General features: G+C 47.7%; 1 protein-coding gene and 1 long non-coding RNA gene across 2 annotated transcripts; one reads left to right on the top strand and one right to left on the bottom strand.

Moving 5' to 3' along the window:
- Positions 1-16,127: 16,127 nt before the first annotated feature.
- Positions 16,128-51,588, bottom strand: LOC142576621 (uncharacterized). The gene is made up of 3 exons (XR_012826888.1): positions 51,554-51,588; positions 30,357-30,501; positions 16,128-16,263 (listed from the first exon to the last, which is right to left on the bottom strand). It is a non-coding gene; the product is annotated as an uncharacterized LOC142576621 (long non-coding RNA).
- LOC142576620 (uncharacterized) lies at positions 16,193-197,522 on the top strand. The gene is made up of 12 exons (XM_075686823.1): positions 16,193-16,278; positions 27,931-27,991; positions 30,300-30,433; positions 52,470-52,588; positions 53,955-54,115; positions 55,135-55,236; positions 55,980-56,094; positions 78,188-78,260; positions 124,808-124,867; positions 128,969-129,044; positions 155,279-155,397; positions 197,267-197,522. The coding sequence occupies exons 1-12, from the start codon at positions 16,193-16,195 to the stop codon at positions 197,379-197,381; spliced, it is 1,221 nt and encodes a 406-aa protein (XP_075542938.1). The 3' UTR covers positions 197,382-197,522.
- Positions 197,523-238,740: the final 41,218 nt, after the last annotated feature.

Below are 238,740 nucleotides of genomic sequence, written 5' to 3'. Positions count from 1 at the left end.
AAAAAGATATGGGAAGCATCCAAGCCCTTTCGGGATAAGGGCTCCATTCTTCACTTAAGCTTTGACCACGCATTTATTGATAAAGTTAGTTACAATTGCGACGGTGATAACTAACACCCTCACTAAGGGTCTTTCCCGCCCAACAAAAGCTATTTCCAACGTCTCCGCTATTACCCCCTGACGCCTCGATAACAGACCAAAAAAAAAAAAACACCTATGCGTCTTAAATGTTAATTCCAGGAGCTTAAGTAACAAGTTTCCAAACTTTCTTTCACTGATATCCGCCCATTCGCCACATATTGCTGGTGTAACAGAAACATGGTTACATGATGACATTTACGGCTGCGAAATAACACCTCCAAGTTTTACAGTTGTTAAAACTGATCGACGTCACGAAAGAGGAGGTGGCGTTGCATAATTTTTATGGTCTGACTTTCAATTTTCAATTGTCCCGCGCCGACCCGATACCAAATGAGCTTCGTGTAAGGTCTTTTTCGGAACCATTGCGATAGTACTGGGTATTATCTACCGCCCGCCGTTATCGAACATAGCTCAGCTGCTCGCTTTAACGACATTCATGCACGAGCCTATCTTGTTTTCTTCAAGATTGATCTGTATTGGTTATCTTAACGCCCCCGGTATTTTATGGCCATCTTTATCGCTCACCGGCTGTGATGTGGAAATAAACAAAGCTCTGTTATATTTTTCATTCTATTTTGTTTAAAGCAAATTGTTCATTCAAACACAAGAGGCGCTGCAGTTTTAGACTTAGTTCTTGTTAGTCCTCACATTTTACATGATGGTTTCGGATGTGAAGTTAGAGATGGTATTTGAGACCACAAGGCCGTTCTCGCATCTTTTTTCCCTTCCAGTTTGTAGCAACCCTTTAGTTTATTCTACTTTCCCTGATTTTTCACACGCCCACGATGCATCTATTATAGGTATTTTATGTGATTCTTTTGATGATCTCGAATGTCTCAGCGAATCCAATCATGTCAACTTCTTCGGGGATTTTTCTTAAAAAGGTTGTGACAAGCAGCATCCAAGGCTTAGTCCCTATGAAAAAAAAAAAAGAAAAATCGTAATCTTCCCTGGATACTTTACCTATCACGCCGCGTTACTTGGTTAAGGCGTTTAAAACGAAACGGTGATCCCCTTAAAAATAGCCGAATTTAACGTAGCCAAGGCCTCAAAATTATTTCATCAAAATACTTCTATATCACAGTTACATTACAAGGTCTAATAAAAAGTAACCATACAAAAAATTTGTGCTTCAGTCTTACCCAGCTCAGCCTCCACTGATACAGTTGTTATATATAATATTACGTACGATGATCCATTAACTATCGCTAACGCATTCAACGAATACTTTCAGCCGGTATTCACAACTGATAACTTTGTCTTACGTACCTTTTATCATGCCTCACATTATTCAATTAGCGATATTACCGTGTCTCTCAAAGGTGTGTTAAATCCAATTTTGCGCTTAGAAATTAAAAAATCGTGTGGCCCAGATGGCATTACCAACGATTTTCTGGTTAGATATTGTGTTTGGAGTAGACGATATTTGGCTGTAATTTTTCAAAAGTCTTTATCTACTTCGACAGTTCCTTTAGTTTGGAAATTGGCAAAAATTCTTCCCTTGCATAAATCCGGCCACAAACAGTCAGTCACCTCTAAAACATCGCGCGATTTCATTAACGTCTCAATCATTTAAACTTCTTGAACATATAATATTATGCATATTACGGAGTTTCTTGAAAATAAAATTTTGAGTGATGCCTAGCATGGCTGTCGTCGCGAGTTCAGTACATTAACTCAGCTCGTAAAATTCTCGCATGATATTGCACACGCTCTCGACACTAGAAATCAAACAGATGCCATCTTCATAGATTTTGCCAAGGCATTCGAAACTTTTACACACTCAAAACTTCTCAATAAACTTCGAGCTATACCTAATAACTCTTCCTTAGTTGACTGGATCGCTAGCTTTTTACACAGCCGTTCCCAGTATGTTTCGTTTTATTGCTCAAACTCTTCTGTAGTAAATGTGACGTCCGGAGTCCCCCGGGGTTCAGTGCTGGGGCCACTTTTGTTCTTACTGTACATCAATGATTTGCCGAAATATGTGTGCTCAAAAATCCGCAGACGACTGTGTGCTGTATAACGTAATTAACACGAACGAGTGCTGACAACCTTTTACTTACCGATTCTTTTACACAATTTTGCAGGTGGTTCGAAAAATGGCAAATGAATATAAACTTTACAGGAACAGTCACTTTATCTTTTAGTAAGCGCACTTCATTTTCGCTATTTAACTATTCGTTTAATAGCTCTTCCCTTGAACGGATGTCAGAATACAAGTACCTTGGCCACATCTTCACACCTAACATGGGATGGTCAAGGCATGTTGAATACACATGCAATAAAGCACTAAAGAAAATAGGCTATCTAAATCTTACACTGCGAAACGCTCCGCGTGAAACAAAATTACCTCCATATATATCGCGCATCCGACCCATAATTGAATATGGGGCCGTATAAGGTAAAACTATTCGAATATGTTTTTATTCCAATCTCCTGACGTCAAATTTTCGTGAGCGCCGGCGCAAGCATCAGGCGGAGACCCGCAGCGTTCTCTGAACAAACCAATCAAATGCGCCCCTTGTTCACAGGAGGTCACTTTTGTTTGCTTGAAAAACGAACAACATTGCCTGCACTGAGCGGCTTGTCTTATCTAATTGGCTCACAAGAGGGAAGGAGCATGCTCAGGCGGAGAGGGATTCGATCGGGCCGAGCCACTGCACTGAATATAGATAACCGAATGAAGAGGGTAGTGCCGGCGTCTGCTATTGGTCCGCTTTCTCTTATTTAGCTTGCGGTGGCTCGTCGACAATCGCGGCGGCATGCAATGGAAGCTTAAGAATGACGCTAAAACGGATCCTCAGCAGAGTTGGCAGAAGGAGGTCGTAAACGTGCCATAAGTTCTCGAAAACTTTACACGGCCACGCAACAAGTTCTATTATACGCAAAAAACCGATGCTCTCCGGCAGGGGCGAGTAGTCAGCGCCGGAGTGATCGGCGGCAGCCATCTTTTATTCCTTTGGGAAGGGGGCAGCGTGCGGCTATTCAGAAGAAAATTCACTTTCGTTCGGCATATTAATGCATCTTTAACGCCTACATGTCAATTTGACGCAGTAAGTTTTTGAGGTTTTGTGATGTCGCGTGAGAGGCAGGAGAAGTGGGTGCAGCTGAAAAACTTTTCACCACTAGCCGATGCCTAATGGCCAAAATTCGTCGAATCAGAAATAACAATTTTTGTTTGATTTGGTCAAATTATGCATAATCAGCGTGTACACATCATATCAGATGGGGAGCTATCGCGGTTTTTGTGACGTCGCGTGACAGACAGGTGAAGTGCGGGTGGTCCAAGAAAGATTTTGATCAATTGTGGGGGCTGATTGCAGAATTGGAAAAGAAAAGTTTGGAATAGCTTTACATTATAGCGTCCATAGTTGCCCCATCTGGAACGCTTATAAAGTATCTGACGTTAACACCCTTGAATCAGTTAAAAAAAGCAATCCGTTTCATATGGCGCCGTCATGACCGGGACTTCTCACCCTCATCTCAGCTTGTGGCACTAGGTTTACAAACTCTGTCTGAGTGGCGTCATCTTCAATGCCTTAGATTGTTGTATAATCCACTTAACACTCGACGCTACTCATTAAAGAACAACTACCTGTCTCCTGATAAATTGAAACCTACTAGGAATAACCACAAACTTAACCTTGCACCATTTCAACCACGTACTAACCTATTTAAATATAGCTTCGTTCCTCGTACATTTAAAAAATGAAACTTACTCCCAGGTGAAACTAGGCCGCTGCCTTTAGAGGAGTTTTTGTATAAATTAACTTGATTCATGTTGTGTTTGTTATGCTGATTGTATCTTTTATTTTGAAGTTACGTTTCTTAAGGCGTTGAAGTTGATTTGTGCAGAAGAATGTACAAACCCCTTCCTGCCATAGTCCAATTGGGCTTCAGTATGTGAAAATAATTAAATAAATAAAAATCTGAATTTGCCTGTGAACCTGTGATTGATTGTACTTATGCGGTCTTTTCAACTGAGTTCTACACCGACCGTCGGACCAACATGGTTCTCGGGGTATGTGACTGTGGGCATGTGCCACTCGTAAATTAGCTCGTTCACGCCAATTTAGCAAATTAGATCTGCGAAAGCTCGCCAAGGGAAGGAAGGATCATGAAATAAAATATTGTAATCCACATGTATATTGCATGAAGCTACAAAGGATACACATAAGTATTTCTGAAGAAGAAATTCTTGTAGTTCAAAAAAAAATTGTATTAGTCCAAGGATTCAACCTGGGACCAGCGCCTTTCCAGGCTGGTCACTCTACTATCCGAGCTAACCGGGACATCTGATCGCAGCGCTAATCAGCGACTAAAAGTACAGAAACACTGAATATGGCAAACACCTGTGCGGAAGCCGAAAAGTTAAAGGTTCATGAAATCAGTCAGTCAAGAACTTTATTGGGGTCCTGAGGAGTTTCAAGCCGTTGGATATCCCACGCAGAGAACTCCTCCGGCCGAAACCGTAGGCGACGCCCAAGTCGGGACGGGAACGTGGTGACGCTCCGCCAGTTCTTGAGCCCTCTGGACGGCCTTGAGTGGGAGTTTGAGGTCCGGGCTTTTGAGGGCTTCTTCCCATTCGGGCTCACTGGAGAGAGGGCCCTTTGGTTACGCGGCACACGTTGGAGAGTGAGCAGTAAAGTTCTGGGCAGCCTGGGCAACTTGCCGGAATGTCTGAGTTGTAGTGACTTAGTAGGCCTCGTGACGTATACGAGTCCGTTTGTAGCATTCGAAACGCGGCCGCCTGCGCGCATTCGAGTTTGGCGTGCGGGAGCGGGAATTTGGTTCTGCCTTTTCGACAGTGTGAGGTGATTTCATTGTAAGTGAGTAGCGGGTCACTAAACGGAATGTCCAGCACCTCGGAGGCCGTTCTCGCGCACGGTCGTGGGCCGTTTCATTGAGGTTAGCTTTTTGCGGGTCAATGTGTTTCCCCGTGTGAGCGGGGAACCAGGAAAGGCACCGTTTGCTCTCTTTTGAGCTCACCAGTAGTATACGCACTACTTCTTCAGATACGTTGCTGCATTCGTAGGCCCGAATTGCGGCACGCTAGTGCGTGAAGACATGAGTAAATGTGGGGTCTGCCATGGCGATGGCTACGGCTATTTGTTCTGCTTTAGCGCTGGTGCTCGTTTTAACCGATGCGGATGATAGTAATGTTCCGTTGCCGTCCACGACTGCTATCGCGAAAGTGGATGTGTTGCCGTACTGGGCCGCGTCCACAAATGCAGTGGCTTCACGATCGGCGTCGATGCGGTCGAGAATCGCGCGGGCGCGGGCCCGGCGCCTACCCACGTTGTGTTGTGGGTGGATACTTCTGAGAAACGGTGAGACTCTGTAGTTGTCTCTAACTTCGCTCGGTAGGGTAACCGCGTGCTCGAGATAGGGAGAAGGAGAGACATTGGCTTCGTTTAGGATTAGTCTACCGGCTTTGGACGAGGATAGGCAGAGTATTTGTACCATAGTCTGAGCCTCGATCACTTCGTCGATGTTGTTGTGGATGCCTAGCTGATCAACCTTTGCTGTACTTGTTCTTTGTGGAATGCCCAAGACCTGTTTGATGCTCTTGCGCATGAGTGTGCTTAGTTTCGTCTTTTCTATTTTCGTCCAGTTTTGGGCAGAGGTGAAGTAATTAATGTGGCTCTTAAGGAACGCGTGGTATACGCGCAGAAGGTTATCTTCGCAGAGACCCTTCCTGCGCCCCGAGACTCTGTGGATGAGTCTTATCAGGTTTTCGGTTTTGGCGGTTAAGTGTTTGATCGTGTGTCCGTGGCATCCGGTGGCTTCGATTAGGAACCCAAGAATGAGTATGTGGTTGACTCGCAGAATCTGTTGTCCGTCTCTTGTGTGTAGTGCGATCGGAAGTTCGCCAAGAGGAGTTAGATAGCGGACTCCATGGCAAGACTTGCGAAATAGTAGGAGTTCCGAGTTCTTGGAGGATAGTCTCATTCCTGTGTCTAGTAGATACTTTTCCGTGGCATCTAGGGCAGACGGTATTGCCTGTGCTAAGAGATTTATTAGCAACGGGCGCGAACGGGTAGCTGTCACAAGCGTCCGGCGAAAGACAGCAACCACGAGCTCATGCCGGTGGCGATGGTGCTGTGGCGCAGGCGGCTACTCTTCTTCGTTACAATCGCCCTCCGCAGAAAAAGGCGCCATCCTGGCGGCTTAAGGCGAAGAGACTACTATTGGGTCGTAGTACGGCTTAATGCGAGAGACGTGGACAAGTTCGCGGCCACGATAGCGTAGGTCCGTCGATGGCCTGAGGGGCTCTACGATGTAATTGACGGAGGACGTTTGCTCGAGAACGCGGTAGGGTCCTAGGTACTTTGCGACAAGTTTTGAGGAGAGGCCGGGTGTAGTAGCGGGTACCCGAAGCCATACGAGAGAGCCAGGCAAAAAAGTTGGTGCAGAACGGCCAGCAGGTTGACGGGATTGCTGCTGCCACTGGTCCTCGGTGGAAAAAGAGCGGGCAAGCTGGCGGCATTCCTCGGCATGGCGAGCAGCTTCAGATAGCGGAGTACTTTCGGAGGCGTCAGGTGTATATGACAGAATGGTACCGAGAGTAGTAGAAGGTTCTCGTCAGTATAGGAGAAAGTAAGGGGAAAAACCAGTAGTTGCTTGGGTCGCAGTATTGTACGCATACGTCACGAAAGGGAGAACTTGGTCCCAATTTGAATGATCAGAGGCGACGTACATGGAGAGCATATCGCCAAGAGTACGGTTGAAGCGCTCGGTCATGCCGTTAGTTTGCGGATGGTACGCTGTACTGGTGCGGTGAACGATTCGGCATTCGTCGAGTAGTGCCTTCAAAGCCTCGGAAAGAAAGGCGCGGCCTCTATCGCTCAGAAGTTCGCGAGGGGCACCGTGGCGAAGAACGAAATGTCGTAACAGAAACGATGCAACGTCGCGGGCGGTGGCAGTCAGCAGAGCAGCTGTTTCAGCATAGCGGGTCAAGTGATCCACTGCAACAATAATCCAGCGGTTGCCTGCTGGAGTGGAGGGTAGCAGTCCGTAGATGTCTATACCAACACGATCAAAGGGCCGACGAGGGCAGGGAAGGGGTTGTGATGGGTAGACTTGTCCGGGAGGCAATTTTCGGCGTTGGCACTGAGCACAGGAGCGAATGAACTTTCTGACGTAGTTATACATGCCGCGCCAATAAAATCGGATGCGTAGCCGAGCATAGGTCTTGAAGAAGCCGGCATGTGCGCAATGAGGGTCTGCGTGGAAAGCGTCGCAGATAAGGTCACGGAGATGGCGGGGTCTCACGAGAAGCCACATGCGACCGTCAGAGAGGTAATTACGACGATAAAGAAGGCCGTCGCGAATGAAGAAGTGGGTAGCCTGGCGGCGAAGAGCGCTAGATGGTGAAGGGGTGGATGGATCAGAAAGCATGCTGATAAGAGCACTGATCCAGGAATCCTTGCGCTGCTCCGACGGCATGTTGCGCAGTGCATGAAATGTAAGTGTGGGCTCAAGGGTGGATAGGCAAGCGCAGTCAGCGGAGACCGGTGAGCGAGAAAGGGCGTCAGCGTCCGTGTGTTTGCGGCCGGAACGGTAGAGAACGCGGATGCCGTACTCCTGTAGCTTAAGGGCCCAGCGAGCAAGTCGGCCAGATGGGTCTTTAAGGGTAGACAGCCAACAAAGGGCGTGATGGTCAGTGACGACATCGAAAGCATGGCCATACAAATAAGGACGGAATTTTCCAAGGGCCCAAATAATGGCTAAACACTCTTTCTCTGTAACAGAGTAATTAGCCTCGGCCTTTGTCAGAGTTCGGCTCGCGTAGGCAACGACATATTCATGAAAGCCCGCTTTTCGTTGTGCGAGTACGGCGCCAAGTCCGACGCCGCTGGCATCGGTGTGGACCTCTGTGGGCGCTGCAGGATCGAAGTGGCGGAGGATAGGTGGCGAGGTTAGCAGGTGGCGTAATTTCGTGAAGGCGTCATCACAGGCGGGCGACCAAGCGGAAAGTTCTTTGTCGCCACTTAGAAGGGCTGTCAGGGGTGCACTTATGGAAGCGAAATTTCGAATGAACCGTCGGAAGTATGAGCATAAACCAAGGAAACTTTGAAGCTCTTTTAACTTCTTTGGTTGCGGAAAGTCGGTGACAGCGCGGAGCTTGGCTGGATCCGGAAGGACGCCGTCTCGTGATACAACATGGCCAAGAATAGTGAGCTTTCGGGCGCCGAAACGACATTTTTTTAAGTTAAGTTGAAGTCCCGCGTCAGTGAGGCATTTGAGAACTTGCTCGAGACGGCTGAGATGGGTTCGGAAATCAGCAGAAAAGACAACTACGTCATCCAGGTAGCATAAACATGTGTTCCATTTAAGGCCGCGTAAAATATTATCCATCATTCTCTCAAAAGTGGCTGGGGCGTTGCACAGGCCGAAAGGCATTACGATGAATTCGTACAATCCATCAGGTGTTACAAATGCTGTTTTAGGTCGATCAGATGGTGCCAAGGGGACTTGCCAGTATCCGGAACGTAAATCCAGCGAAGAAAAGAACTCAGCTCCCTGCAAACAGTCGAGGGCGTTGTCGATGCGCGGTAACGGGTAAACGTCCTTGCGCGTTATCTTGTTCAGACGTCGGTAGTCGACGCAGAATCGAATAGAGCCATCCTTTTTCTTAACGAGGACGACCGGTGATGCCCAGGGACTGTTGGAAGGCTGCACAACGCCACGCTTGAGCATGTCAGCAACCTGGTGGTCAATGACACGGCGCTCAGAGGCGGAAACTCGGTAAGGGCGCGGCCGCAAAGGTGCATGACTGCCGGTATCTATCTGGTGAAAATGGTCGATGTGCGGCCCAAACCGGAAGCATGGCTGTCGAAAGAAGCGCTGAACCTCTGCAGGAGAGCAATAAGCTGGCTTCGTTCTGAAGATGACGTGCCATCGTCGATGGAGCAGTGGAAAGCGTCGAGGAGTGACTGATCAATCGCAGAGTCACAAGTAAGTGCGCCAAGTCCCACAGAAGTAGAAACGGCAGGAGTGTCAAAGATGCAAAAGGTGTCGACCGGTTGAACAAGGCCTAGGCATTCACCATGGGATAAAGCTAAAGGGCAGGCTGTGGGATTGTCGACGACTATTTTCGTGACGCCATCGCGAAGAGTAAGGAGAGCAAAGGGCAGCGGAGAACATCGGCGGCGAATGAACAGCTCAGAGGGCGTAAAGAGAACAGTGGCATCAGAAATAGCGGCGCACGACATAGGCACAAGCAGGGAAGAGCGTGGAGGGACGGAATTGTCTTCGGACACAAACAGTTTAACACTGGAAGGGTCGTTTTCGATAGGCTCGACGTCGGGAAGTGCAGAAAGTTCGAGTTCGGCGTGGCAACAGTCAATAACGGCGTTATTATTTGCAAGGAAGTCCCAGCCTAATATGATGTCATGGGAACACGTGGGCAGCACGACGAATTCGACGGTATACAGTAGACCTTGAATGAAGACGCGAGCAGTACAGGCAGCGAGAGGCGTTATATTTTGAGCGTTCACGGTTCGAAGGGAGAAGTCGGAGAGAGGCGTCAAAACCTTTCGTAGTGTGCGGCAGAGTTCGGCGGAAATTACGGATACGGCGGCTCCTGTATCTACAAGTGCCAGGACGGCGATTCCGTCGACAGAGACTTCAATGACGTTGGCTGGAGAGGGACGACGACTTGGGCATTGCGACGCGGACGCAGTTCGTGCCTCGGGAACTGCGGCCATCAGTTTTCCTGCTCGGTGGACACGGGACGACGCCTCATCGGAGAAAGCGAGCGACGACGGGGAGATGGTGAGCGGCGAGTAGAGGCGGTTGGGCGGTCAGGGGAAAAGGAAGAGGTAGGAAGGCTGGAAGGCGAAGAGGAAAACGGAGCGGGGAAAGGTGGCGCTCGCCGGATGTTCTGAAGAGGAAGCATGCCACGACGACAATGGCGCGCCACGTGACCAGCACCACCGCAAGCAAAACATATTGGGCGGTCATCGAAGGTGCGCCACTGGTGGGGGTAAGGTCCGAGTCGCGGTTGAGGATTCGGAAAATGCTGTCGGTCGGGAAGCGGCATAGGAGGAAAATGCCGGCGGTCGTGAAGCGGCATAGATGGCGGCAAAAATGTCGGTGGTCGATGCATAGAGGGCGGCAGGGGCGTTTGTGGACGAGATCGGGAAACTGCTTCAGCGTAAGTGAGAGGAGCCGTGACTGGTGTCTGCTCAACGGCTGGAGGAACGGCTTGAGAGAGACTTGTTCTTGAATGAAATCCCGGATCGTAGGATGCAAAGCAGGGGGCGGTTCCTGGACAGAAGATATCAAAGATAGCTGGCGGGCGACCTCTGCGCGAACGAATTCCTGGATTTTTACGAAGAGAGCAGCATGGTTGTCGTCGACTCCAAGGCTTGATAGAGAGTCGGCGGGTGGGGTGGGACGTCGGGTGTGAAGCCGTTGCCTGCGCAACTCGTCATAACTCTGGCACAATTCTATCACTTCAGCGACAGTGGGAGGACTCTTCGATAATAACATTTGAAATGCGTCGTCCTGAATACCCTTCATTATATGTTTTATCTTCTCCTCCTCTGACATCGACGCATTCACCCGTTTGCAAAGGTCGACAATGTCCTCAATGTAGCTTGTGAAGTTTTCGCCGGCCTCTTGGGCTCGTGTGCGCAAACGTTGTTCTGCACGAAGCTTTCTTACTGCAGGCCGACCGAAAACTTGGGTAAAGTTGGTCTTGAAGACCAACCACGAAGTGAGGTCGGCTTCATGGTTTAGAAACCATAGTTTCGCAACGTCCGTAAGATAAAATGCGACGTTTCTCAACTTGGTAACGTCGTCCCACTGGTTATGGGCACTCACTCGCTCATAAGACGAGATCCAATCTTCAACGTCTTTGTCATCTGTGCCGGAGAAGATAGGGGGATCGCGCTGACGCAAGGCACCGGCACAAACCAAGGTGGCCGGCGCCGTTGGAGGAGCAGGAGGAGTGCGTGCGTCGTCGGGCATGATGGGGGGTAGAGTGCGACTCCGAAGTTCCAGGGTGGTCGAAACCCAGCACGTCCACCACTTGCTAAGAGATTTATTAGCAACGGGCGCGAACGGGTAGCTGTCACAAGCGTCCGGCGAAAGACAGCAACCACGAGCTCATGCCGATGGCGATGGTGCTGTGGCGCAGGCGGCTACTCTTCTTCGTTACACCTGCTCCATGTCTGCCAGGTAGCCTCCCGGGCTCCAAATGGTAATGTCATCTGCGTATAGAGCGCAGTTTACGTTTGGGATGTTTCGTAGTTTGTCTGCGAGGGGTCTGACTTAAGTTGTGAGACTCGCAGTCGGGCTTCTCTGTCCTTTAGGAAGGAGCGTACGTACTCCTGAAATCTCTGGCCGAGGCCGAGGTCTGCCACAGACTCCAGCACGAAGTGGTGCGAGACGGTGTCGAATGCTTTCTTGAGATTGAGGGCCAGGATGCCTCGAACGTTTCTTGTTTTAACGTTGAAGATCTGTCTATTTAGGAGTAACATGACACCTTGGGTGGATAGGTGGGGTGGGATGCTGTGTGGGAGGAGTTCGTGTTCCTCAATGTAGCCTGACACTCGGTATTGAATGACGTGCTCGGCTACTTTATCCACGCATGAAGTAAGGAAGGTGCGGCGTAAATTGTGGAGGTTAAGTGCTTTACCGGGTTTTGAGATGAGGACCACCGTGGCAGTGCGCCATTGCGTTGGTACCTCTCCTCTTTCCCACACGTGGTTTATGTCTTTCGTGAGCAATGTAATGACTTGGTCGTCTAAGTTACGTAAGAGTCGGTTGGTTACCCCGTCGGGTCCTGAAGCCGACCTGCTGTTTAGGTTGTGTAGCACCTCTCGGACTTCTGCTTCCGTGAAGGAACGCGTGGTTCATGAAAAGAAAATTATCATTAACCGATATGTAAAATAGGAACGCGTGGTTCATGAGAAGAAAATTAACATTAACCGATATGTAGCATAGAGCTACAAGTTCGCGCTGTGATCTGTTAGCCTCCTTTTTCGCACAAATGGTAGGGCGACAGACCTGGAAAATCATTTGTTCCGGGACATCAGCACCAACTTTTCTTTAGCTGCGAAATCCGCACGGGTCTGCTTTGTAGTTCATCAGATGGCAATTTCTTGAGCCAACTTGGGTTGAAATCAGAATTAGAAAAAAATCATAAAAACTTATGCGTTGCTGCGTGGAATCATGCCCATGCCACATATAATCAGGAAATATTTTCTCTATATACACCGTTTCTTCGTAGGCGCCACCATGCATGGATGGATGGATGTTATGAGCGTCCCCTTTGGAACGGAGCGGTGGGTTGTGCCACCAAGCTCTTGCTGTTATACTGCCTAATGTCCTACCTAGGTTAAACAATAAAAAAGAGGAAAAAACACTACGAACTGGCACAACCAAATTTTCTGATCCCCTATTGCGAACTGTGCTTTTGTACGTCTCCGTTTTTTGTCGTTTCCCTACCATATTGCCACGCACTGCCGCCATCTATGAGCAGTCGGCACGCTCGCTTGGGCGAGCGCTCCGTTTTTCACGACAAGTGCACACTCGGTGGTAGTTCCTGGCGTTTGGTTTCGCGCTCGGGCGGGCTGTTCGAGCGGGCGCGCTCGGTCGGGCGGGCATCTTCTACATGGAAAACGGTTCTTTGAGACGTACTGAAGTAGTTTAGGTCGGTATGATCTGACTTTCTGCTGGCGTTAAGGCTGGCGGAGCACGCAGCGCGATGTGTGCGCGCATGTTTGAGCCTACAATCATCCTCGGAGGTCAATTGTGAATTTCTTATAGTTACATTCACTAATGTGACCTTATTGCAGTATTATCCTCTAGATCTAAGCAGTGGTTTAGGAGCAATGAAACATACGCGATGATCGTAACAGCGTGGAAAACGTTCTGCTACGGTAGTCCTGAGCTGTGCTGTTATACTTTGACAAGCGTTCAAACTCTGAGCTGCAGATTATATTGTCGCATATACGCTGCTGCAGTATACACGCTGAATGAAGATCCGAGTGTTTGCACTTTTCGAAACGTAAGTGGCGACGCGCGATGCCGCGACGAACCTCGTTCTCCTCTATTTAAGTCCCCTTGCTGTGTCACACCATGTGGCATTACCCCCTCTTCAAAAAAAGAAGAAGGAAAACATGCATAGGCTTGACATGAGAGCGCCGAAATGGCCTAGGACGAACACATAGGCTATAGTCACACTCACTGTGGTGTGCGATATAGTCACAAGGCACTGAGGGACGAGCAACAACAAAAATTAACCTAGGCGGCTGAAAACGTCGAATATTAGGGGCTATAGTACTGTTTCAACCACACAAGTTGCACAATCTCAGATTGCGGTTGTCGACGTCGGGGAGTCTGGCTTCCGTCAGGAAGGACTTCGTAATTCGTCACTAATTCGCTGCAACATTCTGTAAGGTCCGAAGTAGCGACTCAAAAGTTTCTCGGATAGTGCTTTTCGGCGCACAGGAGTCCTGGCCTAAGCTTGATCACCAGGCTGGAACTCGACTTGTCCATGGAGGAGATTGTAACGATGCGCATAGATGCTCTATTGTTTCTTTATGTGCACTCGGGCAAGCTGATGGGCTTCTTCCGCGCGTTGAACGAAGAGTTCGGCATCTTGGGTGAGGTGGAGATGATCGATGTTGTCGTACGGCAGCATTGCTTCTAACATAGTCTGCACTTCACGGTCGTAAACGATGTAAAACGGAGTGAAGCGTGTTGTTTCTTGCGTAGCAGTGTTATAGGCAAACATTGCGTAAGGGAGTATCTCGTCCCACGTCTTGTGCTGTAGGTCTACGTACATAGACAGCATGTCAGTCATCATTTTGTTCAGTCGTTCGCTCAAGCCGTTTGTCTGCGTATGATAGGCAGTTGTCCTTCGATGGGTCGTGCAGCTCAGTTTAAAAATATCTTCAATGAGCTGTGCCGTAAAGGCTTTGCCTCGGTCTGTGATGACGTGCGATGGGGCGCCATGCCGTAGGATGATGCTCTGTATGAAAAACTAGGAAACCTCGGAAGCTGTGCCTCGAGGCAGCGCCTTTGTCTCAGCATACCGCGTTAAATAGTCTGTGGCGTGGATTATCCACCAGTTGCCAGAAGATGACAGTGGAAACGGGCCCAGAACGTCCATGCCGACCTGGTCGAAAGGTTTGCCAAGTGGGTCAATCGGATTCGGCAATCCCGCAGGCTTCACAGCTGGCGACTTTCGGCGCTGGCATTCACGGCAGGCTTGGACGCATGGCTTAACACGCTCAGCAAGTTTAGGCAAGTAGTAAGATTTGCGCACACTATCAAGCGTTCGCATAAAACTCAAATGGCCAGACGGAGACTCGTCATGACACGCGAAAAAAAACTTTGACACGGAGGTCTGCTACCAAAGGGTAGGTCTTGTTGGTGGCAGCGGAGTTCTTATACAAGACGCCATGTCGTAAACAAAAAGAAGGCAATCCTCGAGCGATATGCCGGGGTACTGATGGGTTTTGTCCTTCCAGATGTTCGAATATAGGCGGTAGTGCGTCGTCTGCGCGGTGCCGTGTCGACGACAAACCAGTGACGCTTACGGCCCCAAGGAAAGCGCCGTCGTCCTCAATGTCGTGGTCGGTAGTGTCAATAGGGGCGCGTGAGAGTGCGTCAGCGTCTTCGTGTATGCGGCCCGACTTGTACAGCATGGTCACGTCGTACTCCTGCAAACGTAGACTCCACCGTGCCAGTCGTCCAGAAGGGCCTGGCAGATTTACAAGCCAGCATAATAGGTTATGATCGGTTACAACTTTGAATGGGCGGCCGTAGAGGTAAGGTGGAAATTTGGCCAGCGCCCATACGATAGCAAGACACTCTTTCTCCGTGGTGGTGTAGTTGGTCTCTGCACGCGATAATGTGCGACTTGCGTAGGCGATCACTCTTTCAATATCTTCCTGCCGTTGTACAAGCACCGCATCAAGACCAACGTTACTGGCGTCTGTATGAACTTCCGTGTCCGCATCCTCGTCAAAGGGGGCCAAAACTGGTGCTGACACCAGATGCTGTCAAAGCTCGGTGAAAGCAGCGTGTTGCTCTGAGGCCCAGACGAACGATACATGACAACGATGCAGACAAGGAAAGCATCCATACTATGGATGCTTTCTATCTTGCACCCTCTCCTGCTGGGGCTATTGTCCGCAGTATTTTACCGAATAGAAATAAATAAATAAATTAATGAAAAATTAAAGCACAGTTAACTAAGATATACTTAATAGGCGCTCGAACCCACAATCTTTAGTGAGAGTCGAACCCATGACCTTTGGAGTTATAAGGAGAAGTTAATTAGGGCACATTTAATTAATCTGGAATTACCAAAGGCACTCGAACCCTCGACTTTTGCTGGGTGTCGAACCGTCGACCTATCGTGGGAGTGGAACATACGACTTTGCGTTGTGCGCACCTTGTGGTGAGCACCGTTGCTCACGTGAAGTCGCAGCGCTGCTGTTGACGTGCCTCTCGAGTCACTTGACTCCGCCAGTGGCGCCACGCCGTGCTTCTGGTGACGTGGCCACTCGAGTCACGAGGTTGCAATGCTTTCGCATTCATCCACGGTAACTAAGTGCCCCTTGAATTTTTAAAGTAAAGCGGCATATAATTTTGTCGTGTCCTTTCTCGGTAAATACGTTTGTTCTGCGAACTACCCCTTTAGAAAAGCAATTCTCTTTAATCTACAACCCAACCAGCGTCCTTGCAGCGGGGAAGAGTAGACCCCAACGAAATTTGCAAAAACTATGGCGGCCGCTCTGGTACCATGCAGCAAAGACGTGCTGGGCCAGAGGCCTATCAGGAGGCGCGGACTTCGTTCCCTTAGGACTATTAAATGTTATTTCTCTCCCTGCATACGGGTACGTGGTAATCGCCGTGTCGCACTATTCCGCAGGGCTGCCTGGCGTCGTCAGCAGGTGGCCGACTTGGGCCCTTGGCTCGAGCGCGCGTGCGCTTCGCCTCGTGGCTCGTGCTCGTGGTGGTGGCCGGCGCGTGCGCCTTGGTGTGCTTGGCCAGCTCAGTGTGGGACGTGCGCAGCTTCATGCGGTACCGCACGACTGTGTTGTTCGAACAGCAGTCGCTCTCGGGAATCGCATTCCCCGCCATGACCATCTGCAATGAGAACGGGTACGCAACATCAGCCGTGTTGTCAGTTACCTGCAAATATCCGAGAGTGCTACTTACCAGGGCCCTTCGATACTTTTCATCTGGTCATTAAACTTCCCCGAAAGCTTCATATAGAGACAGAAGGTGGTACCAGATGCGCTGGCGTAAGTAGGTGAACAATTTGTCGCGCCAGATGGCCGGGCTGCGTGATCACGCAAATCTTTCACGAGGAAAGGTGTCTCTCCCACATTTATTTCAGCGTGCTTGTAGAGTGAACATGCAACGCGAACTTTTGGCAAAGTAATTTATTGTGCGATGCGTTCGTGTTTAAATTATGTGCGGCGCCATATTATGATTGACGTCGACCCCTTTACCCTTAGTAGCCTTCCTTGCACAAACTGGTTAGTTCGGCTGTGTCTATTTGCACATGATCTAGTTAATTCGCTGGATAAGTCAGTTCTATTTCGTTAGCTAGTGCAGTCGGTTAGTTATTAGTTGATTACTTAGTAAGTTGCTTATACTTGCTTAGCTATAGCTAGGTAGATTATGAGTGAATGTTATTTCAGTTAGATCATTAGTTAATCAGTTGTTTAGCTTTGACAGCATGATTAGTTAATTAGTCTTGTTAGTTAACTTATTTATTTATTTATTTAGTTTCGTTGGTGCAGTACTTAGTTATTATGTAATTAGTTTATAGGTTCAGTTGGTATGGTTACTGTAGTTTGTTACGTTAATTATTGCGTTTAGTTAGCTTGTGCACTAGTTCGATTAGTAAGTAAGTTGGTTAGTTATTAGTCTAATAATTAATTTAGTAATCATGTACTTCTTTGATTGCTTATTCAGCTGGCTAGCTTCTAGTTTATTAATTAGATGTTAAGTAGGCGTTCCTCATTAGTCGGTAAATAGTTTAGTATTAAGTAGTAATAATTTAGTAACGATTTATTTAGTAAATATTGTAAGCACAATTAACGTACTTCGTCGTTTTTATTTGTACATAATCATCATAATCATCATCATCATCAGCCTGGTTACGCCCACTGCAGGGCAAAGGCCTCTCCCATACTTCTCCAACAACCGCGGTCATGTACTAATTGTGGCCATGTCGTCCCTACAAACTTCTTAATCTTATCCGCCCACCTAACTTTCTGCCGCCCCCTGCTACGCTTCCCTTCCCTTGGAATCCAGTCCGTAACCCTTAATGACCATCGGTTATCTTCCCTCCTCATTACATGTCCTGCCCATGCCCATTTCTTTTTTTTGATTTCAACTAAGATGTCATTAACTCGCGTTTGTTCCCTCACCCAATCTGCTCTTTTGCTTGATGACATAGCCGTCATCATCTTCCCTGTTCTTCGACTTCTTCGCGCATGAGCTACATCAGCCCATACACCATTGTGCAGCAAACAACTGCAGTGAAATATCTCGTCCGCTCAGCACACTCCGTCATTGACCGGCGCCGCCGGAATGCCGAAATTGTTCATGTCTCGCGGATGAAGCCCTTCACTCCCCATTTAGATAACCTCTAATCTACGGCCAGCCTGGCCGCTTCCATGAGGGGGAGAAGTTAGTGTAAACAGTATTAACGTACTTCGTCGTTTTCATTTCTACATAGCCATCATCAACTTCCCTGTTCCTCGACTTCTTCGCGCATGAGCTGGGGCGTTGACTTTTTGGGAATAAACAACGCTGGACAACTTGATCGGTCTCGGTATTATAATATTAATAAAAATTCAGTAATTTGGTATTCGTTTAGTAACCAATTGGTTAGCTTTGTTACCTTGAAATGCTGGTTTTATGCACAAATACATAAAATTTCGACGTAAATTTGCTGTGTAGTCGGTTTATAACGATGGAGTATATTTAATTATGAGTGAAGCGAATGTTGCGAAAGCAGTTGAACCTGGAAATTAAACAAGGCGTTGTAGTTGTTTCGAAACTGTTCGCGTTTACGTTTCTGAACAGTGTACAGAAAGAGGGCGTCGATTAACACGTTGTGTAGACAATATTCACACTGCTATACATGTAGTTGGCCCTAGCGCAATAGTGAGCGTACGCAAAGAACGCCTGCGGCCTCCGTTCCGCGTCTGCTCTAGTCCGCCTTCTACTTGCTCGAGCGCCGCGGTGCGTCCATTGCGAGCACTAAACGAAGCTCTGCTATAGCGTTACGCCTACGTTTGATGGCCAGATAAAGGTATTGAAGGACCATGGTACTACTCAGGCAAGATCATAGGTCGTTAGTTTGTGAGTCAATATATTATTTTTAGGAGCCGCGTCCAGTACTGTTTCTTCCAAAAGTTCTATTTCGAGGAAATGAGGGCAATCTTGAAAGGAAGCTCCCATAGCGAGCTAATAAAACCACAGATATATTACATAGGGACACAAGACACAGATACACAATGTGGGAACATCGCGATTCCGCATTTCGCGCCTGTAGGCCCCAGTCCTGTCCTGCCGCGCCCAAAAGCGCTTAGCCTTAGGAGTCGCTACTGGTCTTGAAACGGGCGCTACCCGCCTTCCCCGCGAACGTGGTCCGTCCTGCAACGAAGCTGGGGCCACACGTTACGGGCTCAAATGGGGACGCAAGGCCGGCAGGCCAATGTGGACCAACTGCCGCGGTTGCTATACCCGGGCAAGCCTGGCCGTGTGCCGCGGGTGCATTCTGGAGCAGCCACGATGAGGTGATAGCCACAATTGACGGCAGCGCCCGACAGCACACATGAGTGTACTTCTTGTGTTTGGCTTGTTACATGCGCTGCTATATCACCCTGCAGTGCCGTACAAACAAGTCATCACTGAACATGCAGTCCACTTCTAATATCACCTTCTATATTTTGCTTTCTTTACAAATTCCTAAAAACCTTTATCATCTGAGTATCTTTTAACTAATGACTTACTTTTCTGAATATTTAGTACTGTAGTGAGGTGGTTTGCATCATTTCAGTATTTTGTACACTGCTAGACAAGAACTCCTGGATGTATAGAGGAAGCAGAAGGAAACCGCCAACTCTGTATCCGCAAACCATCTGCCCCTATAGGCAGAGTAGTACGCCAAAAAACTTCGGCACAACTTCGATCCCAATTACAGGGAACTCTAAGCAATCGAAAGACGCGAGCTATCACCCTTCCGGCCAGACGGAGCCGAAGGCCGTCACCAGGCAGCCTGTATTAAAGCGTTACATCTCTATTTATTCAAGCATTAAACCTGCATTTCTACACACAAACGTGTAGATATTCTCAATTTCTGCAGTGACTACAGGCGATTGTAGTTCCTTGTCACACAATTCAGCCTTACTCAGTCCAGTTCTTTGGGTTTCTCCGCCTGACTTTATTTCAATTATTCTGCATTAACTGTCATTCTTAACCGAATTAAGGTTATACTTTGCACTTACTGTATGCATTAATGCTATGCATATTTTTTAACTGCATTGCTGTATTCTGCAATGCATTGAACCCTGTCCTGCTTGGACCCTCAAGGTTCGCACTTTTGAACAAATAACTAAAATAAATACGTAAACACAATGACTTGATCATGCACACTAAGGGCACCGAGGAATAAGTACTCGAAGGCCTCACCGAGACGTACCTGGGAGACGAGCCACAACGGAATGCGCAGCGCACTATCTACACAGCGTACGAAGGGGAAACGAGACCGGATCTAGACTACCCTTTCAACAAGGCGGAAATCATTACAGCCTTAAGAAAGCTCACGAGCAACATGACGCCCAGACCGGAAAAAATTAACAACTGGACAATTTGTAACTTGAAAGACGAGGCAAAGGCCATCTCACAAAGATACCTCATCGAAAGCTCGGAGACCGGCACTATACAGGCCGCCTGGAAATACGCTGACCTGACAATAATCCGAAACCTGGCAAACCCATCCAGCTGCAGAATCTGCGCCCGACCTCCCTAAAGTCGTGCGCGGAGAAAATATTAGAGCACATGGCACACAATCGACTATCTCTCAGCCTGGAAGAAGGGCGGCCTAATGCTATGTTCGATTTCCGGCTTCGCCTGTTAACTCAGGACATTCACATCTATTGAAATCAGTGATGGATAGCCTCCGCAGCCGCTTAGCGTGCCATCCTAGTACTCTACGTGAAAAAGGCATTCGACAACTTCTGGCACGAAACGGTGCTTAACAGCCTTAACGTACCATCTGCGAACGAAGGATGAACAACCGCATCTGTGACTCCCTGGTCACCATCTGACCCACACGGTGACCGTAAGCCTGGGGAACCTCAAGACCAAGTGATCCAAATATTGCATTAAGGAATGCCCAGAGATAGGTGATCTCCCCGTCACTGTTAATACAGAAATGAAGTGACTACGGGACCTCCTGGAAACAATCAGTGGTATCCGCTGCGCAATAAGCGAGGACGACCTTACCGTGTGTACATGCATTGGATCGACGGGTGAACGATACGATACCCAACAAGAAGCCGTCGCCAGATGAAGCGTTACCTACATCTCTGCGGTCTCACGTACTCCCCAGAAAAGTGTATTTTTTATTTATTATTCATTCATACCTCAAGGGTCCAAATCGAACATTACATGCGGGATGGGCACGTAAAAGGCGGAAATGATGATGATGACATTAGAAAGATAAGTCGGAACACTCGGTCGCAGATCTAAAGCGCGCTGTATCGTGGGTGAGTGCAGTTTGTATCGGAAGGCCATTCCAGTCTCGGACAGTTCGGACGAAGAATGGCTGCAAGAAGGCAGTGGTGTAGCCTTGTGGGCAGGATTACCGAGTTCAGATGGCCTGTTCGACAAACAGGATGAGCCAGCTGGATCAGCTGGCCATCACGAGGTATGGAATAAAAAAAAACGGTGACAGAAGCATAAGCGAGAGATGCGGCAACGAGAGGCAAGAGGCGATAGGTCTAGTTTAGTCTTTTTTGTGTATTTGTTCCTCAAATACCCCTGGAGAGAGGTTTTACATGAGCGGTGGGCAGCTTCAAAGAAGAAGGTCTTCGATGGCACTCTTGAATTGAGTCGCACGGGAGCGGTGCACCGTTTCTTCAGGCAGATCATTCCAGTCTCTCGCAGTACGAGGGAAAAACGAATGCCGGTAGGATGATGTGCGCACATGCGGGGGGGGGGGGGGTGTACTGAGTGTGAATGTTTACTCCGGGATGAATGCGGTGAGTGCGCGATATGACGCCGTTATTAATCGGGGCATGATAAAACTTGTGATATAGAATGAGCCTGGATACTTGACCTCTTGTTTCTAGACTGGAAAGATTCGCATTAGATTTTAGCCCGGTGACACTAGTATATGAAGAATAGTCATGGAAGATAAATCGGGCCGTGTGGTTTTGGGCAGATTGAACCATGTTACAATCATGGTTCAATCATTGATCGTTGATTATATGATCATTGATATTGGCATTGATCAGCATGATGGTCCCAAATTGACCATGCGCATTCAGGGTTGGGCCTTACGGCAGATTTAAAGGCAAGAGTTTTTACCGAAGGAGGGGCAAATTTCTGATTTCGCCGAAGAAAGCCTAACTTGCGGTGAGCCTCGTTAATTTTAGCGATGTGAGACGACCATGAAAGATCCTGCGTTAATATAAGTCCCAGGTATTTATAACACCTCAAAGATGATATTACTTAGTTACGTAAGAAATATGGGGGTGCTACGTAAGAATTCTTATGGTGGAAAGAGAATAATGAGGTTTTATTTATATTTATGGACATTACCATGTCTTACACCATTCTTCAACTGTTTGTAAGTCATGCTGTAGGACATGGATATCTGAGCTATTGTTAATGGGTCGGTAAATAACACAGTCGTCGGCAAATAAGCCTATGTTAGAATATATATCATTAGGAAGATCATTAATGTAGATTAAGAAGAGAAGGGGGCCAAGAAGAGAACCTTGAGGAACCCCAGAAACCACAGGAGACAGAGGAGATGAAAATTTATTTGCAAGAACGAACTGTTACCGGCTGGTCAGAGAACTGCGCTACCAATAATAAATTAGGGGATTGATATTCAGGACAGAAACTTTCAAGACGGCTTTGGGGAACCTTATCAAAAGCTTTCGCGAAGTCTGAAGACAATGAGTCTACGGGTACATTAAGGTCTAATTGAGAACTGATGTCACTTATAAAGAGCGCAAGTTGAGTATCGTAAGATAAATTCTTAAAGGGACACTAAAGAGAAAAATGATTTCTTCTGGATCAGTAAATTGCCTCTCTACTGCACCAAAAACACCGCTCTTACCACGATAAGACGCTTGGTAAGCCAGAAAAAGCGCAAGAACGAAAGACGGTTGGCGACGCCCCTTGAAGTTCCCGCGCGTTGTCGCTGTGACGTCAGGGATTTTGATGGCATCGTCTAGGGACTACTTAATTATATAGCCGTACAGACTTACTACATTGTGTTCTAAAGAAACCAAATATTCAACATGGCAAGTTTCGAGAACCTTTACACAGCCGACGGGGCCCAAATGCGAAAACATACTTTGGAATCCCTGACGTCACACTGACGTACCGGCGGAGGGGTAATGGCGCGAAATTCAAATACTGATACTTCGACCTTCATTTTCTTGTCTAATAATCAAACTATAATTTTGAAATGACTGCGTACAGTGTTCTCAAACAATGCTTTATTAGTGTAAACTGATTTGTTGTTTTGCTTTAGTGTCCCTTTAAGAAATCCGCGCTGTCTATGATGAAAAAGTTAGAAATTAGAAATCTCACGATGTGGGATAATATTACATGCTCCATCAGTTTGAAAAAAACACTAGTAATGGAAAATGGCTGGTAGTCAAGACATGACGTTGAAGAAGCTTTTTTGGGGACTCGAATGATCTCAGCTGTCTTCCAGTCCTGCGGCACCACTCCAGACGAGAGTGGCTGTTGAAAAATGTGTGATAAAATGACACTATTCACATCGTTTATATCTTTAAGCACTTTCGCGTTAATGTCGTCAATACCAGACGATGAAGTTAGCTTAAAATATTCTATTATTAGCTTTGAAACGCTTGTGTGATATGAGTAATCTGAAAGAACAAATCCAGCGGCACAGTTCTGAACAGATTCAAGGGCTTTAGTGAGATTAGTTTCGTAAGGGTGAAAGATAACACATGCCTGTCAAATTTTTGTCGCACGACTGTGTTATAGGCAACTGATTTCACGGCTGGTTGTGCCTTGAAGAGGCTACGGCGAAGATAACCAATAATTTTGTTAGCTGAAATAATTATTGGGCTTACATGATTTGTCCAAGATAAATTTTTGGAGAGGTGAATTCCTTAGTGCATAAAGGAGTCGGTGGTAACTATAGGACAGTTATTAATCTTGTAGGTAGGGGGAAGCAGTTAGGTAAACGATGGAGGGAAATATGTACAGTCTTACCAATGTTCAAGGATATGAGTCTCGTAGCACATCAGTCTTGAATATGAAAAAGATCCTCCTAAAGGGGAGAGACTTCAGCGACGTTGTTGCCAGGGCGCTACAGGACACAATCACCTACGAAAAGACGTATTACAGCAATTACAGTAAATGGCAGGTAAATAATGTAGATTAAAAATAGGAGTGGACCAAGAACAGTGCACTGAGGTGCACCAGACAGAACGGAGGAAACGGAAGATGTAAGCTTTTTAGCATATACTAACTTCTTTCGGTTAGTTAAAAAACACTGAATCCAGTTAAGTACAAGTGGGTGGGTGTTTAGGCGTGATAATTTTAGCAAAACACGAGAATGTGGAACCTTATCGAAAGCCGTTTCGAAATCTAAAAACCGGGAAACACTTGGAATGTTATGGTCGAGGTATAAAGTAATAATGAAAAAATAAAGCTAACTGCGTTTCACGTGAGGGATCTTTCCGGAAGTCATGGCTGTTGATTAAGGTTAAAGAACTGCACTGAAGTCAGGAAGTTAGCAACATGAGAGTAGATGACGTGTTCCACAATTTTGGAGCATACGCTGGTGAGTGAAATGCGATGGTAGTCACCTGGGGAAGACCTATCACCTTTCTTGAAGACTGCAATGACCTTCCCTGTTTTCCAGTCTCTCGAAACAGTGCCTGTGTCAAGTGATTGCTGAAAAATTATACAGAGGATCGAACTGCACACATACTTCGTATTCTTTAACAGTTTGGCATTAATACCGTCTATCCCACAGAATGACGAGCACTTCAGGCCATCTATAACCATAACGTTGCCTTCTGGCCTAGAATCAATGCCTTTCATTGGTGGAAAATCGAAATATGATAAATGTAGAAGCTCATTGACAGTTATTTTGTAAGCTTTTAACAAAATGCAAGGTTGAGCACCAGCAACGTATGAGTCAGAAATTGGTGAGTAAAAATTATCACATAGAGAAATATAGTTATTATTTTCAGGTTTTATCGTTTTCCAAAAAAACGTCGCGGGTTATAGCGCAACATGTTTGGGACGGTAGTAGAAAAGAAATCACGTTTTGCATGTGCTTTTAATGAGTTTTATTGTTTAGTGGCTTAGTTATCTGTTTCCCAGGCATAAAGAAACCTGTTGGTTTGGCTACGTAAGATAATCGTTTTTTGTTATTGTTTAAGCGCTTCAAAGTAGTGTTGTACAAGGGGAAACGCTCTCATTCATTTTTCGTGGTAGTTCGAATGTAAAGACTTTTTAAGCGCACCATTTTTTTTTTGGAAAAGCGCCCAGTTACTCTTGGTCGACCCTGCTGATACGTAAGGGCAAATCCTTGTGAAAGACAGAAAGTTCACGATTAAGAATTGAATAATTGGCTTTATCATGTAGCGTTAGTACTTTCGTTTATATTTTATAATATTTTACTTTTGAGTATATTGCACGAAGACGTGGAAAAGTTGGCGTACCTAATGCTAAAAAAGAGGACTGGAGGGTGGCCTCCCCAGCAGACACTGGACCCAACATCGACTTCGTGCACAGTCACCAAATACAAGGTGAGCGTTTGATGTTGAATTTTATTTGAAGCAGCGCTCGTCCTTTCTGATTTTCCTTGCTTGTTTCCTTGTATTTTCTTGCGCTTTAAGTCAAATATGAATTTTACAAACTCGCCCAAATTTCAGCTCTTGAAGGTGGACGCCCTACGCATCGTGGCGCGTGCCGGTCTAGGCAACGTTCAAAAGCTTCAAGAGACGGTTACCAAAGTTGAGCACCTTGCGCGAAGAGTAACCAACAAAAAACACGGCCTGAAAGAACAGGACACGCTCTGAATAATACAAGTCCTGGGGCGCTATAACTTAAAGCTATTCCAAACTTTTCTATTCCAATTCTGCAATTATTCATCCGTGATTGGCCAAAACATGTTTTGGACTTCCCCCACTTCGCCTGTTTGTCACGTGACGTCACGAAACCGCTATAGCTCTGCATCTGATATGACGTGTACACACCGATTATGCATAAGTAGATCGAGTAAAAAAACAATAATTATTTCTCATTCGCCACCTCTTCGTCATTAGCCCTCGGATATTTGTCAAACGTTAGCGGGCTGCATTCACTTCACCTGCCTGTCATGCGACGTCACGAAACCGCGAAAGCTCACCTCGTCAAAGTGACGTGTACGCCTTAAAGATACATTAATATGCCGAACAAAACTGAATTTTCTTCTGAATAGCCGCAGGCTTCCCCGTTCCAAAAGGAATAAAAGATGGCTGCTACCGATCGCTCAGGCAGTGGCTACTCGCACCTGCCGGAGAACATGGGTTTATTTGCGTGTAATAAAACTTTCTGCATGTCTTTGTAACGTTTTCGAGCACTTTGGGCACGTTTACGACGTCGCTCTGCCAATTCTCCCTTGCTGAGGATCCATTTCAGCGCATTCTTAACCTTCCGTTGCACGCTGCCGCGATTTTCGACCAGCCACCGCAAGCTAAGTAAGGGAAAGCGGACCAGTCACAGACGCCAGCATCACCCTCTTCATTCGCTTATCTATATTCAGTGCGCCGATTGCGTTCTAACGAAACCCTCTCCACTTGAGCGTGCTCTTTGCCGCGCGGCAGCCGATTACAAACGAAAAACTGCTCAATGTAAGCAATGTCATACGTTTTCAAAGCAAAGTGACCTCATATAAAGTAAGAGAGCGTTTGATTGGGCTGTTGAGGCAACGCTGCGTGACACCGCCCGATGCTTGGGTCAGCGGTTACGCAAATTTGACGTCAGGAGATTGGAATAAAACATATTGTAGTGGTTTTACGGTATAGGGTCCCTGATCCTCGGCGCAGTAACGTGCGGAACCCGTCACCTTGGTCTTAAGAACGGCGAAAATGACAAGCTGAACACTAATACGCAAAACCTTGGGTTTTCCTCGAACGGAGAAGCTACACAGTGTGAACATCCACAGTTCTTGGGAAGAATATAAGAGGTTTGCAACACAAGTCACATTATGCAACTGAAGCCCACCACTACGGGAAGGAACACGTTAAGAAGACTTGGCTACGCACTCAAAGACAAATCCAGCAGCAAGTATGTGATCTCTTTCTACGCCATAAGGAGATCACGGTGGCCAGTGTACCGAGAAACATGCACACAGAATACGGCAAGGAAAGGAGGTAAACTGGATTACAAGCTGCGAGCAAGGCCTACGAAGGATTGAGAAGATGAAAAGTCTGATACGCCGAGGCAGCAAAATATATGAACAGGGTGGCACACATGTCAGCGTTATCAATGGCCAGCGAGAAAAAAGTAGCAGTGGCGTCAGCGGAAAAAAATGGCGATAGTCATTGCTGTCACATCGGGGAAGCAAGAGGAAGAACACATCTCCGTCATCACGGACTCGAACACAGCATGCAGAGCCTTTAAAGCAGCCACATTTCCACGCAAGCCCTCGACACCCTGAGGAAACACGAAAGTCATCAAGAAATATACGCCGTTTGGCCTTGTGACATGAGTACCTCGCGGATAGTCTAGCGTTTCACGCCACTAGCCCGAGACCACATTCTCTGATCTATCCTTTCGAGTTCGCGACCCCGTTAGACCCACAGGAATGCGTGCGGAAAAGTTACACATACATCCTGAACCACTAGAGACTCGGAAGCAGAACTTACCCACTTCTGCACTGCAAGCTAAAGAGGCGGTGCTGTTGCGGAAACTGCAGATTGGTACATTGACGCACGACATCAGAACGACCATTGTGCAGTAGGTGACCCAGCTCGCAAGCTCAAGCTATGAAGACCAGCCTTGTCTGTTGCACCGGGCCAAGCTATCGGCCGAGTGCCGCGGCATCCAGAGGTACTAGGAATGCCGTCCAGCTCGGAGAATTCCACTTTCGGCTTGCATTTATGAACAAGGTTTTTTCTTCCTCCTCACACTCTTCCCAGGTATTTCTTTGGCGTGGTACTGCATAACTTATTACATGTTTGAGTACCTCATACTAGTGCACTAGAGTAGTGCTTGTTGCCACGAAAGTTCTGTTTGCCGTTGACCATTGTTGCACGGTCTGCTTTCTGCATGCCTGTAGTTTTGGTTTTTCAAAATATTTCATAACTACGTTTCTACGGATGATATATTTTTTTGCTGCATTGTGTTGCCACAAATCTTTGTAAGTGTTTGCCTTATTATCTTTAGTCGTGCGTAAAATGTATGTCTTTCCCGCGAGCAAGGACCTCCTCAAGCTATCCTTTCTATACTTCAGAATATAAGCTGCACTGTTAAATAACTCGAGAAATTATAATAAAGATTATTACTTTTGACACGCAGGGTGAACATCACCAAACTCTGCATTGATGCTGACCGCGGAGAATGCTCGAACGCTTCTTTCGTAAGTCAAATGTTCTGATGTACCTTGTTCTCTTTGTAGGGGGGATACATTTGCAGTATGTTGTTAACTCTGCTACCGGGAATCGTATCCCGTTAAGGTGCTAAGAATTTGGCCCAGTGAAAGCACAGTTTCACCACGCTTTCTGCATCTTCAGAATAAAAAAAGAACATTAGGAATTTCCCACCATCCACAAAGTCTCGTCAAACTTACAGAATGTGAACTGTATGCGAAAACTATCCACAGGAGGGTCAAAGATTGCATCAACTATTACACATCTAGCATACTTGGAAGTACCCATGCAGTCAATTGAAATAGGTGTTAGATAAGAAACTGCATATAACATGGGAAACATTGTGTGAAACATTTTCAAACCAAATAAAGGGCGTCAGGCAGGTATATACGATCTCTCCAATGCTATTCACAGCGCGTTTACATGAGGTATTCGAAGACCTGGATCGGGAACAATTGGGAATGAGGGTTAATGGAAAATATCTTAGTAACCTGCGATTCGCTGATGATATTGCCTTGCTTAGTAGCTCAGGGGACCAATTGCAATGTTTGCTCACTGACATGGAGAGGCAAAGCAGATGGGTGGGTTTAAAAATTAATCTGCAGAAAACTAAAGTAATGTTTAACAGTCTCGGAAGAGAACAGCAGTTTACAATAGGTAGCGAGGCACTGGAAGTGGTAAGGGAATACATCTACTTAGGGCTGGTAGTGACCGCGGATCCGGATCATGAGACTGAAATAATCAGAAGAATAAGAATGGGCTGAGGTGCGTTTGGCAGGCATTCTCAGATCATGAGCAGCAGGTTGCCATTATCCCTCAAGAGAAAACTGTATAACAGCTGTGTCTTACCAGTACTCACGTACGAGGCAGAAACCTGGAGGCTTACGAAAAGAGTTCTACTTAAATTGAGGACGACGCAACGAGCTAGGGAAAGAAGAATGATAGGTGTAACGTTAAGAGATCAGAAAAGAGCGGATTGGGTGAGGGAAAAAACGCGAGTCAATAACATCTTAGTTGAAATCAAGAAAAAGAAATGGGCAGGGGCAGGACATTTAATGAGGAGGGAAGATAACCGATGGTCATTAACAGTTATAGACTGGATTCCAAGGGAAAGGAAGCGTTGCAGGGGGCGGCGGGAAGTTAGGCGGGCGGATGAGATTAAGAAGTGTCCAGGGACAACATGGCCACAATTAGTACATGACCGGGGTAGTTGGAGAAGTATGGGAGAAGCTTTTGCCCAGCAGTGGACGATGACTATGATGATGATGATGATGATGATGATGATGATGATGATGAAGAAAGGGTAACCCACTACACGATGACATACTGATATGGAGAGCAAACACACAGGCGCGTGCAGTCCAACTAGTTTTTTTTAATGCCTTACACGTAATATTTAAATAAGAGCAGTAGTCCAATAAGAAGTATTTCGAGTTGTCTGTAGTACACTTTAAGTACAATTATTTTCATCGGTGCTTTGATGCACTCCAATAGCATGCTCAATCGCACACGCAGCGCTTGAAGTGGAGATTCAATGAAATCAAATTTATTTTAACATACAACTGATGTGCACTTGTAACCCTAGGTTTTTGAGGTTACAAGAGCTGCTTGTAAACAGGGTCGCTTCTGCTACGTGAAAGCACAAAATAATGTTAGCGCAATGCTTCCGACTATCCTGAGTCGCGCAGGAACGTTATAACACTGAACCATAATAGATCTTATCGCTGGCCTACCGGCTTCGAAATTTTAATGAACTCTTTACAAAAAGAATGCCGCGGACGAGAGACCTGGTCATAAACTATGTGTCCGGAAAACCACATAATGCTTGTGTTTCCGTAGACTACAAAAGTATTTTTCTGCCTCTGGCTTGTGTGGGACATGTTGCATCGCCGCATATAGCCTTTCTTTTGCTTTTTGAGAAGTCATACTAAGAGTCAGGGAGGGGTGGCCCTCAGTTTTATCAAACAAATGAATGAAGTATAGACTAATTATCAATTCAGTTAGTCATTTAATTAACACTCTTTTCCTCCAAGAGAGACCATTGCTGCTGTTCGGCCTTGTTGGCATGAGATGGTAACGATGCGAAACGCCGGAGCACACGAGGACAAAAGAGCCAGGGCTTCACATCGCTGTCATGCCAAAAAGATTCAACGGGGGAGACCTGCACGATGAGAAAGGATACGGCACTTAAGCAATTGAGTGGTGAATGCGAACAAACCGCGCTCTTTTCAGGCTGTGTTCAGTCAAAGTGCGATATCAGTGGCTGCCGCATTCCCCGTCTTCCTTGGTTCTTTCCAGGCGTACGCCATAGGTACGAATATGGAATTGATGAAGCACCTGCTGCACTACTCTTACCCCATAGCGTACATGGTGGATGATTGCAACATGAAGTTCACCGGAGAGACCTGTCAGAGCTTCAGCTGCACGCACTTGTAGGTATCTTCACATTACTGAACTCTGTTCCAAAGCAGTCATTTGGTGGGCCCAAAATGACGAGAGGCTGCGAATAAGACAAAGAAAAATGATACATTGAGAAGAACTCATTGACATGTTTCATGATAATGGCCACTCTGAAAATTGCCAGAATAAGGGTCGTTATTTGGGGACAGGAGGGGGATACTTTAGGCGTATGAAAGTGTTTCGTCGCAGTATGCAGAAAAAGAAATATATTCAATCCTTCATAGTTGGAAAATTATGCTACGAATTCTGGCTGGTTTCCTCAACTCCTCGTTGACGAGAATCTAGACAGCGAACAGCTACATTCTAAAGGTTCTGTAAGCAAGCCACATACGCACACTTGCATTGTGCTTGGGTATCGTTTCGCCGATTAAATTGTGCCTTCCTTTGCCTACCCTCCAAGGTTTGGCATTGCTGGCGCTGGGTTGCTTAGTATCGCGGCATATATATATAGGAACGCCTGTATATTGCCCGGATGCCGGGTTCCCGAGATTCAGTGAAATTTAAGCAGGGTAATGTGATCCGCAATGTCGACGATAATATAAAAGCAACAGAATGTTATATTGAACTGTACAGCCCTAAGTGAAATCACGCAACATTCATTGAAAGCTGTAATGCACAGGATAAAGAGGCTCCCGCTATAGATAGCAGTTAAGTTAAATGGGCCTTGGAAGACATGTCCTCGGGAAAGCGGCTGGAGGAGATGGAAAAACAACTAATTTATTCAAAGGTGGAGGACATATTATGCTTGAATAGCTTGCGACTCCTTATATACGCAATGGCTAGGTCACTTATTCATAAGAAGAGAGAGGTTAAACGATTTAATAGCTATAGGTCAATTAGCTCGCTTTCAGTATTCTATCAAATATTCACCTAGATAATATCCAATGGAGTCCGGGAAACATTTCCCTTTAATCAACCATGAGAGCAGGGTGGTTTCAGGAAAGGATATTCTAGAAAAGATCACGTCCATCTCATCATCACATAATTAGGAAGTCTGGTGAGTACAATTAACCTCTCTCTATGACGTTCATAGATTATGACAAAGCTTTGATTCAAAAGATATACCAGCAGTCATGGAGGCATTGCGTAATCGAGCAGTACAAGGGCATATGTGAATATATTAGACACTATCTACAAAGATGAATAAAGGGAAAATCAGACATCCACCCGTTCGTAGCAATTGCAACAAAGGAAACCCATACGGGTTCCTCGAAAGAAAAGCCTCAAAGTTGAAGAAAAATTCGTCCTGGTCCGGGACACGAACCCGGGACCACCGCCTTTCCGGGGCAGCCGCTCTACCATCTGAGCTAACCAGGCGGCTAGCAGATGGCAGGGCGAAGTCGGATTTGTCGACAACACGAAGCAAAGGCAAGAGTTTGACATAGTAGTTCTGCGGAAACCCGCAAGGTGGAGAGAAGTAATGAATAAAGGGAAAATCAGACATCCACCCGTTCGTAGCAATTGCAACAAAGGAAACCCATACGGGTTCCTCGAAAGAAAAGCCTCAAAGTTGAAGAAAAATTCGTCCTGGTCCGGGACATCCTGGTCCTTTGTTGCAATTGCTACGAACGGGTGGATGTCTGATTTTCCCTTTATTCATTACTTCTCTCCACCTTGCGGGTTTCCGCAGAACTACTATGTCATATCTACAAAGGTGCATAACTACCTTGCTTGTGCACTAGTAGACATTTACTTATCAAGAAAATTTTTGCAGAACTCATCTCACGATGGGGGGGGGCCGTCGATGGTAATGCGAAAGCAATGGAGCAATGTAGTGACAGACCATATTCCATAATTACGGTTATTTAGCACGTAGAGTGGTAATTTTTAGTTTCGCTGCTTTAGCTGTATACCACATACTGCGACGTCGGCCAGCTTGCTGTGCTACTCGCTTGCCAATGTGTCGCCAATCCGCGTGGAGTTATGACGACTGTTCTATGATGCCGACGCAGTGATGAATAAATAACGGATAAGCAATTATCCGTTATTTGTAACGGTGTAACGTTAAGGGATAAGAAAAGAGCAGATTGGGTGAGGGAACAAACGCGAGTTAATGACATCTTAGTTCAAATCAAGAAAAAGAAATGGGCATGGGCAGCACATGTAATGAGGAGGGAAGATAACCGATGGTCATTAAGGGTTACGGACTGGATTCCAAGAGAAGGGAAGCGTAGCAGGGGGCGGCAGAAAGTTAGGTGGGCGGATGAGATTAAGAAGTTTGCAGGGACGACATGGCCACAATTAGTACATGCCCGTGGTTGTTGGAGAAGTATGGGAGAGGCCTTTGCCCTGCAGTGGGCGTAACCAGGCTGATGATGATGAAGATGATGATGATGATGAAGCAATTATACATATCCAATATAAAAAAAGTGTAACGACTATAGCATGGCAACAAAGAGATGTCGATTCACAAATTATAACCATTAAATAACGACGACAAGGTGACGATGGCAACATAAGGACATTGAGTGGACACCGACTGTATAATGAAAATGGCGTGACGACGGCTTTACGACGAAAACCCGATGAAATGGCGACAATGACCGCGATAGCAAGACCGAGACGGTGTGACCACGACGGTATGACAAGGGATACATGGTTTCGTCTGTGACAACTACGCAATGACGATGATGGCATGACAACCGCGGCGTCTTATTCACGACTTATTGACGACAAAATAATTACGATAGAGTGACGAACAAGGAAAAACGTCGACGAATGTACAAAAGTGGTATGACGAGGACGGCATGACGAGAGCCGGATGTCGAAGTTGGAATGATGGCGATGGAACCACCACGACGGGATCCGTACGAGAGTATGACCACGAATGCATGACAACGATGCTTTGAAGACGGTGACATGGTAACCAATATGGCTGAATATTGCTGAATATGGCTGAAGTAGGCAAATAATGCTATTCGCGCTAAAAGGAGTCAGGCAGTGCGGTACAATCGCTCCATTGCTATTCATTTAATAGTTAGAAGCATTGAAGCTATTAGACTGGGAATGCCTAGGTGCCACAATCAACGGCGAATATCTCGACAACCTTCGGTTTGCAGATGACATTGTTCTGTTCAGAAACACCACGGATCAATAGGAACAAATGATTGAGGACTTTAACCAAAAATATGCAAAAGCTGGGTAGAAGATTAATATGCACAAGAGAAAAATAACATTCGCAATAGCCTGGCCAACGAACAAGAATTCATGAACGCCAGTCTGCCTCTATAGTTTGTGCAGGAGGAAGTTTGTCGAGGTCAAAAATCACTACCCTTCTAAGTCACAGGGTACCCTGGTCACAAGGAGGAAATTCGTTGAGAAATAAAAATGGGTTGCAGTGCATACGGCAGGCATTAGGAAATCCCGACTTCGAGCTTGTGGCTGTCACTGAAAAAAAAAAAATGTACGGGTATCTCACTCTACAGACGCTAACATTCAGTTTCAGTTTCAGTTTCAGTTTATTATTCGTGCATAACAATTTGTTACAAAATATGGTATACAGACAAGGGTCCCAAAGTAAGAGACTGCACCGGGACCCTTGGATTAGAAGTTATACAAAAAAATAAAGTGGAATACAGAGCAGAGAAACAAATCATGAAATAAGCAAAATATGACCAAGAAACTGAGTGACGACACACATAAAAAACAAAAGGAAGAGGAAAGATGCACAATCAATGGTAATTCCACAGCTTGTAAATAGCAAAATAACATTGTATGAAATTAATCAGACAGCAAATAATTCTTGAGTTCATATTTGAAAGAATACAAGGTAGTTGACAACTTAATGGAATATGGAAGACTGTTCCAAAGTTTAAGCGCGCAAAAAGAGGAAGCCATCTTTCCGTAATTAGTATGACATAAAGGCAACAAGAAATTTCCTTGTGCTGCAAACCTTGTGCTATTGGGATTAAAAAGGAGATCAGAACTAACAAAGTTGTAAGAAACTTGGTGAGTTAGCAATTTGAAAAATAATATCGCTAAACGATAGTTAAACAAATCAGTAACTTGAAGAATGCGGTTTGTACGCAGTTGTGAAGAGGCGTTAGAGAAAAAATGGGTTCGCGTTATAATGCGGATAGCCTGATTTTGAATGTGCTGAATAGAGGAAAGATGACAATGATAAGTATTACCGCAAGAAGCGATACCGTAAATGATATGACTATGAATGAAAGCGAAGTATAACGACAATAATGCTTCTTTGGAAAAAAATGCACGTGATTTGAGTAGTGCTCTAATGCCAAATACTGTTTTTTGTTTGATGTGTGCAGCGTGGTTAGTAAACTTTAGGTGGGGATCTAATTTGATGCTGAGGAAAGAAACACAACTGGAGGCAGGGATGTCATGCCCATTCAGAGTTATGGTCAGAGAGCAAGGTAAATGTCTCTGTGATGACTTAAATAACATGAATTGCGTTTTCGTAGGGTTTATAACTAGAAAATTGGTGTTACACCATTCAGTAATTTTTGACAGATCACTGTTTTGTTTCAATGTTAGCGAAAGTAATGATTTATCCGAGAGGGCAACAGTCGTATCGTCGGCGTATAATACAGGTAGGGTATAATTAAGGCAGTCAGGTAAATAATTTATATAAATAGAAAATAATAGTGGACCTAAACTCGAGCCCTGAGGCACTCCTTGGTTAATAATTTTGCTTTCAGCGAAAGCCCCGCCTGCGTACACTGTTAATTCACGATTAAACAGATAACTTCTTAATAAATTAAGAGCTGGACCAGAAATGCCAACAAAATCCAGTTTCGTAAACAAAACTTTGTGGTTTATTGTATCAAAGGCTTTAGTAATGTCTGGGTAGAAAATAGAGAAAAAGCTTAGCGGTTAATGAAGAAGCTCGAGAGCAAATTAAGGACTGCGCAATGAGCGATGGAACAAAACATGTTGTGCGTTACGTTAAGAGGCATGCCTTTTAGGCAAAGTTACAGCCTTTGGGGTGCATCTCTGCCACACAACGATAATCGTCATCTGCCTTGCTTGCGTTTCCTTTCTTGAAAACGCCGCACTTGTTACTTTCCTGTCGGGCATAGAGTTTCTCACTATGACACCTAGAGGGTAATCTGGCACCACCGTCTATGGGAGTTTCTTAAGGGGGCACCGTGCCGTCATGGGAATGACGGTATATGTGTCTGCGAGGCTCGTGTTGGCTGGTGTCGTAAGAGGCTTCGCCTAAACCTTGGATATGGCTACGCAAATAACGCGTTCTCAAACTAAAATCTTCATAAAATGTTTCCATTCACGCATATTACATCTTCACTCACCCACGATGCATGACCAAGCGAAGAAAAGCAAGAACAGACGACCAACTGTTTCAAAGCGAGCGCGAACCTTGTCGCCTGTCCTCCAACTTTAGCGACCCGCTGATACTTTTTACGTAACATGTAGTCGTACACACAATAAGAGGTTCTTATAGTTAAACAAAATATGTTTTCAAGTAATAATAAAGCTAAAACAGCTTTTCACGTGCTGTTCTAGTAGAAAATGAATCATTGTAACAGACAGAACGGTACTTGCCAAGAGCGTCTTCAAGGTGTCCTGCCTCTACGAGAACGATGCCAATCCGAAGTCACAATATACCGGCATTGCCATGCATACCACGGCGCAGCAGCGCCAGATTTCACTCTAGGTAATATAGTGAGAAACTCTATGCTGTCGGGAATGCTATGTCATGCTGATAACGCGCATGTCGTTCGTTACCGGAAAGTACCGGGCTCGCCGCGTTAAATAAAGGAAATGCGGACAAGACAGATGACGATTATCGTTGTGTGGCAAAATGGTGTAATGTTGCTTAAGAGTGCACTAAGAGAGCAGGGGCCGTATTCTGTAACGGTTCGCTTTGGAACCGGTTTGGTCTGGCGGTTAGGTCAAGCTGATGTCACTCGGATAAAGAGTGGAATGTCGCGGCTCGAGGGTGACCAATGAGCATGCGGGGTTCTGTGGCAAGGTCACGTCATCATTTTTGTTTGTACTTGGGGACGATATAATAACTGAAGGATGTTGATAGTTGGGTAAAAACCTATAGGTTTTTACCCAACTATAGGTTTTACCCAACACTTGCACATTTAATTACCGATAATGTGCAAGTGTTCCGATACTGCCCTTCCGACGCCGACTGCCAGCGGTTAAATTTTATCTGCGTTGCTCTATATTTTTTGTCACTAGGTGATGCGCCATACGTTAAGCAATCAAAGCGGTTCTCTTCGTGTAGGCCGCGCCTGAAATAGGATTTCGTTTAGGCTTGGCTGAGCTTCTTTGAGTGGATGATTGCGATGCGAGTTCTGTTCACGCATCCCTCAACTTCGATAATCTTGTCGCGGTAGAGGAAACGCTCTTGACATCGGCTTTCTCCAGCAGCGTCTAGAGAAATCTCACACCCTTTTTCTTTTCCCTCAACTGTAATGATCCCACCGACGGCGGTAACGATGCGAGTGACCGACGTTGCGACAACCCAATAGCTTCTACACTCCAGACGCACTGTTGAAAACAACCCGTAGCAAAGAAAAAGGAGGAAAGAAGAAACGTAGCGTGTACAACACTTGCGTCGGAGTGTCAACGCTACCAAACCTTGTAGTTAGCGATATTCTAGCTCATCACAAATCCATTGCATTCTGTTTTTGGTGCGCCTAAACTGCCTTCGCAACTCGCCTTCGCTCCTGTCGTACGCGTCGCACTGTTGCCTCTGGTCACGTCGCTGTCTTAGGCCAACGCTCGCCAGCAACACAACCAAAGAAGCCACTATCGGCATCCCTCTCGTCGGGCAGGCCAGCTGCAGACTAGCCGACGGCCACGGTTGCCCTATAAACCATAAAGATCATGCTCGCCACCACGCACGACCCTCAAGCGAACCACTTCTCCACGGTTCCTATCGTAGCATACGACGGGTTCCTTTCCAGATGATTGACAACCTGTGTGACGATAACAAAAGTTGTTGTCACGACAACCAGGGATGACGACAACCAAGCGCCGACCAATGGCGTTCGTGAGAGCGAACGGGTTCCAAAGCGAACAGTTACAGAATACGGCCCCAGTGCAGATCGGACAGCAAACGGATATAGCCGATATTCCAGTTGACATTAAGGGGAAAAAACGGAGGTAGAGAGGCCATGAATGCGTAGGGCAGATAACCAGTGGGCCAATAGAGTTGCAGAATGGGCACCGAAGGAAAGGAAGCGTGGTCGACTGTGACAGAAGGTTATTTGTGGTGCTGAAACGAGAAAATTTTCAGGCGCAAATTAGGATCAGCTAGCTCAAGACAGGGGTAATTGGAGAGTGTCTTCTTTCTGCATTGGACATAAAAAAATAGGCTGATGATGATGTGAACTCGAACGCTTGGTTGTGCTGCCCGACATAGTGCAAAACGGCGCCGCATATAGCGCGAACCGAGCCAGCGGCAGGCCACATGCGTAAGCGTGGACGTGCATTCGAAGACAAGCACGCTATAGTCGTCACGCCGTCATGATCATTCCGTCGTTGTCATTTCATCACTTTCATTTCGTCATAATCATTCGTTCCTTGTCATGCCATAGTCATTGTTCCGCCATCTTCATTCTGTGGTCGTCAATGCGTTGTCGTGTTGTCGTCCCGCCGCTGTCTTTCCGTCGTCTTCATTCCTCCGTAATCATGTGGTCTTCATTCCGTGGCCATCACGCCACCGTCGCTACTCCATCGTCATGCCGCCATCCTAAGTCCATTGTCATTGTGTCGTCGCCATGTAGTTGCTGTCATACTGCCGTGGCGATGCTGTCGTGGCCAGTCTATTGTCGTCAGCGTAGCTTCGTCATCTAGCTACTGTCACGGCGTCGTCATCACAAAGTGATCGTCATACCATTGCCATCATTTAGAATTGTTATGCCGTTGTCCTCATGAATGCGTTCATCGCCATACCGCCGTCGTCGTTTCACAGTCGTTATTCCTTCGTTGTTGCACCGCCGTAATGCAGTCTCATCATACCGTTCCCTTTGTTCAATTGTTATCACTCTGTTGTATATATAGGTACCGCAGTGTCCTAATGCCGCCACCTTCATGTCATCGTCATTATTACGTCGTCGTCACACAGTCTTCGTGATGCATTCGTGCTGATGCCGTCATGGTGCCTTCGGGTTTATTGTGACTGCAGCCTGACCATTTCATACTTGTCATGCCATCGTCGTTATCCCTTGTCAGCATGCCGTCGTCATCATATATCGTCTTCATCGGAAAATTGTCATATTATTGTAGTCATGCCGTAGTCATCGTTAAAACGTTGTCATTTTAACTTGGTCATACAGTAATCGTGATACTATAAAATCTATTCTGGGATTTTGTATGTCAAGATCACCCTCTGATTATGAGGCATGTCGTAACGGAGGCCTCCTGGTGAATTCTGACCACTTGTGAATCTTTAACGTGCACCCAATGCACGGCACACTGGGATTCTTGCATTTCACTTCCATTGAAATTAGGCCACCGCGACCGGGATTCGATCTCGCGAGTTGGTGCCTGGCCGCGCATTGCTATCACCCCTAAGCCCCCACGGCGGCTGTCGTCATGCTGTCACGGCTGGCAAATCATCGTCATTCTGCCGTACTCGTGCTGTCATGATCGTTCAATTGTCATCATTCTCTAGCAGTCATTTCACTGTCTTCATACCATCGTCGTCACACAGCCGTCATGGTGCTAAGGTCGTTATTGCATCTTCGCCATGCCACCGCCGTTCGACATTACGCAGTCATCCCATTGTGCTGCCGTCGCCATACCACCGTCCTTATTTCAACATAATTATCTCATTGTCGTCATACTATCGCGGTCGTTCAATTCTCGCCATTGGTTCTTCGTTATTTCATCGCCGTTCTAAAGTCGTCTTCATGCTGCCAGTATAGCTCGATCGTTCTCATACAGTCGTCTTCATGGAGTCGTGGTCGTCCCATTGTTGCCATCACACTGTGGCGATCAGCGTGAAAGAACAACGGATGCTTCGACCGAAGCGCGGCGCGTCTCGCTAATGTTGGGCTGCCGCTAGGGGCTGCGGGGGCTAGACATTCCTTGTGCTGAGAGAACGTTTTGGCAGCCGGTGCTTTTTAGAGTGCGGCTTTAGCGACTTTAGCGACAATCCTTAGGCCACTTTCGCCATGTTACAAAATCTTCAAATGTGCTTTTAATTACCAAGGCGCTTGGCTGCCTTTTCTAAACAAAAGTGTATAGTATTTATCTCAGTGCTCCACTCTGTAGGGCTGCGCGACTCTCGCGCGTCCCCTGATATGTTTTTCCCGCATGGCGCGTCTCCTGTAATCCGGCTTCGCCGCGTGGCCTGCGTGATGCCCACGGCGGTCGATGTGGTTGGGGCGCAGTGCGAGAGATGGCGCGAGTGTTGCGCTGCTAACGCCGCCGACAGGCGAGGTTACTTGGGCGCCGAAAGGAAGGCGCTTGCTCTCTTGGGTTCGAGACAGCAAGCAGCACGGACGTGCCGTGCCGCGCGTGGAGCGACCCTCTTCCCCGGCGGGTCGGCGCGCGGTGACCCATGCTTCTGCGAGACCGCCTCGCGTGGCCGCCTGCGAACGCGCCACCGTTGGCGTGACCGAACACGCGAACGACCAGGCGTTGGGATCCAGCATGGGGCGAACATATTCGCTCGCTTCCGGTCGCGGTGAGTCGGACTTCTGGATTTGTCGCGCGCCCATCGGCATGTTTTGTGGGTAGCAACTCGGCTAGCAGGCATTGATCTATGAAAGGTGCAATAAATGCCCTTGTGAGATTGTTCGCACAACTGTGTTGTCGTTTCTTTGTCCCAAGAGTACGGGAGGAGAGACCCCACAACTCACAGTCCGCGTATCCTGCTGAATCCCCTAGCAAATTAATTTGTTTTTGCTACTTTTGTTTGAACAAAAAATCGCTACTGTTTGTACCAACACGCAGCAGTCCCGCTTTCATACGAAGCAGGGTTTGGGAAAGTGCTGTATATGATTTATTTCTAAATAAATATAAGTGCATTCGCCTAATAAAGATGGTTAACGTTGATATATTTCACTTTTTATACGCATACAAAAGTATGTATCACGCGTTTCGCATATAGATTCTATGGCAGAAGTTTAAAATTCTGGAAGCGACGCATTGAGAGACAGGTAATTCATTATAAGCCATGCTGCCGCTTCTTATGCGTATAATCTTCTGTGGAATAAATGTATGTATTCTTTAATATATAATCACACCGCCAGAGCAACAAAATAAATTCTGGGTTTTAACTTGTCAAAGCCAGGTTCCGCTTAAAATGTACACCGCAGCGGGTGACCCCTGTATCAGTTTCGCCTACCTGGGCTTCTCTAAAGTGCATCAAGAGCCCTAGCGTTGTCGCATCTCGATCGCCCCTATCGAAATGTGGCGGCTACATCCAGGCTCGAATCCTATGTTGACATTACCCACTTCTACAAGAAGACGAGACGCCTGTGCCCGCCTCCCCCCCCCCCCCCCCCCCACCCCGACCTCGACCGAGCGCAAGCCGCCATGCTTCGCAGGCTGCAGACCGATTCCATTCTCCGTCATTCAAGGCTGTATTTAATCACTGGCGGGGATTTATTACGACCCCGTCTGTACTAAGTGCGACCATGGAGTGTTCGCCACTCAGGCACAAATTCTCTGGGCATGCGAGCGTAACCCTCCCCCGGAATCATTACTGCCAGCTTCCTCCGAGGAAGATTGGAACCAGCTGCTGAGAAGAGCAGACAAGAAAACGCAACTCGCACACATCTCGTGGGCCCAAGACGTCGCCCCCACCGGGGAGCCACACTAGGCCTACCAGCCCTAACTTCCTACCCTGCAGTGGCAAATAAAGTTGTTTCTCTCTCTCTCTCTCTCTGTAGCGTTGCATAACAGATGGTACGGTAAATTTTACGTTCTTTTGTCACGACGGGTAAGATACTAGAGACAAATGCAACTTGTTACCCCCTCCTCTCCCCCCCCTAAACAAATATGTAAATCGATCTGCAGAAGGCTCGTACGTACCCATGTGACCTATCTCATACCTGAGTTTTAAACAATATCAGCCAGATTTCCGAAATTTGCTCTTCTGGGCATGCTGACGAGAACAAATTTATTGTGCACTGCTGTACATGAACTTATGATGTAGGCCGTGCCCAGATGCTTCTCGCCCCCATATTCTCTTTGTCAGAGAACTTAGCCTCCAAGCTCGAGAGCATCTTAGAAACCATGCAGTGGACTCCTTTTGCAAAACATGGAAACTCTGTCTTTGCACATGCAAGACCCGCGATTGCAGTTTGGTGCGAATCACTTCTTGCCTACCATCCGTCTCCACCAGGCAACGTCCCAGCTCGAGATGCAGATCTCCCTTCCGTCTCTTGCTATTGAGACTGTTGGTCTGAATTTTTAAGCGTTTACCAAGAACGACGATGACTGATTGCTCAATTTTGAAGGGAAAATTCCTTAACTGAGAGCTCACCGTCTGCCAGCGCCGTTTGTCAGCGACCGCTTCCAGGGAGTGACACACGCGGTCTGCTAGAGCACGCGGGACGACCGCACTGTCGGAATCATTATCGTCTGTTATGGAGTTTGAATCATTATAGTGGTAGGCAGGAACAGTAAAAAAATAGTTTTAGATTTTTGAATGAGATTTACGTGCAGCTACAATTATTTACGCGTTCAAAGCACCGGCTTTGTCGGCCTCCTAACGTGTGCTGCTGCGCAGCGGTGCAGACGTGACCAATACTGAGACGCGTTTCGCCCAAACCGTGGTTGTAATGCCAAGCTCGTCACACTGTCGTCGTCGTACCATCGTCTGCATTGCATCGCCGTCATTTCTTCGTCGAAAGTGTGACATCCGCATGCTCGAGCTTTGTTTTGAAATACGCGTTTCTCGGTGACAATATATTGGACTGGTTCATGTGTTCTATACTTGAAAAGGATCGTTACACAGAACAGCCTTCTTCGCAAACAGGAATAAAAGCTCAGCTTATACAAATTCTCAGAAACGTGGATTCTGTACCGTGTTTCTTTTTTCGAAGCTTATTCCCCTCTTCTTGCTCGTTCAGCGTTGGTATATCACCGAGGGGACGCAGCTAAGGGTGTGTGGCACAGCTGTCGAGGAGGGCGGTTTGTTGGGGGCGTTGGTAATGCACTTTAACGTGCATACTACGCTGTCTCTGTTTCGTTTATTTTCAGACACTTTGACGCCTGCGAGTGGGCATCAGAGTGACTATGCGTATGACAATTAGTGCACAGGGTACGGACAGCGGCGTGAAGCGAATACTTGCGTCCCGACGCCGAAAGTTGCGTGGAGAGACCAACAGTCTTTATTGTAGCATGCTTGCGCGGAGAACAGCTGTGACGTTACCGCGCAGGCGTTTGTAGAGGAAGAGTTTTCGTGGTTTCTCCGGTTTGCACACGGCTCGCGTAGTTCGTGAACGCTAGTCGAACACGGAATGTCGCTAGCGACGCTTCGACAAGGGACTTGTGTTCGTCAGGAAAAGCATGTTTTATTGCGACAGCAATTGCGTGCTCACTCCTATAGAATTTTCGCTGTTTTCGGCGTCACCATGGCACTCTCATATATTTAGGGAAAACACAGGGAAGGCGGGAGGTGGAAATTGAAGACGGCAAAACGAATTCAATTCAAGCAAAACGAGAACAAGGTGAAAGCAGGAGCCAAAGTTTCGACAAATGGACTTGTCGAATACACTTGTGAACTTGAAGTGGCCTTGAAGAAGTCAAGTCCACTTGTCGAAACGTTGGCTCCTGCTTTCACCTTGTTCTCATTTTGCATGTATATAGGTATATGTATGCTATTTACTTATCCATGCCATATATGCGTTATATTGCTACACTGAAAAACGACGACGAAGTGTCTTTTGATACAGCGCTGTTCTTTCTAGTTCCAGTTTATTATTGTGAAAATCTAAGTTCATCCGCTGGTCCTCGCTCCCTGCTCGGTCGTGATGGAAGTGGACTACCCCACACGTCTGCCGCCGACGGCGGCGTCAGCGGCGGCCGCCTCCAGGAAGCGGATCGGTCAGCAGAGCGACAGCGACAGCGAGGACACCCATGTCTCTCTCTCAGCAGTGAGGACACTTCCGATGACGACTTCCAGCTGGTTCAGAGCCGCAGAGCGAAGAGAAGAAACACCAGGACGTCCTCATCGTCAAGCACGCAAACAGTAAGACACACGCAGAGGCCGGAGGCCAATACCATCATATTTGTGTCCCTTCTTCCCACCGTCAACATGAAGCTACTCAGCAGGCAATCTGTGTTGATGTCACTGGAAGCCCTGATGCCAAACGAAATATCAGACATTCGAGTCAACACCCGAAAAAATCTACTGGCGGTTGATGTCCAGCATGCAGCTACTCTGACCACTCAACGCAGCGTGACGGACGTCGATGGCATTCAAGTGCGCTCTTACATCCCTCTGGGATCTGACGTACTCACCGGCGTTATCTACGACGTAGACGTCGCCATCCTTAATAACGACTTGCCGATTCTTATCAAGCGAGCCAATTATGAGGTCATTGTTGATGTTAAGCGGCTAGACAGTTCACGCTGCGCGAAGATTGCATTCAAGGGTAAATATATACCCTCGCATGTTAAGGTGGGACACTTCAGACATGCACTGCGGCCTTTCATTGCGATACCTCTTCAGTGCCGCAAATGCACGAAACTGGGGCAGGTGAGCAGCGTCTTCGAAAATCAGGCAGCATGCCCTCGCTGCGGAGAGCCCCATGCTGCAGATAAATGTGGCGCGACTGTACTGAAGTGTTTAAACTGCGGAGGGTCACACGAAGCTTCATCGAAGAAATGCCCGCATATTAAGAAGGAAATGGCTATCTTCAAAGAGATGGCGAGAGGTCATTCATCTCATCGCGAAGCCGCCGATAAAGTCAGGAAGCGACGTTCCCGTCGCCGGCGCTCCTCATGGAAGGGTGTTGTCGCTGCGACGCGCATGCCACTTTCTACAACAGCACCTGCTTCTCGGCCGCCCAGACCAGACTCTGTGGAAAGGACCGCGAAGAACAAGGCCACTGAGAACACCACATCTGCAGAATCTTGGCCGGCTCTACGGAAACGACAGCATCCACCGACAGAATCACATAAAAATTTTGCTGGACAACTCCCGACGTCTACTGTCAGTGATTTATGCGACCAAGACAGGCAGGTGGCTGATATGCTGCACTCGCTAATTAATACAATGCGCATCATACTGAACAAGCTGCAAACCCCAGCAGCACGAAGTGTTCTACAAATACTGGATGCACTAAATACAGTGCTTGCTAACATCGTTTAAGCATTATGGCTCGACCAATGGTCCCCTTCCGCACTGAAGTTAAAAGTGCGTCGATCTTTCAGTGGAAGCAGACTTTCGACAATTCATTTTCACAAATCGCTTCCCCATACTGGTCATTTGCGAACCAAATACATCAACTCCGCTCAGATTGTCCGGTTATGAATCTTTCGTCTCGTCCACATGCGGTGCCAGCACGAAAGGGATCATATAAATCCGCACGGACTTAACATATGTCGCTAACGCGATAGAGGCTCATGACGACAACCAATATGTCTGCCTAAATGTCCAAAAGAAGAATGTGTCATTTACACTAATTGGAACCTACATGTCCCCAGCGGGTCACTTTGACGACGAACGACTTAACAAAATATTAATAATGAACAGTGGCCCCTGGGTTATCCCAGGTGACTTCAACGCTCGTCACCAGCTATGGGGAAGCATTAAAATTGATTCCAAAGGCAGGAGACTCGCATCCTTTGCTGCCGACCATGATTTGTGCTGTGTGAATGACGGCAGTCCTATGTTTTTGCAAGGCACGAACCATAGCAGCTGCTTGGACTTAACTTGTGTGTGTAAGTGTATAATAGCTGTGTCTTACCAGTACTCACCTACGGGGCAGAAACATGGAGGCTTACGAAAACGGTTCTACTCAAATTGAGGACGACGCAACGAGCTATGGAAAGAAGAATGATAGGTGTAACGTTAAGGGATAAGAAAAGAGCAGATTGGGTGAGGGAACAAACGCGAGTTAATGACATCTTAGTTGAAATCAAGAAAAAGAAATGGGCATGGGCAGGACATGTAATGAGGAGGGAAGATAACCGATGGTCATTAAGGGTTACGGACTGGATTCCAAGGGAAGGGAAGCGTAGCAGGGGGCGGCAGAAAGTGAGGTGGGCGGATGAGATTAAGAAGTTTGCAGGGACGGCATGGCCACAATTAGTACATGACCGGGGCTGTTGGAGAAATATGGGAGGCCTTTGCCCTGCAGTGGGCGTAACCAGGCTGATGATGATGATGATGATGATGACTTAACTTTGGTGTCACGGCGTTTTGCCTCGAGCGTCCACTGGTTTACGGACATTGAAACACATGGAAGCGACCATATTCGAACATACATGAAAATTAGAGGAGTTGCGCAACGCTCCTCTACTGTCTTGCGTACAGTTGATTGGACAAAGTTTAAGAAGGGTATGGATGACGCATGTCGGGAACGTCTTCCACACACTATCGAAGATGCAATCGCAGAGGCATTGAAAACATGCATCCGCTCGCTCACAAGGTAAGCAAGGTGAACTGACTTGGATATGCAACTGGAGAGGCTGCGTGCGGCACGCCTACAGGCGGAGAGGAGGTATAGGCGTACGAAATGCGTCTTGGATTTGAGGGCTTCACGACGCATACAGAAGAAAGTCCAGCGTCGCATGGATAAATTGGAAGACAAGCGATGGAAAACTTTCTGTCAGTCGCTTGATCCCCGAAAATCACTCTCGCACATATGGAGAACGGTTAGGGGTCTTCGCTCATCTGCGCATCAAAGGAAGCCCTTCGCTGCTCTGGCCCTCTACCAACTCCGCTCGGAACTCCAAGTGGCTGAAGACTTCTGTGCACGGGTTGCTGGGTCCGTGGCCATCATTACTGACGCAGCATTGAATGAGATCCCTGAGGCACGTGTACCCGTGCTACGTGTAGGCACGTGCTATTTTAACTCGAAGAGCTCGGTGCGGCGTTGGCGACCTGCAGGCGTTCTTCGTCACCAGGACCTGATGGCATCACGTATGCTGCCCTATGCCACCTTGGACATGACGCACGTGATGAGTTGCTCAGCTACTACAATGAGTCTTGGCAGAACGGCGCCGTTCCTAGACATTAGAAAACGAGCCGCTTGATCCCCATTCTGAAACCTGGAAAGTCTCCGCTTGAGATCTCATCATATCGTCCGATTGCGCTTTCGAGCTGCGTCGGCAAAGTGGTGGAAAGAATGATTCTTGCTCGCTTGGAATGGTACCTAGAACAATTCAACATCTATCCGGACGCCATGGCGGGCTTTCGTCGAGGTCGCTCGTCCATTGACAAAGTCATTGACATCGTTACCTGGATCCAAAATCAAAAAAAGCCTCAAGCGCCTATCATTGGCACTTTTTCTAGATATAAAACGAGCATACGACAACGTCGCCCATGAGGGCATCCTTAACTCAATTGAGGCTGTTGGAGTTGGTGGCCGGATGTATCAAGGGATTCGGAACTATTTGGCTGAGGGGTGTTTTTCTTACAGACTGAAGACGTCCCAACTTGGGAACATTACATTTGCCGTGGTGTGCCGCAGGGTGGAGTGTTAAGCCCCATTCTGTTCAACCTCGTCTTGGTAGGACTAGCGGAGTACCTACCGCGGTCTCATTACACGCTGACGACATTTGCATCTGGGCTTCTGCGGTGACTCCCCCTCAGGTACAAGCCAGGCTTCAGCGGGCGGCAACAATGACGACGTCTTATCTCCGAGAACAAGGCCTCAGCGTGTCTACTGAAAAGTGCGTATTGGTTGGCTTTACGCGCAAACAAATATCATCGTATCCAGTTTCAACCAATGGTCAAGCTGTATCCTATGCTAAGACACATCGCTTTCTGGGTGTAATCATTGACCGCAACCTCTCGTGGAGCCCTCACTGCGTCTATCTAAAGAAAAAATTAGTTGCATTTGCTCAGGTCTTTAAATTTCTCTGCGGGAAAAACTGGGGTACACCAGTCCGTTCTATGATGCAACTCTACAGGGTACTGTTTCTCGGACTCCTACGTTACAGTCTACCAGTGTTGTCAAAGGCATGCAAGACGAAATTTCGCGCTTTGGAGAGCATACAAGGTCAAGCCCCACGCACGTGTTTAGGGCTGCCTCGGTGCACGTCAACAGCAGCAACAATTGCCATCGCTGGGGACTATATGATCCAGACACACGTAGCTGCAGACTCTCTCAGAGCGCATATTTGCCAACTGTCAAGGATCCCCGACCATCATTTGGCCTCCCTACCAGCCGAAAGTCCTCAAGCGTCCTTTTCAAGAGTGATTAACGTTCATAAAGAGTGCATACCGTCATATTTTACATCGGTTACGAAGCCTTCATCTCCACTATGGTGCCTACGCCAGCCTCAAGTGAATTTTGCTCTTCCTGGAATTACAAAAAGTCCGATCATCCATCGCCGGCTCTGAAGCAACTTAGGCTCTTACTACTGCACTAGACGTATCATGACCACATACATATATATATCGATGGTTCAACCTCCCGTACAAGCTCAACTGCCACATTCGTCGTTCCAGCCAAGAAGGTTGCAGTTAAATCCAAATTGTTACATACGACTACATCTACATCGGCAGAGCTTGCAGCTCTCCATGCCGCTATGATGTACGTCAGCGAAGAGCCAACAGACAAATGGGTCGTATTTTGTGACTCTAAGACAGCCCTTCACAGCATCAAGTCTGCATTACGTCACAGAACTTACGAGCAGATGACATCTGACATGAGGCAAGTGCACCACCATGCTCTGGAAAGAGGGCACACCATCATATTTCAATGGACTCCTGCTCACTGTGGCATCGTCGGCAACAACCTAGCTGACAAGGTTGCCCGGTCTACCCACGAAGATACCCAGACGCGTTCAATACCTTTGGCGACGTCGGACGCTGCCAGGGAACTTCGCCTACATGCACGCAAAAAGTCACAAGATCTCTGGAGTACAAGTGCCTTCAATTGCCGATTATATAAACTGGACCCAACGCTACGGCTGCAACTGCCATCTAGCCTTTCCTGCGGCGAAGCAACCTTGCTGTACCGCGTGTGGCTGGGAGTAGCGTTCACGAACTCGTACTCCTATCGTTTCGGAATGGCCGAGAGCCCGATGTGCCATTCCTGTGGGTGCGAGGAGACCATCGAACACCTATTGTGTACCTGCCCCTGCTACGATGTACAACGCCTCTCTCTGCGGGAAACTTTACACCGACTGGACTTAAGACCGTTCACAGATTCAGAGATACTCGGATCGAGGCCACACCCGTCACTGGCACGAAATTCGAATCGTGCATTAGTGCAATACTTGAAGTGCACCAGCTTAAGATACCGTTTATAGTGCCCCTGTATATAGTGCCCCGCCCACACGCACTCAGTACTAACTTTCTCCCCTTTTCCTTTTTATATTCCCCTTTCCCCCACCCCCAGTGTAGTGTAGCAAACCGGATGCTCTTCTGGTTGACCTCCCTGCCTTTGCTATCCTTGCTTTCTCTCTCTCTCTCTCTTGCTACACTATTCAATAACTAAAGCTGCTCATAAGAGGTCTTACGTTCTCGACTAAATTATTCTTCAGAATATTCATAATGGCAGCCCACAAACAAGTATGAAACAGAACATTCACAGCGAATGTATTTTATCTTACATCTTCTAGACTAAATTATTAAAACTGCAAACAATATCAGTTCTCAAACCTGAAAATGATGTCATTATACTGGTGAGGCTCAGTGCGGGCGGTGTGACAACGCCTGTGCAATATCATTACATAGAGCGTTAAAGCTTTCAAGCGTGCCAGAAATTTGGCCCATCTGCGTATGTAGCGTTTGCCTTAGTCGGCCTCGCGCACACCCTCCGAGAAGTTCAAGCCAAACGCTAAACGTTGCTGTCGCAGTCAGTGCTTCGGCCAAGATGGCCGTTTTCTTTTTTTATGTACGCGTAGCTCACTTCCTCCCCCTCTTCCATTCCTTCTGTTCGACTACTATTTATCACAGAAAGCCTCAATTCTGTGAGCTTCCGTCTTGTACGTGGTTCGTACTGTTCAATGCGAAGGCAATGGCCCTTTGCTATCACATCCATTGAGAAGTGCAATTTATTCTATTTTTGCAAGTAGTGTACATGGCGTGCAACGTCAAAGATTACGGCCTATATTTCTCAGCATGCATTCAATCCCTTTTTAAATGCTACCTGCGCCGTGAGACTGACAGTATTTCGGCATCGAAAGCGTTCTAGAAGCTGTCCGGGTTGCGACAAGCTTCAATGTGCAGCAGTGAAAATAATTCACTTTGTTCAAAAAATAAATAAGGTACTCCAACTCATACTCCTGCATTAATTAAATAGAAACAATCCCATAAGGTTCATGGCGTCGACAGAACATCTAAACAACGTAAGCATGGTGTGGCATAGTAACAACCTTATTTAAACATCACATAACGTCAACATATTCAGTATTAACGCATCCAGTTTAATATCTGCACCGAAGAAGCTTCGCTTCCATCAATTATCGCGGTCCTTGGGATCCGCATATTTTTGCAAGTTACCACGGCATGAAACCAACAGAGAAGGACGCCAAAGAAAGGCTCACTGACTTTGAGGCTAGCTCGTTTGCTGGAAGGTGCTCACAATAAAAGAAAAAATGCGCATAAACCCTCGACGATGATTGTCAATCTACGCGAATAGCCCGCCCGCCCAAACGAACGAACGAACGAACGATAGCATGAACAAGAGAGACCGAGAGTGATCGCGAAAACGAAGAGGCGCTGCTTTTAGCAACCCCTTAGTGAGCACGGCTCAGAACGAAAAAAACGAGAGTACGAACCAGAGAGAGAGAGAGAGAGCGAACGAACTAACGAACAAACTTTGTTGCCGAGTCTGTCCACCAACCAGCGCCCGATTTGCGACGAAAACTGTCGAAAGAACGAAAGAAATCTGCTCTTCTCTAAAGACATTGGTTCGATGGCCACCCCTTTGCCAGTCGCCCGAAACAGTTCGCGTTGCTCTGATGGTGGAGCGGTGGCACGGGACGGGCGTCGACAGCTGCTCGCGCCTCGTGGAAACAAAGGCGTTCAGTTATGTTTGACGCCATAACGTCTCTTGGCAGCTCTCACTAAGCCTGTTTCTGGCGGCTCATGTTTCTGGCGGGTGTGAGTGACGCGGCATTGTTCAGATCTCCCGGGCCTCCTGGTTCAGCGCTTTTGTTTTAATTAAGCAGGCGCTTCGATTAAGCGCTTCGATGGCGTTACCCACTCGGTTTCGCTGTCGCTACCCGCATTTTCATTCATGTGGCCAAGTTCAACGAGTGATTCAGCCACTGCAAGACGAAACTCCAAGAGTTTTCCTGTTTGTTTCTGCCGCTTCTGCTGTGGGCGTAAGTATTCAATGTATTATTTCTAGGTGACTGCATGTTACCTACAACAATAAGCACGCAAATATTGCCGAGCTGGAAGCATTCCATATTTATGTTTCTGATCCTTGTTCACAACTCTTTAACTCACACCCTGATAGCCTGGGCAGTAATGCACGATTTAGCATAAATAACATAAAAAAACTAACTGAATATAATCAGCAGAAAGTACTGTCTGCTGCCGAACTGGACTGTGTACAGTATGTACTTGATTTTTTTCACTTATATTAATGTTTTTTGCATAGTGTATTATAGCTGAAACACCCTGTGTGCTGTTCACCTCAAACAGTTCTGACTACACAGATATTAGTTATTACTGCGATAGCAATTACATCCACCTGACTTACGGATTAGCTTTAGGTTCACAGATTTTCCTGAAACTTTCAAGACATCATGCGCAGACAACAAAGATGAAAAAAAAAGAGATGAAAGGTGCTTGTTATTTCAGTAATGTTCTTGGCCCACGGCATGACACGAAAGCCTTTCATATCAAGCATTCGACCTTGTTTTTTTGGGACCCTATCCACTTCATTTCGGCGTACATGCAACTAAACTTTTCCATTCAGCCTACTCCTTGTATCATTATTTTTACAGTTAATCCTACATATCACGTTAAAACGGTCAAAAACACTATAAACACCACTAACTTCTCCAGCGGTCGCCGAAAACACCGCTCCGCTTAACGCCGACATATCGTATCCTTTAATTCATGATTCAATGGCACAACTTCGGCAAAACCTCATAGATGGCGCTAGCAGCTGTCCAAAATATTGGGCTGGTTTTTACGGGGCGAAATATGCCGCAGACGCAAGGTAGAGCAGTATTTGATGTCCAATATGTTGGACAAATCTCCTTAGCTGTAACTCACGAGGATATGGACACTCTAAGCGCATTTATGCCGTCGCCGTGATGTTCCGTATCAAGTCCAAAGGCGATAACATCGCCGCTGCGCGCTCTATACTGCATCTGTGACAGAAAGCGTGGGAGAATGAGCCGACGATGGCGTCTCAATCTCGCGTGGGCAAGGGAGGAAAGCGGGAAGGAAGCGCGCCGTCTTCCATCGTGCGCAAGGCATCAGGAGGAGAGAGGGGGACGTTTTATTACGGTGGCTGCTGCATATGGCGCGTGCCCTATATTGAAAGCGATCTGCGAAGGGACAGAATGCGCGCCGAGTGCTGATAGCTTCGTGCGGGCTGTGTTTTCGCCGGTTACTTCGCGTTCAAGCAAAAGGCAGCACGAAATTCCCTCGCTGCTGCTGCCGCGCTTCCTGATTGCAGCGTTTTGACAGTGAGTTCCCGGGGTCACCGAGTGAGATGTGTTCATGTTTGCTTACTCGCGTGTGACACCATGCTTGTTAATATAGTTAACAAGTCAACGTTTGCAAGTTTATACGACAGATAAAACAACTATATTTGCTTCGTATAGCTGACCACTAATATCCTATCGCAATCGATGCTTCGCCTGTCGGGCAAAGGTGCCAGTTTTTCAGTAATGCATACGCTGAATTTTTTGTGGGAAGTGCCGCCTACACAGAGCGATTTTCTTGGTTTTCTCGGCTTTCAGGTGGCGGCTCACATACACGTCAAATTGGAAGGCGATGTGTTTCACTTTCCACCTCTCATCGGAACGTGACGATAACCATTCCCATTCCTACTGGTCTTGCAGCGAGCCATGGAAATATCGTAAGTGCCACACGCCCACTCCCACCGACTCCCACTAGGAGCTCGAAGGCCTATAGGTAGATATCAGCAAAACGAGAAAAATGTTTACCTTGTTCTCGTTTTCCCCATCGTCTTGAATTTCCATCTCCGGCCTTCCGTGTGTTTTCCTGAAGGTACATATGTTGCACAAACACGTTTCACGGATGTGTGCTTCAACTGAAATTATGATATATCATAGGGAATGATATCGCCTAAACGCTGATGTGAGAAATCTCACAAGCTGTCCTATACCAGAATTGCAGTTTATACTAGGCATCTATTGAGTTTTAATGAAGTTTTAAAAAAACACTAAATTGAGCTTCACTGCTTATTGAATTTAGTCATTAGGATGTCGAAACACCTCGGCACAATGAATTTATAGCTGACTTCATTAAATATAGTTTCAACGGAGGTCCTATTGAGAACATTAGTCTAAAGTATACCTTTAAAGAAAGCGTCAATTTGTATTTCTTCTAGAGACAATTCCTTTGGACAGAGACTATAGCAATCTTTAAATGAGGAAAAACTGTTTTCTTCTTAGTTTACCCTGAATCACAGTTTTTCGTAATTTCAACAGAATTGGTTTCTGCAGGCTAAAGGAAGAATTTTCTCAAGATAAACTATGTTCGTTTCTTTAGTACCCTCAATAAACATTTGTGTGCATCCACTAAGCGTAGGCACACAGATCTCACGTGCTTGAGGCAATTATATTTAATTTGTGTTGAAAACATGCAGGAGCTTCGGCTAAGTCATGCCGTGGCCGTAGCTGTGTATCTGATGTGTTACAAGCTGTGCATGACTGTTTCGTAGTCTTTGAAAAATGCTGTCCGGAGGGAGTAAAAGTAACTTCGATAAGAAAGCGAACTGTGTAATGTGTCGGCAAAAGCCACATTTTAGTCTAGCAATGGAAATAAAACAAAGTTATTACTGAAGTTGTTATACTTAAGGATAGTAAATTCGTGTTACGCTTGTGCTAAGAGGAAGGCTTTGCGAAAGAAGGAAGGACGCTTGCTTGCAAATGTTCAACACGCTTTGGCGCGCCCACGCCCGGAGCGGTTTAACGAAAGGAGACAAAGCAGAGCACTAGCTCAAGCTCTTGGGCCCCAGTTGGTGCATGATGAACTAGAAAAAGGGGGTGCCGGCGAAACAAAAGAACGCGTACACAAGGAAAAGGTGTGTTCCGATACAAAACTTACCCCGATGCACGAGACACGGGCGTTTTGGCGTTTCGCTCCCATAGAAATGCAGCCGGCTGTGTCCCGGATTTGGTTCCGTGACGTGCCTAGCAGCACAACACCATGGCCGCTGAGCCACGCCACTTCAAACAACAAAGCCTTCGGTGTCGCAGGCTTGGAGCTGTCGCTAGCGGTACAGCGTGAGCGCAGCGACGAGGAGGAGGAGGTGGCGCCGCTCTCGGCGCTGCTGCACGAACAGGGACTCTTCACGGCCGGCATGTTGAACCCGTTTATATTCACCTACGGCGAGAGATACCTCATCTCCGCATTCCAGGTGCGTGTTCCGTAGCGACTCTTATATGGCTTAACGATCACCAGCACGTTCGCGTCAAAGTCACGAATACCACCCGAATTTGAGCAGTGTTGCTTGTCTCCGAGGGCTGGCAGTCGGCACTAGACTGTGTCGACGGTGTAGTCTACAGCATACCGATATCGTTTGTCGCGGGGCAGAGAGGCCGCTGCATAAATTGTAAGACTGCGCGAGCACGAATATATGGCGAGCAATGAATGGGGTGCTTGGCTGGCCGCACTCTAACCGCAGCAACGTGTGTGAACGCACTACACGGATTTTGCATGTGAGCCCATGTTGCTTGACTGCACAAAAAATGAAGAGCCGGAAACCTGTTAACGTGAGGAAGGAATGTATCCGCACAGTACCGATTTCCTTATCTGCTAAAGAAATTAAATTCAATAGCGATACACGTGTGTAAAAACCTGGGCTAGAATGTGCTGCAAACTCTTTGCCTGATATGAAGACGTCGACGAGATTTAAACTAGACTGTTGTGTGTATTAGTGCTGACTGTGTCCTGTCACATCTTTTTCCTCGTCCGCAGCGAACTGTACGTCTACTGATATTGGATCATCGGCAAGTCCGCATTACCACCTCAGCTGTAAACCCTAATTTAATGTTCGTGGTCATCATTCCTTTTCTTGCATCATGCCTCTTCCCGGCAAGACGGCATGCCGTCAAACCCTTGATTTCAAATTTAATTTTGTTGCTACTAGACGTTGTCACCGAAGGAATTGAACTCAGTGTGTCCGCTATCAGTGTGACCTGTGCCGTCTGAGATATCACAATCACACGGCAGTTGCGTCAGCGAGCGGGTTGACCAGACGGTGCACAACGCGGATGGAGCGAACGAGACTTATGTGGCTTTGAAATAGCGAATCACTTATCAAAAACTGTGTGGAGAACATGGTGCATACGCAAACGCTGCCAATACAGGTTACGAGCTAGAAAGGAGCTCAATGTGTTCCTCCGCTTTATCGCACGTGTGTGACGCTGTGCGCAGGAGGAGGTGCTGTCCCTGCCACCCCCATACGAGACAATGTGCAGCCAGTACGACAGCAAGAGCGGCGAGTACAGCTACGCAGACGGCGTCGTCCAGTCCGAGGTGCGTGCCCGCTGTGCAAATCAGTCACTCTACTCTATAGGTACACTCGGCTTGGTGTTTACGGGCGTTCCAGAGCGCTCTTGCGGCGCGCCTTTCATTGGACAGGTTCTTTAAGAGCACTGAGCCACCACTGAGAGCTGCTCTCAGCTTCGACCTGGAAAGGCAACCGAGACCAGGTGGTCACGTGGTTTAGGCAGCTTATTTAGCTGGCGCGGCTTCTGCCGCACACGTGGTGCCGTGCCTCGCTAGTTAAGCATAGAGTTAACTGTAACGGCTCCCGCAGGGAGCCAGAGCTGCGCTTCTGTTTTCCACATGCCGCTCCGTAGCCATTTGCCAAGCGCAGTCTCGTGGAACTTCTGGGGAGAAAGAGAAAAGCAGAAGGCAGGGAGGTTAACCAGAATAACGTCTGGTTGGCTACCCTACGAATCGCTGCACAGAAACAGACCTATAGCGACACCGTTCCGCCTTTTGGCCTCGTCAAGCCCAGCGCCACTGCCATCAGCGCCGCGTTGTGTCTGGCACACATAGCAATTCCGCAGATGCGGAACCTAAAGCTCAAGTCGTACCTTGCAATCGCGGTCACTGCTTCACTCTTCGGTAGAAGTGACATTCTTGTCTCTCCTGAGATGCGAAAAAAATTCTTTTACATGCATACAATACTGTTGCGCGCATTTCTGCTATTTAGCTGCAGGTAAAACAAAACATAATAAACAAGTGATCCATTTTTCTGCTCGATTTCTCAGGAGTGCAGCAGCAAGTGCATTGCGGACAACTGGCAACAACACTGTAGCTGCTTCTCCAAGCTGTACTCGGTGAAACACAGGCGCCACGGCCCTATTTGCGAGTACATCGATCACCGTGAGTACAATTATTGACTGAGTTGGTTAATCTGCGGACAAAAAAAGAAAGGGGGTGTGGTTGCGTGCGTGAGCACACAAGAGCCAGATAGGTGAGAGCCTGTGACACCATGGACGTCTGACGTGGCCTGCCACTAAGCAGCCTGTGACCAACTTGCAACTCTGTGGAGTCAACCCGCGTTTTCTGTTCGCTAAACATCATTGTAATCTTTTCTAAGCATGGATGAGTGCATTACGGTATCCATAGGTGGAGAGTTCTCATTTTTCCAGGAGGGTAGGGAGAAAGGCCCGACCAGCTTCCGCAACCATATATATATATATATATATATATATATGTACACGAGGTATGTTAGAAAAGTATCCGACCTTATTTTTTTGCGAACAACTGGTGGATATGAAACAAGCGCGCTTGCATCAGCTGACCTTGAACCTTCGTGCGCATGCGCGAATTTTTTCACGCCTGCCCATAGCGTCAGTCGCTGGGACGCAGCGTTTGAGTCACATAGTGCGCAGTGCTCTCGTCGATTTTTTTATTGCGAGGAAAATGGCGGGGCGACTGGAGCAGCAGTACTGCATCAAATTTTTGCAAGAAACTGCGCGACAGCCAAGCGGAAACCATTCGGAAGATTCAGATGCCTTTTGGTGACGATGCTATGAGCAGCCCATAGATTAAGAAGTGGTTCAGCCAGGTTAAAGACGGCTGCACATTGGTGGAGAGCGAGCCACGCTCCGGTCGGCCTTCAACATGCAGAAACATATCCAGCTTTTCTGGACACGTACGAACTAGCGCCCCAAGCGGCCCCGGCACGAAGCTAGCGCGTTTTCAATGGAACAAGCGGGTTTTTCGCGAATAACAAAAGCTGCAGGTCGATTATCAAAAAACGCAGGTGACAGACGTGTTCTGGAAGACAATCCACACGAGCCAAATGCAGTGATCACTCTATGGCACGTAAAAATTTTGTTCCCACAGCACTTAAAGTTTTAGCAATGGAAGCCTATGGAAACGACGAAAATTTGTGCTCGATTTTTGAGGCAAGAACGATGACTGTAATAAAACTATCCCGTCTATCGTAATACGCAGTGCAGCGTATGTAGTCCGGAGACTCAGCTTTCGATTGATGCCTCTCTCGACTCTCCACATATGGCGTAAGACTGTTCCCGAAAGCGATTTTTGTAACACTGTCGTGAAAATTGCCGTGGTATCTATAAAAACATAAGCGTACCCCTTGGCGAAGCCTCGGTAGCCGTGGCCGAGTGGTAGAATAGCGAGCACCTTTCGTCCCGCATCACGGGCGGCCGTGGTTCGATTCCCCCTTCGCAGCGTTTTTTTTTTTTTTTAAGCAGCATAGGACCTAGTTTTGTAGTCTCTCACTAGATGGCAGAATCACAAAACCCAAGATTTGCTTTCGGTTTTGGTTTTTCAGCAGCGCATTTTTTGAAAGCCGCATAGGGCTTATAGTCTCCTATCAAATGGCATAAACACAAAACTCAAGAATTGCTTTCGGTTCTGGTTTTCCAGTGGTGCTCTTGAAATATTATGCTTTCTGTTTTTCCTTCAGAAAACGTAGCAGTATCGTGTTCATTTGTTAAGTCATCGCTTTTATGAAGGTTTTATTCATTGGACAACATAACTAGAAGCTTGCGCATGGCTTTGTGTTATGAAAAAAAAAAGAACTTTCGTGCTTGTAGCGTGGGACCTGCAAGAACAAGATGGCTATTCTTATTGCATTCTTCTGGAAGGTCCGTTTTCTTCGACTTTCGGCTGTCCTTAATGGCACACACTCCGAGCGAATGACGTCCAACTGTGCCACAATGTTACCCGGTGGCCAGTGCCATTCCTATGCAACATTCGTGTGGAACAAAGGGTCTGCTAGGCTGAGTCGCTGCCCGAACGTTAATTATTTCTAAATATTCATCCAAATAAGAAATGTACCAACTAGGAGATGTGCACCGTCTGGATTAGTAGCTACTGTTAATGTGTTCCCTACAGCCAAGTGGTATCAATCCGTAGGTGTGGCCGTAAAAAACCATTTGAATAAATGTCCTTCGTTCGGTGCATTTGCTTTTAATGCGCAGCATTCTTTGTCGAGTACCCCAGCAATTTGGTAGCAAGATCGTGCAATATCGTACCTGTAACGCCAAAAGCTTGACGCATTTCCCATATAAATATATAGGTCTTCATAAAAAGGGTTAGGGTGACCAACTTGAAATTGGAAGTGGCATCAGCATAAATTTGGGCCAAGGTGAATTTAGCAGTGATATGGGAGTGGCCCTACCTAAATTTGGGGTGAAATGGTAGTGAGCCAAGCTGAATTTGAGGCTGATATGGGGGTGGCCCAACCTAAATTTGAGGTGATATAGGGGTGGGTAAGCCTAAGTTTGGAGGAATATGGGGGTGGGCCAGCCTGGATTTGGGGATAATATGGGGGTGGGAGAACCTAAATTTGGGGGTGATATGGGGGGTGGGCCACCCTAACCATGGGCGTGATATGGGGCTGGGCCAAGCTGAATCGAGGGGGGGGGGGTTAGGGGGGCTAAGCCAAATTTGGGAGTGATTTGCGGTGGGCCATCCTAAATTTGAGGTGATAGACGGGTGGGCCAGGCTACGTTTGGGGCTGATATGGGGGTGGGCCAACCTGGATTTGAGGATGATATCGAGGTGGGCCAACCTAAATTTGAAGGTAACATGGGGACGCGCTAACCTAACCATGGGGGTGATGTTTGGCTGGGCCAAGCTGAATTTGGGGGGGGGGGGGAAAGGTGATGGGTGGACTAACCTATATTGGGGTATGATTTGCGGTGGGCCATCCTAAATTTGAGGTGATCGAGGGATGGGCTAGCATTAGTTTGGGGCTGATATGGGGGTGGGTCAACCTCGATTTGCAGGTGGTGTTGGAGTGGGCCAATGTAAATTTGGCGGTGTTGTGGAGGCGGGCCAATCTGTATTTGGGGGTGATATGGGGTTGGTCCTACCTAAATGTGGGGGCAATCTCGGGGTCGGTCAATCTGAACTTGGGGGCGATATGGGGGTGGGCCAACCTAAATTTTGGGGTGCTTCGACTGGAATTTTGGGGGACGATTTATGGAAATTCGTGGGTGGACCAACTTGAAAATTAGGGGTGGCCCAATTGAAATTGGGGATGGGCCAACTCCAAGTTTAAGGCTGGGCGAAAAAAAATCGGGCGTGGCCGACTTAAAATTGGGGGCTGGGCCAATTTTAATTTGAGGGTGTGCCAACTTGAAATTTGGGGGTGGGCCTATCTAATGTTTGGGGGTGGGCCAATCGATATTTGGGGGGCCTGTTTACGAATAGTTAGACAACACCAGTGGTGTTTCTGCATCTTTTTGATCATCGTAAAAGTATGTATATTAATAATTGTTACCTGATACTCCTCAAGGTGAGCTACCACTCGAGCCTTCCCAGCCCACTGGGCTGATAATGTCACAGAAGTACTCTCATCGTGACAACTGCGACGTTCAATGCGGAGATCACATGAGCAAATCGCAGACTGAGCTGACCATTTTCACACCAATGTCATTGCTAACACTACTCGCTCGTGCTAGAGGCAACACAAGCTGACAACTATCATAATTCAACTTTCACTCGCACGCTAGTCGACACGCTCTCAGCGCACTATTTCGCCAATCATTGGATAGAGCCTTGCTGGATGTTTTACTGTCATGTTGCGTCGTTTTTCACGTAGGCCGTCTCCCGAAAAGAGAATAGATTTTTGAGATTGACGAGGCAAGCTAGTGTATAACTCATACGAAGCAAATGTATAAACGGTTATAGTAATTTTTCAAAAATGAATATAAGTAAATAAGATTTCAGAAGGTATTGTTTCGACCGGGCATGACAACGAGTTTTTCCCGCCTGTCACAGAGCTTTGACCGAAAACCTAATCATTTTGTTCAAACGTGTTGCCCAATACTACATGTGCTAAATGTAGAAAAGTGCGGTGCGTGGTCACAGCTTCAAAGCCAGTCTATTTTGTGTACGGTTGTTGATATTGTAGTAATGTGGAGTTTTCTTCTTTATAAGAGCACAAAAAGAAAAATATAACAGATGGTAGCTAAGCGCAAAGTAAATTGGAAGATCTGAAACCAGCAATTATTTTTAATTTGTGGATTGGTCTTCTCCGCCGGTAGATCGCTGTCGCATTACTTCAAAGAATTTTGTTTGTGTGCAACTGCAGCAAAAACGAAAATACTACCATTTCATTGCCAGGACCTTTATGCCCTCCACACACACAAGAAGGACACCAGATAATTGGCAATATCAGTTTATAAACTGACATTGTTTTGCTAATTTCTGTGTAGCGTGGTGCCTGCGGACGGAGTATTTTCTTAGTATCAGTCCAGTGTTAGCAGTGAGAAGCAGTTCGGTCTACCATTCCCATGAGGGCATACTAGCCATTGTAGCGCTTTACTGTAGGACAAATTAAGTGCTAAAAACTTGGTGTGCCTTGTCGTTTCCGCAGGTCGTCCATCCATTCTGTTATGGTGACGATCAACATTGTGTCCGTCAGGCCTCCTCCTCATTTTTAGCTTCACCATCGCGAGAGCGGACAGAGAAAGGAAGCTTTCTTCACAATCAGCCCCAGCGGGATTTCATCACTCGTAACTGCTGCAATTTGCATTGAGTGACTGGGCATGCTAAGCACATCCTTAGTTTCACAATGACTAGAGTACGCAGAAAAAGTAGAGCTTTGGTCGCTATCACTACCACGAACCCATGTCAATGCAGATATAAGTACGTGCAGGGGCTGAGTATGCTAACCTCTCCGCTACCACCTGCTTCCACCACCTTAGATTTTCCAGGCATACCTGCTTCTTGTTTTCATCGTAGACGCATGCAGGACAAACGCGGATAACTAAAAAATCTCAGTGCCCTTCCACTATGTGAAGAAACATGACCTGCAAAGCTGTGTATGTGGGTCCCTTAATGGTGAACTGCACCTCCACCGTATGTCGGCCCCGCATTGCACTGTTTTCGGGATCGGCCCACGTATGGGGAGTGCTTAACGCCTGCTTCACCTCCGCCGCGGGTCTCCCCGGCATGGCGTTACATTCGGGATCAGCCCACATATGGGGAGCGCTGAACGCGTGCTTCACCACCACTGCGGGCCGGGCCGGTATTACGCTACCTTCAGGATGTGGCTCTACACGCGTACGCGATAGTGGAGAAAGTAGCCCTTAAGAGGAAGCTTTAGCTCTGGTGGTCCTATCTAAGTAAATGTAAAAGGAGAATTCGTTTTTCTCGACAGCCACTGCATCTAATTTGACAAGGTTTGTTGCATTTAAAACAAGAACTTAAAATCTAGTGTCTGTTGGTTTCGAATTCTTGAATTAGGTCATCATTTGTTTATTCAAAATTGTCCAAAATTGCAAATTTTAAGAAAACGAAACCATCAAGTTTACAACTCTCTTCCGGCAAAGAAAACTGATATCAAAATTATGTACATTGCATCTAACAGCACATCTAAGGCAGACAAAATTGATATATTTCGCATGAATCTTAAAAAATTTAGTAATATGGAAATACAGCTTTTCCACAACCCTTGTTCACAACGTAACGACTTCACGTAAGATATAAATCGGCATATTGGAATTGTCTAATGAGTGCTGTTTACAGAACCGCGATATCAGTTCTTGATCTGGAGTTAATAATTTGTAAACTTCGGGCTCGTGTACTTTTCGCACTTTCGAATTGTTGAATATCTTTTACCAAAATTCAGGCCCTAAATAGAAATTCCGCTTCCGATAGTCACTAGAATTTACCTTTCTCTCCAGAATCCAACAAATTTCATTAAAATCGGTCCAGGGGTTATCTAAGAAAAGCGTTTCGGCGTTTCACATCTATTTGAATAGGCCGAGTCGGAGTAGGGCCCGTGTTAAAGCTTCCTCTTAACGACTGCGCTGTAAAAAAAAAAAAGAATAAAAGAATAAAAGAAAACAAAAACGCTGCATCCATCAATATCGCCGGCTCAGATTTCGTCATGATGGCACCGTCCCCATCGGCGCGGCTCCGTGAGCAGCTACCAAGCTGTTCACTTTCGTTATCTTCCTTCCCTCGGCGGCCGCGCATTGTCTTGATGCCAGCGGCGCGCTAAATCTGCACCATCATTCCGTCATGAATCGCTTCTGCGACCAAGCAAGCTTTCGGCGGCACACGTACACTGCCGCATTGACACCAAAACTTTAAACTGCTTGCTTTCGAGAAAACAGCATGAATAAAAATGGAAGGCGACTATAAGGCCACGTGGAATATGTTCGCGGGGCCATACTATTGGTGACAGCATCCCGAAAGGCTAGATGTGGTCAGGTTGGCTTTACAGGTTTGGAAGGAATGACTGACGGTCTAGCTGCTTCATTATCACATAAACAGCGCTTGAAGTTGTTAGCGCAGTTTGTGTGTGGTTCCTCCTTTGTGTCCCGTCGTGAACTGCTGTTCTTTCTGTGGCTTTACAGATGTTCCTTTTCTGCGTCAGTTACGCCTTCCAAGAATGTTTACTTGGAAAATTTTTGTTTGCATGGCTCTTACAGAAGCATGTTTGGTCGAAAGTTTTTCGATTGGCTGCATAATCTCGAGGACGGGCTCCAAACTTCTCATTTTCTTTAGCCACGTAAGAACCATTACTGAAAATTTAATTGACGCAGCTTTTTTAATTACGCAAACAACTTCTCAACTTACTCCGCATCTAGACATTACCAATCTGAACACTCGAATGATAAAATGATGTTAACATTGTTTGTATCATGTCAATAGTTTTGTTTCGTGCAGTTAAAAGCAGCCGGCATATTGATGGTGTTGTAGACTTCTTATAAAGTAAGTGTGAAAGCTTGGACAGGTTATCTTGGCACTAATCAACTTCATGAGCTTAAGCACATGTGCCCAACCTTGCACGACTGCCTTTACAACCGATTCTTATATATTATACAAGAAGCACCTCAGCGCTACGGTACATCCCACAAGGCGTGCGAGAACATTGTGTGCGCTCCCGATTAAGTGCCTGAGCGTTGGTGGCATCAGGCTCGCTTTCCTGGCATCATAAGGAATAAAAACTGCTGCCTGGAGGAAAGCATTGGGTACATTTTCAGTACTTTGTAACATATGGATCGCACGGATGTGCACGTTACAACAAAAAGTAGTGAAATATTAAGATGAGGCTTTCGCTGGATGTATTTTAGCTGTCTAATGATAAGATCTAAAGAAAAAATACTGTGATTTTGTGACAAATAATGCTGACATGAAATATGAGCTCCGACACAGTAGCCGTGGTGGAACTGGCCCCTGGACTATTGGGATACATTGAACCACGATACGCTGGTTTGATAGTTCGCGCTTGAATTTCCTGTATGTCGGCGCCGCTGTGCAGTGTTGGAGGCCCTTTTTAAACGACAAGCACTATTTTTCAGCTAATATTGAAAGCAACTGTATTCCTTTTTTAGGGGGGGGGGGAGCTTTTTTTTTAGCGTCTAACCACAGTTCCAAAGTTATCAGTTAGCTCAAGATGCGCCTGCATGTGTTTCTAATATCCAGTATGTTGTCACGGATTCAATAGCGAAAGAGCGTTATCTTATCAGATTGCGCGCGTGAAGCGAATACTGGCCTACATTCGCCGTCACATTTGAGGACCCGAGATTGCGCTGCAATGTACGAGTATTTCAGTCTGACGAACTGACGCCTTGATCCGTAGATCGGAATCAGAGGAAGCACTTTGCGCGCAGCCATCGTTGCGCTTTGAGCGTTTTCTTTTCCAGCGCAAGCTCACCTTATAATGAGATATATTCGTGACTCACTCTTTGGAAGTGTTTTGTCCTTGACATCCCTACAATGTGAGAGTACAGAGGCGCTCCATCTTCATTGAGTGAATACTTGGAAACGGACTAGGCCTTTTCTTGCGTCTGCGTTTACACACTTACCGCATCAATTTATTTTTTATAACCTAATTTAGGAGGCTGTAAAACACAGCAACCTTTTATTAACAGGACGTTTTAATAACACAGAAAATATAAATGGTTATTAGTCGGCTTTCACCTCATGGTAAGGAATTTCAGTAAAGATATCTTTATGATAATTAAAAGCCTATCCTCTTGACAACGTTTAATCTGAGTTCCTCTTTGCAAGCTGATACAGACTTGCAGGTGGTTCGTATCGGGGGCCCTCAACATATGTCTACCCGTCAAACAAAGAGTTATTCCGAATGTTTCATTTCAGGAAGGCGTGTTACCCTCCTGTCTTTTATTCCCGTTCGCAAACACGCATAAGACGAAAGTGCTGCGTGAAGAGCGTCGTTAGTCAAAACCAACGAACTAGCGTAACTCACCTCACTTATATCGCTGTCATTTAGGCTTATATAAGAAATATATATACCTTATATGGACGCATCACGAATCGAAAAAGAGCTGTCCGTGACCAGCCCAGCTAGGTTTCTTTCATTTCGTACTTCGTAGTAGCGGCTAATAGCAGCTCACGAAGCAGAGCTCTGAGTGTGGATATTGCAGAGAAGATGTTCTATATACTGTCTCGTCACCCACCGAAAATTGCCCACTGTGCTACCGGGCATTCCTAGAAAATTGTATATGTGACGCCCAGCCATTTGCAACACCGCAACTTTGTTTTGCGATTGGAGAGTCCAGGTGAGAGAGAGGGTGGTTATGTAGATAAAGACACGCTATTTTCTGCACTCACACAGGAATGCATGAATGAATGCCTTCATTTATTGAGAAAAAAGAAGAGCAAGCATCAGTGGAAGCACGTCTCAGCAGATTGGGAAAGAAGCGGGGGACAAAGAGGAAAAGCTGGAGGTCGGGTGGCAGGCAAAGTCGCAGTTTAGGGGCGAGAGAATATAAGCAAGAGTTGGTGAAACCAGTTGAATTCTAGTGTAGATCTGTGATGTGGCGAGTAAATGATTGGAGTCGCCGCCAAGCGTCCGTCATTTACGGTAGTATAAGCACCCGCCGTTCTTGGTAACAAACGTTTACTGAAAACCAATCTTCGCAATTACTTATTCATCAGCCATACCTCGCCACGTATTTCTTAGTGGCAGGGTCAGTGGATTTCAACTACGCTGTCGCGACAAGTTACGACTATAACGTGACGCTTGCGGTTACGGTTGCCATACTCGTGACTCTTACTATTGCGCGAATACTATAAACATGGGTTTACTGCACAAGTTAGTGAACAGATATTTTAAAACCGCGTTTCTCACCTCACATACGCTCAACGCAAGCACCATTGCAGCATGTTACGGTGCGCGTCCCTTCAAGACAGAGACGAAAACAAAAGAACGCGTTAGAAGACAGGGTACCGACTTGGGCCTCGTGCCAAACATATCCAAGCCAACAATACTTATTTTATTTCAATAACCTAAAGGCCCAATGCGGGCGTTACGTAGGGGGGGATTCATCAAAGAAAACTTAACAATATACAACACAGAATATGAACGGCTGAAGACAGGAATAAACAAGTTAATAAGCCAGGTACAAGTTGACAGGGGAAAGAATGGCTAGGAACAGGTACTCAAATAATGCACATGTAGCAAATCTCACAAAACAAAACAAAAATCGCGCCTTCAGAAGTTACAAAACATGTCATCTAACATTCCACGGAACGTTACGGCCCACACGCACACAATAAAAAAAAAACGAAAAAGAAACGCATATCATTCTACAGTGGAATTTTCTAAGCATGACCAAAGAGCTGTTTGAAATGATGATGTTCTAGCGATAGCCGCAATGCTAGAGGGAAGCGAATTCCACTCTTCAATAGCCAGGACCAAAAGTGAGTATTTGTATCGTTCTGTCCGAGCGAAAATGGGTTAGTCTTCTTCATGTGATCTACACAAGCCGGTGTGTGCGGCACCGGGAGATGTGAACTTGCGGATGGTGTGTTGATGTGGTAGAGAGTATGGAAAAAAGATAAACGGCTGTGTTTTCTGCGCATGACCAGAGGCGGGAGACGGAGCGATATTTTCAGTATTGTTACACTTTCATACCGAGAGTAACGGAAACGGATGAATCGAGCAGCCTTGTTTTGTATAGATTTCAACATGTTAACAAGATAGGTATAATGACGGTTTCAGATCACGGATGCGTATTCTATCACAGGCCTGATTAGCATGTTGAATGCGTGTAGTTTTGTGTCCTGGTTGGCTTGGTGTAGTCGGCGTCTAAGAAGACCAAGTTTTTTTAAGTGTTTGGTAGTAATCAGTTCAATATGAGTGCTCCAGGATAAATACGAGCTAAAATTTACACCGCGGTATTTTACCGACGCTGAAGTTTCAATGATAGCATTATTAAATGTGTGGGCATTAGGAATCGCCTTAGCAGCGGAGGTAAACTTGAGATGTATAGTTGTGTCTGCGTTAATTACCATCTGCCCTACCGCACCAATGAGTTAGCTCATCAAGATCAGTCTGGAGAGCAATGATGTTAACAATCATGCCGTCGTTTCTATGCAAAGAGGTTATGTATTTAAACTTCTGGAGTGACAGTCCAATCCGCCACCTACGGGAGCGCTTGAAGCCGCCGGCGGCCATATTGTTAGAGGAAAAGGAGCACGGTTATAGTACGTGGCTGCAAGCACGCGCGACGCAACTGGGCTTGCGGTTCTGCGATGAAAAATGAAATGAGACCCCTTTAGGAAGTATATCAGTCCGGCATTGTGTGTCGCTGTTGTCAAAAAAAAAAGAATGTCATGGTGGTGGGTGCCTTGTGTTCTGAGTACAATATGTTGCCAGAACTGAAAAACAGTCGTTTCCTGTTTTCTTCATTCAGTAACCTGCCGCGTGCATCGGCATTGTGATGCCCTTTCGTCGATACGTGGTGCCGGGCCGTATTGGCAAAACATGACCTTGAAATATAGTATCCTTATGCCATTTCTTTAAAAAATCACTATTTGTGTTAATGAGCGTTTTTGATTTAAACCTAGAAAACAAGAGAAATATTCAACGGTAGGTCTCATTTTTGTCCGGCGTTTCAGTTCTAGCTGAAAAGAGTTGGTGAAAGCAAATTTACAATAAAGCTAAGGCGACCCACCATCTGCACGAAGCCGCAAGCCTACATGCGCTCCAGTGAGGGTAACCTGCCAAAGTTAAAGTCATGCGTCACTGGCGGCTCAAGCAATCTTTACTTCTTTTTTCGTTTCTGCATCCATTCTTCCTGCGTCTGCGGCAAAAACGAGAAGTGGGAAGGCAGATAAACGGAAATTGGTGGAGGCAGGTGGTAGCGCAATGGTTAGAGTGCCCATCTCCCAAGTGCAAGATGCTGCATTTGGGAGATGGGCTCGAATCCCGGTGGTTTGTTTGGGAAGACAGCTTTCTGTGCACTCTGGTGACTGCGACGCTCAGAATTAGGTGGCAGCCTGACGACAACGGTCGCCGTCAACGTAACAGAATAAGCGGGCGTGCAAGGTCCCACTTAAAGCCGAAAGTACATTCAGAGGAGATACGCTATACTCTTGTCGGCAAAAAAAAAGTGATGAGTAACGAGCGGTGTTGTTGAGCGACGCTGTAGACCGATAATGTCACCATAGACAGGACCATGCTCCAATCCCGGTGCTCAGCGGAAATATACGTCGACAGCATTTCAACTAGCGTGTTATTGATACTTCATTAAGGTCGTTGCGTGTTTGTGTTGTGTCTTGCAGGAGCGAGTAGTATAGGAGATGACATTGGAGAGAAGGCGGTGAGCGAAGTCCGCGAAAAGTAATTGAGGATAGCCATATTGAACGTCGACGCCGTGTTGAAGAAAGCCTGCGACTTCAGTTGCTCAGCCGACAGAAAGGCTTGAGTGTTAGCATACCGCTGGGCGTATTTGGTAACCACAGCGATAGACACACACTTTGCGGAAGTAAACAGAGGAAAGGCACGTAGTGAGTTGGCCGCCCTTTTCAAGCTCTGGTATAGCTTGAAAAATGAATGTGGAGAAGTATGACGCAGCAAACAGTATACGCCAATCCAAATGATTCAGCGTGGTCATACTTGCGCGACATGCCATGGTGGCCTGCCACCAGGACACCATGAAGTTGCAGCGATGACAGTTTTCATTGGGTACTTGAGAATAAAAACGAGCACATCAGAGACGTCCGAGGGATGTTTCTACGCTATAAGAACACATCGCCTTCGCCCCCCCCCCACCAAATAACTAAATCACGAATATAAGCTTACAAATAGGGGCATCGCAAGATCGAGCACTAGGGCGCTTGTTGATCTTGTTCAGGATGACGTCGGCGTTTCATTCAGCGTTTATTTCTGAGAAAATGAGTCGGAGTTACGTTTATTTGCCTCACAATGGCGGGCGTAATCAGGAAAACATTGACAGCATTTCATTAGAGGGTGCCTGACTACACTGTGGAAATTACGTTTAACAATGACAACAAACACAGAAAACTTTGCTTACATCGATTCGCACATACGTGGGATACGCATAATTTTGTGACTATCAATTTAGATGCTTCAGAATGGCGCTCATTAGCCCAACATTTCCATCCACAGTGAGCAAAAGCGGCTGTCGTATCCACAGTAAAATTGATTTAAATGGCTTTAATCCCATGGACACATCATCGCCAACTTCCGTGGGAATGGAGTCGTCAAAATTGAATACAGGTGACAGGGAAATCAGGAGCTTGATGAACGGCAAGAAGGCGGAAGCTTGCACAAGACCTCAGGGATATAAAATGACTTTTTGAGCAGCTTGGTCAGGGGGCCATGCAATGGTTTCCACGTCTATTAAAAATCCCCCAAAATATTAACAGAGGCCGACAAAAATGCGCGAATTTTGGGAAAGGTGAAACCGCTGGAAATTTCACGACAGCCTTAGCCTAAATATAAAAGATGACTTAAAAATAAGAAACCATAACGTTGACAGGGTGGCCAAATTCTGGCACAAATAAATCGGCTGTTGAAGCAGTTCAGCTGAAACGCAATGGTGCGAAATAAGGCGAGAATGTCGGCAAGTGTTGAAGAAAGGTCAAGTAGGTCCTGTGGCCGACGCCAGCGCTCGGCAGCTGTCAAACGACTGCACGTATTAGCGAGATGTCTGGTCGTCAGTAATTACAGTATGATTCGGGTCTGAAATATTGGACGCGGACTCCATCACATTGAATAGAGTGCATTCTTGGACAGATGGTACCCATTCTCTCGCAATGAGGATGGGAACAAATTGTCTCACGTGCCGGCTGTCACCTTCCTCCTACTGCCAACATGCCTTTCCCTCCGTAGTTGCTTAGCTTTTATTGGGTTCGGCTGCTAATCACGAGGTCTCAGGATCGAATCCCAACCACGGCAGCCGTATTTCAATGGGTTTGAAATGCGAAAATCCGCATACTTAGGGTTAGGCGCACGTTAAAAATCCCAAGTGGTCTAAATTATTCCCGAATCGTCCACTACGGCGTGCCTCATAATGAAATCGTGGTTTTGGCAAGTAAATCCTCATAATGCGCTATGTAACATTCGTTAAGGATGTCCTGGGCAGTCGCACAACTCTTGAATACAATTAAGTGTCAGGAGTTGCGCGCGAGGTCTTTGGATATGTCATCATCATCATCATCAGCAGCAGCAGCAGCATCAGCATCATCAGCCTGGTTACGCCCACTGCAGGGCAAAGACCTCTCCCATACTTCTCCAACAACCCGGTCATCTACTAATTGTGGCCCTGTCGTCCCTGCAAACTTCTTAATCTCATCCGCCCACCTAACTTTCTGCCGCCCCCTGCTACGCTTCCCTTCCCTTGGAATCCAGTCCGTGTATAATAGCTGTGTGTTACCAGTACTCACCTACAGGGCAGAAACTTGGAGGCTTACGAAAAGGATTCTACTTAAATTATGGACGAGGCAACGAGCTATTGAAAGAAGAATGATGGGTGTAACGTTAAGGGATAAGAAAAGAGCAGATTGGATGAGGGAACAAACGCGAGTTAATGACATCTTAGTTGAAATCAAGAAAAAGAAATTGGCATGGGCAGGACATGTAATGAGGAGGGAAGATAACCAATGGTCATTAAGGGTTGAATATGTGGATAGCCTTTATGGCGTTCGATAGCTGTTAGTCTACATTGCGGCTATATAATAAAGGCGGAACGGCAATATGGTAGCGAATGTGGAGAACATACAAATCCCGCATATATTACTGCACAATAATTTTAAATAGCGTTCTTGCTTCACGCACGTGGATAACCGCCATAGGAGACTACTTTGGAAGCTAACTGCAAGTACTGTATATGTCGTACCCAAGGGTGTACCTGGCCTGGTGGCCAGTAAATGTGACGTAATATTGCCAGCAGCTTCGGCCATTCCATGCTAACGGATGACGACATGAAGTGACTAGCGCAAGAGTGGACAGGGGACATTAAACACGCTACAAGGACAAGCGCCCAGTTGGAAGTTTGCGCTTATCCTTGTCGCCTCTTTAGTGTCCCGTGTCCACTCTTGCGCTAGTCACTTTAGCATGAAATACCAACTAGCCCCCTCTCACACCCTGCGAAGTCACAGGGACAGTTTGCTCAACTCTTGTTTCGTGACTTTTGTGTCATGGTGAAAAACCAACATATCCATGTATATGTCTTAATACCTAAGCACATCTAGATTTGCAGCTTCGGCGATAGCCCATGAGTGCGCATTGCAAAGTCACTAGTGAAATAATTGTGTGCACCTTAACGAATTCGATAAGGGAAAATCAAAATCCATCCACGACGGCGTCTCTAGTAGGCGCTGTGCGATGTTCCGACGTTAACAATGTATGCCGATTGAAGAAAGGCTGCCCCGAAGTGCTTCTGACGGTTAGGCCAGCTTCTTTACTCCGTAGAATGAAAAAAAAAAGAAAAAGAAAAGGAAAAGAGAAAAAAAAGAAAGAACCGGATCAAAGGCCCAGAATCAACAATTGCTCGTCGCGAGTAAACGCTGGATGACGAGTAATTTCCAGGCGACGAGCTAATACGCTTGATCAAGAACACTGATAACGCCAGCGGGACAAGCATTGTGGCGAAGTTCAATGCGCAGGGATAGCTTTTACTTTTTTATTTTTGTTTGGTTGACGTCATCACGCGTCACCGCGGGAAGTTTGAAAAGTTCAAGGTGAGTACGCCACGTGGTGGCATTCACACGAACTAAACCCTTGTGTCCAGAAAAGCTGGATACGATGACCAGGCCATTGCCGAAGTGAACGCTGTGGTGATGCGGCACTATCGTGTGACTATCCGAGAAATTGCGGAAGAGGTGGGAATCAGCACTTTTTCTGCACATTCCATTAGAAACGAAGATTTGGCCATGGAGAGAGTTGCGGCGAAATTCGTGAGGAAGCTTCTCACGGTGGAGCAAAAGAAACTTCGTGTTCAAGTCTCATAGGACATGCTGGATTCCACAAACAGTGACCCTGACTTCATGAACACCATAATCACTGGTGACGCGTCTTGGGTGTACGGGTACGCCCCGGAAACCAAATCCCAGTAGTCACAATGGAAGCATTCCACGTCACCAAGACCAAGGAAGGCCCGCCAAGTGCGCAGCAATGTCAAAGTAATGCTGACTGCTTTATTTGAATCCCGCGGTGTGATAAACCGCGAGTACGCACCACAGGGTTAAACAATCACGAAATAGTAATACAATGATGTCCTTCGTCGCCTACGTGATGCTGTGCGGCGCAAGAGACCGTAGTTGTGGTCAATAGAAAATTGGCGCATCCATCACGACAATGCTCCTGCAGATTCCTCGCACTTGATTCAGACTTTCTTGGCAAAACACCAGACTCCCGTAGTTCAACAGGCTCCTTACTCTCCTGATACTGCGACTTCTGGCTGTTTCCCAACATCGAGAGGCCATTGAAAGAGCGCAATTTGAGACAAGAGAGGACATTAGGGCTGTAACGACAGCTGAGCAAAACTCCATTCCGAAAGATGCCGTCTCGGAATGCTTCCAACAATGGCAGTGCCGCTGTGAGAAGTGTGTGGAGTCCCAAGGAGACTACCTTGACGGTGATAAAGTTGCCAACGTTCCAGTTATGTCTTCATTTTCTTCGGCAAAAAGTTGGATACTTTTCTAACAGACCTCGTATATATATATATATATATATATGTGATACGAGGTCTGTTAGAAAAGTATTTAACTTTTTGCCGACGAAAATGAACACATAACTGGAACGTTGGAAACTTTATCACCGTCAAGGTAGTCTCCTTGGGACTCCACACACTTCTATATATATATATATATACATACACGGTGATCGTGAAGAGGGCAGCAAAACTGTGATTGACGAAACTATCGTTTCATTCGGCGAACCTGTGCCCTCAAAAGCAAGCTACTACTAAAATAACAACGCCGGCGGCAAACACAGTCGGCGATCGTCGCATATCTGATCTGCCGGTCAAGAGCGCCTGCTTTTATGCACGAGTCATAAAGGTTCTAGTGTAATCGGTGGTGCCCGCGTATCTTCCGGAAAGCTCTGCACAATTCTCGTCCCCCATGCAATCAAATTACAAGAGCTTCGGCGACAACAGAACTATCGACAACATTCGAGAAACTTCCGATACATGCGCGCGCGTCCCGCAAATGCGTTAACATCTGGCAGACGGTAAAAAACGCTCACACGAAAAAAAGATAAACAAGTCCACGGGTCAATATATATATATATATATATATATATATATATATATATATATATATTTCTTGATGGAGTTATATAAGTATACGAGTATACCCGACCTCATAGCAGGGGACAGTTCCAATTGTCAGCATGAGTCATCTCAGTGGTGTAATATTACACCACTGAGATGTAGTTGTCGTACACTTGACTATCATTAAAATTGCTCCGACTTTCCGACAAAACTGCAGCCTATCTCTCTCTCTTCCTTTTTCTGTCAGTAGGAGTACAGACGTTGCTCCGCATGATTGGTGTTGATTCTGATTTTGAGGGAATCCGGCTAGGCATCCTTTCGCTTACTGAGTGACTTATACAGTGTTCCCCAGATAACATGTCCGAAGAGAAAAATGCGGTTGCGTTACTCGAAGAAAACCTAGTGCATATTGTTTCTAGTACAGTCGGAGTAGCCGCCAGTAATTCTTTCGTTACTATGATTTAATTCGGCAATTGCACCTAATTATCTAACTCGAGAACTACTGTCCTAAATTTCAAAGTGTCAACAAGGCATTTGCAGGCACTCCAAAATAACATCTAACTACGGTGTTTTCAGACACGTACTAATTTAGTACATTTTTTTCCGGTTGGCAAAGAAACCTCGAGAAATATACAAAAAATACCACGTAAGTGCTCTCGCACCCCCATCATAAAGGAGCGCCCTAAACTAAGCAGACTGAAAGCAACTGCATTGCCAGCGTTGCCATTCGCAAGAACGAAGAGAGACGGCATCGCCTGGATAATGGTACGGAATGAGCACTGACAGCAGGTTTCGGGGCTTCGCAGCTATTTTTTCGTCGTATTTTTACGTCACACTTGTCATCCGTCTCTGAAGGCCGACTGATCACATTGATAACAAAAGCCCCTTGATAACGCGGCCAAACCGCCGCTCTAAACACGCACGAAATGCGAAAAGCAATATAATAGGCAAAAAAGGTTTCCGAATCCCAGCTTTGCTCGCACAGCGTCGAAGAGTTTCGCGCCAGAAACTTGCTTGAACCAAAGCCGAATTAAAGCGACAATTTTATTTTTCTTGAAAGTGTATACGTGCGGCAAAGGGGGGAACAAGTTCCTGTCAAAAAACAAACGCGAAATAAACAGACCGGCAAGCGACCAACATGTAGCGAAAATGAAACACCGATGCGTTCAAGAAAGTCAAATGAAGAATGGTGCCTTGCAGCGGTTCTTTATAGTTTGACCGGGAGCAGACCATGCAAACGCACTCGGTCGTCACGAGACCCACAATAAGTGGTACTGCGCAATTGATTCGGGCGCACGTGATGATAGGGACAGAAGCACGTAGATATCAGGCTGGGAACAGATTGCAGGAGAATTAGACGTTGTTCAGCCCGCCGCAACTGCTAGTGTCTAATGAAGACTGGTGCCTTGCAGCGGTTCTTTATAGTTTCTGCCAGGAGCAGACCATGCAGACGGAGCCGGTCGTGCCGAGCTCTACACTAGGTGGCGCTGCGCTGTGTATTTAGGTGCACGTGTAGATAGGCACAGAAGCACGCAGAAATCAGCCTGGGAAAATATTACAGGAGAATTAGACGCTGTTCAGACGACCGCTACTTCCGCTGCCAAATGAAGACTGGTGCCTTGCAGCGGTTCTTCATAGTTTGTCCCGGGGGCGGACCACGCAGATGCAGTCGGTCGTGAGGAGCCCCACACTAGGTTGCGCTGCGCAGTGTATTTGGGTGCACGTGATGATAGCCACAGAATCACGCAGAAATCATCCTGGGAACAGATTGCAGGAGAATTAGACGCTGTTCAGCCCGCCGCAACTGCTAGTGTCTAATGAAGACATCATACAAGATGTGGACGTGCTCGGCAAGGTGCGCCGCAGTGACCACAGGATGGTAAGAACTCGAATTAGCCTAGACCTGAGGAGGGAACGGAAGAAACTGGTACATAAGAAGCCGAATGATGAGTTAGCGGTAAGAGAGAAAATAGAGGAATTCCAGATCAAGCTACAGAACAGGTATTCGGCTTTAACTCTGGAAGAGGACCTTAGTGTTGAAGCAATGAACGACAATCTTGTGAGCATCATTAAGGAGTGTGCAATGGAAGTCGGTGGTAACTCCGTTCGGCAGGATACCAGCAAACTATCGCAGGAGACGAAAGATCTGATCAAGAAACGCCAATGTATGAAAGCATCTAACCCTACAGCTAGAATAGAACTGCAGAACTTTCGAAGTTAATCAACAAGCGTAAGACAGCTGACATAAGGAAGTATAATATGGATAGAATTGAACGTACTCTCAGGAACGGAGGAAGCCTAAAAACAGTGAAGAAGAAACTAGGAATTGGCAAGAATCAGATGTATGCGTTAAGAGACAAAGCCGGCAATATCATTACTAATATGGATGACATAGTTCAAGTGGCTGAGGATTTCTATAGAGATTTATACAGAACCAGTGGCACCCTCGACGATAATGGAAAAGAAATTAGTCCAGAGGAATTCGATATCCCAAAGGTAACGCCGGAAGAAGTAAAGAAAGCCTTGGGAGATATGCAAAGGGGGAAGGCAGCTGGGGAGGATCAGGTAACAACAGATTTGTTGAAGGATGGTGGACAGATTGTTCTAGAGAAACTGGCCACCCTATATACGCAATGCCTCATGACCTCGAGCGTACCGGAATCTTGGAAGAACGCTAACATAATCCTAATCCATAAGAAAGGGGACGCCAAAGACTTGAAATATTATAGACCGATCAGCTTACTGTCCGTTGCCTACAAACTATTTACTAAGGTAATCGCAAATAGAATCAGGAACACCTTAGACTTCTGCCAAGCAAAGGACCAGGCAGGATTCCGTAAAGGCTACTCAACAATAGATCATATTCACACTATCAATCAGGTGATAGAGAAATGTGCGGAATATAACCAACCCTTATATATAGCTTTCATTGATTACGAGAAAGTGTTTGATTCTGTCGAAACCTCAGCAGTCATAGAGGCATTCCGGAATCAGGGTGTAGACGAGCCGTATGTAAAAATACTGAAAGATATCTATAGCGGCTCCACAGCCACCGTAGTCCTCCATAAAGCAAGCAACAATATCCCAATAAAGAAAGGCGTCAGGCAGGGAGATACGATATCTCCAATGCTATTCACAGCGTGTTTACAGGAGGTATTCAGAGACCTGGATTGGGAAGAATTGGGGATAAAAGTTAATGGAGAATACCTTAGTAACTTGCGATTCGCTGATGACATTGCCTTGCTTAGTAACTCAGGGGACCAATTGCAATGCATGCTCACTGACCTGGAGAGGCAAAGCAGAAGAGTGGGTCTAAAAATTAATCTGCAGAAAAATAAAGTAATGCTTAATAGTCTCGGAAGAGAACAGCAATTTACAATAGGCAGCGAGGCACTGGAAGTCGTAAGGGAAGACATCTACTTAGGGCAGGTAGTGACGGCGGATCCGGATCATGAGACGGAAATAATCAGAAAAATAAGAACGGGCTGGGGTGCGTTTGGCAGGCATTCTCAGATCATGAACAGCAGGTTGCCATTATCCCTCAAGAGAAAAGTATATAATAGCTGTGTCTTACCAGTACTCACCTACGGGGCAGAAACCTGGAGGCTTACGAATAGGGTTCTACTCAAATTGAGGACGACGCAATGAGCTATGGAAAGAAGAATGTTAGGTGTAACGTTAAGGGATAAGAAAAGAGCAGATAGGGTGAGGGAACAAATGCGAGTTAATGACATCTTAGTTGAAATTAAGAAAAAGAAATGGGCATGGGCAGGACATGTAATGAGGAGGGAAGATAACCGATGGTCATTAAGGGTTACGGACTGGATCCCAAGGGAAGGGAAGCGTAGCAGGGGCCGGCAGAAAGTTAGGTGGGCGGATGAGATTAAGAAGTTTGCAGGCATGGCATGGCCACAATTAGTACATGACCAGGGTTGTTGGAGAAGTATGGGAGAGGCCTTTGCCCTGCAGTGGGCGTAACTATGCTGATGATGATGATGAATGAAGACTGGTGGCTTGCAGTGGTTCTTTATAGTTTCTCCCAGGAGCAGACCATGCAGACGGAGCCGGTCGGCCTGAGCCCCACATTAGGTGGCGCTGCGCTGTGTATTTGGGCATAGAGTTTCCTACAAAAATTACTAGAGGGAACTCTGGCGCTGCAGTCGTTGTCCTACCATGGGAATCATGGGAAGTACATGGATTTGTGTGATCTTCGTGCTTGTGGATTCAGACGTTCTTGTGGCTTTGTATATTACGCTATATAAATCTTATTGTAGTACATTTCAGCGCAATATATACATATTCTTCGAAGTGCAGAAGACGCCGGGAACGCGTAAGTTTGCTATTAATTGCAACAATTGAGCTTGTCCAGGTGGCCAAATCGAAACGCGCCAAGCGTCTCAAGGCACTGGCATGCCCGCTATAAATTCACAAGGGCGTTTCATTCGCTTGTCGATACATGCGTCGTGGCTTAATGGTTTCAATACCAGGCTTCTGTGCTAGAGGCCCTGTGTTCGAATCCTGCCGTCGGGCAATTTTAATGTTGTTTATTTAATTGTTTACTACGCAACACACTGTTGAAAATGACGAGTTTACAAAGTGATAAAGCCGTTTGAAGCCAAAAGGACGAAGTTTGGGCAAATCCATGTACTTCCCATAATTCCCTTGCTCGAACAACGGCTCCCATTACAGCTTCCGTAGACACTAGCGCCAGAGTTCCCTCTAGTGATTTCCTCGCCACTGGACTGCGAAAGCGAGGATGACGATGATGCCGTCGACATCGCGATAGTAATGTTATTTTTAAGAAGAGAGTAAACAATGCTCAGTTTGCATTTTCGCAGCTTACGCCTGGGACGAGGAAAGGGTGTAGTATTCACAATGTGTGCACCATGTGGACATCTCCATTTTGCCTATTGCTAAACTGTTGATTGGCTAGGGGCGCCTGTCTCCTGCTGACGCGTACATCAGCCCACTCAGTCAGAGCTTCGGCGGCAGAGAAAATGGACATTCCCAGTAGGTGGACACTTACCGAATGCAACCCGTGGCCTATGGAAATGGTGGCCACGAAGCAGCTGAAACGCCCTGAATAGTAAAGACGGGACCTGTGAGTGAAATGACAAGATTTATTGGTGCATAAATTATGCGCTACTACTGATTAAAGGCAAATCCAGGGTTGTTACTCTTTTATAGCTCGCTACGAGGGTGACGTCAAGTAGACGCCACTGTGGCTCGCCTGGGGCACGTCAAAGTGAGCCGGCACTTGCCGAGGACCGAAGTAGGATGTGGCAAAACACCAGTAGCAAGAAGCTAGTCATGCCTTGTGTTCTGCAAGATATATTTGATTCACCAATGCAGACTCTCCCGGAGTGCTGAGTGATATTCTTAAATTTCATCCCGCAGATTTTTGGCGCCGAACATAATAAGGTCTTGACCAAAGCTGTTCTCTGCTTACACATATGTACGTCCTGTACGTTCTACTCTCGCAGTTCGGTGCACCGACAAAATGAAGCGGCAGCTTTGGCTGCACAGCTGCCAGTCAGCCTGCACCAGGCCCTGCCGGTAAGAACGCCCACAAGGTAATCCGCGCAGCACATGTCCTTCACACTCAGCACCCGTCGCACGCTCCTTGGTTAAAAACATCTTCCCATTTTACGGCTGCTCGCTGTTGTAACCTGAGTGACGAAGCGACGGGAGACTTGGAGTAGCCGAAAATAAGACCATGAAATAGATAGATATTACATCCTTCTTATGCCACTATAAATCACAGTAGCAATGTGGGTTTGTTGGTATAGCAGCTTCATCCGAGTTCTCTAACGCGAACCAGACTGGAAACAAGAGGAGTGGGTCCTGTATGTTTCCTCGTGCAGTATTATTCGCTCTAAAAGCACTCCCATCAAGGTACTGGAAACTAGGCAAGCCATTTAATATAGCAGCATAAAAAAATTGACCGCATGTTACACTTCTGAAACAAGCGAGAGCGAAAGCCTACTCCAGACTTGGTAATGCGCTGTCGCGAATCCTCGCATTGTTGCTTTTGCAGTTCGGCTTCTGCGGCTCATTTTCGATGCTTAGCTGCGGCCAGTGGCGTAGTAACGGTGGGGGAGGGGGGGAGGTGCCAGTTGCCTGGTGGCGGGGGCGGGGGCGGGGTGTCATATACGTCTGAAGACCCCTTTTTCCGCCGGCTTGATTGGGCGTAAATAGTAAAGAATGCTCCCGTAACCAGCAGCCCGAGCTCTTGTACCCGATGTACCAGATATTTAGCGCCGCAGAATTTTCGGCTGCAGCTCCTGCAACATACTACGTAATAATTGTACGAATGTGCGGGCTAAAAAATTTAATTCGCTAACTGGTGGCAAAACTACTCGCCTTAGAGCAATGTTTCTTGTGTGGTGTGCTAGTGCGCTGCCCTCGTGTCCCACCATCGTTTGTGGGTCGTCAGTATGCATATAGTGTTCCATTTATCAGTTTTGTATCGTTTGTATTAGTTTTGTATCAGTTTCGCGGTGTTGAATAAAAATACGGTCTCCTAGACATGACTAACAGTCTCTTTGTCATTTTGCTGTTGTCGTGGTGGCATCCCATAGTGCAGGGTGTTGAGCCTTATTCTCTTTAAATTAACTATGGTTGGCCTTGCTGAAATATTACCCAAGACAATTCACCTATCAATGTACGCTGATAATTTTAGTTCTTTGTCTTCTGCGGTGACTAGTCTTCAAGTGCGCGCGAGAATTCAACGGGCAACCACGCGAACATGCTTGTATGAGCGCAAACAAGGCCTTAGTGTGTCCAACGAAAAATTCGCGTTAATCGCGTTTACGCGCAAACCCACGGCACCATGCCATGTTTCTCTCAATGGCCATGGTACCAAATACAAGAAGTACCACCACTTCTTAGATGTGTTTATTTACATGGATCTTTCAAGGAGCGTCCACTGCATCTACCCGAAGCGGAGAGTAATTTATATTGTATATATACGCAGGTTTCTGTGCGGGAAAACCTAGGGCACCTCGGTACGGGGACGGGGTACAGTCCATGATGCAGCTGTACAGCACTCGGTTTCTGGGCGTCTTACGGTAGAGCTTGCCGGTTTTGGCGAACACATGTAAATATTCGTATCATCGAAAGTTTACAAGGCCAGGCTCTACGAACATGTCTTGGATTTCCTCTATGCACCTCGACTCACGTAGCAATCATGATTGCTAGAGAATACTTGGTTCCAAGACATAACGATTGACAACCTTAGAGCACACATTGGACATCTGTGTCGCATACCCAGTCACTATATTGCTGCTTTGCCCGCACAAAGACCTCCAGCCACATCATTTTCCCTACTTGTTGCGACGCTCCAAGGCTACCTTCCGTCTAGCATTACGCCAGCAGCAAGGCCACTGCGAACCACTCTGCTGCCTGCGATCGCCACAAGTACGCCTCACGATTCCGGGAATTGCGAAGAAGAACTGTCACTCAAGAGTAACTCTACATCAGTTAGCGCTGTCATTAGTGAACGACGCATATTACCAAAGAACACACATTTACACCGATGGATCTGTCTCAGCGACCAGCTCCACAGGCACTGTTATCATCCCGGCCTCACAAGCCACAATTACGTTCAGAGGGTCCCATATAACGACCTCTACGCCAACAGAACTTGCCGCTCTACGCGCCACTCTTAATCACATCGCACAAGCCAAAGCTCTAAAGTAGGTTGTTTTTCGTGACTCCAAAGCAGCCCTACAGAGTTCGCATTGTCCTTACGAGTGCTTGGAGTTCTTCAGAGTCCTTACGACGCAAGACCCATGCACAATTGGTGTTTGAGACCAGAAAGCTTCTCCATCAAGCCCTCATAAACGGACATGCCATGATCTTCTCGTGCCTTCCGGGGCACTGTGGCATCGTTGAAAATGACATTGCTGATGATGCCGAGCGGTCAGTCCATAAAGAAACCTTGACACTTCCTGTACCCTTATGAAGGACAGATACTGCGAGGGATGGTTTACTTGCTCAAACCAAGGCTGGAACTTTGTGGAACACGCCGATTTTCTCCAACTGCCGTCTGCACCGGCTGGATCGTACATTGAAGCTGCAGATTCCATCGAACTTATGCCGCCCTGATGCAACTTTACTGTGCCGCCTCTGGATAGGGGGCTTTTACGAAACCCACTCATTCCTTATTGGATGGACCGACATACCGATTTCTGACACGTACAAATATGAAGAGGCGATCAAGCACTTGTTGCGTTTTTGTAATCTCTATGACATCGAGCGTGACGTTCTTCGGAGGATGTAAAACCTGTTAGATAGCAGACCATTTTCACCTACTAAGATTCTCGGACCATGGCCCACAGGTCGCAGGCTTACAAAGCGATGCAGGCACTGCTACTTTTTATGAAATCGACTGGCCTCAGTGACGTTATAGGCGTGAAGTTATGGACAACCGCACGTATTCACACCGATAGTAGTGGCGCTCTTTGGCCATACCTTGCGCCAATAAACACCACACATCAATTCTCGCCGATCGTACCTAAAGCCCTTCCATTTTGCAAACGTAGTGTCATTCTTAGATCTTTCCGCCTCCCCGCTCTGCCCAGCATTTCCTCCTCCACGCCTCCTGATGCCCCAGCCTCCTGCACTCCTCCATTGGCCAATTTGTGTCACATGTAAGCACGCAACGAGCTTTTGTACATTTTATTTCTTTCTAGCGCGCCCCGACTTTTATTGCCGGCCCATTGCGACAGAAGTTCGCGCAGACGGATTGATCGCGAGAAGTCGCGGGATCAAAACGTCGCCGAGTCCGCCGCATTCCCATCGGGGCGATATGCAAAGACGGCGGTGTCCCGTGCATTGGGGCACGTTAAAGAACACCACCTGGTCAGAATTAATCCGAAGTTCTACATTACGGGGCACGCCTTATAATCGGATCGTGGTTTTTGAACGTAAAACCCAAGAATCAACTTTTTCTCTGTCTTGTGTGCCTTGATTGTTGCAATTAAAGCAAGGCTGCTTCCCTGCGAAAGTTTACAACGCCGAAGAATACAGACGCACGTAGTATACAGATATAAAATTAACGCTTCAACAAAAGTGTTACTGGTGCTAATGAGGGTGAGGCGGATAATTATCTTTGGTACCTCTGTCCAGTTGTCCCATCAAGTTCGTTCTTGCTATCAAATTCCAAGCACTTGCACGGTAATGAATTATTAAATAACTAGTTCATGTGTTCCTACCTTGTTAAAATTATCAATACTCTGTACGCGTGAAAACGTTGCTCATGGCTGCCACAACTCGTGCATAAGCTACACAAATCTGTAAAGGGTGCGGAGCAGAAGCGACGCTGTTGCAAAGCGTTGCGGGCTCCAGACAGTTGGAGCCTTTCACGCGCCGGTACAATAAAAGTATCATGTAGGTACGTAAATGAACCCACAAAACCACGTACACATACTTTCGCACAGTCAAAACCTGAAACTGAGGTATTTACGAGCGTGTTTGAGCACACCGTGTGCATGCATCGTGTTTCAGCAACTCGAAGTCTCTACGTGCGGGCGCTTTATGCCCTAAATAATGGTCCTTTTTTATTTTTTGCACAATTCGAACACCACATTAATAAGATCAGTTACCTACTGAAGAGGCAACATCTCGCCTCAAGAACTGCTCCGCAGTACTCGAACGAACTTTTCCGCGGATTTCCTCTTGTAGGGCCTTAGCTGTCGTCTGCTACGGCAGGGCCGGCATGGGCGCGGGAGTGGAACGGAGGAAGAGGGAAGTGGTTGCCGCTACTTTTGGAGACTGAGGGTATTTACTGGTACCCTCTTCCCTCCCTCTCCTTTCTTTTCTTCCCTTCAACCCCTTCCCCTTTGTACAGTAGCAAACCGTATGGGCGTCTGGTTGACCCTCCTATCTTTCCTTCCTTTTCCTCCTCCTCCTGTTCATGCTGCGTGACTTGATGTCACAAATACAGTGTCCTGTTTCAGCTGCACGAAATTTTACAAAAATGTGAATATTGTGACGATATCTCCCAATATTCTATCAGGTTATGTCTCTTTGTCGCCACTAGCAACTCGGTATCGTGCAAAGTATGGCAAATAATTATTAATGATATCTGAAATAACTACTTAATCGGGAATTCTAGAGAAAACATTGCAATTCGGGAATTGAGGACCTAAAGTCATATTATTAACTCAACAAAAACTTCTATAGACAAAATCGTCTTGGGTGATAGAGCCTGCAGTACTTTGGTACTGAGGGCGACCCAGTATGGCAGTACCAAAAGAAATATGAAATAGTGCACGAGTGCCGTCGATCTCTTTATTCTCTCCATTGCGAGTGCTGACCAACAGCAGCGCACGCTTTCTCTGGCACGGGCTTCATCGCGGCCTTCTTGTTTTTTACATGCTTACGCCAGGAAGCAATGCCCCCCCTCCCCCTCCCCCCCTCCCCGGCCGGAGCGTGCTCTATTCCGTTTCCAATCTTGTGGCGGTACCGCAGCTCAGACGGTCACGTTTGCCAATAGCAGCAAATAAAGAAAGGCTTTCTGGATCAGAATGAAGAAAACTTGTAATTATCATAGCATTGGCGCCGGCCCAGCAGGGAAGCCGGTGGCGTTTTACGATAGGGTGGCGAGATCAGCGTCAGTGACAGGCTATTTAATTTTCGTTGGTGTTCAGGACTGGCCACAGACAAAACATTGCACGCCGTAGTATCTAGGACAATTTTTCTGAAGTTGTTGTTGGGCAACATATGATTGTCGGGCTTCAATTTCGCAAATGCAATATAGCCTCTAAAATCGCTGATTAAAACTTTACCTGTACTGGCTGGAAATGCCAAGCCTTACAGTCTGATAACAGATGTGCAAATGCGTTTATCACGCGTTATCAGTACAGCGCCCTGTGTTATTTTGCGCAGAGAATAAAACAGCCTGTATACCTGATACACTAGCGATTTATAGGAAGGAAAAGGGTGGGTGGGGGACCAAGGCGGCTGTGTTTGTGCTAACCGCCCTTCGCCCACTACCCAGGAATTTTTGATATTCTCGCCTTCCTGACTACACCGGGGTTGGGGGGGGGGAGACATGTGACCTATGGGCCCCGGGAGTCAGATTACCAGCTACGGCACTGGCTGTGGCTTCGCGCGCTTGTATAGAGAAGTCATAATCGCGCCAACGACGTTTCTCTTGGATATTACGTTGCATTTTCTCAGCAGGGGATTGAGACGTACACTGTTCTCTCTGTTCTATGAGTGATTTCTATGAATGTGTTCACTGTTCGCTTCACTTTGCTTAGCGCTTGTAGCCTCAGCCTTACGGGCTTATGCGCCACTGCATTTTTTGCTTGCTTACGGCAGTACAATCCGCTGAGAAGGTCACGTGATTTTTTGTGCCACTTCAGTAGACGCCGCACTTCTGCACGTTGTATGCGGGATTGCAATGAATGTGTGCACTGTACACTTCACTTTGATGAGTGCTTGTAGTCTCTGCATTACAAGAGGGATCAGCCGTTGCATTTCCTGCTTGCTTAGGGGGGGGGGGAGGGGCGCCATTGCTGACGATGATAGTTTTTGTACCACTGGATCGGACGCGGCACTTTTTTTTTTCAGGGCCATCTGGGGGGCATGAGCCACTCAAGGCTTTCCCCTTAATAGCATCCATAGCAGAAACTTCAGAAAATGACTCTATAACGCACCTGTCCCGGGGTCCGTGTCACAGCGACGGTAACGTCACAACGTGACATTACCGACGCACGTGCAGTGGCGCTGGTAGGCAAAACACCACAACCGCTGCCTCTCGGCGCGGTGCAGCCGCGCAGTGCTTGGTGCGAGTGCGCGCATGTAAGACGAGTTTTCTATATATATATATAGCGAAGCTTGCTCTGCTTCTTACTCCAACTTTTGCACTGCTTTCACTCTGCTGCTGTCGCTATCTTGCACACCGCGGGACTACGGAAGATGACACAGGTGACGTAAAAAAGCATGCCACATTTGATGAGATCACGATAATAATTTATTAATTTATTGGCACCCCTTTCAAACGGGGCGGTGAAGATACTCACCTAGCCAGCTTGAGTTAATCAGGTATGCTACACATGCCTTTCATTCTAGCATTTTAAGGCGCAACTCTTAGGCGCCCGTTCCTGCGGTGAGCGTCGGTGTAGCCGAGCGAACGAGCTCAGTGAAAGATGAAAGAGCGAGAGGAGAGCGCAGTAGACCCATGAGGCGGAAAGCGGAGAAGGAGGGTATGGCGAAAGCGTGAGAAAAAAGGCGCAGTCCGGCGATGATGTCGACGAGATGGCGCCGGAATAGCGCGCGTCGCCTGGGAGATCTGTCTGCGGAGGCTGCTGTGAAAACGGTCCACGCGTCACCCACGCGCTCATTCTCGCGACCTCCCGATTAGCGAGGCAGTCGCGCCACGCTTCTCTCCATTTGCAACGGCCGCACGAGAGAGATTGCCCGCGCTGGCCAATATATCGCCAAATGATAACACGTATAGAGCTGCGCTAAAATTTCGCATTAGAGAATTCTAATCGTCATTGACTTTCTTTCCGCCAATATCATAAACATCCGTTTCTTATCTCAACAGCAGGTTATTTCTGTGCATTCTAAATCCAAGCGCTTTTTAAGGTGCACGCTGTGCGGGTTTTACTTGGAGAATACCTTCGCATTTCATTAGGATGTACTGAGCGGTCTCTCAATTTTTGCTTCCGCATACACATGCATTCGCTTTTCGCGAGTATTTGTTTCGGTATGTTCTTGTCCTTAAACTACAATCTCGAGCCTCAAACAGTACGTCACTGCTGTTTGTGTTGTACAGATTTTTCCTTCTAATTTCTTTCTTACCATTCTAGTAAACGTCCTCGGTTGTTGTTTTCATTCCTTGCAACCATTTCACTGTCTCTTTTTTCCCTCACTATCTTACCAGTCACTCCTAGTTGTCTAAGTACACTTTCAAGTACCCTGTACTTGATTACCAAATTTCTTGGTCTCTTCCTCCATTCAGTGCCCTTGTTGTCCAAGCAAAAATACATGTCACTTTGTGGGTTTGCGTTCGTCCGCTTCGTTGCTGCGCCATAGTGTAGCATGTTTTGGGCATAGGGACCGCATCGCGGCGAAGACGCTTTCGAACTACGCGCACGCGGGCCGCCACTTTCCCTCCGTCTTTCCTCCGAGGGCACCGTACAGCAGCAGGAAAGTATAGCACTCGCTGATCTCCGCACGCAAACGGACCAGAGGATCACTCGATTGGCCTCTTTTGCGCGGCTCGAGCTGACCGCGGAAGTGGGGGCATGAGGAGAAGCTATCTGGCGGCGAAACCGTGCGTGCTTAATTCCGATTCTCCCGGCCAGCTCTTTTCTTGACCGGCCCCGCCGAGGGTCCTCGAGCTGAGGCGGGTTCGGACCCATTCGCTGCTCCTGTTCTGGAGGATACACCGAAGAGACGCCGCCCACTTCACGTACGCGGTCGTACTGCGCCGGTTGCCTACGGAGGCTATGGCGAGCTAAAGGAACCTTGCCCTGGTTAGCGTGGTTGTTGGGAGCCACCCTCCCGTATAGCGGCGCGTTACAGCTTTCTCTGACGCTGTTCTGTCGCCCTTGATTTGCGGGAGCTCCTGCTCAAACGCCCCAGAGTGTAGCAGTTAGACAAAGCCACCGCAATCGTGCGATAAAAGCCTTTCTTGTTCTCTATACCTTCTCCTTACGGCGGTCTGTCTCGCTCCCAGTGGAGACGGAACGACTGTCCGCTTCGGGTGTAAGAAACATGCGGCTGAGCTGATGCTCCCGGGCTCGAATCCTTGGACCGCCGCGGTGGCCTACGTGACACCCGGTAGAGCACCGTGAGACGGAGATCACAACTTTAGCTGCCCATTTATTTTGATCCATGCACCTGAGCCTTTCTTCAAACTCTAATTTAGTTGTGAAATTCTCTAACTTCAAAAAGACCAAACCTATGGGCCCTATAACGTAAAACTATTCCAATATGTTTTTATTCCAATCTCCTGACGCAAAATTTGCGTAACCGCCGACCCAAGCATCGGGCGGTCACCCACAGGGTTGTCTGAACAAACCAATCAAATGCTCCCTCGTTCACAGGAGGTCACTTTTCTTTGCTTAAAAAACGAATAGTATTGCCTGCACTGAGTGGCTTGTTTTATCTAATGGGCTCACAAGAGGCGAGAAGCATGCTCAAGTGGAGAGGGATTCGATGGGACCGAGCCGCTGCAATGAATATCGATAACCGGATAAAGAGGGCGGTGCCGGCGTCTGCGACTGGTCCGGTTTCTCTTACATAGTTTGCGGTGGCTCGTCGACAATCGCGGCGGCATGCAACGGAAGCTTAAGAATGACGCTAAAACGAATCCTCAGCAAGAAGAGTTGGCAGAACAAGATCGTAAACGTGCCGCAAGTTATCGAAAACGTTACACGGCCATGAAAAAGTTTTATTACACGCGAATAAGCCCATGCTCTCCGGAAGGGGCGAGTAGCCAGTGCCGGAGCAATCGGCAGCGACAATCTTTAATTCCTTTCGGAACGGGGCAGCCTGCGGCTATTCAGAAGAAAATTCAGTTTTGTTCGGCATATTAATGCATCTTTAATGCGTACACGTCACTTTGACGCGGTAAGTTTTTGCGCTTTTGTGACGTCGCGTGAAAGGCAGGTGAAGTGGGTACAGCCCGAAAAATTTTGACCAATAGCCGAGGGCTAATGGCGAAAAGGCGTCGAATCAGAAATAACTATTTTTGTTTTGTTCGGTCAAATTATGCATGATCAGTGTGTACATGTCATGTCAGATGGGGAGCTATCGCGATATTCGTGACGTCGCGTGGCAGAGAGGTCAAGTGGGGGTGGTCCCATAAAGTTTTTGACCAATCGCGGTGGGCTTATTGCAGAATTGGAGTAGGAAAGTTTAGAATAGTTTTACATGGTCACCCTGCACGGCCTCACTTGTTTTGCCGTGGGCCCCTAAAGCCAACCGGCCTACCGATCTTTAGTTAACTTCCGATCCCGACAAGATATCCGATTTTAAGCACAGACTAGCGTTTTCGAACATTATCGTTGGCACCAATACTCGTTTCCAGACTCCATGCACGACTTTATATTTATGGTGGTGCAAAAGTGATCTATTTTTCATAATCACTGCACTCCATTTCCACTTCGTTTTCAAATTATCTTGGTGGGCCCTTCAGTAAGTCGTTCCTTTGTTCATTCATTCATTCATTCATTCACAAACTTTATTAGAGTCCTGAAGCCCGGTCTTATCAGACCGAGGCGGGCCACGTCCACGTCGGCATCGTCAGGCCGAGCCTTATGGTGCAACTGTGGACCCTCTGGCCAGCCTGTAGTTGATCTTGATATGAAGAGCTTGATATCATCTTGTGCCAGTAAAGCCATTTTTCTTCGGGGTCGGCGAGAGTGACGGGACAGTTACATTCTTTCCTCATTTCTCTTTCGGGGTTAATATTATTTACGAAATACGGAGTGTTGTACGTCCCTCTTTGCAGTAAACGTAGCGTGGCTGCCTGAGCCCTGTTCAACTTTACGTGTGGCAGTGGGAACCGCCTACGCCCCAAGTAGTAGTATAAAGTGATGTCGTTGTAAGTTAGTAAGTGATCTTTATGCTCCCCGGAATGGTAGTGGACGTCAGTTCGGTTCTGACCGGCGCGGTAAGCAAGTGCTCGTGCCAGGTCACCTCGTTGAGGTTGAGCCGAGTCTCGTCCACTTGTCCCATATGTGCAGAAAACCATCAGATTTCAGTTTTAATAGTTTCGACCTTGTCGGTAATTTTAGCCGCAGTCCCAGCGACATAGCCTTTGTCAAAGCTCTTAATTGCTGCTTTGGAATCGGTATAAATGACCATTTACGGTGTCTGGTGGCTAGAGCAATTGCGGCTTGCTCCGCCACCATGGAATCCTTAGTGAAGATGGTGACGGCGTCCGGTACCTCGCCCAGGCCGTAGACCACCACGGTCGTGTAGGCCTCGTTGCCTTTGACCCAGGCAGCGTCTACGAGAGCCGCCTGTTCTCCTAGCTGTTCAATTTTTTTCAAGAAAGTTTTCTCTCTCGCTTTTCTCCTGCTAACATTGTGCTCCTGGTGCATGTTTCTCGGGAGGGGTGGTTCTGATCACGTCTCTAAGGCCCTCGCTCAACTATACATCGGCTTCCTTCGGATTCCTCGATCTATTGGGGTCTGTCACTATCGCTTTGAGTATAAGCCTGCCCGCTCGCGCTTTCGTCAGTCTTTACTGCTTCGCCTTCTGTTGCGCTTCCGCCATCTCTTCTATCATATTGTGTAAGCCTCAGTTCATGAGCTTCACGTTCGAGGTGCTGTTGGGTATACTCAGGGTAGCCTTGACTAACTTTCTGATCATAGTGTTGAGCTTGTTCAGCTCCTCCTGCGACCATTTAAATAGACCTGCCACGTAGGTGAAGTGACAGAGAGCGAAGATGTGCACTAGCCTGAGAGCGCTGTCCTCACCCAGGCCCCTGCGTCTGTTATTGATCCTCCTTAGTAACCTGATGACTTGGTCCGTTTCGTTTCAAATGTGTTGAATGACATTGAGGTTGGTACCTCCCGCTGCTATGTGGAAGCCTAAAACTCTAATCTTTTCGACCTGCTTGATCGTGAGTACATCGTGACAGCGTAAGATTATCTTGGGTTCCTCCCCGGGGACCTAGCCCTTGGGTTTTAGACCCCTGCCTCGATGTTTTAGGACAAAAAGCTCCGATTTTGTCGCCGAACAGTTTAGTCCCATCTCGCCTAGTGTGCTTTGCACGGTGTGTATGCTCTCCTGCAGTCTGGTCTCCGTTTGGCCTGCGTTACCGTTGGCGCTCCATATGGTTATGTCATCGGCGTATATTGCAAAGTGTGTACCTTCTATAGTCCCCAGTTTCCTCACGATTCTGGTCATTGCTAGATTAAATAACATGGGCGAGAGCACGGCCCCTTGCGGGGTGCCCCTGTTTCCCAGGTTCATCACCTTCGATTTTAGTTCTCCAAGCGTGAGGCTCGCTTGCCCACCGCCCAGAAACACCTTGACTACGCTGAATATCCTCTCGCCCAACCCCAGCTCGGACAGAACCTCGAGGATGGCCTTGTGCTATATGCGATCAAATGCTTTTTCGACGTCTAGTCCCAGAATCGCTCTCGCATGCACTGGGCTAAGTCGTATGAGCTGGTGTTTGACAGGAGCACGGCGCCCTGAGTCGATAGCCCGGGGCAGAAACCGATCATGTTATACGGGAGGATGTCTTTCTGCTCGACGTATCTAGTGAGTCTGTTAATAACGTATTCCATAGCTTTACATATGCACGATGTAAGCGAGATTGGACGTAGGTTATCCAGGTGGAGCGGTTTGGCCGGTTTGGGTATGAGGATGGTGTTGGCCATCTTCCATTCCTCCGGATAGTCTCCCTTTCTCCGCAACTCGGTGAAATGATCCGTCAAGAAAGTGATCGAGTCATAGTCTAGATTCATTAAGAGTTTAGTAGTAACACCGTTGGGTCCGGCTGTCGATCTACTAAAGAGACCATGGAGGGCGTCCCGTACTTCACCCTCGATGAAATCACGGTCCATTTCCTCGCATCGTCCTCCCATGTATTCTACGCGTTCGTCGTGATCGCCCGGCTGTTTGAGCGGGACATGTTTGTCCGCGAGTTGTCGCATGACTACCTACTGAGTCCTGTATTGGCTGACCTGATGCACTAGTTTTGTGATTGCCGCTCTATTGTTTGACTTAGTTTCGCTCCCGTTCAATGGGTGTTTCAGGATGTTCCAACAGCCCCCGTGTTTGATTCTGCCGGCTGCCAAGTGACAGATTTCGTCCCACTGCTGTTTCGCGAGTGCTCTCGAATGCTGTTCGATCTGTCAGTTTAGCAACGCTTTTTCCTGAGCTTTCGGTTCAGTCTTTGCGTTTTGCATCGTTGCAGGGTGAATAGTTTGGCCTTGATCAGATGCGCGAGCCTACTGTCTATGCTCTCTATATTTTCTTCGGTCTTAATTTCTTTAGTGGCCTCCCTCAGGTCCACTTCGAGCTGCTTGACCCAGATCTAGAAGGACTGTCTGCCCGCTTCTATCGGTTCCGATTCTAGTATCTTCGCTCTAACTTACCTAAAAAGGTCCCAGTCTGTGCACGGAAAGGTTCTAGTCTCGTTTTTCAGCATGCCTATACCTATGTGTATGATATAGTGGTCGTTGCCTAGATCTGTGCCCGAGTTTTTCCAACTAGCTTGTTTCGAGTTGTTGCATAAGTGAGGTTTGTTGGAAAGTCCCTGCACGTGAATGTGCCACTGCGGGTGGGGAAAGCCAAATCGGTGATCAGGAACAGTCCCAGGCCCGTGGCAAGTGCCCATAACCCCTCACCTTTCTTTGTATTCCAAGCGTATCCTCATGCGTATTAGGGGGCATTAAAGTCGCCTCCTATGATGAGCGGGGAGCTCTTTGCGACTGCGAGTGCCTTGTTGAAAAGTGCCCTAAAGCTTTGTTTCTTGTCGGTGGGACTGTTATAAATGTTTAGGCAGAAGATACTCTACGCCCTGCCCTTGTGCTTTTGAGTACGACTTCTACGAGGGTATACTCGATTTTACTCAATCCGAGATGGATATCGTGTTCGATAAAGGGTAGCTTTTTGTCAACGATGGTTGCCAATCCCCTCCCGCAATCTTTCTCTCTGCATATCGATTTGCACCCGGTTAGCTTGACTTCGTTCGCGAAAGTTTCCTGCAGCATAATTACTTTGGTTTGACCCGCATCGATCTAATTAATTGGCGCAGTGATGCCTTTTTGTTGAGGAATCCGCCACAATTCCACTGCCACACACTAAAACTGTGGGCGCTATCCATCATTATTGGATGGGATAATTTTGCTATTACCCATGATCTTCTCTTTGGAACGCCCCTGACGTTCCGGAGAGCGATTTTACGCTTTTTTATCCTGACAGCAAGAATTCGTCGTCATCGCATCTCGTTTCGAGTTTCTTTAATCGCTGTTCGACCGGTAACCTCCATTTCCATAGTTTATCAACTTTAAAGTTAGTCCTTTCCATCGTCTCTCTGATTTCTTTAATCACCTCTTTCAGCACGCTGAGGACTGAGAAAACCGAGTCAGTTTCGGAGCTTACTGCTCTTATTTTCGGGGCGGGGGAGTTGTCTCCCTCTCTTGGTTCGTTGCTTTGACTAACTGGTCTGGCTAAGGCTACGCTGGCAGGGTTCGGCTGTACCTTCTTTTTGAGTTCTACTACCTGTTTGGCCAGCTCTTCATTAGCTTTCCGCAAAGAATTTACCTCGCTAATCAACTGTTCTATTCTGGCATCATTGCTTTCAGTCACCGCCGGCGTGCTGTAGCCACCGACGATTCTCACCGTACCTTTGACGTTATCCTCCCAGGTGGTCCCAACTGTCGGCTTGGCACCGCGTGTTCCGTCTTCTAAGCGCACCCCCGCTCCTCCCGACTTGGAGCGGCTCCTCTCCCTCGTGGCCGATCGCGACCGGGCGCGTTCCTTTCGGCGAGCCCGTACCATATTGCGTGTTTGAAATCTCTGCTTGCACTTCTTGTCTCCGTTGGGGTGGTCTCCTTCACAGAACTTGCACTTAGGCGTGCAAATGTGGTCAGCTGGTGGGTTGAGGGCTCCACACCCTCTGCACTGAGCAGAGTCCGGCGAGGAGCACACGTCCTAGCGGTGTCCTACCATACCACACGGGAAGCACACATCAAATTGTTTCCTTCAGCGATAACATCTCATAAAGGTCAGCCTGTAACGCACAAAGTTTGGCACTCCCAGTCGATCGAAGAGGACGATGACTGAGCCCGACATCTTTATGCGCTTGGCGGCCAACGTGAGTGCGTTGCGCTCATGCACGATATTCCTTGTAATAATGAACTGGGAGTCCCTGATGTCGACTCGTCCAATCACCCATTTGCTCGTGGCGTGCGGGGCCGTCTCGTACGCATTGACTTTGTACTCCATTTCCACGATTTTGAAGGACTTGATTCTCACGTGCCTTGCCGCATGGTCTGGTTCAGGCGTGCTGACCACCACTATATATTGCGTGAAGTTAGTGCCCACCACGTCTTCACTTGCTTGCTCTGCCGTTAGGCCTGAAGCCGCGATCACTGCAGTTCCAATATCGGTGGTACTTACTTTGCTCAAATTTAGTCCTCCACGTGGCTTTATTATAATCTTCAGATGCTCCTCGGGTGGTTGGCGTGTCCTAGAGGCCTTGATTATACGATTCTTAATTGCGCCGGCATTGGTGGCGGGTCCCTTGCTGCCGCCGGTAGCGGCGTCTCCGCCGCACGCTTGCGAGACACTTGGCGTCGCGTTGGCCGCGTCGCTGCTCTTCTTTTCAGCACGGCATCGTAGCACGGTAGCAGCGTCTCCGCCGGTCGCTTGCGAGTTGCTTGGCGTCATGTTGGCCGCGTCGCTTCTCTGCTTTCCAGCACGGATCGTCGTCCGGTAGCCACTTTCGAAACGAAATCTTCCTCGTTCTCCTTTTCCTCTTCCATACGGGAGTCCGCCATGTGCGCCTGGCACGTAGCCGGCAAGGCTTGATGGGCGCTACTCCTCGCTAGGTTTAGCTCCGCACGTAGTGGGATGAAGAGAGAAAGTCCAATAATATTGCCAAAATTTGGTTCCAACCTCGAAGCTTGGTATCAATCGAGTCTGGGCAACTTTACGAATCTGATGATGTGCTTGAAATCGTCGTACCTCGTATAATTCGCCAGCGGAACATTCAAAAAGACGGAGCCGATGTGAGAGACGCGTCTGCTCCGTGCTCTTCTTCTTGTTCTCTGTTTATGTATACGCCGAGAAATTTAACTTACTTGTCTATGGGTATGGCTTGCTGTTAAATTGACATCACGTAATTACTCGTCTTTTCTATAAAGATCATAGTTACCAATTTCTCTGTTCTTAACTTAAGGCCCCGATTTGTCGCTGCGTTGCAACACATACTCGCAAGTTCCAGTAAACCTCTCACATTGTCGGCTGGTAGCATCATGTCGTCTACATGGATCAGTACGGGGACCTTCTGTTGCACCATTTGACCACTGCACGTGTATGATAAAACAAATCCTAATTTACTGTTTTCCATGCGACTTTATATGTCCTTAAAGGGCCCCTCACCAGGTCTGGCCATATTGAGCTAACAAGCCCAGAGCATACAATGCGCGCCAACGATCGTGTTTGCAAAAAATTACAGCACTACGCGCCGCGGAAAGGCCTGAAGTTTCAATCCGAACGCCGTTTCCCTCTTCACTCGCGGCAATCGGCCCGAGAGGAGTGGTGACGTAGTCGGGCTCCTGCGCCTACGTAATCGTGTTCGCAGTGTGACGTTGCTCGTGGTGACACGTGTCTTCGAGAATTATTCAAGACAATGTCTGTTATCTGTGCGACCTCTTGATTGAATTGCCGGATTGAAGTTTAGAGAAATAATCAAACTCACAAACGGAATGTCGGCGTGTTTTTTGTTTTACTTCGCACCGAATCAACAGAGATGCACTTCCGCTTCGTCTGCTTGTTCGCATGGTCGTGCGGTCACGTGCGCAGGTACCGAAACTATGCCATTTTCTACCGTGCTCCAGCGCGTGATCACGTTCTGCGATCGGCTTGTTCCGCCTCAGTATTCGCGTAGCACTGAATTATACCGCTAGTCATGTGTCCTTGTGCACAGCGCGGTAAATCGTGCACTGCGCGAACGAGGCAACAGCTCACGCGCGCGCGGTCAGCGGAAATGCGCAGCGCAGAAAAAAGAAAAGGCGAGGAGAAAGAAAATGAAGGCGGGGCCTGTAACGTGGGCGTCACGCGATCCTCGAGGTCTGGTATCGGAAAACGCAGGGAAGGAATTTCACTTGCGAAGGCTAGACGGGGCGAGTGCACGGAGCCTCTTGCTTTGCAGTGGAGCCCGCCTGCTGAAATCATGGGTTCGCGGCACTTAAATATTTCTATCTCGACTACTGATGAGCCGACTTGAAAAATGTTTCGGCAGAACGCTCTCTAGAGGACACGTAACAACTTCCAGCGTATAACCAAAATTTGCTATGGGGCCTGGTGCGGGGCCCTTTAACATAAAGCATGAACAACAATGAAGACAGAGGACTTCCTTGCTTAAGTCCTTGGCGAATTTTCCTGACTTCATTACAAGCGAAGACCCTTTCTCGATAACGAATTTTTCGGACATTGCAAACTTTTTCGTTGAACTGCCACCTGCGTCATACAATTGGTTTTCAGTAGATATTGTTACGGGGTTAAAAACAGTCAGACGTGTATTTACAGAATATTTACAATAATTATAGCAGCTAACAAGATGGTAGACAGCGCGCGAAGACCAGAACATCATCTTCTTCCGACGATGATTAAAACATCTTTTTCGTCAGCGTGTCACATGACCCCCGGCGTCTGAAGCACAGGCTCAGTGCTGGTTAGGAGGTGGGCGAGTGGTACAACTTTAGACGCGCGACGTGGACCACGTCGGAGCGATGCTGAGCTCAAGTTGGCTCAAGAGGGGCGATTTCGTATGTGACGTCTGTTACTTGACGCAAGACACGGTAAGGGCCGGAGTAGCGTGAAATTAACTTCTCCGAGAGGCCGACGCGTCGCCACGGCGACCAAAGGAGAACCAGGGCGCCCGGCGCGGAATGGACGTCACGATGGCGGGCGTTATATAAGCGCAGCTGATTGTCCTGCGACTCCACAAGTGGACGTCGCGAAATATGGCGTGCTTCTTGTGCTTTGAGGATAGCTTCACGGGCGTACTCGGATGTGGAATTCAGACTAGCAGGCAGAACGGTGTCGAAAGGTGACGTAGGGTCGCGGCCAAACACGAGGAAGAATGGAGAGAAGCCTGCGGTATCATGGCGAGACGAATTATAGGCGAAAGTAACGAACGGCAGCGCGACGTCCCAGTCGCGATGGTCATCGGAGACATACATGTACAGCATGTCAGTAAGGGTGCGGTTAATGCGCTTGGTTAGACCGTTTGTTTGTGGATGGTAAGCAGTAGCAACTTTGTGCTTAGTCGCGCACGAGTGTAGAATGTCAATAACAACATTAGAAAGAAAGTAGCGGCCTCGGTCGGTGAGGAGCTGTCGAGAGGCGCCACGGTGAAGGATGATGTTTTCTAGGAGGAAGTCGAAGACATCGGTTGCACAGCTTGTGGAAAGAGCCCGTGTGATTGCATATCGGGTGACGTAGTCTGTTGCTACAGCAATCCACTTGTTTCCCGAAGCAGACGTAGGAAAAGGGCCTAAAAGATCAACACCTACACGGAAGAATGGTTCTGATGGTACGCCAAGTGGTTGAAGGCGACAAGCAGGGAGTGTGGTCGGCTCTTTGCGTCGTTGACAAAGATCACAAGAAGTGACATAATGGCAGACGTCACGGTATAGACCAGGCCAAAAGAAGCCCCGACGAACGCGGTCATAAGTCTGTGACACGCCAAGGTCCCCTGCAGTCGGTACATCATGAAGCTGGGCGATAACAGTCTGACGCACATGCTCAGGCACAACGAAGAGTCGGGCAGGGCCGTCCGGGCGCATGTTAGAGCGGTACAATACACCATCTTGAAGTTCAAACATTCGAAGGGAAGGATCGGGCGTCGTTGAAGTGAGCCGTTCAATAAGGTGTTGCAAGGAGGCGTCCCGACGTTGTTCGGCTCCAATGTCGCGAAAAGCAGCCAGAGAGACAACGGTGACAGGTATGCCGGCCGCAGAAACGTGAGGAGGGTCGACAGGATGGCGCGACAAGCAGTCTGCATCTTGATGTAACCGGCCGGTCTTGTATACAACTGAATAGTTGTATTCTTGGAGGCGCATAGCCCAGCGGCCAAGGCGCCCTGAAGGATCTTTGAAGGACGAAAGCCAACACAGAGCGTGGTGATCAGTGATGACTGTGAATTGGCGGCCGTACAAATAGGGGCAGAATTTACCCACTGCCCAAATGAGAGCCAGACGCTCGCGTTCGGTGATAGAATAATTGCTCTCTGCAGAGGAAAGAAGGCGGCTGGCGTAGGCAATAACACGTTCTCGCCTTTGTTGTTTCTATGCCAAGATAGCTCCAATACCGTGGACACTGGCATCGGTACGGACTTCTGTTGGAGCTGACGCATCAAAGTTAGCGTGAATAGGCGGGACGTAAGCAGCCCAATCAGCTCGGTGAAAGCACCAGCTTGCTCAGGGCCACAAATGAATGCAGCGTCTTTCTTGAGGAGCTGATTGAGAGGGCGCGCTACGTTCGCAAAATTTCGGACAAACCGACGGAAGTAGGAGCAAAGGCCCAAGAAGCTGCGAACATCATTGGCACATGTTGGCACGATAAAGTCTTTGACAGCCCGTATTTTATCGTGATCAGGACGTACACCAGAAGAATCGACGAGATGCCCGAGCACAGAAATTTCACGACGACCGAAGGGCCACTTGGACGAATTTAGTCGTATCCCCGCCTGACGGAAAACAGATAGGATCGTCGACAGGCGTTCGAGGTGTGTCGCAAAAGTCGGAGAAAAAACGATCACGTCGTCCAGGTAACAGAGGCAGATGGACCACTTGAAACAGTGTGGGAGGGCATCCATCATTCGTTCAAATGTCGCCGGGGCATTACATAAACCGAAAGGCATCACTTTGAACTGATATAGGCCATCGGGAGTAATAAAAGCTGTCTTCTCGCGGTCCATGTCATCAACGGCAATTTGCCAGTAGCCGGAGCGAAGGTCGATGGACGAAAAATATTGTGCTCCTTGCAGGCAATCCTGGGCATCGTCAATGCGTGGTAGCGGATAGACGTCTTTCTTTGTTACCTTGTTGAGGGGTCGATAATCGACACAAAATCGCCAACTGTTGTCCTTCTTTTTAACTAGTACAACAGGGGATGCCCATGGGCTGCAAGAAGGTTCGATGATGTCTCGCGAGAGAGAGAGAGAGAGAGAGTAAACGTTTATTGTAGTATAGGTTGTTTGGTTATGGTGGGTGGAGCCCCTCCTCCAGGGCCCCATTGGTTACAGCGGCTAGCCGGGCCTGGTCAAGGGTCGCCAGTTGGCTTCCCAATTCCACTTCCGCGAGTCGCGCCTCCCACGACCAGTTATGGAGAGTGTTGTCTCGCAGCGGCGAGGTGGCTGCCGCCGGACGTAACGCGTACTGGAATGTTATGTGTTCCAATGTCGGTGTTCCTTCGCACCACGGGCATTTGTTGCTGTATTTGTCTGAGTACAGTTTGTGTAGCCCGTATAAATGTGGGAAAGTGTTTGTTTGCAGGCGGCGTCAGTCCCGTGCTTGCCTCCTGTCTAGGTCTGGGTGAGGAAGGGCTTTGGTTCGCCTACTTAGCCGTTGTAATTCGAGGATTTCTCTTGGCGCACCGGGTGTCGAGGTGTTCTCTCGGGCGGTGTGGCCCGCGGCTCGGCCTGTCATGCCTCGAGCCAAGCGGTCCGCCCGTTCGTTCGCCGATAACCCTGTGTGCGCCGGGCACCAGGTCACGCAATGATCCAGGTTGAGTTCCGTTCCTAGGATGCGGAAGACGCAGCCCGGTAAAGCCCTCCCCTCCCCCCCCCCCCCAAGGAAGAGGCGGCAGGCGTCCTGCGAGTCTCAGCACGTAGGCCGATTGGCCCTTAGCTTCCGCGGCGCGTATAGCCAGGGCTATAGCCACAGCTTCTGCCATTGCAACCGATTTCGTGTGTATGGTTGCTCCTGCGGTTGTTCGTCCTTGGCTAGTTACGACTGCTGCAAATGTACTGCGGGTGCCTGTATTCCTGTGATGCGAACGCGCGTCTGTAAAGTAAGTATCCGGATCGCTTCGCCGCCTTAGTAAGGTGGCTGCCCGCGCGCGTCTCCCAGCCGCATGATGGACTGGGTGCATGTAACAGGGGATTGGCAACACGTGGATCCGCTCTCGGATTTCAGGTGGAAGTAGTATTGCTTCGTCGCCGCAATATTGTGGTGTCAGTGGATAGCGAAGTCTTTGTAAAACCGAGCGTCCCTGAGGTGTCGTGTTTAGCCGTTCACGCTGCGTCATTAGTGCGGCTGCTGCATATTCCTCGAAAGAGTTCATCATTCCTAATTCGTTCAGTCGTATCATGCCTGTGCTTTCAGGCAGGCCGAGTGCAGCTTTACAGGCCATTCTTATGAGCTTATGCGCATGTTCGATGTCGTTACGCCGCGTGGTTTGGAAAGGCAGGGCGCACATTAGACGACTAATGATGAAGGCGTTTACTAGTTGCATGGTGTCTGCTTCGGTCATGCCTTCTCGGCTGCGTGCAACTCTGCTAATAAGCCCGGTTACGCTCCGAACATGATGTCTCGAGAAAGCATCTTGTCAACTTCGTGTTGGATGATACGTCGCTCAGTTGGCGAGACGCGGTAGGGTCGCCGGTGGATCGGGCTCACATCACCGGTGTTTGTTCGATGTTTTACGACAGATGTTTGTCCTAGAGGGCGTTCTCCAGGGTCGAATATGTCCCAGTGTGAGGCAAGGAGGCAACGTAGTTCTTGAGCACGCTGGGGAGGAAGGTCGGGAGCAATCATTTTTGTTAGGGCATTCAAGTCTGAAGGGGCAGGGAGCGAAGCAAGAGTTGAACACGAGGAACTGTCACAAGTTAAAGCCGAAATGTGGTAGTCTCTCGCTGGCGTTACTTGCGCCAGGGATATTCCGCGCGAGAGTATTTGTGTACAGAGTCCAAAGTTCGCAAGCGGAAGGCAGGACGTGTTGTCCGAAATGGTAACGACGGTGTGAGGAAAAGCGACGCTATGCGAGAGCAAGGACATCCAGATTAGGAGATGCGATGTAGTCGCCGTCTGGTAAAGGTGGAACGGGGAGACACCTATGTAGGTAACGGCACAGTGAGAGAGGCGAATATGCTCTGTGGAACGTAGCCGTAGCGGAGCACTTTCGGGAGGGTCAATAGCAGCAGGTAGAGCGAGTTGTACAACACCAGCAGAACAGTCTATCAAAGCGGAATGTGTAGACAGAAAGTCAAGGCCCAGGATGAGGCCGTGATGGCAGTGTTCTAGTACATAAAATAAAACAGAAGTATGATGTCCCGCGACACTCACGCGAGCCGGACACATGCCAATAACGGCTGGTGTTCCACCGTCGGCGACTTGTACCACAGGCGACAAAGCAGGAGTAAGGACTTTCTTGAGACGATTCCGAAGCTGAGCATTCATCACAGATACGTGCGCGCCAGTGTCAATCACAGCCGTAACAGGCACACCATCCACGTTCACGTTAATGATGTTCCGATGTGTGGGCAAGGTCAAAAGATGATTTTTGCATCGGGTCGGTATGGCAGTATCACCTCCAGGTGCTGCACCCGTTAGTTTTCCGGAAGGGTGCGCCGGAAGGAGCTAGGAAACGGTGATCGGCGAGATTGGGGCGATCGGGAGAAGCGGTGACGTGGCGAAGGAGAGCGGCTAGAGCGGGTAGGAAGAGAAGTGTCGCCAGAATTCGCTGGCTGCGTTTGCGGGGCGAACCGGGGAGCAGCATGAGGGCCGTGGGATGGGTGGTAGGACCAGGGGGTTGAATGCCACGAAGACCGGCAGTGACGTGAAATATGGCCGATACGCCCACATGTGAAGCATATAGGCCTGTCGTCTGGAGTACGCCATTCGCCCGGGTTGCGATACCGCGCTGGGGCATTCAGGTTGCGGGTGCGTATGACACTGCCGAGGGAGTGTAGTCAGGCCGGTTAAATGAGCATACGTTGGTCAAACCAACGTTGGCCAATTCTTGGCGCACGACGGTCTGTATCAATGATACGGTCGCCTGGCAATTGTCGGGGCCATGGGTTGGAGTCGTGACAGGAGATGCGGCTTCCCTTTCACGTCGGATGACAATGTAAAAGAACTGGTCTATTGTCTTCCGCATCAACGGCTGCTAAGTGCATTAGAAGAAAAGATAGCGGCATACGGAGAAACAGAATTTCGTAATGCTTCAGGAATTTGAAATGATACTTTCCTAAGTTTGTTAGAATTTTATTCGAACTACACCGCTGTGAAGACTGAAAGAAACTATTTCCTTCAAAAACGAGGAATTCGTATAGGGTCAGCCGTTGCTCCAGTTCCTTGCGGCGTATTCTTGGCCTATGTTGTGACACGCATACACTAACATGTGCAGGATCTTCGCGTTGTTAAAATATGCAGGTATATAGGCGATTTTCTCATAATATTAAGACATGCTTAAGTCATGAATTGCAGGCTGATGCCCATGACATTACTAAGGTGTTCTCTTCTAGCATTGCCGGGCTTAGCTTCCCTTGGGAAGCTGCAAACAAATGCCAAATACAGTTTCTGGATTTAATGTTACTATTAACGGAAGACCATACATGTCGGAAATTTAGTCCGAGGTGTAAGAAAGGGCTACTTGTTTTCAGTAGTGCCCATTCCAAGCTTATTAAAGAAGAATAGTAATGAATTGGCTTCATTCCACCCAAATGAAGACGTTTCCATGTAATGACCGAAAGCTTCGGCTTCTAGGTGACACAGCTGAAAGAAACCGGGTATCCTTCGGTTTTAAATACCTCGGTTTCAGAAGCGCTGCTTCGAAGATCAAACACTGCAGTCAAAAAAGTAAGCCTGACCAGAGAAAGAGGCCGGTGCAGGAGATCCCATAGATTGAGAAACTGCCACACAGCGTCACGAAGATAGCTTCAAAGCATCAGGTCCCGATCATGTTTTCTGCGCCGTGTAAAACATCTAAACATTTGTGCAATGACTAAAGAAGAGAATTCGCTGCCGTGTACGACTCAGCATAGAAATAAATTCACAGAATGTCTGGGAACTGTCGTCTATGAAATTTCTTTGAGTTGCGGTAGCTGTTATATAGTACAAACGGGGAGATGTTTCAACGAGCATGCCAAGGAGCATGATGTCAATGTACGCAAAAGGACTGGTGGATTTCTCAGTGGCCAATGCAAGGTGTGTGGCTGCAAGCCAGGATTTCACGATGCTAAATTTCTGAAGAAAGCAAAAGATAGAACCGAGCGACAAATTGTAGAAGCAGTTATTATTAAAAGATCGGCGACAACTACGTGTGTAAGCATCCATTTTGTTGACTGACTCTGAGTTCCATTTTCTTGAAGACTTTGTTTAGGTCTTAAAGGTATCACCTCTTTTAAAATGGTTTTGCATGTTCATCACAGACGCCTGCGCAAGCCAAGGGTGTGGAGTCCTATGTTCTGTGCGCATGTTACTTGTTTTTCATTACATATTCTTTTTCTGCATAGGGACTTCGCCTTAGCCTGGAGCATTAAGACACGTTGCGATAGCAAACCAAGTTCAATAAACATATCTTGCTATTTCTGTCACTGTATATTGAGCCCAATATGCTCCCAGTCATTTGCAGTATCTTGTTTTGGTTCAATCGCTCGCACCTATCGTTCCACGTCATGCCTGCCTGCATGGTTTGGTTTGTCACGTGTGACCATTTCTGAGTTACCTGTGGCGTCATGTGGCAAGCCATTGTGCACAAATAGGCCGGTTTCGCTGCAAATAAAACCAGTTGATAGTCAGCGCTTGTGATGTGCTTTTGTGTTTCTTTATCTCTGTCTCAGTACAATCTGCGCCTTTTGAATAGCTATGAACAACCTCACCCAAATCAAAGCTTTACTTTCCCATACAACTTATGCTTGGCTGTCTCTATATGTGTCTCTTAGCAGCTCCGCGAAACCGTCATCTACGCCATTCTGTTTGAGAATATCCCATAACAACTTTTATCTGTGTGTCTATCTGTGTGTCTGTGCATCTGGGTGACAACTGTGTATCTGAGCGTCGAAACCAATATTTTCAAGGTGTCATAATGCATAGGCTTGTGCCAATATATTTCCACCTTTCGAATAATGCATCGAATAGTGCCCTATTCGATTCAGCCGTCACTTTTTGTAAATGTGAATATTTTTTTCATACCTTTGAAGTATTTCAAAACGGCAACTGCAGCCACATAACCATTCAGAAAAGTAAGGTAAATTTTCGCCCTGATGGGCATAGGTAGCCATAACACGAGAACTTGCGTAGTGGAGCAGGTTACATCACTAAGGTAGCCACACTTTATGGGCTGTGCAGTGATCGTTTGCACCCTCTGAAGAACCGTGTGCACGCGAAGAAACTACTTGTTTGCTTCTAGTACTCCATTTGTTTTTGAAATACTATACTTCATAGCGTGCTATATGGTCGCGGTAAAAAGCGGACAGAACACAGGGAGACGTTCTTCAAGAAGAACAGGACCAACCTACTCAAAAACCAACAGAGCACAGACACGGGTTTTTCGTCATTGCGTTGTCGTCTGCATAAAGCACACGTGTCATTTGTCCCTCCATACGAGAGCATCGCCGCGATGCTATACAAGAAATGTCACTTGCTGAAGTAAGGGCCGCTGTCATAGCTATTTCATCATTTACGGCTTCATGCTGACAACGTGCACAAGTTCAGGATGGTGCGTGTGGCGCCGTGTACAGTTGAGACTATGGGGAACGACCTCGTAACACTCGATATGGTCCGAAGTATCGCCTTAACAGTTTTTCGGAGACGGAGAGGCCTCGTTTCCGTATGGATGCCCAAACCCAAACTCTGTCGCCGACTTCATTGGTCACTATTCTACGGTGAAGATCATAGCAGCCTGCGTCGTAGTCTTGATGCTGGCATATCCGCAAGCACGCGAGCTACCGAGCCTCTTCTACGCGGTGCGTAAACACATCGGCGTCCGTATCAGTGTCGTCAAAGTCGTGTAGAAGCATCGCATCCAGCATCGTTCGTACATCCCGTCCGTGAACATGGGTGAACGGAGTCGTGCACATCGTATCTCGCTTCGCCGTGTTGTAGGCAAAGGTAATATAAGGTAGGATGTTATTTGAATTTTTATGTTAAACATGCACGTACATTGATAGCATGTCTTCAATGGTTTTGTTTAGGCGCTCTCTAAATCTATTGGTTTGTGGATGGCAGACGGTTGACTTCCAACGAGCCGTTCCACTTAGCTGCAAGACTTGATCTAGAAGTGCAGCCGTGAATGCGGTTCCTCGGTATGCTATTACGACAGTTGGTGCGCCATGTCGGAACACGGCATGCTCAATGAAAAAGCGAGCCAGGTCGGCTGCTGTGCTTCTCTGGATTGCCTCTGTTTCAGCGTAACGTGTGAGATAGTCGGTTGAGATGATAGCAAAGCGATTCCCTGCGGTAGAAGTAGGAAGTGGGCCCAAAATATTCATTCCGACTTGATCAAATGGTCTTCGAGGAACCTGGACGGTTTGTAGGAGGCCGGCTGACTTCATCGGAGACGACTTGCGCCTCTCGCAGTCGAGACAAGTGCGAACGTGATGTCTCACGGCCGTGGTAAGTCTCGGGCACAAGTACCTTTGCTGCACTCTGGCCAAAGTTCACGTGTAGTCGAAGTGACCAGAAGTGACTTTGCTTTGACAGGCTTGAAGTACTTCCGTACGAAGAGCTGCAGTAATGACGAGTAGATAGGGGGACCCAGTCGAACAAAAATTTTCTTTTGTAAAGGACTCTGGCGCGTAAACAAAACGATAAAAGTGCTCTTGCGAAAACTCTAGGCGGTTTCGGTTTGGCAGATCTTCCCTCTAAGTAATGAATTAGTTCAAGTAACTCGGGGTCTTCCCGCCGTTGTTGCGCGATGGCGGATGTGTCCAGAACACAAAGAAATGCTGAGTCTTCTTCTTCGGGCGGAGCAGGCGACACTCTCGACGATCTAGACAGGCAGTCAGCATTCGTATGTCGTTCCCCCGCCTTGAACATGACAGTAATGTGAAACTCTTGAAGCCTCAGGCTGCAACGCGCCAGTCGTCCAGAAGGATCTTCAAGGTTCGTCAACCAACATAGTGAGTGGTAGTCGCTGATAACATTGAAGGGGCGGCCATACAAATATGGGCGATATTTTATAACCACCCATACCACGGCCAGGCATTTCTTTCTCAGTTGTAGAGTATTTAGCCTCTGTGGGTTAGAGTGTCCGACTTCCATAGGCAAGCACTCTTTCTGTTTTCTCTGGCCGCTGCACAAGAACAGCTCCCAAGCCAATAGAATAGAATAGAATTTATTGATAGGAAAGACAGAGAGGTCAACCTGAGCTAGTGCGCTCTAGTCTGCTACTCTGCACTGGGGAAGAGGGAAGGGGATTTAAAGTGATGTGATAGATAATGATGATGATGATAAGAGAAGTGGTGAGTGCTTATGTACATGACACAGTTGTCTTACTAGAGCCGCTCGTCGAGCTTGGTGTCCTGCAGAAACTTCAACAGTATTTTTGTTGCATGCATTGAAATTGCAGTATCAGGCCATGGGCTGAGGATAGCTTCCTCCGACAGTGGTTGCCTGCCAACGCTGGCTAGGAAACTTTCTAACGTCCTTCGTTCCAGTATATATGCTGCGCAGTCGCACAGAACGTGTTGGAGTGTTTCAGGCATCTGGCAGGGCTGTTCGATTGGCTGATGAGGTGCGCGTAGCGACGGGTGAAAGCAACGCCGAGCCGAATCCTGTGTAGCAATGATGTTTTGCTCCGTGTAAGTTTCGGGGGCATACAGAATTTACCGTCTGGGTCAATCATATGTAGACGTCTGTGAATGTTGTCATAGGGGGCTCTGTAAGCCTTTGTAAGGCCCTGCATGAGTGCTTTGATTATGGAGTTGGTGTCAGGTCGCGAGTAGGCAATCCGTACTTCATCAGACGAAGAGGAGACCGATCTTGCCTCACTGTCAGCGAGTTCATTGCCAAAAACGCCACAATGACTAGGCACCCACTGAAAAGTGATCACGTGGCCACTTAACCCGGCGCTGTGATGAAGTTCGACGATTTCGAGTACGTGCAGGTAGGATGGTCCTTTCTTTAAAATGCATTTTAGCGCCTGTAGCGCAGATTTGGCATCGCACAATATCGGCCATTTATGAGGTGTCTGCGTTCTCATAAAACAGACAGCCTCCCTTACTTCCGCAAGTTCCGCAGCCGTAGATGTCGATTTGTGGTCTAATCGAAGTCGTCGAGTAATTCCAAGTTGTGGGATGACAAACGCGGCCGTTGTAGCAGATGTCCCACTATATAATGTAAATATATGGGACAGGCTGAGCTGTTTCAAGCCAATAGAGGAAACGTGAGATTTCTTCATAATTTCGGGTATCTGAAGCCTCACTAGTGGTCTTCGCAATGTCCATGGAGGTGTCGCGGGGATATCGGCGGCCTGGAATCTTGCAGGTATAATGCTTGCGTGACATGCAATAGCTTTAGAAAAACCAGTCAGGGTTGGTGCTTGGAGGTGTTGACAGTGGATGGTGTGAGTGTCTGCTTAACAGGCGAAGATAGATTCGCACAGGTTCACAAGACCTGTATATGTCGATTGGACAAGCCCGTGTTTCCGCTATTGTTCCCTTAGTTGACGTGCAGCGTGGCAAGCCAAGACATATCCGTAGTGCTTGTGCCTGAAGGCTCTCCAGCGTGCGTATACAAGACGACCCCATGTTAGATAACACAGGCATGCTGTTTGAAGTTTGAAGTTTATTACAATTTTGACAATACAAGATTGTCATGGCGCCGGAGCAAAAGGCGTGACTATACACGCCTGACTAGGCCCCTGGCGCCACGAGCACAGCAGGCAACAGTGCAAAAAAAATATATACATATATACACATAATACACACATATACATACTTATATATACGAATGTTACAATTATACATACAAGAAATCATTGCAACGCAATCAGTGTAAATAATGAAAATGAAGAAATAAAGTGCGTACAGAAAGATACAGGAAGGCCAAAAGGCCACATGGGAACAAAAAGTCTTGCAACGCATGAAATTGCATATCAGTCGAAAAAACAGGAAGTAAATTACAAAAAACAGGTGTCATTTGTTGGAAAAATACAGTTTTGATTTCTTTCTGAACATTGAAATGGTTGAGGAATCTTGCATGATATCAAATAAAGCATGCTCATAATTAAGTAAATTAGGAATCTGCCACTGTAAAAGCTGATTGCCGTAGTTTGTTCTAGTTTTTACCTTAATAAAATTCCTAGCTCTTAAGGTGTAGTTAGTTGTGGTATTAGTATATATAGAAAAAAAGTTCTCACGATTACTTATGAATTCTAAAAAAGCTTTTTCGGATAACTTTTGTTTATACAAACTAGCGACACTCAAAATACTGTCCTGGTGAAAGTACTCAGAGGTATGTTCGTACATCGATAGGTTATTAATAATACGAACACACTTCTTCTGCATTCGGAATAGAGTTTCCAAGTTAGCCTTAGAAGTGACGCCCCAGATAAGTAGACAATAGTGGAGTCTAGAATGGATAGTAGAAAAGTATAACTGACGTTTAAGTTTTAAAGGTAACAGCGTGCGATGCTTATTGAGCATACCAATTAATTGTGCTATGCTACTTTTAATATAACTTACGTGATGCGTCCACCGTAGATTTTCATGGAAGAGTACACCCAAGAACTTGTACTGGGAAACCCTTTCAAGTGGTTGTGATTGAAATATTAAAGAAGATGCGAACTTAACTGGTTTGTTAATAGGAGTAAAAACAATATACTTTGTTTTTTTAACATTTAGGCTCAACTGATTAGCCGATAGCCACACTGAAAGGGAATTTAACCAGTTGTTAATAAGAGGAATTAGAGTAGAGATGTTATCAGAGGAGAAAAAACGTTTGTATCGTCGGCATATAATACAATATCGGGTGTTCCTGGTATTGCCACGATATCATTGATATAAAGAAGGAAAATCGTAGGACCTATAATAGAACCCTGCGGGACGCCGTACCTAATGTCTGCTAAATCTGATTTTATGCTGTTGATTTCCACAAATTGGGAGCGGTGCGATAGATAGCTACGCAGTAAGTCTAAAGCAATGCCTCTAATTCCATAAAAGGGTAATTTAGAAAAAAGTATGTAATGTTTAATTGAATCAAATGCTTTATTAAAGTCTAAAAATAAGCCTATCGTGTATTGTTGGTTTTCTATATTGGTAAAAATTTTATCACGTATTTCAAGTAACGCAGATTCAGTGGATTTGCCCCTTTGAAAGCCATACTGATTCGGGGATATAAGGTTATGCTTTTGCATGTGTCCAGTTATTCTAGAATTTAAGGCTTTTTCAATAAGTTTTGAAAAAACTGGAAGTATTGATATCGGCCGGTAATTACTGATGCAATCAGTTGCGCCACCTTTATGCAAGACGACGATCCTAGCAATTTTCATGTTATCCGGAAATGTGCCTGTAGAAAACACAATATTTGTTATGTCACAAAGAACACTGCATAATAAATCCGCGACTGCTTTAATTGGTGCTATTTTAATACCGTCATAACCACAAGAAGAGCTGTTCTTTAAATTGCTAATAATGTGTGCTATTTCTGTAGGTGTAACAGGACGAAGATACATAGTATTTTGCAAACTGGTGTTAATATAGTCCTTAAAGTTGTTGCTAACTTCTGAGTCAAAGGAGCCAAAGCACAAGAACTGCTGATTGAATACTTCCGCGAGGGATTTACCACTTAGCACTCTATCGCCGTACGTAAGTTCCTGGGGAATGCTATTTTTTGTGTGCCGTAATAGGTCCTTTAGAGTTCGCCAAGTTTTCTTAGGATCATAAAGAATGTCCGTAAATTTGTTAGCGTAGTAATCAACTGTAGCGTATGTAGCCCATAAATAGTGCCTGGTGCACTTGGAGGAAACTTCGCTCAGAGGGACCCCATCTCAGTCCTGATATTACACGAGAACATGTATGAAGTTGGTCAGTTTAGCCTAGTCAGTTTAGGAACATGTTCGGTCCAAGAAAGACTGCGGTCTATTATCACGCCAAGAAATCTGTGGTGGGTGACTAAAGGGGGCGCCGTTCCGTCGACAACGATTGGATAATGTGACATTGATTTGCGCCTGAAAGCCATGACTGCACACTTAGTTGCTGAGAGTTACAAGCCTCTACGGTGCAAGTACTGCGCCGTTATGGTAGCCGCACGTTGAAGCCTTGCACGCACTTCTGGACGTGTGACCCCAGATGACCAGATACAGACATCATGCGCGTACGTACTGATACGCGCTGTTTCAGGTAGCTCGTCTGCAAGGCCCACCAGTATGATATTGAACAATATTGGGCTAAGGACACCGCCCGGCGGAACACTCTTGCGAACGTCATGTCTATCAGTCTCGCCATCTGAAGTAGACATGAAAATGTTGCGGCCACTGAGGTAACTCTGCAGCCATGCGTACATCCGGCCACCAACTCCAATATCCTCAAGAGCCCGAAGAATCGAATGGTGGAAGACCTTGTCATAGGCGCTTTTGATATCCAGAAATATTGCGCATACCAGATGACGGCGTCTCTTTTCCTGTTGAACAGAAGATACTAGGTCGATCACACCGTCAATGAACGATCGGCCTCTTCTGAATCCATTGATAAAATCAGGAAGTCCGCCACTTTTCTCGTGTAGCCATTCCAGTCTGCTCTGTACCATCTGCTCTATCACTTTACCGACACAGCTTGCCAAGGCTATTGGCGGACAATGTGAGAGATCATGTGGGCATTTCCCATGTTTTAGCAAAGCCACAAGACGACTGCACTTCCAGTGATTAGGCACAGTTGCTGTGTCCCACGTAGAGTTGTAGAGCGTCAGGAGAATTTCTCGACCTTCTACTCTAAGATGACAAATCGCGGAATATGTAATTCCGTCTGGTCCTGGGCAAGTTGACCGGCGGGAAGTAGATATCGCAGCGTCGAGCTCGTGCATAGTAAAAGGCGCGTCTAGACGGTGATCGCTAGATGGTGGGAAAGTCAGTCGTAACTGTGTTGATATATCGTTAGATGAGCTCACAAGTAATTTGCAGAAGTCATCGGTGACCTCAACTTCACGCCGGCCTTGCCGTATGGCCACAGCGCTGAACGGGTGAAGCTGTTGAGGAGGCGAGAGAAGGCTTCGCACAATTTTCCAAATTCTAGAGAGAGGTTTTCTCGGATCCAGAGAGCCACAGAATGATCTCCAGCGTTGTTTGTCAAGCTTGTCAAGGTGGCGCAGGACATGACGCTGAGCCCGGCGTGATTCAGTGACGTCTAATGGTGATTTGGTCCATCTGTGTTTCCGTTCTGCTCGACGCCGTATCGCGCGAAGTCGCTCGTACTGGTCATCAATAGGTGATCTAGGTAAAGGTGCGCTGAGCTGTCTTGTTGTGTCGCGTAAAGTTGTCGCGATGACATCTTTAATATTGGCTGCTGCTTGGATGGCTTGACATGCGGTGTTCACAGATTCTCGGAATGTTGGCCAATCGATAGAACGCTCAGTGTGCTGAGCTGGGGGATGGAACCATTTCAACTGAATATATGATGGTAGGCGGTCACTTCCATGGGTCTTGAGATCAGTACACGATCGTGTAGCAGACAGGAGGCTTTTTGAAACAAACGCAATGTCAAGACAACTGCTGTAGTAAGAGCCTCGAAGGTATCTTGGCGAGCCATCATTGATCACCCTCAAGCCTTGACTAAGCATGAAGTCAGCCAAGTCTCTACCGCGGGCGTCCGTCGAAGCAGAGCCCCACATAGGATAGTGGGCATTAATGTCGCCGATGACTATATGCGGACCCGGACAAGTTTTCAGTATGGACAGCAAATATGAACACTCTATGCTCGTTGTTGGGGCAAACGTACTCGTTGGAAGCGTGTGCAGGAATGTCTTTACGAAGGCACGTTAACTTCCGACGAACAAAAGTGAGCACATTGCTTAAATTGTGGTTACTCGTTGACCACAGTGGCACAAATCCAGATACGCGCAGTAAAGACGTCATGTTTGGTTCACATATTACAGCCACGGGAAACTGGTATTTGAACATCCATTGCCGAAAGTCTGCGAGGCGGCCTCGTAGGCCTCTGGCATTCCACTGCATTATTGCAGATCTTCGTAATTGGTTTTCAAAAGATAGCGCCACGATGTTTTATTGCAGAGCCGCAAGGAGCGGTTCCAAAGCATCTAGAACATGTAGCGCGGTCTTAGCAACCGGCTTTTGTAGTCCGCAGAGAAGTGAACGCATCGTAGTTGTCAGGTGTTTCAGCATACTTCGTACATTTTCATTTTCTGTCTTATCATTCTCAACCACCTTTGCAGATACATCACCCGACGCATTCAAGCCTGTTTGTCTGGATGGGAGCGACGGTCAGTCAATGTCAGAGTCGGTAGGCGGAAGCGTCGTTTTATGCTGCGCATGTGCTTCACGTGCTCCTGCCGAAGAAGGTAGGTCGGGCCCGCATCTTGATCGCAGAAGCAAAATTCGCAAGCGAGGAGTTTGCCTTGTAGCCGATGGTCCATCTGTTCGGGAAATACTCTTGTCTTGCTGTCGTCTGTGTCGCGATCGGCGTCTGCGGCGGCGTATCGATGTAGCAGCCTGTCTGTGAGTGGAGTTGTCCCGCACCATCTTTCGAAGCACTGACATTTCGTCCTTGATTTTCTGGCAGTCCTTTGATGTCGCTTCATGTGGACTGGCGTAATTAGGACATTTTAGGGCAGTAGCATCGCAGCTATCATTTTGATGGGTCCCTCCACACCGTTGACATGTTACGCCGCCCTTGCAAGCTGCGCTTACGTGTCCTATTTTGAAAAACTTCCGAAACTACACCAGTTTTGGCACGTAAGGGCGCACACGGTGTCTTACGTATCCTACTTTTACGTAGTCAGGGGCCCTATAACGTAAAACTATTCCAATATGGTTCTATTCCAATCTCCTGACGTCAAAATTGCGTAACCACCGACGCATGCACTGGGCGGTCACCCGCAGTGTTGTCTGAACAGACCAATCAAACACTCTCCTCGTTCATAGGAGGTCACTTTTGTTTGCTTGAAAAGCGAATAACATTGCCTACACTGAGCGGCTTGTCGTATCTAATTGGCTGACAAGAGGCGAGGAGCATGCTCAAGTGGAGAGGGATTCGCTGGGGCAGAGCCAGGGCACTGAAAATCGATAACCGGATGAAGAGGGTGGTGCCGGCGTCTGCGATTGGTCGGCTTTCCCTTACTTAGCTTGTGGTGGGTGGTCGAAAATCACGGCGGCATGCAACGGATGTTTAAGAATGACGCTAAAATTGACCCTCAGCAAAGAAGAGTTGGCCGAATGGGGTGGTAAACGTGCCGGAAGTGCTCGAAAACGTTACACGGCCACGCAAGAAGCCTTATTATACGCAAATACACCCATGCTGTCCGGCAGGTGTGAGTAGCCAGCGTCTCCGCGATCGGCGGCAGCCATCTTTTATTCCTTTCGGAACCGGACAGCCTGCGGCTATTCCGAAGAAAATTCAGTTTTGTTCGGCATATTAATGCATCTTTATCGCGTACACGTCACTTTGACGCGGTGAGATTGTGCGGTCTTGTGACGTCGCGTGACAGGCAGGTGAAGTGGATGCACCCCGAAAACTTTTTACCAATAGCCGAGGGCTAATGGCGAAAAGGGGTCGAATCAGAAATAACTGTTTTTCTTTTTTCTGTCAAATCATGCATAATCAGTGTGTACACATCATATCAGATGGGGAACTATCGCGGTTTTCGTGACGTCGCGTGACAGACAGGTGAAGTGGGGGTGGTCGAAAAATGTTTTCCACCAATCGTGGAGGGCTGATAGCAGAGTAGGAATGGAAAAGTTTGGAATAGTTTTACGTTATAACGCCCCAGGTAATGTTTCAGAGTCAAAGACTATTTTAATACACCGGGATTGACCGAAGCGGTGAATCTGCACTATTGGTGCGGTGGAATTCAAAAGCCTCTCGAGGTCAGTGTCTGCGATTTCTTGGTCCACGTGAGAGATAACGCCAGTTGAGGTTCCTTTTTCATGCGCAAAGAAGTAGTGCACTGGGATGTTTCCTAGTAGTGTGGTAGCCTTTAGCGTATCCAGAATTGACATATTGTTAACGTCAACCGAGAAGATGTTCCTCCGTGCTTTAATTCTGATCTCGCTGACTTGGCCTGGCGCAATTCGCTCAATGTACTCTGTTAAGCTCCGCCTGTTCAAGGTATTCAGATTGTCGGTAGCTGTGGTAGGGACGTAAGCAACGGTAAATTATTGCTTACCAGTGTCCTGCCTGGGCAACGATTCACTGTCTGTTGATGTCCTCCTGAGTTTTCTCTTCAAACGGCGACCCACGGCAAGTGTGAAATCGTTGTCCGATTCCATTTCTTCAACCATTCAGCTGTCGGAAGATTCAAGGGCGACAGTGGAAGGGCCAGTGCGGTCCCTTGTCTTCGCTGCGGCCAGTGGTGGACGACCAGGGTCAAACGCTTGGTTGGGATTCCTATAGCCCCATCCCGGAGGATCACGTTGTGCCCTTTGACAGCCTCTGATGTCGAAAAACGTCCGAGACACAGGAAAATGAAGAGACCACAGCTATAGGCGTTCTTCTTCCGAGGCACTTCTCAACATTTCTGGCATCGGCGTGGAGCAACGTAGGAGCGGTCTCATCAAAGTGAGCAAGCATTCGATCTATCTGGAGACGTTGCCGCAAGTCGTTGAATGCACTTTGCTCTTCGTTGCCCCATACAAAAGCAACGTCGCTTCTCGTCAGGCAGTTAATGGCGACGCAATGCGAGCAAGGTCAGCAATAAACCGCCGGTAATAGGCGCAGAGGCCGTGGAAGCGCCTGACAGTCTTTTTATCGGATGGTACGGAAACTGTGCGACGGCGGCAATTTTTTTAGGAACCGGGCGGACACCTGCGTGGCTCATGACGTGACCAAGAAACTGTAGTTCCGCGAAGCCAAAGTGGCACTTCTCCGGCTTCAGGGTGAGGCCGGCGGACCGTATGGACAGCAGAACCGCTTCAAGCCGTTCGAGGTGTTCTTCAAACGTTGCGGAGAACACGATGACGTCGTCGAGAGACATTAAGCAGGTTTTCCACTTCAGACCCGAAAGCACGGTATCCATGAGGCGTTAGAACGTAGCAGGGCCAGAGCACAAGCCGAAAAGGAAGACCTTAAATTCGTATAGGCCGTCTGGCGTCACGAAATAAGTTTTTTCACGGTGTCTGGGGTCTGCTTCAATTTGCCAATATCCGATTTTTAAGTCCAATGAAGAGAAGTAACGTGCGTGTCGAAGCCTGTCGAGTGAATGATCTATACGGGGAAGCGGGTACACGTCCTTCTTTGTCACCTAATTCAGTTTTTGGTAGTCCGCCCAGAAACGAAAGCTGCCGTCTGTTTTCTTGACTAGAACTACATGAGATCCTCAAAGACTCGTTGATGGTTGGATCACGTCGTCTTCAAATATTTTTGTCACTTGTTGTATGGCTGCACGTTCTCCGGGGGCCACACAATAAGGATTTTGGTGGATTTGTCTTGTCGTATCTTCTGTAATTATTCAGTGCTTTGTTTGAGGCGTCCGACTGACACTGTACGTCGAAGCAAAGTAGTCGTTGAACTTTGCCAATAGCGTAAGAAGCCGTTCTCGTTCGTGCTGCGACAAAGCAGTGATGACGTCAAGTACAGGAGCGGGGTATTGCATAGGTGCTTCTTCAAGTAGTGAACTGCAGCCGCGAACATCCGAAACACCGTCAAAATAAGCCAATGCCGTGCCCTCGAGAGGGTGCCGTCGCTCTGTCCTAAAATTTGTTAGCAACAGGTTCGTGCACCCGTCGGTGACATTTTCGATTCAAATATTTGCAGCATCCAGGAAGAACGATGAAAGCGGCCACGAACGAACAAACCCCGATTTTCATTCTAGCAGTAAATCTTCCAGTAGGAATCAGAAATTGGCCGCCTGCCGTCCTTATGTGAGGTCCCGTCCATAGCATCTTTACTTTTTTCCGGTGGAGGACGAGTTCCTAACTTACTACAGAGAAGTCGACATCAGTGTCGACTAACGCTGTCACCGGCTGCCTATCCACGAAAACATCAATGTCGGCGCTCACAATTTCTTCGGTGCTTATCGGCTTCACGTCGTTCTGCAGCGACAGTGTTGGGGGCTTATTATTTTCTTACGGCAGACCTGCAACCTTACCACCAGAGATCGCCGCCTTCAGTTTCCCTGACGGGGGCTGGGCGACCTTCTTCATCGGAGGTCAGCAAAAGCACGTCTACGAGGTGAAGCCATCTGCCATGGCGGGGTTGGGGAGCGCGATCGACGGCCGAAATCGGACCGATCATTGGGCACGAATTCGACACTCGGGTGTGCTATTGGAAGTGCCTCAAAAGCAGCGTTGTCACGGCGTAGCATGGCGTTGTCATTTGCACGTCGAGCATAGGACCACGGACGAAGGGGTCGAAATGATGTGTCACGATGCCAGCAATGACGGGAAATATTTATGGCGCCTCCGCAGTAAAAACAGAGTGAGTGCCTATTTACAGTGCGCCATACGACAGTTCTCAGAAATTGCGGGCGTCCCGTAGGGTCGTTTTGCGGCGTTGACGAAGGCGCAGCAAACGACGGCTGGCGTTATGACGGCAGCCGCATAACGACTGCGCGCCTCGAAGCCTCCTTTTGCGGCGGCGACCGAGGAGCGGCTGTAGGAGTGTGGTGACACACGCGACAATGTGTCAGCGTCTTCATGCTTGTGGCCGGACTTGTCAACGATAGTGACGTCAATTTCTTGTAGCCGCAAGCTCCACAGTGCCAGTCGTCCTGAAGGATCGCGTATGTTTGCCAACGAACATACAGCATGGGGGTCAGTCACCACTTTGAAAGGAGGGCCGTAGAAATAAGGGCGAAACTTCGTGATCGCCCACACAACCGCGAGACACTCTTTTTCTGTGGTAGAGTAGTTCGCCTCGGCACTGGACCGCAAACTCCTAGCACTCTTTTATTGACGTCTTGACGCTGGACGAGTACTGCGCCGAGACCGATGTTACTGGCGTCAGTCTGTACCTTGGTGTCAGCGTCGTCGCCAAATTGTGCCAGGACGGGTGCTCACTGCATTTGTTGTCGTAGTTCAGCGAAAGCCGCTCATTGGTCCAGGCGAATGGCGTGTCATCCCTTGTAACGCGAGTCAGGGGTTGCGCTATCTGCCAGAAGACTTCAAAGAAACGGCGATAATACCCACACAAGCCTAGGAAACGCCGCACGGCCTTCCTGTAGGCCTGAGGAGGAAAAGCGGTTACCGCGGCAAGCTTATCGGGATCGGGTCGGACTGCTCTAGCGCTTACGACAAGAGATCGCGTCCGCATCGCGTCTACCGTGCTCCGACGGCCTCTGCACTCATCAGGTGCGTGCGTATACCGCCGTTGCGGTGCTCTCTCCAGCCATCAGCGCCCCTTCAGCTCCACCAGAAGACCACCCTCCAGTGGCTTCGTTGTCACCGCCAGCGCGTGTACAGCGTTACTACGCTCCGCATCCTGCCAGACTCATTTGCTACTACTGTGGCTATCGAGGGCACTTCTCCCAATTTTGTCGAAGGCGTCAATAAGATGAGCAACATGGCTACGCTCCCGAGGAATGTACAAGCGTCCATCCAGCATTGGGCTATCAGCGCACGTCTTACCGCCTCCTCTTATCACCGGTCACCTTCTTCTTCCTACCCTACTGATATGCCTGTGAATTCTCGTGCGTGTCGCCGCAGGTCGCCGTCTACACGTCGTCGTTCGGTGTTACCTCTCCGACCCGCTTCTCATGTCATGAACGCCCCCTCGGAAAACTCCCCGATGCAGTTTCAGGAGGGGAAATTGCATCCAGTGGACAGCCTACAATTCCTCCTGAGCGACCGTCCAACTTGTTGACAGTGTTTGTACACTGTGTATACGTCGAAGCTCTAGTTGATACAGGCGCTGCCATATCGATTATTTGTGCTGACGTTTGTTTCCGCCTCCAAAAATTGACCACGTCTTGCGGCGGCCCTTCTCTTCCTGCCGCGACCAACGCTATTATTCGTCCAATCCCGCAATGCACTGTTTGTGTGTTCATCGACGGCTTGTTCATTGACGGTGTTCTTCGTCACCACATTGATTTTGTGGCATTTCATGAGTACCAAGGAACTTATCTTAGGGCGCGACTTATCTTTCGTGTCCGCTTCTATCTCTTGTCGTCAGGGCCTCATACAACTGGATGCCACAGGCACTTCTCTTCCTAACTATTAAGAATGCATTCGTCTCGTCACCTCCTCGGATTACGTTCTTTCGCCATCTAGAGAAGTGATTATAAGTAGGTGTCAACTCCTGAAATATTGTGGATAGCAACGTACTCATTCTGCATTACGGCCATACCCTGTCTCGAGGGATTCTGATTACCCCTGGCCTTATTCGCTTCTCTGAGGGGTCTGCATTGCTTAGCACTTTAAACCAAACTCCCGAACTCCAACTGTTGCCTGGTGTATCAACTGTCGCTTGCGCTGTTGACACTCATCCCGCTGCAATTGTCACACTTTCGATAGTGCCACCTGAGTCAAGTTCGCCGCCAAGTAATGCCTCTTTCACACCATTGTTGGCAACCATAAGCCCTGACCTAACGCCTGCCGAGAGTCAAGATCTGCTCTCAATATGGAACAAACACCATTCCTTGTTCGACATCAATTCGCCCGTCCACAGTATCCCTGCCACCGCTACTCACCGCATGGAGACTGATGGCTCCCGCATTGTTCAACGGTGCCCATATCCCATGTCTCTTACAGTGCGCGATATCATCAAGGAAAACGTATCATACATGCTTAGACGAAATGTCATACGTCCTTCCTCGAGTCCCCTGTTGTTCTAGTGCAGAAGAAAGACGGCTCAGTTCGTTTTTGCGTCGATTACCGTGCGCTGAACAAAATCACGCGCACAGATGTTTACCCCCTACCACAGATCAACGATGCACAAGATTCGCTCCACGTCGCCAAATATTTTTCTAGCCTTGACCTTAGATCAGGCTACTGGCAAATACTCACGTCCGAATCTGACAAAGAAGAAACGGTGTTTGCTACCCCTGATGGGGTCTACGAGTTCAATGTGATGCCTTTTGGACTCTGCAAATCGCCTGTCACCTTCGAGCGCATGAGCGATAATGTCTTGCGTTGTTTGAAATGGAAAAGCTCTCTGTGCTATCTCAGCGGCATGGTATTGTTTTCAATCACGTTCTCACAATATTTGCAACGTCTTGATGAAGTCCTTGCCTGTCTTAAAAACTCTCGCCTGCAGCTATACAAAAAAGATGCAGTATCGCCAGCAACACCATCAAAGTTCTGGGGCACTTGGCCAGCCCAGAGGTTATTTGGACGGACCCTGAGAAGCTTGCTGCTGTCCTGGAATATTGCCGTCCGCTGCGTCAAAAAGACCTGCAGCGTTTTCCCGGTTTTGCTTCTTAATTCCAGTGCTTCATGCGCAACTTCGCTGCGCTTGCGTCCCCGCTCCATCAATTCCTCGATAGTAATGCGCCCTTCCTCTGGCCTGACGAATGTGAACGTGCTTTCCAGGTTTTGAAACATGCCCTGACGTCACACCCAGTACTACGCCACTTCTATGCGAGCGTGCCCAGCATCCTTCACAGTGACGCTAGCAGTCATGGTCTGGGTGCCATTCTACTGCAACGTGACAACACGTTCCGCGAACCAGTCATTGCTTACGCTAGTCGTACACTAACCACAACTGAGAATTACACCGTAACCAAGCAGGATTGCCTTGCTCTTGTTTAGGCAGCGCAAAAATTTTGCCCACATCTTCTCGGCTGCCATTCTACATTCGTTACCGACCATAACACCTTGTGCTAGTTCTCATCGCTAAATAATTTATCGGGTCGCCTTGGTCTCTGGGTGCTTCGCTTACAGGAGTACTACGTCGATGTCACCTACAGGGCTGGAAACAAGCATCAAAATGCTGATGCTCTACCTCGCTACCCTCTGCCAAGCTATGACAATTTACCATCGCGTCTCCGTACTATTGTACGTCCCGAGTCCTCTTCAGCAACTTTACCCATCGCAACCCTTGATTCGCTAAGACCCAACAACACATCTGTCCTTCTGTCCAACCGTCGTGCCGACCCATACTGCCGAACTATTCTTCAAAGGATGGAAGGTTCTTCGTTACCTCCGAACGCCCGAATTTGCCGACAACTTAATTATTTCAAGCTGCACAACGGGGTTTTACATCGCTACTCTTATCATGTCGATGGCAACAAATGGGTCCCGGTCGTACCACGTTCTCTGCAACGTGAGGTGCTCGAAGCCTTTCACGATTCTCCGACGGCCGGTCATCTAGACTACCACAAGCCTAAACACAGAATATGAAGTCGCTTCTCCTGGCCTGGCTTGTCTTCAGCCGCTGCGAAGTACGTTGCATCCTGCGTTCATTGTCAAAGCCGCAAATGTCCGACGACAGCTCCTTCTGGCTCTTTACAACCTCTGCCTTGTCCCGCCTCGCCTTTCGAAGTACTCGGAATAGACTTGTACGGTCCTCTTCACACGACCTCGCATGACAATCATTGGATTGTAACCACCGTAGACCATCTAACACGCTACGCGGATACAGCTTCTTTACCATCGGCGACTGCGTGCTGAAGTCGCCGATTTCTTTCTACACAACATTTTCTTACTCCATGGTGTGTTCTCCTCAGCGACCACGGCAGAGTCTTCCTCTCTTCTATCTTTATCGAAGTTCTGCGCGCCTCTAACACAATTCACAAGACGACTTCCAGTTACCATCCGCAGGCCAACGGCTTGACAGAGCGTTTTCATCGTACCCTCTCAGAAATGACTGCGAAGTACCTCCGCCCCGACCACATGAACTGGGATGCAATCCTGCCGTTCGTGACATTCGCCTATAACACGGCTAACGTACCACCGGCTTTTCGCCTTTTTTCCTCGCCTATGGCCGCTCGCCAAGTTTCGTTCTTGATGTATCAATCATTTCTACTCCTGTACCCCCCGCAGCTCCTTTCTCGGAACAGCTTCTGTCTCTCCTCGCGCACTGCCGTCGCCTCGCCCTCCTTAACACCGGCATCTCCCAGGACGCTCGCAAGTCTTGTTACGACTGGACTCACCGTGCTGTGACTTTTTCTCCTGGTGACGAAGTTCTTTGGACTCCTGTGCGCATTCCCGGCTTTTGCGAAAAGTCTCTCACACGTTTTATTGGACATTACACGGTCATTGAGCAGACACCCCCTGTCAATTACCGCTTTTCGCCCCTTTGAACGCAGTCCATTTAACGTTGCCCTCAGACAGACATAGTGCATGTCTCTCGCTTAAAACCATATACTCGACGCATTTCATAATACTTCCGCGCAGCCAGGCGGCCGCTTCTACAGCGCAAGGGAATTAGTGAGCTTAACACATGCCTGACGTTCAACTTCATCATCTCCACATATCATCTTCCATTGTACATCTTCTTGTACAGCTTGATCCTTGTCGTAGTAGCACGAGCTCCGCTGTAATAAAGTGGCTCCTTACAATATCATTTCAAATGTATCGCAACATAGAATCTGCGTGATCAACTATATACATTGCGTTGATGAAAAAAATTTCAAGTGCCCGAAGACGTTATAGGACGGCAAGGTTTCTAACAGAGCCGTCATGTAGGGGCAATGCTTTAAAGTGTGTGATTTAATTACAATGTGCTTTTGGTTTGACTGCTCAAAATAAACAGCTTCGCTGGAAAAGAGGTTGTGATTCTGCATTCACACAAGTCGGCAGTGTTTCTTTTTGTTATTATTATTTAAAGTAAGGGCCATTCCTTTCACAAAATGCTTCACGTGCTAACGCATTCCACTCATTGGTGGTCAGAGGAATAAGGAAGTGCTTGAGAAGACTGATGTGTGCGAAGTAGGTTGTAAGGGTGTGAGCTTGCGTATGTCTGTCTACAAGCTCGTTGGACTTAGAGGGCCTCTCATAGCAAATTTTGGTCATGCGCTGGAAGTTGTTCGTGTCCTCTAGGGAGTGTTCTGTAAGAATTTTCGAAAATAGTTCATTAATAGTAGAAATATAACTATTTCAAGTGTCACTAACCCATGGTTTCCGAAGGTGAGCGTCACCGCCACCATAGACGATCTCTCCACTTGCCCGTCTAGCCTCCGCAACCAAAATTTCTTCCCTGCGTCCTCACATATCGGAGCCGAAGGATCGCTTGGCGAATACGTCATGGTCCCCACCTCTTTTTTTTCTCGCTCTCTAGCGCTTCCGCTGAGTGGCGCACTTCCGCTGACGGTCTCGCGCGCAAGCTGTTGCGTTTGTTTCGTTTCGCGCAACGGACGATTTTGTGCGCCGTGCACGAGGATACCTTATTGGCGGTATGACTCAGTGGTAAAATCACGAGCTCTGAGGCAGACGCGAGAGGATGAAAGAGCTTCATCGCGGCGCTGGAACAAGAAAAAAATTGCGTAGTTTCGTTCTCCGAGCGCGACTGCACGAAGTGGGAACAAGCAGACAGAACGGAAGCACACATCTCTTGCTACGGCACGAAGTAAGACGTAAATGCGCAGCTATTTGGTTTATACGTTTTATTATTTTTCTAAGCTTTAATTTGCCTATTGAAGTAACGGATCAAAAACAAATAACTGATGTCTTGAAAAATTGTCGAAGTCACGTGTCACTGCGAGTGACGTCGCAACACTGCCATAAACGTAACGTAGGCGCAGTTGTGCGATTGACGTCGACTGTCCGGCTCGGAGCGCGGCGCCCGCGAGGGCAAATTGCGTCTGGTTCGAAGTTTAAGCTCTTTCTGTGGCGTGTAGGGGTGTAATACTTAGCAGACACGATCGTTAGCGCGCATTTTATGCACTGCGCTTGTAAACTCAATATGGCCAGACCTGGTGAGGGGCTCTTTAAGCTTCGAGGCGAATGTTAAGTTTACGGAAATAAAGTGAGTGCTTAAGTGTACGGAAATAAAGCGAGCTCTTAACATAGTAAGAACTGTTCATCTTTACTTTAAGTCAGAGATGTCGTTAGTAGTCATGAATGTTGATGTTTAGACTTTCTTCTAGTAACCGCTGAAGACGAACAGTTTTCCATCGCACCCATTCTAGTTCCCTAAATACTTTATGAGATGTGGGTCCTAACGGTACGCGCAGTTTCTAATATTGGTTTTATTAAATAGTGATTGGCCAATAGTTCAGGGTGTACGTGCAGTTTTTAGTTAGTGCCATAAAAATTCAAGCATTTTAGAGGCAGAAGAGCAGGTTTTCTTAATATGGCTCGACTACATTAGTTTCTAGTGTGCATCATATTCCTCGTGGTCTAACGTGTCGACTGTAGAAAACAGGTCCTCTAGTGTTCACAGGACTGACACTTGATGACTTGGTTGCCCACCGACATCACTAATGATGAACTTCTTCCCAACAGTAACAAATATAACCTTTAGAGGCATAACCGTAGTGGGAAGAGGGGTGGTGGTGTCCTGATTGCTGTAAAAACCTGCATTTCATCCTTTCTAGTAGACACAAATTGCCCTGCTAAAAGAGTTTGGGTCGCATGCGCAACAGCCTCTACCCGTGTCCGAGTGGGTACATGTTATCGGCCGCCCGACGCTGACCACTCGTTTCTCGATGTACTACGTGAACGCATTACATGTGCTACTCAACAATGTTCCACGGTTGCAGTTTATCTCCCGCGAGACTTTAATTTCGCACTTATTGATTGGCCAAATCTGTCATCATCATGCCGCTCCTCTGGTGAATTTATTAGCTTAACACTAGATTACAATCTAACCAAGACAGTCGATCAACACACCCGTGGTGCCAACATCCTAGATTTCGTATTAACTACCTCACCTGAAACCGCCGGGCCTATTGCTTACATTGATGGCTTGAGCGATCACAAAATTCTTCAATTCGACATTAATATTCCACAAACTTTCTATCGGGCTCAGACTAAAAGTATTAGAGATTACAATAGAGCCGGCTATAAAATATTAATGCTGAATTGGCTATTTTTCTTAGTGAAGAGTTTCTGCCTTTTTTTAAAATTCAATATCGGTAAATGACAGCTGGGAACATTTTGAGCAAAAATTAACAGCTCTGGTAGAAACTTTCGTGCCAAAAATCGTTATAGCAAATGATAGATCTAATCCTTGGTTTACTAAGCACCTTCGAACATTAAGAAAGAAGAAGAAGCGTCTGTATCGGGCGGCCACAAGAGACAATCAAGCCTCATCTTGGGCAGCATGCAGTGATTTTCTAAAATTTTACTGCAAAGAGCTACGCGCAGCCAAAGACAAATATTTCTCACGTGATCAGCCATCTCTTTTAATCAATAATCCCAGAAAATTCTGGCAAGTCATACCACCACAATATTGTGCTACATGATGACGGCGAAAGCCCTTTGTCTGACGCTGATTGTCCAGTAGCGTTTAACAATTTTTTCACATCTGTTTTTACACAGAAAGACTGTTCCACTGTTCCCATAGTTCCCGACTTTGAATATTCTTTTATGGAACCAATAAATATTACAGCAGGTGCCCCCCCCCCCATTTCGTCTTTAATAAATAATCTGAAATTATCCACATCTTCCGGTATAGACAATATCAACTCAAAAATAGTAAAAAATACCGTTACAATATCAAGCCAAATTTTGTGTCATATTTTTAGGAAATCCTTATCATCTGGCGAACTACGCCTGGACTGGAAAATCGCAAAGGTTATCCCTGTATTCAAAGGGGATAACAAGTACTCTCCAAGAAATTACCGTCCCATCTCATTAACATGCATCTGCTGTAAACTACTGGAACATATCATAGCATCGCATATCTACCGCCATTTAGAATCAAACGACTGTTTTTATTTTAACCAGCATGGATTCAGAAAAGGCATATCTTGTGAAACTCAGTTGCTCGAATTTACAACAGAATTACATTCCAGCATGAATAACAAACAACAGACTGGCTGTGTATTCTTAGATTTTTCGAAAGCATTTGATCGTGTCGCTCATTGTTGCCTCATCTCAAAAATATCTGCTCTGCGACTGGATTCATTAACCTTATCTTGGCTCCGAAACTTTCTCTCCTTGCGGCAACAGTTCGCTGCTGTTAATAACCACTCATCGCTTATTTCTGACGTTACTTCTGTCTGGCGTACCGCAAGGCAGTGTCCTTGGTCCTCTTCTTTTCTTAATTTTCATTAATGACCTTCCACAAAGCATATCATCGCACATAAGACTTTTCGCAGACGATTGCATTTTATACCGTACGATAAAAATATCTGATGACCATTTAGTATTGCAGAACGACCTTAACCTTGCCAGTCCCTGGTGCAGTACATGGCAGATGACCCTGAACCGAGGCAAATGTAAAGCTATGTCCTTCCCGCGAAAACATTCAAACTATCGCTTTTCTTACGTCCTAAATAACACCGCCGTACCTCCAACATTGTCCTACAAGTACCTTGGCATTGAACTTACAACTCATCTTTCTTGGAGTACACACATAACAGCTATCTGCGCGAGAGCTTCAAAAGCTCTGGGTTATCTTCGACAGAACTTGCGTAAATCCCCTGCTACAGTTCATAAATTAACATATCAGGCTTTTGTTCGCCGACAGTTAGAATCTGCGTCATCAGTATGGTCATCACATCAAAATTATTTAGTTGCTATGCTAGAATCAATTCAAAACAAAGCATCGCGCTTCATCACAAGCAACTACGACTGAACTTGCAGCGTAACTAAGACTAAAGCAGATATTTCGCTCCAGCCACTGCAATCTCGTCGCACGATAAGCCTTCTTTGCCTTTTCCATAGATACGTCCATGGTAATCGACCTCATGTGTTGCCGCTTGAAGTACCAGCGCGCACGTCACGTCGCCTTAACAATAGCCATAGTTTCATGGGCATATTCGACAATACACTGTCATTTAACGCATCAGCACTGCCACGTGCGATAACCGTATGGAACAGTCTTCCTGATAACATTGCGTGCTTAACAAATCGTGACGCCTTTCGCGAAGTATGGCAAAGCTTCCTGTACAAACATTCTATAAGGCTGTTATTGACCTGCTTTCCTTCCCTGTTTTCCGCACTTGTATTTTTGTATTTTTTGTGTATATGAGTATATTACTGTGTTTACGCTGTCTAAAGCTTAGCCTAGACAAACATGTCTTGAACTTTGCTTTGCTTATCTTGTGACTGCCTGTATTGATATTTACAGTGTTTACTCCTGTTAAAACACTTTTCACCCCCATTATCCAATGCCCTTAAATGGACCTGTAAGGTATAATAAATAAAAATTAAAAATAAAAAATAACAACGTGCACTGTGTCTTCTCGTTAAAATGATTGAGCGCGAACATCACGTCTTCACAGTGAGGTGCGATACAAGGGCCTGGTGTTCAGGACCGGCATCGTCACGGGGGCTTCAGACAAGTAAGCAGTCTCGTCTAATAAAGAAGTTGAAGGAGTCACTTAAATTTCACTGAATGGCTCTCATGCATGTCTTAATACTGCGATGCGCAACCTTTAATACTGTTCAGCCCATACGCTGGACTTACCATACCTAGATGTAAACACGTCAATGTTTCTTTTTTGAGGCTACACAACTGCCATTAGGAAAAGCATACAGCAAACGGTTGAGTTCATGTGGCTGAGGAGTTCTATAGAGATTGATACAGTACCAGTGGAACCCACGACGATGATGGAAGAGATAATATTTTAGAGGAATCTCAAATCCCGCACGTAATGCCGGAAGAAGTAAAGAAACCCTTGGGAACTATGCAAAGGGGGAAGGCAGCTGGGGAGAATGAGGTAACAGCAGATTTGTTGAAGGATGGTGGGCAGATTGTTCTATAAAAACTGGCGACCCTGTATACGCAATGCCACATGACCTCGAGCATACTGAAATCTTGGAAGAATGCTAACGTAATCCTAATCCATCAGAAAGGGGGCGCCAAAGACTTGAAAAATTATAGACCGATCAGCTTACTGTCCGTTGCCTACAAAGTATTTACTAACGTAATCGCAAATAGATTGAGGAACACCTTAGACTTCTCTCAACCAAAGGATCAGGCAGGATTTTGTAAAGGCTACTCAAATATAAACCATATTCACACTATCAATCAGGTATTAGAGAAATGGGCGGAATATAACCAACCCTTATATATAGCTTTAATTGATTAACAGAAAGCGTTTGATTCAGTCGAAACTTCAGGAGTCATGCAGGCATTACGGAATCAGGGTGTAGACGAGCCGTATGTAAAAATACTGAGAGACATCTATAGCGGCTCCACAGCCACCGTAGTCCTTCATAAAGTAAGCAACAAAATTCCAATAAAGAAAGGCGTCAGGCAGGGAGATACGATCTCTCCAATGCTATTCACAGTATGTTTAGAGGAGGTATTCAAAGACCTGGATTGGGAAGAATTGGGGATAAGAACTAATAAAGAATACCTTAGTAACTTGCGATTCGCTGATGATATTGCCTTGCTTAGTAACTCGTGGGCAGTGTTGCCAGATCGCTCCAACCACAGGTAGCCAGTTTCGCCTCCGCAGCAGCCCAAATCTAGCGAAAAGCGAAACTTTTGGGTAGCCCAAAAGTTGCCAAAAAGCTTTGTCTTTTTGTGGTCATGTCTTAAGCATATTGAATTAATTTTCGGCAAGAATACCTACATATTAATTTTGCCACGCATGACCACGCATGACCTCCACGCGCATGGTGAAACGGAGGCCAATGCGGCGAGGAAAACGGATGCTCCACAAGCGTACGAAGTGCAGAAACGCACGCATGCAGGCAAATTTAGGATAAGGCAAATGCGGTATTCCTTGCAAACGCACTGTTTTATTTTTCCCAGAGCACCAAGAAATCACGAAAAGAACAAATAAATAGCACCGCGCAATAAACGCGCTAAGCAATCGCATGCATTCAGACGTTCAGTATTATTAATAGCTTAGAGCTCATGATAATTTCGGTTAACACCACACAATGCACTAAACAAAAAACTACAAAAAATTGCAAGACCAAGTCATGCGGCTGGTACAAAATCTAGTACGATATATAGACATAAGAAAGTATGCTATCATTAAACATCACAAGCTTATTGCTAGGTGGAACTGCTTGGTCCGTACGAGATATCAAAGCTGAAACAGGAGCAAAATTCTTGGCCCGGTTTAAAATCCTTGCAGCAGCCTCCGTTCCTGGCCAGGTCAAACTTCAGATGGAAGAGCGCTACCAATATCTCGTTCGACATTCTATTTCGAAGGCCGGTTTTAATGAGTGAGACCTGGCTGAACACTCGTTCGACGGCGGCGTTTGATGCGGATAGTGATAGCAAAGAGAGGAGGAGAGTTTGGTGTGTAGGGAATGGATGGCTGCGGTGGCTGTAGGTGATTCTAGCGTGCTTTTCATTTGTGATAAAGTATTTTTACTTTTTTTACGCAGGAAAAAGATGCAGTCCAAAAATAGCCAAATACCCAAAAGAAAAATTCTGACGCCAATTGGGACAAAAAGTAGCCCAATTTGGCTATTAATAGCCCAATCTGGCAACCCTGCTCAGTGGACCAATTGAAATGCATGCTCACTCACCCGGAGAGGCAAAGCAAAAGGGTGGGTCTAAATGTTAATCTGCAGAAAACTAAAGTAATGTTTAATTGTCTCGGAAGAGAACAGCAGTTTCCAATAGGTAGCGAGGCACTGGAAGTGGTAAGGGAACACATCTACTTAGGGCACGTAGTGCCCGCATCCGGATCATGAGACTGAAATAATCTGAAGAATAAGAATGGGCTGGGGTGCGTTTTGCAGGCATTCTCAGATAATGAACAGCAGGTTGCCATTATCCCTCAAGAAAAAAGTGTATAACAGCTGTGTCTTACCAGTACTCACTTACGGGGCAGAAACCTGGAGGCTTACGAAAAGGGCTCTACTTAAATTGAGGACGACGCAACGAGCTATGGAAAGAAGAGTGATGGGTGTAACGTTAAGGCATAAAAAAAGAGCAGATAGGGTAAAGGAACAAACGCGAGTCAGTGACATCTCAGTTGAAATCAAGAAAAGGAAATGGGGCATGGGCAGGACATGTAATGAGGAGGGAATACAACCGATGGTCATTAAGGGTTACGGACTGGATTACAAGGGAAGGGAAGCGTAAGCAGGGGGCGGCAGAAAGTTATGTGGGTGGATGGGATTTAGTTTGCAGGGACAACATGGCCACAATTAGCACATGACCGGGGTAGTAAGAGAAGTATGGGAGAGGTCTTTGCCCTGCAGTGGGCCTAACCAGGATGCTGCGGCTGATGATGATGATGATGATTATGATGATGATTATGATGAAGATGACAACAAATGGGATCAAAAGCAACAAATGTGGGACGAAAGTTCGCTGGCCCTGTTACCAGGCACCGAGTTAAATTTCCTGAACTGGCGGCCGCGCAAAGGGGGAGCAAAACTCAAAGAATTCTCGTTTGCTGGGTTATCATGCTACCTGCAATAACCAATGTGCTCCGACATCATCTGAAATAGAACTACGTAGGAAATTCTGCCACCACATTTGTTTATGCATTTGTTTATCTGCCACCCTCTCCATATCTAAATTATTATTTAAGTTCCAAGTTTTCACATACCAAAACCACGATCTCATTACAAGTCACTCCATAGTAGTAAGCGTCCTGGATTAATTTTCGCCACTTGGGGTGCAAGCACTTAATGCACGAGCGTTTTTGCATTGCACCCCTCGTGCAGCTCGACAAAACTCCGCCGCCAATGCATGCCAAAGAAATGACATGCAATAAATATTGAGAAACACGATCAAGCATGAGAGTCTGTCGGGGTAGAAAGCTGTTCATGTCAAAGGTCAAAGTGTTGAGTTAGGATTACTGAAAGCTTTCAGCTAATCATGCTGGGACCAGGGTGCTTTACCGACACGGACATAGACAGTCAAAGTGGGTGCCCTTTGTCCTTGTCCGGAATGGTAACTGCATGTAGAGTCCTACAGTTGGTTCCTGTACTAACGTATTTATGTTTATTTGCGAATGAAATATCCTTTTTTCTTTTTTTGCCGCGGATCGCACAGCCGAGTTTACATGGTTGGCAGCAGTGGTTTCTAAGTTGGAAGCCTGATTCAATGACACGGAGAAATGGGCTAAGGTAAAATAACCTAATCTTCCACGGTATCACCGACCCTTTGGCATTAGAAACAGTCGCCGAGTCAGAGCAGTTTGTCATAAAGCTTTGACGCAAAAACCAGTTTAACCAGTGACATACAAAGCGCGCAGTCTCCAGTGCTATTCAATCCACTGCCGGGCCATAATAACGTAGCTTGCTTTTCACAAGACCCAGGCTGCAGTACTTTGAAATTAGCTTAAGTTAGCTGTTACAGGTATCGGTCAGGATAACTAATGCCCAGTACGAAACTCTCGGGAAGCACTGATTATTTTGCGAGAAACAAGAACTGTATACATCTACGGCAGGGAAGCATGCGTAGTTTTCCTGCCAGGAAGGTGTGCTGTTGAAGAGCAAGCCTTTTATTTTGTTCGCAGTCGCTCGCTGGTGCATGTCACGGTGGTCATGGGTTCCAACAAGAAGAAGACAATCTACACCTTTCCCAGGATACCTGTGAGTGGAGTGTAAACACTCTCTTAGATAAGACAGTGCTTGGCACTGCCAAGCACTGAAGACAGAATGCTAGATAGGTTGGTTCGAGTAGTCTGATGCATTATAAGCGCTGTAAGAAGGCCACGAAGACATGAAGACAAGACAGGACAACGCCTGTCCTGTCTTCTTCGTGCTGAGCGCCAGACTACCGACAGTAGCCAGCGACTGCCGCGAACAATGTGGCCAAGTTTTTCTCCTTTAGGTAAAAGCGGCCCTCCTTCGACGCTGCTTTTCTGCACACGTGATTTTCTTTTACTGCCTTGCATGCGCGATTTGCCAACTGCGCAGGACACCTCGCACTGCCAGTAACTTCTCACATTTTGTGTTGTGATGTTTACTTTGACTTTTTTCGCACGCAGCTAGCACAGGTCTTGTGAATATCAGCCAATCGCTTTTATGTTCACCTTGAACAGAAGGATAGCAATGGAAATCCCAAGAACAACCTCACGGGGGCCTTGCAACCTTTGGCAAACCACAGTTTAACTCATGGTTCCGCACCTTCAAGGGTGTGCGACATAACGCTAATGCACTTCTCTCGCATTTACCGCTAAATCGTCACTGCATTTTTTACCGTTCTCGACCATTGCCCCATGACCTTACAGTTGAACTCGATTTCCTAACGACTCATTCCGCTGGCACCCCCGGTCTGGAACTGCCGGCTCCTTCTTAATTTAATGTCGTACCAAGGCCTCGAGCAAGTAGAGTACTACCGTAATCGTCCGCCCTAACATTCGTTGAGATGCTCTCTTCCACTCCGATGAGCGATGTTCGGTACGTCGTTTCATCAATTCCTGGTGTATGAATAACGCGCAATGTCCCTGTGCCTCACTCGCTCCTTACCACTAACCGGATGTGTCTGCCTGTAGCCAACTTTGGCTTGAGTAAGCAAGTCCATCACAAATGCGTGTCGCTGGCTACGCTTTGTGCAGTAGAGGACGGCCACAAAGCTCCGTTTGCAGTAAAGACTAACCTTCGCAGCATGTTCCTTGCCTCAAGGCTACATTGACGCATATGATCGCGACTAAGTGAGCGATACACCCCCCCTTGGCTACCTAACCATTGACGTTGAACATTGCCTTTTGCCCAAACATTATTTGTTAAACGACTCATCAGCAGGCCAAACTAGTCAAAAATAAAGATGGCACGTGGCGGTTTTTTGCACTAAAAATGATGTTTATCCTTTACCGCGAATTGATTACGCTCTAGACTGTCTGCATAGGGCCAACAACGTTTCGTAAATAGACGTTTCGTTTGTTTATTGCAATATCAGTCGACGGGAAAGACCAAGAGGAGACCGTATTTTTCAGTCCTGTCGGTGTGTGCCAATTCAGTCACACCTCTCGGTCTACGCAACGCCCCACTCCATACTCTTCACCACCCGGTATTCATAAAAATAAGGTAAACATTGGAGGACGCTTAAGCTTCGCCTTCAAGAGTGGAACGCGATAGCGTTCCCGTCGACCCGCCAAGGGGTGCAAGACAATACGCTACGGCGCAGCGATCACTTACGAGGCGCCCCGCATCGGACGCGGTGAGCGTCGAGCAACGCAGCGTTCGGCGCGGCAACGAAACCTGCGCCTGAGCAAGGAGAACGAACCGAAGAACTCGGTGTCTCGGAGGGGGAAACGATGTACGCCAGCCAAACGTCGTGATCGGCACGGGCAGAGAGATAGATAGATAATAATCTAAAGAAAGGAATGGCGCTTGATTCTGCAACCCGCGTGGGAGCACGGCGAAGCGACGTCAGGGGAGAGGGAGTCGGGGCCGCGACGCGCCTGGCACCGGTCCGCGCACAGCCCCAATGCGCGCATGGCGCGCCACCTGTCGGGGCAGCACCGTACATTGAGAGGAGGGGGTCTTCTGTGTTTGCCGCAAGATGGCTCTGCGTGTGCGGAAAGCGCAGAAGAAATGTAGCGGAAACGCCCTTCGCTACTCGTGTAACTGCGACTTCTGTAAGTTACATGGTCATAATTACCGATATACACCGCAGTATCACTTTCTACGGCTCGTTTCTAAGGCAACACCGCATTCACTGGAGGCGCTTTTGTACCGTTTTTAAGCATCGAACTCGTGGCTGAGTGGTAGCGTTTGCGTCTCCCACTCCGGAGACCCTGGTTCGATTCCCACCCAGCCCATCTTGCAAGTTGTTTTTTATTCATGAAGTGCCTCCCGGGATTTATCGCTCACGGCCAACGCCGCCGACCCCGGCTTCTCTGGCACACGAGCTCCTTAACGCAGTCTCGTTAAAAGAATGTGGGGCAAGCGCGCTCCTACTTATAGCAATAGCGGGCGTAAAAGCAATCCAAAATAAACGAGAAGAGCTTTGAGACTACGGAAAGCGTGTGGTTGGTAGAAAAACATTCTATTTGAAAAATAAAATTTGGGCATGGTAACGCGTAGCATCCTTAAGGGTCTTGTCAGCGAACAAAGAAAGCACTAGCGTAGGGCGTTTATTCAAACAAAACATGATTATGAGTAATAGATGGCTTGAATTAACGATGACGGGGACTGAATGCGCCCAGAACGTGAGGGCCTCCACGAAGGGCACAGGGTGCTGATGTCATCAGGAAGATTGAGGCGGCTTCCAGGTGGAACCGGAGATGCCTGGAAAAAGCATTCATGGAGGCAAGGTGATGACTATGTTGCGATGACAGCATTTGAACGAGTGATGGAATAATTACTTCAGGGATTTATATGTCACATGCGTCTCTTATCTGCAGGATGTAACTTTATTTTCATCCTCGTTTGAGAGTCACATTGAGCGTCCCTCAGATTTTATTGATGTTTTCCGTAAAGCAAGGCTGCAACTGACCACGCCTAAATGTTGCTTTGGCCACCGACAAGTAATCGTGTTGGGAAATGTAGTTGGCGCTTCCGGTGTGCAACCAGACCCAGATTTTTAAAAATTGTTTTCTTGTACGCTGGTCACAGAAAGACGCTCGAAGATTTGCAGAACTGTGTTCCTACTTTGACACTTCGTGAAAGACTGTGACCAATTGCATGACTACATACCGACCTTCTACAGAAACATGTGCCTCTTACCAGGGGTGTCGCTGAAGCTGCCGCGCTCTCTAACCTCACCAGTCTGCTCACTACGCCGCCCATCTTGGCCAACTTTGGCCCATCTGCAGAGGTTCCAACATGCGCTCGTGGTCGAGGAATCGGCTCCGTCTTGGCGCAGCACAAACTCGGTCACAATTGTGTCTTTGCCTATGCCAGCCGACGTCTGACAGCTGTAGAGTACAACGGCTCGATTACCGAGAGGGAATGCCTTGCGCACTCTTGAGCAGTGTCCAAATTCCATAGCACATGCCATCACGCCCTGTGCCGGCTGTTGTCACTGAACGATCCCACGGGCCGGCTGTGTCGTTCGGCACATCGGCTGCAGGAATATTCTTGCACAGTTGACCACAAATGCAGTCACTTATGTAAAGACGCAGGCTGTTTGTCTCGTTACCCTGTAAGTGAACCACCGGCAGTCACTGACACCGATAGGCCGAAGCTAAACGGAAAAGTGGCAGACGTGATGCATCCGCAGACGTGATGTCGAAGCTAAAAGGCAGAAGTAGTCCCCCAGTGCGTTCCCTTTAGTGCTTACGCCCCCGCATGTGTTGCGTGCTTTTGAAGCGGCCGCATGCTGCTGGGATAGCGCCAACCTAATGGAGAAGCGATGCGCTCCTCGATGTTTCGGAACATTGTGCCCACTGGCAGTTCGTTTGTAAATGAACATGAATGTTACAGCAGAACACAAACCACTAGAGCATACCTATAACAAAAAATATTTTCAGAAGGCTTACCGGATTATTGAAATGTAGGATACATTTACATATTTAAGGCACGTTGCGTTACAGAACCGCAAATATTTTTTCCTATTTTATCTATTTTTGCCAACTCGAAAACAAAAGATTACGAGTGCTGGACGCTTGAGGACAAAATCCAGCAGACACAAAAAAGTTGCAGTTTTGCCCGGAAGGCCAAGCATCGATTGCGATTGCAAACTAGTGGACAGCAATACGAAGTAAGGTTAGTTGTTTCATCGGCCGTATAAACTTGTAAACTTAGGCATACCAACTAAATTAACAAGCATGGTGTCACGCGCCCAAGCAAACATGAACACATCTCATTCGATGATCGCGAAAACTCGCTGTCGAAACGCGGCAGCAGCAGCGGGCGAAGTAATATTCGTGCTGTCTATAGCTTCAACGCAAAGTGAGCGCTGAGAACACAGCACCCACGCAGCTACGTGCCGTCGACGCACCTATAGACTCTGCCCCAGCACAGATCGTTCTCATGATACGGCCGCGCGACAGCCGCCACAAGCGCCGTTGCAGCAGGTGTAGAACGCCGCCCCACCTCTCCTCGCTCCCCTCCCCCGGTGCCTCGCAACGTTGGGTGCCTCGCGTGCGACGAAAGACTGCGCGCTTCTTTGCGCTTTCGTCTCTTTCGCGCTGACGAGATTGAGGCGCGATCGCCGGCTTCCCTCGCACGCTTTCTCTCTCACGTACAGCGTAGGGCTCGCGGCGACGATGGTATCACCCATACACTTTACACGGAACCTCACGGCGACGCCGACGGCAGAATTACCTTTGGAGTGTCCGAGTAATTGCTCTCGCAATAATATTGAGAACATAAACTTTTCGCTACAGGATACAATGCACGGAAGGAATCATACTGGAAACAGAGACAGGCGATTATGCTTGTATGCTCAGAATGGCTGATATCAGGATATTAAAGCCATAACTGCTGATAAAATCTCGCTTCAGTCACAGGTGAAGTGCAGGAAATCAACTGATGGTCTCATATTACCGACATAATTTCCATTTTAGTACGGTTCTGTGGCAAACTATCACTTACAAAAATTAAGTCAAGGATGTTGGATGATATTGCACTCGCGTGGGCGGAGTCACTATCTGATGTAAGTTGAAATTTAGCATAAAATCAGAGATTAATTAAGAATTATCCGACTTGAAATCCATGCTTTCCAATATAATTTTGACATGTTGAAATCACCAAGATGAACTGTCGTATCTACTAGATTGTAACGCGATTTTTATTTCATTTAAGCTCGATCCCACATTCCATTCTAATCACGGCAAAATTTGCGATTTTAAGGCAAATATTCTAATTCCCGCGGTTTTTAACGTTATGTTGGCAAATTATACTTTTACGTCTCGCATTAATCCTTATACAAGTAAACCGAACTTAAAACCTTTTTCTTTAACTATGCGGGGGGGGGGGGGGGTTATCGGCTCCTATTTCGCTGTGCTTGTGACTGGCGTTACGTAGCATCCGGTGCGGTCTTTCGCGCTTCGGCTACATTCATTTGCAACGCTATGGCGACGCCTTCGTTATGACGGCCGCTTCGAGACGCGAGTAATTTTGATGTCCGAGGAGCTGGGTAACTCCGCCACAGCTCGGCGTCAATGATTCGACGGTTCTCGGATGCTGGCGACAAGGGGGGAGGGGGGAGGGGGTAAATGAGGCAATGATTCTTAGCAAATTAAAAAAAAAATTATGGCGCTTTACGCGCCAAAACGACTTCCTGATTATGAGGCACGCCGTAGTGGAGGACTAGGCGAATTTCGACCACCTGGGGATCTTTAACGAGCACCTAAATTTAAGTACAAGGGTGTTTTCGCATTTCGCCCCCATCGAAATGCGGCCGCCATGGCCGGGATTCGATCCCGCGACCTCGTGCTCAGCAGCCCAACGCCATAGCCACTGAGCAACCACGGCGGGTTTCAAAGTAAATGCGGGGCCGGTCGAAAGGGCCTCGTGGTGACCTGGTACTATTCCCGCATGAAATGGTGGTGCAGTCTTTTAAGAAGTACTTAACCCTCGTTTGAGGTTAAGTACTTGATTCTTGATGACTTGATTCTCGGGAGATCACTTTCGGAAATAGTTTCACTTTCGGAAACTTGGTTTGTTTCGAAGGCCTACCGAACACTTTGAATTATACGGCCGACAGTGCCCTTGACACTGAGAACAAGCTTCGCACAGTGCCAGAAACACTTACTGGGGCCACCTTCTGTGCCTAGTCACGAGAAATTTCGCGAAAGTGAAACTATCGCCCCACCCGTCGTGGTTGCTTAGTATCTACGGTGTTGGGCTGCTAATCACGTGGTCGCGGGATTCAATCCCGGCCACGGTGGCCGCATTTCGATGGGAGCAAAATGCGAAAACACCCGTGTGCTTAGATTTAGGGGTACGTTAAAGAATCCCAGGTGGTCGAAATTTACTATGGCGTCTCTCATAATCAGAATGTAGTTTTGGCACGTAAAACCCCAGAATATAATATATAAACTGTCCACGAAACTGATCGCCCACGGGAAGCTCCGTATTCTATAGAGATGACAATGGTAAGTGAAGAGGACCCGTTTTCGGATTCGTTCCTTGAAGGGTAACATTTGTCTTTTCGTTGATCTCGCATTACGTTCGCCGTTGTATTTTTTATTTTTTATTTATTTCACGGACTGAAAAGTCGGCCATTGCGCTACAATCGCGGTCGCGCTACATTCGAATAGACAAGGTACTCTAGTATTTGATAAATGACGTTGCATACTGCCACGTGACTTTATCTTTTTCGGGTGAGCGCTTTTAATCGTCTCAGAAATGTTATCGGAAGTTTCTCGAATGTTACCGATGGTGCTGTTGTTACCGAGGCTTGTCTAATATGATTGGCGAACTATGTAGAACTTTCTGGAAGACACTCGGGCACCAGCAATTATTCTAGAACCTTCGATGGCTCATGTATAAAAGCCGACGAGCTTCACCGGCAGACCAGATATCGACGATCGGCTACCATGTTCGCTTCTATCGCTGTGCCTTGATGGCAACTTCCTTTTGCGGGCACAAGTTCCAACGTAATAATGCCTGGTAGCGAAGCTTCCATAGGAGCCCATACTTTCAAAACATGGCAGTTCATCGGTGGTTCATGGGGCTTAGCGCCATTTATATGTGAAGGGGACACTTCCGGTGGAAGAAAAAATAATGTCACGTCATATCCGTTAAAAACAGAAGTGGCGTTATTTTGTTTTCGAAGGCGCGAAATTTGTTTTGTTGTCCTTCCTTTGGAGCTATATATTCAAATGCCCCGCCATTCGACTTGATGGGCGTTTCGAGCTTTCAGCGTGGAAAGCGATGCAGGAAGAGGCCAGCCGTACGGTTGTCGAAATCGCATCCCTGCACAGAACATACTTTCTTTGGAGGCCGACGAAAGCTTTAGGTGTAGAGTGCTTATCCTATTATCGGATGCTTAGCCCGTCGGCCAGCGCTGTCTCACGAAAACAACTACACAATTATCTGGCGGTCGTAACCCACTTCTTTTAACTGAACAGATTAAGAAGCGATGAAGCTACCCGCGTCACCAAATTCAGACAAACTTCGACAAGCAAGAAAGCACAAACTGTGAGGGGGGCGTATTTCAACAGGTGAACATTACGAGTGCGCCTTTCTGCCCATTTCAAGACGTGCATTGCATTGCGAGTGATAGTGGCGTCAACGCCCCCTGTAGCGATGGCGCTGAAAAGAAATTTATTTATTATTACTAATAAAATTAAATGACCTTGTATTTTCTTGACTCGTCACAAATATATGATATTGACCAGAACATTTATTTTCGTTGAATGAATCTGTGTCTCGCTTGAATTAAAAAATGCTTTTTCCCTTTCCTAATGTTTTCTCCTTCCTAACATAGTCGTGCTTCAATCGCTCCTCCCATAACCACCCTTGCTGAGGTCGGTGACAATTTGTACTGAACCGCTTTTCGCCCGAAGCTTCGCGGCCTATTTGGATCGACCTTGCAAGTTCGCCCAATAAAAAGTCAGTTTCGTCATTCACTGTTTTACAGCTGTATTATTCACCGTCACTACTACGTGACATCTGGTGGAGGTGCTAGTGCGTTCATGTACGGAACGCCCTCCGCAAAGCCGTAAGCCGAGCCCGAGCCACGAAGACAGCACCAAAGTCGCCAAGGACCAGCGAGCTAGGCGCCGGCTGCACGGACTACGCCCGGAGCACGGACTTTTGCCTGAGAAGACCTGAAAGTGCACGGCCACGACAGCAGCTGCAATCACAGCCCCAGTGTCGCCAACTCCGACCCCGCTGCAGCAGCCCAGGGAGCCACCGACGTTTCGCGGTTAAGCATTCGAGGACCCGGAAAGCTGGCTGGAGACGTATGAGAGGGTCTTTAACATCTGGAACAATGACGACAAGCTGCGGCCCGTCTATTTCTCATTGGAAGATGCCGCCAGGACGTGGTTCTAGAATTGAGAAGCAACCTTAACAACGTGGGACCTGTTGCGAAGCGGCTTCCTGCTCACATTCACAAGCGTCGTATGCAAAGAGCGGGCCCAAGCTCTACTTGAAACCAGAGTACAGCTGCCCAACAAGACCATCGTGGTCTTTACGGAAGAGACGAGCTGTCTATGCCACCACGCCGACCGCGAAGTGTCCGAAGAGAAGAAAGTCCGCCTACTCATGTGTGGTGTGAACGAGTAACTTTTCGCCAGAATGATACGAAACCCAACAAAGACCGTCGAGGAGTTTCTTCACGAGGCCACCAGCATCGAGAAGACACTGGAAATGCGGAACCAGCAATTCAACCGCCGCACGAACTCAAGTGCGCCAGAGTGCAATCACTGGCCGCCGAGCACTCGCGCGGGTCTATCAGAGCGGCCGTGCGGGAGGAACTTCAGAAGCTGCTCCCTGCATCAGAGCCCCAAGTAGCTTCGATTGCCGACGTCGCATGCGAGGAACCCAACAATCACTTGGAGTACCTCAATCACTGCAGCCTTAACCGGAAGCAATGACGTACGCCGCCGTCGCCCGCCGTAAATATAACACTCCGCACCTGCGCAAGGGCTCTTTAACGACGCAGTTCCGCCGCCGCTGCCGCCGCTGCCGCCGCCGCCGCCACCTGCGCACCCACCCGTCGACCAGCGAAAGTGCCAAAAGAAGACAGATCTCTTGCACGCCTGACCACCGCCTGCTCTGCTACAACTGCGGAGACGCAGGTCACGTCTACCGCCGATGCCCATACAGGGGTATGGGACTGCGAGGGTTCGCCGTTAACGCGCCATGACCACGGCTGAGTGAACGACCTCGCAATATCGCCGACTACCTTGCTGCCACTCAGTGGAACCCACGACGACCATCCCGTTCACCGTCATCCGGCCGCTACATGTCATGATCCATACACTGGTCCAAGCCGGGGCCGGTCCGTCAGCCAATATCCGGAAAACTAAAAGCAGCAACCGATGGAGGTGCGGTTGCTGTTCGTCGAACTGACGAAGATCTTCCGCCACCGAGGAAGACGCAGAAGAGACTATCTCGATAACTTAACGACGCGCCGCCATCCTGACGAAGCCTGGAAACAAAGAATGCACCGACCAAATACCTGACAATGCGACGTACCAACCACACGTCGACGCGATGCGGCGCTGATCCGACGCCAAGACCTAACTGCAACGCAAGGCAAAGAACCAGCGACCTCGACGTGCTTATCGAGAGCCAGGCAGTCACCACCTTAGTGGACAAAGGAGCCGAGTACTCAGTCATCAATGGATTGTTCGCCGCCAAGCTGAAGGAAGTCAAGACTTCATAGGATGACCCTCAAATTCACACAGCTGGAGGACAGATCATAACGCCGCAGCTAACCTGCACGGCAAAAATTACAGTTCATGACCGGACCTATACTGCAATGCTCGTTGTCCTCTAACAGTGCTCGCGAGAACTAATTCTCGGCACGAAGTTCCTGAACGAACACGGTGCCATCATCGACCTAAGGTCAAATTCGATAACGCTGTCCACAGACCAAACGATACCGAGAGAGTCCTTCCAGTCAATGTGCCTTTACTGTATATGAGGACCAGGTCAGCATTCCGCCTCGCTCCAGCATTCCCATTTCTGTCGGTAGCAAGACACCTGCAGACGTACAAGGCATCATCGAGAGCGACCAATGTCTACTACTCGACCGCGATATTTGAGTCGCTAGAGGGATCGCTCGACTGCACGGAGAGAAAGCGAAAGTGATGCTGACAAACTGCAGCCAGGAGTTCAAGCACATCAGCAAGCACACGACGATCGGATACATCGAGGTAATTGTGGAAACCAGATAGGCGTTTGTCCTCTCGGATTCTGCCGCATCTCTCCCAAGAACCATACTTGTCGAATCAGAGTTTTACATAGATCGAAGTCTCCCACTGAGTAAACAGCAACAGTTCACATGTCTCCTGCGACGACACAAAGACTCCTTTTCGACGCATCGAGGATTCGACAAACACCATTTTCGAAACATCACATAGTTGAAGAGTATGCACGACCAATCTGTCAGAGTCCTTACCGTGTTTCAACGCGAGAACGTGAGGCTATTAGGCAAGAAGTGGTCGAAATGCTGCACGACGGCATTGTCCAGCCGTCAAAAAGTCTGTGGTGATCTCCTGTAGTGTTGGTGAACAAAAAGGACGAAACCCTAACTTTTTGCGTCGATTATCGTCGACTGAACAAGATCACGAAAAATGGGGCGTATACCCCCTCCCACGGATAGATGACTTATTGGGTCGGCTCTGCAAAGCTAAATACTTCTCGTCGATGGACCTCAAGTCTGGCTATTCGCAAATAAAAGTCGGCAAGAGAGATCGCGAAAAGCCAACCTTCATCACGCCATACGGCCTCTATGAGTTCAGGGTTATGCCATTTGGACAATGCTCGGCATCTGCAAAGTTCCGGCTTGTGTTGGACACGGTGTTAACAGGACTGAAGTGGCAGATCTGTCTTATTTATTTATTTATTTATTTATTTATTTATTTATTTATTTATTTATTTATTTCAAGATTACTGCCAGCCTCTGGTTAGAGGCCTTAAGCAGGAGTGGTTACATACATGACGAACGAGACTGAGTACAAGGTGTGAAGCGTGAGCAAAATGAAATAGCACTGAATTTGAAAATATAAGCAGCGTGTCATTTGCGAAAACGTAGCAATTAGCGCTAACAATGTCAAATTATTCCAGAAGAAAATGTAAACTGCTCTTAGCGCCAAGTTGACAAACACTTAACCGACAGAAAAACTAAACTAGTATAATATATGTATACCACGCGTGGCAAACGATTACAGAACATACATCCTGTCAGACAAATATAATGGGGTAGTGTGTAAAAATGTGTAGCAGTGACAGAAGCATCAGAAAACACGTGCGTTCAATTATGTGGAAGGGCAAGCCGAAAAGAAAAGAAAAAAGGAAAGGAGGGCAGGGATGTACCCCGGTCATTTACACAATTTCTTTAAGCAGCTTTAAGAATGTTTCGATGGTGTCGCAGGCAACCACCGCAGCAGGAAGTACATTCCATTCCCTAATGGTTCGGGGAAAATATGAATTTCTAAAGGCTTCTGTTTTGCAGTAGTAATCTTTAAGCTGCTTAGCGCGGCTAGACCGAGTTGATCGACGAGTTAGAGGCTCGGTATACGTGCCCTTGTCGATGCCCAATTTTCCATGATAGAGCAGATACATGTACTTTAATCGTTCTTTAAATCGCCGTTCTTGCAGGGTAACCAGTTGTGCTGTTTCGAGCATAGCACTTGGTGATGCATACAGGCTGAAATAATTGAATACAAATCTTATCGCCTTTCTCTGAATTTGTTCCTCCTTTTTTATGTTAATATCGCTATGTGGATCCCAGACGACGGACCCATACTCAAGAATCGGGCGGACGAAAGTTTTGTAAGCTAGTAGCTTTATCTCATGGGGTGAATTTCTTAAGCAACGCCTCAAGTAACCAAGCTTCTGCATGGCTTTCTTTTCTATGTATGACACTCATTCCACTTTAAATCCGAGCTGATAACTACACCCAAATATTTATAGCTTGTCACGCGGTCTAAAATTTGCCCATCGATCGAATACTGGTTGTTTAAAGGGTGTCGTTTCCGCGTCACGGTCATCGCTACAGTTTTTTTCGCATTGATTTTCATTTGCCATGTGCTGCACCATGATTGCACTGTAGACAGCGAAGTATTTAACAGCGATTAGTCAGCGGGACTACGGATTTCTTTATATAAAACGCAATCGTCAGCAAACAATTTTATTTTAACTGGCAATTCCTGTGCAATATCATTGATGAAAATTAGGAAAAATAAGGGCCCAAGCACTGATCCCTGTGGGATTCCGGATAGTACAGGTCTTGAACGTGAATGTGCTCCGCCTATGTTTACAGTTTGTCGTCTCGAAGTAAGGTATGCTTGAATCCAAGAAAGAAGGGACTCATATTTAAGTATAGGTTTCAATTTTATCATGAGTTTGGTGTGTGATACGCGGTCAAATGCTTTCTCGAAATCTAAAAAAAAATCATATCAATTTGCCCTTGCTCATCCAGAATAGCTGCGAAATCATGAATGGTTTCTAAAAGCTGAGTAGTAGTTGAAAGCCCTTTACGAAATCCATGCTGCCTGGGGTCAAGAAAACCATGAAGCTCAAGATAAGCTGTTAGATGTTTAAAGATAATGTGTTCAAGAAGTTTGGAACATGTGCAGAGTATAGAAATGGGTCGATAGGAAGAAAGCAGCGGTGAGTCTCCTCCTTTTGGCACTGGAACAATCTTTCCAAACTTACAGTCATGAGGCAACTCGGATAGTTGTAACGACTTATTAAAAATCACACATAAGAATTTAGAGCACCACTCGGCATACCGGAACAGGAATGTGTTGGGTATCGCATCGGCGCCAGAAGATTTTTTTGTATCAATGTTAAGTAAAAGCTTTAGAACACCTTCTTCCGTTACTATAATATTACTAATAGGTGGAACGCTTTGTAATGTCGAAAATATGGGTTTTTCACCGTTATCAACTGTAAATACGGAACAGAAAAAGTTGTTGAGCGATTCTGCAACTTGTAATTTCTCCGACACTGTTTCACCATTAATGCAGAGGGTGGGCACGGTTTTTGATTTTGAAGAAAAATGCCGCCAGAATTTTGCAGGGGACGAAAGGAGAAATTCCTTCATAGTGACATTGTGGTAGTAGTTTTTTGCTTTTTTAATGCTTTGGCTTAAATGAGTGCGCAGCGCTGAAAGTTTGCGCATGTGACTTTCAGAGGGGTGCTTCCGCAGTTGTTTTCTTGTCTTCTTCGCCTTTCGTTCCAAGCGTACAATTTCTTTTGTTATCCATGGGCAGGTTTTGCGGACAGTGATTACTTTAGTCGGTACAAAGTTATTCACGCATTGCAACACAAGATTTTTAAAGTATTGCCAAAGATCCTCTACTGAGCATAAAGCAGACTGGGAGAGGGAAACAAAGTTGGAAAAAGATATGTCCAGATCATCTAATATGCGTACATCATCTGCTCGTGAGAAAACAAGCACTGAGCGCTTTTCATGCTCAACCCCAGCGACATGGCCCAAACACATCGTAAGACATACCATTCTGTGATCTGATATGCCGTTTACGACGCTAAGTCCCGTAACCTGAGGAAGCATACTTCTGCTAACTAAAAAAAGATCCAAGATAGATTCTGAGTCGTTATGTATGCGTGTAGGTTGCTTTACTAATTGCGTTAGGTCATGATACATTAAAAGATCAACAAATGGTTCAGCGATTTGTGCACCTGGCTGGGGAAATTCACCGTCCCATACCACTGATGGAAAATTAAAATCACCGCCCAGTAGTATATTGCAGGCTGAAGCTCTGCATGAGCAGAGGAATTCATTAAGTTGGTCGCTGAAACTGCTGTCTGTGTTAGGAGGGCGGTAAAATCCCCCGATAATGAAAGTTTTGTTAACAGCATGCACTTTTGCGAGGACACATTCAACTCCAGGAATGTCTGCCAACCTTTCTACGTGCAAAGATTCCAGGAAAATGATGGCGACCCTGCCCCCTCTCGAAATTCTATCTTTACGGAAGATTTTATAGCCGTTAGGTGCTATTTCTTTGTCACTGACATCAGGTTGCAGCCATGATTCTGTAATAATTACAATATGCTGCTTGTACGCAAGGATTATGCTTTCAAGCTCGGAGGACTTGCCCACTATGCTGCAAGCGTTCAAGTTCAAGCACAAAAAACCGCTTGTGTCATATTTATCGATTCATTGGTTTTCTGCCGCTGCATTTTCGGGTCTGCCTGAGAGGACCATCTTTCTCTGTTCACTTTCCCAGTTGAACCATTCGCCGTCGACCTTAACTTTGTCGTAAACAAGTTTGACCTTCTTTCCCGCCCTTCTAGCGTCAGAAGTACTCTGCCATAGCATTTTCCTTTTGTACCTAGTGGCTGCCGAGAAGTCTTCCGAGATTGAAATAGATTTGCCCTTCAATTTGTAAGAATTCTTAAACACACTTATTTTTTCTCTGTGATCGAAAAATTTTACAATTACAGGACGCGTTTTACCGTGCTGTTTTCGTCCTATTATGTGTATTCTTTCAACTGAACGGGCTTCAACACCTAAAATATCATTAAATATTGTCGCCACACGCGCTGAAGGACCGTTTGTTTCATCATCATCAGGAACACCGAAAATAAGCAGGTTGTTTCGGTGACTCCGGTCCTCCAAGTCTATGAGCTTACGCTCCAAGCATATCACAGTTTTTTCGAGGCCAGTGATCTGGCTGGTAAGTTGTTTAATTAGAGAAGCCGATTCTTCAACTGTTTTCAGTTTTGACTCGATTCCGTCAAGTCTCTTCTGAATGTTATTCTGACCATCCCGTAACTGAGCCAAGAGTTCCGTAGTGGTAGGACCGTAGTGGATTGTTTACTTGGCTGACTTCGTCGTCTTCGCCCGAAATTTCGATGACCACCTTAGGCTGCTTGCGACAGTACTAGAGGCCATCAAGTCCTCAGGCCTCACAGTGAAGCCGGAAAAGTGCTGCTTCGCTTACGATGAGCGTCTGTTCCTTGACCACGTCGTCAGCAAAGCTGGAGTACGCCCCGATCTTCACAAGACAGCTGCCATCGCAAAGTTCGCGCAGCCCATCGACAAGAAGGCAGTGCGCAGATTCCTTGGCATGTGGGCCTACTATAGGCGCTTTGTCAAGGACATTTCACGCATCACTTAGCCGCTGACACATCTAAGGATAGGATAGGAATAAACTTTATTTGTCCAACGGTTGTTGATGTTGGTGCCCGGGGCTAGGCTGCCAGGGTTCCATCGCCCGAGGAAAATCTTTCGAGATCCTCGGCAACGGCCCTGGCCCGCTGGACCGCCCACTCCTGGTCTTCGGGTGCCTTGCTGAGGAGGGCGGCTTGCCATCTCTCAGCGAGGCGCCCCGCTTCAGAGGGTTCTGCTGTTGTATTCACCCTTCCTCTTTGTCCTTGTTCCACGTGGCGTGATATCGCCTCCGGGACGGTGCCATACACCATGTTACCAAGCCCGGGTACCAATACGCCGATGAGGACTTAGCGAGAAGCTCTTACGCCGCTATTTCGCACACTAAAATATCACCCGACACCATGGCGCACTCTACTATGAGGTCGTACCAGACGGAATTTCGCTATCACAGCGGCCCCGCAAACGACCTCAAATAGTCCACATTGTGCGACTTAGAGGCCCGACCACAAGGAAGAAATCTTTGACGGATTTTCGGCGCCCGCACCAACCGGCATCACGCGACGGCGGTCGGCGGCATTGAGTACAATGCGCCGCCGCTTCAAGCTCGCTCGTCGCCGCTGGACTGAGCCGGCGAGAGCACCGACGGTGGAAGTGGCGGTAGAAGCAAGAGGCAAAGAGGCGATGGCCTCCGGGACGGTGCCATGCACCATGTTACCAAGCCCGGGTACCATTTACAGACCATGCCTCTGGCGTGTTCGCGGCAGTTATGGCGCTTCCTCGAAGCGAAGAGAAGCGGGGACGTAAGGCCTGAGCTACAGCCGCATCTGAAATAGTCTATTTTCCTCGTTCTCGCAATTTTCCCAGCACTTATTGAGCACCCACGGAAATAGTTATCGAAGGCAGCAAGCCGGTATACACTTCCAGGTCTAATCAGTGCGTGCAATTGCCGACAGGAACGGATGGAGGCCAGGATGCGTGTGTTGTGTTTACGAGAGCGTCGGAAAAAATATTTTAGGCCGGCGACTTCGTGCTTTTCTATGCCGTGCTTCGCTTATGCTTTGCAAACGAGAAGTCCATCACATACACGTGCGCTCTGAGCACGACGCATGTTCAGGGCGTGGCGCAATCAAAAGTGTCTTAGCGTACGCGACTTCTGTGTGTTCTGTGTGTGCGGTTGGTTCGTTGCGGCGAAATGGTGAACGCCAGTCCTTTACAACTTTCAGAAGTGGTGACGCGATCAGTAGCGATAAGCTTCCCCTACAAAAAGGGCTGTTGAATTTCAATTGTTGATTTGTTGTACTATCATTGATTCAACGGACTCTCCACAAGATTCCAACCTTCATTGAGCCAGCACAATGGTAGTTCACCAAAATGTTTTTGATAACTACACAATAACTTTTTATTGATCAAATAGTGCTGATTTTTCATTGTGAAACGCCAACAATTGGACCGAGTTAAAGAGGCGACATAGAATTTGTACGAAAAAAACTAAAATTATTTTGTTTAGGCTACTACTTGAAATAGTGTAATTGAGTTGGCCAGAGCTTGAACTAAGTATTAAAAAAGTCTGTTTCACAGGCAGTTCTACTTTCCAGTGCAGAATAAAGGTAGATGAAATCGAGGGTTCGACGGAAGCCCGTCTAGTCGGGATGAAGCACTGAAGAAATAAAACGAAGGACACCGACCAACACAGAAGTGCTAAGAAATGAAAAAATCTAAAAGACGTTTCGGCTTCGCTACGGAAGCCTTGTTCACAATAGGAAGTCTTCCCATTGTGAACAAGGCTTCCGTAGCGAAGCCGAAACGTCTTTTAGATTTTTTCATTTCTTAGCACTTCTATGTTGGTCGGTGTCCTTCGTTTTATTTCTTCAGAATAAAGGTCACTGCAAAATAATGCACTCTTTCAGTATTGACCCGCTGTAGCCCCAAATGCACAGTATCCTGAGAGTTTCACAATTGCAATGTGTGCTATAACTGCAATGAAAGACGTGAACAAGATTGAGTGCAGATGTAGCTGTGTAAAGCTTGAACATTCTACTACCAAGGAAAGAAATTCATCTCACTGTGCAAAGTACAGGGTGTTTTTTCTCTTTAGCTCCACCAATTTTTCGATATTGGAAATTGTTTACCATTCCAGGGTACAGATTGGCGGCCTTTAAATACAAAGTAATTGTCGCACTTATGTGCGTAATTTGCGAAGTTTTGGTTAACTTTCTAATTATCAACCATAAGGGGCTACAGCAAATGAGTACATTGGGACCCGTGCTCAACAATACCTATCCAGACGATCAAATTTTGAATAGCGGATTTCATATGGGAGCTTCGCGAATAATTAGTTCCCCTTGGCAGGCTCCTTGAAACCGAAATGGCTGGAAAAAGAGCGTCGGTATCATCCACGTAGCTTCATGCCTTCCTCAATGCATGCAGAAGCATCCAGAATACTGACAGGAAACTGGTTTCTGAACATTTGTTTCGAGCCTATCGGTACGTCGATGTACAGATCGTACTAGTGCTTACCGAAATGTCTATTACGTGGCATAGCATGTATCACATCGACACACAGCCTGCGGAAAGGTGACCTCGCGTAAATTTACGCTATTAATTTACGGCAAGATATGGAACAAAATGCAGTGCAAGCGCATTCATACCGCCATTTGGCAGAGGTCATGCGACCAACTACAATGATGATGATGAGGATATTTATCGGCATCAAAAACTTTTGAAACAGGGCAGAGACAAATAGGCACCTAGTCTTTTGGATTTATTCAGGTTTTACATCTCTAAATCAGGACAAAAACGCGGTTCTTGGAGACTCATGTTCGCACCAGCAGGCGCGACCTTCCCGTCGCCACAACTCATTTGTCGATTGATGCCGTTCACCTCTTCTCGCGCCATCGCTGCCGACAAAAATAACCTTTAGCGCATCGGTTAAGCAGCTTAGCTTTGCCACTGCATTCGCACGACTGAAAAATTGAGCACTAACTGAGTGAGCGAAGCCAGTGGTGAATCGCGACCATTTGCGACCCCTCGCTTCATGACCAACTTGATCGAATTGTAGCCTGCGAGATCAGAGTGATGTGCCGTCACTCAGGAGATCTCGGAGGCTATGCCTTAACATTACCCTCGATACTGAAGCATTGGGTCAGTAGCATTACCCTCGATACTGAAGCATATATTCAAATGCCCCGCCATTCGACTTGATGGGCTTTTCGAGCTTTCAGCGCGGAAAGCGATGCAGGAAAAGCCAGCCGTACGGTTGTCGAAATCGCACCCCTGCACAGAACATACTTTCTTTGGAAGCCGACGAAAGCTTTAGGTGTAGAGTGCTGATCCTATTGGAGGACGCCAAGCCCGTCGGCCGGCGCAGTCGCACGAGAACAACTACACAAATATCTGGGGGTCGTAACTTACTGCTTTTGACTGAACAGATTAAGAAGCGATGAAGCTACCCGCGCCACCAAATTCAGACAAACTTCGACAAGCAAGAAAGCACAAACTGTGAGGGGGGCGTATTTCAACAGGTGAACTTCACGTGTGCGCCTTTCTGCCCATTTCAAGACGTGCATTGCATTGCGAGTGATAATAGCGTCAACGCCCCGCTAACGATGGGCGCTGAAAATAAATGCATTTATTAGTAATAATAAAATGGAATAAACTTGAATTTCCTAACTCGCCACGAATATATAAAATTGACCAGAAATTTTATTTTCGTTGCATGAATCTAACTGTGCCTCACTTGAATTAGAAAAACACTTTTTTCTTTCCCAGTGTTTGTTCCCTCCAAACATAGTCGCGCTTCAATCGCTGCTCCCATAACCCCCCATGCTGACGTCGGTGACAATCTGTAGTGAACTGCTTTCGCCCGAAGCTTCGCGACCTACTTGGATCGACCTTGCCATAGGCGCCTGCGGCCGACTTTGGCTCTCAGCGCACCTAGTGGAATCGGCGAAACCCACCAGCCTCCAAGATGGCCGCGCACGCCGCCAAATCTCGGAGGCCCTAATTTCAGTTTCATTTCATCTTTTTCTGATGACCCGTGACGTTGCTTAAATCGGGTGATTTCAAGCAGGCGCTTGTGCCGCTGTTTATATGTTGTGAAGACGTGACGATGAGCGCGCAGATGTGTTTCACTTCATTTTAGCTTCATTTAAGTTCATATTTGCTGTTTCAAGCTGTAACTTAGCACAACAATCATGCCAACTGTTGAGGAAGTGTAGCTATATCGCTTATGATATTGTACGTCTAGTAACTCACGCCAGAAGGTGTATCGTAAATAAATATGCCATGTTCCTTAAATATAAGTCAACTTCCTGCACAGTCAGAAATACGAAAATAGCAGACAACAATTTATTGCAGCAAGGTTGTAAGAGGCAGATACATGAAAACAGGAAGAAAACAGCGAAATGCAAGTGCAAGTAATACGTGTGTCCCACGGCACTCTTTTAAATGCGACAAAGCCCAATCCGAATTGAATTTTTCGATTGCGATTGCTTCTTTTGCGCAAGCTACCCGATGAGCCAACAGCAGTCGAGAATTTCCATCCGGATCGGACTTGATCGTGATCGAAAATGGTCGTGTGACACCGGTATAATGGAGAATAGCCAGAAATTAATGGCGTGATGGCAATAATTGAGCACAAGCAAAACACATAAAAGACGTGTCGCAACTGTCCAGATAATGAAAAAAAACTGCACATATACGCCAGCAATTAATTCGCTCAAAATGGGACTGCTTTAGAAAGAAAAAAGTGATGTTTTTTTTCTTGTACTTCTGCGAAGGAGGGTGAATTAGGGTAGCAGAATGATGTGAGTGGTTGCGTGTCGAAATAAAATGGTTGCAAAAATAATTGAGCACGCACAAACATCGTCATCTTGAATGTGTAAGCCAGTGTGTCCGTTATTAAACAGCTGCCATTAAGCACTTCATGCTGGGGGTCTTCACCTGCTGTCTTCGAAGCCTTGCAATCGTCTTCTCATACTTGGAATTTTGTCCTTGAGTATGCATTATATCCTTTGGCTGTACAGTGTATGCTGAGGAAATGGTGTAGATTCCTGCAATACGTAGAATGAGAGACAGAAGGTAAGCAATACTGGAGGCTTCAAAGCTATTGAATGCAGACGCTACGTTCCTTCGTATGAGCAATACTGGAGCCTGCAAAACTTTATAATGGGGATGCTGCGTTCCTTCATGTAATGCGTATATTTTTGGTTAAGGAAGCACTGTTATAAATGCTAAGAAACAAGTAACTTTCTACGCTAAGGACTTTATACACAATTAAAACATGAAAACGCGTATCTTCAGCCCAATGCAGAACAGCTAACAACGCTCGAGCACACATAGCCTGCTACGGAGGTTGAGAGATAGCGCATTGTTGCCATACTGCAAATACTGCACGTGTACCGCTTTAGAAATAGCCAGATTTCTTTTGTAAAAGTAGAGTACCGTACTTTTTCAGCAGTTGCTGGGCGTAACATAAAGCTCTCTGTCCCGAACGGCATGTGTTCATAGGCCGCATTTCTTAACCAACCATTTTTTCTAACTTCGTCAATGTGTCGAACGTGCCTTGCAGTTCGGACGATGCCGCGTCGCTATTATCGCTAGCATCACCGCTCACTGCAGCGCATTAAAAAATGCGAAATGAATGTCAGCGTAACAAATGGGCAGCAGCTGTTCATGGTTTCAAAGCCGCCGTCACTCGTTCGTGCGGCTGACAGTGACTTAACGAAATGCGATGAGAATAAGTCCTTAACAACGCGCAAAAGAACTTGCTGTGGCCTTACTATGAAACTGCGACAAAGCAGACGCTGGCAGAAGAACCCAACAACGATGCTCAGGTGCATTTTACAGAAAGAGCCCGGCGGCACGGCCTGACTAGGCTTCGCACGTGTTGGGTCGTGCCCAGTGGTCGTGCCGCCTGTCAAGCAGCTAGCCACAGCCGCAGCCACAGCCGCATTTTTCTTGATGTGCTCTTCCACCTAGCGGAATCGGCAAAGTGATCGGAGAAGCTCCATAGCTCGGCCGCGAAACGGCTCGAGTGTCCACTCTTGTCGTTTACTATGTTACTCTACGGTTTGACATTTGTTTTTGTCGTCATTTTGCGCTTTTCGTGGTCTCCGTGTGAGCGTTGTGTGGGCCGTGAGCTGTAAGCATGTGTATGCATTGTCATCTGCTGTTGCGGGACAAGATACATTTTTACCAAGAGCGAGGGAGACGAAAAGCTGAATGTATCAATACCCCTCCGTCCATTGGCTGACGCGGAGGTATGCTACCGAGCGGGCTGCGTGGAAGCGTGCACGAAGAATAGAGCGCTGGCTGACCCGATGGTGAGTACGTTGCTCGTATTGTGTGTATAACTGATCGGAAACGTTCTGACTGCTGTTGTAGAAGTCCCGGGGCGCTTTTTTCGTTGCTGGGTGTGCGTCGGAGAGACTTGCGCCCGCAGCGCTCGTGTTGACTCACGACTCATCAGTCACAACCACGCCGAGCTGAATGTCTGATTCACGCGTGATCCATGACACCAGTGTAAAACCATGTTGTGCCGGGCCTGTCCGGGGTGTAGCGTGTTCGTTGCGCATTTGGTCGATCGAGCGCCAAGGTGGGCTCATGTCGTCTGTTTAAGCTATGTATTTAGCAGCCTGGCCTATTCGTCTGTACTGCAAGGTAGGCAAGTTTATCACGATCGAACCACTTAAGGACTGAAATGCACGAAAGCGCTTAAAACTGGGGCGCCTGTTCCTGTGTTCTAATGCTAGTCCCTACTCCTGGCGGTAGCTCAGTGGCTATAGGGTCGCGCTACTGTGCACGGGCCCGCGGGTTCAGTCCGGCCGCAGCCGCGAGGTTTCGATGGGGCGCAATGCAAAAAACGCTCGTGCTTGGATATGGGTGCTTGTTAAAGATCGGAGTCGTGGTCAACTTTAATTCATGTCGTACACTGCGGCCTGCCTTATAATGAGATCCTGGCTTTGGCTAGTAAAACTACAGAATTTGAACATTCAACTTGATGCTTAACCCTGTTTTAAGTGCTTCCGTTGCAGCAGGGCCGATCAAATTCGCGGACCATTCTTATACTATATCGTCATTAAATAATCATGCAGAAATGTCGTGCCGATATCGTGTCCTCTCTACTAAACGTGGATCATCCTATAAAGCAGGCTGGTTGATTATTCGCTAATAGAATGCCACCGTTTTGTAAAAAAAGAAATTGAAAAAAATGCTCAGAGTGCATGTGATCACCGCCACCAGTGCCTCCCAGCCTCGGATATCTCTTCGCGGAGTGACTTGCGCTGCGGGCGCAAGTCTCTCCGACGCACACCCAGCAACGAAATGTTGCAAAATTATTTCTACGAAAGTATTTATAAACTCTGAATAATTAAAAGAACAAGATTTTACTCAGAAAGCTGTGGGGCATCCCAGAAAAAGACATGTTAATTCGGTGTTACTATAAATATATTCCTTCGCGCAAAAAGAGAAAAATAAAGATTGTGAAAGCATGCAAGCCTCTGAATAAGAGAGAGAAATGATGGAACCTTTACACCAAATCCGGGTTCTTACTTACTTAATTCTTACTTTCATGTTCTACACACAAAAAAGTGCCTTGTCATAAAGATGTCCTAACATCAGGCACTTTCTTTTGAAGTTTTCTCTTAACTGTTCTGCGAAAAACTGTCTGCACAAGAATTCGGGTCTTGCTATTTCAGTATACCTAAAACACATGCAGTGAACAATAAAAATATTCGACTGATTCATTCATTCACAAAAAAAAAGCATTGCTAACAAAGTAGCTGGTAGCAAGAAACACTTGGTTACATAAGCATCAAGCGCTTATATACGTTCTTTTTATTCTTGATGGCATTTCATTGTGTAGCTGATATGGAATGCTGCATTTATAAAATACCTTAAATAGTGGCATCCACAGCATCTGAAGAAGAGGGCAGGGCACATTGTGTCCGATGCTGGAGCAAACTTGCATGACACATCAACAGCAGGAAACATTCTTACACCATCTGGTTAATGCTTTCTGTGAATATAAAACGGATGTTTAAGGCCCTTCCCTGCATGTGTGAATCTACTTTGCCACACTGAATAAACAGTGGTAACATCACAAGAACCAGTTGAACATACCCTTCCACATAATATGCTCCTCTGTATGTGCCCTGTAATATTTATGTGTGTGGGGGTGTTCAGGCCCTCTAGCCCGCTTATGTAAGGAGCTCCATGACTCGGGACAAAAAGCACACTGCAGTGTGTTGTGCCTGTTGGTCTTCAATCTGTACTATAATTGATGAGGAATATTGAATACTGTAGCATCTTAAAAAAAAAAGCTAGGATGTGTTGGTCGTACCGATTTTTTCTTTCCTTTCGCTGCTAGAAAAAATAGCCGTGAATTTTGTTGTTTTAATCTTGTTAATATAGTTGCCTGTTCTTGGCCAGATAGCACACATATAGTCCTAGGTGTACTTCTTCTGCACTAGCTGGTTCTGATGGCACAGTTTGGCACATGCTCGGCGATTTGCTATGTGCCAGCTATTGTATAGCTTTTTTGACGAAGAAATGCCAGCAAATTTTTTCAGGACTTCTTGTATTAACCTAGCGCTTATTGATGTTACAAAGCGTCAAATATATGGACTTATGTTGCATGAAAGGCTCACTCTAGCAGGACATTAGTCACTGAGCAAAGATGAAGAGCCCCATCACATTCGTGTGACAGTCACGTTAAGCACGGAGCTTATTTAGTTCAATCGCGACATGTCTGACCAGCACAGCTGTGATGTGTAAGCAGCAGGCTGCACCTACATTAAAAATGTTGAATGTCTTCTCTTGAACCAATTAAAGAGTGACGGAAAGTAGTGCGTTGCAGACGCAGTGTTTTCATGTGTTGTTTTCAATCCTTGCGTTGCCATAGTGACCCTCATATAATTCAAAAGGTAATGCTGTTTGTAATAATTATTTAATCAAGGAGAACACAAAAATATAACACAATTTTTGAGAAGGGCAATTCAAGCATGAAGCTAGTTGAATCTGCATAGAAGCTCATTTAGTTGCATATTTTGTGTATAGCAGCTGGAACAAAGCTCTTGCCACATTTACCATGACTTATTATCCCGTTGTTATAGCACCTGACAACGAACATCAATAGTACCCGGATTAAATACGAAAGCTTCTAGCAGATATCTTTTGCTTTGTTTTCTGAATAAAATAGGCATTATTCCTCGCTAATTTTCTAAAGCTGTACTTTGTTTATTTTACTTATGTTTTTCAGGATTCACCTGCTCAGTTTCCAGAAGCCAGTGTTCCACACATCAAGGACAGCTTGTACTTGCTTCTTTCGCGATGAATAAAATAAGTAATATCCTGCCTTTTAATATGCCTTCTTGTTTGTTACTGTTGGCTGCACTTTATATTGAGCCTCAGTACGACGCATTAGGTTATATGAAATAATTGCATTGAGGATTAATGCAATTTAGTACCGTTCACGAGTGCCCTATCTAGTGTATTTTATCGCGCACTTTTTCCATATTGTATATCATTTTCATAGACAGTATTCCTTTTGCTCTGTTAACAGTAACAAGTGTTCGTGTGCCTTCAGATGTTGCTTTGTATTCCTTGTGCCTTCAATATTGTGTAACACGGTAATCTTTTTATAGCACTGTTCCTGTTGGAAATTTGTACTTTCTATACTTTACTGTTTACCCTGCCATAGGGTCTGTAAGGTCCTCCACTTGAATAAATAAAAAATTAAACGCTATGACAAACTAATGGACAAACAGTACAATGAAAATCCAATGAAGATCCCATGAAAAAAGAACGCAACCAAAGTACAATGAAGAGCCCATGGAAAAACAGCACAATAATACTCCAATGCATATGCAATGCACTCACGGTGGCCGCTTTCCCATGACTGTTGAACAATTCCTCCATGAAATATCAGTGAAATTTTCACAATATTTTCTCTATACATTGAAATACCGATGAAATATCAATAGATTTCCAACAACATTTTTTGCAAAGTTTGATTCGGCAATCCCGAACAACCGACGTTAGGCAGCATTAGCGCGTATCTCAGGCAGCGATAGCGCGAGCGATAGCCGGTCGAGCGCTACACTAATGAACCTGTTGCTCGGTGCACTGGCAGATCGGCATCGCAGAAAAACCCAGGGCTTGTGCGCTAAGAAGCTTATCGTTTCGTTTTCTACGGGTGCAACGCTTTGTTACCCAAGTTTTATCGCTCGCTTGTGTTTGTTTAAGTTCGTTTTATCAAAACAGCAGTCTCGCATTTCAAGGAGTACACTCAATGACGTGTTGCTTATGAGATCATATTCAATGCCTTGAATCAAGGCATCGAGAACGACCTAAGAATTTCTCATTCACTTATTGAAAAAAGAAAATATTATGGTTTTATTGTCACATTGCTTCGAACGATTTTGCCCGTTAAGCAAAACCATTATGAACCGTTACTGATAATTTTATTTTCCTTCCTGAGCAGAACCATTTTCAGTGGAACGAAACTAAACCAGAACGAAAACCGTTCCGACGCACCGATTGCAAAATTATGCGATTGCACCACGCTTTAACGTTGCCTAACTGTGTGTGTTCTAATAAAGTGCTTTTTCCATAGACGCACTTCTTTTATGCACAGCCATGAAGATTGCGTTTCGCTCAGCACTTTCCATATCAGAGGTGCTGACTAACACACATGCAGCATGTAGTGCACATATAGATATATCTTTGTGTCTTGCACCACTGTGCAATCTTTCACTTGATAATCAGCATTGACTTTTTTCTTTGTGTGCTTGTTCGTGTTCTGTACGCTTGCGTTTGACCAAGTTTGACCATGACCAACTTTGCGATCTTGTTCTGCGAAATAGTAACTTTGATAAATAGTGAATTTTATGTCTACTCTTGCCGCCTTTTATATTTTAAATATTTAAACTAGTAACTGCTTCTGGGATGAAGGTCTGTCACAATTCAGCCATGTTTCCAAATATATCCGTTCGACCACAGTTATGCCCAAATTGTTGTTTGAACGCGCTTTCCGGTACGGTTCAGTTCAAATGCGGTTCCGCACGAAGTAACCAGCCACTTCGTTTTAGTTGTTTAGCAGTTGCCTGCTTGTGGTCGATTTACCATAACGTAATATTTCGCTGAAAGCCTCTCTTTTTCCCCCCAGATGGAAGACTTGATGATCTACATTGGTGGCCACGTCGACATGTGGTTGGGTTTTGCGCTCATCGGAGTCTGCGGAGCTGTCCTCGACTTTGCCGTCAAGTGTTCCAAGTGGTTCAGTCGGTAGGTACAGAGCCTGTCTTGCGAGATTGGTGCAAAAGAACTGTACAATAGATCGACTGCGTGGTGAGCAAGACAGAACGGACTCGCCATAACTGATGCGCAAGAAAGAACGAGGACACACTCATTTCTTTTCTTGCATTCCAACTCGTTCTTTTTGCACTTGAGTTACAATGAACTGCACAATAGTCTGCCTCTGCAATCAAGAAACGCCGTAGTGCAATGCCACGTGTAATTGGCTCCGTGAACCTATCCATGCTGTAGGCATAAAATGCTGCCCGGGAGTTGAGTTTCTATACCTACTCGCAATCTTGCCACTGGGCATCAAATGGTATTCCTTCAATGTCTGCGATGCATTGAACGTCTCGCGGCGCCACGGGCAGGAGCGCATTGGTGCAGTTAGCGGTGCGTGCGTGCGTGCTACGTGATAGCGCGCCCACGCAGCCGGGCAGAAAGTCTAAGCATTGGGAGTTGCAGCCAATGTTGCCGCCAACAAGGGCTAACGAAGAACAAGAGGCGCTATCAACGCCAAGAGCTTAGCAATCTCATTTTGGCGTCATATAAAGAAACTGAGGCTTCTCTGACACGACTTGATCCTGCGTTCGAATGTGAATTGCTTCCAACAGTACCCGCTCTGTTTTATCGTTACTTCTGCCAGGATGCTGACATCAGAACAAGGTTGTTCACAAAACCAAGATCGCCAATAGGCAGAAAGATGCTCACTCAAAGCCTTCTTTAAACTGTTTGCAAGCTCTCTCATTAATTTATCCGACGTAGGCCCGACTGGACCCACTCGTCACTGTGCATTTCCACAGGTTAGTAGAATTTCATACACCACTCCTGTGGAACACTGTCCGTAGTGGTTGACGTGCATCCCGTGATTTGGGACAGGGCATGGACAGCTTTTTACTGGCGGATAAAACAACAGGTACCCCATAATTATTCGACCCATTCTTGAGGTTCTGCCTAACCATAAGGAGATACGGCATATATGTGCTCCTGCGAGAGCATTGAGCTTGACGTCTTCGCCCAAGATCTTCGCCACAGAGTCAGCAGCCAAGGAGAAAAGCCGGTTTTTCTAGAAGTCGCTGGATTTGGTTATTAAAACAGTAGTTTTTATCTGGTGAACGCACGACCAGACTCCGCCGACTCAAAGACAGTAATAAGTGCGTGAAATAATTACGGTCCTTGCAGTAAATTACCAATAAAATACTACAATCCGCTATAGGTATGTTTTACGAAAAGCGCCGAAAGTTCACTGCTGTAATGAGGATATGGAGCATAGCACCAACTAACATTTGTTGGTGAAAACATGGGCCACGTTGTGGCTGATAATTGACGTTCAGGCTCTTGTTTACTTAATACTGAATAACAATGAATCTGGCTTTGGAGACCTTCACTGCAGCTCTTCAAGCAGACACAGCTCTTCCAGAGATGTCCCTGATTGACATCCCGCCTCTGAAGATGTTTCGCCGCCGCCGCCGCTGCTGCTGTTTTGGTGCTGCTTTGCTGCTGTTTGGCTCCTGTTTCGCTCCTGTTTTCCTGCTGCTGCTGCTGCTGCTGCTGCCGCCGCCGCCGCCGCCGCTGCCGCTGCCGCCGCCGCTGCCGCTGCTGCTGCCGCCGCCGCCGCCGCCGCCGCCGCCGCCGCCGCTGCTGCTGCTGCTGCTGCTGCCGCCGCCGCCGCCGCCGCCGCCACCGCCGCCGCCGCTGCTGCTGCTGCTTTATATGCATAGTATATTCATGGCAGTAGCGCGGCTCAGAAGAAAAAAGCGACGTGAACATCTCGCTATACCTTTCCATTACGTCGCCACTATTCCCTCTGAAGCACTCCTTGAGTGTGGAAATTATCCGTGACCTCGCGGAGAAGCATTGCCGAAACTACAGCGCTTACTTCTGTACAAACTTGCAGGAGTCTACAAAGAAGGTAGATATTGTTACGTTGCGAAACGAGGACACTGTCGTCGACGGTCAAGACGATGAAGTGGCAACAGCCTCTCGGGATTCGCAGCTGCTGTTTATGTATGCCTTGTAAATACATCCTGTAAATACTTTTATACCTGTGATATTTTGGTGAACCTGCGGGGTATGCGTCTTGGCCAAGGAGCTCCGCAGTGGATGTCTTACCCAGCCTGGGGCCATGCTTCCAGTGGAAAGCACCGCATCTGCAGCTGCAATGCCGACTACGCATACCCAGTACGTTGCTCTACCTCATCTGCAAGACCCCAGCAAGCTCACCGGCCTTGATGGTGTTGACGTAGAATAATGGTTGAAGGTGTGTAAGCGCGTCAGCAAAGTGAACAGGTGGGATTCGACCATAATACTTGGCAAAGTCGTATTCTATCTACCTTGACCGAACCACACGAACGTGGTTCTACACGCACGAGGAATAGCTAACCAGCTGGGAGTTGTTCAAAGAAAAGCTGTCCGACGTTTTTGGCATGGCAATCCGACCGGTAGACAACTAGCCGCCAAGCAACAACTCACCACGCGTGCCGAAACTGCAACCGAGTCGTATGTCTCCTATACATTCAGGACGTCCTAGCCCTCTGTCACAAGATCGACACGTCCATGCCAGAGGCGGACAAGGTTGAACACATTATCAAAGGCATCGTAGACGACGCACTCAATCTTCTGGTCTATAGAAACTTATCGACTGTCGACGCCATCATGAAGGAATGCTGCCGCTTCGAGCAGGCGAAGAGTTGCCGTATATACAATCACTGTACACGGCGTCCAAATACTGCAGCGACCTCTCCCTGTACCGGCCCCACCGACCAATCTAGCTCGCCACCACCAAGCGAAAACGTGAGCCGAATTGTACGTCGCGTACTCCAAGCAGCGTTTCCTGCCTCGCCTCAAGAGACGTCTTGGAACAATGCTGCTGAGATGATATCGCTGCTCCAGTCCGTAGTTCGCCAGGAAAGGGCTAATATGGGTCTTTCCAGCGCCTGCTCCATGGGTCGTCCTGACACCCACTCTGCTCCTATGCTTCGCTCCTATCGCAGTCCACCTCACAGTGTCCATTATCCCTACATTACCAGGGATCCATCGGACTGGCGTGCACCTGACGACAGGCCGACCTATTTTTGCTGCGGCCGAATCGGTAACGTTTCCCGTCGCTGCCGGGGTCATTGGCCGTCCCCTCCTCGAAACACCTTCTGGAATTCAAGTTCGCCCCGAAGTTCTTCAACCCGTCGCTTCTACGACGCTACCGACGTCACTACCTCGACTCGCCGCTATGCTCGCTAGCCCCCGCCTCAACGTCGCCTGCCACGTCCGCCCCAGCTTCACCGCTCGCCATCGCCGACCTACCAAGGACCGTCGCAGCCGGAAAACCAGGCAATGCGCCAGCTCGGTGAGATGCTACAATGTCGGATTCGCCGCAAAATCCTCCTTTGACGCTATTTACGAGACATAACCTTCTTGACGTCCACGTTGATGGCACACCCGTGACGACACTCATTGATACCGGAGCACACATATCGATTATGGCCAGCCGTCTACGCCACCATAAAAAAATTGTTACGTCCGGCCACACTGAATTGACGTGGGCCGAGCGAGTACAAGAGAAAGAACACCAACAGCAGCAACAGGACGCCTGATCTACCAAACAGGTAACGCGGTCTCCATTGCCCGAGCAAGAGAGCGACATATTCACAGCCTTACGACAGGAACTAGTGGGTCTCCGAGCCACCATACAAGTGCTTACAGCGCAGATTAATGACGCGAAAGAGCAGATTCAAAACCTTAAAGCTCACAAACAAGCACCACTCCAAGAGACAAACGTAAAAGTAAGCACAGCCAAACGCAAACCCCCTCCGCTTTCAGAGACGGAAGGATAGAGTAATGCACCGCAAGGCACCCTAGACGAAATTCTGCGCCTTACGCGAGAGAACATAAAAAGTATTCGTAGCCTAGTGAATCGTGTAGAGGTGGTTGAAAACAAAGTCGCAATAAAAATTGAAAAAGAAGCTAGTCAGCCACAACAGATGGACACGACGACGCACCCTTCACTATCAATAAATCCTCCGCAAAAACATGGCTAACACGTCACGGGATACCCTACAAATTTGGCCCTTGAATTGCGCTAGCTACGCCAAACGCAAACCCTCGCTGCAACAGTACCTCAAAATTCAACCCAGAAAACTGCACGTAATACTATTACAAGAAACCATATGCGAAACACTCACGTTCTCAGGGTACAGCCCCGTCTCCCGAAAATCAGGGGACGCCAGGAGAGGCATCGCCACGCTCAATAATAGAAAATTCGCGCACATCGTTAATGACGTCCTACCGAAAAACAGTCGCATCGAGGCGATCCTAATCGAGCTAGCACCTAACCGACTCTTAAAACAAAGCGTTTTTGTACCAAACGTCTACAGCTCCTCCGCGCACTGCAAACAATCCTTCCACGCGATCCTTACTAAAGCCGCATCAATGGCACGAAACACAACGCTCATTACCGCAGGTGACTTCAACGCCCCCCAACTACCGTGGGGTTGCCCCAGAATCAAACCTAGCGTTAACAATCTCTCGCGCGCAATAGACAACCTGTCCCTCACCCTGGTGACGGACCACAGATTCCCCACCAGAGTGGGTAGGTCGACGCGACGCGATACTACGCCGGACCTCACGTTGGTCCGACATGTAGCAAACTACCACATGGACGAACACGCAAGAGAACCTGGGCTGCGATCACTTCATCATACGCACAGAACCACCAAACACGACGATCCTACCCCTGTCGTGCACCCTCACAGACTGGGATACCTTTCTTAAGTTACGGAAGGAAGACACGAACACCTACGAGTTCTTCGCGGAACTCCTCACTGTGATAAAGGGCGACGTAACTAGAGCCACGAAAACCATAAAACGGAAATGGACGTCCCAAAGGTTGACCCTCACTTCGCACACTTACTCGAGGCCAAGGCCTCGATACTTGGGCAATGGAGAAAGCAAAGTCTCAACAGATGCCTTCACAAACACATCACGATCCTCAACCGAGTCATCAACCAATACTCTATGGCACTCACAAGACTCCAATGTCATGAACTCTGTTCGGCGGTCGACGGCCGCATGCGGACCGGAGGTAAGTGGAACCTCCTGAAACGCATGTTAGACAAAAGCCAAACAAAGGATAATCAAAACCATGCGCTAGACCGACTTCTACACTCACACAAAGAGAAAGAGGGAACGCCAGAGTCCTTCCTGGAAGAAATTGCCAAATGATACCTTCCGCTAGGCGACGCTCACCCTAACGATTTCCCGATCCCGCACGCCAAACTCGAACGCTCGCTGGCACCCGCGTTTCGTATGCTACAAACGGACTTGTATCCGTCACGAGGCCTACTAAGTCACTACAACTCAGACATCCCTGCAAGTTGCCCAGAAAACCCAGAACATTACTGCTCACTCTCGCACATGCTATGGCAATGTACCGCGTTATCAAAGGGGCCTCTCTCCAGTGAGCCCGAATAGGAAGAAGCCCTCAAAAGCGCGGACCTCAAACACCAAGTCACGGCCGTCCAGAAGGCTCAATGGCTGGCGGAGCGTCACCACGTTCCCATCCAGACTTGGGTGGCGCCTACGGTTACGACCAGAGGAGCTCCCCGCGTGGGATCTCCAACGGCTTAAAACTCTTCAGGACCTCAAAAAAATTCTTGAATGACTGACGCCTGCCCTTACTCGGTTCGTAAGAATCACCGACGGTAGCATGGTGACCGTGATCGGAATGTGTACTACACATGTCAGCATTTCCGGCCGCCATACTGTCGTCCTTTTCACTGTGCTTTACCAATGCCCCCATGACCTCATACTAGGCCTAGTATTCCTCTCCGCCCATTCAGCGCTCATCGAGTGTTCCTCAAGTACTGTGCGTCTTGACGTGCCTCGGCTGGACGCTCCTCCGACACCACACGAAATTCGTCTACGACCGACTGATTTTGTTCACGTTCCATCACAGGTCTTGACATAAATTGAAATGTCACCTTCTACGCCAGTTCCCGATGGTGATTACATCGCCGCTCCCTTAACTGCCATCGTTCTCACCCACAACATTACTGTCCCGCATACAATACTGAGGGTCACAGACAATCGCACGTATCTCCGTGCAGTGAATTTCGATCTCGCTAAGCAAATTCTGCCTAGATCACTTCTTTAGAAGTTAGCTGCGCTGAAACTTTTACCGTCGACGCTTCCTGTAAGCCTTTCCGGTCTGCCAAATGTACTGACAGCGACATTAGGAAAATGATCGCCCCGAATCTCACCCCTGTGGAGGCTGAACAGCTCTGCAGGCTATTACTTTCCTACAAGGATATTGTCACGTGGTGGTGACGTTAAGAACACAGTAGCAATACTGTGAAAGGCAAAACTAGATCTTTATTGGGCGAACCTGTGCCCACAAAACAGGCTACACTTATAGCACAACGAAAGCGGCGAACAGAGTCGGCGATCGTCGGAAATCTGATCTGCGGGTCAAGCGCGTCGGCTTTTATACAGTAGTCGTCGAATGTTCCAGGCTAATCGTTCGGACCCGCGTGCCTTCCACAATGTTCTACACCATTCGCGTCACGCGATGAAATCAGATAACACAACGTTCGGCGACAACAGACAGCCGGGTAGAAGCATCGATAACTTTCCAGAAACTTCGGATACATGCAGGCGCGTCCCGCGCGGTGCGATTACATTTGTTAGGCGGCGAAACGTGGTCGCCCGATAAAGATAAGTATACACGTGTCAATACCCCCCTCTTAAAAAGCATCGACCCGATGCTGTATACAATCGAAAGTAATAAAGAAAAACAGCCGTAGCAAAGAAAACAACAAAATAAGGAAGTTCGTCAGCGTCCGTAAAAGGGTTTCAGACGCACCACGTGGACCGCTTCAGATCGTGCGCGGCGCCGCTGTGAATGCGAAATTCCGTCTGGCACAACCTCATAGTCCAGTGCGCCAATACGTCGAATGACCTTGTAGGGTCCAAAATAGCGACGCAATAGTTTCTCACTCAGTCCTCGTCGGCGTATCGGTGTCCAAACCCAAACACGGTCCCCGGGCTGGTACTCGACGAAGCGTCGTCGGAGGTTGTAGTGTCGGCTGTCGGTCCTCTGTTGGTTCTTGATCCGTAGGCGGGCGAGCTGTCGGGCTTCTTCGGCGCGCTGGAGATAGCTAGCGACGTCAACATTCTCTTCGTCAGTGACGTGGGGCAGCATGGCGTCAAGCGTCGTCGTCGGGTTCCTGCCGTAAACCAGCTTAAACGGCGTGATCTGTGTTGTTTCTTGCACCGCCGTGTTGTCAGCGAAGGTTACATACGGCAGGACCGCGTCCCACGTCTTGTGCTCGACGTCGACGTACATTGCTAGCATGTCGGCGAGGGTCCTGTTCAGGCGCTCCGTGAGACCATTCGTCTGCGGATGGTGGGCAGTTGTCCTCCTGTGGCTTGTCTGGCTGTACTGCAGAATGGCCTGGGTGAGCTCTGCTGTAAAAGCCGTTCCTCTGTCGGTGATGAGGACTTCTGGAGCACCATGTCGCAGCAGGATGTTCTCGACGAAAAATTTCGCCACTTCGGCTGCGCTGCCTTTGGGTAGAGCTTTAGTTTCAGCAAAGCGGGTTAGATAGTCCGTCGCCACGACGATCCACTTATTCCCGGATGTTGACATCGGAAACGGCCCCAACAAATCCATCCCAATCTGCTGGAATGGTCGGCGAGGAGGTTCGATCGGCTGTAGCAATCCTGCTGGCCTTGTCGGTGGTGTCTTGCGTCGTTGACAGTCTCGGCATGTCTTGACGTAACAGACGCGGCCAGTAATACCTTTCCTCTATTCTCGACAGCGTCCGGGAGAACCCGAGGTGCCCAGCGGTTGGATCGTCGTGTAGGGCGTGCAGTATTTCTGGACGCAGCGCTGACGGTACAACAAGAAGGTAGCTGGCGCGGACTGGTGAGAAGTTCTTCTTCACAAGCAGCTTGTTTTGTAGCGTGAATGAAGACAACCCGCGCTTAAATGCCCTAGGGACAACGTAGGTGTTCCCTTCCAAATACTCGACGAGGCCTTTTAGCTCCGGGTCTGCTGGTTGCTGTTTAGTGAAGTCTTCCGCGCTTATTATCCCAAGGAAGGCGTCGCTGTCCTCGTCGTCTTGCGGCGGGGATCGATGGGGGCGCGTGATAAGCAGTCGGCGTCGGAGTGTTTTCTTCCGGACTTGTATATTACCGTGACGTCATATTCTTGTAGTCTGAGGCTCCACCGCGCCAGCCGTCCTGAAGGGTCCTTTAAGTTAGCTAGCCAACACAACGCGTGGTGGTCGCTGACGACATTGAATGGCCGGCCATAGAGGTAAGGGCGGAATTTAGCTGTAGCCCAAATGATGGCGAGGCATTCCTTTTCAGTCGTAGAATAATTGCTTTCCGCTTTTGACAGCGACCGGTTAGCATACGATATCACCCGTTCAAGTCCTTCTTTCCTCTGAACTAGGACGGCACCGAGGCCTAGGCTACTGGCGTCAGTGTGGATTTCGGTATCGGCGTCCTCGTCGAAGTGTGCAAGTACCGGCGGCGACTGCATGCGTCGTTTGAGTTCTTGAAATGCCTTGGCCTGCGGCGTTTCCCACTTGAACTCGACATCACATTTGGTTAGATGTGTTAGTGGCTCCGCGATGCGTGAAAAGTCCTTGACAAAGCGCCTATAGTAGGCACACATGCCAAGGAATCTGCGCACCGCCTTCTTGTCGGTTGGCTGCGGGAACTTTGCGATGGCAGCTGTCTTCTGTGGGTCGGGGCGTACTCCTGATTTGCTGATGACGTGGCCTAGGAACAAAAGCTCATCGTAAGCGAAGCGGCACTTTTCCGGCTTCAGAGTGAGCCCTGATGACTTGATGGCCTCTAGTACTGTCGCAAGCCGCCTCAGGTGATCGTCGAAATTTCCGGCGAAAACGACGACGTCATCCAAGTAAACGAGACAGGTCTGCCACTTCAATCCTGCTAAAACCGTGTCCATCACGCGCTGGAACGTTGCAGGCGCCGAGCACAGTCCGAATGGCATAACCTTGAACTCGTAGAGCCCGTCTCGGCTGATGAAGGCCGTCTTTTCGCGATCTCTTTCGTCGACTTCTATTTGCCAACAGCCAGACTTTAGGTCCATTGACCAGAAGTATTTAGCGTTGCAGAGCCGATCCAGTGCGTCGTCTATCCGTGGGAGGGGGTATACGTCCTTCTTCGTGATCTTGTTCAGACGACGATAATCGACGCAGAAACGCAGGGTTCCGTCCTTTTTTTTCACCAAGACTACAGGAGATGCCCACGGGCTTTTGGACGGCTGGATGATGTCATCGCGCAGCATTTCGTCGACTTGGTGCCTTATAGCTTCACGTTCTCGCGTCGAAACTCGGTATGGGCTCTGTCGGAGAGGTCGAGCGCCCTCTTCGGTTATTATGCGATGCTTTGCGACTGGGGTTCGTCGAATCCTTGATGACGTCGAAAAGCACTCTTTGTATCGTCAAAGCAGACTTCTGAGCTGTTGTTGCTTAATCGTGGGGAGACGTGGATTTATGTCGAAGTCTGGCTCGGGAACTACGGTCGTCGGGGTAGATGCGGCAGAATCCAAGAGGACAAACGCATGCTGTTTTCCAGAATTTCCTCGATGTACGCGATTGTCGTGCCCTTGTTGACGTGCTTGAACTCCTGGCTGAAGTTTGTCAGCAACACTTCAGTTTTACCTCTATGTAGTCGAGCGATCCCTCTTGCGACGCAAATTTCACGGTCTAGCAGCAGACGTTGGTCACCCTCGATGACGCCTTCTACGTCGGCAGGCGTTTTGGTGCCTACGGAAATGACAATGCTGGAGCGAGGCGGGATGCTGACTTGATGTTCGAGCACACTCAAGGCGTGGTGACTACGAGGGCTCTCCGGCGGTATCGCATGATCTTCCGACAGCGTTATTGACTTCGACTTCAGGTCGATGACTGCGCCGTGTTGGTTGACGAAGTCCATGCCGAGAATGACGTCTCGTGAACACTGTTGGAGGATAACGAAGGTGACAGGGTAAGTCCGGTCGTGAATGGTGATTCTTGCGGTGCACATTCCTGTCGGCGTAATCAGGTGTCCTCCAGCGGTCCGAATTTGAGGGCCTTCCCATGCAGTCTTAACCTTCTTCATCTGGACGGCGATGAGTTCACTCATGACTGAGTAATCGGCGCCTGTGTCGACTAAGGCGGTGACTGCGTGGCCGTCTAGAAGCACGTCGAGGTCGGTGGTTCTTTGTCTTGCGTTGCAGTTGGGTCTTGGCGTCGGATCACGGCTGCGTCGTGTTGAATTGAAGCTGGTGCGTCGCGTCGTCAAGTCGTCTTTGGTCGGTGTAGTCTTGGCTTCCTGACTTCCTCGGGACGGCGGCGTGTCGTTATTATGTCGTCGGGATGGTTTCTTGGGCGCTTTCGTCGGCGGCGGAGGATCTTCGTCAGTTCGACGAACAGCAACCGCACCTCCATCGGTTGCTGCTTTTAGTTTTCCGGATATGGGCTCGCTGACCGGCCCCGGGCTGGGCCAGTGTATGGTCGGCGCTGAGGCGACAGGTTGCGGCCTGGTGATGGCGAACGCGACGGTCGTCGAGAGCTCCATTGAGTAGCGGCGAGGTAGTCGGCGATGTCACGTGGGCGCTCTCCAAGCTGTGGACGCGGCGCGTTGACGGCGAAACCTCGCAGTCCCATCTCTCGGTACGGGCATCGTCGGTAGACGTGACCTGCTTCTCCGCAGTGGTAGCAGAGCGGGCGGTGGTCAGGAGCGCGCCAAACGTCTGTCTTCCTCGGGTAGCTGCGCTGGGCGACGGGTGGGCGTGCTGGCGGCGGCGGTGGTGGTCGACGGAATTGCGGCGTTACGGGGCCCTGGCGTGGTCGTGGAAGGGGACCTTGACGGCGGGCGACGGCGGCGTAGCTCATCGCTTGCGGCTGAGGCTGCGGCGGTTCTGGTTGCACCTCAGGAACTCCAAGCGATCGGTGCACCTCTTCTTTTACGATGTCGGCGATCGAGGCCACTTGAGGCTGCGACGAAGGCAAGACCTTGCGCAGTTCTTGGCAAGTTCCTTGCGCAGAACACAGTAGCAATACTGTGAAAGGCAAAACTAGATTTTTATTGGGCGAACCTGTGCCCACAAAACAGGCTACACTTACAGCGCAACGAAAGCGGCGAACAGAGTCGGCGATCGTCGGAAATCTGATCTGCGGGTCAAGCGCGTCGGCTTTTATACAGCAGTCGTCGAATGTTCCAGACTAATCGTTCGGACGCGCGTGCCTTCCACAATGTTCTCCACCATTCGCGTCACGCGATGAAATCAGATAACACAACGTTCGGCGACAACAAGCAGCCGGGTAGAAGCATCGATAACTTTCCAGAAACCTCGGATACATGCAGGCGCGTCCCGCGCGTTGCGATTACATTTGTTAGGCGGCGAAACGTGGTCGCCCGATAAAGATAAGTATACAAGTGTCTATATATTCGACCTGTACAACCATCCCTTAGGCCAGACGTCACTTGTCAAACATCGTATACATACAGGCAATAATCCACTCATCCATCGGCGCCCCTACCGAGTGTCAGCTTCGCAGCGTCACGTCATCAAAACGGAAGTAGACAAGATGCTAGTGAAAGACATCATTGAGTCATCTTCAAGTCCCTGGGAGTCACCTGTCATGCTGGTCAAAAAGATGGACGGCGCATGGAGATTCTGCGTCGATTACCGCCACCTCAACCGCATCACGTAGAAGGACGTTTACCAACTACCTCGTATCGATGACGGCCTCGATTGCCTATACGGCGCACAGTATTTTTCATCCATCGACCTACGGTCTGGATGTTGGCAAATCGCTGCTGATTATCTAGATCGTGAATAGACCGCCTTTATAACGCCTGATGGTCCTTACCACTTCAAAATTATGCCTTTTGGGCTTTGCAACGCTCCGGCTACTTTTAAGCGTGTGATGGACTCATTACTCCAAGGATTCAACTACTCGATTTGTCTCTGCTACCTAGATGATGTTATTGTGTTCTCGCCTTCATTCAGCACACACATTTAGCGCCTCTCAGCTGTACCGGCCGTTTTTCGCAAGGCCGGTCTACAGACCAACTCCAAGAAATGTAACTTCGGCCAACGTGCGATTACTGTTCTTGGACATGTCGTCAATGCGGCTGGCATCCGACCGGACCCAGAGAAAATTCGCGACGTGAAAGAGTTACCTGTTCCACAGTCCGTAAAAGATATCCGAAGTTTCGTGGGCCTTTGCTCTTACTTCCACCACTTTGTTAAAGATTTTGCCACCATAGCACGCCCTCTCACAGATCTCCTGAAGAAAAGTGTACCGTTTTCATCGGGATCCTTTCAGACTGCTGCCTTTTCTTGCCTTACCACCGTGCTCACAACGCCGCCAATTCTAGGACACTTCGCTACTTCAGCCCCTACAGAGGTGCTCACCGATGCCAGTGGCCACAGAATCGGTGCGGTCTTGGCACAAGTTTAACACGGCCATGAACGTGTCATCGCGTACGCTAGCCGTCTTTTGTCACCTGCAGAGCGGAACTGCTGTATTACCGAGCGATAATGTTTGGCCGTTGTGTGGGCAGTAGCAAAATTCCGCCCCTATTTATACTGCAGGCCCTCTTCTATTGTAAAGGACCACCACGCCCTCTGTTGGCTTTCATCCTTAGAAGATCCCACAGGGAGGCTTGGACAATGGGCTTTGCGGCTACACTAGTATTCGTATTCAGTGGCGTATAGGTCTGGTCGCCTACACAAACACGCCGTCTACTTGTCCCGTTACCTGTACACACGCCCGCCGACGCTGACACGGACGCTTCCGCAAGTGTTCCTCCTTTTTCCAAGCTTTTGGACATGGCCAACGAGCAATGCCATGACGCTACTTTGAGTACCCTCATTGACCGAATGGAATCTGTTCCTATTGATCTATCAATATGGTGGTTCGTCTTCAACGACGGGATATTGTACCAATGCAGTTTTCATCCTGACGATCCTCCCCTTCTCTTTTTCGTTCCTGAACACCTCCGCTCAACCGTGCTTCAGGAGCTTCAATGACGCCCCAACTGCCGGACACCTTGGGTGTGCACGCACTTACGATCGCGTGCGCCACCGCTTCTACTGGCCCAGCCTCGCACGCTCCGTACGGCGCTATGTAGCTGCTTGCAAGTCTTGTCAATATCGCAAAAAGTCAGCAACGCTTCCTGCCGGGTACTTACAGCCAATCGACATTGCACCTGAACCATTCTTTCGCGTGAGTTTGGATCTGCTTGGCCCTTTCCCCGAGTCCCGCTCCAGCAACAGATGGATCGCTGTCGCTACTGATTCGGCTACGCGCTATGCTATCACTCGGGCACTTCCCACGAGCTGCGCGACCGGCGTCGCAGATTTCCTACTCCGGGATATAATTTTAGTGCATGGCGCCCCGCAACAGCTCCTTAATGACCGCGGCCGCGCTTTCCTCTGATGTAATCGCCGATATCCTACGATCATGTTCTGCCAAGCACAAATAGGCTACCTCCTATCATCGCCAGACCAATTGCCTTACTGAGCGACTTAATCGGATCATTACTGACATCCTATCGAATTACGTTTCACTCGACCACACGGACTGGGATGTGGTGCTTCCGTATGTCATGTTCGCCTATTATTCATCACGCCACGATACTGCTAGGTATTCCCCTTTTACTTACTGTTCGGTCGTGACCCTGTATTACCATTGTACACTTCACTCCCCTTGATACAGGATTTGAGGACCGAGTATGCCCGCGACGCCATTGCCCACGCTGACCATTTATTTTATTTATTTTTATTTATTTGATACCTGCTTCGCCTTTGGAGGCATTACAGCAGGGGGATACATAAAAATAAGCATCATATTTGACACCAATAAAGAAACTATTTACACAAAGCGCGGTAAAAAGGTCATTTGACACATTGGATACAATCATAGGCGGTAGATTATTCCACTCTCCTATACATCTAACAAAAAATGAATAGCGGAAGACGTCACCTTTAAAGGAAAATTCGTTTATTTTGAGACTGTGGTCCCTTCATTGGGATATATAGGAGGGCTCTTGAATGTACTTCTCCTTATTGATTCCAGTTTTAGAATGGTAGATATTATGGAAAAATTTCAACCTGAGGTTTCGTCTACGATCTTTCAATTCTTCCCATTTAAGTTTACGTTTGCTTTCTCTCATGCTAAGTTCACGATCCCAATTACCTAGAACGAATCGCACTGCCCTGTTCTGTATTTTTTCAAGCGTATCGGCCAGCTCTTTGGTATACGGATCCCAGCAAACGCATGCGTACTCCAGCAATGAGCGCACATGAGTGAAATACAGTTGCTCTTTTAAATTAAATGGAAGTTCGCTGAAATTTCGCCTTAAGAAACCCAAAACACGTGCAGCCTTTACTTTGATGTGGTGAACGTGCTTAGTCCACCTCAAATCACTCGTTAAATAAATTCCTAGATATTTATATTCCCTGGCCGTGCTTAAAGTAGCGCTATTTATGGTATACGTATTCAACTGGTATGAACGTTTCCTCGTAAAAGTGACGTGAACACACTTTTTAACATTCAACAACATTTCTGAATGGGCACACCAGGATGATATTGCATTCAAATCATGCTGCAGGTATTCTGAATCACGTTCATTCTCTATAATCCTGTAAACTACACAGTCATCCGCGAACATTCTGAACGAAGATTTTTTTATTATTATTTTATTTAGCAATACTGTAAGCCATTTACAGGCTCATACAGGAGTGGGTCACAATCAAAACAACGAAACATTGTTGGTCAAAACAGAAGAAAGCAATGAAACACGCCAATTATTACAATTCAAAGATATAACACGCAAACAAAACGACAGACCAAAGCAATTAGTACTAGGCACATAATACAGGGAAGTGGTAAGAGCTACGAACAATTCAGATGTGGTGGGAAACGGCCAAAACACAGTTGCGCAACGCAACGTTGTAGGAAAGCAGTACATAATCGGAAACAGACCTAATCATAAAAAAGTGCACGTATCTTGGTTGCAAATACTTCGATGGAGTCAACATGTGCAATTGGTTCCGGCAGGCGGTTCCAGGCTTCAATTGCAGATGGAAAAAATGAATATTTAAATGTGTTGCAACGCGCAGAAAACTGTCTGATGCACTTACGGTGATTTGTTCTTTCCGAATGTTGGAAGGGTCGCCTAATGTACTTTGTTTTATCAATATTTATGTGCCCGTGATAAAGAAGGAAAAGAAACTTCAAGGCAGCGATTCGCCGTCCTGATATTAGAGTCGGGATATGTGCTTGTTCACGTAAAGCAGTGACGCTGTCGTACGGAGAGTATCTCGAATAAATGAAACGGAGTGCCATGCGCTGTATTCTATCAAGTTTATCAATGAGGTAAGACTGCTGCGGGGACCATACAATGCTGGCATACTCAAGTATTGGCTGAACGAGGGTTTTATACGCAGTTAATTTGACATCGGATGGTGCTGTTGCCAATTTCCGACGTAAGAAATTGAGCTGCTTAAATGCCTTTGCACATGTGATATCAATATGAGTGTCCCATTTGAGCGAGCTCGAGAATGTCACACCCAAATATTTTACAGTATCTGATCTTATTATAGCCGTACCTCTTATGTTGTAAGTGAACATGTTAGGTACCTTTTTATGTGTAAAAGTGATGCATGTTGTTTTACTGATGTTGAACTTCATTCCCCACCTATCACACCAGTTGGCAATGCTGTTTAGTGAGGTGTTTAGCTTAATTTGATCATCCACTGACCGAACAGTTGTGTAGACAACACAATCATCAGCAAAAAGGCGTATGGTTACGTTAGGCTCAACACATGATGGGATGTCGTTGACATACACAAGGAAGAGCAATGGCCCCAGCACGGACCCCTGTGGCACACCGGAAAAGACTTCAAGGCTCTCTGACTCATTATTGTTTACTGATACATATTGTGATCTGTGTGCGAGGTAAGATGCTATCCATGCAACAGTGTTAGATGCAATTCCAATAAGTTTAAGTTTTTCAATCAGTTCACAGTGAGGCACGCGATCGAAGGCTTTGGAGAAATCGACGAATATGGCGTCTCCTTGTAATCCGGAATTAATTATCTCTGCAAAGTCATGCGAAATTTCCAATAGCTGTGTCACTGTAGAAAGGCCCTTCCTGAAGCCATGCTGTTTAGGGTATATCAGGTTATTGTTTTCCAAGTAACTAATAATGGATTTGTTAATAATGTGCTCCATTAATTTGCAACAACAGCTTGTTAAAGAAATTGGTCGGTATGTGTCTATGTGCAACCTATTGCCACCTTTGTGAATCGGGATTACTTTTGCGACGAGCCAGTCTGAAGGTAATGCAGCTGCTTGAAGAGACGCCGTAAAAATCCTGTGCAAGAACGGAGCCAGTTGGGCAGCAAATCTTTTTAGAAACGTATTGGAAATATTATCGGGGCCGGGCGTTTTCTTTGTGTCAATGTTCAAGAGCAGGTTCAGTATGCCTGGCTCAGCTATAACTACGTCAGGCATCGCTGAATCAGATGCAAACGAAACATCACTTAGACGGGGAGAGCGTGTGAGCACGGATTGAAAATGGGCATTAAAAGCGTTAGCAATGGTGTGTGCATCATGGGTAGGAACACCAGCGATTTCAATTTGTACTATTGGGTTTTCAGGTTTTGACAGATAGCGCCAGAATTTGTGCGGCTGACTGTGCATGAAGTTCGTCAGAGTATTCGAGAAAAAGTTATCTCTCGCCTTTTTTAATTCAAACTTCAACGCAGCCGAAAGATGCGCGATTTCCACTGGGTTATGTTTTTTCCTGCGCATCCTTCGCAATTTTCTTTTCAAGTGGATGATACTGCGGGTAATCCAGGGTGTTTTTCTATTTGTTCGTTTACGTATTGTGGGGATAAAATTTTCTTCACAATGTTTTATGGCACCCTTAAATTTCTCCCACAATCCGTTAACATCATATGAAGGCAGTAGTGTGAAATCCTCAAGCACAGTTTCTAAATAATCTATGATGCTGACGTCATCTGCTCTTCTATAATCTTTAAAATCAGTGTAAGGATGATCTTGGTGACCCGCCTGTGACGTCAGCCCAGAAAAGGTCAACAAAATCATTTTGTGATCAGAAATACCATCTTCTATGCTAATTTCTGGTTTGATAGTGCTCGAGACAAATGCCAGGTCTAGCACTGATGCGACGCCTCCCTGCTGCCTTGTTGGATGGTTAACTAGCTGCGATAATGAGAAGCTAAACATTATTTTCAGCAGTTGGTCACAGCTTTCCTTTTCCCTAGCCCCAAACGTTAGGTTATCCCAGTCTATCCCTGCCAGATTGAAATCGCCGGTTAATATCAGCTTGGTTCTGGCATTTACCTTGGTGTGGAGGAAATCGTGCAATTGCATCATGTATTCGACGGAAGCGTTAGGACGCCTGTACACACCACCTATCAGAACAGACATTCCGCACGCGTTAACGGTACACCAGATGCTTTCATGACCAGGTATGCCCTCGTGTTCTTGAAATATAACGCTATTTTTTATTACTAGGGCTACGCCCCCACCGCGACCGTCTCGGTCTGTGCGAAGGAGGCTATAAGCCACTGGAGCTACTTCAGAGTCATGAATGTCGGGGTGCAGCCAGGTTTCGGTAATTACCATGATGTCAGGAGAGTACAACAAGACAATTTCTTCTAATTTTTCTCTTTTGTTCACAATGCTACGTGCATTAAGGCACAACAGTGTCAAGGGGCTTGTGTTTTGCGGTCATTTATCAGTTCCGGGCGGAGCAGCGTCATCGTCAACGTGTGCACGCTTAATCACAGTTCTTCTGTTTTTCTCGCAGTCCCACGCGTACCAGCTGTTGCCAATCTTCATTTTATCAAACCGAAGGCTCACCTTTTCACCTTTCGCGCAATCAACCTTCGACGACTGCCACAATTTTTTTCGCACTTCCCGAACAGCTGGGGAAAAATCCTCAGAAATAGATATGGTATTGGTTTCCAGTTTGAAACAGTTACGAAGGACGGCAGCTTTTTCAGAGAAGTCATACAAGCGTAGTATTACTGGTCGTTCTTTGTTCTTAATCTTTCTACCAATGCGATGAATGCGTTCGAGTGATCGCACCTCTACCCCGAGCTTTTCTTTAAATATGCTCTCCGTGACATGTATTGCCAAGGATGTATTAGTTTCATCATTGTCTTCCTTTAGACCAAAGATGACAACGTTATTGCGGCGGCTCCGATTTTCTAGATCATCCAGTTTTTTGGCCATGTGTGACACTTCTTTCTGTACGGCCGTAACTGCTACTTCACACTTATCAACCTTCTCCTGGTATAGCTTAAGTGATGCGAGTGTTCCTTCAATTTCTGTCAGCCTAGTCTGCACATTAAGTAACCCGGTCTGAAGAAGCGTTTGAGAGGCCTGAATTTCAGTAACCACTTTAAGAACTTCGTCAATCTTAGGCCCCGGATTTTCCTCCACATCTCCACTCAGTTGTAATAGCAAACGCACAACATGCAATGATTCACAGCAACAGCGGAAAAGACAGCCGGGGCTTGGCAGCACCACTAACCCAACAGAGCTGGTTCTCAAGCATTTAGAAAAGGACCATTTATCACCAACCTGTATGAAGACGAACAAAGGTTTGAGCATTGCGTCTCGGATGGTGCCACCAAGCCCACTGAAGTCGGCGCGCCGTTGGCTCTCAGTTTTATACTGTCTCGACATTGTCGCCGTCGTCGCCGGTGCGCAGAAGGGGCGGTCCACCTCCCATGATGCCTCGGGTGGTGAGTCAGTCGACTCGACAACGTGCGGAATCAGCGCAGCGTAGGGCACGTGTAGGCATGGCACTGATGACGTTGTCGAAGGAAGATGTTCAATCAGTATCGGAAGGCCATCGCCGATGCGCACTTGCCCTTGCACGAACACCTGTATGAAGACGAACAAAGGTTTGAGCATTGCGTCTCGGATGGTGCCACCAAGCCCACTGAAGTCGGCGCGCCGTTGGCTCTCAGTTTTATACTGTCTCGACATTGTCGCCGTCGTCGCCGGTGCGCAGAAGGGGCGGTCCACCTCCCATGATGCCTCGGGTGGTGAGTCAGTCGACTCGACAACGTGCGGAATCAGCGCAGCGTAGGGCACGTGTAGGCATGGCACTGATGACGTTGTCGAAGGAAGATGTTCAATCAGTATCGGAAGGCCATCGCCGATGCGCACTTGCCCTTGCACGAACACCTGTATGAAGACGAACAAAGGTTTGAGCATTGCGTCTCGGATGGTGCCACCAAGCCCACTGAACATTTGAGGCCAATAGTAATATCATTTACTAATAAGAAGGTCATGGGGAACAACATCGAACGCTTTTTTGAAGTCCAAGAAAATACAGTCAACTACTTTACGCTTATCTATTGCTAGAGCCAATTCATGCGTGAACTCAACAAGCTGTGTTGAGCAAGAAAAACCTTGCCGAAAACCGTGTTGACTAGAATGCAGAAGATTATGTTTAACCAAATGTGTCATTATACAACTATAAAGGACATGTTCAAATATTTTACATGGTATACTAGTTAACGACACCGGCCTGTAGTTCTCAACGTCATTTCTTGGCCCATTCTTATGAATAGGTGTAACACGTGCTAACTTCCAATCACAAGGTAGTGCCTTCTCAACTAAGCACTTCTTAAATAGACGGTGAAAGTACAACGATAACGTTGCCGAACAGTTCTTTATTATCGCTGCTGGTATATCATCTGGGCCGCAAGCTTTAGCTGGTTTGAGATTTTCTAACAATTTACGAATACCAGGCACACTAAAAGTGACCTCGGGCATCACTTCTGGCTCAGTTGGAGAAACCATGTTAACAACGCGTGAAAAACTTGGACTAAACACGGACGAAAAATAATTGCTAAAGATGGCTGCCTTAGAACGCATCATCGTCAACGATTGTGTGAGAATATTTTAGAGGAGGAATAGATGTATTATCTTTACCGTTGAGACGAACGCATTTCCAAAACTGTTTCGAGTCCTCCACTAGCTTCTTACCAAGACTCGAGAAGTAAGAATTCTTAGCTACTTTAGTTAGAGTTTGAAAGTTAAGTTTCATTCTTTTTATGTCACACTTGTTTTCCACAGAATTATTTCTTTTACATTTCCTGTACATTCGCCTTATACGTCGAAGTAGAGTACGCAGCAGACTGTTAAACCATGGTTTATCTCTAGTGCGTTTAGTTGACAAGATTCGAATGGGAACGAAAGTTTCACGCAGATCAAATAGTTTTTCTTTAAACACGTTCCATAACTCTTCAGTATTCAGTTCGGCTGCTAGTGTATCAAAAGTGGGAAAATAGGCTTCAAATGCCGAATTAATTGCATCATAATTTGCTCTAGTGTACGCGTACACCTTTCTGGCAGCTTTTTTGGGAACAGATAGAGTCTCAACATTTACATCAGCCACAACTATATTGTGGTCACTAACACCGGGTAAAACATGGACATTCGATACAATATTAGGCATATTACAAAGAAGTAAGTCAAGAACATGACCTGTACCATCATTTCGAGATGCCTCACGGACGTACTGTGTAAATGTGTACTCTTCCAGAATATCAAAAAAAGTTGCATATAGACGGCCTCCAGCAGTACACCTTGGTTCATTGCTTGACAAATTAATATGTGGAAGGTTAAAGTCACCCCCGATCAAAATATGATCCGCTTTAATCGTTTCAAGACACTCAGACAATTTGAATAACTGATCGAACGTTGTGCTAGGACGCCTATAATATGAACCAACTACGACACCTTTCCCATTCTGCAGCCGTATTCTACAAAAAACACATTCAATATCAGTAACAGAACAATCCAACAATATACTAGGTATATCTGAACTTACAAGTATAAACACCCCTCCTCCTCTTGCACTTCGGTCGCGACGAAAGCATTGATACCCGGGAGGAAAAACTTGCGCGCCAGCTTGCCCGTACTCGTTTTTCGCATCGCAGGAATCTCAACGGCACGGTTGCAATCGCCGCCATCATGACAAATTTTTCACCAGGCTCACTCGTGCTACTTTGGTCCCATTGCCGCCGAGCGGGGCTCTCCGAGAAACTGCTCCCGTGCTACAAAGGCCCTTACCGCGTTGTACGTCAAGTGATCAGTGTGACTTACGAGATAATCCCCATGATCTCCGTCATGCCACCCAGTTCCATATTACCTGACGTCGTACCCGTCGCTCGGCTTAAGCCTTACTATGCCCTTACCGATGGCCCAGTCTGAAGCACCGTCTGAAGTTTGGTGCTTTTGCTGCCGGGGGTCGTGTTACGGTGTGAAAAGAGGACACTGTCGTCGACGGTGAAGATGACGTAGTGGCAACAGCCTCTCAAGATTCTCAGCTGCTGTTTTTGTACGCCTTGTAAATACATTGTGTAAATAATTTCATACCCACGACAATATTGTTATGCGTACGAAGGATGAAGCACTCAAGAATATTTACATTGTATATTTGTAGATACAACTGCAGCGCTGGGCAGTTCATCCGACAGCTCGAGACCCAGGAGCGTTTCGCCTTCATCGTGCGGCGCCCGTGCGCATCGTCCTAAATAAAAACGCGATGTGCATGTAGCACATCCACAGGAGCAGAAGTGCCATCCTGGTGCGTCTTAATATAGGTGTGAACAGTAGAGTAAGACGGCTTGAGGCGTACGACATCCACAAGAGAGAGAGAGGAGAATTCAGGAAAGGCAGGGATGTTAACCAGTCAATAGTCTGGTTGGCTACCCTACACTGGGGGATGGGAGAAGGGGAAGAGAAAGAAGGGAGAGAGAAGGTGTAGATACGCGTACACGTTAGCGGAATGCGAGGCACATGAGGCACTGGCACTGAATGTGGCAATTTCGTACCTAAGTGGAGTCACGGCACGCAGCACTCGATGTACTCCTGTGTACCGAGACACTTTTTTCTGACAGCCCAACGTGATGGGTCGGGGACCATAGAAGTACCACTAAGAAATCTAGCTCATAAGGAAAATACACATCTTTCTGACCAATGCAGTAGCTGTACAATGCAGAAATGAAATTTCTTTCGCGCGTCATTTAATCACTTCCTGTTCGACGAATCCCATTTCTGCTTGTAACGCTGCGTCTGGGCAGCTTGTAGGCTCCTGTGGGTCTGGCTTCAATAAAATCAGTTAGTTTGCGCCTGTATTTGTCTTCCTATCTGTTGTGCGGTCCCGCTGCGCTGTATTTCAATATGGTTCTCATGTCAAAATACCAGCTATCCCAGCATTCTACTCTGAAAGAACCAGAGATCCAGGCGAACAGCGCACGTCTCTTTGTTGCCGATCGTACAAACGCCGTTGGTTCTCTCGGGAGGTCATGGGGTGAGCGTGGGCAATTTCGCGTGCTTGGGCTGCCCTGGTGATGATGTTAAGTGCATATTCGCTCGCCTCTGCTACGGCGTATGCAAGGGCTCTGTCCTGTGGCAATGTTCCTTCTCGACCAAGCAACAAAAACAATGGGCAGTAACCGGCAGTGTCCTGGCGCGAAGAATTATGCGGAAATGTGACATTAGGTATAGCAAGGTCCCAATCAGTATGGTTGGACGAGACATACTTTGCAAGCCCGTCTCTCAGGGTTCGAATAAAACGCTCTCTGAGACCATTAGTTTCTGAATGGGAAGACGTAGTCAGCTTGTGTCTGGTTGAGCAGGACTACATGATGTCGGCGATGACTTTCAAAGGAATGTCCGGTACTGTCAATTAGCAGTTGGCGAGGCGCTCCATGTTGTAAAATCACGTCTTGTAAATGAAAATCGGCGACATCTGTGGCGCAGCTTCTTGGAAGAGCTCTGGAGACGGCGTAGTGCGCGGCGTAATTTGTCGCCACAGCAGCTCACTTGTTGCCAGACATTGATAGAGGAAAAGGGCCAAGTAAGTCCAAGCCTACGGGAAAGAAGGTCTCCGACGGGACGTCAAGCGGTTGAAGGCACCCGCTAGGGAGCATTTGTCACCCGCCGCAACGTATTTCCAGACCGATCGGACAAGGCCTGGCCGAAAGAAGCGTCGCCGAATCTGATCGTAAGTGCGGGAGACGCCGAGGTAACCGGCGGTTGGTAAGCCGGGAAGTTAATGGAGCGCAAGTGACCGGGGGTGCTTAGCAATGACGAGAACCAAGGCAGGACCATTGGGGTGAATGTTTTGTTGGTATAATACACTGTCCCAGAGAACAAACAAGTGAAGGGGTGAATAGGAAGGCGAAGATTCCAAACGATGAATGATGGAACGCAAGGTGGCATCACGGTGTTGCTCATTGGCGACGTGGAGCAGTTGAGAAACGGATAAAACGCAAACCTCGCTATCGGTGTCAGGAACGGCGAGTAGTTCATCCACTGGATAAAGTGATAAACAGCCTGCGTCTTGCTGTAGGCGGCCACACTTGTAAACTACTGCATAGGAATATCCAAGTAGCTACAGAACGCAGCGACCAAGCCTGATGATAAGATCTTCGAGTAACGAAAGCCATCAAAACGCGAGAGGGTCCGTCATTACAACGTGCGCGCCATATAAATACGGGCGGAATTTGGAAACCACCCAGACGCGAGCCGAGAATTCACGCTCTGTAATCGATAACTGTGCTCCACTGCTGCGATAAAGGCGGCTAGCTTACACGATGACACGGTGCTGTCCCCATTTACGTTGGGCTAAGACGGCTCCGATCCCGTGACCAGTGTCACCGGTACGGACCTCTGTAGAAGAGGACGGGTCGAATTGGGTCAGTACAGGTGGCGTGGTGAGCATGGTAGTTGGGTGGGCAATAACAGCTGCTTGAGCAATACCCCATGTAAACGGCACGTCCTTCGGAATATCAGAAAATGGTCGGGCGTAATCTTTCACGAACCGTCGGAAGGAGGAGCATAATCCTATAAAACTTCAGACGTCTTTGCCAGACTGCGGTACAGGAATAGACGTGACAGCACGAATTTTCTCCGAGTCTGGTTGAATACCGGAATTCTCGTCGAGGTAGCCTAGAACTGCAATCGGCCAGCGACCGAAGTGGCACTTCGATCAATTCATTTGTAGCCAAGCCTTGCGGTATACATGAAAAATAGCTGATAAACGCTCTAGGTGTCTCTTAAATACAGAGAAAAATACGAGAACGTCGTCTAGGTAGCAAAGGGATGTTGGCCATTTGAACTGTTGAAGCACAATCCATCATACGTTCTAACATTGCTGGTTCAGTGCATAGACCGAATGGCATAACTTTGAATTGATATAGCATATCAGGGTTTACCAACGTAGACTTCTCTTTGGCCTTTTCATCTACAGAAATCTGCCAATAAACAGGTCTTGGGTCTATTGATGACAAGTAGTTGGTACCATGGAGACAATCGAGGGCGTCGTGAATGCAAGGCAAGGACTAGATGTCCTTTCTTCGTGATTCGGTTAACATGACGATAATCTATGCGAAAACGCCACGTGCCATCTCCTTTTTTTAACAAGCACAACGGTTGATCTCCAAGGGCTTGACGAGCGTTCAAGAATGCTTTTGGCAAGCATCTTGTTCACTTGACCTTCTATAACTTTACGCTCTGATGCAAAAACTCAATACGGTCGGCGATGAATGGACTGGCATCACCAGTATTTGTCTGATGCCAAACAAGTGAAGTCTTACTAAATTATCGATTGTTGAAGTGGAAGATGTCAAGGTAGGAAACTAAAAGGTGGCAAGAGCGGCTGCTTGTTCAGGCAATACGTCCGCAGCAATCATTACACTGAATGTGACGTCGAGGCAAATTGCATCCACTGGACATGCTGAAGAACCGGAGCAGACGTCTACTGAAAAAGTCGTGACGTGGTCACATGTTTTAGCACGCAGCGCGACAACCGATATGCTTTTCTGGGGAGAAGTAGGCCCAAACAAAACACGAAACTTGAAGGAAGGGACAACACGAAGCGGTTGTTTTGCATGTTCCCAAAATTATTAATCGCCAACTGGCCTACAGCTACACTCTGCTATGTAACCGATATGCCTAGGGGTAGAGCTTGTTTTGTCAGGCCAAGATTGACGACGGGGAGGCATGCGCGGATATCGTCAACGGTTACGATGGAGTGGGGCACAGTAATATTGGGTCTCAAAAGGGCATCAGCAACAGGTGTAACAACGTAATCACCATAGGGCAGAGGGAAATATGTCATCATATCGACAAACGTCAAAGCTATAGGCGGGAGGCGGACGGAGGCGGTCGTACTAAAGTTGTTCGGGAGATCGGCACGAATATGCTGCGGAAGTTCGAGGCAAAAGGTACTGGCACAACAGTCGATCAGAGCGGAATGCGCCGTAAGAAAGTCTAGTCCGAGGATAAGGTAATGGGGACATTCGTCAGCACTGTAAAAACTGGAACGTGGCGGCCGGCGATGATTATAAGGGCAGTACACATGCCAGTGACGGCAACAGTGCTGCCATCGCCGACGCGTACAACTCGTGTAGGAGCAGGCGTAAGAGCATTCTTCAGTCGAAGACGGAGGTTAGCACTTATTATATACACCTGGACTCTAGTGTCAATTAACGCCGTCAAAGGGACACAGTCGACGTTAACACCAAATAAGTTCTCCTTCGTTAGGAGCATCATTGGAAGATTTCGGCACGATGAAAATATTCCTGCACTGCCCCTACGGGCTACATGGTCTATTTCTCCGTCCGGGAGCGTACATAATTGGTCGGCGACGAATAGCAGCGTGGCTGAGGCGACGAGGACCGACAGGGCTGAGGTGACGGTGAGCGAGCGGGATGAGTGTCAACAACAGGAACGTCAGAGGTAGAAGACATACGGCAACGCGAGTAGCGGCGAGGATCGGCATAGGGCGAAGGGAGGGGACAAAACTAGTTATGATACGGGGGCGTTCAGGAGAAGCGGCAATGGCAAGCTACATGGCCAATTCGGTGGCAACGGAAGCAAACTTATTGGCCTGTCGTTCGGAGTTCTCCACTCAGTGAGGTTGCGGAATCTGAGAGAAGAATACAGGTCGCTGCGAAGCACAGCTATCGGTACCAGTCTGGCGTCAGGTCGGGAGACAGAGCAGGTAGCAGGAAATCCGATATTGGCCTGAATAAGGGAGATTGTTGATGCTGATTGGTCAGTGGGGTGGTCAAGTGGGCGTTGATGGAACGATACTACCCGTCACCTTTTTACTGAAGGGGTCTGTAGTGATAAAGGCGACGTAGGATGACGTCACAGCCGTGTCAGGGAGACGAGAGAGCGGTGGAATGACGCGGTGACTATTGGCCAGCTCGAAGCGGCCGCATTCCTTGACAATGACGTAGATGGTGGAAACATTGCTGTAGATCAACAAGTTAAATGCGTCGTCCGCGATCCCTTTGAGGACGTGGTCTACTTTGTGAACGTCGCCCATTTTCTTGTCTACTTTACGACAAAGAACGAGCACGTCTTGTATGCATGAAACATATGATTCATTGACAGACTGTACTCTGACATAAGCTCTTTTCTTGCCGCCAGTTGGCGATCGGTTGCGTTTCCAAAGAGGTCGCGGACTCACTCCTTGAAGCCATCCCAGCTACACAGCTCTCCTTGTATGCCAGGAACCAGACACGTGGCGTTCCTCCCGAGTAGAATGTTACGTACATTTGCTAGCATGATGGTAGAAGAAGAATACTGAGGTGTTCGTGCCAAAGCCACGATTTGATTACGAGGCACACCGTAGTGGGGGACTCCGGATTAATTTTGACCACAAGGTGATCTTTACGGTGCCCCCAATGCACGGGACACAGGCGTTTTTGCATTTGGCCGCCGTCAAAATGCGGCCGCCGTGGCCGGCATTTCCTGCCGTGACCCCGTGATTTGCCGTGACACCGTGCCGCTAAGCCACACCCACAGGTAGGGTCCCAGCGGTTGCTCGGGCTAACACGCTCCTAGACGCAGAGCCAGTCCTCAATGCCAAATTATCTCGGCCGGAAAATATGCCAGGATCGCGGGGATTAGTAACCGATTAGTACGTTCTTGTTGGCGTCGCACATACAGATACTGACGTGGTCTCGTCACATGAAGCCATGGTAGAACGTATCCAGCTTTCAGGGATGGATGGACAGATCTTATGAGCGTCGCCTTTGGAACGAGGTGGTGGGTTGCGCCACAGAGTTCTTGCTATTATTTTGTTGTTTGTTTTCATACGAATCCACAGGCTGAGTCTTGTAGGAAATTGTGACCATATGTTTGTTTCTATCCTTATCTTCTGTAACCCCCCCCTTATACCCCGACAGGGGTCCTTAAGGAAAAATAAATGATGGTGATGATAATTATTCTGCTTTATGTCCTACCTAGGTTAAACAAGAAAAAAGATAAACAAAACAAATACCCCACCATGAATTCCCATAACCAAGTTTTCCGACCCCTTATTGTGCGCTTTGTTTTTATACGGCGTGCCCTTTTTGTCGTTTCCCTACATTTCTTCCACCAATCTTCCAATCGCCTCTTGCTAATCTCTATTGGGACGCATGGTTGGAAGGTAGGAGCGTCCCCTTTGAAACGGGATCATGGCAGTTGCCACCATGCTCAGCTTTTTATTTTTGTTTAACTGTGTTTTAAGTTATTAAAATTCGCCATTTTCTTTGAATACGACTTCCTACATTTTTAACCTTATGTCACCTCTCTACTTTTGAGCCACCGATTCTCCTATCGCTTTTTGCTAATTTCCACCGCATATTTATTTACATGACTATGGTCATCTCTGAACCCTATAGGGCCTCAGGAAGCGTCACTGTGCGCGCATCGACATCGGGATGGATGGCATCATATTTTAGTATGAGATGTTCTATTGTTTCTACAGATGTACCAGACACATTAAATGTATCTTCTTCGTTAAATTTCTTTCTATCGCTCCGCGTTCTAAGGCATGCTGACCTAGCTTCAAAGAGTAGGGCACTGCCCCTTGAGTTGTCATAAAACGCTTCCTTCCTGATCTGCTGTTTCCAGTATCGATATAGTTCAACACTATGTTTCTTTTCCATCAAATTTATCCAATTTTTACCTTCTGCGTTTTTAACCTGTCATTTAATGCTCTGTCTTTCTCCGTCCTCGTGTCTGGCATACTTACTGGTTAGCTTCCTAGTTCTTTTCGCCATTGTGAGTCAACGCTCTTTCTGTATAGGTATTTAAATACCTTAATTGCCCACCTGTTATCGTCCAATTTCCTCAGGCGTTTTTCGTATAGGATTTTACTCTGACCTTCCCGTGCTTCGAACGATGCCCAGCCCATATCCCCTTGCACTGCGTCATTTTTGGTTTTCCCGTGGGCACCTAGTGCTAATGTTCCAACAGCTGTCTGATTTACTTCTAGTCTCGACTGAACTTCTGCCCTTAAGCACAGCACCGCATTCCCGAAAGTAAGCCCCGGCACCATTACTCCCTTACAAATACCTCTCAGTACCTCATACCTGTTGTACCCCCACAATGCCCTACGTTTCATTATCCTGGCACCTCTTCGCCCTTTGGCTATGAGAGACTGTTCGTGCTTTTCCGTGTACATATGCCCTTTGTTTATCCATAGCCCGAGATATTTGTGTTCGGCCACTCGGGGTATCTCATGGCCTTGTATTGTAAGCTCCTGATCAGTTGTATTGTTGAAAAACATCCCACCATACTCAGCTGCACTAAAACTGAAACCTAGACTGTCTCCTTCGTCTCCACAGTAATTAACCAGAGTTTGCAAATCTTCCTGACTCTCTGCTAACAGTACAATATCGCCCGCATACATTAAACCCGGTAGTCGTTGCTCAACAACCTTTCCGCCTAATCTGTACGACAGATTATACCCTAGATTGCTTCCTTGTAGCCTTCTTTCCATACTTATCACATAAAGCATGAACACTGCAGCAGCGGTGATAGAGGACACCGACTAATCAACGCTCCTAGCGGCTGCTGCTGGAACCTCGCCTGTTTTCGATGGGACGGGCTCATCTTTCGGTGGCAAAGAAATCATGGAGGCGCAAATTCCACGAACTCCGCACAAAAGCAGATTCTAGGAGCTCTACCGCATTTCACAAATGCCGCCAGGTTACCATTGGGGCTTCAAACTTTATTCCTACAACGTGTAAAATTTAAACAATGGGATCCTATGGAAGCTATCGAAATGACGTCTCGTTTTTCAGCGCAAAAAAAAAGAACGGTCGCTTTAAAAAGTCTAGGCGGTAACCTCAAAACCGCCTGGAGATGCAAGTAGCATTTGCACGTAGCATTCATTTCAGTCTGTCATCATGCCTGCACGTGAATAAAAAGCCGTTCCAAAACGACGTTTTCTGCAACAAAGTCGCGTCTATGACCGTAGTATCTTATTAATACCCATCGTATCAAGCCGCGATTGATGTGCGCCGTGGCTGAGTGTCGTTTTCGACCGTGGGATAACGGATTCCATGCGGACCTAATGGCAACTCGTTTTTCAAGGTTCTATGTAAAATGCCTCAAAAAAACACCCCACCCCAGCAATCTAAGGACACATGCTCAATTGCCTCTGGTTTTTTGCATAATAAACAATGAGTACCCCAGGGAACAAATAAACCCTTTTCTTCTAACCATGTTTTAACGGGTAAGGTTCCTCTGTGCAGCTTAGAAAGGTTTTAACCCCTGGCGCAACGAGCATTCTTAAAGCGTTTCAAAACATCTTTTCTTTTGCCTGTACAGTATAATTCACGGTACGATGGCACAGGAACTAGCACATCAACAATGTCTTTGTACAGTTTTTACATGACACCTCAGACGAATATTGCAAGTAAAAACGCACCGATAAGAAGCGGGAAGATGGCACCAGTTCTTTTGGATATCCCCATACTGGTCCTTGCTGAGGCACCAAAGGCACAGCAAACTCCCGTAGCAGTTTACCCAGCCTCAGTTGAATCATATTTCTGAGAAAGATATCATCTATATCTCTGAGAAAAACAAATTTACAGACGAGTTGTCTCACATACAGATGCACTAAACCAAGCCCACCATCACTCCCGCTTTTAAACTTAATTTTTCGACTCATTTTTTCCCATACTGAGCTCCAAATAATAACCGCGAACACTCTGTGCATTTTTCGTACACTTCTTGTACCTGCTGCAATGCAAAACTTGCATAACATACTATACCTTGCTTACGAGAAATAATTTGCAATCGTGGCCCATGCGAAAATCGACTTATCCCAGCCTTTGCACTTTTGCGCATTTTCACGTAACACCTCCGTTTGTTTTTTCCAATAAGGCTCGTTGTCACAGTAGTTCTGCAGGGGCACTCCTAAATATTTTGTCTGTATTTGTTGCCATTTATTGTTCAAAAACATGCTTAGTGCGACGTCCCATTCCCATGCCAAAACCCAAGGCACTTGTCCCAGTCTACTGCACTACAACTTGCTTGACAAAAACTTTTTACAACATTTAAAGTATGCATTATACTTTCATGTTCAACACAGAAAACTGCAATGTCATCAGCATAAGCAAGAAGGCTTACGTCGGCTTGATGTAAGTGAAATCCTCGTATCGCGTTGTTCCTAATTACGCTTAGACAAAAAGGTTCAATATATAAACAATAAAGAAGCGATGATAACGGGCACCCATGTCTGACTGAGCACTGCCCTGGTATATACTCACCTACTGATTTGTTTATTATCAACCTCGTCGTACATCCGGCGTAAACCATTCGCGCACCTTCGCTGATCACATTGCCTGCACTCACATCTTCAAGTATCTGCAATTAGTGCTTGATAAAACCAAACAAATAAAAACGTTAAAGATATAAAACAGGGATAAAACTTCCCAGAATGCCGGAAAAGGCCAATCACTGCAATCGCCAATTGTTCATGCCAGCACCTTTCAAGAAACATTGTTCTTTTTCCAATAGACAGACTGACAGCTTGCTTGTGCAAGCACGCTGTTCCAGTCTCATAGTTGTGAAAAAAATACTTTTCTTGGAAGGTAGGCGTAAGTTATGATCACAATGCTTTTCTTCCCGTGGACTTGTATATTTATTTGCATTTTCTCTCTTTGCTGTTTTTGATTATCTCTGGTTTCATCAAGTACTGGTATTTATCAGGTTTTCTTGCTGTACTACTTTCTGGTAACCTTTACAGATCACGTAATTTTCACAATAAACATTTTTAATAGAAGTTAGCGTACCCTGTTCTTGTTGCTTCACATTATACACTCTCGCAACATGGCCTTAATGAAAGACTTTATAAGGTACACGGAAGCATCATAAGGGCCAATAAAATGGCTTATTGCAACCTAAAAATTAATAGCCTGGCTGCAAATGGCACAAGAGAGCACATAAGACGGACAAGAAAACCGAGATTATCTAACAGAAACCTTAATGTACAAGAAGAGTAAATGCTGGCTGACAAGCAATAAACCAAAGATACACAAAAAGGAGAAGCAAAAACTAATGTGTGTTTCCTGAGAGAAAATGAATTCATCTCTAACTGTGGATATGCTGATACAAGATACTCCCATCCTTTTTGATCTACAGCTTCTATATTTCTCTATACAGCTGATCAGATGCACAGAATGCTAGCGTCTTCCTCTACAATGCTCGGTTGTCGAGACATCTGAACATGCATTGTAGAGGAAGAAGAAGCTAGCATTCTTTGCAGATCTGATCAGCTCTCTAGAGAAATATGGAGGCTGTAGATCTAAAAATGATGCGAGAACCTTGTGTCAGCGTATCCTCTGTTACGCTTTCACAGATGGATGCGTTTCTTGTCGGGTTCAGTACGGGCGCATATCAGTTTCTGCTTCTCCTTTTTCTGTAACTTCGATTTACTCCTGTCGACCAGCATTTACTCAGTGTGTTCAATAAACTTTCATTTGTTAGCGTGCCTTATGATCGTCTTGGTAACTAGCAGGAAGGCATTCATTTTTTTCTGTTATTGTTTGCTAAGTATTGTATAATGTTATGCTTTCCATTTGCAACTACTTTCTTATTCCCCCTCGCAACCTGCGAGGTTTATAAATGAATAAATAAATAAATACATAAGCACATGGCATTCATTTCTCTGCATACACCTCTTACCATACCTCCGTCAACAAAATTCACTGCATTGATGTCTCGCAGTGCGCATCCACATTAACTGCCATTTGCATTTTGGTATAGTTTGTGAACAGTATAGTGCATAAACATTACATGATATAAAAAATCCGCCTCATGGCGCTGTTGCGCTTGCGCCACAATACTTCTCGCGGCGCCTGCATGGTGGTCCGAGGAGCGCGGCCACGCTAACGCCCCTTAAACTTCGTAATGTAGCGACACTCTCCTCCTCCGCCTTCGCTCCTCCTCGTTTCTCCTCTCTTTCACGCTCCTTCTTCGAATGTGCGCCGCCTACACTGCTCGAGCGTAGCAACGGCGCCAACATGCGCTCCTCGCCACTCCGTAGGCGCTTCTCGAGCAAAAATGGCGCTGATGCACGGCGCGAGTGCCCACGTGATGCCCAATAGCGACGCAGCGTCGGCCTCGGCCAGAGCGCGCGAGGAGGACGCGGCATTCTTCAAAGCGTGGCGCTACTTTACGAAGTTTAAGGGGCTTTAGGTCACGCACGCGGTGTTACCTCTAACCGTGACTGCGCCTGTACATGACTGCGATGGCAGCACCACAATTTGATATAAACACGCAGACTATAGGATGTGGGCAAATGTTCACGAAAAGCTCCTGAACGTTTGAATCCTGAAACTTATAAAAGCGAAGTTTCATTCAATGGCTGGTAATGAGAGGGAGAAAGAAAACTTAATTGTGTTCATGGAACAAAATCACATTGATAAGCTTAGAGATATAGTCACTGCTTAGCACTTTCAAAATGAATAATTATAGCTTGCTATCCACACTGAATTTTTCTAGCTTCGAACATTGAATTGCAGGCAATTCAAGCAGGCATACAAGTCTGCATATAGAATCCCTTTAGGAATACCTGATACGAATGAGCATTGAGCCTTTCCTTTGTAATCTCCTTGGCTGAGTAACCAAGTTTGAAATGACTCCCATTAGCATGTCATAACAATGTTGATCTATTACCTGTTAAATTCATGTCTAGCTTACGAAATCTGGATGATTCCTATAAATTACAATGAAAGAACTATATCTTCTAATAACATTAATAATAATAATAATATTTATTTCCAGAAAACAGGCTAACCGTGAGCAGAAAGGTGAAAAGCGGCTGAGCAGAAAGGCGGCTGAGGAGAAGGGTGAAAAACCCTACGGCAAGTGCGCCTGCCATGGGCCTAGATTCCTGCATTGCGCACAGCACGTATTGATGTGGCCCTCTTGTTCGAGCTTCACAATATACTAACAGCACGGGACACAGGACAACAAAGTGGACTAGAGGCATGTCTTTTAGAATACTGTGATGTCACGTACAGGTTGTACACAAGTGATAGTAGCTGGTCAAAAAATTTGATGCGTCAGCTTTTGCGCCTTTAGAATTATTCAGAGGATTCATGTTATTCACAGCACGCGCACCGCTATGGACACACCAAGCAAGCGCTAAGGTTTAATGTCACAACACAATTTCCTTTCCGCGTTGAGTAATCCCACACCGATCATTTGCGGCTTCGTTCAGGGGCCGACGTGGGCTTTCGGGTTGGTGCTTGTTGTTACGTTTCGTGCAAGAATGTGGTTAGGAGCTGGAACCACTTTTGTGCAATCACAAGCAATATACACGCATCATTTCTCCAGAAGCTGACGCTGAGCACGGGTACGGGGTCCCTAGTCCGGGACCCCCGTGGCTTCTGCAGCGGCTTTGGCTCGGGCCACCAGGGCACGTTGGTCCTGGAGGGTTGAGCAGCCGAGCAGGGCGGCCTCCCAGTCCTCTGGGGTAGCGTGGGTGGGGGTTTGGTTTGGGGGGAAGGCAGGGTTGAAGGGGCATGCCCACGCCATGTGGTATGTGTCCGCAAACACGTCCCCACAGTGCAGGCACTCGCCCGAAAATGTCGGGTCGAAGTGTTTCAGCACCGCCGGGCACAGTACTCTATTCGTGTAGAGACAGAGAAGCCAGCGCTCCTCATTCTTTTTGAGGCCTTGCAAGGGGGGAAGTATGGGCCGTGATTAAGCTGATACAGCTGTGTGATTTCTTTAAAGGTGATTGCCGGTTTGAATTCAAAGACCTCGTCGACGGGTGATAGAGGCGACGCCCGGAAATGAAGCGCGCGTGCTGCAGCGTCGGCTACTTCGTTCCCCTCTATTCGCTGATGAGCTGTGGCCCAAATGATGGAGCGACGGGGTGGAATCCCTGGTTCTCACATATCTTAAGGATTTGGAAGGCACGATATGCGATTTGGCCTTGTTCTATATTGCGGCAAACACCCCTCGAATCCGTAATGATTACTCGAGACGCTGGATCTGCGGCAACAAGCACGATAGCCACCTCCTCCGCGTGAGTAGTATTGAGGGCCCGGAAGGTGAGGCCATTAACGGGCGTGTTTTGATGGACGACTGCCGCTGTAAACCAACTCCCGTGGTGAGGGCCGGCAGCGTCCGTGTAGAATACTCCTGGGCGATCTCCATATGTTCTGGTGATCCCTGTAGCGCGCGCTTGGCGGCGGCCCTCGTGAGTATCTCGTGTCACGTTATTAGGGAGAGAGTTTACCTGTAAGGTGAGACGCCAAGCGTCTGGCAGGGAGACTCTGGGTTCCGTGTGGCTTATATATCGGATGTGCAAGCAGGACAAGAGGCGGCTTCCCGCTGGTGTTTTGCTCAACCACAAGAATTGATTGTTAAGATGAGCCTCGCGTAGTTCCCCAAAACTATTAGTCATCCCCAGTTCGAGGAGACGTTTGTTGGACGTAGTAATGGGGAGATCGAGGGCTCTCTTATAGATTTTGCGTAAAATTACCTCAAGGGCGTTTTCATCACATTTGCCTAGGTGGAGGTAGGCCGCCGAGTAGAGCATTCGGCTGGTTATGGATGCATTCGCTAGCCGTAAAGCGCCTTTGCATCGCAAGCCCCCCTTTTTATTGGATACCCTGCAGATCTTACGACCCACTTGGCCCCCACCTTACGGAGCTTTTGAAGAGCAGTATCAATTTTACGGTTCCTATGTATGCAAAGGCCCAAAACTCGGATCTCGTCGCGTTTCGGGGTGGGGCCTGTACATAGGTATAGCTTGAGTTTAGTGGTATTCTTCGGGTTGGGTCGTAAGTGCACAAATTCCGATTTGGTCGGGGAGCATTCCAGGCCGCATCGACGGGCATATTCGTCCACAATAGCCGGCGCATACTGCAGGTTGGCCTCGATTGCTCCAACCGATCCGTGAGTAGCCGACAATGTGGTGGCATCGGCGTACAGAGCACGTTGCACGCCTGGGACCTCACCCAGTAGGGGAAGGAGCTTCATCATGGCCAGATTGAAAAGGAGTGGTGAGAGTACCGCTCCCTGCGGGGTACCTCGCGTACCGAGCTGGTACGGGCCATGTTCCGTGTCTTTTATCCGGATAAAGGTTTGGCAGCCTGTGAGGAATTGTTTAATGTAGTTGAAAGTGTTGAATCCACAGTCTACCTGGGATAAGTGGGTTAGGATGATTTCGTGCGTGGCGTTATCGAAGGCAACCTTTAGGTCTACCGCAAGGACTACCTCACCGTCACTAGGGTGTTCGACTGGCTCGAGAATCTCCGTATGAAGTTGTAGTAAGACATCCTGCGCGGACCGGTGTGGGCGGAAGCCGTACATGTCTGCGAAGATGTGTTGGGTTTCTAGATGGGTGGACAATCTATCCCGTACCATAGACTTCATCAGCTTTCCCACACAAGAGGTTAGGGAGATGGGCCGGAGATTGTTTGTGTTTATGGTTTTGCCTGGTTTAGGGATGAACGTTACCAATGCCGTTTTCCAGTCAATGGAAAGAGGGGTGTAACCTGGCCAGATTGCATTAAAGTGAGTGAGGAGCTGCTCATAGGCTGGGTCGGGGAGGTTGGCTAGAAGCTTTACCGTTACCTTAGCCCTGCCCGGAGATGTTCCTCGTTTCATTTTGGCAAGTGCTATTTTGAGGTCATGAAGCTGGAACGGTCGATCCAGCTCAGCGTTCTCAGAGCCTGGATACGAGTACGCGTGGCCTCGGGCATCCTGGTGTGTCGAGAGATATTTGTCTCTGAGGGAGATAGCCAGTGCGGCTGTGTCTCCGTTAAAGTTGTGGATCGCTCGCTGGAGGTGTTTATGGGTTTCTGTCCGGGTTTGCGTAAGATCAATTAGGACGCGGAAAAGACACCATGTACTCCGGTTCGACATTTGTGGAGCGGCCGTATTGCATTGGTCTACCCATTTGGAGTCGGCGAGCTGGGCCGCGTACTCTGCCGCCTGCTGGGTGAGTTCGGCGATGCGAATTCCGAGTTTACGGTTGTGTTTTTGCCGGCGCCATCGGCGGACAAAGCTGTGCCGGGCCTCCCAGGGGTGAAGGAGGTGGTTGGCCACCGCCGGATTCGCCTCAGAGAGCTGAACAGGCTGTTCAGTGTTTCTGAGCTCCGTGATTAGCTGCTGGGACCAGGTGGTGTACCCGTTTCACTATAGGTTGTGGGTTGTTGTAGTTGGAACGAAATTTTGTCCAGTCTGGAAGGGTTACCTTGTCGTGAGGACGAGTGAGGGGTGAAGTGCGGATTGTGGTCGTGAGAATGCTGTGGTCGCTACCGAGGGTTTCCTCGGTATTGTGCCAATCTGCGTATCTTATGTTTTTTAGTAAATGTTAGGTCCGGGCAGGTATCCCGAGTCACGGAGTTCCCAATCCGACTGGGTTTGTCAGGGTCCGTGTGAAGAGTGAGGCCCAGCGTAGACGCAAGCTCCGCCAGCTTGCGTCCGCGTTTCTCTTCACGGATATGGCCGACCATGCCACACTGGGCGCAGGCACGGATCGTGCGCCCATACGGGCGGACTTGTATAAGCGTAGCCTCGTAGTGAATGTAGCGTGGTTCGTTCTTGCCAGCCCCATAATCGACTGAAGGCGTTGAAGTCTCCAACAATAACAATTATGAGGAGTTTCCTGTTTGCCACCTTTAGTGCCCCGCTGAAGAGATCAGCAAAAGTGAGGTTTGGTAGTTTTGGTGAGCTATACACATTTAGAATGTGAAGCGGGGGATCGTGCTTTCGAAGCGGAAGAACAGTGACCATCGCATACGAAAAAGCTACATTACAGTCCAGGTTCACCGGGGAGGCCGTATAATTTTTATGGACACAGATACAGCTATGTGCGTCCTGCTGATAGCTTTTGTAGTTCGTGAAAGTGACGCCCTTCCCCGGCTCTTGAAGGGCTACTACAGCAGGAAGTTGAGGGAAGGTTGTTATCAAGAGTCTTCAAGGCTCGCTTAGTGCGCGCCTTGAAGCGTCGACAATTCTACTGCAGCATTTCAACAGTATTCGAGTTGCGTTGTGATACTCGAAGGGATTTAGGGTGCCCCGCCATGTTGAGCACTGGGATTTAAAAGGGTCAGGTGCGGGGCCTGTTTTGAGCCGAGGACCAAGGTAGACAGGAAAACCGGCGGAATCGGCTCTGCCGGAGAAGATCTTCCTCCTCGCGCGGAATTTTGGTTCTGCTCTCCCTAATATTTTGACCGACAAGGCGCTTGACTGTGCCTCTCCGTCGGGTAGCAGGAGTATATATTGCGGTATGGGCCGCGATAAGCATCGGGATTTTGCCGAGGGCTGCGTCGAGAGCGGCTGTGAATTGCTCTTCGAACGCCTGAAGTCTAGCGTTCATTTGCGCTTCCAATGCGTTGAGCCTCGTCTCTATCACCGAGTGTCCGTGGTCAGGGGACGCGGGAGGGGAGGTATCGCTATCCATCGCCTTTACTGACAGAGGGACTGGCGGTGGGGGAGATTTTTGACGGTCTTCTGCAAGAATTAGCCGTTTTTGTAGGTTAGCTATTTGCCCTTTAAGAGCCATGATTTCGATTTGCTCCGGCGTGCGGGGGAATGAGGACAGGAAAAGGGAGGAGGTGAGTGGGCCACCCCACCCTCGCTGCTCACCTTTGTTCCCTGTTTGAATGCGTTGACCCAGGCTCTTTGCATCTCCGGTATCGCTTTGGTGGCTTGTTTCCCTGCCTCTTGCTGTGGCAGGAGGGGCGCGTCCTGCTTTCCCTGGTCATTGGGGCCCGCGGGGGGCGCCCTTTGTTTTGGGTGGTCAGAGTCATCTCTCTGGTGCACGGCTTGCTTTGGTCGCCGTTTCCCACGTTTACGACGGCCGCGCTTGGGTTTGGGACGATGACCCTGTTCCGACGCTGGTGTTGCAGTGGACGATATTTTGCAGTGCAGGATCGAGTCCGCGTGGCATGGGCTCATCCAAACAAGCTACACTGCGGGACGCATTCGTGTGGTTCGCGTTCCCCGTCTATGAGATGGCCCGCAGTCCCACACAGCCCGCACTTGTCCGGCCTGGGGCCGGGACAGATGTCCGTACGATGGCCGACCATGCCACACTGGGCGCAGGCAGGGATCGTGCGCCCATACGGGCGGACTTGTATAAGCGTAGCCTCGTAGTGAATGCAGCGTGGTTTGTTCTTGCCAGCAAAAGTTACTCTTGCCTTATTTGATGCTCCGAATTTCCGGACCTCCAGAATTTCTCCGGAGCGCTACTAGAGACTGGAACGCAAAATTTCATCGGTATCCGTGTTGCGCACCGTGACCACACCATAACAGATGTCGCCGCCGTCTTGCCGGAGATGTCCGAGTAGGGGTGTTTTTCAGGCGGGAGAGTCGAGCTCGATATCTCTGATGATGCGGTCAGCGATCTAGGGCTTTGCAGTGTAAACAGGTATACTGTTCTGCTCCTTAATTGGGAGAACCGTGATGACTTGTGCGCATTCCGCGCCAGGTAGGCGATGAACACTGCCGTATCCGGTTTCATGTAACTTCTCGTGCAGAGACACCCGTGTTTGGGGCTTCACAACCACGAAATCCTCCGGGGCTGGCTTGGGCGTTGGAGTCGGTCTCCAGGTCACCGGAGGCCGAGATTTACCATCCGAAACGCGCGAAGCGGGCGGTGGTGGCTTGCAGGGGCGAATGCCGGCAGCGGGAGCAGCCGAGGAGGCCGCATCGATGGCCGCCGCGTTTGTCGAGTCCTGCGTTCGTCGAGCGATCGCGGCAACGAGCGCGGGGCTCTTCAAGGTTGAAAGCGGCTGCTCTGTATTGCCGCTGGGTTGTATGATGGCCCTGTTCATCGAGTCTGGGTCATATCCTCGGTATGTGGCTTGCTGAGACATCTTGTGGTGGCACGGAACGGCTGCCACGTCGAGCCGGGCAGCGGCTCCGCCGTTAGGCTTAGCCGACCCGCAGGCGTGGCCGACCTATGAAACACTCAGGAAACGCTTTAAATGGGCCCACCTCGCAGGAAATCGTATCCAGGGATGCCGGATGACTTTCGGCGTCCGATGGTCGTAGCGTGGATGGGCTCAGATGAGAGTATCCGCGGGTCCTGCCGAAAATCGGCGGAGCCGATACGCTGCACTTCCGAACAGGAGCACACACGTGGTCGGTTCGCCGGCCACGGTCGGCCTCATCTTCAAAGCGATCTGCAATGTTTGCAGAGGGCGCGTAGTGCCAGAAGCTTCGTATGCGCTGTGCTTTCTACGTTTCGTTCGCGTTGAATCGAGAGATACATGAAGGTCAATTTGATGGCTGCTGCTATCGCGTTTTCTCACTCAATCATTTTGACAGCCAGTTTCCGCGCTCATCGAGTGAAATGTCTTCATGTTTACCTGCGTGCGCGTGACACCGTGCCTGTTAATTTAGTTAACGCATGTTGGCGGGCTAGTTCCTTTGAATTCATGATAGAAAAATTGGAGGACGCTTAAGCTTCGCCTTCAAGAGTGGGACGCGACAGCGTTCCCGTCGACCCACCAAGGGGTGTAAGACAATGGGCTACGGCGCAGCGACTACGCGCCCCGCATCGGACGCGGTGAGCGTCGAGCAACGCAGCGTTCGGCGTGACAACGAAATGTGCGCCTGAGCAAGCGACGCACGCCTGAGCCTTAGAAACAGCTCGTTTCTAAGGCAACACCGCGTTCACTAGAGGCGCTTTTGTACCGCTTTGAAGCATCGAACTCGTGGCTCAGTGTAATGGGCCTCCACTGTTTATAGCGGGCTCGAATGGCCGGTTTCTTTTGTGAGCCTGACAGCCGGCCTGCGCGGCTGCTCTTCCGGGAAGCTATTTCCAAGTTCATTGATGTAATTAAAGAACAAGAATGTCCTCCGGATTGGCTGGCGAGGATTGAGCCCCTCGCCACATTAAAGGAATTTTAAACTTGACATGGCCAGCCACAATGTGACTGACCGCACAATATGCATGCGCACAAAGTTGAATGTGTGTGAGTGTATATTTATGTATCGCTTACCTTATTTCAAGAAATAATGCCCTTTTTGTTAGCTTGGTGAAACTTCCGGCAATAAATAAAAAAAAACTCGTGGCTCAGTGGTAACGTCTCCGTCTCACACTCCGGAGACCCTGGTTCGATTGCCACCCAGCCCATCTTGGAAGTTGCTTTTTATTTGTGAAGTGCCTGCCGTGACTTATCGCTCACGGCCAATGCCGCGGACGCCGACACCGACGACACCGGCTTTTCTGCGACACGAGCTCCTTAACGCTATCGCGTTAATATGTAAGTGCGACTGAACGAGGACGTAGAAACAGACACGCAGAAACAGCGGTCGCTATGTGTCTCTTCCTGCGTCCTCGTTCACTCGCGCTTACACATCATATCGTTTTTAATTTATTATGCGAATGTTTGCAAGTTTATACGGCCGATAAATCTATTAGACTTACTTCGTGTAGCTATCTACTAATTTGCTATCGGAATCGGCGCTTCGCCTTTCGGGCGAAACTGCAAATTTTTGCCGTCGCTGTGGCGTTCTGTTAAAGTCCACGGCGGTAACACCGTCGCCGCGCGTGGTATACTGCACGTGCGAGTGAAAACGCGCGATGGAAGCCAACGATCGCCGCTCAATCTGACGCACGCGAAGGAAGAAAGCGATGGGCAAACGCGCCCTCTTCTGTCGCGCAAAAGGCCATGGGGTGATGGGAAAGAGGAAGGGGGAGGGGGCGGGTTTTTGCTCCGGCAGCAACTGTGCATTTTGCGACCGGGCGCATGGGGAACTGACGATCGTGGCTCAATGCGCGTGCCATATGTGAAGAAAAGTGGGGGAGGCAGCGGCGGGGGTAACGTGGGCGGCTTCGACTCCGACGACAAGTGGTGCTTAGCACGGCCTCACGCTGTCGCGCGCGCCGTATCTTGAAAGGCATTTGCAGACGGCTCATAACTGGGAGCGCTTTGTTCTCGCCCATCTACCGTTGAATTGACAGACCACACGAAGGTCACTTCGCTCTCTGCTGCTGCTGCTGCGCTTGCTCGCACCAATGCTTTGACAGCGAGTGTCCGCGCTTATCGAGTGTGATGTGTTTGTTTGCTTGTGCACGCTGACACCAAGCTTGTTAATTCAGTCGCTAAGCGAATGTTTCGAAGTTTATAAGGCCAATAAATCTACTAAAGTTACTTAGTATAGCTGTCTACTAATTTGCTATCGCAGTCGATGCTTTGCCTTTCAGGCGGAACTGTAACTTTCTTAATGCTTCCCCTTCTGCTTGGGCCAAATTAAGACTGCAGTATTTGTAAGTAAATAAATAAATTACGTTGTTACCCGGTCAATGAAAAACGCTCTTCGCGAAAGGCATTATTTCAGAACAAGGCCGGTGCTTAAAATGTTTCGCAGATAGAAGTACCTTAAAATCATGTTCACGTTTAGGCGTCTTCTGGATTGTTTCCGCTTTCGAGGAGCAACGGTAGTTATGCTGTACGATTGCTTTCGCTCATTTTCTTTTTTTCTTTTTTTTTTGTCAGGAACAACCTGTCGGTCGAACTTCTACTGGAGCCACCTTATAAGGCAGACCGACCCCAAGATCCTGACGAGAGGAGAGGGGAGCCGTCTGTTTTCCTTCTAGCATTACCAGAATAAAGCCAGCTGGTGCTCGCATCTCTCGGACCTCGCAACTTGCAAAAAAAAAAAAACGCAGAAAATTTTGCCATGGTCGACAACTTCGGTACGTGATTGAAGGTGTCTTCCGTGCACGTCCGACAGCAATTGGTAAATAAATAATTATGCAAATGCCGTGCAGTGTGGGAATCACTATTGTGGCAAGCATTCTCCGGCTATGCTTGCTACGATAGCTACGATTGGATGGATGTCTGATTTTCCCTTTATATTTACTTACCTCCACCTAGCGGGTTTCCGCAGAACTATTACGCCAAGCACTTACCTTTGCTTCGAGTTGTCGATAAATTCGACTTCGCTCTGCCAACTGCTAGCTGCCTGGTTAGCTCCGATAGCAGAGCGGCTACCCCGGTAGGCGATGGTTCCGGGTTCGGGTCCCGGACGAGGACGAATTTTCCTTCAACTGCGAGGCTTTTCTTTCGAGAAACCCGTGTGGGTTTCCTTTCTAGCATGTCTACGATTGGGTGAATTTCTTATTTTGCCTTTAGTAAAAGTTTACGCCTGCTGGAATTGGCCGCATTTACCTAGTCCTCAAAACAGAGAAGACTGATTCGTTTTTTTTTTATGTTGAAAAGCTGCTTGAATGTCAAAAGCATATTATATCTTGTTCAGAGGGAAAGTGTCAAACTCAGACAGTATCTCTAAGCTGCTGCATGAGCTCTCTTTATGAATGACAATGGAATTCAACTGTTTACCTTTGGAAGTTTCAGAATGCAAAGATTGCGAAATTTTCGAGGACACCTCATCAAATCTCTTAAGATATAGACGATAAGAGTCTCCATAAATATAGGTACAGACTGAACACACAGTGCCGGCCTCTGCTTTTTTCTTTTGCAAAACATGGCGGCCAACCCCGCAGAAGTGTGATTCCGTCTGTACAGGTATTGAGCCTTTGTGTGCACCTTCTATGCGCATGCGTGTGTATGGCGTTCTGATTGTTGTACTTGCAGTGCGGTAAGCGGTGTTTTCATATAATGCGCCAGTCATTTTTTCACCTTTGTGCTGAAATAAGCAAAATGGGGCTAGCCAGTAATGGCCTATATAACCAGCACTATTGATAAAAATATGATGCAGATGCAATGCACTCGTAGGAATCTAATGAAACGAAGCTTTCAGGCAACAGTCAATTAAATTTTATAACACGAACTGCAATGTATACAATTGTCCTTATTTTCATTCACTGCAACACAGACTCTTATGCAATGCTTGCTTATGCGTTGCATAGGTCACAACTTTAATATCATGTAATGTATACATAGATCGGTGACTCACTCAATAGTCGGCTCACTAAGACTTCAACTAACAAGTAAGGCTGACTTCGTGTGAGAGTGGCTGTGTAGAATTTCGGCAGAGTCTGGGCCTGTGTGAGCTGGGCTGGGTAGATTTTTCGGAAGTCTGCACACGCATGCCATTATATTGTGTCATGACTTGGCGAGTGTGTACACACGTCTTCCGTCGCCCTCAAGGCACCGAGGAGAGGGGGAGGTGGGACTCTACTCAAGCGGCTGCTGTGTATGGCGCGGCCGCCCGAGTAGCCATCTGCGACGAGGAAAGAGCACGGTGAAAGAACAGATCTACCGTGGTACAAAGTCTAGGTGAGGCAGGGCCTGATAGCTTTGTGTGCGCTGTATTCTCGCCGTTCGCAATGAAGTGGAAGGCAGTGTGAAGGTCAATGCGCTCACTGCTGGTGCCGGTTTTCCTCATCGAGTGAAATGTGCTTATGTGTGCCTGTGCGCGCGTAACATCATGTTTGTTAATTTAGTTAGCAAGCGAATGTTTACGCGTTTCTACAGCCGATAAAACTGCTATCATTACTTCGTATATCCGTCTATTAATGTGCTATCGCACTCGATGCTTCGCCTTCTGGGCGAAACTGCGGCTTTTTCTCCTTAACTTTTATTGCCACGATTTCTTTTTTCTTTTTACCATGATGGGCAGGACCGTGAGTATTCGGCGTGCTTCCCAGCACAGTTCGCGCAGTGGGCAGTGTTTTCGCACGTTTCTGATATGCGTTCGTGGGCACTACACTTACCACAACTCAATCGGCCTTGGCAGTGATACTGAAATAAATGACTGATTGACTGATGGAACTGTCGCCCAATTTTTGACACTTAAAACATTGTAGCGGCTTTGGTACATATGACCTGACATGAATCGTGACACACCCAGCCTCAATGGTCTCGGTTGGCAAACTTTATAATGTGGGCATTTAATTTAGAAGCTCTTCTTTGTCATCTGTACATGATCATAATCACGTGAGGTTCACAAAGGGTTCTTCTTCATCATCGCTTCTTGGGCTTTCTCTTGAGTGTGGTCTGTGCTATGGGCGTGGTCGGTTCGCCGCATCTCGAACACGTAATAAACGTCGTGATAACTGCAGCGTCACAAGTTAGGGAGTCTGCCCTACGGCCCTCCGTACTCTGACTCCCCGGTCAACCTCCTGGAGCTTCGATGAGGTCACCCATTGTGCCAGCTGTCCGCCAGCATGTCGCAGGACAAGCCAACAGGCACTTCTACATCAACCATCTCGGCCTCGACTACCCCAGCCTCTCCATATTGGATTGTCAGTGGGCACCAGCGTGATCCCCATCTGTTTGCTGGACGTCGTCGTGAAGACGTCGAGGATTGGCTGGACGACTACGACCGAGTAAGTTCGGCTAGCTTGGACGATGCGTCCAAGCTACGTCACGTTGTCTTTTATCTCGCAGGAGTAGCGAAGACTTGGTTTTTCAACCGTGAGGTTGATTTCACGAACTGGGGCGCTTTCAAGTTCCGACAAATCTTGCGCACACCGGGGGTGCGTTCCGCCCTAGCATAAAAGACGCTCAACACTCGGAAGGAACAACTTGGGGAATCTTGTACGTCGTACATCGAGGATGTGCTTGCTCTTTGTCGACACGTGAACATGGCCTTGACCGAATCAGACAGGGTTCGCCACATCCTCAAAGGCATCGGAGCTATCGCTTTCATTGCGTTGGCCATCAAGAACCCCGCTACCGTGGCTGATATCGTCACTACTTTCCAGCGCCTTGACGAACTCGAATCAGAACGGTTGCAGCCGGACAACACTGCAAACACTAGCGTCGACAACCCCACGTTACGAGCAATGATCTGCGCAATAATTCGAAAACTATCTTGACTTCGCCGCAGCGCCTATGCCTCCCCATGCCTCGGATACTAATCTGCGAGAAGTTGTCAAGCAGGAATTGGCGTTCATGGCTGGTGCAGCGTACACGGGCTCTCTAACCCCTAGAGCCCCACCAACGTACGCATAAGTAGCCGCAGTTTCTCCAGTCATCGTTCCACCGATGCATCCAAAACCAACGCCGGCCTACATGATTTCCATGACTACCAGCGCACCTACGCGATCAGCAGTAGCGTCGTCCTCGTCCCATCTGCTACTATTGTGGCTATGGTGGCCACATAGCCCGTTTTTGCTGCAAGCGCCAGCAAGAGGAAAGAGAGAGGGCAATATAGGAAGGCAGGAATGTTAATCAGTCAAGTGTCTGGTTGGCTACTTTACGCTGGGGGAAGGGAGAAGGGGAAGACAGAGAAGGGAGAGAGAAGGTGTACAAACGTGTACGGACAGTACTTGAGTTAAGTCGTTCGCGCAAACCAGACGTTCTGAGAAAGCACAAAAGTGTTTTCACTGCCTTCTGAGCCGATGATCGGTGGGGACGGTGCTCTAGTACTGTCTGTTCACTCAGAGGACGATCATCTAATTTCCTCAATCTGTTGGACACAGATTGTCTTTGTGCTTGAAATTGATGACAATGACACGATAAGTGGTCAATGTTCTCCTCGCATCCGCAAACATCACATGCAGGACTATCAGCCATTCCAATTAGGGCTGAGTAGGCATTCGTGAAGACAAGTCCAAGCCACAACCGACATAGAATATACGCATCGCGTCGGTGCAGACCGGCCGGAGGTCTGAGTTGCGGTGACGGGTTTTGTCTGTGCACCCTTGTGTGCCTTGTAGGTGCGGTATTCCACTCTGCTAAGGAGATCTTGCGTGCTAGAACGCGAAGTTGTCTCGCGGCGTCGGTCTTTGAGAGAGGAATGGGGACACAGTGGTCTTCTTGGTTTGACGTTCGAGCTGCCTTATCTGCGTCATCATTGCCTATGATACCGCACTGACCTGGTATCCATTGAAAAGAAATATCATTGCCTTTTATCTTAAGTGGTGGAGAAGTTTCACTATTTCGCACGTGAGCTGATTGTGAGTTCCATTACGGAAAAATGACTGCACAAATTGCAAGGCTGCCCTTGAATAGCAGAAGACTGCCCATTTTCTAGGACATTCAGCATTTATCAATGAAGCGCGTCTCGGAGAGCGGCGAGCTCTACAGCTGTAGACGTAGTGACATGAGAAGTATTGAACCGCTGGGTTATTTCTCATTGTTGGTATAACTACGTGGCCACCGGAACTGATTGATGTAGTTGATCCATCAGCAAACACCTCTCCCTGTGTGTTATGTGTGGTACGTAGACAAACAGAAGTGGTGCACGCAAGGTAAAATTTACCATCAGCTCACCACTCTCGTGTTAGCCTAAAAGATTTAGAAGTTAAGCTTTAGCCGTCAACATCACCGCTAATTATCGTCAATCAAAGCATCCAACACGGAAAGCTTCGCTTATAATCGGGTCCCACAGGCGTAGGGTCTGCATATTTTTCTTCATCCGGCCTCCGCCTCCATCTGCTGCCGGCAACGCGTTCACCACATGACCGACACGACATATTCACTTCATTCAGATGACGCACCACTTCACTTGCTTGCTGCAGAAGATACCGCGCCATATCTGCGCCATCAGAGAATTGTTACTATCGCGTCTGACGTCATTGACCGCCGCGACGTGCTCGTCCTGTCTTGCAAGAGGGATAGCCTTTGCATCAGGGCTGGTTCGATTTGATAATGGCTCTGCACTTCTCTACGCTACAAGCCCGACATCCGAAAAGATTCTCATACCTAAAGGCATTACATTGGCTTGCGCCATTGAATCGGAGTCAGTCTCTGTTGTTTCCTTTAAGGCAGCTTGCTATGAAGTTCCTTCTATTGGATGGGCCGCATATCCTTCTGCTCTTGCAGATGCCATCACTTCTGACCTGACACCTTCACAGTGACAACAGTTGCTTGCTTTGCTCCAAAAACACGAAGTTTCGTTTGACGCGCATTCCACTTCGTTGGGAAAGACTTCGACCACGACGTATCGGATAGAGACGGTACAGCCATCGTGCGCCGTCGACCGTATCGCATATCGCTAGCCGAGAGGATGTCATTGACAAGAACGTCACCAACATGCTCTAACGGAACGTAGAGACGGTGGATCCATCGTACGCCATCGACCGTATCACGTATCGTTAGCTGAGAAGAAAGTCGTTGACGAGAACGTCACCGGCATGCTCTAACGGAACACAATACGCTTGCCTGCTAGCCCTTGGTCTCTGCTAGCCCTTGGTCTCTGCTAGCCCTTGGTCATCCCCGTTGTTTTGGTTCGCAAAAAAGACAGCTCTTTTCGATTTATGGCGACTACCGAGCACTTAATAAGATCACACGCAAGGATGCATACCCAGTGCCCGAATAGACGACGCCTTGGATTCCCTTCAACGTGCCGAGTACTTCTCGAGCCTCGCTCTCCGTTACGGCTACTGGCAGATACCTATTCAAGACGCCGATTAAGAGAAAACATTGTTTTCAACACCAGATAGGCTTTACGAATTTAACGTCGTGCCATTCGGCCTCTGCAATGTGCGCGCAACGTTCGAGCGCATGATTGACACCGTTCTTCGTAGCCTGAAGCGGAAGACTTGCTTGTGCTATCTGGACGATATTGTTGTTTTCTGGTCAACCTTTTTTCAGCACCTGCAACGTCTCAACGAAGTTCTCACGTGCCTTGCGAAAGCTGGATTTCAGCTAAACTTCAAGAAATGTCATTTTGCGAGCGAGACAATTAGGGTGTTAGGTCATATTGTGAGCGAACACGGAAATCGTCCTCACCTTCACAAGGTTTCGGAAGTTCAGCACATTTCTCGTCCCGAAAAGACAAATGATTTGCATAGTTTCCTAGGCCTCGCTTCCTATTTTCGCGGATTCATACGAGACTTGGCCTCAACAGAGCCACCTCTACACAAATTACTGGGTTCTGATGTTCCCTTTGTGTGGTCTTCCGAATGTGAATCAGCGTTCGCCCATCTGAATGAAGCGCGCTCTCACATCTGAACCAGTACTTCGCCGTTTTGATGAAGCTGCTCCTACCTTCCTGCATACGGATGCTAGTAGTCACGGCATTGGTGGCATTCTTCTACAGCGAGACGACACTTTAGGGGAGAGGGTCGTCGCATACGCAAGTCGCGTTCTGACAAACGCTGAAAAGAATTACACCATCACAGAGCAGGAATGCCTAGCTATCGTTTGGTCTGTACAGAAGTTTCGACCTTATCTTCACGGCCGCCATTTCACCATCGTTGCAGACCATCATGCATTGTGCTGGCTTTCGACGCTGAAGAACTTGCCGGGACGACTTGGTCGGTGGATTCTTCGTCTGCAATACGACTTTACTATTACCAACAAGTGCGGTAAAAACAAGAGGATGCAGACACGCTTTCTCACTGTCCGCTTCCTATGACATTATGCAATCGGCCTCCAAATACCTGACATGACAAGCTTTCGCACAATCCCTCTCCACATGCTTTCTGAAGAGATGCCTCCACACGACAACAGATTGTTACTACCTCAGAAACTTGCTGAATTTTACTGTCGGCGCATCATAGACCACCTTCAAGGAGCTTGGCGACCGCCTAACGCCCACCTTCGTTGACAGCTGACACAATTTAAGATTGATAACCGCGGTCTGTACCGCCATGTCCATCACCCTGACGGTCACCGCTGGGTTCCTGTCCTGCCACGCTGTCTACACGCTCATGTCCTGCATGCTTCCCACTACGACATTACTGCTGGTTACCTTGGTTTCCAGAAAACCTATGACCGTATCAAAGGTCGCTTCTACTGGCCTGGCTTGTCCGCAAGTGTAGAGTGATATGTCGCTTCCTGTGCCTTATTTCTTCGTCGAAAGCTCCCTACATCAGCTCCTAGCGGAAAGCTGCAACCGGTTCCATGTCCGTCGCGACAATTTGAAGTCATTGGCATTGACTTGTGCGGTCCTCTTCCTGTGACTTTCAGCGGTAAACGATGGATTCTGACAACCGTTGACCACTTCACACACTATGCTGAAACAGATTGTGCGAGTTCTGCCTCGGCCTCTCAAGCTGCTTCATTCATACTTCAAGCCTTAATGCTGCGTCACGGTGCTCCTCACGTCATCCTGAGCTACTGTGGAAAAGCATTCCTCTCGCAACTCGTAAACGAAGTACTCAGAGCCTCTAGAACCACCCACAAAACTACCTCTAGTTACCATCCAAAAACCAACGGAATAACAAAGAGATTTCATCGCACCCTGTCATACACGATAACCGTGTACATCGAACTAGATCACAAAAACTGGGACACAATTTTGTTATTCTTGACTTTTGCGTATAATCGTCATCACCATCAGCCTGGCTATGCCCACTGCAGGGCAAAGGCCTCTCCCATACTTCTCCAACTACCCCGGTCACGTGCTAATTGTGGCCATGTTGGCCCTGCAAACTTCTTAATCTCATACGTCCAACTAACTTTCTGCCGCCCCCGGCTACGCTTTCATTCTCTTGGGATCCAGTCCGTCACCCTTAATGACCACTGATTATCCTCCCTCCCCGTTACATGCCCTGCCAATGCCCATTTCTTTTTCTTGATTTCAATTAAGATGTCATTACCTCGCGTTTGTTCCCTCATCCAATCTGCTCTCTTCATGTCCCTTAACGCTACACCCATCATTCTTCTTTCCATAGCTCGTTGCGTCGTCCTCAATTTAAGTAGAACCCTTTTCGTAAGCCTCCAGGTTCCTGCGCCGTACGTGAGTACTGGTAAGGCACAGCTGTTATACACTTTTCTATTGAGGAATAATGGCAACCAGCTGTTCATGATCTGAGAATGCCTGCCCAACGCACCCCAGCCCATAGTTATTCTTCTGATTATTTCAGTCTGATTCCCCGGATTCGCGGTCACTACCTGCCCTAAGTAGATGTATTAATAATAATATTTGGGGTTTTACGTGCCAAAACCACTTTCTGATTATGAGGCACGCCGTAGTGGAGGACTCCGGAAATTTTGACCACCTGGGGTTCTTTAACGTGCACCTAAATCTAAGCACACGGGTGTTTTCGCATTTCGCCCCCATCGAAATGCGGCCGCCGTGGCCGGGATTCGATCCCGCGACCTCGTGCTCAGCAGCCCAACACCATAGCCACTGAGCAACCACGGCGGGTAAGTAGATGTATTCCCTTACCACTTCCAGTGCTTCGCTACCTATCATAAACTGCTGTTCTCTTCCGAGACTGTTAAACATTACTTTAGTTTTCGGCAGATTAATTTTTAGACCCACCGTTATGCTTTGCCTGTCCAGGTCAGTGAGCATGCATTGCAATTGGTCCCCTGAGTTAGTAAGCAAGGCAGTATCATCATCGAATCGCAAGTTACTAAGGTATTCTCCATTACCTCTTATCTCCAATTCTTTCCAATTCAGGTCTCTGAATACCTCCTGTAAAAACGCTGTGAGTAGCATTGGAGAGATGGTATCTCCTTGCCTGACGCCCTTCTTTATTGGCAGTTTATTGCATTCTTTATGGAGGACTACGGTGGCTGTGGAGCCGCTAAAGATAGCTTTCAGTATTTTTACATACGGCTCGTCTACACCCCGATTCCGTAATGCATGCATGACTGCTTATGCTTCTATTGAATCAAACGGTTTCTCGTAATCAATGAAAGCTATATATAAGGGTTGGTTGTATTCGCACATTTCTCTATCCTCTGATGGATAGTGTGAATATGGTCTATTGTTGAGTAGCCTTTACGAAATCCTATCTGGTCCATTGGTTGACAGAAGTATAAGGTGTTTCGGATTCTATTTGCGATTACCTTAGTGAATGCTTTGTAGACAACGCACAGTAAACTGATCGGTCTATAATTCTTTGGTGTCCCCTTTCTTATGAATTAATATTATGTTGGCGTTCTTTCAAGATTGCGGTACGCTCGAGGTCACGAGGCATTGCGTATACAGGGTGGCCAGTTTTCCTCTTTCTGTATCTTAAAGTTATGCCTAGCATTCTTCGTTCCATCGCTTCTTGCGCGGTCTTTAACTTGTTCTCAAGTTTCTTTGTCAGTCTCCAAGTCTCTGCCCCATATGTAACCAGCGGTAAAATGCACTGATTGTATACCTTCCTTTTCAATGATAACGGTAAGCTCTCAGTCGGGAGCTCACGATGTCTGCCGTATGCGAGCCAACCCATTTTTATTCTTCCCTGAATTTCCTACTCCTGGTCAGGGTTCCTTGTGATTACTTGACCAAGGTAAACGTACTCCTTCGCAGGCTCTAGAGGCTGCCTTGCGATCTTGAACTTTTGTTCCTTTGCCCGGTTATTTATCATTATCTATGTCTTCTGCATATCAATGTTCAACCTCACTCTTACACTCTCCCTGTTAAGGTCCTTAACCATTTGTTGTAACTCGTCCACAGTGTTGCTGAACAGAACAATGTCATTGGCAAACCGAACGTTGCTCAGGCATACGCCGTCGATCCTTACTCCTAAACGTTCCCAGTTTAATAGCTTGAACCCTTCTTCCAAGCATGCAGTGAATAGCATTGGAGAGATTGTGTCCCCTTGTCTGACCTTTCTTTAAAGGTATCTTCCTACTTTTCTTGTGTAGAATTAAGGTGGCTGTGGAATCTCTGTAGATACCTTCCAGAATATTTACGTAAGCAGTCTGTGCTCCTTGATTATGCAATGCTTCTATGACTGATGGCATCTCTACTGTATCAATTGCTTTTTAGTAATCTATGAAAGCCGTACAGGGAGGCTTATTGTACTCTGCGGATTTCTTTGTAACCCGATTAATGACATGGATATGATCTATTGTAGAGTATCCCTTCCTGAAGCCAGCCTGTTCCCTTGGTTAACTAAAGTCCAGTGTTGCCCTTTTTCTATTGGAGATTATTTTGGTAATTATTGTATACAATACTGGGATTAAGCTAATGGGCCTATCATTTTTCAGTTCTTTAACATCTCCCTTTTTGTAGATTAGTATAATGTTTGCATCCTTCCAGTTTTCTGGAACCCTTAATTGTAGTTGACAGACACTTCGTATAGAGAGCCGCCAGTTTTTTTAGCATTATGTATCCTCCATTTTTGATTAAATCGACTGTTATTCCATTCTATCCAGCCGCTTTTCCCCGTTTCATGCCTTGCAAGGCCCTTTCTGACCTCATCTCTATTTATCGGAGGAGTTTCTGTATACTATTCATTATTGTTTCGAATAAGATACTCCTGAGTCCTCTGGGTACTGTACAGGTCAGTATACAATTCTCCCGCTGCTTTTATTATACCTTCAATATTGCTGATGATATTACCCTGCTTATCTTTCAGTGCATACATCTTGGTTTGTCCTATTCCAGTAAAGATACACTATAAGAAATGTTTACACCATTTGTGGTGTATATTTGCCACACAACGATAATCGTCATCTGTCTTGACCGCATTTCCTTTCTTGAAAACGGTGCACTCGTTACTTCCCTCTCGAGAATGCTCTGTCATGCTGATAACACGCACGTCGTTCGTGACTTGGAACTATACCGGACACGCAGCGTGAAGAAAGGAAATGTGGGCAAGACAGAGGACGCTTATTGTTGTGTGGCAAATACACACCCCAAAGGGTGCAACTGTTTTAGAGTATAGTTTTATTGTCCGTATGTACTTTCAAGCACACACATACTGATCAAACTAGCAAGCATGGTGTCACGCGCGCGCAAGCCAGCATGAACATCTCTCACTGGGTGACTGTGGAAACTCACTGTCAAAACATTGCAGTGAGAAAACGCGGCAGCAGCAGCGAGCGAATTGACCTTCGTACAGCCGCTCGTGTCCAACGCGAACTACGCCGCTAAACAACATCGGAGCGCGCACTCTGTGCCCGTCGCAGATGGCTTGCGAGATACAGCGACCTGGCCGGGCGCGCGTGGCCGACCCGCACGAGATTCGAAGAGGCAGGTGAAAAGATTGGATAAAGTGCTGCGCAGTAACTGCCTCTCAGGAGAAGACACCACAACCGCGATGCACAGGGGGAAACGGGATTGAAATAGAACCCACCCCCTCTCCGTGCCCTCCCCCCGAAGCCTTGGGCACGACGGAAGGCGGTGCGCTTCCTCCCCGCTTTCTGTCGTTACGTGCGCGAGATTGTGCCGCGATCGCCGGCTCACCCTCGCACGCTTTGACTCGTAGATACAGCGTATGGTGCGCGGAGACAGTTTTATCACCCTTGGACTTTATACGGAACCTCACGGCGACGGCAGAAATGGGTCAGAAGTGTCCATATATTTGCTATCGCAATAAAAGAAAATTCATGTACAGCCCCTTTTTTCGTGCTTGTGTTCAAGGTCAAAGTCCCAGGAGCTAATGTGACGCGCATATGTCGAGCGGAAGCACAAACATGTTAGGAAAGAGTGCTGAGGCTGATAAGTTGACATGCTTCCTCGGCACGACATAAAGTCTGTGCTATTGAGTATTTGGTGATCAGGGGTGGTTATCGATAAAGCTTTGGGGATGGCGAGCGTAGAGAAGAATGGTGCATAGCCTGTGTCTTCTTGCTTGGCCGTGTGTGTACGTAACAAATGATAAATATAATTCCAATATCTGTTATCTGTGGACACATGGCGTAGTAAGTATGTTGGTCGGAGTATAATGCGTGCGCTCAGTGAGGCCATTTGTGTACGGGTGGAAAGGTGTTGAGCGCCGATAATCAGGTCCACACAGACCCATATAGTTGTTCCTCAACCTAAATGTCCCCGTCGCTGTAGCCATTTGGTTGTTCCTCAGTGAACTGGCACAAACCACTCTGTAGCCGGGCAGCAAGAAGCTCTTCGCGCGCCCTTCTACTTCCTCTTTTTTCGACTCCGCCATGCAGCGTGACAATATTATTACGGCGAAAGCCTTAAATCTCCATGTTAGCCGATAGCGTTAAGGGCCCCGTGTCAAAGAAAATCCAGCGTCGGCTTACAGCGTCAACCGTCAACTCGGCAAAAATCATTCCGAACCACGCATACCCAACTACGTAGACCCTCCGTATAGCTCGAAGAAGTTACTGAACTATCTGAATTTCTCAAAGTAAAATGCGTCAGAGAAATCGTAAAGTACGACTTAGACACAACCTACAAACATGATAGCGTCGAATTGTAATACAAGAGAAAACGTAATTCTGTTACGCGGAAAGTGAAACAGAAGCCCCTTTTTCAGCGTTTCTACCGTGCATAGAGCGGCCAAGTGGGTTCGAGATTCGTTGGCGCGCGCAAACCTGGGAGGTCACGCAGCGACGATTCCGGTTTCGCAACATCTCCAGATGCCGCTCGCCTCCGCCGCATCACCGTCCGCCCAAGAGGCCGCGTTGCTGCCAGAAAGCTCACCTTTGTGCATAGCATTCGCCTCCAGCACCTCAGGGTAAACATTACGGTTACATAAGCTGCAGTTTCCGGGAAACGTGAGAAACTGTCGGGGATCTTCGAATACTATCGCGTTCCACTCTTAAAGGTGAAGTTTAGGCGTCCTCCAAATTTTGTCAAGGTCGCGTTGTGAGGTGCAGAAAATATCACGTGACCCAAGGAAGGCCAGGAGAGAAGCAAGGCATGTCCAGCGATGTATAAGAGATGATTGATGATTAGCAAAGCTAATTATTGATTGTTTAGTGATTCGATTAACGTTGATTAGAGTGGCTGAAGGTGTATTAAGTCAATTAAGGAGGATTAGGATTGATTAAGGTAAATTACGGTCGATTAAGGTGGCTGTAGGATTGAGGTCGGTTAAGGTGGATTATAATCTACCCGTTAGCAACAATATAAAACACGGCACCGTAACCTCTGCTTTCGTGCTTGGAGCTCCCTTCATTGGCATCATGCAACCTAGCCACCAGCTTAAAGAACGCAGCTCGAACTGGTGAGACTTTCACTTCCAAATAAACATTCTATGCTTTGCCTGGTGTTGAAACAAGCTCACAGTACTCTTACGCAGATTCAATGACGACTCAAACGAAAGAGACAATCAACCAAGTGCCGACTCTAAAGAACACAAGGTCGATGTACACTCGGCCGCAAAATATTGCAGGGCGCGCATGCACGAGGAGAAATTTACCGAAATAAAGCCCCTTAAAGTTCGTAAAGTAACGGCACGCTTTGAGAAATGCCGCCTCCTCCTCGTGCGCTCTGGCCGAGGCCGACGCGGCGTTGCTATTGGCCTAACAGCGCCATTTGCTGTGCAAATGGCGCTGTGCATCAGCGCCATTTTTGCTCTAGAAATGTCTACGGAGTGGCGAGGAGCGCATGTTGGCGCCGTTGCTACGCTCGAGTACTGTAGGCAGCGCCACGGTCGAGGAGGGAGCGTAAAAAGAGGAGAAACGAGGAGTGAAGGCGGAGGAGTGTCGCTACTGTGCGAAGTTTAATGGGTTTTATGGCGAAAAGGCCCTCCGCGCCTTCTAGCGGCGCACCCCCGTTGTGGAGACCATCGCCTGCGCGCATAGAGTTTCTCACCATAACACCTAGAGGGAAATCCGGTGCCACCGTCTATGGGAGTTTCTTAAGTGGCGCCGTGCCGTCATGGGAAAGACGGCATATGTGATATGTGTCCGCGAGGCTCGTGTTGGCTGGTGTTGTAAGACGCTTCGTCTAGAACGTAGACATGGCTACACAAATAATGTGTTCTTAAGTAAAATCTTCATAAAATGTTTCCATTGACGCATATTACGTCTTTACTCACCTACAATGCATGACCAAGCAAAGGAAAGCAAGAATAGACGACAAACTGTTTCAAAGCGAGCGCGAATCTTGTCGTCTGTCTTCCAACTTTAGTAGCCCACTGACACTTTTTACGTATCATATAATTGTACATGCAATAACAACTTCGTATAGTTAAACAAAACATGTTTTTGTGTAATAATAAAGCTAAAACAGCTTTTTACGTGCTGTTTTAGTAGAAAGTGAATCACTGTGATAGACAGAACGGTGCTGCCAGGCGCGTCTTCAAGGTGTCCTGGCTCTCCGAGAACGATGCCAATCCGAAGTCACCATATACCGGCATTCCCATGCTTACCACAGCGCAGCAGATTTCCCTTTGGGTAATGTAGTGAGAAACTCTGAGCCTGCGCGCATGCGCGTCCCTCCTGGACTGCAAGCGCGCGCGTTTCCGCGCTTCCTCCTTGCGATAACAAGGGTGCAGCCACGCTCTTGCGACTGGCGCTGTGGCGGCTTCGGCGGGCAAAACTTTGTTTACGCAACGGAAATCAAGAGTTCATTTTCGTCTGGCCTGCCTTTTCTGCCACGCTCTGCTGTGAGAGAACACCTCGTTCGTAAAAAGAAAGAAAGAACGAATATTGGCCACGAAAAGGCGCAGCACAGAAAAAATAAACAATGACGTGTTGGCGACCGGGCGCTATGCGTCCGTGCGCGTCACTCCGCCAGCCCACGCTTCACATAGTTTTCTTCATCGAATCCGTCACGGCGCCAATCGCAAGAGGCGCACCTCGCGGCCACAATCGGATATCGCCGGCGCGCAAGGAGGAAGCGCCGAAACATCCATGCTTGCAGTCTCAGAGGAACGCGCATGCGCGCAGGCGACGGTCTTGAGCAGTGGTCTCGACAACCGGGGTGTGACGCTAGATGGAGAGGAGGGCCGATTCGCCATTCGCCACGCGCCCCACAATATGTTGTGGCAGAGTGTATACATACATGGTAGTTCAAATTATTCGATAAATGGTGATTATCTTTCTGTTATTTTTTTCATGCTTATTATTTACTCATTTTTTATATTATTCGTATCGTATTTGACGGAGACCGTGAAGTCTGTGATGGATTGTGGTTAATCATCGAGTATATTGGGGTCAATTACGCCCTCACCGTTAACTTTACCCACGCTGCGACTAATTCTCGCTTCTTGTGGGCACCAGCAAAGCCACCTTCCAGACACCGTTGCCTCGCAGGAGCCCTGCTTAGTCCAAGCGAACTCGCTCCATTTCCTAAAGAGTGCTCTACGGCGGCTTTGCCTCAGCACGTTCATATCTACGGCGGTGCACACTTTACAGGAGTGCAGTGCAATGTGGTTAATTTTCGACTATATTGGCGCTAATTTGGTCAGCACTAATATCACATACTCTGAGTCTAATTCTCTCCTGTGTCATCATGACCCACATTTTTTTACACCGCTTGCAACTCACTACGACGCTCTAAAGAAGGGAAAGGGCAGTTTTTTTTTTTCTTGAAGTGGTTTCGAGATAACCAGATACTCCAAACCCGTGTGAAGTCCTCTCAGATGACGGTATCTTCTATGAGATACCGCACTTTCATCCTATATTTGGTACAACTTTCGTGGCGTTTTACATCGCTGGGAACAGCCAGGTGGAATGGCTCTTCTACCGGATGATCATATTTAAGGTTTACAGAAATCTTAAGACTCACCTGTGGCAGGTAGCACAAGTCTAGCCCTGGAACTGGATTATTCAGAGGCGGGAATTACGTGCACGAGAAATCGAAACATAATAGACAAATTTTAAAAATTCACCAATTAACTTTAAATACTGCACATACTGCAACTTACGAATTGCAGCCGGTCTTCTGGCAAAGCATATCCACTTAAATGAATTCCCAGAATGTCGCCATTTTCGAGATATTGCCAAACCGCGCGAGACAAATTACACGGGCGTTCCAGTTTTGTGCGACAACGCGTGAAATAGCAATTTGTTAAGTGCAACAACAGTGCATTTTTACTGCCAGTTCGATGGCATATTGTAGAAACCTATGCCATCCTCAAAATTCTGACGAAGTGGCTATGCCTTACAATTTAGGCGTCTACAATATGCGACAAAACAATTTCAATATGCGACAAAAATGAATCGGTCAATTTTCGCAAATTGCTTCAATTTCTCGTGCAAGCAATGCCCACCTCTGAAAAAGACTAGAAATATGCCATCTGGCACAGGCGATATTTAAAAATTGCGTAACTGAAAAAAAACGGCCACCCCGTATACGTGTGCCTATACCAGTATTCATCAGAGATACATGAGCAGACGAAATTTCCGACAATTCTCCAAACATAAACACTGCGTTTACTGAAGCTGCTGCGGCTGCTGCAAAACATGTTCACAGCTGCACACCAGCACACAAGCCAATGTCCGCTACATTATCTCGCTCTTCACACAAAAGGTTGCGGCTCGCAATTAGCCGCGGTGTCATTGCAAAGCCGGCAGCAGTAACTGTAACACTTACACGGAAAGAAAAATTAAAGGGCCATTTCTAATATTAAGTTTGCTTGAATTTTTAGCCCCAGAAAAACTTATCAAGCTTCGAGCTCTTATTTTGCACAAATGTATATTTTATTGATATAATATTGCTGGCCTCCCAACCACTTGGGATATCGAGCGGGCCCTGTGGTAATCAAGAATAGTTCGAAGGTCCCAGAAATAAACTTAGTGCCCTTACTCTCTCTGAAGGATGACCAGCGAAGCTGTGTATGCGGGCCCCTTAATGGCGAACTGCCGCGGGTCGGCCCGGCATTGCACTACCTCCGGGATCGGCCCACGTATGGGGAGTTACAGCTTACCAGGCCAACGACACGAAAATTTTCTTGGACGGTAGAGGTATACAGCTTCACTGTAAACTTCAGATTCACTGGTCTTTTGTCACACACCTCCTTAGAGTGCAATAACCGAAACGTACATTGCAGCCTCTGTAGTGGAGGGCCCTGGTGTTGAGCATGGTGCATGTGAACTTTTGCATTTAAAACATATAACATACATAACATAAAGGGAAAATGCTGTCAACATGGGCTAACATTTGACACTACGGCTCTCAGAAACAATCTGGACAGGCAACAGGAGGGTGACTGTTCTTTATTTGGCACACACACATAAAAAAGTACACTGAACAAAATTTTTGAATCTCCTCTCACAAATTTGCCGGATTGACTTTAGGAAATGAGGCACTTGGCCCACTTCGAAGGCCGCTGCCAACAAAGGAACTGCTGGCATCACAGTATCCTGGTTTATGGACTACTACAAGCCAAAGCAGCAGCAGCACATGCTCCATGTAGCATTCTGTAGTCAGGGGGAGCGTTTAAAGTTAGGAGACACGATGTGCAGTGCACAATGAGCCAGGCTGTTGTAAAGGGTCACAATCTGTAGTTTGCCCACAGCCAGCAAATTCCTGCGTGCACAAATAGCATTATCCACCACAACCAGAGATGAATACAAACATTTTTGCAGACACTTCAAATAATGTAGTTCAGAGAGGATCTGACACACCCCCAACTGGTGTCTGTGGTTATCGAAAAGGCATTATAACGATACCATGCACTGCTCATTAATGTATGCAGTACACCTTCACCAAAATACTACAAAACCTGCATGAGCGCTTTTAACCGATGGACACTCAAGCAACGAGAAGGAAAAGATATGCTCAACACATCACAAGAGCTTTGAGCTAGTGATGCAATCGACTCTACAGTGGTTGATTTTGTATTTGGATTTAAATTTTGAAGCCTACCTTGTGTGATCGACATTTCAGCACCAAAGTCCTTTAGAGAGACCAAGTAGCTGTCTGTGCAACGTTTTAATTTCTTTAATTTCTTGTGCAGCCTCTGGCCATTTCTTTTGTGACTGCAGGAACTGACTCTAGCTCTGCGTTCTCAATTCACACCTGATTTACAATGTCGGAAATTGTCAAAAGGCAAAGGCTTGACAAACAGCTTTCACAATGAATCCTATCAAATACTGCTAACAAATCTGCACAACTTATAGCGATATTAAGGCGCATTAACCGGGTAATTTTATATAGTAGTGAAATTACGGTTTCTAGTTTTGTTCACCATAATACGTTTCTGCCACAGGATGCAAAACACTGACATTACATGCATATGCAAAATTTTATTAGTGTCTGTACATTGTGCACGGAATCGGCAGGCCTGCCTCTTGCTGCAAGACAGCTGCCACAGTTTGCAGCTGCCACAACATACACAGCTTCGACCAGTTCCATGAACAATGCAGTTGGTTCGTTTTTCTTCCCCAAAGTAGAGAACCGTTTCCTCTACGCACATTGTTACCACCAAAATCTGTTTTAGTCATGGATAGAGACTGCCTACATTTAGCAAGAATTTGTGCTTGATAAATTGTAAGTTCCTACTTCTTGGCCATTCAGTTTCCTAATATCCCCGATACATATGGGAACACCAAAGTCTTGATGCACACTCATTTCTTCACACTTATCGTTAAATGCTGCTGACAGAGGGGGGAAACGATGGCATTGCTTTTTATAACAGAAATTGATTTGACAGATATTAAACAGTCAGTACAAATTTTAGAATGCAAGGACCTCGAAGGTCTCTAGCCAGGGCTGCGCACCAGATTGACGAGCAGTGCAACAAACATTTCTAGAGCAAAAAAACTGTTGTTTGCGTCGCATTATGGGCAAATTAAATGTCAAACTAATGAATAGCTACATAAACTAAGGATTATTTCACTAGCTGTTACTTAGCATGAACTGGTTTCTGTCAAGCATCTGAAGGGCCTACCACAAACCACAGGTCTGCTAGCTGCTGAGAGTGAATAGTACGTTCTTTTCTACAAAGGACTTTTACGTCAAACTACCCGCTGTGGTTGCTCAGTGGCTATGGTGTTGGGCTGCTGAGCACGAGGTAGCGGGATCGAATCCCGGCCATGGCGGCCGCATTTCGATGGGGGCGAAATGCGAAAACACCGGTGTGCTTAGATTTAGGTGCACGTTAAAGAACCCCAGGTGGTCAAAATTTCCGGAGTCCTCCACTACGGCGTGCCTCATAATCAGAAAGTGGTTTTGGCACGTAAAAGCCCAAATGTTATTAATTATTACGTCAAACTCTTCCCTATGCTTCGAGTTGATAAATTTCACTTCGACCTGCCACCTGCTAGCCGCTTGGTTAACTCCAATGGTGGAGCAGCTGCCCGGAAGACGGTGGTCCCTGGTTCGAGCCCCGGACCAGGATGAATTTTCTTCAACTGCGAGGCTCTCCCTTCGAGGAACTCGTATGGGTTTTCTTTGTCGCAATTGCTATGATTGGGTAGATGTTTCGTTTTCTTTTAAAAAATATATGATCTTTCAGTATAAATCATTTACTTGCCACTAACACACAAGCGAAAAAGAACCACGCCATAACGAAGAAAACTGCGAACGACAGAGATATACAAACCGGCCTCCGAACGCCGCCCGCCGTTTTTACACAAGGGCGCGTGGCACACATCCGCGCAACTCCCCTTGTTCCTTTGTGGCAAATGGACGTGCTTTTGGGGGCTCCTTGGTGGCGACGAAATCGTAACTTTTTGTGCATGCTTTGAGCTTGCTTCTGTTTCTGATTTGCAGATTTTTTTAGCCTTTATTAGTAATTGGGTGGTTTCTTTTTTTTGTCTCTCTTGTATTTCGTGTGACGGGTGTGTTTCGTGTACATTTCGTTTTGCAGGATGGTTAGAGCGTCCTTTCGCGCCGCGTGCTTCAACACGCGCAGTCGGGTGGGATGTTGAGTGTTTATAGCCATTAAATGGTAGCTTGGAGGCGGCAAGACTAATAACTTTTGGTAGTTTTACTGTGTGTGCTTTGGTATGAATGTGAGAGCGTGGCCCCGTGGTTGAGCGCTTGCAAGAGCATGTCATACCGTGGGTCTCTGCGGCATTGATTGCTTTTAAAACATTGGTGAGGTTTGCTTTGCAACATTTTGAGGATTTGGATTCTATGTGTAACGGTTTTTGCTAAAAGAAACGTGCTCTGCATTATTATAGTATTATAGTATTGCATCAGAAAACGCCTTGCAATACATGGCAAGAAAGCCGGGAGAGCGGGCAGGGTGAGGGAGGACCCTCAAGGCAGATGAGGGGACGGATGAGAATGGAGAGAGAATCGAGTCAACCGGCACACACGTGATGTCGATACTAGGTTGCAGAAAATGGAGGCTTTCCAGTAAGAGCTTGTCAAACAGGTGGAAAAGCTCAAAAATGAGCTAAATAGCGAGCATGATCCATGGAAGGTGGTTGAAATAAGACTTGAAGCAGCCGAGAAAAAACTGTACAGGGGCGCCATTGTGAACGAGAATCTGCGTGACAATGGAACGCAGTCCCTCGACGTAACAGAAGAGGGTGTGCCAGCAAAGTGCGTGGAATGCGTGGAACGTGGCGAAGGGTTAGCTGAAAAGTGCGGCACCTACCTTGAGGCCACTACACGGAAAAAGCAGGAGCACAGAAGACAATGCCCCTTATCGAGCCCGAATCATGCGGAAAAGGACAAAGGGAAGCAGGGAGAGGTAGGACAGAGTGAAAGGGTGACTATCGCCGGCGACTCAAACCTTAGTATGTGTTCAGAAGCAATTGTGGAGAGGGTTAAATGCGGTAAAAGAGTGGTGGTAGGGGCATTTCCAGGGCGGACACTGGTTTCTGTCATGGAGCGAGCAAAAGAAAAGCTCGCGGAAAATGCCCACGTGTGCAGCCTTGTCAAAGTAGCAGGTGGGCTAAATGACGTCCTGAACAGGAAGGGGATAGGACTAGCGCAGCGCTTGGCGAAGGGGGTAAATGACTTGCGCGAGCTATCCCCTCAGCTGCACATCGTGGTGTGCACGGTGCCGGAAGTACGGTGTACACCACAATGTGCTCTTGTACGTGACAGTCACGTACAAAGAGCCGTAGTGGCTGCTAATGAGGCAATATGGAAAATGAGCTGAGAGAAAGGCTTCGAAGTTGTCGAAGTAAAAGGGAAGTGAGAAGGTGTGGTGGTTTTAGACGAGACTGGATCCACTTCAATTACAGGCTGGCACGAGAAGTGGGCTGGCGACTTGGTGGTCGCGCTGTTGCTTTTTAGGGGGCCCTCGGGCGCTCAGGAGGCCAAAGTAGGTAGTCATGAAGAGGATCCCCTATGGGAAACACATACTGACATCGCCGTCGATAACAGAAAAAGGAGGAAAGCAAGAAAGAGAGCTCGCCATGCAATAGGCTACATAAACATGCAGGGAGGCAGAAGAAAGGAAAAGTGGGCAGAGATCGAGGAGCAGTAAAATATCGAAAAAAAGGCGTGTATGTGGTTACAGAAACGCACCTTAGAGACTCAGAAGAGCCGCCAGGGATTGAGAATTATGTTAAAGAAGGGTGCAATAGAATTCGGAAAGAAAATGAGGAGGTGTCGGAATTCTCATCCATAAGGGAGCCAAATGGAAAAGAGTAAATTCAAAATGTCAGGAGCATCTTTGGTTAACCGATACAATGAGTGGGGAAAAAAAACTTGGCTGGGCGTTACGTATTTGTGGACCGGAAATAATTGCACAGAGAAGAATAAAGAGCTAGTGGAATACATAAGCGCTGATAATAAGGGTTTCGGGAATGGTGCTGAAATTATCCGATTAGGTGACAGGAATGCCCACACACAGGATTTAGATGGCTATACCGACAATAACCGGAAGTCAATGCTAGACCTTTGTGAGCAACATAATTTCGTTATCATGAACACAGGGCCTTAATGTGAAGGGCAGATCACGGGGGAAGTGGAAAACGGGCAATCAACCATTTATTTACTGTCTTATGACAGAAGGAATGCATGATAAGTTGAGAGAAATGGTCATTGATGAGAAAGGGTATAGCAGCATAGGAAGTGACCATAACGCATCATATTGAAAATGGGATATATAGTGGGGAAAGAGAGCAAGGAGTCCAAATGGAAAGTCCAAATTTCAACGCTGCACAAATAAAAAATATAGTCACTAGAGTCGAGGAAGAACCTGGCAAAAGGCCAAGTAAGGATTGGGAATACAGTGAGCTTCCAAGTGTAATGACGACAGAAATACAGAAAGCTGGTGGAACAAGGAGATAGGAGAAGGGATCGCCGAACGACAGAAAGCATCTCCAGAACACAGGCAGGCAAAGAAGGCGCAGTTGCCGCAGGATGAAGTAGCCAGTAAAAGGGGAATATACTGGGAGAAAAAGTCTCTGGTTCAAATACTGGTGCAAGCCAAGATAAAAGGCGAAAGTGAACGCTGGTTGTCAGAACGTCAGAAAAAGCAGGCCGCACCTAGAATATTTTGGAACCACATAAAATTATTAGGCAGGAAGTCAACAACAATACAACATATCCTAGACGAAGATGGAAACATGCTGGAAGGGGAAGCGGCTTTAAATTACATCCGAAAAGTAACAGCTGAATCTTTTCAAGGCAATGACGAGGTTGTATTCGAAGAAATAAAGAGCATGAAAGAGAACCTGATGGAAAAGTAGCTGGTGCTGACAAATTTCATCTGGAAGAAAGCCGAAGAGAAAATTCCTAAGCGCACAGCCACAGGGCTTGAGGAGATTCCCGTTAGGCTGATTAATGAACTAGAACCAAAAAGTAAGGAAGCTCTGGTGAAAACAGTGGAAGAAAACTTTAAAACATAGACGAATAACACACGGTTGGCGACAAAGTAGAATGAATTTAATTTATAAAGGTAAGGGGGAGATAGAATTCACTCGTATAGACCGTTGACCGTTACATCGGTAATCTACAGGCTAGCAATGCAGGCAATCAAATAAAGCTGCAAGCATGGGCAGATAATAATGACATTTTGGGAGAACTTCAGAATGGCTTCAGAATAGGTGGGCGTATGGATGATAACTCATTTGTTCTTACTCAGTGTATTGAAATATCAAAAGTAGAAAGTAGACCGTTATATGTGGCCTTTTTAGACATTAAAGGAGCCTATGACCACGTAGACCGCAACATTTTGTGAGACATTCTGGAATGCAAAGGCTTAGGTGACGATTGTCTAACGCTTTTGAGAGAGATTTACCTAGAAAATACCGTTTGCGCTGAATGGGAAGGGATGAGGAGCGAGAAGAAACTTGATATCAACAGGGGCTAAGGCAGGGGTGCCCTTTATCCCCGCTGCTGTTTATGATGTACATGGTGAGAATGGAGAGGGCGCTGGAAGGAAGTAATATCGGGTTTAACCTCTCATACAAACAGGCGGGTACAGTAGCAGAGCAGCTGCTTGCAAGTTGATTCTTTGCGCAACACCTGGCTAATATCTGTGGACAGGAAGGCAACAATTTAGGTTTGAAATTTAGTGTTAGAAAATCAGGTGTTATGGCATATTGCTACGGAACAGCCGCCACAGTGTGGCTGCACTGAGGAGAAGGAAGACGACGTGGCCACCGCTTGATATAGCGTCGCCATCATTGCCACCGCTTGTCTACGTGTAAATATATTGTAGACTCGTACGTCAGCTACACGTAACATTAATTTGGTGGAGGTGGACGTTCCCCGTACCCATCATGGAGCTTCGCAGCGGTCGCAACGGCGACAGTGCAACTTCGGCTCCTGCTGGCGGCACTTCCTCTACGCAACCATCTCCGCCTGCAGCCCCGACCTACGTCGCCATTTCCCCACCTCGGGATCCTGGTGTTTTCAACGGAGTCGGCAGTCCTGATGTTGACGACTGGCTCCGCTTATACGAACGTGTCAGCACCAGTCACAGGTGGGATTCGACTATTATGCTCGCGAACGTTGTTTTCTACCTCGACGGAGCTCCACTTGCATGGTTCTAGACTCACGAAGAGGAGATCTCGAGCTGGGATCTCTTCAAAGAGAAGCTCCGCGACCTTTTTGGCAATCCCTTCGGTCGTCAAGTCAATGCCAAGAAAGCCCTAGCCACACGTGTACAGACGTCGACCGAGTCCTACGTGTCCTACATTCTCGACGTCTTGGCCCTTTGTGCCAAGGCTGACCCGACCATGTCTGAGGACGATAAGGTAAATCACGTCCTCAAAGGGATTGCTGACGACGCCTTCAATTTACTGGAGTTTACCAACGTCACCAGCATCGATACGATCCTCAAGGAGTGCCGCCGTCTTGAGCATGCTAAAAGCCGCCGGTTATCCCAGCACATCACGCGACTTCCCAACACAGCTGCTACGTCATCCTGTGACGACCTCTTCCACCAGCCGTCGCGATCTGACAACTTGACCCGCAATATTCGTCGTGAGGTCGAAGCGGCACAACCGGCGGCCCCTTCATTTCCGTCACCTGATCATTCTCCGGTGACAATCTCCTTGATCCAGGCCATCGTCCGTCAAGAGTTATCCAACGTCGGCCTGCACTCCATTCGTTCCGCATGCTCGGAACCTCTCTCTCCACGCACGGCCCCACCGCGCCCTTCTTACTCTTATGGACAGCGCAACCCCTCCGAATGGCGAACCGTGGACGACAAGCCGATCTGTTTTAACTGCCGACGCATTGGACATGTCGCTCGCCACTGCCGCAGCCTCTGGACTTCCCCCACACGCTATTCTCCTAATTACCACCCTCGCCCCTCTAGTGCGTCCTTTTCCTTCGCCCCTTCTATGCCCACCCCATCATCTGACCCTGCGACGCCTTTGACACGACCCCGCTACTCCCGCTCGCCTTCTCCCTCCCGTCGTCAATCTCGCTCGCCCCCGTCTCGCCGTGCTCCTTCTCCGACCTACTCGCCGCTCCCCCGACCGGAAAACTAGACACCGCAGCTTCTGGAGGTGAAGCTGCAAAGACGACATTGGCTCAAAATCCTCGCTTCACCTTACCGACGAACAAGAATCTTTTGGACGTTCTCGTCGACAATGTTCCTGTGTGCGCGTTGATTGACACCGGGGTGCATGTGTCCATTATGAGTGCTGCTCTTCGCCGTCGGCTCAAGAAAGTTCTGACGCCTGCCCCAAACCGATTTGTACAAGTCGCCGACGGAGGGACTGTCGCTATTGTTGACATGTGCTCTGCCCGACTCACCATTGCTGAGAGACACACCGTCGTTCTGTTCACCGTCATCGAGCATTGCCCTCACGAACTCATTCTCGGTCTGGATTTTCTTGCCCATCATTCTGCCCTCATTGACTGTTCGGCCGGCTCACTTCGCCTTGACTTGCCTCTTCTTGCCGACCCTGTGGACACGCCTCCCAGCCATCTGAGCTGCATAGATTTTATTCGCCTACCACATCACTCTATGACACACGTTGACTTGTTGTCCTCACCAGCGGTACCTGACGGCAATTACGTGGCCGCACCAATTCCGGCCGTTATGCTTACACATGGTGTTATCGTGCCGCACACTGTGCTGAAAATTACTGGTAACCGCACCTGCCTTCCACTCGTCAATTTCGCGCTAACCGCGCAAGTTCTGCCTCAGGGGATCTCCTTGGCTATAATTCGCGCTTTGCAGGATGATGAGGTCGAGCCATTCACAGTGGAAGATCGTTACAGCTCAGCCCATACCGTGACGTCATCGCACAGTACTGACGTCGACATGAAGAAGATGGTCTCCTCTGACCTTACACCTGCTCAAGCTGCAGCCCTTTGCCGCGTTCTTGAAGGCTATCGCGACATTTTTGACTTTGACAATCGACCCTTAGGTCAAACGTCCGTCGTGACCCATCGCATAAACACTGGCGATGCGAACCCTATTCACCGTCGTCCATATCGTGTTTCTGCGTCAGAACGAGCTGTTATCCAACAGGAAGTCCAAAAGATGCTTGCAAAGGACATTATCGAGCCTTCCTGTAGTCCCTGGGCTTCTCCCGTCGTACTTGTCAAAAAGAAGGATGGAACGTGGCGTTTTTGTGTAGATTATCGCCACCTGAACAAAATCACAAAAAAGGACGTGTACCCTTTGCCACGTATTGATGACGCTCTAGACTGCCTGTACGGTGCCACTTATTTTTCTTCTATCGACTTACGGTCCGGATACTGGCAGATATCCGTCGACGACTTGGACAGAGAGAAGACTGCATTTGTTACCCCTGACGGCCTTTATCAGTTCAAGGTGATGCCTTTCGGTCTCTGTAACGCGCCCGCCACCTTCGAACGAATGATGGACTCTTTGCTTCAGGGGTTCAAGTGGTCCACCTGTTTGTGCTATCTGGACGACGTCATCGTTTACTCACCCACATTTGACACGCATCTAGACCGCCTTTCAGCGATTCTTGACGTGTTCCGCCGCGCCGGTCTCCAGTTGAACTCGTCAAAATGTCACTTCGCTCACCGCCAAATCACCGTCCTTGGACACCTCGTGGACGCCAGAGGCGTGCGACCTGACCCGGACAAGATTCGCGCCGTTACGAACTTTCCTGTTCCGAAGTCTACCAAGGACGTTCGTAGTTTCGTAGGGCTGTGCTCATATTTCCGACGCTTTGTGAAGGATTTTGCGACCATCGCCCGTCCCCTTACCGACCTCTTGAAGAAAGACGCCCTCTTTTCTTGGGGACCTGACCATGCCGCATCTTTTTCGCAGCTCACTACTCTCCTTACCACGCCTCCAATTCTGGCCCATTTTGACCCGTCTGCTTCAACGGAAGTTCGAACTGATGCCAGTGGTCACGGCATAGGAGCAGTATTAGCACAACACCAGCGTGGACATGATCGCGTTATAGCCTATGCCAGCCGACTTCTATCACCCGCCGAGAGCAATTATTCAATCACAGAGCGCGAGTGCCTCGCTCTTGTGTGGGCTGTTGCCAAGTTTCGCCCATACTTGTACGGACGCCCCTTCTGTGTCATCACTGATCACCACGCGCTCTGCTGGCTATCCTCGCTCAAGGACCCCACGGGACCACTCGCTCGCTGGGCGTTACGCCTGCAAGAATATACCTTCTCCGTGGTATACAAGACGCACCAGGATGCCGATTGTTTGTCCCGCTACCCCGTCGACGACCCGGCTGATGCGGACACCATCACTTGCGTTTTCGCTGTGTCCAAGTTGCTCGAAATCGGCAATGAGCAACGCCGCGATCCTTCCTTACGAGCCCTCATCGACCATCTGGAGTCAACGCATGGCGACGCCTCTCTCCGGATGTTTCTCCTTAAGGAAGGGACACTAAACCGCCGCAATCTCCATCCACACGGCCGTGACCTTCTGCTCGTAATTCCATCCCACTTGCGGTCGACTGTCCTCCAACAACTTCACGACGCTCCCGTGGCTGGACACTTGGGCGTCTCGCGCACATACGACCGTGTACGCCGTCGCTTCTTTTGGCCGGGTCTCGCTTGCTCCGTGCGGCGCTACGTTGCCGCTTGTGAGCCCTGTCAGCGCTGGAAGAAGCCCTCCACACCTCCAGCTGGATGTCTTCAGCCGATCGACATCCCACCGGAACCCTTTTTCCGTGTTGGTCTAGACCTTCTTGGACCATTCCCTCTCTCGGGCTCCGGAAATAAATGGGTCGCCGTCGCTACTGATTATGCTACGCGGTACGCAATCACCAGAGCCCTCCCGACAAGTTGTGCTACTGACGTTGCTGACTTTCTGCTCTATGACATCATTTTAGTGCACGGTGCCCCGCGCCAATTACTCACTGACCGTGGCCGCAGCTTTCTGTCGGCAATCGTCGAGGACATCCTCCGCTCCTGCTCGACTAAGCACAAGTTCAGCACGTCCTACCACCCACAGACCAACGGCCTCACGGAGCGCCTCAACCGGACCATCACCGACATGCTATCCAAGTACGTCGCGACCGACCACCACGACTGGGATCTTCACTTACCATATGTGACGTTCGCGTATAATTCATCGCGTCACGACACCGCCGGCTATTCACCATTCTATCTCCTATATGGCCGAGAACCCGCGTTGCCCTTGGACACATTGTTGCCCTCGGCCACACGTTCAACCACTGAATACGCCCGCGACGCGATTGCACACGCCGACCACGCGCGCCAGCTCGCCCGCACCCGTCTCGAGGCCTCGCAGGAGCATCAGAGACGCCTCTATGATTGCCACCATTGCGACGTACAATTTACTCCGGGTTCTCTGGTGCTTCTCTGGTCCCCCATTCGACTTGTGGGCCTTTCCGAAAAGCTGCTGTCCCGCTACACTGGCCCATACCGTGTGGTGCGACAAGTGACCGATGTCACGTATGAAGTCATCCTCGCCAGCCTCTCAGCGTCATCGTCGGCTGCAAGTGACATCGTTCACGTGGCGAGACTAAAGCCATATCACGCACCTTTCGCCGCGGATGTGTAGATTAAGCACCGGGACGGCGCTTCTACTGCCGGGGGTGATGGTACGGAACAGCCGCCACAGTGTGGCTGCACTGAGGAGAAGGAAGACGACGTGGCCACCGCTTGATATAGCGTCGCCATCATTGCCACCGCTTGTCTACGTGTAAATATATTGTAGACTCGTACGTCAGCTACACGTAACATTATCATTGAAAACAGTGGACTGTGGCGATACAGGGCCAGGAAATACCTCGGGTAACAGAACCTTGGTATATGGATAAACAAAGGCAAGAGATATACCGAAACAAAGGAAAAACAATAACAGTGAAGGGGAAGAGAAATGCAGCCATAATGGAAGCACCGAGAGCTATGGGGATACAATAGGTACGAGGTCCTCCGAGGTACGTGGAAAGGTGTAATGGTTCCAGGACTTACTTTTGTAAATGCGGTTGTTTGCTTTAAATCAGGGGTACAATCAGGGCTCGATGGGAACCAATGGTCAGTGAGTCGCCTCGCATTGGGCGCTCACGGGAAGACTACAAGTGAAGCTGTGCAGGGTGATATGGGCTGGACTAGTTTTGAAGTGAGGGAAGCTCGCAGTAAAATTGAGTATAAAGAACGACTGAGGAATATGGAAAAAAATTAATGGGCTGGGAGAGTGTCCAGGTATCACTACAGGAAAAACATTGATTCACAGTGGACGAAAAGAACTAGGGAGCTTACCAGCAAGTATGCGGCCTGTAGGGTGGGCAGCACAGCAACAAAGAACGTCAAGCGGAAAGTGAGAGAGGCTGAAATAATCTCATGGGTGGCAGCAATAGAAAAGAAACCTGCCATGAGTAACTACTTAAGAGGAAAAAACGAAATCAGGAAAGACGCAATTTGTGATATCTCAAAGGAAAGCTCATTACTTTTCTAAGCGAGATCAGGGTGCTTTGGAACACGCACGTATAAAGCGAGATATAAGAAGGAAGAAGAAACATGTGCTTGCTGTGGTAAAGCTAGGGAAACAATGGAGCATGCTTTATTAGAATGTGAAGACATCTGCCCAGCAGTCGATTTATGCACCACTGGCCTCCTTGAAGCCCTTGGGTTCAGCGAGATCAGGGACAAAATAAATATGTCCGCGATAGAGATTAATAAGAGGCCATTGGAAGATTGGTGGAAGTAGGAAACGATAGAAAACGGAGACATGCAATGGCGAAGTTCGCAATAGGTGATCAGAAAATTTTGTTGTGGGAGTTCATATTTTTTTGTTTATTTCTTTTTTAACCCAGGTAGGACATTAGGCAGTATAATAGCAAGAGCTTGGTGAAGCAACCCTCCGCCCCCTCCAAAGGGGATGCTCATTACATCCATCTATCCATCCATCGACATTTGAACTGCTTTGAGCGGGGGCTCGAGGTCGCGCTTCCGCAGGTTTGTTCCTTATAATGCAATCGATTTTTCTGTGCCAAAATTGCAAATTCAATTTTGGGGGGATTTTACCCTACCGTACTCCCTTAAGGGGAAGCTGAAACAGTTTTCAATTTCCATGAATTACTGGGATTGGGAAGGACAGACCTAATAATTTACGGTTCCGAATTTTTTTACTTCATTTTGTTAATATAAGGGGCGGAAATCGCCTTCTAAATCACCCCCACGGACACGCTCCCATCGCTTCCCGTAGCGCCGGGTGAGGTGGTTGCCAGAGGAGACAACCGGCAAGAGTGACGTCATTCGCGGCGACCGAGCTGCCGGACCGGCGTGCTGGCATGCCTCTTTCCGTCCTGCGCTTTACTGAACGACGCTACGAGAGATCTCCCGCCGCCGCCGCTCAAGTTTGTTTTTAACGCGATAGCGTTAAGGAGCTCGTGTCGCAGAAAAGCCGGTGTCGTCGGCGTCGGCGTCCGCGGCGTTGGCCGTGAGCGATAAATCACGGCAGGCACTTCATAAATAAAAAGCAACTTCCAAGATGGGCTGGGTGGGAATCGAACCAGGGTCTCCGGTGTGTGAGACGGAGACGTTACCACTGAGCCACGAGTTCGATGCTTCAAAGCGGTACAAAAGCGCCACTAGTGAACGCGGTGTTGCCTTAGAAACGAGCTGTTTCTAAGGCTCAGGCGTGCGTCGCTTGCTCAGGCGCACATTTCGTTGTCGCGCCGAACGCTGCGTTGCTCGACGCTCACCGCGTCCGATGCGGGGCGCGTAGTCGCTGCGCCGTAGCCCATTGTCTTACACCCCTTGGCGGGCCGACGGGAACGCTGTCGCGTTCCACTCTTGAAGGCGAAGCTTAAGCGTTCTCCAATTTTCTTTTGAGATTTTCGTAAAATGTTCTTTCGTGAAGCTACCCGTCGCGGCAGGTTCACGTGCATGCTCGCGCGAGCAAACGCCGCTGGCACGCTGCGAAGCATAGACGGAAACGCGCGCAGTAATAAATTTTAGTGACCGGACTTCGTGCGTAGCTTCCACAGCGTTGCACCTGAGGTATGAAATGGAGTATAGGCTTGCCTAGTGACATTCGACGTACGGTTGCAGTTATAGTGTTTACCACACGGCGGTGCTAAAACTGCCTAATATCTTTATGTCAACACTAGCATGGAGCACGCATACCGATTCTTGATCGAGCCACAATCGCAAAGTCATCGAACCATAGTATGAATATTGCACATATAATACCTCTGGCCATATCTGGATGTGTATGATAAGCAACTTCCGTGACTGTACCTCGGAGCACTGCATGTGCGCGGTTTGAAACGCGGCACTTATGTTCGCGATCGTGTATCAACACTCAAAAAACCACGAGACTTTAGACAAGCAGCGGCAAGGTGCTTGACATCGCGGAATTGCACCCGTGTTTACAATCTAATGAGAAGTTAGTGCTTCGGCATTCTTCCAGCAGCAAGTTCCCAGTGACACTTTAGCGCATTTTTTCTCCCGTCATTGGAACGTGTAGCTACATGAAAAAAAAACATAAGTACCAGCTAAGATTTCCAACGCGCGAGAAGGTGCACAAATAGCTCTCGCTGTTGGCACACTCAACATCGTTGTTGCCGCCGTTACCGCCATTGCCGCCACCGTTTTCCGTATCGGCTGTCGGTTCGAACATGTACGGCGAAAATACAAGCTGTCCGAGACAGCGAGAACGTTCCATAATGCTTACAACTCAGCTATGAAGCCAGAACAGAACAGCGTGCTACGCTCTGAAACGCTCTACGCTCTCAGTCGCCGGCGGCGCCGACCGGCGACTGCCGCGATTGCGACCAATCACGCGCAACAGCGGCGTACGCGCGATGCCCTGAGGCGCTGGCGCGCGTTTTCTTGAAAAAAGAGCCGCTTGCGTTTGTTTCCGCCCTTTTTGAACCAGATATTCGTGTTCAGGGGACTCAAAACTGTAGAATGCTGCAGAGAACTCATTTTTTTCGAAAAGTGTTTCAGCTTCCCTTTAAGAGGAAGCTTTAGCTCGAGTGCTCCTATTTACCTACATGTAAAAGGAGAATTCGTTTTTCTCGGCCACCACTGCACCAAATTTGACGACATTTGTTGCAGTGACAATAAAAACGTAACATCTAGTGACTGTTGGTTTCGAATTTTTGAGTTAATTCGTCAATTGCTTCGTAAAAATTGGCAAAAATCAAAAATTTACAAGTTACAAGTTTACAACATTGTAACTCAACAACGACAACTGATAATGTGATTCTGTGAATTGCATCTAATAGTACATCTATAGCGGACAAAATTTATATGTCACACATAATATAAAAAAATTGTATAATGGAAATACAGCTTTTGCAGAACCCTTGTAACCAACGTAAGAAATCACGTAAGATGTAAAATGACCAACCCAATTTGTTCTCTTTGAATGATCTACTGGATGCCGTTTACAGAACCGCGATATCTGTTCTTGATGCAGAGCTATGAATTTGGAAACTTCGTCCTTCTATTTTTTCAAACGGTCGAATATTTGAAAATCTTAACAAAAGGCAGGCCCTAAATCGAAATTCCGCTTCCTAGAGTCACTAGAATTTAACTTTCTCTTTCAAATGCAACAAGTTTCATTAAAATCGGTCCATGGGTTATCTGGTTATCTGAAAGTGCATTAAACGGATCGAAATAATCAGATAAGACATCAGTAATGGAGTTGTCGTCCGCTCGAGTGGAATCAGGGAAACTAGTAAACGTGTTGGCGGATTTAGAAATTGGACGAGGGAGTGACACTAAAACGCCTTTGTGGCCTGAAATACCGTCGATTCCCTCGCAAGAAAAGTCACGTTCGGCTAGGTTAGCGCTTAGAAAAACTAAGTCAAGGACGGAATTTAACCTGGTTGCACTAGGTCACAACCTAGGTGAGACCAAAGGACAAGGAAATGTTTATTAGTTCTTTACAAATAGCTGTGTCGCGACCGACTGCAGACAGTGATGGCCAGTGGATGCCAGGGGCGTTGAAGTCACCCATACAGATGAAACTAGACGATGCAATGTTAATCTCGCTCATGGAATTAGCGACACCATGAAGGACATCAAGAGTAGAGCCGGGGGACGATATATAACACTAATCCCAATACACTGATTATGTAGGTAAATTTTACATCACATGGATTCTGTTTCTGGAGGAGAAGGCAAGACTGAGAATCGTAGATCCGACCGGATAAGCAGTGCCACGCCACCACCAGTACCACAATTCCTGTCTAAGCGCACGGCAACAAAACCGGGTGGAGTGAACTCAGATTGGTAAATCCATCGCGCATCCAAGTCTCTGCGATGCCGATAACATTGGGGGAATGAACAGGTATAAGGGACAATAAATTAGGAAACTTTTTAACAATACTACGAGCGTTTTATTCAAGACAACAAGGTTCTCAAAAATTGGAAGACGCTTAAGCTTGGCCTTCAAGAGTGGAACGCGATAGCGTTCCCGTCGACCCGCCAAGGGATGTAAGACAATGCGCTACGGCGCAGCGATCACTTACGAGGCGCCCCGCATCGGACTTTGCATCCACCAATCACGCGGTGAGCGCCGAGCAACGCAGCGTTCGGCGCGGCAACGAAACGTGCGCCTGAGCGAGCGAAACGAACCAAAGAACTGGGTGCCTCGGAAGGAGAAACGATCTACGCCAGCCAAACCTCGTGATCGGCACGGACAACCGGGCCGCGACGCGCCATGAAGGCCGACGCAATCATGGGGCTGATGCCTCGAAGGGATCGTTCTCTATGTCGCTTGGGAGCACCACGCAGACGCATGACTCCTCGGAAGCAGCTCGGCACACATCGCAGGAGACTCTTTCCCACCAGACGCGCTACGGCGCAGCGACACGTCAGAGGCGCCCCGCATCGGACGCTGCACCTAGGAATCGCGCTGTGAGCGGAAAGAGGAGCCACGTCGCCTAAACACGAGGGTTTGAGTGACGCACGCTGGACGTTGGAAGGGGAGAAAGCGAGAAAACTTATTAAACGCAAGGGTAGTGGGGCATCGTCGCACCGGTCCCCGCACGGCCCGAAGAGGAGAAGCGGGCGAGTGGCGCGCCACGTGTCGGGGCAGCGCCGCACATTGCGAGGAGGGGGTCTTCTGTGTTTGCCTTAAGATGGCTCTGCGCGTGCGCAGAGCGGAGAAGGAATGTAGCGGAAACGTACTTCGCTACTCGTCTAACTGCGACTTCTGTAAGTTACAGGCTCATAATTGCCGATATACACCGCAGTATATACACCGCGGGTGATAAGATTCATCTACTCATTCCTTCAGAATCGCACATTTGCGATTAGAGTAGACTCGTGTATCTGCGACTTCTGTAAGTTACAGGCTCATAATTACCGATATACACCGCAGTATATACACCGCGGGTGATAAGATTCATCTACTCATTCCTTCAGAATCGCACATTTGCGATTAGAGTAGATGGAAGGCAAGAAGGATACTTCACATCGAACAGAGGAGTCCCACAAGGTTCGGTTTTGGCTCCTCTTCTCTTCAACGTGGCTCTAATACCTCTAGCCTGGCAACTACATCGGATTCCAGATGTGAGGTTCTTAATCTATGCGGATGACGTCACTTTGTGGTCCGTGCATAAAGATATATCTAGACAAACTCAACAGCTTCAAGAAGCCCTTGATGTGCTGAACAACTACGCTCGGAAAGCAGGGCTGGACATTTCCGCCCAAAAATCAAACTATGTTGTGGTGGCCAACAAGAAAGGACGCACAAGGATCACGCAGCACCCCTTTACATTTAGACTCGGCGCAGTGACAATCCCTGAGGCTTCTAAGGTACGCATACTGAGTCTCGGTATTCACCACTCCGGCAGTGGTGCACACTGGCTCCGTAAAACCAGACAGAGTTAGACAAAAACCCTTCACCTTATTTGTCGCATTGCAGCAAAAGCAGCTGGAGTTCGTACTGACGTAGCTCGACGGTTGGTGCGCGCAGTCTCGCAGCCACAAATTTTATATCAGGCACAATTTCAACGGCTGACTTTGGCACAGTTGGCACAGTTGGAGACGATTAATCGCGATGCTATGCGCACAATTACAGCACTGCCCCGCATCACTCCGATACCAACCTTACAGGAACATGCCCAGCTCAACACAATTGCAGAGCTAATTTTGCAACGTGAAAAAGCACGTGAAATGAAAAAGCAACTTATTCCGGCTGTCGCTGCGTTGCATGCTCATTTTCACCGCGGCTCTCGGATTGACAATCAGACCTATCCAGTGCCTCCCTGGGAATTCACCAGCATCACAACTAATAAGCCAACGAAGTTACGACGCAGCGATACAACAGGTATTATTGATGAATACAATATCGTCGATGCATCATGCGCTAACACCTGCAGAGTCTATACGGATGCTTCCATTCTCCCAGACCGCGGAAGGACATCATTCCTGAGTACTACGCATAATTTCATCAGCGGCCACCAGCGCTATTTATCTACGGACGCCAGCGCTCTAGTAATGGAACTTCAAGCCATCCACGACGCTGTGCAAGATGCGACATCAAAGCTGCCTACCACCGAGCAACTAAATATCTTCACTGATTCTTTAGCGGCTATTCAGGAACTCAAAAAGGTTGATAAGGCGATGGAAATCTGCGAGACAATATGCACTATGAATAGTAAGACAGCTATTTGCGCCAAGGTACACTGGATTCAAGGCCATTCAGCGAACCCTCACAACATTGCTGCTGACCAGCAGGCACACTGCCCTCCTAATCCTGATCGTCCGCCTATTCCCCTCCCACCTCAACCCCTTAACTCGCTCCGAGCCCGTAAAAACTTTCTCCGGCAGGACACACGCGCTCTTATCCCACCGTGTGTCTGCTCCCTCCCCCTTCACCTTACTAGGGCGGAGGAAGTTGTCCTTAGGAGGCTTCGGGCCGGGGTGGCCCTTACACCGGCTGTTATCTCATGCTGGAACTGGTCGCATTTACCACTGGGTGCTACGTGTCCATACTGCTCCGTTCCTGTGATGGAAGCAGATGCATACCACCTAATACGGACATGCACTGGTTTAAAATCGGAACGCTCGCATCTCCTACTGCAAGCCGGCCTCCGCTACAGTGTGACAACCAGCTATGACCGCTAGATACATGACAACAGATTCCACAAAACACTGCTTCAATTCATACACAACACTGGCCTCTCAGCACACACATAATACACATATACGCATCAAGAATTATGCCTTAAGGGCAAGTCTTTCTCACAATAAAAAAAATATGTAGCTTTCTACGGCACGTTTCTAAGGCAACACCGCATTCACTAGAGGCGCTTTTGTACCGCTTTGAAGCAGCGAACTCGTGGCTGAGTCATTCTGCTTCCGGCAGCCGAGCTGAGCGGTCAGCAGAATCATGGGCTCCTGTGGAGCAGCGACAGCGGCCACTTTTGGTCGCCGAAACAGGATTACCGACGACGATAATGATTATCCGTTTATTCCGCCTCAGCTGCCGAAAGGACGAGTAGCATTTAACACAGTGTTTTTACACGGTGATGTACGCGCCAGACCTTACAAGGTCGAAGATTTTAGAGACCTCCTACTGCCGACGGGACTGATGCCTGAAGTGCTTTGCATAGGGGCGCACCAGATAAACCACGTCTGGGCAGTGACCCTGACTGATGCCACTGCGACGAAACGCCTTCTGGCCTTCAAGGAAATGCAAGTGAAGGGACGGCGGTGCGTCATCGTGTACCCGCAGGACCAGCAGGTGAAGCTTAGGCTTCACTGGCTGCTGTATGGCGTTGCAGACGAGGACATACGGACGGCATTCATGGCTTTCGGCAAGGTGGAGGAGGTAAGCCGGGAACGGTGGCGCGTCCATGGCATGGGCGACAAGACGTCGACTACGAGGACGGTGCTTCTCAAGCTAAAAAGCGGCATCAAAGTGGAAGACCTTCATCAGGTCCGCGTCGGCGGAGAGTTGGCCTTGGTGGTCGTCTAAGGTCGACCCATGCAGTGCCTGCGCTGCCAAGGCACGGGGCACGTCCGCCGTGAGTGTAAAGTCCCGCGTTGTTCACGCTGCAGAAGGTTCGGTCATGTTGACGCTGACTGCGGTAAATCGTACGCCGCCCTGACAGGCCCTGCAGAGAGTGACGTGGCAGCAGAGCACATCATGGACGTGGTCGAGACGGAGGACGCCGCTAAGGGCACCGGAGACCTGGTACCAACAGCGACTGCCAGCAAGACGTCGATCGTCGGCGCAGAAGGCATGGGTGCTGAAGCTACCCAGAAGCCGAATGGGAAGGCGCAGGTCCCGACTGCTGTGAGCCAGGCGACGGGGACCATTAGTGAAGACCCGCCCGACAGCGGCATGACGGCAATGGAGCATGACGAGGCCATCAAAGACGGCGACCGGACTGAGACTCGTGGTGCTCCGGTCAAACGCCCCCACGACGAGACCAAGGACCGGGGGAGTGTGTAACCGACAAAGACGGCTCTCGGGAGGAGGATGGGCTTGAAACAAAAGCCCAATGTGCCGCCTGAAAGAGAGCCTGTGGTCAAAGCGTCGACGACAAGCAATGCCGGGAAGCCGGAAAGCCCCGGAGGCGGCTAGCCGAGGGCTGGTCGTGAACGGTAAGCACCATGCTCCCGGCCTACTTTTCTCACTAGATGAAGATGGCTGAAATACCGTCTCTTAGTATTGCCACACTAAACGTGCGAGGGTTAGCGGCTAGTCGTAGGCAATGTCAGGTCCCACGGTTGGTAACTGGCCATGATACAGACGTACTAGCCGCCCAGGAAACTAAGGTTGACGGAGAGGAGGAGACCGGGAGCATGGTGCGACGATTCACGACCACGTATTTTGTGGTGGTCAGTCATGCGGTAGGCACCTCCGGGGGGTGCATGCTTTTGGTGAAGAAGCTACCTGGACTACATGTTCAAAGTGTGTGGTCCTGTCAGTCTGGAAGAATTGTTTTATGTGAGTTTACGATCTGTGACTGAGTTCCGGGTCATATGCGTATATGCGCCGAATTCTGTAGACGAGCGCGTCCTCTTTTTTTCGAACCTCTCACAATGTGTTTGTTGTAATAAGCGCGTTTTGTTATTAGGGGACTTCAATTGTGTGTTGAGTGCTAGAGACAGAGCCAATAAGGCCGGTGTGCGTGATAGAAGTAGTGACGTTTTGTCAAAATTAATTAATGAAAATGAGCTTGATGATGTTTTTCAGTGTCTGGAAGGGGGGCGTCAAGTGACATTTACGCGTTTTCAAAGCAGTAGTCACGCGCGACTGGATCGCATGTACAGTCGCGTTCATAGATTTGGAGACCATGCGAGCCCATGGCCGTGTGCATACGCGCGCCGTCTGGCGGCAAGGTGCCTGCTGTCGAGAGTATCGCAGTGCGCATGCGCGTCCATCCTATCTCGCTGGCCTGTGTGTTCGCTCGCTGCGCACCGGCGCGCGGGCCGATTATCGTAATTTGCGTTCGTTGTCACCAGGGGCGCGATCGAAGATCTTTGTTCGTTTCGCGCTCTGTCCAGCTGGCGGCGTGCTTGCGGAAGACTAAGCGGCAATACGCAAAATGCGCTTATACACTTTCACAGTGTAGGACTTCTCAAACAACGTCTGTGTCCGCCAATAGGGAGGCGCGATAACGCAGTGGAAATATCTGAGCATAGCAGCGTGAAAGCCTGACAATGAGTAGCGCTTCTTCGAACGTGGCATTCTGCCGACGATAGCACGCCCCGTTCCGCAGAAAGCGCGAGTGGTGTGTATCGGCCACGGTGCAAGATAGGAACGCTGCATAATACAACCAACCAGAGAACGGCGTCTGCAGGTGGCGACGCGGCGACGTATCTGCTCATTAGCCCGGCGATGCCCTCTCCCCCACCATCTCCCCTCACCATGGTGACCTATAAAGATATATAATTATACTTTCGCGCGTCAGCCAATCACTTCAGATTTTCCACGAAGCACCATTGCCATACCAACGGGACATAAAACCAATGAAACATCTTCTGTCTTGAAGTTGCGTCGTACCGCTGATAGGTATCCGCTGCCATCGATGCGCGGTTGGACCTAAAGAGTAAATATCTTACATCGTGGTATCGGCCGGACAGCCGTGACAGAAGCGGGGAAATCAGGGGCTTCCGTAGTTGAAAAACATCGCTGAGGTCGGACCAAGGGGATCGAAGATGCCGTGCCGCTGCTTCGCGAACAACACTACTGGCGGCGGCGGCTGCAAATTTCTGTGAACGGCGCGCTCGCGGGTGCGCAGCGAGCGAGCGAGCAGGCTAGCGAGATAGAATAGACGCGCATGCGCACTGCGGTACTCTCGACATCAGGCACCGAGCCGCCACACGGCCACGGGCTCGCATGGTCTCCAAATTTATGAACGCGAATGTACATTTCGTTGGACACGATTCCAAGAAGCCACGGTTATTGCGTTGTACCCGTGTCATTTTCGGATCACTGCCTGGTAAAATGTAACATAGGTATAAGGATGAGGGAACATGTATTTAATTGGCATCTATGGAAACTGAATGACTTGTTATTAAATGATGCATCTTTTGTAAAGGCAGTACGGGATGCGATTAATGAAATACGTGAAGATGCAGCTGATACAATAGCAGAAAAGTGGGAATGTTTTAAACAAAAAGCTAAAATGAAAGCCTTAGAAAGGTCAAGCTGCCTCAAATTTGAGAGGGAAAATAAATAAAAGGGTTTGCGAACACTACTTCAGCAGCTGATAACGCTTGAGTGCAGAGAGCCTGGTCTGTACAAAGATGGTGTGCGGAACGTCAAGGAAAGCTCAAACAGTTCGACAAAGAGCGTTATCATGGTGCCATCGTGCGAGCAAGAGCAGATGCACTAGCGGCAGGGGAGACGCCCACTAAAAGGGCGTTCGGTTTAGAGAAGGCGGACGGACGACGAAACCATGTCGATCAAATTTTAATGAATGGAACTGTTGTTAACGACGAGAGCATAGCACACGCCTTTTTTCCAGTACTACCAGTCGCTCTTTGCATTTCAGCAAGCGAATTTAGAGGGTTTCAAAGCAGACTTTCTGCACCGCATGTCGCGTTTGAGCGATGAAGCTAAGGAGCGATTGGAAGGGAAAATAATGGAGAGGGAAGTCGAAAAGGCAATCGACGATTTGAACTTGGGCAAGTCACCGAGACTAGATGGACTCAGCGCCGCCTTATATAAGGCAGTTAAAAGAAAACTGGCACCTTTATTAGTAGAAGTATTTAATGAAGCGTAATAGCACAAATCATTGCCACCTTCTTTTGGGAAAGCGCACACCATTCTAATTCCGAAGAACAATAAATTAGATAAACTGAGATTCGTATCATCTTATAGGCCCATATCACTAACAAATGTGGATTACAAGATATTTATGAAGATGTTAGCGACCAGACTTCAAGGCGTCATAAAGGAAATCGTCGCAGACCATCAAACTTGTGGAATCAAAAGGCAAACAATTTTTGCTAACATCCATAAGATGCGGTGTGTGCTCGAGTGCTGTGACGTCACCGGTGGAGGCGTTGCAGTTCTTCAGCTTGATCTTGAGAAAGCGTTCGATTGTGTCGCTCACGTTATTTTGTTCTCCATATTGGATCATGTTAATGTCGGTACCATCATCACTGAGGGTGTGGCCTGTACTACAACTGCACTACAAGGTTAATAGTTAATAAGTCTCTGGGGGCCCACATTAACATTATGCGGTCAGTGCGCCAAGGCTGTCCACTCAGTCCTCTGTTATTTGCTACATACATAGAAGCAATGTGTGTGGCCATTACCGCAAATAACAATATACGGGGTTTTAGATTAGCAGAAACCGAAGTGGAAGCCGCTAGCGTATGCTGATGAAGTTGGAGTGTGTTGCACAGACAAGCCAAGTGTGACCGAAACAATTGCTGTAGTAAAACATTTCTGTGACGTCACGGGCAGCAGTGTAAATTGTGGCAAATCCCTCGGGTTGTGGCACGGGGAGTGGTTTTCGGCACCGGAATACTTCGCGAATGTCAACTGGGTGAAAACTCCGACGAATTATCTGGGTGTTCCCCTCGGCAGGTACAAGAGCAGCGATGAGTACTGGAGGAACTGAACTAATGAAATGAAATAAAAAGTGGACAGATGGACAAGCACTAACCAGCCTATTTTTTCAAGGGCAACTATAACATGTTTTTTATAGCGAAGTTATATTATGTTATGCAAGTGCTGCATTGTTCCAGGGCAAATGTGCAAAGGCTGCACAGAGTGTTTGCGGTCTTCATCTGGGGATCAGTATGGGAGAGATGTAGCCGAACCAATTTGTTTAGAAGAGTGAAGGACGGGGGTGTTGTCTTGGCGCATCTTTTTTGTTCGACAACTTGTCAACCGCTTTTTTGTTTTTTTCGAGATGTGCGCGATCCTATTTCTGCGCACCGTACGTCAACGCAGGTTGAGTGACGCATTGCCGGCATATGTTGTTAGTACGGCAAGCATGACCGGAAAACTTCGAGGTTATATTAAGGAAGTGGTCGACAGTGTGCGCTTCCTTTCAGTTCGTTTTTTCAAACGATTAGCTGTGTCAAGTGAAAAGGAAAACACTGTATATTGATGTGTGCGACATTGTGTTCCCAGTGCCGTTATACAGAGCCATATACAGTGGAGGGCCAGGACAAGACGTCCTTAAACGGGTTAAACGCATGCAGGTGCCACCAGGGGTTAAAACCTTCCTTTTTAAGCTCCACACACGAACGCTCTCTGTTAAGACGTTTGTGGAAGAACGAGGCTGGCTTATGCCGTGGG

This window comes from Dermacentor variabilis, chromosome 3 (genome assembly GCF_050947875.1).
Source record: "Dermacentor variabilis isolate Ectoservices chromosome 3, ASM5094787v1, whole genome shotgun sequence".
Lineage (NCBI taxonomy): Eukaryota > Metazoa > Arthropoda > Arachnida > Ixodida > Ixodidae > Dermacentor > Dermacentor variabilis.
Note: the sequence above shows the minus strand (reverse complement) of the source record. Positions and strands in the feature narration are given on the sequence as shown.

Bases quoted from the DNA above. Each gene is read 5' to 3' on its own strand.
- LOC142576620 (XM_075686823.1), top strand. From the start codon at position 16,193: ATGCGGTACCGCACGACTGTGTTGTTCGAACAGCAGTCGCTCTCGGGA. The intron at 55,237-55,979 runs GTGCGTGCCCGC...TCGATTTCTCAG, and splicing joins ACGGCGTCGTCCAGTCCGAG to GAGTGCAGCAGCAAGTGCAT. The intron at 56,095-78,187 runs GTGAGTACAATT...CTACTCTCGCAG, and splicing joins TTGCGAGTACATCGATCACC to TTCGGTGCACCGACAAAATG.